A 218,283-nucleotide genomic window follows, 5' to 3' on the forward strand; every position below is an offset into this window, starting at 1 on the left:
AAAAAATATAAAACTAGAGAGAGCCAAGGGTATGTCAGACCCTCCAAGTGTCCCTATTTTTTAGGGACGTCCCTGATTTAGAAAAGCTGTCCTGGCTTTTTATTTGATCCCGGAATGTCCTGCTTTTCCTTAGGATGTCCCTATTTTCAACGGAGAAATGTTGGAGGGTATGGAGTTATCCAACCCACAAGCTGTCTGAAACAATCCTGCATAGGGAAGTTGTTTTTAATGTTTAATGTTCTATTATGTTTTTATATGTGTTGGAAGCTGCCCAGAGTGGCTGGGGCAACCTAGTAAGATGTGTGGGGTATAAATAGTGAAATGATGATTATGGAATCGGACGTCCCTATTTTCATCAGAGAAATGTTGGAGGGTATGGCATGTGCACTGCTCTCGTGCTACCTCTGAGTATTGGCAATAGAGACTACTGTGCAGATAAAAGTGCTCATAGTTAGGCTGAAACAAGAAGCTTGCATAGGCTTACAGGGAAGGGGAAGTAAAAGGTTCCTCTGAGCCCAAGTTCTCAGTTTAAAGGATGGGGGGGGGGTGTCTATGGGGGAAAAAAATGCACCTCCTCAATTGCACGTCCTTTGAGACCAGTTCTTCTACTCTGGGAGATCTACAGCCTCCAACGATTGCTCCACTCCCAGATCCTCCCAGCAGCTGCCAAGAGACCAGTCACAGGCATCTGCTCAAGCCACATATTTTTTTGAAAACTAAGCACCCCAATCCAGCTAAGGATATCCTCCGAAATAAGCAGACTTCTGTATGTGCATCACTTGCTGCTGGATCAGAAACCATAAATATGCATGAGATGCAACTGAGTACAGATGCTTTATCCACATTGTACTGACTTTTAACATACAGATGCAAGTAAACACAATTCACTGGGGATTGAGCGTGTGCATGCGGGTGTGCATCTGATTTCTACCTGTTGTTCCTGATCCAATTTTGGAATTGCATTGATTTACACCTGTGGTTCCTGATTTATACCTGTGGTTCTAGCAAGTGACACGTGCAGCAGGAAAGCTTGTTTCTGCATGCAGATCTTTGCATAGAGGTAAGGAAGCCTGGGCATGATGAGTGAGACAATAAAAGGATGAAAAGTTTCCTGTTCTCTATCCTCCCCTGCCCTGAATGTTTGAGTGTATTGGACACTTTTCTATATTAAGAAATGTGCATGTTTATAGTTGTTGTTTTTTAAGATCGCCAAAAGTGAAATTCTACTAAACAGAAAGTTTTTAACGTGTCCACTTTTGTAAAAGGAATCAAAAGGAATCATCTATCATATATGTAAGGAGCAGATGGCTGCCAAGAAAGCCCCAGTACAATCTCTTATTTCAGAAACAATTCCCATTGAACTATCAGCAAATCGTGCCCTCCCTTAAAGAGGGCACGTGTTGCGGTGAGATCTGGAAACCGATCCCCTGTGTTGTGAGTGGGTAAGATTGGTCAGCCACAACATCCGATTGGTAGGTCCCTTGATGCTGGGTTTAATCTGGCCAATGGGGTGCAGTCCAAAGGGATCGAGGGACCTATATATGCCCATGCACATGACCCAGAGCTTCCTCTTTTGGTGCGTGCATTTGGAACACCTGCCCACCTCTCCCTACTTTTAGGGCTTTTGTGTTTGACCTTGCTATGCTGTCGTCTGTTGTCTGTCGTTGGGACAGAGGCACGGCAGGAATTCCCCCCTCTTGTGATTGACCCTTGCCATTTGGGTTTCGCCTGCCGCGTAGCAAATCGACACAACTTGTAAGGTTGGGAATAGGCTCTGGTTCAGGTGATAGGGATGGGAGAACGCTCTTGCAATCCCTGTGTGAAGGGTATTCCGTTAAAGGAATCCAGGGACTCAAATGGTTTGGTAAACCCCTGAGAGAGGGTTGTGCCCGTGCCAGAATCCAAGGGGACATCTGGGTGGCAGACATAGTCCGTTCCCGACTTTTTGCTTATCCAGGTGTTCACCCTTTGCTGACCTATGCTGGAACCCTGGGTCAGCGCTACCTGCATGGCAGGGAGCAAGTCAAACCAGAGCCTATGCAACCATTCACTTTCTGTAATCAATAAAGTTGTGGCCTAAATTCTGCCAAAAAACAAAACTAAAATTTGAGCCAAGTGTGAATTTATTTAGGGAGAGGTTTCTGGGTCTGAACACGCAACAAAATGTATTTGCCCAGAAGCAAGTCCCACTGATTTCAAAAAAAGTTTCTTCTAAGCATGATGCAGGCATAGAAGTGCAATGTCAGTATAAAATAAAAGCTGCGCTTCTGCGCAACACTTTAGTTTGTCTCTCTGCCTCATTCCATTCTATCCTCATTTGTACATCCAATACTTTCTGCTAGGTTTTAGTACAGATTGGCCTCAGCGTGAGGTTGTTGAACTGAGATGTACTCTGAGGGCTTCACTACACAAATAACTAGTACAATGCATTTTTTTTCTAGAAGAAAAGTGGTATATAAACATTTAAATTACTCAAATGCTGTTGAAACCTATTTCTGAGGAATCCCTATGGGCCATGGGACTCAAAGTATATTTATCCACTGCTATTTAACTAGAAGTGGCTGAAGTAGAAGTGATAGTAAGCAGCCTAAGAGAATTCTGATGGCTACTTAGAGGGCTTAAGCATGTTGGGCTTGCTTGTGCTTAGGTACCAAAAGAGCTATGACGCCACAAATCACACCACTATCTCCCCTACCAGTTCTATGATAACCTTAGTAGAGATACCACATGGGGGGAAAGGTGGTGAAACTTGTTTCCTCAAAGGCATCCAGAAAACCTGGATAAATTCTGTTATCTTTATCCTTTCGGATAATCTTCCTCCATTGCAATCCCACCATGCAATGGTTGTAAAAAACTAAATAAATTTTGGGAGAGGGGAGACTGCCCACTGGGGAGCGGGAGAGCTGGCTAGGCCCCCAACATTTAGAGGCCCTAGGTTTCAGCCTACTTAGCCTATACATAAATCTGGCACTGTAATCAGGTGCCTGTAAATGTGGGGAAAAATGTGTGCAGGATTGTTTATATAGTGTGACATGATGATAAATTACATGAAGTACTAGCTAAATGTCTATTTGTTATGACAGGTAGTATATGGATAAAGAAGGTGAATACTATAACAACTTGGGGGCAACAGACAGGGTCTTACAGAAGGTGCAGAGACCACCTTATATTGTCCTGTAGGATTCCAGGCAGTGAAAGCTAAGCCCCCATGAGGTCTGTTGTTGTTATTTAGGGCCCTTAAACAAATGTGTACCATGTACAGTATTAACTTATATGGACCCATTCACTTATATGTGAGAGTGCAAAGGGGGGGGGGGGATAATTAGGGATAATATTAGAATGGTTAAGACTGCCTCTGGTGATACCAGCAATTGAGGACTGGACCATCTCCTATATTCATGCCCCTATCCTGTTTCTTTGTCACACTGGAGTTTCCATGGAATACTGAGCTTTTGCATCCTTGTGGGTGTATAAAACGTCTTTGTGTACATTATAAGTTTATGTTTCAGAAATATTTGCTTCTGTTACACTTGAAGAGCATACAAACTTCCAAGTACCTGTTCATGCTTAATTTAACTGAACTTGGGTCTACTTCACAAAAAATGAACTTCCCACACAGATGGCATTTCTGCATAGGAATAAAAAGCAGGTAATCTGCTTATGGAGGGTCATGTTTGATGATAGCACTCACACAGTAGAAACCAGTTTTGGCTTGGGCCTCCCAGTGAATGTATATGCTATGTACATTTGGTGCTAGACATGTGAAATAATCAATTTTTGACCTGTCTGAAGCAGTCCTTAATATGGACTGCTGGTGTGTATCTGTCAATCTCTTTAATGCATACTCTCATTGTTCTCCCTTTAAACTAAAACAAGTGTTTCATGGTCAGCAATAATAAATATAAAGTACTAAAATGAGTAATATTGCCAATAGCAAGCAAACAAAAAAGAGGAACACATAGCGTAATCATACATTGAAAATAGTTATTTTTCTTCTGAGTCATAATTCATGTTACATCTTCTACTAAGTTCAAAGATTTTGTTCTTTTCGCACAAAGCAAAAGCTCTGTGAAACAACTGTGCTTCAAATCATTTCACTCCAATTGTACTAACAGGTTTTAAGAGTTTAAATCGCGAGCCACCTCTGAGTGAACCTTTATCCAAATGACTACAAGTCGCACACAAAAAGAGCACTTCTCTTTCACGGAGTACCTTTTGTGCTTTTGAGCCCCAGTCTCTTTTCTCTCTTTTTCTCTCCCCCCCCCCCTTCATGTTTATCTTTGAAGAAAGATGTGTGCTTTTGTGCAGTAATGAAAGCAGGTATCAGTTAATGACAACCGCAACCCTGGCTTCATAATGTACCTTGGAAATGCTTATAGATAAAGCTTCCTATACCTGCATTTATGTAGAAATAAAGTACAAATTCATAAGTCAGGATGACTGTGAGCCCTGTAGGGGCATCATGTAGCAGTTAAAACCAACTATTAGGGGTGACCTAGTCTTGCTTCCCCCCTTCCCCTTCCCATTCTCCAGATCAAGGAGTTATGATTTTCACGCTGATCCTCTCCCTCGCCCCTCAAACCCGGTTTTAAGCTGTCCTAAAGTGTTCCACATTTGGATAGCACACTGTCCATAATTCAAGTCAGCTACTCACCACTTGATTATTATTATTTTTTAAATCATTTCACCCTCTAGTTTAATCAAACGGGGGGGGGCGCGGGGGGGGAAGAGTTCCTTTTAAAACTCCCAAATAATATACATTATTATTTTTTAATGCCGTTACTAAGGTCATCTCAACCTACCCATAAAAACCACTCTCAATCGCGCCAACTTGACCTTTAATATTAATTTTAAGAACACCCTGTTTTATTTTAACAATCAACGCGGCTAATGTGGAGAACTCCAAACTTCCCCTGCCCACCCCCCTCCGTCTTTCAGAGGAAAATGGGGCTGCATCCTGCTGGGCTGTCCCCTTTGCCTGCCTTTGTCCCCCCTTGAACCTCGCTACGAGGAGCGCTCGCGATTCGGTGTGTGCGTAAAGTACAGCCTAGGAGCCTGGGGGCACCTTCCTCTTTGCTCTGCCTTGTGTGCGTGTGCGTGTGTGTGTGTCTCGTCTCCTCTCTCTGCCTCTCTGCCTCTCTCTCCTTCTCCAGCCTGTGTGTGAGCTGTGAGCACTGCTGCCGCCGCCGCTGCCCTTTGATCCCTGCATTAGTGTTAGTTAGGGGCTTGGAGACACACAGGGAGCAGCCATAGACACCGCCGCACCAGCCCTCATTATTGACACCGCATATGAGCACACACTCTCCCTCGCCCATTAGATCCATTTCTATTGAAGAATATTGCGACCGGGGACAAGCCAGGTGCACGACCGGGGGAGGGGAGGCGGGGGGGGGGGAGAGAAGAAGAGAGAGAAAAGGTGGGGGAGGAAGGGCAAGAAAAAGGGGAGAGAGGCGAGGCGGGGGGGCTCTTCTCCTTGGCTCCAGGAAAAGCAGCTTCTCAACCCCCCCACCCCCATTGCCCAGGAGAAGAAAACCAGCCCTTGCTGGGCAACCACCCTTTGCCCCTGCTTTGTGCCTGCCTCTGTCCCACTTTTGGGCTTTTAAAAATATATATATTTGATCCCCCATTAAACCAAGGAGGAGAATGTGAAAAGGGGGGAAAATGCCCAGGAGGAAGCAGGAGCAACCCAAGCGCCTCTCTTCACGTAAGTGCTCCTTTTTTTTCTCTCCCTCTCTCCCTCCCCCCCATTTCCCCCTTCTCTCCTTCTCTCCCTCGCCCCCTCTCTCTTTCTCTCTCCCCCCACCCCACCCCCCGGTCTCTGCCTGCCTCCTTCCCCTCCGCAGCCTCCTCCGTTGTTTTGTGCATTAGTTTAGGGTTACAGAGGTGAAACTGACAAAGACACAGCCTGGGTTATTCCTCTTTTAGGTCTGAGCTAAGGCAGCCATGTTGGTGATGAACAGCCTTGTGCCCTTTTAATTTTTTTCTCTTTCCCCCTCCATGTGTGCGCGCGTGTGTATGTGTGTGTGCGAGGGAGAGAGCGAGCCGGAGAGAGCGAGTGTGTGTGTGTGTGTCTCCCCTCTCCCTCCCTCCCCTCTCTTTCTTCGCTCTATTCGTCCTCTCTTCCCTCCCCTTTCTTGTGATTGTGCATTTGTGTGTGAATGGATTTCTCTCTTTATGGCTGGGGTGTGTATGTGTGTGTGTATGTGTTGGGGGGGAAGGAAGAGGCTTCTTCTTATTATTATTACTGTTATTCTTATTGGGGTGGGGAGTTGCACAATTGGAAACGAAAGCGGTTCGCTGGCGCCTTGCGCGGAATCAATCGCGAGGTCCGTCTCCGGCTAAAGGTTGCGGCTGGGCTCGCCGGCCCCGGAGCCGGGGAGGAGGAGGCGAAGAGCGGCGGGGGAGGGAGGGAGCGGCGCGGGTGGCGGCGGCGGCGTTGGGGGGGGGGACACACAGCGAGAGAGACACACACGAGAGAATCCGGGGCTGCTGCTTCGCTGCCGCCGAGGAGAAGCGAGCATGATATTGGGGGGGTGGGGGACGGCACGGGAGGCAGATCGTGGCATGCGAGGTCCCTGCAGAGCGGCGGCGGCGGCGGCAAGCGAGCTCGGGGCTTCTCCTCGCGGCTGCAATAAAATGCAGGGTCAGATGGAGCCTGGGCGAGTCGGAGGCTTCAGCGCCGCCGCTGCCCCAGACCAGAGCAGCAGAGCGCAGGAAGGACTCGGAAAAGTGCCCTCCTCCTCCTCCTCCTCCCACAGCCTGCAGGCAATGCACACACCACACATTGACACAGCCGCTCACCCCGCGCTCTCCCTCCTTTCCCACCCCGCTTCTTCCTCTTCCACCTCCAACCCGCCGCTCCCCCCCCCCCGATTGTTCCTCCTCCTCAATTCTTTGCAAAGCAGCTAACTTTTTCTTCTGGTTCCCTGTGGTAGCAAGAAGCGATCGGGCGCTCTTGGAAGGAGGAGGAAATAAAAGTGTGTTTTGTGTGGGGGGACACACACATACGAATAATATGTCTTGTCTTTAAAAAAAAAAAGGAGCCTTCGCGTTGGCTTGGTGTCTCTAAAGAAAGGAGGAAGGAAGGCGGCGGAGGGGGCGGCGTGGGTGGATTTAGGGGTCATTTTCCTGCGCTCTGCCTCCGGCACTTCTGCTCGCCGCCTGCTCGCCCGGCCCCTCCCTGGCTCTGCCCCCGGGTTCAGTGTCGGCGGGGCTGAACTGCTTATGTGTCAAAGCCATGGTCGGTCACCTGAAGTTCACTAGGGAGGGAGGGAGAGGGAGAGAGGGCTAAGGTTGTCGCGGATGGCGTGTGTGCCCTGCGCGTGTTTTTGTGTGCGGGGGGGGGGCTCCCCGCCGCCTTTCCTCTCGCCTCAGACAAAAGAGCGCGATCGATTACTTCCCTCTCTCCACAGATACATAATTTTCCGATAGTTTATCAGGGGAAGGGTCTTGGAGAGAGGACTGACCTCCCCCTCCCACTTTTCTTCCCGCCCTCTCATCCTTTCTCTCTGCCTTCTTCCCTCCCCTCCCAAGCACACACTAGCAGCCTGCCACGCATGAACCGTAGCAGAGGTGGGGACACCAATGGCACCGGAGGGATCGCGCGCACCAACGTTGCTCCTTTCTCTTGCCGCGCAAAGCCGAGGGAGAAGGGCGCCCTATTGGGCCCCTCCCGGCACTGTTCTAAGCACCCCCCCCCCGCATCACCGTCTAATCGCCCTCACGTTAGTGGATTCGGTTTTGGAATATTGAGGTTTCCCTATCCTAAAAAGCTAGTTCAGAGAGGTTGCACAATTGAGTTTCCTGAATGTCTAAAGGGGCTACAATTGCGTCCACTGCTACTCCTTTTCTTTGGGTCACTTGCTTCAAAAAAAGGGGGGGAGCGGTGGGGTGGGGGCAAGGTCAGTAACCTTTCAGTTTTAAATTATGTATTTTCATATGTATAAATCTCGGAGGGCTTCTGATTGAAAGTTCGCCCAGCCCTAAAATACAATAAAGTGCAATATAAGAGCAAATGGGCATTTTCAAAGCACGCAGAGAGTTTTGTGGAGGCTTATTAAAAAAAAAAAACCAACGGAAGAGCCTGTTGTGTATGTGTGCATTGAAAGTCTGAACTGAGAGTTTTGGGAAGCGTGTTGTCTATGCGGTTGAAGACAGCTATGCAAGCAGCTGCAGATTGCCCCGCTAGTGACCTTGACCTAGACCTGGTGCTGCTGCCCTTTCTGTCTGTTTCTCTAGGGCAGAGATGAAATTCTGTCTCCATTTTAGCTCGCTAGGGAAGAATCTCCCTTGCTGCTTGTGTGACTATACTTGGGTTGGCTTGGTGTGTCTCTCTTCCCCTCTCCCCTCCAAATGATTGCAAGTTTTATTACCCATTCACTGTAGCTGTTTGTAGGGGAAGTTAGTGTTTATTATATTACAAGGTGCTGTGGCCTGTCAGGGAAGAGGGCTGTGAAAATTCCAGCTTTTAAAATGTGGTGCCCTATTTCTTAAGCGTTGGTGCTTAGTTTTAAAGTATTTTTAGGATTTTATGATGTGTATGACTTGGAGGGGAAGGGTATGTGTGTACCACTACACCACTGTAAATGGACGGTGCTTTAGGCCTTGTGTGTACTTTTGATCAAAGAAAAGCAAACCTGCTATTAAAGACTATGAGACGTTTGAATAAAAATACATGTATTTGACACCAAGCATTTGTGATGCTGTTTGTGTCCGGTGGAGACTACAAGGGTACAAGGCATTGTATCACCTCTAAGAGAACGTAATCCTTCTATAGTTCAGTATGAAAAGTGCAGGGCATTATAGTGTTAGGATGATAAGGTGTCAACATTAATTCTGTCCCTCCTCCCTTCCATGCAGCTATACAGGAAAGTCCTTACATGTTCTCTTATTAATTCTTAATAACATGTTAACGGAGTATACAGCAGCACACACCACATCTTGTAGCACTGTCATACTAGAATTGGTTCACTGTGTAAGCAAGATCTTTTTTCTGAAGAGAGCCTTGTATATTTTGGCATTCTTTCATAACAAGTAACAGCCTTGCTGTAAGAAAACGGGGTGCTAATGTAGTAGCTACACATGTCCTGAGCTTGTTATGAAGGCCACAATCCTAAACTTGCTTACCTAAAAGTAAGCCTCAGTAAACTTGGCAGGACTTGCTTCTGAGTAAATATGTCTGGGATTGGGCTGCACCTCCCAACTTTGCCCATGTGCTTCTATGTGATTACTTTTAAGTTCAACTCTGAGCACTTCACTGTGATAATTATATGACTTTACTCACAAGTAGTTTTATAACAGTCCCTCCTTTTCCACTGTTCCACTGTTTGGGCTTTGGCTAGCTTCTTAGTCACCTTATTCTTCTTGAGTGTTTTACCTCAGAAAAGTTGTGATACTTCAGAGCAATAAAAATAGTATTGTCTACCTTACTGATTGTTAATTTCAGCAGGCCCGTTTGCTTGTTGGGAACTTGGGGAAAAACAGGGATATAGAATCTGATTTTTAACTACATTCATTGAGAGAAAAGTTCTATACAGGATAAACTTGACAGTTATGATAGTTAAAATAATCTAATTATAGGAAAAGAGGAGACTGTAGTATGTAAAAAGGGACTTAATAACAAGAATATAATTACTGTAGAAATAGCTTCAAGAATGTGGTAAAGGCCGCAGGACCCAAAGACCCAGTTAGGTTTGTGTAAGCACTTTCCTATGTACATCAGGGCTATCCTGAGAACAGGTGAGGTGTAGTGCTTGGAGTGTTGAACTATGATCATGGAGACCTAGGTTCAAATCCCCACACTGCCATGAGGTCCACTATCATACTGGTGCAAACAGTTGTGGCTTCCCCCAAAGAATCCTGGGAATTGTAGTTTGTTAAAGGTGCTGAGAGAAGAGCCCTTTCCTCTCACAGCGCTACAATTCTCAGAGTGGTCTGACAGCCGATACCTCTACTGTGAGGGGAATAGGGGCCTCATAACAACTCTCAGCGCTCATAACAAACTACAGTACCCAGGATTCTTTGTGGGAAGCCACAACTGTTTAAAGTGGTGTGATAGTGCTTTAAATGCGGAGTGCGAATGGGGCCTGGTGGCCTCGTCACTTCCTCACTCTTGCCTACCTCACAGAGTTATTGTGAAAGAAAAATAGGGCTGGTGGTAGAGAACAATGCTCCTTATGGGAAAGAAAAGATATCAAGGCCAGAGAGCATCTTGGCTGTGAGTCCTGGAAGACCTGCTCCCTGCCTTGCTGTCCTTTCCTAGTGGGCCTGGGAGGGTGGGGCCCTGACTGACTCCAGCTATAAAAGCTGATGCTGTGGAACAGATTCTGGCTTGTTTTCAGCCAGAACTCACCACAGCTCAGTTCTGGAAACTCTCAGGTGGGCACCATTGTTGTGGTAAGAGAACAAGGAAGGCGTTTGTGGTGAGTTCCGGCACCTCTTTTTCTAGAAAAATAGCACTGGGTTGAGGTATAGTTTTGAGGTTTTTGTTGCTGTTGTTGATGCTGTTTATTTTTTTGTACCTTTATTTTTAGATCTTTCAATTTATGTGGAAATTGTTTCATTTGGTTGTGTATGTTTTGTTCATTGTTTGTGACTACTATTGTTATGTTTGTAATTATGTTTTACATGTTGTAAGCTGCCTGGAAAGGCATGGGCATGGCCAGGATTTATGTTAGGCAGGCAGGCTTTTGTTAGGGGAGGCCGAACCTCAGTTAGTGAAGTATTATTGTTTTTATTGATTGGGGGAAGCTGCGCCCCCTGCTACACCCATGGCAGCATACAAATAAAATGATGGATATATATATTAGTTATGGTGCTGACTGGCAGTAACTGAGGGGGTGGGGAGCCACTTTCAGAAGCCTCAAAAGTTCCTCAGCCCATAATAGTCACCTGCATCTCCAACTTTGATCAACACACAGCAGTGGTACAGTTAAGATTGTACATGTTGCCATGCCTGTCATTTATTAGGGGAGTTCACCGTTCAGTTCTACAAAATCTCTACAGTATTTTAATTCTGTCTTCTACATTTTTTAAAGAAATAAGACATTTGATAATGCTAATTTTTTGGGGGGGGGGCAGAATTTCACCAACATACTAGAACACTACGCCTATGTGTCATTTAAAAAAATAAGAACTCTGTTGGCATGTGTTTTTTTAAACCACTGTTGGTTTCTAAATATAAATTTACATCTTAAAAGTGTCCAGAAATGGAAAAATGTTTTTAGAAAATAGTTGACATTTATAGTGTGCTTTGTATATAGCACAATGACCATTACAATAACCTTGTAAGGTAGGTCAGTATCATTATCCCTGTATTGAAGATGAGGCAGGTGCTGAGGTTCAGAGACAAACATTAGCCAAAGATCAGATAGTTAATAACGGGTAAAATTTTTGAAACAGCCTTCCTGCTTTACAGCTATGCTGCACTTGTTTTAGAAAAATTCCTGAGTTGTTGCCTGGGATCATTGCTTTATCAGCTGATCCTCCTTAGAGAAGTTTTGTAGTATTTTGTCAGAAATCCTTATGAGAACGTTTGTATGCTTTTTTGTGTTTCTAGAAGATGCACCACAAGAGGTAGATAGGGAATTGAAATAATAATAGAAAGTCCTTTCTTATTCTTTTCTTGCCCTACTTTGTTGGAAAATCTGCTTGATATTATACCAGGATCTCAAGCTAGGAATGGGCCCCAATGGACTCCCAAAATATGGGGAGCCAGTAGTAGAAGAGAATATAAATAATTTTGCATACTTTATCAGTAATAGGTCTATCAACTGCCAGCGGCCCCCCCTAAGCAGGTTGTTCCCATGGAATGGTTGAAAGGGAACAAAAGGGTCACAGGTGCCTGATTTCTACAGCCCAATTTGCCCTAGTTGGAGATGAAGTGATACAGGTGTACGTAGGATCCATATAGGGACATATGACTTGGTGTGTGAGTGATAGAAATATGTGGGGAGTATATACATAGATGCTAGGCAGGAAGATAATAGTGAAGAGGATAAAGGAAGTAAATAAGCATGCTCAATTAAATTTTTAGGCTGAATACCTTGGAAGGTCTAATAAAATTAGGAGATGGCATTTTCAGAAAGTTTGAAAATCACATCCCCAAACATATAATGTATGCACGCTCCTGGATGAGCACTCTAAGCTCTAGATTGGAAGCCAGAAGTTCCATGTTTGTACTCTCATACCTGCCGCAAATGATAGTGGAAATGCAAATAGGGAAACCCACAAATCACTTGAGTAGGGTTCATTTTATGAAAGCAGGAAATCTTAAAAGGGATTTGATGATCACAGCCTGCATTGTTAGAGTGCCAACCGAGGCGCTTTTCAAGTATCTCTAGTTCAGACCACTCAAATCCTATTTTCTAAGTCAAAGGTAGCAATCTTACACCAACCTGTTAGTGAAGAACACCTAGTGTAGTCAGTGGAGTCTCAGAGAGACTTTCGTATACAATTTTGAAAAGACTTTTGTATACAGTTGGGCCATGCCACTATCGTAAGAACCCTGCAGGATCTGACCAAAGAGCCACGGAGCCCAACATTCTCTTCCCACAGGGAGTAACCAGATGCGTATGGGAAGCCTATTGGCAGGACATGAGCTCAGCAGTCCTCTCCCTCTTTGTCTCAGACTCTTCTTATGTTCTATATTGATTGTGTATCTAGAGCAGGCATGGGAAACCTGTGGCTCTCCAGATGTATACTTGCTGTTATCCCAGACCATAAGAAATGCTGGTTGGGGCTGATGGAAGTTGAAACACAACAACTTATGGAGGACCACAGGTTCCTTACCCCTGCTTTAGAATATAATGCTAATTCTTATGTATACACTTGCCTATTATTTTATTTAGCTGTATTACCATTTCCTTATGTTGAACCCCAGCATGTGATATAAAAACACTGGGCAGCATATTAAATGTGTGTTCCCAAGAGTAGATGGAAGATGTTTGGGGGAATGGAGATGGAGACTACAAAGTACATAGTTTTGATGGAATGGCAGCTAGGCAGGGAGTAAAAACCTACTCAGAAGAAGGAAGGAAAATTGTAAGGAGGTTTTTATTACGGTAATGACTTCAACAATAGGACACTCAGTTTGAGGATGCAATACTATGAATATTTAATTAGGAGTAAGTCTCATTGGTTTATGGGACTTAACGCTGAATAAACCTACATCATGCTGCAAAAACGATAGAATGGAAATTCTGAAATATTGTCATAATGAATCTAGTCAGTGTCCACACAGAGTGCATCATATACAGTGGTACCTCAGGTTACATACGCTTCAGGTTACAGACTCCGCTAACTCTGAAATATTCCCTCGGATTAAGAACTTTGCTTCAGGATGAGAACAGAAATCATGCTCTGGCGGCGCGGCGGCAGCGGGAGGCCCCATTAGCTAAAGTGGTGCTTCAGGTTAAGAACGGACCTCTGGAATGAATTAAGTTTCAGGTTAAGAACGGACCTCTGGAACGAATTAAGTACTTAACCCGAGGTACCACTGTATTTGTAATTTACCACAGCAGGACATGGGTGCTACCAGGTCAAATTCACAAAATCCATTTATCTGACATTTCAGGGGATTTGGGGATGATGAATTGGTCTTGTGATCCATGTTGAGATTACAGTTACCATGTCCTTAGGAACACTAGAAAAATTAGGCCAAAGCAGCAAATGCTACATTATTCTCTCACCATGACTCAGAACATTCATAAGGCTAGTTTGTGAAACCAAAATCTTGCCCCACCCTCCCATCAGTTTAGGGACTTCATAATATAAAAAGATGATCTTAACCATGTGGCCTCAATCTTAGCTGGAGGAGGAGCCTGGCCACATGGGGGTTATGTACTGTGCATTTAATTGTTCAGTTCAGCTGTGGACAAGGTCACCACAGGTGTAACAAGATGAAATAGAGTATAATGTGAATTTATTGCCTTAGGGACAAACCATTTGCAATTGAGTCCTAAGTCAAGAAGACAACTCTTTGGTGTTTTATGTGTGGAAACTCCAAGACTTAATCTCCAGTTGGGAAAGGAGCTCAGGTAGCAGTGCTGAAAAAGACCTTGATCTGAGACCATGGAGAGCTCAGAGTAGACAGTACTTAGTTTGACAGACCATTTTTTCTGCCTCAGAATAGGAATCTTATGTTCCTTTTTGATATTCATATCTTTGTGGTAGTATCCATAATGAAGGTGTCAGTTTGTGTTCTGATGGCTCAATAATTAAAAGAACAAGTTTTGAGATTAAAAAAAATCCTTCCAGTAGCACCTTTAAGACCAACTAAGTTAGTTCTTGGTATGAGCTTTCGTGTGCAAGCACACTTCTTCAGATACACACAAGTTTTGAGATTGAAGATCTTACTTTGTTTCTCAGCCATTAACTCACAGGCTAACCTTTGACAAGCCATGATATTTCTGTGTTAGTCCCCATCAGTAAATTTGGAACTGTTTGTTTACATAATAAATGTATAAACTGCTTTTCAGGTAAAAAACTCTTAACAATGCAGTGTACAGGTATAAAAATCACCACCACCAAATACTGCTTACATGTTAAAAACTTTTAAAACATCCAAAATCCAAAATACTTAAAATCTGTAAAAGCCAGCACAAAAACTGAAAGAGACCAGCATAGAATTCAACACACATCATAAAGCAGCCATATCGTTTTTGCAGCCTAGCTGTGTGTTAAGAATATAGAGAAAATTATAATAATTGGATCTAATACAAAGGTAAATTGAGTAGCTGCGAGTCATAAACAGGCCTAAAATTGTTTGGGTCCCAGATTTCATTACGTGCATATGCTTATGGCACCAGGATTCAGTACTGTACTTTCAATTCTTTCTGAGCTTCCTTACAGGATCCTTGTTAAGATAATACATACAAGTCTTTGGAGTGATAAATAAAAGTACTTTACAAATACTTGGTAGGAGCATTGAAAAAAGAATACTACAAGTGCTCTTTCAATACCACTGGGGATATTTGGTCATTCTGTGCAGGCTTTATATGCACTTGGTGAAGTGGCTGTGTTCAGACTTTGGTTAAAACGTTGTATACCTTACTTTTATGGTAGGGATGATAAAACTTGTGGCGTATATATTTTATGTAAACTGCTTCGAGATTTTTCATGACCCCCCCCCCCTCTCTGAGTGGTTCAGAGGTAGGGAAAGCATATGAGTGCTGTATGAATGGTATCCTTTACTACTGCAAAGGGTTTATCGCTCATGTATAATTATTTGTAACCATTATAATTACTGTAGGATATCAAGAACATGTACTGGTAAGTGAAATTAGGGAGCTCACAAAGCAAACCTGTAGCAAGGCTACCCCCCGTAATCGACAATAGTCAAAGGAGGGAAACAAATATATCAATCCAAAGGAATGTGTGTAATTATTTTTAAAAGCATATAATTAGTATAAAGAGTCAGTACCCATGCGTGTCTCACTAATATATATAAAATTGTTATATAGAAGATTGAGCACAAGAAATAAACTGGGGTTCCGAAAAATAAAAGGCTTCTAATGTACTTGAAAGATTTTCCTGTTTTGATTAATGGTGCGTACAAAGCCCCAGCAGTGAGGCAACAATGCTGTACAAACACTATATCATCAATTAGAGATGAAATTTCAGAAATAATTAGGTGATAGATTTATGGTGTTGCCCGTGATGGAATTGCTGCGGAACTGAGGCCTTCTAGATCTGTTGGGATCCCTGACACAAGTCCCAAACCTTCCTTGATGTCTTAGTCTGCATCACACACACACCCAGAAGCCTTGTGTACACGGTGTGATAATATCATTATACCATGTTGATGCAGGAGGCTGCTGGGCATAAACATTACAACCTACAATGACAAAGCCTCTGGGGAACCCCTGGATTCTTGTACATCATCCCAGAAACCAGGAGGGAATTGAGCTTGCATTTTTGACACTTTTATTTTTGGATTAATGCACTTCATACTATTGAAATATAATACAAGTGGGGCCTGCAGCCCACCCCTTTAGGGTACACCTTTATATTGGTGCAGGAAGAGGAGTTTTTGACGATTTTTTAAAAAAAATTATTGAGCTAGATCTTCAAGATAGCCTGCAAAAGAGACCCATAAAACATATCAAAACAGTTCAAGGTTTTTACTTGCACTCGAGTATGATCCCTACAGGCTGTTAATGGGCTTGAGCAAACAAATCCCCTCCTCTCCCTAACCCCTTCTTAGGTAGTTTTGATTTCTTTTAAAAACGGGTTTCTTCCTTGTAATTTACAAACTTCTATACTTCTGTTTGCCTAGAGACTCCCACCCGAAGCACGTAGAAACCACTACCTCCTTTTTGGGAAGCCCCATCTTTCTTTCAAACAAATTTGCTTATTGGGAATTTCCTAAAGACTCCTTATGTCAGCTGAGTCTTCATCCACAACCACAAAGTTACTTTCATTTGCCCCAAGTTTAGCTTGTGCCAGTTCTTAATAGTTTTGAGAACCTTGCTGAGAGGTATGAAGGTGTACAAGAGGAATGTCTGTATGTTATTTTCACTGTTTAACTGTTGTAGTAAGTCATGATACAGTTAATTTCTGATAAGAAGATGCATGCAGAGAAAATTGTTAGTCTAAGTGTGATTGAGTTAATAATTCCATTACTATCGCAGTCATTGAATGAGTTTGGTGAATTTCTCTCCTCCCCCTTTTTAGTGCAAACAGTGGATGTTGTGCGTTAAATTACCTAAAACTATTGACCCTTATTTTCTCAACCTTCAACTTCCTTTTGATTATTGTGGCTACATAAATAAAGTACTTTGAGGTAGCTCAAACCCATATCTTCCACTCTTCTCTTGTTAAAAATTATATGTCTGTCCAAAGCCATTTAGTCATTTCTGATTAACAAGGGCTTGGTAATGTAAAATGCCCATTGATTTCAAATACACACCCATTTTCCTTTGAATGGCGTTTGGGATATGGTAGAGATGCAAATTGAGGTAAAGTTCAAGTGCTGACTCTATAAACAACCCCAATAAGAGGAACAACTGTGTCCAGGGAAACAGAACAGAATGTATTCTTTCAATGAATGACAAAATCATCACCAATTTGTAAATGTAGTTCCCTCCCTGGCATGTCAAAGGCAGGAGTGGGAGAAGGGATTAAGAACAGATATAAAACAGAAGGGTTAGGAAGAGCTGGTCAGTTCGGAATAAACTATTAGTAATTTTCTGTAATTGAATCAAAACAGATCCCAGAACTAGATAATGAGAGCATGACCTACAAATGAGGACTTTTTGGAAGGCAAAAGGGCTTGTAGCATAAGGCTTTGTAAAGCCATGTGATGTCAAACTCTTCACTTACTTTGTAAATAATGATGCTGGGTCTGGTTTCCAGTGTGACCACTTTCTGTTGCGTGGTTTGTTGAGCAAGATACTGTAAATCAAGTGCTGTAGCTGTAATTTATTTTTTTTTAAGGAAAAAGATTGTACAGTATAGACAGTATATAAGAAAATAGTGCGCGCACACAGATTTCAAACATTACATGATGCGTGACAGTTGGGTATTTTCTCTCTCTGAAATATAGATTTGTATTTTCATCCTCTGATTGTGAATTAGATTTTAATGATGCCAATGGGGAAACATCCATAGCTCAATACTAGAGTACATGCAACCGGGGTGCCAACTTGAATAAAATTTTGTGGGGAGGCAGGTAAGCCCTGCCCCACATAATCAATGACAGGATGCAGTACACACACACCATTTTAATGTTTTATTGGGGGTGGGCAAAGGAACCTCGGCTCCTAGGAGTTGGTTCCTATGCATGCATACACGTGTAAAAGGTCCAAACTACATGGCAGCTCCAGGTAGGGCTGGGAAAATTTTCCAGTCTCAAATCTTGGCGAGCTTCTGCCGGTTGGACCAAAGTTCTGACTTGGGCCACATTCACAGCCATACATTTAAAGCAGTATGATACCATTTTAAAAGGTCATGACTTGACCCAAAGAATTCTGGGAGTTGTAGTTTAAGGGTGTTGAAGGAGACCCCAGTCCCCTCCCTGAGCTACAATTGCATGTTCCTTGTGAAGAGATATTGATTGTTAAACCACTCTGGGAATTATAGCTCTGGAAAAGGAATTAGCGTCTCCTAACAATTCTCATCACCCATAATGAGCTACATCTCTTAGAATTCTTTGGAGGAAGCCATGACTGTTTATAAAGTGGTATCATAGTGCTTTGAATTTATTGTGTGATTATGGCCTTGGTATAAGACCAAGGTACCAAGGCCTTTTTATACCAAGGTATAAGATCTTGGTTTAAGACCTTGGTATAAGACCTCTGTGTTCTCTATTTCAAAGTACTGCACACATTCAGAATCTAAATGGAATGGTTCTGTGCAGATGATACTGCTAGTCTGTAAAGATTTGAATTAAGTTTTGCTGCCTCATGACCATTTAAATATTGATATAAAACTTTTAGGCTTGGTTCTTTTAAAGAAAAGTTGTGTAGTATATGATGCTGTTTTCCCATTTTTCATGTTGTTTGCAACAGATGGAGATAAAGAGGACAACCATCTAATTTTGCTAGGATCCTGTTGTCCAGCACTCTGAAGCCAGATATGGGCTTAGATTTATTTATAGGTTTTATAGAAGCTGCCCAATAACATTAATCTTGGTGGCTTGCAAACATAAAATAGTAGATGCAGTATTAAATTAGAATATCATAAAACAACAATCACAGCATAAAAGCAGAAGTAGACAGTTGAAACCAGACCTAGTAATGCTTCAAGTAGACCCAAGAAATCAATGGGCCAAAAGTTATGTTTTATGGCTGTTCAATTTCAATAGGTTTACTCTAAGTCTGTCCAACTATGAATGAACCAGGTTTCACCATTTAAAATGAACATTTAAAAAATAATTATAATGAACACTCCCAGGAGCACTTTTTGGTCTGACGTCATATACATGGATTTATATTGGAGCCAGGGTGGAGCCACAAGCTGCCATATTCAATGCAAATTTGGGATCAGTGTCTTCCAACCAAGGCTCCTTGCTGTACATTGGTACATCAGTAGTGTGTAGGTATAATCAGGGCTGGAAGCAGGTGCTGAAGGCCCTTCAGTGTTAGTTTGTTTCTGTACCTGTCCTGGTGGGTGCTGGCACTCACAGTGACATGTAGTTACGAAATAACTTGATTTCATGGATAACAGGGAAATTTGCAGCTACCTCCAGGGGGTGGCATACAATAATTTGGTTAAATGTGCAGCAGCCCAGGCCGCTGTGTATCAATCTAACAGCAGACTTGCCTTTTTTCAAGGGCCTTTCATACAGAGTCACTTTATCTAGCAACAATTTCCTTCTAAGAATCTTCTCCACCTCGTGAGTCCCCACTGGTGCTTCATCAGCCCTCTCAGACACACTCCTAGGCTATTGTTCCTTTTCTGTTTCTGTCTGCCTCTTGCCGTCCCTTTTCCAGCAAGTCAGCCCTTCTTAGGTCAGAGCTACAGGTGTTCCCAATGCTCCACAGTCCCATTACATTACATTACCCACCCTTTTGGGAGGTGGGGAGTCTAATTCTTACATCCAGCTAATCCAAACGATAGTCCTCAACTCAGCAGGGTGTTCTGTGCTCTTGCTGCAATTGTCTAGTTATATTTGTCTCGGGGCCCTAAAGAGCCCTGAACCAGTTGCTTATTCTCCTGCATTGATGGTGCTACTTCAGATGTAGCTGTATGCTCCCATCTATGGAACTCACTCCCTTGATTCATTGACTTTGCAAGGTATTGTGTCGTCTTCTGAATCTGTGCCATCTATAAAGTTTGTGCATGACTACAAGACATTAATGTCTTAACTTCTTTGCATCTCTGAGAACTGGTTTTGTCAGTGAGAAAAAAATATTTGATTTTGTGGCAAGCTGTTGACCTGTTGTTCTGCAGGATCAGGGCCCTGGTATGGTTTGAGTCCATTTTAGTATAGGACAAAGCTATGCCCACCTAGAACTGGCAATGGTTGACACTCTGCTAAACTTTTGTGTATGAACCTCTGTATTTTTGCTGCAATGTAACAGTTAGATGTTTCCACTTTCTCTGGTTTTTGCCTCAGACACTCCCTCACTTGCTATGCATGATTATAGTGCTCCTTTTGCCTCTGTGTGACTTTATGCTGATGGAGCTTCACTGCTGGGCTTACAGTGCTAAAAATATCAACTAATTCAGTAAATATGCGTAGGGTTTGTATATTTTACCGGTACATCTGCTCCATTCAACAATTCTATGGGGAAAGTAGTCTCATTTCCAAACATTACTATATATGGTATGTGGCACGTGGATGACTGCACAATAGATCTGTAGGCCATCATGACATAGGGGAGCATTCTGTCCCAGTTCTGCACAAAAGATAACAAATAGCTGTCAGTGAGAGATTCAAGTGTTCCGGTAGCCCATCTGAATGGTAGGGCATGGTGCAGGTTTTTCTTATCTCAAGTACATTGCAGTTCTTGTGGAATACTCACGATTAAAAATTTCACCCTTGATTAGTGAGACAGGAGTAAGGAGAACATGAACTGCGTTCACCTAGATTCAGGTAGGTAGCTGTGTTGGTCTGATGCAGTCGAAATACATAAAAAAATAATAATAAATTGTCCAGTAGCACCTTAGAGACCAACTAAGTTTGTTCTGGGTATAAGCTTTCGTGTTCATGCACACTTCTTCAGATACACTGAAACAGAAGTCACCAGACCCTTCTATATAGTGGGAGGGTAGGGTGGGGTCTTCTCAGATTTTTGGCGTCTGCGCAGACATGGTTTTTGGCGTCTGTGCATGCGCAGACGCGATTTCTGGTGCCACGGAAGCGAGTCCCCACTCCGCGCTGCACCTGTTTAGCACAGTGAGTGGGGGCTCGCTGAGTGGATGGCTCGGTTCAGGGGCGGCTCGTGGGCCGTTTAAATGACCCTCATGGGCTACAGGTTGCCGACCCCTGCTCCAGAGGGTTACCATAGTGGCAAACCAACAGTTCTACAAATACTTTAGAGAGTGTTTGAGCTTCTTGGTCAGGCAGAAAGTGTGTCTCTGCCCACTTAGACAATGATCTGCTAGCCCAGAATATTTATTGAGACTTGCTCTAGAGGACTACTTGCTTGTTTGATCACTGTGGGAGCTATGGCTATAACAGAAGTACAGTGGTACCTTAGGTTACAGACTCTGCTAACCCAGAAATAGTACCTCGGGTTAAGAACTTTGCTTCAGGATGAGAACACAAATCATGTGGCGGCAGTGGGAGGCCCCATTAACTAAAGTGGTACCTCAGGTTAAGAACAGTTTCAGGTTAAGAACAGACCTCCAGAACGAATTAAGTTCTTAACCCGAGGTACCACTGTAGTTTCGTGATTACAAGGATTGCATGTATTTTATGATTTCACCCCATCCTTAACAGTTGTGGACCATCCAGGCTAGTAGAGTTTGTTTGTGGGAGTCCTGTCTTCCCATCTAGAGCAGCCATATCCTGGAAGAGGAAAACACCTACCTCAGCTCCCAGGCTCTGTTCCCCTTGTCTCAACTCCCACCATGTCATCCTTCTGTTCTCCTCCTTTGTCTGACTCAGCTTGCCACTGCATACCTGAGCCCAGCAGTGCTTAAGGAGTCAGTCATGACACTAGTTACAAGACTTGGACTTCTTTGAAGGTGGTAGTTCTAGCAAGATTCCTGCTTCATTTTCAGCAGTGGTTCCTTCTAGTGTCAGAGTTATGATTAAATTATCAACATGTTATCTCTCAGCCTCAGAGTTCTTGTTGGGATTATCAATGCCTGACAGAGCATCAGAATTTGTGTGTTGTTTTCCTGGGTGATGTGCAATCTGGTACTGGAGCTGGAACAGAGCCAGGTGCTCAAGCCAGCACAGCAACTGTCCCTGTGGCCCGTAGAAGTTATGAAGCCATCAAAGTGAATTGCGAACTGCCCTTAGCAGGCATTATTTTACCAAGAGGAAACGAAAATGCTTAGTAAATATCACTACAACTAGCGGGTCTTTCTTTGTAGTGAGGTAGTTCCTTTCCACTTTGATGGGCACCTTCCTAGCATATGCAACCACTCCCTTCATATCAGCATCGTACTGTGCTAGTTGGACCACAGCAATACCTGACACTGGCGTCTGTATCCAGGATAAATGTTAGCTGGAGGTCTGGGTAAGCCAGAATTGGTGCAGACATGAGCCTTTGCTTTAACTCTAGGAACAATTCTTGGCTGGCTGTGGTCCCCTGGAACTTTTGCCCCTTGTCTGACAATTTGTGTAATGGCTGGGCAACAGTGCCAAAGTTAGCAATAAATCTTCTATAGTATGCAAGTAGATCAGCAAAACTCTGTTTCTCAGCAACTGAGTGTGATGTTGGCTGAGACTGGGTTGCTTCTTGGTCTAGGTGCTTCATCACAGAACAAATTATATTTTGCTGGTTTCACCTTTAAGTTAGCTTGACAAAGATTCTCTAGTATTGCTGTCATTTTCTGCAGATGTTCTTCAAAAGATATTCCAATGACAATTATGTCATCAAGGTAAACCAGACGATATGTGCCCTGTAGGTCTGCCAAGACAACTTCCATCAATCTTTGAAACATAACTGGAGCACTGCAGAGTCCAAAGGGCAAAGCATTAAATTGTGCTTCATGGTGAATGCTGTCTTGGGTCGGTCATTAGGATGTACCTCTGTTTACCAGTTGCCATTGGCCAAATCCAGGGTAGAGAAGAAACAGGCACTTCCAAGCAGGTCTAGAGTGTGATCCAATCCAATAGAACACATCACAGCGGGTCAGAGTGCCACCCACAAATGCATGGAATATAAGAATAACTTTGCTGGAGTCAGATCAAAATTCTGTCTGGTTCAGCACTTCACTGATTAGTTTGATAATGGTTTATTTGTGTGTTTTTAATTTATTAAATTGGTCAGTTGCTTTATCTTGCCCAGGGCAACCCAAAGCGACTTACAACCAAATAAATGCCACATCTATACATTAAAACCAGGAGGAAAGAAATGCATTAAAAACATCCCATTCCAGACCTTCCACAGGGCAATCACTGGGAGAGGATAGGCCTCTTTCACAGTAATATCGCTTAGCTGTTGAAAATCCATACATATATTTGAATTCTCCCATCTTTGTTCCTTACCAAGACTTCTGCTGCAGCTCGGGGACTTAATGGATGTTTCTTGGTTCCATCATCATCTGCAGTTGCTGACTGAAATCTGCCTGATAATATACTTGTATCCTCTACTACCCCAGTCTCACAGGTCTTGTATCTCCTGCCTTGATCAGGTATTTGTCAACCCAGTACATCCCAGGTCATCATCCCTTTTGGAAAAACTATCACTGTAATCTTTCAACAGCTCCTCTCACTGCTTGCTATTGTTTTTATGACACTCTTATTTCAGCCTCAGCCCCTGCACAAAGTGTACTATGTGCTACCTGTTCTTTGTCTTCCTATGAGGGTTATCTTGGTGTTCCTGCCTTGGCGTGATAGCAGTGTCTGGCTGTACTGCCAACACCTCAAGGGCCTAATATTCATAAACCACCACGTCCATATGAAATGATCACAGATTCATGTCTTGATACACACTTGAGGCTCTTGTCACATTGGCCACTTGCACTGGGACTCAGACTAACTGATTCTTGGCTGTGGTTCACACAATCAGAATCTCATGTTGGCCTAGCAATATGGGGTCTGGCATGTATTCCCTTCCTTCTCTGAGGTTTTCTTTCATCCTAAGTATAAGCGGTTCACTTCATGGGGACAGTGTCACTGTCTTCTCCAGAGAAACTTCATCATCTCTGCTTTACCCTCATTGTTGTAGTGACAGACATTCTATCCTTTATAATGTAGAGGCCTTGTCTAAAGCATCATATGTTTAAAGGTATCTGTCTCCACTAGGGCTTCCCGGATGGGTCTTCTGTGACTGAACTTCCACAAGGTAGACAACTTGTGACCATGATGAGGGTAACTGATATTTCTATGATGCTGAGCTTGGTCTGGTTTAGAACTTGAAGGCTTCCATTTCTGCCACCATCCTTTAGTTGACTTTTCCAGAATTGTGAATGTACAAGGATAGCTTGTGCTCCAGAAGCAATCAAAATATTACATGGAAGTCCATCCATTTTTGTAACAACGTAGTATTTTGGCCTGCTCTCACTGGCCTGTAAGATACATTGTGGGGGTACTGATTTCTAGGTGGGAGTTTAGCCCATAGTTCCCACCCTGGAAAGTTTCCTGGCATCTTTCAATTATGTTGCTGTGGGCACTCATGTTTAAAATGACTTGTTCTGCCACAGTTCCAACATGGCTGCCACTGTAATTCTTTCCTGCTTGTAGTGGCACATGCTTTATCCTAGTGGCCTTGTCTCGCTTGTTCTTTTTGAGACTGTGTGGTTCCCTTGCTGCTTTCAGTTCACTGATGTCACACAGCATTGCTATCATGCCTTCAAAGAGTTCTTTGAGATTTGAGCCCTATGTCTTCCATGTACATGAACAACATCTGTTTTGGTCTCACACACTTGTCTTGTTGGAGCTGTGCTGTTTTCAGCTGCTTCTGTGGCTTGTTCTAACTTTGTATCTTCTTGTAACCCCTTTAGTTTCTTCTTAAGTAGAACTATTCTGAGTTCCTTCTCAGACCTATGAGCCATAATTTGATCTCAAGCCAGCAGGTTCCTCATGCTGCCATCTTAGCCAGGGTATATCCAAAACCTTGGACAGATTTCTTTTCCTCCACTTTCCTCTTACCAAAAACTATTCAATTCCACTCAGGTTCTGTTGTTCTGTCCAGTGATTGATATAAAGCATTCCTGACAGAAGTGTAGATTCCCAGACCCCTTATGTTAGTCCTTCAAATATCTCCTGGGCTTTGCCTTGTAGTAGAAGGCCAAGGAAATCAAATTTGGTGGCATCGTTCCAGTTATTTATGTGTGCAGCTCATTCAAAGTGATTGATCCAGTTGGCCCAGCTTGGGCTATTTCCAGTATATGCCTCTGTCATCAGAATAGGTTGGAGCTTGTCTCCATTGCCCTGTTCAGTTTCACCAGCAGAACTTTGGGGTATGTTCAGTTAGTGGTCCATTTCCACATATAATACAGTCCTTGCCCGGCTATATGTCTGAAATTGCATCACTATCACAACTGTAAGAAATCATTGGCAATAGGTACGGCCAGCATTGAAGGTGATTGCTGAAGCTATTTCATTGTTAGTAATCTCTGTACTAACCCTGGTGGGTGCCAGGGATCACAGTTGATTAAGTGGGTCATGTGAACAGAGAAACTTGCAGCCACATAGGGACCACGAGAATCATAGAACTGGAAGGGACCACAAGTGTCATCTCGTCCAACTCCTTGCAACGTAGGAATCTTTTTGCTCAAACCCATGACCCTGAGATTAAGATTCTCATGCTCAACCAATTGGCAGATAAAAGAACTAAGTTACAAGTGCAACAGTCCAGACTTTTACGTTTTATCAGTTCAGCAATAGGCCTGGAGCAGCGTCAGCACAATTTGATGCCTTCCTTCATTTCAAGGGCCTTTTTCACAGTCTATCAACTATCCAAGGGCTACTTTTCTTTCCAAATGGCCAGCATAAATCTCCGTCTTTGAGTCCATTGGTGCTTCACATGTCAGGCATGATGGGACTTGTTGTCCAACAATATCTGGAGGACCACATGTTTCCCATTCCTGCTTTAGAAGTTACATCCATAATGTTTTACTGTTATTTAGTAAATAACAGTAAATTTCTGTAGTATGTTAGGTTTGCTTCATCTAAGAGGGAGCAATTGATTATAGGCCTAAACAATCAAGAAGCACCTAAATAAATCTGTTTTGCTGCATGCCGTGGATTGAAAAAACCGGGATTATCAAAGCAGGTCCTACATATAATATTGGTTGATGGGCTGGATTCATGGGACACAAATCATGCAGATCTGATACAACACAAAATGTATACTTTTTCTAGGTAGGAAGCCTGGTTGGAATCTCATTCTTCAAAGACTAACATTTATTATGGCTAAATATGTTCTATCTCTAGAAGGCCACAGAAACTAATGGATTCTTTCTGTTTTGCAATATACTGCAGAGAAATTGTATTGTGAAATAGGAGTTCCTCTATGTCAGTTTTTAGATACGCTCTCAAAATCTCAATTTTCTCATGCCTTTCATGGTTTCAAAAAAGCGGGGGGAGGTTCAGGAAGGCCTCTTATTCAACCTCCATACGTTGATTATATGACCTTTGACTCTGTCATGGGTCATAAGCTGGGGCAGTGCCTTGAAAGGACATGTCTAAGAGTGAGCAATGCCTATTCCACATGGAGTGTTCTGTTTTAGTGCATTAGCCTAGAAGTACTAGTAGCTTCCTAATCCTCTCTTGTTTGACTCTGCTTGTTAACCCCAAGCAATCCTCTCAGGGGCTGAGAAAGCAGCTGTCTTTGGTGAAGAAAACACAGCCCAGCAAAACAAAAATCTCAAACCTTCCCTTTTGACTTTGTATCATCATACCTTTTGGGGAAGTATTGCTAATACAGTGAAATATAAGTTGTGATATGGCCATCAGAATTATTAAAAGGTAGATTTCTCTGACATTTATGGGAATAGGAGTATGCTTGCAAACTAAAGGCAGAAAGACAACTGGAAACCTTTTCCCTGAACCCCTGGGAACAGTGCCATATTTGAAGTACATCGAGTGAGCAGGAGAGAGAGATCTCACATATGCATTGTAAGTGGTCAATCAGGTGCGCAGTGCATACTAAATATAGCAGTGAACATTACAACTCACAAAACTAGGCACAAAGCAATTGAAAGCAACAATAAATCAGCTTTGTTAGATCTGCTGTGCCTGTGCTCTTATGTCACCTGTTAATGTTTGAGTACTGCCGACACATAAGTGAAATCATTTTTTTTCCCTGCCTGACCTCTGATGTAAGCACAGTAAGCATCATTAAGAATTGTGAAACAGCTTGGACAAAAGTTTTCCCCTATCGTAAGTTTTTTTCCTCCTTATGACAGCATGGTTGTCATTCACAGCTCTTGGAATGGAGTGAGGTATAAATTGAATGTACGAACAACTAAGCATAAAATTTAAACCTTTTTTGTTTCTAGATATGTTCAGTAGTTTTATATAACATACTTAATTTCTTACTTTTTTTTTTACAATCAAAAGACCTGTCTATTTTGTCATTGATCATGACTATCCATTGCTAGGAAGGCAATTGAAAATACAGTGGTGCCTCGCAAGACGAAATTAATTCGTTCCGCGAGTTTTTTTGTCTAGCGAATTTTTCGTCTTGCGAAGCACGAAATCCCATAGGAATGCATTGAAATTCAATTAATGCGTTCCTATGGTCAAAAAAAGTCCAAACAAAGCCAAATTTGGTACAACAAGAGTTTATTAAGTGCTCTTTAAAGTCACACATACTGTAAAGAGCATTTCAAAAATTGAAGGAACAATAAATTAAGTTTCTAAACATGACAGAAAAACATTTAAAAATCAACAAAGTGTACTGTACATTTTCTAAGACTCTGGGGGACCACTCGAAGAAGGTTCCTCTTCCACTCTTTGCTTCTTGCTGAAGAACCTGTCCATGGTCTGCTGCTTCATCCGCCTTTTCAGCACCTCCCTGAAAGGCGACATGACCGTCGTATCAAAAGTGTTCGCAAGGTCATGTGCCACGTGCTTGTTAGGGTGGTGCCGCTGTGCAAAAGCCTGCACATCCTTCCACTTCATGCAAATGTCCCTCAGTTCTTTGGAGGACAGCCGTTCCTCAGTTGCTTCCTCCTCTTCCAGCGAGGCCTGCTCCTGCGCAGCCTCTGCCTGCAGTTCGACCAGCTCCTGGGTGGTCAGCTCGTGGTCGTGCTCCTCCACCGGCTCGCAGACATCCTCCTCTGTGACCTCCAGGCCCATGGTCCTCCCCAAGGCAACAATGTCCTGCACCACTGTTGACTCTGGTGCATCAGAGTCACTTGGTGCCACACAGTCCGGCCACAGGCTGCGCCAAGCGCAATTCAAATTTCTCTGGCTGATTCCGTTCCAGGCCGTGGTGATCATCTTCAAGCAGGTGACGATGTCGAAGTGGTCTTTCCAGAATTCCCGCAGGGTGATGGTGGTGCAATCAGTCACCTCGAAGCATCGCCTGAAAAGCTCCTTGGTGTAGAGTTTTTTGAAATTGGCGATGACCTGCTGATCCATCGGCTGGAGCAGTGGCGTGGTGTTAGGCGGCAGGAACATGATGCTGATGAAGCTGAACTCCTCCAATAAGTCCTCCTCAAGGCCTTTAGGATGAGCAGGAGCATTGTCCATCAGAAGCAAAGCCTTCAGCGGCAGGTCATTGTCCAGCAGGTACTGTTTGACAGCAGGGCCAAAAGCAAGATTGACCCAGTCCACAAACAGCACATGTGTGACCAAAGCCTTACTATTGGATCGCCACATGACACTCAGCTGCTCCTTGTCGACCTTGTGTTTCTTGATGGCCCGTGGGTTCTCCGAGTGGTACACCAGCAGGGGCTTGATCTTCAGGTCGCCGCTTGCGTTGGCACAGAAGAGCAGGGTCAGATGGTCCTTCATGGGCTTGTGGCCAGGCAACTTGGCCTCCTCCTGTGTGATGAAAGTACTTTTGGGCATCCTCTTCCAAAACAGCCCGGTCTCGTCGCAGTTGAAGACCTGCTGTGGAACGTAGCCCTCCGTCTTCACAGCCTCCAGGAACTCCAATGCAAAGTCTTCAGCCGCAGGAACATCAGAACTGGCAGCCTCTCCATGCCTGACCACGCTGTGGATTCCAGATCTCGTCTTGAACCGGTCAAACCAGCCTCTGCTTGCCTTGAAGACTTCTGGCTCGCCTGAGGTTCCTGGCTGTTCCCAGACGAGGTCTGCGTGCAAGGCCTTGGCCTTCTCACAAATGACGGCCTCAGTCACTGTGTCCCCTGCACGCTGCTTCTCTTCTAACCAGATGAGCAGCAACTTCTCGACCTCCTCCAGAACAGCTGGGCGGTTCTTCACGATCCTGGTGACTCCCTTGGCTGCATCAGTCGCAAGGATCTTCTCCCTCATCTTCAGGATGGTGCCGATGGTCGATGGGTTCCTGCTGTACTCCCTGGCGAGGTCTGTCACACGCATTCCACCGTCGTGCTTCCGGATGATTTCCTTCTTCATTTCCAGCGTCACCTCCTTCTTCCTCTCGCCGGCCTCTGCAGCAGCAGTCTTCTTGGGTCCCGTGGCAGCACAGCTCCTACCTTTGTAAACTCAGAAAAGAAAAAAAAATCAGTGCTTCACACCCAAAAAATTCAAAAGCACCCAGCCACCCACCACACAGAAATTCAAACCCAGAACCAAGTCCTTGAATTCCAAACACCCAACCCAAAATCCAAAAACCCCAAAGAAAGTTTTAAAAGTTTAACTTACGAAATGGCTGCAAATCACCAAAGTCTTCAAAATCCTCAAATGGCTGCAAAAGAAGTTTTGGAAAAGCTTTAAAAATCACCAAAGTCTTCAAAAACCTCAACTGTTCCCCCAGCCACCCACCCACCACGCAGAAATTGCAAACCCCTCCCCAACTGTTGCAAACCCCTCCCCAACTGTTCCCCCAGACGCCCACCACACAGAAATTCAAACCCAGAAATTTTTTTTAAAAAAAACAACATGGCCCAATGGTCACAGAAAATCATAAAAATTAAAAAAAAAAACATAAGCTCCCAGATTCTTGCAAACCCCTCCTCAACTGTTCCCCCAGCCACCCACCACACAGAAATTCAAACCCAGAAATTATTTAAAAAAAAACAGCAGAGTGCCCCAATGGTCACAAAAAATCATAAAAATGCAGAAAAAAACCACACAAGCTCCCAGATTCTCGCAAACCTCTCCCCAACACCGAGTCCTTGAATTCCAAACACCCCAACCCAAAATCCAAAAACCCCCAAAAAAGTTTTAAAAGTTTAACTTACCAAATGGCTGCAAAAGAAGTTTTGGAAAAGCTTCAAAAATCAGCAAAGTCCTCAAAAACCTCAAAAAAGGCTACCACACCACGTGCTCTGTGTTGCTCCTCGAAGTCAAGTCGCAACTGCACCTCTTCAAGCAATGCACCCTGGGTATTAACGGTTTTACGAAAAAGGAAACAAACTTGCAAGACGTTTTTGTCTTGCGAAGCAAGCCCATAGGGAAATTCGTCTTGCGAAGCACCTCAAAAAACGGAAAACCCTTTCGTCTAGCGGGTTTTTCGTCTTGCGAGGCATTCGTCTTGCGAGGCACCACTGTAAAACTGCCAGTGTCATAATGCTATTATACTACTGCCTAGTCTCAACAAGAATATTGCTGATCTGGAAACAGGACAGAAAAGGGGGAGCAAGATTATCAGGGATCGCAGAAGGGAAAGATTACAATGTTTTGGAGCTTCTTAATTTGGGGGGAGGGAGGTGAGTAAGGGGGGGACCAAGGTTTATATAAATATGTATACATAGTGTGGGGAAAGTGAACAGAGAAGTTTCTCCCTCTCTTATAAAACTAGAATCAGGAAGCATCCAGTGAAGGCAGAAGGAAAGACTTCTTCACAAAGTGCATAGTTGTGGAATTTGCTTGATGTAGTAATAGCACCAACTTAGATTAAAAAAGGATGAGACAAGTTCATAGTGGATCAGGCTATCAGTGACTGCTAGTCATGATGGTATAAAGGTATAAAGTCTGTTTCCAAGTTCAGCAGCAGAATGCCTCTGAATAAAAATGGTTGAGAAATAACATAAGGAGAAAGCTGTTGTCTTCGCATCCTGCTTTTGGGCTTCCCAGAGACATCTAAGTTGGCCGCTTTGTGGAAGAAGGCAGTGCTAATGGTCAGCAATGGTCAACACAATTTCACTGTTCTACATTGTTGTTTTATGATAAATTGTTTTCTCATTTTGTACTTTTCTGTTGTGAACTGCCTTGGGATCTTCGGATGAAGGGCGGTATACAAATTTAATAAATAATAATAACTTTGAACCCAGTGAAGATGCAGTACCAACACAGGTTCCCGGAACACAAGTACATTCAGCAATGAATAGGTTGCTATATGCTGATTCCTATGACCAGTTACTCAACATGACCTCTTCACAGAACTAATGTGTTCTACAGCTGCTGCCATTACCTTGATGGTCCACAACCAAATCCTAACAGTTGTGAGCCACTGATTTGTAGTCCAGGATGGGTGAGTTAGTGATCTGCAGGCTCATGCATACCAGATGTGTGCCTGCAACAGACATTTTTTCCTAGCTGCTTCCTGTTCGGCAAATCTTTTGCCAAAACCCCAAATCCACTTTTAAATTTCCTTGAGTTTAAAAATTGCCTTGTGGTTTGCTGTTAGCTGCAGAAAAGGAAATGTCCAGAAAGCTTTTAGTGTGGGTGTACCTTACCTCACTGGAACATGGCCAGAGGGCCTAGAACTGTGACCTAAATATTACTAATATTCCGAGTTCTGAAATAGGAAGACATTTTGCAAAAAAAATATGCATAAGCCTAATCAATTATATTATTGTACTGCAGAGTGTATGTGAACAGCATTGCAGAATTTGAAAAGTATTCTTTCCCTTTGTTTCTGGGATTGAGGAAGTAACATTGAAACTCACAGAACAGTTTGGAGCAATTGGTGGGCAAAACAAGAGAGTCTAGGGCAGGGGAGCAGAAAAGAATGCAGAAGCGATATCCTGACTCCTAAAACTCCCTTTATTACTTCTGCCTTTATCTGATGTCTAAGCCTTTAATAGAAACTGCCAACACTCCATATGTTTGTGTTTTTGAAAGTGATAGCTAGGGTACTTTAAATTGCTTTTATTGATGCCTGCAAGGAAAGGAAACCATATTGGTTCCCCAGCTTCCAAAATGTGGACACTGTAGTATTCACAGGACCTGCAACAGAATGTTGCAGTTTAGAAGACTTTTGTTCAAGCCGTGTCTTTTTCCAGAATTCCCCCATTCCTTTCCTTACCACCTACTGTAGTGTTCTCTTTCTTTGCCTTAAAAGTCAGTCATGCATTATTTGGCCACTGAAGCCCTTTCTCATTTGGCAGTTTTGTTTTTTCTCCTCTTTGATTTCCACCTCCCCCCCAAAAAAGGTGTGTGTGTGCTCTTGCAGACCTTAGGATAACTCTGAGCCTACTGAGCCTGTTGTGCATGGAAAGGGCCATTTGGGTGACATAAGCATCTACACTCAGAGAATGAGCTCACTATTATTACATATGTAGGAATGTTAAAATCAATTCAGAGCCCCTTCCTGATTGCATTGACTTCTTTTGAGTGCTGGTTCTATCTTAGCGGCATGCTTTATAGTTTATCCTCATTTTAACAGAGCTTTCTATTCGATAGACCCATGAAAACAAGAGCTTCAGTATCCAAAGAAGCACGGTAAAGCATTTTTATTTGTGCTGGCAAAACAACAAAAAGTGTGGGCTCCAGGAAGAGCAGTATTTACCCAAAGACAGGCAACCCAGTTATCCTTGGATTTCAGACCACAGCCAGACATTACAGGCTGAATACAAGCTGCTGCAAGGTGTGGCCCCTTTGCATTGCAGGAATCTTTTTGCTCACCATGGGGCTTGATTCCACAACCCTGCGATTGAGAGTCTCATGCTCTGTCACCTGAGCTTTGGGGAGCCACAAATCATTACTCAGTACCTTTTGCCTCTTCTTTTCAAAACCAGTTCTAGTTCTATGCATTTCATAGTAAGTTGCATAGATTTTAGAGGCAAAACAGTCTTAAGATAAAATAAGAATGATGTTGGCACAACATAATGGTGCCTAACTAGAGACCATAAACAACTGTTTAGTTCATACAAGTGGTTTTTTATGTTGATTTTTTTTTCCCCAATGAAAAGTTTTGCCAGCTTCATGACAAAATGAAATTAATCTAAAATGCTCAATTTTTTTTTAAAAAGAGAGAGGTATACATCTTTTTTGTGGAAGATCAATATTCTTTTAGTTCAAGTGGTCAGGTAATCAAACCTTGCAACACTGTGCTCCAGTTTCACTGCCCACCCATAAAACAGATATAAACTTTAAAGGATACATTCTTGGAGATAAAGCTAGAATATATGGATTCTAGCCATTTTCCCAAGAGGGGGAAAATATATATTTTTCTTTGAAGTTGAGACTCATGAGATTCTAGATACGCCAAAGAGAACTCAAGCTGTTTCGTGGTATTTTCTGTCTCCTTGAGGACATACTGTAGTGGTATGTCCATTCCTAGAAGTTGCCTGTACATAATTAGTGCTGATGAAGGCAAGGCCACACACAACTCGGAGTATGATTCCATCCCTTAAGTTTTGTTGGCTGGGCATGGCAGCAATGCTCATACACCAACTTGTGCTAATGGATCCCCTACATGAGTACAGCTAGCTCCATCTTCCAACCTTCACCAAACATACTGAGTTAGGGAGTGAGAGTGTAGGATGTACAATGTCACATGCAGGGCTTTCCACTTCCCTTTATTCACACGTTTAATGTGACCAACACGTGACTAGGGCTTTGCTCTGCAGTCGGCCATGACATACCACTAGAAGTATGTAACCCCATGAAGGGACAGCATGTGTCTTATCAGAGGGCTTTCCTCATTCTGCCCCCCACATCTAAAGAACTAGAAGCATGAAAGTGGGTGCTTTGGTGGTGTGGGCATGTGGGCTACTGTGAACAAAGGAACCGTTTTGTGCAATCAATGACTACTCAGCAGTTGGGGAAAACAGAGACACACCACAATAAGAAAGTATTCAACAGGTGCCAAAGAGACAATAGAAGTAGTGCCTGACTGATATGCAACAGGAAGGACTTATAAAAAGTAGGTGCTGCTGCCACAGATTCTGGCACAGCGTGGAAGAGACCTCCTGATAAGATGGTATCTGGAGGATGATGCCCTTTCTTGCAGAGAGCAGTGATCAGTTGGTTATACAAGGGGTGAGATTTAGCAAATAACTGGGTGCTGGTGTAGCAATCCTGTTATCCAACAGGCTGTAGAGTTGCCACATGTCCTACTTTGCAGAGGACAGCCCTCTCTTTGAAGGAATCCTCTGTTTGAAGGGCTGCCTGGTCTGTCCAACCTAAAGATAATGAAACAGAAAAGGGGAGATCAGGAACCTTGAAGTTGCTCATCAACAGTTGGCAGCACTTTGCCACACATTCTTCCCTGCTATGGCGAAATGTACTGTTACTTCTATTTGGAGCATAGTCCTTTTAAATGTGAATTTCTGCATATAAATCGGCAGCTGCAAATTTTATGCACATCTGCTGCACCTTTTTTTGTCCTCTTCTTTGGCGATGCACATTGTCAAAAAATTAGAAATGCAGATGCCCACGCTCAAAGGTTGTAGAAGTATTCCCCACTGAGGGAAAGTCAGGAAAGGGTAGAAAGGGTACTTTCTACCCTTTCACTGTGTTGAAAGGGAGCATAGTATAGGTGTGCAGTGATGTGATGGGTGGATGGCAGTGCATTGTCCAAGGACACAGCCAAAGTGTAACGAGTGTTAGTTTTAGTTTCTGCAACTACAGTTTCTGCAACTGCAGTTCTTATGATTACATTGGCAATGGCAACCTGGTGTACCAGGGCTATAGAATAATATCAAGTACATACAGACTCCCTACAAAACAACAGCATTCTTCTGGTAATGGAAAATAAATTTCTTATGAGTAAGCGTTCTAATATAAAGGTACAGATTTATTTTTATAATGCTTTTCCTAATAAGCCAATTGTAATTGCATTCAGCCTGTCCTGGTAATTTAAGACTGTCTTGATAATGTAAAACGATATCTTCTTGTAATAGGTATTGATAATGTACAGATAAAAAACAGAAGACAAATAAAATTCTGGGAAGCAGATAATTGGCTGATCTATCAGCCTTAGAAGTGTGTGTGTTTGTATGTGTGTGTGACCAATAATATGTTGGCTATGTGAAAGTTAGCTTGGATTGCTAAAGGAGATAGTGGTATATATCAAGTAGAAAGGCATCCTTTCAGATGAAGAAATGAACCAAGTTGTTGACCTGTGTTTCTTTAGAGACTTCCTTGTTTATTTTTGCGAGGTATTCTTGGAACTGATTTGCTAATAATAGAATCATAGGGTTAGGCATTGCTTCCTCTTGTCACATGATAGAACCACCCATTCAGCAATTCCCCACACGTTGGTTTAGGGAGCCACACAGAGTTCAGTGGCACAGCCTGTGCATGCCCAAGGTCCTAGCTTCAGTGAATCTGTGCCATGTTCAGATAAAATGAGGAGGACCATCAGCTCTAGGGGCCAAAAGTAGACTTCAGGCCTCTCTGTCCAGGCTTTTTCCCCCATCTGGAGCTCACAAGAACTCAGCTCCGACACCTCTCAGGTGGGCACCATTGCCATTCTATGAGAACAAGGTGAGCTCCGGCACTTCTTTTTCTAGAAAAATAGCATATAGGTGAAATAGTATTTCACACCCTCCTTGAGTGTTTTTGTGTGGCTGGACTTGGCTACTGCTTTTTGTTCACTTGGATAAAGAATGTGTGTGGAAACTAGCGTACTGTAAAGATAAAATTAAAACTGCAGGCTCCACCGACTTTTACCTCTGGGCCCACGCACCAGCGGCATGTGGCCCTCAGATGATTGCCCAGAAAGGAATATGGCCCTTGGGCTGAACAGAGCTCCTGCTCCTTGAGATAAAAGATCTTAGGACTAGGGCTGAGGAAGGCCTCTGCCTGAAGCCTTGGTGACCTACAGTCGGTAGACAATGCTGGGCAATATGGACCAATGATCTAGTGCTTTATAAGGCAGCTTCACATGCTGTGCTGTGCAGTCTAGGCCATTGTGCATATGCAGAGAACAAGCACATACAAAAATGGCCACAGAACCAACTGCTCCAGGTGAGTCCAGTTTGCAAGCCAACCAGTCCTCTGACTTTCATCCCCCAGGTGCATTTTAAACAAGCAAAATAGGCTTCCCTCATCTTGTATTTAACTAGGTATGGGTTTGCCTCTCACACAGATTGTGCAGTAACTCTTCAACTTTGCTGAATATTGCTGGTGCATGATGGAACACGCTTGCGCACTCTTCTTACAAGTCAGTGCTCTCTGCACCTTCTTTCTCCCCTGGAAGAGAGACTGCAATCTGGTTGCCTTGGCGACCTTGGCAGGTTTAAATGAGTAGCTGCACTAAAAAAAAAATGTTGCTTGCGTCCAAGTGCATTGATGTTTTAATCTGAGTGGCCTTAAAAAAAAAATTAAAAAGGGCATTGTATTCTTCATGGCTCAACATTATTATGAGGTTGAAGTACTCTTGTGTACACTCTGAGGGCCCACAAAGGTTTTCAATACAGTTCTGAGGAGGAGGAGACTCTTCGTTGGGCTGGGGAGACGAGGTGGTGTTTTAAGAAGCTGATTAGAGGATGAGGTCAGGTCAGGTTCCAGCTTCAAAACTGATTACAGGCTGTTGAATGTACTGAACCAGGGAGCAGCTAGTTTTTCTTTATTATTTATTGGAATGAGTACAAAGTTAAAGTGAAGCTTTCATCTCGGGGTTCACCAGTCCTTGTTAAAGGTGGTGGTTTTGCCTTTTAAAAATTGTAACCTTCAAAAAACAATGTTTCCCAAACAAACATTTGCTCCTTACAGTAGCCTGTGGGCTTCTTCAAGGTGGGGTATGTGGATGGTTTTTATTTTATTTTATTACACTATACTGCACTTCCTTTCATCATGGAACCCAAAGCAACCCAAAGACATGGTTCCCATCTATGCAGTGACCCAACCCAGACCTTCAGTAAGGTGTTGGCCTCACATGGCAGTAGATCATATCTTGAGCCTCATATACCTCCAGGTTATATCTTGGACTGTCAGTTATGAGAAGAAGTAGGGTGTTGTCCATAACTCCTATGAAGCTGCCTCATACCAGGTTGGGCTACGTATCTGCCTAATACAGAACTGCAGACGTCTTTCACATCACGTGCTACCTGATCCTTTTAATTGGCAATGCCAGTGTTTGAGCCTTGGACCTTCTGCATGCAGAGCACATAGTCTACTACAGGATGATGATTCCTCTCTCCTCTTTGCCCAGTCCCCATCCATAACAGGCAGCTTCTTTCCTGTGGACCCAATGGACCCTTCTTGTCCATTGGTTCTAGAGCGCTTCCAGATCCAGTATTGTATCAAATGTTAATCCTAGGAAGAGTAGACACAGTAAAACTAACTGACATGACTAATGTAGGTCTGCTAATTTCAGTGGGTCTACTCGTGAGTATAATTTAGTTGGATACACCCCACAGATTAGAACTTGGGACACTTCATACTACTTGAAACAAAAAATTTCCCTGCCACACACTAGCAACAACTAACTGGATCTCTCATAGCATTTAAATTGCAATTCAGCAAACGTCTAAATGGGACATGTCTTGTTATTTTGCTGTTCTTCACAGTTCTGCTTATTATTAATTGATTCTGTTAATTGTCTGATACAGATTTATGTTTTGTATGTTTGGTGGAAGTATGAATGGGCTCAGTTAATAATTCTGTATCCAGGTATTCAGCCATTAATGTTACTAGAGTGATCTTTTAAACCGCTTTTATTTACTGTATCATCACAGTATTCATGTCATTAGATTCTACCTTCCCCCAAATATTCTTGGTGACTCATAGTAGTATAGTATTTCCATGACTCTTTTTATTGTATGAGGTGTTCTCTTCTTAAAGCAATCCTGCTATTAAAGATATCTGGCGAGAAGTGATAGCATCCATTTAATTTTAATGTTACTATTGTTCTTTACTGCGTTTTGATTGGTTAGCCTGGTGCACAAAAAAAGTCCTTGGTCATATCTGTGTCTCTCTGAATGCCTATTGTGAGCAAGAGCAATCCAGGGTCACTGCCCTTTAAACACTGCCAGTCAGTTCTTGGGAGGGAGAAGATATGTTAGAACTGCCAGTGATGAGAAAATGTGGTTAAAGAAGCAAACAATTTTCAATTGAAAAATGACAGTTCTATTGGAAGTGCTCTTCATTTTAACTCTCCCCCCCCCCCTTTATACTACAATCTTATGAAACAGCTAGTTTCTTTCTCTTCCAAGGAAGAACTGACTTGCTTTTTTGTTATAGACTGGGGGCAGGGAGAGATGAATCCATGTTCTTGGAGCCTGATATAATGATTTAGAAATAAACATCACATAGTCATAAATCTTAATATTTAGCAGTTAAGTGGCATTATGCTGGATTGAGCTATGTACAATTTCTGGGTGGGGTTCAAAATCTTACATGTCATGTGTGAATATAAGTAAAGAAAGAGGTCCCTGGGAAGTGGGATTAATTATGAAATCTGAGAATTGTAGCTTTGTGAGTGGAAGGGGGTTCCTAACAACTCTCAGCACCCTTAACAAACTACAGCTCCCAGAATGCTTTGGGGGGGGAGCTGCGACTGTTTAAAGTGGCATAATACTACTTCAGATGCATAGTGCTGATAGGGCTATAATGGCTAACTGTGATAGTCATATTGCAAATACATTTGCTTGTCCTTATTTCTCAAGTCAAGCATACAAATGGTTACATCAAAGCCCTAAAGGATGAGTGTTCTCTGCTTTTTCCTATATCACATACTGAAAAATTTCTCTTGTGTAATATCCAAAGCAGCATGTAAAAATAGTAAAACACATTGCAGTAAGCCCCACAACTTATGTGGGGGCTATGTTCCGAAGATTGTGCCTAAAGCCAAAGTCACATATAGCCGGAACATATCGGGTTCATTCGGAGGTGGGATTGCCAACATCTTTTTTTCCTGGATGCTTACCCCCTTTCTGCCCCCTTTTTATTTTTTTATTTTTTTGCCAAGCATGTAAAGCTGAATTTGCACAAGTTAATTGTGTAACTCATGGGGTTTCTGTATGAAACAATCTACAATTGAAGTACCGATATTCAGTGCAATACACTGTGGTTGGCGGTATATGCCAAATCAGTATCAATGGTATTGGAATCTCTGGGTGAGGAAATAGGTTTTAAAAATATGCTGAAAATGTAACATAGTTGATGCTAAAGTTGTATCAAACTAATGTTTATTGAGAATCTTTTTGTCAACTTCATAGGACCTCATTGAGTCCTATAGATACACTTAACTTGGACAGAACCTGAAATGAAAGTGATTCCCTTTGATTTTCCACAGATGGTACCCGGCAGGAAGAAGCTGAAGGTGAGCTTAGTGAGGAAGATCACTGGTTTGGAAACTCTTCGGAAACCCCATCAGAAGCATCCTATGGAGAAGTCCAGGAGAACTTCAAATTATCCTTTGAGGATAGGATCCAAGAACAGTCCACATCTCCAGACACTTCCCTGGGGAGTGCAACTCCTAGCAGCAACACCCTGGAGCTAGCAGCTGTTGAGAACGAGGCTCTGAGGGACGTGTTACAGAATAAAGAACACCTTTCCCCCGGTGTGTCTTCTGCATGTGAAGATGACACTCCTGGCCCCAATAAGCCACTGAGCAGTAACCTGAGACGTCTGCTGGAGGCTGGTTCTCTCAAGCTAGACACTAGTGTTGCAGTTAACGGCAGGGTTGAGTCCCCTGTAAATCTTGGCTCAAACATCTCCTTTTCTCCACCTACGCATCATGCTCAGCAGCTAAGTGTCCTTGCTAGAAAGCTGGCTGAAAAACAGGAACATAATGACCAATATGGCGCCAACAACAGGTTTATATGGAATCAAGGCAAGTGGCTGCCCAACTCAGCGCCATCTTGTGGTTTGTCTCCGGACTCAGCCATCCTAAAGTTGAAAGCCGCTGCCAATGCAGTCCTTCAGGACAAGTCGCTTTCTCGAACTGAAGATCCTATCAGGTTTGAAACCTTTTCTTCGCCATTTAGTTCCCAGTCTGCAAGCTCCACCTTAGCCGCGCTATCAAAGAAAGTCAGTGAGAGAAGCATGACTCCTGGTCAGGACCACCCACCGCCAGCTAGCTCTTTTCTTTCTCTCGCCTCAATGACTTCTTCAGCAGCCCTTCTCAAGGAGGTCGCTGCAAGAGCTGCAGGCAGTCTTTTGGCTGAGAAGAAAAAGTCACTGGTTGCAGAAGATCCCCTGCAGCTTTCGGATATGAAGCAAGAGAAAGTAACTCCACCGCAGTCTTTGGAATTATTGTTACTCCCAGCCCCTAAGGAAGAAGTTCTAAAACCTCTAATCCAGGTATGAGCTGTCATTCTGCTGAGAGTTAAAGCATCGTACGCATTTTCAGTTCTGCATTGTTTCAGTGTGTTAAGGAAACACAATGAAGCAGAAGGCAGTTAAAATAATGTATGTGACGGATCAGAGTCCTTAGCCTCCTGCGTGTTTGAAAGGAAACTGGTGTTTAATACAGTTCTCTCTGAAATCTGGGCTCATTATCCAAACCAAATTTAAAATACTTTTAAAAACATTTTTAGGGGAGGAGATAAAAGAGTTCTTGTTAGATAGCACATATCAGTGAATGTGTGATTTTTTTTTTACTTAAAAGAGGCTAGGATGCATTTTAATAGCAGCCAAATGCCATACGACATCTCCCTCACCTTGTCAGCTTCTCATCCTGTTCAGTTGTTTGTGTATAGTAAATAGAAAAGCAAGGTTCCTCCAGCCATGGAAGGGACCGTGCTTGCATACACTTTAGGCCAAGGATGGGGGAACCTGTGACCCTCCAGATGTTGCTGAACCAACTCCATTCAGCCCCAACCAGCATGGTCAGTGTTTAGGGATAATGGGAGTTGTACGTCTCACAACATCTGGATGGCTTCAGGTTCTCCACCTTTCCTTTAGGCTCTTTTCACAGCTTCAGATGAATGTATGTTTGTCAGGCATAAGGTGCCATCTCCCTTCTTGATGAAACAAGGATTCCAAATGGCTGAACAGGGTTACAGCCGACTTGCAAAGCAAGGGGTTTAAAGCCCGTATAGGTTGTTCTCTTCTTCCTTTGAGGACGGAGTGCCTGCAGGTGCTACAAATGCTACAAAAATCACATTTAACTGTTACAAATGAGGTTAACCATATCACTAGGCAGAAGAAAATGAACAGGTTTTTCCTAATTATGCTCCGTAGAATCTATCTATCCTTATTTTTATCACTTTACTGCTTTAGTCCGAAAGGGCAGAATTCAGTTGTTTGCCCAAAGATAATTCTGCTAGCAAACAACAGATAAACATTTTAAACCATAGATGATAAGTAATGAGATATATATGAATTCTAATTTATTCTTTAGTATACGCATCCCATATTTTTGTTTCCATGGAAATATTGTTGTAGTTCAAAGAAAGTTAACATTTAATCATTTAATATTGTTAGTATGCTTTTTTTTAAAAAGAAAGAAAGAAATAAAACTTGTAAGTAACCATGACTTTTTTGGAGTAGCAAGCAGTGGAACTAGATTGCCACAGGCTTTCAGATCCTGGGTAAACTTTGCAGAGAACATTCATGACCATGTAGAGAACATGGTCTAGTGGCTTGTAGTAAAGTTTGATTATCCACCAAGCCTAGACTAATCGGTAGAGTAATAATAATAATAATAATAATAATAATAATAATAATTCATAAAACCATCCAAATGGAGTACCATCCATGGCATGCAGTGAATATTCATTACATATGTTTTAGTATTTTTAAGCTGATCTGCATCTCCCCATACAGAAAAGTGGGGTAAAAATAATAAAACCAAATCAAACTTTGCGGGGAACAAGTAAAAAAGGAGAAACAAACAAAATATAACTTGCTGGGTGGCAATGGGAGACTTCTAGGCCCACTAACATAACTTCAAGAGTCAGGATAGCTTTCGAGCCTCTCCAAGAGAACCCATTTTCCTTTGTATGTCCATGTATTCTGGAATCTCAGGTCCAGTTGTTACATTCTTAAGGACACACACAGTCTGTTGTGTATTAACAGGCCATTTATGAAGCCCTAGGTAAAAATCAAATAAGTTTACAATACATATTTTTGGTGTTGCTTTGGAAACATCTAACACAGACTTGACTGTTTGTTTGACACTTCATAGTAGCCTAATGGCCTGCTGGATCAGGCCAGTGGCCCATCTGCTCCACCATCCTGTTCCTCCAGGGGCTAGCCAGGTGCCTCTGGGAAGCACGCAAGCAGGACCTCAGCACAGGGGCTTTCTCCCCTGCTGCCGTTTCCAGCAACTGATCTTCAGAAGCATTACTTTGCTTCCTTGTTTGACTTGAAAATAACTAGATGATAATCAGACGAATAATAATCCTTTACCTTTTTCTTCTTCGTTTTTAAAGAGGAGTTGGGCTGTTTTTTAGGCATACGGTACTCTGCAGTGTTTGTCACTGCTGCAAAAATGGTACCGCTTGCAGAAAGAGGTCACTGTTAATACATGTTTTGGGAAGAAGAAAATTTTGAGCAATTGAGCTGTGTAGAAACTGAGTATAATCGCAGTGGAAATAAATCTCATGCATTCCTTTGATTCTTTTCATAACCATAGTTTTATGGCATTCTGTATATTTATGGCATACACAGTATATTTCATTTTTTTGAAGCTTGCTTTGTTATTTTTGTAGACCTCCTGCTCATATAGCCATGAGTCCTGTCCAGTTGCCATTAAGATAAATGTGATTTCCCTCAAGAATTATATCGGCAGCATTTCTCATATACTATATGGCCGGGTAAAGAATGGCTCAAATAGATGGAGAATTTGCTTCTTTTCATCACCATTAGCATTAGTCTGATGGTTGCAGAATCCCAAAGAAGCAGCAAGAGAGGAAGCATCACTCACTCTTCCTCTTCCTCTGCTTCCATGTTTGTGGAATAGATATTGAGTCAAATACAGGAACGTGGGTCAGCACTATTGAACCATCAGCACAGCCAGATATGGTATTGTTCTCATAGGATGTCATTATAATTATTTCATTTATGCATTGCTACACATAAAGTATCCCAGAGGGATTTACAATTCTATAAAACAATATAAACAATTGCATATATAAAAACAATTTTATAAAATCACAAGTATCTATATAAAGCATTTTAAAAGAACAACATAAATAAAATCAATTCAAATCCAATACAGAGGCTAACTGGAATGAAGATCTCCACTTAGAAGGCTTGTTGAAAGGAGAATGCCTTCAATAGGTGCCAAAAGGAAAATAGTGAAGGCACCTGCCTGAAATGTAATGGGAGGAAGTTCCAAAGGGCACACAAAAAACCCAATTCCAACATCGTGCAAGGTGGACCTCATGGTAGGATGACAACAACAGCAACAATTTGATTATTTATATTCTGCCCATCCGACTGGGCCATCCGCTGAAAGCTGCCTTCAAATGTCTTCTAAGATGTCTTCATATAGTTGTTTATCTGTTTGACATTTGATGAAAGGGTGTTCCACAGGGCGGGCACCGCTACTGAGAAGACCTTCTGCCTAGTATCCATAGGATGCCCTCTGCTGAAGAATGCAGTGGTCGGTTGGGCATGTAGGGGGTGAGATGATCTTTTAGATATCCTTGTCTTAAGCTTTATCGTTAAGTAGACTGAGCTTGAATCCTGGCAAGGTGGAGGCACTGTGGGCAAATGCTTCCTGTGTCTGAGAAAGTGATTAACTGCCTGCACCAATAGGGTTCTACTGCCCCTGAAGGAGCAGGGATGCAGTCTGAGGTGCTTCTGGATCCAGCTTTGTCACTAGAGGTCTAGGTAGCCTCAGGGGCTAGTAGTACCTTTTACCAGTTGTGACTAGTGTGACAGCTGCAGCTATTCCTGGACTGGGAGAGCTTGACCACAGTAGTCCAAGCAGGTTGAATTACTACAACACATTCATAGCACCTACACTTTGCAGCTCCCTGCCTGTTGACATTAGGCAGGTGCCTCTGCTTGTACCCTTTCCAGCGCCTGCTTAAAATGTTTGTATCCAGATACATAGATGTTAATGTGTTTTCATCTGCCTTTGTCTGTTATGGATAATTTTAATGGGTTGTGAGGTTTTTGTAAACTGGTTTGAGGTTTTTGAAATCAAATGGTATGTAAATATGGATCGGGAAGCAAGGGAATGGAGAAAGTGGAGTTCACCGAAACTTTCGTGTTGAAAGGGTAGCAGTCATTTGGAAAATTCATGCAAGTACGTATATCTGGTAGATCAGTAACTATACCATGTAAAGCTGCCTCGTTGTAGTTGTTGTTTATTAGATTTCTTGCCCTTTACCAAAAAGTCCTGGGGAGATTTGCAACCATGTAAAAATGCAATATTGAAATGGAAAAAACACCCTGTAGACTGTTCCCCAGAATGCTGTTTTAAAATATGGAGAAGATTCCATCATTTAAAAGATGGAAGGAATGTAATGGATAAGGAATATGTCTTGCTATCCCAAGGCTTTGTGCTCTGTGAATCCTGTCTAGACTTTTTTTCTTTTTTCTTTAGGATAAGTCTGGTTTTGAATCTCGTAATGCCATGTTCCCAGAATCATAGATCTGATTGATCCAGCGGGATCACTTCTGAACATATGTGAACATAAATATTCCACGCTCTTTCTTGTGAGCGAAGCAATGCCTTTGGATACTCCCAACGTTTTTATAGAGCTGAACTGAAATATTAGGGGAAACTTGTCTTGTAGGCCACTTGCCCTCCAGCAAGTAATGGGATGGAACCTTCCATTGGCAAGCACGCTGTGTTTCTTCGGCATTTACATTATTTGCTTATGAGGGAAGCAGCATTTTAATCACATTTAGAAAGCTGGAAATGATTAAGAGAAAGTGGTGCCAGTTCCTATATGATCAGTTATGTTTCTGCCATCTGGAAATATCTGGTACAGGCTTCCTCAAACTCGGCCCTCCAGATGTTTTGAGACTACAGTTCCCATCATCCCTGACCACTGGTCCTGCTAGCTAGGGATCATGGGAGTTGTAGGCCAAAAACATCTGGAGGGCTGAGTTTGAGGAAGCTTTATCTGTTACATGTACTTTCTAAAGTGGATGGCTAGAATAAAATACACCTAAAAACATTAACTCTGCTGCTTACAGAGCAGGTTGTGGCTATTCAGCTGGACCCAATGCATGTTTACTCAGTAGTAAATCCCAATGAGTTCAGTGGGACCTTCTCTTAAGAAAGAGTTCATAGGATTGCAAACACACTTATTAAGGGATAAGCTCCAATGGGAACACAATGGGACGTACTTCAAAGTGAACACGTATAGGATTTGAAGAGGCACACAATCCAAGTCCAGTCTGAAGGTGAACTGGATTTACACTGGCGTAGGAAGGAATTAAGAAGTGGGCTGAAAAGGTGGGCTTTGCTTATATTTTATCTCTTACTTTTTTGGTAGCAATGGTTGCACTAGCTGGAGATGATAGGGGTTGTAGCCTAAAACATCTGCAGGGGATCAGGTTGGTAAACACTGATCAACATTGTCAGACAGACTGTTGGACTTGAACTCAGGTGGAAAAAATAAATAGAAAATTCACTGGTATCACTACTACTATTACTGCTGCTGTTGCTGCTACTGTTGCACATTGATTTTTAGCACCAGCAGTGTGGCTCTGGCATTCCCCAGTGTGAGTGTATATACACACTCCATCCCACATCAAATAGCTCACAGTCTATTGAACAAGGATTAGGTCATGGATTTGCATCTGAAAAGTTGGAATTGGTTGTGAATAGTCAGATAGCAGTTGTGGTAAAGTGAGGATCAGGTGATTCAGGAAAGGCATAAAATTTTGAGGAAAGATTTGTTTTATTAAACTAATAAGATGGATTTCTTATATACTTAAATTGCACATACACACAGTATATTCAGCACTGAACATAGAATTTAGCATCCTGAGAATCTCTGGAAGCTTTGATATTTTATACACAAAACCAAAGTTTCTAGTCTTTTGGGATTTGAAGATGTGTAGGCAACATCTGGTGAAATCTTAGAAACTGGCGATTAAGCAGGCTTTCTGATGTTTGAAGGCAGGGCTTCAATGCTTTCTGTTGTAGCTTTTCTGTTTTTCATCTCCCCCACCTAACCCGAGTTGCAGAATGAATTAAATAAGGAAGCAGATTTGCATGTATTTCCTTAATTTGCATCACTTATGCAGGTTACTGATTTCACCTGTTTCAGCACAGGACACTTGAGTGCTGTATTTATTTAATTATGTATTTGCTGAAACAGATTAAGAGTACACATGAACAATCCAGTAGGGCTCTAGCAAAGTCAGCTGAATTATATCTTTACAAGAAAGTCTGCAGCAGGAAATGACAAGTTCATGCAGGTTTTATCACTGCATTCCAAGTCATAGAAAGTATTGACATTTGAGTTCTCAAAGATGAAAAACAGCTGATGAATACATTAGGGAGTGAGCTGTAATATTCTGGACATAATTCCTAAATATCACAAGAAAAACGCCACTGACTTTTGCAGTTTTGAAAATAATCAGATATCCCTTCGGCAGTCACAGAAATATCTCCTGTTTCCAAGGTAACACTGTAAACTTTCTCATAACAGGACTAGGAATTTGTAGTGTAATGTCAGATGGTTGATTATGTCAACTCAGTGGGCAGAATCCTCTCTTTCTCTTTGCATTTTCAACAAGTTGCAAAATCTTTAACTTGCCTTGATAGCACCCACTATCAGTAATGACTGATGGCCACATTTATAAATGAAGCTCTTAATTTTTGAGGTGCTGGGACATAAGCCTGTTTATAAATTATATCTTTTGACTCAGTGGCCTGATTCAGAAGTTATGACGAACAGTGGTTTCTTTTTATAAGAAAGAACAAATGTGAACCTTGGACTGACTTGCTCCTCCTCCTTTAAAGTGTGAGGGGAGGAAATTTAAAGCTTCCAGTCATGGCTTGTAACAAACCACAGTTTCCCATTTCCTCCCCTTGCATGTAAAGGAAGAGGAAAGGGAATGAGCAGTGTGTGAGTCCAAGTCTCGTACTTGCTCATTCTTCTAACAACAAGCCATCGTTTGTTGGGCTCATCTTTTAACATTATGCATAAGTAATGGCTTTGTGGTTGATTGCTCTGTATATGTTCAAAGGTGCTTTTCTCTCTAGCTTAACCAGCAGGTGTGAAGAACAGCATTCAGATATAATATATGATACTTTTAAAAAAAAAAAAAAAGGATTCCAGGGATTAATATGGGGGAGTTGTAATGAAATGCTAAAGTGAATTCTTGATGCAAAAGTCAAGTCTTCTATGAAAAGTCTTGTGACCATTCAAACATAGCCGTAGTCCCTTAGGTGAGGACCAGCTTGAAGAATAAGTCAATTGTTTTATATCTGAGTAGAATATGTATGGTCCTTTATTTCCCCTGGAAGGAATCTTCTTCCGACCGAAAGATTCCTTCAACCAAATGCAGAAACACCTTTAGTTCCATCCCTCATATGTCCATGAGAAAGGAGCAGCAGTTTGGGAAGGGAATTAGCCGTAGAAGTTGTACTGAAATCAATGGTTTTTTAATTTTCTTATCTGGTTGCTCACAATGAAAGCAGATTCTAGGGCTCAAATTAAGCTCTAGACATAATGTGTAGGTAAAACTGAGTAATGAATTAAATAATGACCTCAGAGTTGCCTTTGAATCCTGAAGTGGCATCAGTGGTCTTCTTGAGCCAGAATGAAATTACGCAGCAGCAGGGGCTCTAAAATCTCTCAGCATCAGTATTGCAAATGCAGTATGTCATGCTCAGTATTGCTTTCATTCAGGAGGTGTGGATTACTGTGTAATTTAATCACTTCCCTTTTCTTTGAATACTTCAGTGAAAGAAAGTGAAAGAAAGAAAGAGCCGAGTACTTTCTCTGTATTACATAGGTCAAAAGCAAAAAAAAAAATTAGCTGCAGGATTATATTCACGAGGCTAGGTAAAGCACAGTAGCATCCCCTGCTGGTTGACCAAAGTATGAATGGGACACTTGTCCTCTATTGCCAGCATCACTTTCATTGGACCCATAGGATCCCCATTCCAGGGAAATGATTATTCAACGTTCTGAAAGTTCTGTACCCAGAGATGAATGAAAACATTAAGGAAAAGCATCCAAGAAGTATTTCCACAGGAGAGAGATAAAATTTGCAAAACTGTATTTAGATAGAGGCAGAGACGTTCACTACAATTTAATGATGTTTTCTTTCTTTTTTTATTGCTCCTTATCCTAAGCCTCAGAAGAAGAAGGTGGGAAACCTTTCCAGTGTCCGATCTGTGGCCTAGTGATAAAAAGGAAAAGCTACTGGAAGCGACACATGGTTATACATACAGGCTTAAAAAGCCATCAATGCCCTTTGTGTCCATTTCGCTGTGCACGCAAGGACAATCTAAAATCGCACATGAAGGTAAGGTCAGTGGATACTGGTAATTGAAGAAATCCAGTCTATGAGGTCATTGCAGTTCTTTAAAAACCCACTCGTTATAAAACCCAGCATGGTGGTTGGGGGTTTTTTGTTTTTTTTTCTAGTGCCATTTTAATGGATTCATTTTCTCCAGCACAGGGGTTGGGCAGTGAAAGCAGTAGCCTTCTTGCTATCTATAACAAATACTTGCCAATGTTTGGCCACCATCCAGGAAACCCATTTGCTTGCATGCAAGGGATTGTATACATGCAGCTAAGCTTTGCAATAATTTTTCAGAGAGGTCCCCTGTGAGATGTTTGTGCCTAAATGAACACAAAATATCAGTCTGTGCCAAGCTTTTCTTGATAAGAGCCTTGGTCCTAGTACATACAGCTACACATTACTTATAACATTATAAGGGCGAAAATGCAATTATCCATGAGATGGGAAACCCATGGCCCTCCAAATGCTGTTGGATTCCAACCTCTATGAGCCCAGCCAGAATGACCAATAGTCAGCCCATCAAAGAGTCAGATTTATTTGCTAAAAACCATTGATCATCACACTACAAACAATCAAGTTGAGAGATACATTTTTAACATAGATCAACTCCAGAACGTTGGACCCCGTTTTGTGTGACAATTTTTTGTCTGATCTATTGAGCCACTAGAATAAACATAGAAACTTTATGTAGAGTCATGGAATTGTAGAGTTGGAAGGGACCACAAGGGTCATCCAGTCCAACCCCCTGCAATGCAGGAATCTTTCACCCACCGTGGTGCTCGAACACATGACCCTGAGATTTAAAAGCCTCATGCTCTACTGACTGAGCTCGGATTATCCCTATCAATCAGTAAATAATCAATCCCGCCTACTGTTTAAAAAAGGAAAGTGTCTGAAGAATCTCTTTCAAAAACCTGTCCTTAGGGAAATTATAGTGGAACAATATAATACTTAGTGAACATCTTCAATATCTCCCTAGCCACTAATACATAAACAGCAATTTACAGATATTCTAACTTATCTCCCCTCTAAATATACTGTGGACATAGTTTGGAGTCTTAGTGCAGTTAATGCTTTCTCGATTGCACCAACAGATAATTCAGAAAAGTAATCTGGAAGATGATGATCAGATTAAAAACAACAATAAAATGATGAAAATTGCATAGCTTGAAGATGACATGTAGTTAATAAAAGGTCCTACTCTCTAAATTTGTTTTTAATACACTGTTTTGCAGCTATAGGAATAGAAACCTTAAGGATCTCAAGAATCAGTTCATATTTGGATATAAATATGATGTTCAGGGATGATGGGAGTTGTAGTCCAACAACATCTGATGGGCCACAGGTTTCCCATCGCTGAATATAGTGCCAAGTACAGAGCAGGTATGATGAAGGTGCATTATTGCAGAGATGCCTGTAATACAAGGCATAGGTTAACTAAACTGCTATCAGAAACCCAAATATGTGAGGCATGTTCTACATGTGAAGGCCTAAGATTTCAGTATCTCCATGCATTCTCCCTTTGGGTATGTGAGTGTAGCTGTGTGTGTGTGTGTATGTGTGTGTGTATATATATGTATATGTATATGTATGTATATGTGTGTGTGTATATATATGATGTCCAATCGTGGTTGTGATTTATTAAACCATGAACAAGCAATCAGTTTGCAGTTATGAACTTTGTAAACCACTTCAAATGCAGTTAACTACCTAGTGGCCAGAGCAGATGTTGCATTGGCATGGATTGGCAAAGATGCCAGCCCTGCTGTGTTCTGTGTTCCTCCTCCTCCTCCTCCTCCATCAACATGATTTAGATGCTGGCTGCCATCAACTGGAAAGGCAGCAGCAATAGAACTCATGAACTGGGGATACAGATACACTAAAGTCAATGGAATTTATTCACAAGTAAACGTGACCAAGGATGGAGTTCTTAGAGTTTTATACACTGTAGGGAATAAAGGCTAGGTCATAAGGACTGATTCCTTGGAACTCTCTCTCTCTCTTTCCAGTGAATCAGTCCTTATGACCTAGTCTTTATTCCCTACAGTGTGTAAACACACACACACACACACACACACACACACACACACACACTTATATACACACACAGATAGATAGATAGATAGATAGATAGATAGATAGAGAGATAGATAGATATAGATATAGATATAGATATAGATATAGATATAGATATAGATATAGATATAGATATAGATATAGATATATTACAGGACATAATTGCTTTTGGAACTAATCTGAGAAGCAATGTGCTTTGCAGCTTGCTCTTGAATAATTCTGTGACTTTTAACCTGTGACCTCTGAACAAAGATGTGTACTGTGAAATATTCATCATTAAATTGTCACATATAGACAGGAGAGTCAATCTCAGCTCATCATGCTGACCTCCTTTGTTAAGGTCTTTTGAGATGTGCAAATAAAATGTACTGAGCTCTATAAGCACTGAGGAGGCAGGAAGGCAGCCAGTAGGAGATATGCACAGTATTGGTCTGAAATAAGTTTCTGCTATTTGTCTGAGAGATGTTGTTGCTGTTGTTGTCACTGTTACTTAATCATCAACTGCTTAATCAGGTTCACCAACATCAAGACCGGGGAGAGACATTTCAGTGCCAGCTATGCCCATTTACCTCCTCTCGCCACTTCAGCCTCAAACTCCACATGCGCTGCCACCAGCACTTCCTGAGGACAGAAGCCAAAGTGAAGGAAGAGATCCCAGAAATGGATGTCAAGGGGTCGCCATTGCTAAGTGACAACTCCAGAATGGGGCAGCAGATGGATGGGGCAACAGACCACGCAGGGACTGCGGCCACCTCTAAAACTCCTGAGGTGGCTGGATCTACCATCCCACCTCTGCTAATAAAAGAAGAGCCCAAAGATGACAGCAGCACCTCCACCCCAACCTTCGCTCTCAGTGTTGTTGACAGAATCACCAACAACACAAAGCTAAAAGACTCCATTGACTTTATGACCAATACAGCGTCGGCACTTTTCAGCCAGGACATCTCTGTCAAGATGGCATCAGATTTTCTCATGAAGCTCTCAGGTAAGGATGACAAAACTCTCTGCTTCTGGTCTGCATCCCTTTTTCCATGTTTTTACTCACTATGCCACCCTGTTAAATCCTTACAAAGTATGTATTTAAACACAAGTTTTAAGACATATTTAACTCGTATTTTTCTCTCAGAATAAGTTCTAAATGTTACCAGGAATTAAAGTCACAGAGACTCCAAGGTCAATAGAATTGAGTCCCAAGTAAATATGCCCATGATTGGAATTCTTATGCATTATGTGCATTATGTTGTAGAATGCCCTGGGATTATATTTAACAGAGAGCAGGTTGGAAATATTCCAAATAAATTTATAATAAAAACTACTGAGAACTGTCTTGCAATATTCAGAGAAGTGAATACTTAAGTTTCAGTTGGCACATGAATCTAAGATTACTTCATATAGTGAGTGGCAAAGATTGAATTTTTCAAGCATCTCTACTCTTGGGTATTTGAGATGTGGGCTGAAGTTCCTCAACTCATATAAGACAGCTCAGTTTTATGCCCCTGTTTTATATTTTGAGGCGATGGATCTCAGGTGTCTCCCCACCTTCATTTACATTAATAGTGCAGCAACAACAACAAGGAATCCTGGAGCACTTTCAAGGCTAACTAATTTATGTATTTATTTCAGGTGCTTTTATTTCAGCTGAAAAGGTTTTCAGAGCCTTACAAGGATCAGTAATAAAACAGTCCCTGCTTTTAGGCTTACAATCCAATGATGCAACACAAAAGGAAAAAGAATTGGGAGTCAGGAGAGAAAAAGCAAATTCAAGCATTTATAGGGGCAGAGCAATCCAAATTATAGGAAGCCAGTGTAATTCACAGGATAAAATATTCCGGTGAAATTTATCCCTATTCCAGATTTAGCTCTGGAGTGGGACTACTGCCAGCTGAGTTGGCCTGAGCCCAGCAGAGGGAAAACAAGCCTTTAAAATAGACGGCACCCTTTTTCCAGTGCAATTTCCAAGATCATGTGACTGACCTGAAAGGAATTGGGCTTAGTGGTAAGTCTCCCCTGCTCCATCACCCCTTGCCATACCCCTTTTAAGGACTTCCTCAGCTAAGTGTATCTCCACCTGAACCAGGATTGTGGACTTCCAACCTGCCTCATCCCATTGGATCTTGGTTGGGATTACTCCTTTGGTTACAAAGTTCTTATAATAACCAGCTGTAATGGAAAGAGTTTAAGGAGAAGAGGAGCCAAAAGTTGCTACTATCTCAGCTGAGCTGATGAAGTGGTCTCTTTTCCCTTCTCCCTGCCCCACTGCAACCTGACAGGAATGGCTGTTACAAGTTGATAGTTGGAGTGGGAAAACTGGATAGAGCAGGTTTCTCAAGAGAGCTGATGGTGTGCCTCTCTTTCTCCTTTCTCCCTCACTACAGCTTGATGGAACGGCTATTGCCAGATAACAGGAATGGATCAGACTTCTCAGCAGAGCTGATGAAGTGGCCCTACTTCTCTGTTGTCCCTCTCTGCTGAAATTTGGCTCTTAATCAATGAAAGCTCACGCCATGATTAATTTGCTAGTTTTTAAAGTGCTATAAGGCTAACATGGTTGGTTTTGCTGCAGAACAGACTAATGCAGCACATCCCTCTGCAAATTAATAATGTGATTTCAGTTTTTGTATCTGAGCATTCAAAAGAACATAATCATTTGCCCTAAATTGTTATGCATTAGCTATGCAGCTGCACTGATGCCCAAATGTCTTGTGGGACCACGACAGCAGGCAGTTAAATCACTGGTGTGATCACATAACTAAAGTGTTGACCAGTTTGGCAGGGTGCCAGCACTGGGATATCACTAATCATGATGCTCTTGCTGAGTGATGTGCAGAATATTTTGCAACTCTGCTTCTTGCCATGTTGGGGGTCTGTCATTCTGACTGTCTTCACTTACAGGTTTGTGTTCAAAAAAGAGTGTAAAACTCTGAAACTTCCCTTCTGTTACAGTATGTGTTTGAACTGATGTGCGTGTCCAGCACTCACATATTCATACACACACCATAACGAGAAATTTAAGATCTTTTGCTGGAGTTATAACATGCATCCGTTTATGAATATGTGATTGCCCTCAACCCCATGCCCATAAGAAGTTCTTACACAAAAAGAATAAAGAAAGCTTGGTTTATTATATGAAATGAAAATGACAGAATATATAAATGCTGCTTTAGACAGAAAAATTACAATTTAAGCAGGCTGTAAACCCTACAACACCTACACACCTAAAGAGTGGGGAAATCGCTGAGTATTCTCAAAGCCTACAAAAGTGAGCGTGACAATTTGGGCCAGCAGGACTCACCCTAATAGTAAGTTAAGAAATGCGGGGGGGGGAGTATACCTGTCCTTAAGCGAAATGGATTTGTGCTGAAAATCCAGGTGTTTTATAATATTTCTTGCTAATGCATCTTAGTGGGGGAGGGGGCCTTGAGATGAGCAATTCCTACTTCCGGGGGCGGCGCGAACGGCAATGGCGGTCCTCTTCTAACCGGGAGAGGAGGCTCCGCAGACACCGGGTCGTCCGCTACGGCGAAGCGGAGACCCACTCCGGAAAACCACAGGCAGCAAGAGCCTGTGGTCTCGAGGCTCGGCGGGCGCCTAAAGCGACCCTCCAAACGTCAAAGGAACCCCGTAAGGGGCTCCGGAGCGTGGAGGGGGGTTGCGGCGCTGTGAGCCGTTTCGCAATCTGCGGAGCGAAGCCGCGCTGCTGCTGCCGGTGAGCGCTGATCCCTTTTCCTGTGAAATTCGGATCCGGAACTAAAATCAACTTACTCGTGAGTAAAGACTGAATCACTTGAAATTAGAGACTTTAAATTAAAAGATTTGAACTTGGCCGAGAGCGGAGAGACGTGGAAACAGGAAGTCCGTCTTCCGCTGCCATTGAACTTGAAAAAGCGAATAGCTGGAGGAGTGGAGGCTGAAAAAAGAACCTTTAAACTTTACGGATCTAAGCATCCACTGAACCTGCAATCTAAAGTAAAGATTTTAAGTTAAAGATTTGGAATTATCATTTGTATTTGACTTTCCTCCTTTTATTGGATTACAATTAAAAGGTGAAACCCAGGGTCCGGAGCTGCCTGAGCTTTGAGAGACTGAGCTGTCAGTACTGCAGATTTGGATACTGTATATTGGAACTTGCAACAATCTGAGGGTATTGAGACCTTCTAATTTGAAACATTTCTTTGGAGACAAGTAAGCACTGCTTGTAACAAAGTGATTATTAATATCAACTCTGCTAAACATTTGTACTTGAAGGTTCCTGGATATTAAATTAGACTCTGAAAGACATTTTAAGCTCCCTCTAGAGGATTGGATTAAAACAGTGACTTTACATTTACTTTCGATTCCCGGGCTGTTTGCTTTCTCTGGGCCTTTCTATTCCCATGGGAATAACTCAGTGTGACCTTGACTGATAGATAATGTTGGAATGAGTGGCACAAGAAGAAGAGGAAGAGTTAGACAAACAACTTTGACAACTCTAACCTCAGCCTCACAGACACGCAGATCATCTGTACCTACTTTGCCTTCAGAAGTAGAAGTAGAAGAAGTTGCCTCGTCACAGGCAAAAGAGGGAGAAGGAGAAACAGAGCAGTTACAATTGGAAGATATGGCCTCAGGAGCATCTGCTTCTGTTTTAGACAAAATTTTTGAAAAATTGGAAGCTTTGGACAAGAAAGCAGATGAGCAAACAGCAAAGATTGACCAAAATACAGAATGCCTAAATAAATTAACTGTACAAGTGGCACAGAACACACAGGCAATTGGACAGTTAACGGAGGCCACAGCAGAAAATCGGAAATTGGCTGAGGATACCAGACAAAAATTAGAAAATTTAGAACAAGAGGTAAGACCACTCACTAAACAAGTTGGGGAACATCAGATTTATCTTTCTATGATAGAACTGCGAAATCGTGAGAATAATTTGAGGATTAGGTCGCTACAAGAGGCAGAAGAAGGAAATCTAGCTGAGTTTTTAACCAAAGAATTCTCCAAGTTCTGGAATTTGGAGGAAAAGGACTTTAAAATTGTGTCAGCTTTCAGACTTGGAAGATTTATAAAGAAGGAGAGGCCCAGAGACTGTTTGATAACATTGAGATCAAAGGAGGAAAGGGACAAGATTTTGGGCCTACACTACGGAAAGTCACTGGAGGTTCTGGACAGAAGAATTGAAATTTACAAAGATATTCCAAGACAACTGCTGGACCTTAGAGCCGCCTATTCTGAACTTACCAAATTACTAAGGAGCAACGCAATTGCATTTAGGTGGGAATTCCCCCAAGGAATATCCTTTACCTTTAGAGGGAGAAAGGTCAAAATCAGAACATCGGAAGAGAGAGACAAATTTCTGTCTACATACGGAGAGGACCTTCAAAAAGGAATTGAACTACCTTCTGGGCCTGGGGCAACGCCAGTACCAACACCAGCACCTGGGGAACCTGAAGATTCTGTGAACAAGATACCACCCCTGGAAAAATAACCAGATTAATTCAGGATGTCTCTGCAACTGTTGAGCTGGAATATTAATGGTTGTAACATTCCGGAAAAAAGGAAGAAAATATTTCATATATTAAAAAAAGAACAATTGGACATTATTTGCCTACAGGAAACACATGTGACAAGGCTCCACAGAAAAGTGTTAATAAATAAAAGATTGGGCCAGGAATTTATATCGTCGGACAAAGTTAAGAAGAGAGGTGTGGTGATATATGCGAAAGAGAGCCTGTCACCTAAATTTTTATTTAAAGATGAATATGGAAGAATTTTGGCAATTGAGATACAACATCAAGGAGAGAAATTGTTGATATTAGGAATCTATGCACCTAATGAAGGGAAATCGGAATTTTACAAGAAGCTGCAGGAGACAATGCTGGATTATCTGGACTACAACAACATCATAATGATGGGAGATATGAATGGGGTCGTATCAACTAACATGGACAAGTCACAAAGTTAAAATGTTACAAAAGACGGCAGACTACCTAAAACCTTTTTTGAAATGACAGACAATATGGATTTGATTGACATCTGGAGGACAAAGAACCCACTAGGAAGAGAGGGAACATTCTTTTCTGAAGCCCAACTGACCTGGACAAGAATCGACCAAATATGGATATCTAGAGGCCTGGCACCTAAGGTCAGAAAAGTGGAAATCTGCCCAAAGACCTGCTCCGACCATAATGCAGTAAAGATGGATATGACACTACTACCAACTGGATCCTTTAGATGGAAGATGAATGACAATTTATTCAGAGATCAGGAAATTACCAAGAAGGCCCAAAAAGTTTTGAAGGATTACTTTGAGATAAATATGAATACTACGGTGGAAAAAAGAATCGTCTGGGACGCAAGTAAAGCTGTAATGAGGGGATTCTTGATACAACAGAATGCAGTAAAGAAAAGAACACAAAATGAGAAAAAAGATAAGATCTTGGATAAAATAAAAGAATTAGAGAAGAAGTTAAGAGTGAATCCGAAGTCACAGCCAACTCTGAGAGAAATTAAACTTTATCAAACACAATATTCTAAACTGATAAACCAGGAAATTGAATGGAAGGTTAAACTAATGAAACAAAAAACGTTTGAGTCGGCGAATAAATGTGGAAAACTGCTAGCTTGGCAGTTGAAGAGAAGACAAAGATTAAATACGGTTACAAACTTAGAGGTTGAAGGAAAAAACATTCAGAATCCGGTGGACATTAGAAAGTGTTTCCAGAGATACTTCAAAAAACTATACACCCAAGGGCCGCAAGACGAAGTTGAGATTAAACAATTTTTGGCAAAAAATGGACTATCCAAATTGTCACAAGAAAATAGGACAATCCTGAATTCTAAAATAACACGACAGGAGATTGAACAAGCCATTCAGAACATGCAACTGGGCAAATCTCCAGGGCCAGATGGGCTGACCTCCAAGTACTATAAGACATTAAAAGACTATTTGATACAACCTTTGATGGAGGTCAGCAATGAAATTATGGAGGGGAAGAGGGCACCGGAGTCGTGGAAGGAAGCGTTTATCACATTAATACCAAAGTCGGAAGCTGAAAAGACACAACTTAAGAACTACCGTCCCATCTCCCTTCTAAATGTGGATTACAAAATATTTGCAGACATTTTGGCAAGTAGATTTAAAAAAGTTTTAAATGAAGCAATCCATAAGGACCAGGCAGGCTTTCTCCCAGGTAGACATTTGTTTGCTAATACAAGGAACATTATTGACATTTTGGAACTTTTGCAAACAGATATAAATACAAAAGCAGTTTTAATCTTTATAGATGCGGAGAAGGCCTTTGACAACATCTCCTGGAAATTTATGATGGGAAATTTAAAAGAGATGGGAGTGGGACGGGGTTTTGAGAATGGGATTGAGGCGATATATTCAGAACAGAAAGCTAAATTGATAGTTAATAATGTGGTTACAGAAGAGTTTAAAATTGAAAAAGGAACACGACAAGGTTGCCCTATCTCCCCTTTGTTATTCATTTCGGTTCTGGAAGTGCTATTGAATATGATTAGAGGGGATCGGTTGGTGGAAGGAATTCAGGTCGGACAGAAACAATATAAATTAAAAGCTTTTGCAGATGACCTGGTTTTGACCCTGCAGAAGCCAGAGCCTAGTACAAAAAGAGTATTACAACTGATTAATGACTTTGGTCGGGTGGCTGGATTTAAATTAAATAAACAGAAAACTAAGGTTTTGGGAAAAAATTTGACAGATACAGAGTCAGAACGGTTTCAGAAAGAGACGGAACTTAATGTGGTTAAAAAAGTAAAATACCTAGGGGTAAACATAACAGCAAAAAACCTAAGTCTATTTAAGGATAATTATGAAAAATGCTGGGCAGAAATTAAGAGAGACTTAGATAGTTGGTCAAAATTGAAACTTTCTTTGTTAGGCCGAATTGCTGCTATCAAGATGAATGTATTGCCAAGGATGTTGTTTTTATTTCAAACACTTCAGGTTTTGGACAAGACGGAGTGCTTTCAGAAGTGGCAGAGAGATATTTCTAAGTTTGTCTGGCAGGGCAAAAAGCCCAGAATTAAGTTTAAGATATTAACTGATGCAAAACAAAGAGGGGGCTTTGCCCTGCCAGATTTAAAGTTGTATTATGAAGCCGCAGCGTTCTGCTGGCTAAAAGACTGGCTACTTCTTGAAGACACTGATGTGTTGGATTTGGAAGGGTTTAACAATGCTTTTGGATGGCATGCATATTTGTGGTATGACAAGGTTAAAGCAAATAAGGCCTTTAAGAACCATATTGTCAGAAAATCACTGTTTAATGTCTGGACAAAATATAAAGACTTGCTGGAAAATAAAACCCCAAGGTGGCTTTCACCTTTGGAAGCTAAGGCCCGAAAAAGACCCAATATGGAGGCCAAATGGCCAAAATATTGGGAAATTCTAGAAAAAGATGGAGACAATTGGAAACTGCAGAGTTTGGAGAAAATGAAGGATAAAGTGCGAGACTGGTTACATTACGCTCAGATTAAAGAAGTTTTTAAAAATGACAAGAAATTAGGGTTCCAGGTGGAGAAATCGAAAATAGAAACAGAATTGTTAGAACCTAAGAGTAAGGTACTTTTAAGGATGTATAACTTGCTGTTAAAATGGAACACACAAGACGAAATGGTTAAATCGGCTATGATAAGGTGGGCGCAGGACATTGGGCATAATATTATGTTTGAGGACTGGGAAAGGTTGTGGAGTACTGGATTGAAATTTACTGCATGTAACGCTTTGAAAGAAAATGTAATGAAAATGATATATAGATGGTATATGACCCCAGTCAAACTTGCAAAAATTTACCACCTGACTGACAATAAGTGTTGGAAATGTAAAGAGTGTGAAGGAACATTCTTCCACCTCTGGTGGACTTGCCCTAAAGTGAAGGCGTCCTGGGAAATGATTTATAATGAACTGAAAAAGGTATTTAAATATACCTTCACTAAGAAACCAGAGGCCTTTCTTTTGGGTATTGTCGGCCAAGGGGTGGTAAAGAAGGACCAGACATTTTTTATGTATGCAACAACAGCAGCAAGGATACTACTCGCAAAGCATTGGAAAGCTCAAGATCTACCCACACTGGAAGAATGGCAGATGCAACTGATAGACTACATGGAACTGGCTGAGATGACCGGCAGAATTCGCGACCTGGGAGAAGAGAGGACTGAGGAGGATTGGAAGAAATTTAAGAATTATTTACAAAAACATTGCAACTTGAGTGAATGCTAAACAGGATGCTAGATCAATATAACTGAGCACCACTAATTTGGATGATTTTAAGAAAATAAGTGAGATTGAGAAAATATAACTCTTTTTGAGAATTAGAAGATTATGAAACATAGAAGGGATATAAGAATGCAAATAAGATAATAAATTGCTGACAAAATGCTATAACGATGAAAGTGGGAGCGGGAGATGTGAGGAAGTCCAAAGAAAATGTGAAATTATGTTAAGATATATGTTACATTGTTTATTATGTTTATTTTTATTGTAAAACCCAATAAATTTCTATTAAAAAAAAAAAGAGATGAGCAATTCCTGCAGTTCTTATTGTCTTTCTTCCAGAGTTTCCCTCCCATTTCTTACCTCGCCCATGTTGCAAATTAGTTTGAAAGGATATTATCCTAGTGCATGATGTCTAAACTGTTCACCCTTTGTTTGCCCCTTGCCTTCAAATTATCTTGATGGCCCCCATTCAGGTGGTAAATAGGCTATACTGGCAACTGAATTTACATGTGTTGACCTTTATGCCAGGTCTGAGGGACTCTGAATTTCTTGAATGCCCTCCAGGAGATGAGGCTGGAATCAGACTTGTACCAAGGTCACCAGAGTTCATCATGGAGGGTCTCCTGTCCTTTTAGAGTTATGTCAGTTTTCTTACCTATGCCATGATTTACAGCAATAAACCACAGAATGGGTTCAGATTGACACATACACTCTATTCATGCTTCTTTCCCAAATGTTTCGCGCCCCCCCCCCCGCAAATCGTAACAATTTATATTGTTCCTAGTGGATCCATGAGGATCTGGGAAAAATAATTTTCATTTTCTTTTTTGTTGATGCAATGGAATATGCAGATATGCCATTTATTATGACTATTGCTAGTACTTCAGTCTTTTTCTGAAAAACCTCACTTGGTGAAGGGAAAGGGGAAAGCCTCTCTGGGGAGAGCATTCCATAACAGGTGTGTCAACACTGAAAAGTTCCTTCACCGAAGAGCCATCTGTTGCACTGAAGATGGGGAGGAATGTAGAGAAGGGTGGGCTTGTAGAAAGGGTAGCCAATATGGTGTCATCGAGGCTTCCATAATCCCTGCCTATTGGCCCTGCTGACTTAGGCTGATGGTGGCCACAATGCCCACCCATGCTTCATTGTCTTGATTTGCCCTAAATGTTGGATTTCTGGGGTTACAAAAACTGCTATTGGCAAACGTAGGATGGAGAGAAGATTTGTAAAGACGAATTGACAATTAAAGATGCTTAACAAATGCAGTTTGATATGCTAAGAGCAAGCAACTTCAACTAGATTTCTAAGAGGTACACTTCCTAGGGAGTAAGTGCAGTATTGGGCTTTACTTCCAAGTAAACATGCATTGAAGGGACACAGGTGGTGCTGTGGGTTAAACCCTGTGACGGGGTGAGCTCCCGTTGTTCGGTCCCTGCTCCTGCCAACCTAGTAGTTTGAAAGCACGTCAAAGTGCAAGTAGATAAATAGGTACCACTCCGGCGGGAAGGTAAATGGTGTTTCCGTGCGCTGCTCTGGTTCGCCAGAAGCATCTTAAGTCATGTTGGCCACATGACCCAGAAGCTGTACGCCGGCTCCCTCGGCCAATAAAGCGAGATCAGCGCCTTAACCCCAGAGTCGGCCACGACTGGACCTAATGGTCAGGGGTCCCTTTACCTTTACCTTTTAAACATGCATTGGATTATACTGACATAAAATTATGAGGAACTGATAGGTGTTTAGAATTAGGAACACACTGATATCCCTTCCCCCTTTTTCAAACCCAAATCCAAAGGTTTGTAACCAATTTGTGCTACTGCTCTGGCATTTTAGAATAACACTGCTTAAATATATGCCATGCGTTCAGTAACTTTCAACCTTACCTCTACTGACTTGGTGATAGCAGAGCCTGTTTTGGCTGAAAGAAAGGCAACAAGAAGCATTTTAGGGGGAGAGGAGAACAGAATACAGACAGAATACAGTCTCACTCTTCATGTTTTTTTATTTAGAAATTGATCTTTAGTGTTCAACAGACAGGAATAGTAAAGGCCCCCAATGTGCATTTTTCATGCAAAAAAAAGGCCCATGCGCTCATTTTATAGTGTCTTAACGAAAGGTCCTGAAACCTGACTTGTGTGCACTGTTACCTAGCAACATGTTATAAAGTCACTGAAGGAATGGAATATATCTGAAAGATGAAAATGTAAACTTGGTAGATATGTCAATGCCACACAAGGGGAAAGATGTTATGCTAAAGGAAGAAATTAAACCCATTGATCAGAGCAATGTGTATCCAAAATAGTGTGTGGAATTGTACATTTGACCAGCACTGCGATACTTAACAGAGTTCCAGCTCATAAAACAGCAGGCGATGATGTTTTATTTAGTGGGCTTGCGAAATTTACTAGCAATGTTTTAGGAGAGTATTTCCATTTATTATAATATGAACAACGGCAAAAACTTAGATGGAGCCTGAGGATAGTTCCCTGTCAGCCTTTTCTGCAAAATTGAACTTTATCCCCAGCCACCCAGCTTGCTTTGGCCCAGATCGATGCGTTGCAGGCTTCTCTGCAAATGAGCAAAATAGAAAGGGTGTAATTAAAGAAAGGAAAAAGTGCCAGAGCTAGACAGCTATATGTCTGATTGGAGCAAGCTGCATATCCTGCCACTGCAGGCATTATTTGAGGAATCCTATGGGCTTGGGGGGTGGGGAGCTCCCTCTGTTGTTCTGTGAGACACTTATCTCCATTGTCCCAAAACCTGACAAAGGTTTTTAAAAAATGATGTAGCGCTGCTTCATGGATGCAACAGAACTCCAAAGGCAGCTTGAAGCATTACTACCTAGTGAGGATCCTAATTTTTTGGAATTCCAATAGATTAACCAGTGGGATGAATTAGTGCTTCTTCCCACAGACTGCATCAGAAAGTATATTCTAGGATTGTCATTCAGAAGGCATCAGCTATCTGGTTGCCTTTTGTGCAGGATTTTGTGTAGGAATTTATCAGTACTTGTTGCCTCTTGAAGCCTGCCCAATTTGGTTTTCTGTGTAGAGTTCCCTGCCCTGCACCATCATCCCAAACTGTTCCCCATGACTCTTGTACACTTGCTGTCTTCTGATTATACATTTACGCACTTCACTGAACCCTTTCCTCCCTTTCTGTTAACAGCTGCAAATCAAAAAGAACCCTTGCCTCCTACATTTAAAGTGAAAGATGAACCGAAAGATGAGGAAAATGCAAGTTCCACTTTTCCTAAATCTACTTACATTTTTAGTCCTGAGCCTGAAACATCTTCCGCAAGCCTTCCCGAGGAGAATCTCAAGGCACAAGAAGTGCCAGCGAATGCATTGCAGCAGGACATGTCTGTCAAAGCAGCATCCGAACTTCTTATGAAGCTATCAGGTACCAGATTGATTTTTAAAATATTCAGCTTTCTTTTTTTTAGTTGTGAAGTTGCCTCGTTTTAGTTACAACAAAGAGGGCTTTAATAGCTAATTACTGTGATGTACTGATGTTGACTTTCTAACAACCACGATCAAATTATTGCAAAATATTTCTGGTTCCTCTTTGTGAGCTTTTTACAGTTCCATACTTGGAATGGCTACAGCTTTGGGATAACCTAGAGCATGGGTAGGCAAACTAAGGCCTGGGGGCCGGATCCGGCCCAATTGCCTTCTAAATCCGGTCCGCGGGCGGTCCGGGGATCAGCGTGTTTTTACATGAGTAGAATATGTTCTTTTATTTAAAATGCATCTCTGGGCTATTTGTGGGGCATTCCCCCCCCCAAAAAAAATATAGTGCAGCCCCCCAAAGGGTCTGAGGGACAGTCGACCAGCCTCCTGCTGAAAAAGTTTGCTGACCCCTGCCCTAGAGGATGCTGCAATTCAGAATGTAGGGACATCATACAGGCTTCATGTATCAAGTGTTGTGCTCTAAGCCTGCATCTGCCCTCAGGTGAGTGGGCTTGCTACTAGCCTCCCATATGTAGAACTGGGTAAAGAACTGTTGCTCTCCAAGTGTGGATTGTATGGTACACAGCATCATCCATGCACAAGAATGCGGTATCAGCAGGCATGAGGAAGCCTCAAACATGGGATGGGGATTCCTAAAGCAGGAGTAGGGAAACCTCTGGGCTATGAGCTAATCTTGCCCCCCACCCCAGGATTTCCATTTTCCACCTGTCACAACAGCTGGTGTCACTTGTGATGAGGGGTGGCTGGGGTTCAATTCTGCCTTGGCTGCACAAACAAGTGCTTATAGCCAAAACAGGATTTAGCCATCCACTTCTCAGCTGACGAGGGTTTGCTAAATCCTTCTTATTTTGGCTGCACCAAACTCCCCATTACTCTTTTGGATTGAAAAAGCTAACTTCTCCAATTTTATCATTTTCCTAGAGGCAAATTTCCCAATTCATTAGCATTCTTCCGATTCTGCATGTTTAAACTTTTAGCTGCTTTTAATAAGTAATAAATATGGCTGCAATCCTAACCATGTTTACTCTGAAGTAAGTCCCACAGATTTTAGTGGGGCTTACTCCCAAGTAGGTGGGGTTAAATTTGCAGACTAAGTTATTTTTCGGTCTCCAATCGAAAAACAAAATATTTATTTACAAAACATTATATACCATTTGATTGTAATAAAGCCTCTAAGTGGTTTATGAAGTAACTATCATGGAATCTTCACCTTCATTAATCTTACTTAGTGTTAATCTCCAAATCTGTATTACTGGTGCATTCTAAATACAGTGGTACCTCTGGTTACGAACTTAATTCGTACCAGAGGTCCGTTCTTAAACTGAAACCATTCTTAACCTGAGGTACCACTTTAGCTAATGGGGCCTCCTGCTGCCGCTGCCGGTGTGAGATTTCTTGTTCTCATCCTGTGGTAAAGTTCTTAACCCGAGGTACTACTTCCGGGTTAGCGTAGTCTGTAACCTGAAGTGTTTGTAACCTGAGGTACCACTGTATGTAGCATATCTGCTTTCGGGCATTTACATCTCCAACGTGTTGTCTTTTCTTCTAATCTCTTTCTTTTAATTATTTCTGGATATTTTAAGGTGGATCTATTCATTTTCTGGCTCTCTTTCTATTTCTGTCTATCCACTCTGGCTTCCCCCATTTATCCAGAACATGTTGTTTGGATGTACTGTGTATTCTAGGTAGACCTATTATACGAAAACATTTGTAAACAGCGTGCTTGTCTTGGTAAGCTACTGATGACTGGGCAAGTCTGGATGTCTCTCAGGCTATTCCGAAAAATGAGGTTGTACCCTGCATAAAATATTCAGTATGCAATTATACTTAATAGAGATTTTGAGAAAATTTCCAACAGCATACCTGGTGATATGAGGTTTATTTTTCATTCACAAAGCACAAGTATTTATGGGTAATGTTTGAATACAAATATAGGAATAAGTTGTTGAGAAGAAGGAAAAAGCATGCCCACTTTCTGCTTTCATGAATAATAAGTGTGAGTTTCTGGAGCGGGAGATTTTATTATTAATAATTCAGTTATAAAGAAATAAAATGTCTTATTTAGCATCCTGATGATATGATTAATTTTTATCACCAGTGATTAGAAATTTAATTCTTGTGACTATTGGGGAAAGCCTCCGGTATACACCATTGGAGGATTTAAAACAACAACAAAAAAACGCCTTTCAAAATGGTATGAGGCTACCCTTGTACACAGCATTAGAGGATGGGTTGCTACACTCATACATATACTGGTTGTTGTTCTTTCTTTGTAAAAATCACCAAGCAAGGAACCTGTTGAGAGGGGAGCATGAAAGCTTCACCTTGTTGGCTTATAGACAAGTGGTTTGCTCCCAAGTCCTGCCAAGATTTGTGGGCTCTGCTACGAATGCAGAGCATAATTTGTTGCTAGTTTTATATTAATATGGGTTGTAATGATTTTCTTCGAAATATATGCTTGTGCGTTATGATGGCCTATCGGTCCATTTGTAGTTTAAATGAAAATGTTCAGAAGACACTTATTAAATCTCCATTCCTTTTTGAGTTTTGAACTCACTGTATTGAAATAATGTATGTTAGAAATACATTAGCAAACCATTTGTCTTGTGTGTGTGCTTTAAGTAATTCTGTAAAAAAAATGCTGATGGTGGTGGTGTTTGATATCTAACTCATCAATAAGCTGGAAAGGGAGCAATTAATAGGGGCTTTCTTACAGAAACCACAGCTGATCTTTCTTTGCAGGCTGACTGGTGGGCTTATATTAACCTTCAGATTGAAATATTAGATTGTTTATGACTATCTATTTTCAATATAAAAACTTTTTTGACTTGTTTGAAATGTTCTAGACCAGAAAAATGGTGAATCATACCTTCTGAGTGAGGCTTTCCTTAGTTATATTCCATATAATGTCTTTGTTCCCAGAGATTTTGAACTAGAGCTCATTTTTGGACAGCTATTTTAAATATTCACAGGTGTGCTGCTCATTTTTTTACAAAATCAGGACTTTGCTTACAGGTATATATTCAGAAGTAAACTATGCTGGTGTTGGATGTTTCCTGTGCAATTGCCTTAACAGAACAAATGCTCAGGCTTAAAAAGCCTTGTTGTTAATGATTTGCACTTCAAATTGCTGACAGGTCAGCCTGGTGGGGTGTTTTTTTTTTTTTTTTTTAAAGTACCCCAGTTTCTACGTTTCTTCTGACAATGTCTGCAAGTGCTTCTGCAATCTTAGCAGCAGCTGTCTCATAACTGTAGATGTCTTCTGTGGTTCAGAAAGTCCTTCCTTTCATCTTTATCCGATTGAACTGAATCTATCAGGACAACAGGCCTCCAACGGATTTGCCATTTCTAAGGATGGCTGCTGAGTCAGCGGCATTCCATGGCCTGGTGATGTCACAAGGCCCAGCCTAGTGATGTCATATGGTTACCAACTCTTGCGGGTGGAGGAAATCTCATACCAGAGCAGAATCCCAGTGGTAAAAGAAGAAAAATGAAAAATGTCAGGGGATAAATGGAAATGTAGGGGGAAATTGAAAAGCCCTTTGTGCAATTTTTTTAATAAAATTTAAAAATAATATTGTAACAGTTATCTTGCTGCAGAATTCTGAGAACCAAGTTTTGATGCTAGCAGTATCCCTGTGTAGTATAAACCAGGGTTGCCCACTTACGCGTTGCCAAAACAGAGGACGTGCATCATTCAAAAAAGAGGACAATAATTTGCATAAAAATCACATATGATATATTATACAAACAGTCACAAATTTAGAAACAAAATAACAAAATGATACATACACTTCACCATACTGCGGAAGACTTATGTCCCTGTTGACTATGCTGACCAGGTGCTGCTAACTGTTGATAGACAGTTTCAAGGACCCTGCTCTCCCTTTTTATGGTCCACTGTCTTTAAAGCAGATTTGGACTGGACATTCAAAACAGAGGACTTTCCTCTAATGTAGGATATGTTGCCATCCTAGTATAAGCAGGCTTGTTGTGGAATGACATTGTAGCATCAGGCTCTTTCTCAACCTACACACATCTGTTTGAATGTCTGAAGATGGCCAACCCACACATACACTCTCTTCTGATGTTCAGATGAATGTGTGTAGATCGGGCACAGAGCCTGCCACAAGAGTGCCACCGAATGCATGCTGCCTGGAAAGAACATCTGTAAAGGGCTTTATTTGGAATGAATATGTAGATAGCATAAATACAGACATTCATAAAGCTGTCTACCAGTTGGGAAGACAGTGGCCTTGCTTGGTGGTGGTGGTGGTGGTGGTGGTTTGACAACTGGCAGAAAAACAGGAAAGGCTGCCCCTCCCTCCTCTGCTCCAAAAAAAGCTGGATTCCTTTGTACTGAGTACCATCTCTAGGTCACCAAAAATGACAAGGGTTTTGCCCCATGCTTGCTTACTTCAAGAGCTGGGAACTGTGGCCATTCCTCTCTTGAATACCAAGACTAGAACCTTCATCAAGCCCAGCTGCCTTTTCAAAGCGATCTTTTACCACAATATGTGTGTGTGTAAATATATTGTTTGTGTGTATGTATTCACATAGTAAGAAGTGAAAAAGGAGATGGGGAGACAGCTTTTGATTTATATTTGAGGGAGTAATATTCAAGTATACACCTTGATACATAAGTCACATTTACAGCAGCATTGTAACTGTCTGTAAGATAACTATTTGTCCAATATATATACTTGTGTGGTAAAGATTCAAACAGCAACATTATATAAGTTTGGAAGGTTATTTCACCTGTTTACCAGACCAGAAAGGAAATAAAAATATACAATGTGCATCAGTATTTATTCAACAGTGTTTGGATTTCATCATCTCTGTTTAGACGTATAACACAACCACGTGTTTCTGTTATTGTATTTATGCAAGCAGAGTAGCATGTGCTATTGAAACATTTTTTCCATCTTGAATAATTTGAACTAGCATAATTGTCCTTCCTACAATCCAGTCCAATAAAACAACAGAGGCAACACTCTCCCCCAAAACAGATGCTCCTCAGCTTGTTTACATCAAGGATGGGGAAACTCAGGCTCAGTGGCCAAAGGGGGCCTGCTAGGCTTGTCTATCTGGCCTTCAGAATTTCCCCTGGGCTGCACCCCTTAATGCCCCACCTTTGCACCCCAAGTGCTTTTGCTTGGTTGGAATTTGTCCTTGAAATTTGACAGCGCCTCTTGCTTGTCAGGATGGTGGATACAGTGTGTGTGTGTGTGTGTGTGTGTGTGTGTGTGTGTGTGTGAAGTGTGTAAACAAGCCCACTGCACAATGTTAAAATATACATTCATTGCTCTACCCACTGTTGCCTCTGGCTTCTGACATGTGGTCCTCAGAAAGTTGCCCAGAAGGAAATGCAGCTCTTGGGCTGAAAAAGGCCTCCCACCTCTGGTCTCCATGGATCATTCTTGCCTTGCATGTACTCAGCTGAATGCAGTACATCTAATCAAGCATTGGGGATGGGGACACATTCTCCTAAAAGAAAGTGCCTTGTTTATTTTTTTGAAGAGGAGGGTTGAAACAGGAGTGAAATAAGTATTGTTTATGAATCTAGTACATTTCATAATACCCAGAGCAGAACATATTAAGAAACATTTTCCTGAATATCTTTATCGACCTTGTAGGCCAAATTTGACAGGGGGTTAGGATCCCCTGTCCTGGGGATCCCACATATAAACCCCTTCCTGGAGAATGCTGAGCTAGATTTAAACCCTGCTCATCCACTGGTGTTTTCAAGAGGTTTACAAATAATCTACGTTTTGTTTTAAAGGTCACTTTAGGCTCTCACTTAGATTCAGGGTCTCTTTACGTCTGGTTTTAATTCTTAAATAGCTAGAGTTACTGTTTCAAGTTTTTAAAGGTCAAATCCAAATCCTGCAAAGTTTACACTTTAATATATGTTATTTTATATATGTGTGGGTCTTATAGCACAGCAGGTTCATTGAGTCATTTCCTCTTCAGATACTCTTTGATGACAATAACACTTTGACCTTTGCTTTAAATGCATTGCAAAATGCAAAGATAGAAAGCTTAAGTTTTTTTTTAAAGAGAATAACTGTTTTCCTACAATAAGAGCTTTTTCTTACAATATTGTTGAATTGAAACATTCACCTCAGTGTCTCTATTATCTTCTAAAGAGGGTTGGGGAAAAGAGCATGGGAGATCTTTCAATTTTTAGCCATAATAAACCTTCCTAAGTAAAGCACTGTTCAAAACTTCCCAAGGTAGTGAAGGATTGATTTGTACATGGTTTTGAAAGATGGTATAATCCTCACTTTATCATCTATGTTTCTCAGAGAGGCATTTATCTGAAGTTGGTCCTATGTGAAAATGGAGGAACAGTATACCAGGAAAACAAGCTTTCATTCTGATGTAGAAAGGACTGCCATGTCAAGAAGGTGTAGGATTGCCAGGTCTTCTGAACCCTAAGAGTGTTATTGTGTTCTTTAGAGTTCTTCAGAGACTCTTCTGTCTGTAGAGATAATAAGAATGCTGAACACTTGTATGACACTTTCAAGTGTCTGAAGTGCTTCATGTGCATTATCTAGTTGTAAACCTTACAACAACCATGTAAGACAAAGTCAGTATTATTATCTCCCAGTGTTGTTGAAGATGGAACTCAAACTAATAAAGTGTGGTTTGCCCAAGTCATCAAGTGAGTTCATGGCAAGAGTAACATTCAAATCAGTGATCTTCTGATTCATAGCTCCATCTCTCAGCCAGTACACTATACCAGGTCTCCAAGGTAAATGGAGCAACCAGAGACCGACCAACCCTGGTCTATGGTCCTGATGAGACCAGGTTCCTGGGGCAATCCCCAGCATTTCCAGGTAGGGCTGGGAATTTCTCCTCTCTGAAACCCTGGGAAACCTCTGCCAATCAGTGTTGACAATACTAAGGTTGATGGACCAATGATCTAACTCAGTACAAGGTAGCTATTTATGCCCCTTTATGGTTGTGATTGCAGATAGATGATTCTCTCTCTATGGGACACTAAGGTGGTTCAGTCCCTGTGTGAGTATCTTTATAAACAACAGGAATTGCCAGGTAATGTGTTAAAAGACAGAACATGTCAGTCAAATCAGCATCTGAGGTTCTTAGCTGGCAGATACTTGATTCATTTACCACATCACAAACTTATGCATCCATCACTGCAAAGACCAAAGCCCTCTTGGGTGTTCACTCCTGGCTAGTCCTGTCCCCTTTGGCCCCTTCACCTTTACAGCCAAGGGCTTTCTTTGGAAGCAAGGAGGCTCTTCTAGTTATGGGGACCACAGCAAGATTCAAATCAGGGTTCTTAATTGCTTGGGGAGCCTTAGTGAGGAGGTTCCCTGCTTCAGATGAATACCTTTCAGCTCAGGAATGGCTGTAAAGAGAAGTGATGTGCTAGCAAATGTGTTGCATCCTACACTCAAAAAAGGCTGTCATCCCAAGAGTATCTGGCACTGTGAACCAGTGTAAAAGAAGGCATACCCACTCACATTGCACATACTGGAGAGACGCAGTTTGGCACATCACCTCCTGGTTTGATCATTGATTACTGGCAGAGTGAGACGGCTGCCCCAGGCAGCAAGTACCAAGGGTATCGAGCAGGCAGAACTATGTGTATCACATGACCTGCCTGCAACACTCTAAGCTAGTCTAGTGCCCTCAGGTGCAGTGGAGATTGGTGTCCCATTGTCAATATTGAAGTAAGATTCAGGCTAAGGCTGTGTATACACTATACATTTAAATAATTCTGGAAACTGAATTACACTTCTCATCAGTGCTTTATCCCTAGAAAAATAGGTGCTGGTACTCACCATGAAGTTGTTACAGTAAGTGCCATACTTTTTGACAACAAAAAAAGAGATGTCAGTACTGCGTACCTTTGAGTACCCCCCTGGGGGGAAGCACTCATCGTCATTTTTTATTTATGTTCCGCCTTTCCACAGTTAAAACAATGCTCAAGGCGGCTTACAATATGAAAAGATTTACATAATTACAAATCTAGCAAAGTAGTCATAAAATTAAATAAAACACATTAAAAACTACATAACCAAACTGAACAATTTCCACATAAAAATAAAGATACAAAAAGGTAATATCCGTTAATATCAGTAACAACAGCAAAAATTCCCAACAAAACTTCCCCCCAAATACCCCAGTCCTTGCTGGGCTGCACTGGTTCTCAGCCCCCTTAAGAAACTACAATACCCATGATTCTTTAGGGGGGGTGCTTTAAATGTATGGTGAATACACAGCCTAATTGGCTTCTATATGTGAAATGGAGGAAGGGGTTGCCATCTTGTTATTTGCCTCAGGCAGCAAAATGCCTTGGGCCAGCCCTGTCTCTGTGAAAATATGGTGCAGTGGGTAGGAAACTGCAGATTCTGCTGTTCCTTTTCTCCGTACATCATTGCTGTGTTACATTAATTTACATCTAATCTGTATGCTCGCAGATCCCCCCCCCCCACCAAGGGGAGCCATGACGCTAACAATGTGTACCTTCCATTGTAAGGCACTTGAAATCTAATAATAAATTATGGTGAATTCAGTTTATTATGTAAATTCCATAGTGTGCTGACTAGAAGCATTTTGAATCATTTTATGGTGGATATTTTCATAGGGAGTTGCTTATGACTGGATGAGATCATCCTTTGGAGAGAGATCACATGGATTCTAAAAATTAAAAAATAATGTTGGCTTTTCTACTCAGAGTGCAATTGCTAAAAACTAGCTCCCAATATTTTTGGCACACTAAATGACTGTGCTGAAATGTATTGCTAGGCAGTAGAAGAAATGTGCTAATTTGATAAATGAAGAATATTGCTTTGAGTGTTCCAAAAATATTACATTAGGCAACTCAGCTGATCTCAAATAAACCTTGTAGATGATGCACTGTTGTTACCATTTAATCCGTATACAGTAGTCAGTACTCAACTAACTGTTAGGATATTTCCGTTCCACCTTAAAAGGGAGCAAGATGTTTGTGTCACAGCCTGCGTATTTCCTGTTCACAGGATGTTTCTGTTGTGTCTATGCTTTCGTTTCTCTCTCTGTGTCTGAGACACTGAAGCAGGCAGTCATGTTTTCTTTGTTCTGATCAGCGCTGAATAAACTTGTAAATAATGCTCTCCTGAGTGCATCTTTCGCTGTGCATTATCTGCTGATAGAGCGTGCATCAGCTCTGGAATGTGGCAAGCTATTTCTGGAGCTCGTGTCGCTAATTGCTGATACTGCGTGTCTACGGGAGATCGATGGACGTCCGGAGACGACGTGGAGTCATGATGGACTTTGTCTCCCTGGCAGTATCCCAACACTAACCCTATTTGGGCATGAGCTCCTCAAGTTAAGCAGATGCTGAACTTAATCTGAGTGGGTCCTAAAATACATGATTTTGGCTGGATTATGTCCATTGTTTTCATGTTTAGGTTTCCTTAAAAAGGGGAGGAAACCTGAAGAGGAGCACAGAATATTGTGTAGTGCTCCTGAGGAAGATTCTCTTCTGAACACATTGGGCCAATAAGTAGTACCTTGTGCATCTAGATGCTTCCTCCCCTTTTCTTTCTAGATTGGGGCCTCTTTCCCTTTTCCTGTTAGTCCTTCCAACAGAACATTTCCACTGAACCACTTTCCCCTTCAATGCATTTGATGTACCTTAGGCAATTTTAATAATAAATTGGGGAGGCAATATGCATAGTAAATGTTTGCTTACTGATGTAATCTTCTTAAAACAGTGTCTTGTTTTTGGAGGATTTTAAAACCAGAATGGACCATTTGTTTTAAGTAGTAAATGAGGTGGGATGCCTCTTCCTACACTTGACTACCGTATTTTTCGCTCTATTGGACGCGGTTTTTCCTCTCCAAAAATTGAGGGGAAATGTGTGTGCGTCCTATAGAGCGAATGCAGGCTTGTGCCATAGCCGCGCGCAACCCCTCCGGCAGGGAGAGGCTGCACGGGGCTATGGCTTCTTTAGCCCTGCGCAGCGTCTCCCGGCAAGGAGAGGCTGCGCGGGGCTAAAGGGGAAGCCAAAACAGCGAGCGGGATCCATCCCACTCGCTGCCTTGCCTTCTTCCATAGCTGCGCGCAACCCCTCCGGCAAGGAGAGGCTGCACGGGGCTAAAGGGGAAGCCAAAACAGCGAGCGGGATCTATCCCGCTCGCTGCCTTGCCTTCTTCCATAGCTGCGCGCAACCCCTCCGCAAGGAGAGGCTGCACGGGGCTATGGCATCTTTAGCCCCACGCAGCCTCCCCCGGCAAGGAGAGGCTGCGCGGGGCTAAAGGGGAAGCCAAAACAGCGAGCGGGATCCATCCCACTCGCTGCCTTGCTTTCTTCCATAGCTGCGCGCAACCCCTCTGGCAGGGAGAGGTTGTGTGCAGCCTGTACGCTGCTCTTTGGGGCTGGGGGAGGGAAATATTTTTTTCCTTGATTTCCCCCCCTAAAAACTGGGTGCGCCCTATGGTCCGGTGTGCCCTATGGTGCGAAAAATACGGTATTTATCTCTTTTAAAAAAACAAATTCTTTTGAGATTCTTGTTCCATTATGGCCCAAATGACTTTACAGTGTGGTCTTCATGACTAAACACTGTTTGCTACAGGATAAGCTTCTATGCATGTAGGCTGTCCTCTTTACCTGGAACTCTAAGCATGCTGGATTCAAGCTTATAGGGACCACCATTTATGCCTGTTTGGCAGCCTGTGCATCCCTTCAGAGACCACCTATGTGCCCTTTCAAACCTTCCCTCTACACATAGACAGCATCAGGAAGGGGCCAGTAAAACCACAGAACATCAGGTTTAGTGCTAAGGGTGCAACACTCTTTCAACAAGATTTGCCCCTTCACATGAGTAACACAAAAAGGGAGCGTCAGGTGTGTTTGGATGAAAGGAACTTGTTAAAATACAAAGCTCTTTATTATTGTTTTATTGTCCCACCTTGTAAGGAAATCAGGCTGGGCACATATGGAGACCTGAGGCAGTTAGTGACCACAAATGCCAGCTGTTTATTAATAATACAATCAAAAGGGGCCTGTGAGTTACACTGAAGACATTTGTCAAAAATGTGTTTGCTAACTTGCCTCAACTGACTGGTAGGCAGTAGCTGGTACTGCTTGCGCCACAGTGCTTCTTAGGGAGGATGTGAGCTGCGTCTGGAACTATTTGGCTTTTTAAATAACATGACTCCACTGGGGGAAAGTATGTTAGTTCAGGGCACCTACAAATTTAGCATGTACTTATCTGTATAGTATGCTTTGAGACTGCAACCCATGACTGTAACTGGATTAATTTCACTGTACGGCAGATGTCCTGACCCCTACCAGATAAATCTATGTCTTTAGGGCAGCTTGACTTCCTCGTGTGGGGTTGATTCATCACATCACTTTTATTTCTCCTTAGTTCAGTAGTGTATTTCATGGTGCTCCTGAAATATACTAAATATTACTTCATAAATGCAATCAAGTTAATTAATAGAGTTTGTTTATCTTAAAAATTACTTTGAAACTTATTTTTCCAGTATCCTGCCAAACTGATATATTTTGCAGCTTTCAGCTCAATTGAGTTCATGCTGCTTCAGGCTACCAGAATAAGTCCCAAAGTGTTTTGCAGGGAGAACAGTATACAAAACATAATATACAATAAAATATACATTAAAACAAAAATACATAGTAAAAGTCTTCATCCACATAACAGCTATCCAACAACATAAAATGACCACTACACTGACATAAGAATGAACACAACAAATAAATGACCCAAAGCAAGACCATTGGCACTGCCCAAATGCCCAGGAGAAACAAGAGCATTTTTTCCTGGCATCAGAAGGATGACAAAGTCAGTGCCAGGCAGGCTTCCCTGGGGAGAACACAGCTGTTGGTTCTTAGGATTCTCAAAGCGAGTCCCAGTGAGAAGATGGGACAAGCAGCCAACCAGGGTGAACAGGCCACATACATGCATGTTTCAGGGACTCCAGAAAAATGAACCATTTATCAAAATACAATACTGCAGACTGGTCTGTGACACTAACCGAATAAGAGAGTCATAGAGGGCATACATGTATGGCTCATAAAGCTGTCCACATCATATTGAAGAGAATCAGAGTTGGAGGAGCCATTGACAAAGTGCTGTCTGATGGACCACCACCTTTCCCCCACGCAGCACAGGGTTGTCTGGTATCTTCCTCCTTGATGAGTTCTCCAAAGGGAAAGGAGGAGGAAGCTGACAGGATGTGTTACCTATTATTTGAAGTAAATTTTACTCTGACTTACTAATTGCCACCCATTCACCCGTCCTTTATATCTTTGTATAGGTTTTTTTTTAAATGCAATGTGCTTAAAATTCTGAACATTAAAACAGTATATAAATACCTGAAATAAATAAAATAAATGTCCAAGCAGGAAGATATTCGCAGGCAGGAATTAACCCTTGAATGACACACACATTCATTGCTACACGGAGGCAGCTTTCTAATCTACCGCCTGACCACCTTTGCATTTGTTCCAGATGCAACCTGTCTAGCATCTACAGAAGGCTTTTCCATTTGCCATAAATTTTAACAACTCGGGGGCAATGGAAACATGATTAAGCAAAGAGTTGTCCAGAAGAACAATCAAATTTCAGGCATGTTAAAGGAAAAACAAAATAACATTTCAATTAGCTGCTACTCTAATCCTGAAGAGGTGGCAAACTGGAAATTAACATTTGGCTGGCTCCAATTTGATAAAAATTATTCAGAGTAGGGTGAGTCATTAATCAATCCAAACTCCTTCCTTATCAACTAAATAAGTCATTTGCAGGTGAACTGACCTGCCACTCCTAGGAAGGAAATGGATATTTGCATAACTCTGAGATTTGCTGGTGACAGTTTGTGGTTAGGGAGCAGAGAGCTTAATCGTGATCCCTAGTCTGGAAGACATGCTAAGCCAAACCTGTGTGGTTTTGCAAAGCTAAGGTTTGGCTTAGCGTGTTGTGCTGATGGTGATGTGGCTGAGATTGCACTTGGGCAAAAAAAATGAGAGGCACAAATACAAGATGGGTGACACCTGGCTTGAGAGCAGTACATGTGAAAAGGATCTAGGAGTCTTGGTTGACCACAAACTTGACATGAGCCAACAGTGTGACGCGGCAGCTAAAAAAGCCAATGCAATTCTGGGCTGCATCAATAGGAGTATAGCATCTAGATCAAGGGAAGTAATAGTGCCACTGTATTCTGCTCTGGTCAGACCTCACCTGGAGTACTGTGTCCAGCTCTGGGCACCACAGTTCAAGAAGGACACTGACAAACTGGAACGTGTCCAGAGGAGGGCAACCAAAATGGTCAAAGGCCTGGAAACGATGCCTTATGAGGAACGGCTAAGGGAGCTGGGCATGTTTAGCCTGGAGAAGAGGAGGTTAAGGGGTGATATGATAGCCATGTTCAAATATATAAAAGGATGTCACATAGAGGAGGGAGAAAGGTTGTTTTCTGCTGCTCCAGAGAAGAGGACACGGAGCAATGGATCCAAACTACAAGAAAGAAGATTCCACCTAAACATTAGGAAGAACTTCCTGACAGTAAGAGCTGTTCGACAGTGGAATTTGCTGCCAAGGAGTGTGGTGGAGTCTCCTTCTTTGGAGGTCTTTAAGCAGAGGCTTGACAACCATATGTCAGGAGTGCTCTGATGGTGTTTCCTGCTTGGCAGGGGGTTGGACTCGATGGCCCTTGTGGTCTCTTCCAACTCTATGATTCTATGAAGCTCAGAGAGAGTTCCAAGAAAAGTTAGGGGAAAGGTCAAAACTTTTCCAAAGTGCAATCGTCATCAAAGGACAGATGCAACCTTTATGTTAATGCAGTTTTCACACTGAAGATGGATACAAAAGTTATGCCATTATACTGGCACTGTCATATGCATGTGACTCCTATAAAGAATGACCTGCTTTTGACCTTTGCTTGCTAAGCTCCAGGAACCACTGAAGATTTTGCATGGGGGGGGGGGGATCCTATTAAAAATAGAAACATAACAATGCAGTAGAAGAATATAAAAATAAAATACAGGCTTCATTAGTTATCTTGTTATATCGCTGCTGACATCTGGTGACAATTAAGCAGTGTTGTAGAGCATATCCTGTTTTCCCAGTTACTTACAGATATTTAATTAACCTGTTGGTGAGATATGTCTAATAAGGATTGTGCCAATTTCGGAGGGTTTTTGGTTTATTACTGGTGAAGGCATGCTGCAGAAAGTTTGTTTCAGGTAGTTCATTTCATTTAACAGCTTTTTCCATGACAGTCATAGAAACCCAAAATAACATGAGTACCAATGTGAGCCAAAAGAGCGAAAAACCAGCATTGAACTTAGACCAAGGAAACCTTCGTTCCAAGATTTGTTCCGCCATAAAACTTACTGGGTGATATTGTATGAACTGCTGTGACAATAAAATGCGGAGAGGGACCTGTGTTTGTCCCTCCCCACATTGAATGAAGGGTGGAATACATTTGCAAAAATTAAAAGTAGTAGTACTGATTGTGTAGATCAGCTAATGTAACTAATTTGGTCTAGAACCCATGAATCAACTATCTAAGTGCTGAGAATACCAACCATTTATTTATTTTGGATATTTGTATATCACTTTTAAATAGTAGGTTCTTAAGTGGTTTACATAGTAAATTCTTATTACATAGTTACAGATAAAAACAAGAACTACTAAAAACACTGAAAAACAATAATAAAAAGCAATTAAACTTGATAGAATATATATATATTCTGTGGGGATTTAACTATATGTCTTATTAACTATGCATGCCTATGAAATACACAAAGCACACAACTACTTAAACAATAACAATGATGGGGAAATTGGCTTTTAGGGTCACTGCTCGCTACTTAAAAGACTTGGAGCACAGACCAGTGGTACAAATTTGCATGGAATATGCATATGCTAATTTATTTGCAAAAATGCAGATTTAGATCAGTTTTCAGAGTGGGGCTAAAAACAGATTCTGACTCCTGCTGTTAGGACTTCATTGGCTCCTGGTCTTCTTAAGATAGTGAGTGGTTGGCTTTGACCAATACTGCATTCTGCAGAATGCCCAGATAAACTGTCAGTAGAGTCAAAATAAAGATATAACCAAGTGTTTTAAAAAGAGGGGAAGGGATAAGAGATATTGGAACTAGCAGAAAGTATGTATGCCCCCCGGTCAGGCAACCTCTTACCAACATCCTTACTAGGTTTTCCTCTGGGATGGTTAGAGGGCTCCAAACCATGTAAAACAGATTAGGATTAGCCAATGTTGATAGGTATGAAAGGAGCTGGTTTACAGGTATGGAGATGAGTTGTGTTGACATTAGTATGCAGTTCTTAAAATAATTACAAGTCACCCATCCCAACAAGGATACTGTGATATCTTGGGTAATTTGCTGATAAATGTGCGTTTTAGTTTTTGCCTTCTGTTTAGAGTGAATCAGAAGGGAAAACAAGCATTTTCAACTCAGCCCTGTAAAACTGTAGCTAGTTCTCTATTTGGCAAATGGACTTTTTCCCCCAAGCCTGAGTGTTTTTCCTCATTAAATATCCTGAAAGGCTGTTGTTAGTGGGAAATGTTCATATTCATACAGAGGTAGCATATTAATCACAATGCAATGTACTTTAAAGTTTATTAGATTCTGGTGGATAATCTGCCTTCAAATAGCTTTGAGATTACATCAAATATTTCAAATGACCTTCTACCTCTTTTATGCATGTGTATCTAATGAAAAAACATGTTAATTTGAAAGATGAGATCATTTGAAATAATGTTAAAGGGCAACAGTTTAAAATGTACTCAGCAAACTTCCAATGAGAACTTTAAACTAAAAGCAGTGACCCAGTACACAGTGCTTTGTGTTACAGCTCTTTACTTATTCAGCCTGTAAAGGCCTTCAGAGCTCTGGAAATGTCTAGACCTGAGTCTTCCGGGTGTGAAACAGACTGTTTTACATCACACCACACACTTCCTGGAAAGGTATTTTTACTTTGGGCAGTTAATATTACCATGATGTGCCGCCTTATGCCAGGCTTGTTTGGGGCCATATGCAAAATGGTGGACACTGGATCCAGAACCTCTTAGGCTCCTCTTTTCACCCACCATACTGAGCTCTGTGCGTTGTTGAAGTGCAAAGGGTACTCTTTCACATGGTGCTCTATAAAAGGACACTACCCTTTCCCCCTAGCTGCCTTGGATGCTTCAAACTACTTCCCAGAAATCTGAGTGACCTCTTCCCCCCACCCCTGCTGAGGCCCTTCTGCACCATCCCTGAAGCCCATTGTCTGTGGGGAGGCAGGGGGTGGCCTTTTTCACTATGGCATTTCTCTGGCAACTCCATGGAGAAGCTCACCTGATACAGTTTCTGTTATTTTTTGGCATCAATGGAAGACTTTTTTTAAAAAAATGATAGCCTGTTTTTAAATGCTTATCTGCTGAGATATTATTCTGTTGTATTGTGTAAGTGTTTGCTGATATGGTATAATGGTATATATATAATGTTGATATAATATAATGGTAAATTTAGAAAGGCAGAGTCGCTTCATGATAGTCAGAACCATGCCCCCTCATAGCCATGCCCCATTTAATACTGTACAGCCTTCTAAGATTATACAATAGTAAGTATACAACAACAATAATTAGGGATGTATTGAACAATCAGTGCAGATTGCCATGTTTTATTTAAGTTGTTAAATGTTTGCATCTAGGTAGATTGAACAATTAGCATTTTAAATGCCCACTTCATTCTTCTGAGGGCTTTTGACGAGTCAATGCAGCATGTGCAGTTACTTAGTTCCATCTAGTTGATAGTCAAAAAGCAAAGTGGCAGTTTCAGTTTATTAAACAGCAAAGAAAAATCCCTCCACCTCCAAAAGTAGGGATCCCGATGGGTTTAATTCTTTCTTTGTTGTAACTGAGAGATAGGAAGCTATGAAACCTAAATGTCAACTGCTGGGGGAAAAATCAAAATCATTTGAACCTAATTTTGTTTCAGTTTGTTTTTACTGTTTGTTTCAGTATTAGAAACTTGTGCAATGTTTGTAAGATTAATAATAGAAGTTCAAAAGCATAGTGTAAATAAATATCCTTTACAAATAATTTGTAAATATTGTTTATGCTGTGACATAGGCGTGATCTTGAACTTGCTGCACTGATTTAAAAAACACCAACTTAAGTTGGTACAGGTTAGGCTAGTGTGAAAATTTAATGAGGTGAAAATTGGGCAGTATGGGGCTATAAATGTAAAATGTACCATTATTACACTGAAAGACTAGCTAATTTGGGTTTGCATACACACAGTGTAATGTCACGCTACAGTCTAATTTTATTTTAAAGCTCAAAGATCCTGAATACTTTCTTTTCTACCCTTTCAAAACAACAGCGTGGATGTTTCTCAGCTGATCCTTTTGTCTGCTTGCAGAGGAAATCCTTTCAGGAAGTCCAGGACAAGGCAGAAATGGAGCAAGCGGAAAACCTAGGGGGCATGGGAAGGAAATAATAAGGTTTTATTTTTGCATGCAAGGACGTCAGAAGCAGGGCAGTGATTCAGGAGTCAAAACCAAGAGGATCTGGAGTGGGGAAACTGCTATAATGTGAGCTCATTATAAAGCATTGCTTATCTCACATAAATAATAATATTTTAGCTTCTTTTGCTTATATGATTGCAGGATAGCATAGCCTCAGCAATCCATGCTCTTATATTCTCAAGGTTAGATGATTGTAATGTGCTCTAACGCCACCAGTCTTTAGCTGGTGGATCAGGGCCCACTAGGTGGTCATGGCCTGATCTGAGGTGGGTCACAGCAGGAGCCGTGCCGCCATGCAAATATCTGATCAGAGATTAAGAAATGGGTCCCCAAAGGCTTGTTTGGGTTAAGAATGGGCCCTAGGTCTGAAAAGGTTGAAGAATAGTGCTCTACACTATTTTGAAATTACATCTAGTTCAGAAAGCAGAAGGTAGACTACTAGATGATACTAGTTGTTATGATCATTATACCAGTGCTACACCAGGAGTTGTGCTGATTTCATTCTTGGGCCCAAGCCAAAGTGCTAGTTTGGATCTTTTTGGTTTAGGATCAAGTGGCCTTCTATGCCTACCCATAACATTAAGATTTCTGTTGATGGTATTTGGCAGATGCACTTGGCATCTGAAGGGGAGTGGGTGGCTTCTAGGGCCTTCTTGGTGATAGTGCCCAAATCATGGAATGCTCTCCACAGACAGTTTGATTAAGTTCACAGAGCAAATGTTCCCCATCCCTTACTTCCTACTGCAGTCAGTTATACACTCTCTGAAAAACTCTCTGTAGCGGGGAGGGGCTCCTGAGTAATGTGGAATGCAGTATAGTTGCTGGGGTCAGGGAAAGTGGAGGCAGCCCGGAAGCTGCATCTTAGAGCCCCTGCACCACCATCATATAGGGACTTCCAAGCAGCTCCTGAAGCCAGCCAGAGCCAAGTGCTTTGGGCTGCTGAGACTGCCGCTGCTGCGTTTCCCGGGGACATTCTGGGGATGGAATTTGTCCGGGGACTTATTGAAACGGGGACATCTGGTAGCCCTAGTATAGGAGGACTGCTGGGGCTGAGATGCAGGAAACTTCCCTTCCATGAACTTATTTATCTCGGAAGTCTTTCTTGATTTGGGGTAATTCTCCTCACATCTTCCTGCTTCCCATTGTTCTGGAAGACCCTCAGCTTAAGGCTTTTTGTGGGGTACAGTAGCTGCAGGGGACAGGAAGGGATAGGAATCTTTCCTTCTTTGAACTTTCCTAAGGATAACATCTTAGGATCCCAGACATCAGCTGTTCCTATGAATGGGGCTGTAAGAACAATGTACAGCTCATTATTATTGACCTTCTATCACAAAATTGGAACCTGACTGAAGACCACAGGGGTAAGCGTGGCCTGGGGCATGTATATGCGAGGCTGCCTATACATGGAATTGCTAGACTTTTGAAATCTATCCAGGCTATTGTAATTTACCAAATAAGTTAATATTTTCATAGTTGGATTTTGTAGGTAAAAATGGAACAACTGGGATGTCAGGCACTACGAAAATGGTTCCACTGGTGCTCACTAACTCTAGTTTGGTGATCTGTGCCCATAAAGTCTTAAGACCTGGGCCTCCACTCTGAGATGGCAGCAGCTCAGCCTTCTTGAAAGCTGTTGCCTCTGCCAAAGAAGGAAAATGACGACTGAGTCTGGGTCACTAAAGTCAAGGCTCCCTCATTGCATGCCACCATTTGCCAAGTCATTTACTGTTGCCTGCTTCACATCTCCCCACATGCTCCAAGGCACAGCCTGTCAAGAAAGCACCAGTATTCTTGCCAGATTAACTGTCTAATGCCTTCTTGATGGTGAAAAAGAATGGGCACTTAATTAGAATTTATTATGAAATAGCGGACACTTCACTTTGAAGAGGCCCTCTTTTTTTCTGCTTTCTTTCTTTCTTTGTCGTGAGGTAACTAAAGATTTGCACATGTTTACCTTTCTGACTAAAACTTGTACAGTACTTGACAAGTTGTTGAAATAGCAAAAAGAAATGAGGCCTGTTCCAAACAAAGCTGCCCTGGGGCATTTGCTGCCTGAGGCAAAACCACAAAAGACACCATTACCCTGGCGCCATCAAGTTATATAGTGCCCAAGACTGACCAAGTAATTTTGCCACCTGAGGCAGAAACTCTGGCAAGCATCCTTTCCTGAGGTAAAAAGACAACAACAATGAATTCAATAACAATTTGTGTATTTTCATTACACCTAAAATCAGTTGCCTGAAGCAGGCACTCCACTCTGCCTAATAGTAGGGCTGACTCTGTGTGTTCACTATGATGGTGTGCCCTGAGGTGTCCAACTGGGCAGTATAATTTTAAAACTGCATCTCACTTGCAGTGTGGGTTTTACAGTCCACTTTTGTTACCTCAGGATTTTACCAGTTCATTTCCATCTCATTCTGCTGCATGTGAAGATCAAGTTTTAAATGTATAGAAGCGTTTCCTGCATGTGAAAATCTGGAACGGTCAATGAGTAAAGGAATATACGGTGTCATTACACGTTTTCCATACCTCGGTCATGCCCATGTGTGCTAGCCAGAAGTGTTTGCAGAGCAGAGGATTAAACTGTGCACGGAGCAGAAACAGAAATAGAAAGAATGTTTCGAAAGAGAGGCTGAGCAACGAAGGTCATCTTGACTCTTGCACCTAAATTTGGAGTCCAGTGCCGGAACTCCAGAGGTCAGACATCTGAAGAACACATTTGTTCTCTCTGTTATCTGAGATTTTCATAGATAAAGATACCCAGTGCATACCTCTGAAAAGCCAAGTTCATTCTTAACGCACAGCGTTTGGGAGGTTTACCCTTCACCCTCAGTCCTGCTGAGAGACAATCATAGGGAAGGAAATAGCAATACAGTAGTCGGGGGGGGGGGGACCTGCATTACATTACTTACTTGAGAATTCAAAAGAAAAGCCTATTTAAGTTTGCAATAAATAAATGTGCTTCAAAATAGTGTCGGTTCATCAGTATCCATGCAGTGTTTTAAAGTCAACTACTGTCAAAACAAAGGACAGGCAGAACACCAGTTTGTTTGTGTGTTTTTGTTTTGTTTTTCTAGTATCTGCTGTTTACAGTAAATGTGTTGTTTTGGTTGTTAAAAAAAATAGAATCTCAAAATACAGTAAATACCCTTCCCCATTCCCACATGAATACTAAAGCAAACTAGAAATTGATTTTTTTAAGGGGCTAGAACATAAGGCCAAATGCCCATCTAGTCCAGCATCTTGTTCTCACAGTGACCAGCCATAAGCAGGACTTGAGTGCATTTGTGATTCCCAGCAACTGACAACTAAAAGGCTGCAATCCTGTACAAGTGAGTTCCAATGAACTCAGTGGGACTGTTGACAGGTGTAGGATCAGAATGCACATCATTTGGAGTTGTTACATTTATGATTAGGCTTAAGATGGTTCCCTTGTGAACTTGATTCTGTTATGTAGGAAAATGCAATATCCCCCCCTGCCCCGAAGCTAAATGCAAAGGCTGTGTAGTTAAGGGGATGCTGTGCCATTTATCTCAAGTCATGTTCTTAAACATCACATCTTTCATAACAAACTATGTGCCTTAGCTTGACATTTAGCAGGTGGGTGAGAATAAAAATGGAAATGAATGAAAGTAGCAAATAACCATGTTACTGGCTTCATTGGGGCAGAGGTGAAGTGACAGTGAACCTCATCTCAGAGAAAACAGTAGGGTCCCAAAACTGTACAGTGCCTTATTATTTCAAATACAGGATTAAGAGCTATGTCACACATCACCATTTCCCTCACTGATACCTCTGCTATATACAAAATCCATGTATACTGGGAGGGGTAGCTAGATTTCATGGACTGTCTGGATGCAGAGGAGCGGTGGGAGGCACCAGCTGGGGAACCCCCAAGGGAAGAAGGCTCAGAGCCAGGGGATTGGTGGTGGGACAATGATGCGTGGTCGGAGGGAGAAGAAGGAGCAGACTGGGAGGAGGTGGTGTTGGAAGCTGAAGAGGCAACAGGGTTTACTGAGCAGGAAGAGGCTGTGACAGAGTGCAGTCCAGGCTCAGAGACAGAAGAGGAGGGGGGCCAAGAGGCAGGCTGCCCTCCTTCTGCGGTCAGCTTCCCTCCTCCCTGGTCTCCCAGAACACACAAAGAAATGAAGAGGGTGGAGCAACAAGTTACAAGGCCACAATTTAAGAAGGATATTGACAAGCTGGAAACCAAGCCTTATGAAGGAGGGAGTCGGGTGTGTTTAGCCTGGAAAAGAGAAGACTGGGAGCCTTCTTCAAGTATCTAAAGGGCTGTCACATGGGAAATGGAGCAAGCTTGTTTTTTCCTGCTCCTGAGGTAGGACCAAACCAATGGCTTCAAGTTATAAGAAAGGAAGACCTTTCTGACAGTAAGAGCTGTTCAGCAGTGGGATGGACTGCCTAGGGAGGTTATGGACTCTCCTTCCTTGGAGGTTTTTAAGCAGAGGTTGGATGACCATCTGTCATGGATGCTTTAGTTGAGATTCCTGCATTGCAGGGGATTGGACTAGATAGCCCTTGAGATCCCTTCCAACTGTACAGTTTTATGATTCTAAGGGAATGTTGTGCTTGGGCTGAAGAAGGTTCCCCACACCTACCTACATGGAAGAAGCTTCTGTTTAGGAAATGGCCATGTGTGAAGCAGCCCTAACTAGGCCTCATTTATAAGAGTGATCTCCCTTGCCCAGGAAGAAGAGCTTAGTGAACTTATAATACCTCAATTATCAATGAACGTTTACACTAATTAATATGCTGCTCCCCAAATTAAAACCTACACAGAATCCCTCTGCTTCATGCATCTGGTTGTGTGATGAATTCATGCAGTTGGAAACATAAAATTAAGGCTTCAGCTGTGGAAGGTAAACTGAGAATTTCACTGACTGAAGTTTCATTCAGAGAATTTCCACATAGCAATGCTGTTGGGTAACAGATACAAAGGAATAGAAAAACCTTCTGTCAGAGTTGCTTCCAGATCCTAGCTCACAGAGGATCACGCTAGCCAGCGATCATTAAATAAAAGTCTTTATTGAGTTACAGTTTCCATTCTCAAGCTGCTGCGTGCAACCCTACGTCTAATGGTTAGATCGGCGAAGCTCCATCTGAGTCTCCGCCCCTTGTACACCAACTTAATATCCTAGCCTTGCTCCACCTTTTCCGCCTGACTGTTCTTCTCTGGGTCCCTCTGCCCCCCGGGGTCTCTTCCTTCCGGGATTCCTCTGACGCTGACGCTGACCCCCCTGACTCTTCTCCCTCCTTTCGGCGGGCTTTAGGACCTGGCTCCCTTTCCGGGCTGCCTACTGCGCCACCTTCCTGTGCATTTGAACTTGTCGCGCGCGCCCAACCTTCCACCTTCCGTCTGACCGTTTCTTCGCTCCCCGATGGAGGTGTGGCCACTCCTGACTCGTGCCCTCCCCCCTGTTGTGAGCTGCCAGCGCTTGATCCCTGGCGCCCTTCCTCTTCCCTGCTCTCTGGCGGTGACGCTGGTCCCGATTTCCAACTGCTCCCCTCTGAGTCCCCTCTGGCTCTATCTTCCTGGGGTGTCCCCCTAGGCTCCCCCCTTGCCCTGGCCACTGGTGCTCCTTTCTGTGAATCTTCTGATTCACTGGAAAGACTCGGAGATCTCGGGTCGTCGTCATCACTCATCTTTTCTTCTGCCTCCTCCCCCTCGCTCTCTGTTTCCTCCCTTGCCCTTGCCTCTGCTCCTGAACCCCTGACATCCATCCCCCCCTCGAAGCCCCCTCTTCCCCCCTCCCCTCCTTCCGGTGCGGGATCTGGGTGCTGCTGTGTCAGGGGGACGAATGTCGGATACAGTTCGCTTCCCGTGGCGGGCCGCCATCCGAAGTCTTCCGGTTCTTCCTCCCTGCTCTCGTTGACGACGGTCACCTCCGCTTCCATCTCTGTGCCGCCGTGCTCGAAACCCGGGTCGTCCCCGAAAACGTCCATGTCCGTCTCTCCCTCGTTGCCTTCTGGAGACGTTGCTCGTCCTGGACCCTCCAGCCACCTTCTGCGGAACTGCTCCTCTGGTCGATCATCCCACCAATACGAGGGTTCTGAAGCAGATCCCGAGGGTGACCCCTCCGGGGAACGGGCGTCTCGTGTCGGTTCCTCGTCCGAGTCGAACCCCCGGAACGTGCTGGCTGAAAGCGTGGGCGTGAAAAGCCAGTCGTCGAAAAAGTCTGCTGGCATTGGCCTATGTGGGAAGAGGGCATGAAACTCTTCTTTGAGCAGAGGTTCGTCTAAAGCGTAGCCCGGCACCCAGCTGTTGGCACTGGCCGGGGTGCCCTCCTTGGCGAGAAGGTATTCTACCCCCTCTTCCCCCCATCTGGAGTCCAAAATCTCCGTGACTTCGTTGATGCGCTCCTCCTGTGCCACTCCCCCTTGCCCGGTTCTCTCTCGGAGCGGACCCGGTGCCGTTCCTGGTTCCTGAAACCTGTGAGGTGCCTTGTAGGGAGTGAGCACCGATCTGTGGAACACCGGATGCATTCTGGAACCCTCCGGAAGAGCCAGCCTGAAAGCCACCGGGTTGACCTGTTCTTCGACTTGGTAGGGCCCCAGTTGTTTATGCCCTAGTTTCTTCTTCGCCAACGACCTGGCCGGCACTGCGTGGGCTGCTAACCAGACCCAGTCTCCCACATGGATCTCTTCGCCAACCCTTCTGTGTTTGTCCGCTTGTACCTTGTATGCGTGTTTAGCCAGCTCCAGGTGCCGCCGCAGCTGATCGTGGACCTCCTGCAACTCCGACGCGAACGCATCTGCTGTCTGCGGCTCCCCCTCCCCCATTCTTTCCAGTCCCGGGAAGGTTCTGGGGTGCCTCCCGTTGTTGGCGAAGAACGGCGTGACCCCCGTGGACACGTGCTTCGTGTTGTTGTAGGCGAACTCGGCGAGAGGCAGGTAATCCACCCACGTCGCAGGCTGTTGATTCGCATAACATCTCAGGTACTGCTGCATGATGGCATTGACCCGCTCCGCTTGCCCGTTGGTCTGCGGGTGTCTAGCCGACGCCAGGTTGATCTTGACGTTCAGGAAGCCCATCAGCCTCTGCCAGAAGTTCGAGATGAACTGTCGCCCTCGGTCGGACAGAATAGACCGCGGCAGACCGTGAACCTTGAACACGTGGTCTATGAACAGTTTGGCGGTTTGTTCCGCCGTGGCCACCTTCGCACACGGAATGAAATGTGCCATCTTGGAGAACAAGTCCACCACCACCAGCACAGCCGTCTTGCCCCTCGAGCTGGGCAGATCCGTGACAAAGTCCAGGGCCACTCTCTCCCATGGTTCGAACGGAGTTTGCAGCGGTTCCAGCAGTCCGGCCGGCGGTCTGTGCACTGGTTTGGCCCTCTGGCAGGTGTCACACCTCGCCACGTAGTCCGCGACTTCCCCTCTCATTCCGGGCCACCAGAAGTCTCTGGCTACTAATTCCACCGTCTTCTCCTTGCCAAAGTGCCCGGCAGTGGGCGCGTCGTGCAGCTGCTGCAGTACCTTGGCGCGAAGTTCGTCTCCCGGCACGTAGATGGCCCCTTTACGGATGAGCAAACCATCTCGCAGCTGGAACTCGTCGGTCGCTGCCGTGCCCCTGTGCACCTCTGCCATCTTTGCTTGCGCGAAGGAGTCATCCTGCAACGCTCGTCGCACCGCATCCAGGTCAACTGTTGCCGCCGCGCACGCCCACACTGTCGGTGCGAAGATGTGCATGGCGGCCGCTGGCGTTGCCTCCTCCAGATACTGTGGCTTACGGGAGAGAGCATCCGCCATGATGTTGGTGTCCCCCGGGACATATTCTATTCGGAAGTCGAAATTCGCAAAGAACTCAGCCCAACGTATCTGCCTCTGGTTCAGGAACTGTGCCGTGCGCCAGTGCTCTAGATTCTTGTGGTCCGTGCAGACCTGCACCGTGTGCTTGGCGCCGATCAGGAAGTGCCTCCACGCTTTGAACGCTGCATGAATGGCCAGCAACTCCCTGTCCCAGATGGTGTAGTTCTGTTCGGACTTGCTGAGCTTCCTTGAATAAAACGCTCCCGGCCTCCAAACCCCCTGCGGGTCTTTCTGCAGCAGGACTACTCCCACGGCTCTGTCCGAAGCGTCTGTCTCCACCCTCATCGGCCTGCTGGGGTTGACATGAAGCAGCTGCTCTTCCGATGCGAAGAGACGCTTGAGTGCCTGAAAGGACTGCTCCGCCTGCTCTGTCCAGATGAACTTCTTTTTCTTGGAGCTGAGCGTGTCCGTGATGGCCGCTGTCTGCATCGCAAAGCCTTTGATAAACTTGCGATAGAAGTTCGCGAAGCCGACAAACCGTTGGACCTCCTTCCGGTTGCGTGGGCTTTTCCAATCCAACACTGCTCGGACCTTGGCGCTGTCCATGGCGAGCCCTTTATCAGACAACTTGTAGCCCAGGAAATCCACCTCCGTCACGTCGAATTGGCACTTCTCCAGCTTGGCGTAAAGCCTATGTTGCTGTAGCCTGCTCAGCACTTCCTTGACGTGTCTGTCATGCTCCTGCTGCGATTCCGAAAAGATCAGGATGTCATCCAAGAAACAGACGCACGTCTTGTAGAGGAGCCCCGCCAACACGTGATGCATGAAAGCTTGAAAAACGTGGGAGCCATTTTGCAATCCAAAAGGCATAACTCTATATTCGTAGGTGCCCAGGGGCGTGAACATGGCTGTCTTCCACTCATCTCCTTCCCGCATGCGAATGAGGTTGTATGCCCCTCGCAGGTCCAACTTGGTGAACACTCTGCCCTTCCGTACCTTTGCGAGGAGGTCGTCGATTCGGGGCATGGGGAAGTCCGATGGCTTGGTCACACTGTTCAAGATGCGAAAGTCCACTACAAGTCTTTTTTGGGGCGTGTCCCGCTTCTTAACAAAGAATACCGGACTGCCCCCCGCTGCCTTGGACTCTCGGATGAAACCGCGCTCCAAATTATGATCTATGAACTCTTTGAGTTCCTGCAGTTCGTCCTCAGACATGGAATACAGCTTCCCTTTGGGCAGCGCCGCCCCCGGCAGCAGGTCAATTTTGCAGTCATATGGTCTGTGGGGGGGTAGCCTGTCTGCCTCCTTCTCGCAGAAAACCTCCAAAAATTCCGCGTACTTGTGGGGAACCGCTTGCAGCGTGCCTAGCTGCAGCTGTGACTCCTCTTCCCCTCCTTCCTGCCTGGGCACGATGCAGTGTTCAGCGCAAAAGGAAGAGCCGAAGGTCAGCTGCCTCTGGTACCAAGCCAGCGTCGGGCTGTGCTTGTCCAGCCAACTCATGCCCAATACAATGGGCGTGTCCGATAGTTGAGTGACATTGAAGCTGATGATTTCCCTGTGATTCCCAAGTCGCATCACCATTGGTGGCGTCTGCTTCACCACTTGCCCCCCTAGCAGCTCCCTGCCATCCACCGTGACAACCTGCAGGGGCAGCGTGGCAGGCAGCAACTGTATAGCGTGCCGGTCGACAAAGTCCTGCCCTATAAAGTCCGCATTGCTTCCGGAGTCAATGGTGATTGGCACGTCCATGGTGATTCCATTGGGCAGCTGGAGCGACGCGGTGAGCCTCACTACCGGTTTGGGCGGGAGGGGGTCCATGGGCTGTAAAATCTCTGGGGACTGCTTCACTGACACGTCTGGCTGGGCCCCAGTGCCTCTTCCTCCAACCAGACTCCGTCGTTTCCCTGCTGTGGTTGTCCTTGCTGCGTTGCTGCAGTTACCATTGCTGAGGCTGCAGTGTGCTTGTGGAGCCTCTGGGGACACTCTTTCGCCATATGCTGTGGATCATCGCAGATGTAACACTTCCTGTTCCCTCTAGGAGGCTTCGCTTTCACTGCTGCCGGTGCTAGGGCTCTGGCTGCTGACTGAGCCCTTGCACCTCCAACCTCCATAGGTTCCGCTCCTCCTCCTGGCGGAGGCGTGGATTGCGCACGCGCTGCTTCTCTGGGAAGGAAGGAGGAGTCCCTGGCTGGTTCGCGCCCTCCACGCCCTTCGCCACTGCTCCACGGACGTCCTTCCAGCCGCACCCCCACCGCCAGCGCCCTCTGAACGATCTCCTGCGTGGTCCGGGGTCTCTCCCCCCTCGCAATTTCATCTTTAACCGAGCCGTGCAATCCCTCCCAAAACAGGTCTCTTACAGGAGCCGAATCTCTGTCCCATTCCAGAGCACTGACCAAAGCGAAAAAGCAGGCATGGTACTGCCTTACGCTGGCCCTCCCTTGCTTCAGTCCATGTATCTGCTGCCGAGCAAGATCCACGTCAATGCTTGACAAAAAGCACCCATCCATCGCTTTAATAAAGGCATCCGCATTTTGGAGCGCCGGATCCTTATCTCTCCACAAATTGCGCAGCCATGCTTTAGCATCTCCATGCAAATGGGACATGATGAATCCCACCTTCTCTTGCTCATCTCTAAAGTCTTTGTTCAGCAGTTGCAGTGCACACATTACATCTGCTCTAAAGTTGGGGTACTGTTGCAAATTCCCATCGAAGTGAGAGACCAAACCGCCTGTTCGTCTCCCCAACCCAATCCCCTCCGGTTTGGGTGTCAGTTGCCCTTGCTTCGTAAGCACTTCCAACCTGACCTGGAGATCCCTGTAGGCGGCAGCTGCGTCCTCCTCTCTCTTCCTGGATGCAAGAGCCTCGGCATTCAGGCGCGACACTGCTTCTCTGAGTTCCACTATCTGCTGTTCGGCCGTCATGTTGTCTGTCGTTCGTGAGCTCGCTAGTAGGCACCCGCTTTCTCTCCTCTCCGCGAGGCTGTAGATGCCCACAATTTAAGGGATGGAGCTTACTGTCAGAGTTGCTTCCAGATCCTAGCTCACAGAGGATCACGCTAGCCAGCGATCATTAAATAAAAGTCTTTATTGAGTTACAGTTTCCATTCTCAAGCTGCTGCGTGCAACCCTACGTCTAATGGTTAGATCGGCGAAGCTCCATCTGAGTCTCCGCCCCTTGTACACCAACTTAATATCCTAGCCTTGCTCCACCTTTTCCGCCTGACTGTTCTTCTCTGGGTCCCTCTGCCCCCCGGGGTCTCTTCCTTCCGGGATTCCTCTGACGCTGACCCCCCTGACTCTTCTCCCTCCTTTCGGCGGGCTTTAGGACCTGGCTCCCTTTCCGGGCTGCCTACTGCGCCACCTTCCTGTGCATTTGAACTTGTCGCGCGCGCCCAACCTTCCACCTTCCGTCTGACCGTTTCTTCGCTCCCCGATGGAGGTGTGGCCACTCCTGACTCGTGCCCTCCCCCCTGTTGTGAGCTGCCAGCGCTTGATCCCTGGCGCCCTTCCTCTTCCCTGCTCTCTGGCGGTGACGCTGGTCCCGATTTCCAACTGCTCCCCTCTGAGTCCCCTCTGGCTCTATCTTCCTGGGGTGTCCCCCTAGGCTCCCCCCTTGCCCTGGCCACTGGTGCTCCTTTCTGTGAATCTTCTGATTCACTGGAAAGACTCGGAGATCTCGGGTCGTCGTCATCACTCATCTTTTCTTCTGCCTCCTCCCCCTCGCTCTCTGTTTCCTCCCTTGCCCTTGCCTCTGCTCCTGAACCCCTGACACCTTCCCTCTCTAGTTGTCAGAATTATGACTTAAAACATGGCAAGTGTGTGTGTGTGCACCATCCAATTAAATTCCTCAGTCTTGCCAGTAGCAGGGCAACCAATTCTCCTTCATTGTGCTTATAGCATTCAGATTTCCAACAGTTAGTTGAGTCCTATTCTGCACCTTTCTATCACAACAAATAATATGTGCAGCCTTCCCCCTTTCGTTTTCTGCATACTTCATCTTTCTCTAGGAGGAAGATAGGAGGAGGTGACGCAAACAGCAACTGTCTCTTCTGCTTGAAGCCTGTGAGATTAATTGGCTATCCTACAGCCTATCACCTGTTCTCAAGCAGGAGAAGGACAGCAAACTGATCTGTTAGCGTTTGACCCCTTCCAGTCAGCCTTGAAACCAGGTCACAACATTGTAAAGCATTGGCAACATGGATGGACAATTTCATGGCACACAGCAACAGTAAAACAAATGATGGTGCTATTTCATCTGTCAACTGCTTTTGACATAATGGAGTACGAGTGACTCCCCAAGCTGAAATAATGATTCTTTCCCCAGCATTTCTTAAAAAGAGTCATGACAGCCAGTTCCTCCTCCTCCTCCTCTAAACTGCTGGCATTTACATTTCTGCGGGCAATTCCTTCACCATTGTTTCATCACAACTTTGTAGAACGATCAGGGCGCATCGTGACATAGCACAAGTTACCCTGCCTGCAGTCAATAGTTTGAGAGACGGAGCATAAGCAGGCTGGTTCCACAGCTATTTCACCGGGCGCAAGAAATTGGCGACCAAAACTGTAATTCTAACACCTGCTCCATGCAGGTGGAACAGATGTTTTGTGCACAGGTGTGGGGCTCCACATCCATGGAACCCCCAGCTGGGAGAGCCAAATAAACTGTGGCAAAGTGAACACTATTGCTGTAGCCAGGATAAAACCTCAAAACAGGGTGTTATGAGGCACAGCAGGGTTGCATCTACTGGATTCTAAGCTGACCTGTCCCCTATTAAGGGTCCCAGTTTTTGCCCCTCAACTGGCACAACAAAAAACCTAAACACACATACACACACCCCTTATGCTGGTGCAAGTGGCAAGACTTTGGATGCAGTGGTGGGTCTGCTACTTCCCAGCCAGAGTTTGTATTGTTCTGCCCAAAGAATAAAGAACTGACAGATTTACTGATGGAAGCTCGTTGGCAAGGGTGAAGAACCTTAAGGCCAGGGGCCAAATGTAGCCTTCCAAGCATCTCTGACTAGCTCTCAGGACTCTCCCCTTGCCACACTCCTCTGCCTCACCCCTCACCAGCTTTGCTTCACATCCTCTTGAGTGTTTTTACCTAGCTAGAATGTGTCCTTGAACTCTGATAATACCCTTGGCTTGTCTGGATGAAGGATCAGAGGTGTGTTGCTGTACCCACTTTTTTCCCTCTGGTTCTGTATTCCACTGGCTTGTGGTCACCCGGGAGGTTGCCCAGAAGAAAATATGACCACTAGGCTTGAAGAACCTGATTCCCATTCCTGCGAGCACCTTCCTCTTGTCCTTCCATACTTTCATCTTCCTTTTTACCTCTTCCACCCTCCTCGGTTCCTTTATAATTATTTTTAATTGACAGTGTCCACAGGAATCCTGAGCCAGATCCTTGCTGAGGGTTTCAAAAGCAGAGTTGCATCTCAGAGCAGACCACCTGCCTTTCAAGGTGGCGCCTTTTGCTTTTCTTTTTTGTCTCCTGGTCAAGTTCTCTTGAAGTTCAACCTTTGACATCTCTTTGAAGTGAAGGACAGCGAATACTTCAAAAGGAAACGGTCACTTCACCTGCACTCAAAACCAAAGCATTTTTCAGCCACAGAGAGCAGTCCAAGAACTGCGGCAGGAGTGAAAAGTGGTTCTTTCCTTGAATGAAGAAGAGGACTTCAAAACACTGAGGGGGAAACATAGTTGAGGGGAGGGAATCAAATTCTGATGGGATCCAAGATGAATTATGCACGATAGCTATAATTTAAACAAATCTTATTCCTGTCTATTGAATGAGTTGGTGGGGGTGACGAAAGTGGCTTGCTCATGTTTCTTTTTATTATTTGTACAACACATCAATCTACCTAGCACTTTGCCAGTGGCAGACTTTGGGCTTTCATATTTCAGCATCACCTTGTGCAATGCTAAACTCCACCCCCGCCCCTTGCTTCTCTCACTCTGTCCTACATTGTTGTGGCGCCCCATGTAGCATGGTTCCCAGTGTGGCCAAACCGGTCACGCTACTCTAAAACCGCCTTTGACTTTACAGGACATCTTTTACTGAACTTATTAATACAGTGGTACCTCAGGTTACATACGCTTCAGGTTACAGACTCCGCTAACCCAGAAATAGTACCTTGGGTTAAGAACTTTGCTTCAGGATGAGAACAGAAATCATGCGGCACAGCAGCAGCAGGAGGCCCCATTAGCTAAAGTGATGCTTCCCGTTAAGAACAGACCTCCGGAACGAATTAAGTACATAACCAGAGGTACCACTGTACGTGCAAGAGAGAGATTCTTGGCTATTATTTGTAACAAGAACGAAATCCAAATTGAGTACTGTGCTTGGAAATCAGCAAATAAGTTTGGTAAATAAATACATTGTTGTGAGAGGCCTATGACACTGAATGAATGAACTGAGTTTTAAACAGAAGTTATGTATGGTTAGTGTAACTCTGTAAAACAATGAATCTTAATGGTTGCCAGTTTTTGTTATGAAAGCATTTATTCTTTTAGAGTTTCCAAGTTCTCAAAGTTTTCATTTTTACCAAAAGATGCAGGATGTTTTTTTAAAACAAACAAACAGTAAATATTTTTGTCAATGCATACTTACAGTACAAGCAAACAAATACCTGCTGTAGTTCTTTGACTACATTCTTTTAACGCTTGGTAATATGTGAAGTTAGTAGTGATGTATGGTACTGTTGTTCTTGCAAAATAATATGTAAGACTTGTATAACCTAACCTTACATTTTAAATGCTAAATAGATGAATAATAAGCAACCTTGTGGTGCTTTGTTTTGTTTTCTTCTATTTGCAGCGGAAAGTTGCAAGGAATCTCAAATAATAAAGATCAAAGAAGAGCCCATGGAAATTGATATTCATGATTCCCAAGCCTCAGTTTCACCTAGCCAAAACATCAGTTATAGCACTTTACTCAGGCAAGAGATAACTGAACACATACAAAAGATACCAGAAGGCCGAGTGCTCCCTGAGAGAAACCTCTTCAGCCAAGATATATCAGTGAAGATGGCTTCAGAGCTACTTTTTCAGTTGTCAGGTAAATAAAGTAGTTGGATACCTACCATCTACTTTCCTCGTTTTTGTTAAATTCTGAATTTGAATGTGTTGAACTGAGGCTGAAGTCCTTACTAGGACCTTAAGGCTGCAATTCTGTACACCACAGGCAGCCAATATGGTGACCACCAGATATTGTTGGTCTTCTACTGCCAACTCCTGCAGCCGGCATGACCAATGGGAACCTGGAGGGCGCCATATTGCCTACCCCAGTTAAACGCAATTACCTGAGAACTTAGTCCCATTGAATTCATTGGACATAATTCTGAGTAGATGTGTGTAAGATGGTACTATAAGTCCTTCTAAATGCAGTGTGGCTTTTTTTATGAGTAAATGTGCTTCTGATAAAGCTTTCATATCTAGAAAAATAGCTTTGTAAGTACTGCAGTAGCAAAAAGTAAAAAATACTGTTGCAGATTAACTGGAGACTTACGGTGCAATCCTAAAAGCATCCTTGAAAGAAAGTCCTACAAGCAACTCCCCATTTACTTAGGGGTTATGTTCCAAGGCACTGTTCACATCAGTGAAATTTGAAACACCATTTAAAAGGTCTGCAAACACCCCGCCCATCCCCCATTTTGTGACATTTTTATGATGATTTTGGGTCACTTCTCGATTCGGCACGATGTGCATATGTGTGGTCGCACACATATTAAACGTGCGTAAATGGGGGTTGCCTTTATTGTATTCAGGCTGTAAGTTTGCTTTTGCTTTTTAATTTTAGTTTGTTTATTTATTATTACATTTATATCCCACCTTTCCTCCAGGAAGCTCAAGGTGGCATACATGATTCTCATGCTCCCCATTTTATCTTCACAATAACCCTATGAGATAGTTTAGGCCAAGAGATGGTGACTGCTCAAGGTCACCCAGTGAGCTTCATGGCAAAGTGGGAATTTCAGCTCTCAGGTTCTAGGTCCAACGCTCTAACCACTAAACCATATAGGCTCTCTGCATTACAGATCAACACAATTTTACTGCCAGTATCTGTGTGGTGCCACTTCTTTTCATGCGCCATTGTTCCTGTTCTTAAAGGTTCAGCAGCATATCCTGTGGTCCTTTCTGCCCTGTTGAACCTGTGGCACTCAGTGGAAAACCATGGGCACAGAACTTCTTTCCTTTTGAACAATAAAGTTATGAGTCACAGCAAGATTGCAACATTTGAACTGGATGTGGAGTTTAAATTTGTGTTCTAGGAAGATTGCGAAATAGTTTCTGCCATCAGTTGAATATGCTTAATGACAAACTAGAAGGGAGTTCCATTCCAAAAAAGCAGTTAATTACCTAGGCAAAAACCTATTCCTCTATTGCCTAGAGGAAAAATTAAGCATGCATGACTTTTGATTTTTCTTTCCCCACCTCTGTATGTGTGACATGAGACATATATCTTACTTACAATGGGTGCCATAAGCCACAGATAGCTGCTTCTTTCCAGGTCTCTAAATAATACAGGAATAGTTTCCTTGCAGTCATTTGTTCTAACACCAAGGCAACTTGTTTTCCTTTTGCCAATTTCTTTGCTTCCCATAGTATTCAAGCAAATTTATAATATCAAAGGAAAGCACATAGATGTCAAAAATGCATTGAAAATGGAATAGGGGAATTTTTCAGCAAGGAAACCCTGATGCATGTTTTACAATGTAAATGAGAGGTTGGAGAGGACATTTGGATAATAAGTTGATAAATCCATACAAATAAGATTTTCCTCAGCTGAAAATGGCTAGAACTAGAACTTTGAAAGGAAATACTTTTGTTCGTTTTGACTAATTAAAAATAATAATTTATATATTTGCAGAAAAAGTGAGCAAAGAGCACAATCACTCTAAGGATAACACCATCACAGCTACAACTAGGTAAGCAGCATACATGTTAGAGCATGATAAGTTGATGTATAAGGGCTTTATGCATGCAGAGAAAAAGGTTAAAGGGTTTAGTTAATTTAGCTGGTTAATTTTGGGTGTTTGTCCTGCACCTGTACCTGCACCTGGTTAAACATGAGAGTAAGACAGCAAGCATGTGAGAGTGACTCAGCACAAGTATAAATACACTTATGGTTGAAGCAAGTTTGCTCTTGGCCAAAGTCTGTTCTGTTTGGGGCACTGCAAGGTGACTATATGCTGCTGGAAGGACGGTACAGTGGTACCTCTGGATACGAACGAGATCCATTCCGGAGCCCCATTCGCATCCTGAAGTAAACGCAACCAGCATATGCGCATGCGCGGGTCGCGATTTGCCGCTTCCGCGCATGCGCGTGACATCATTTTGACCACCTGCGCATGCGTGAGCGGCGAAACCCGGAAGTAATGCATTCTGTTACTTCCTGGTCGCCGTGGAGCACAACCTGAAGCAACTTCAACCCAAGGTATGACTGTACAGTATATTACAGTGGAATGTAACTTAAAAGCTGTGGAACTGCGTTATTCTGTCAGTAAAGGAACTGACCCTACCTAGAACTATCTGGTGTTTTTCTGTTCCATTGGCCCACTTCACTGGCATGTTGAATGGGCACTCTGCAAAGGCCATACAGATAAAGCATCCTATAACATGGCAGGTACTTGGCATTGGTGTAGTGGGAATGTTATTTCAGATTTTGAAATGCTGCAGTGTATCAGATGGAGAATCGTACATGGTGTATTCAAACCAAAGTTATGCCCTTTTAAATCTCATTGATCTCATGAGCTCATACCTAAATATTTCCCACAGAAATCAGGGGAATTTTTTAAAAAATGCTTAAGTTTGGCATGATCATACCCATGCTATCTATGTGATAAGCTGATATATTTCTGTTTGACATGTGATTAAAAATTAATTCAATCAATAAGCTCATAGTATTAGGGCAGCTAAGGCAATAAATCAGCAGCAGCAGCGTTGATACATTTCTGATGTGCTTATAAATCATAGGATTGTTAACTACAGCAGGAAGGGAAAAAAGACGTTCTCTGTACCTACTTCCTGTAATAGAGACTCACATTGGATATGAAACCTCACTCTCTCGGTCCCTCTTCACCTCTGGCCTCTGTCATGCCTGATTATTGCAGAGTTGTTCCAAAGTGCAGTGATTTCTCTCGTCCCTGGTCTTTCCTTGAGATCTCACTTCAGTTCATCGGTGCCTCTTCTACATTCAGCAAAACACGGAAAAGGAAAAAGCAGTGGCCCATGCCATTGCCTCTTCTTATTCTTATTTAGCAGAACAAGGCAGGACTGTAGTTTCCCAGGTGTCCTGGCAAGTCTTGTCAACCAAGGCTGTGTCCCTTCTAGGTCATTAATGCCCATGTGGGTGGTTGTGTCTGTTGGGCCTTTATGGGTTTACACATGAGCACCTTAGGTTTTTTGCCTCCAAAATATATCCCTATGTTTCCTATCTGCACTAGCAGGCAGAGCTTGATGAGATATATTCTTGCTGTGTGTTATTTTCTCCACTGCTCAATTAGTGCTTCTGTGCCCACCATAAATTCTGGAAACCTGGAGTCTGTTGTGAGCAGGTATTTGTTTACCTGTGTGTATCTGTGTGCAGATACACCAGATTTGCACAAAAAAGCAGTAAAGAAAAAGGGTGTGAGGGGGTCTGTCTGTCCAAGTCATGGATCCCTTGCATGAAAGGCTACAACTTGCTTTCCTCCTGCTTTCCACCTCATCTATCTGCAAGGGCAATTTTTATTTTTAATAGAGCTGTTTTGTGCAAGAGCGGTTCTGCACAAAAAGCAGGCTGCGTCCTTTCCTGTGGGCTGATAGAAACAAAGTGGAAGTGGGAGGCTGGCAAATGACAACACCCAGCGAAACCTCAGCACATGTGTAAACAAACAGGCGAACAGTGCGCCTCAGAGCACCCATGCTCAAGTAACATGCAATATTATATGGGACTTGATTGTCCTCAAAAGTAGCATGCAGGTAGACCCCAAATCATGAGCAGAAATCCATCTGTTGAACACCCCAAACACTTGGGTACAGTATACCAAAGAGAATTATCCATTCTTTCTGAACCATTTATCTATTCCTTTATTTTTATTTAATTTTTTAATTACATTTATATCTCACCTTTCCTCAAAAGAGCATAAAGTTGTGTACGTGATCCTTCTCCTCCCTATCAAATCCTCACAATAACCCTGTGAGGTAGGTTAGGCTGAGAGACTGTGGTTGTCCCAAGGTAACCCAGTGAGCTTTATGACTGAGTGGGGGTTTGATTCCTGGTTTCATAGGTCCTAGTCCAACACTCTAACCACTACATCACTGTCTCTTCCATTGAGAAATCCTGTCCATCATTTTAGTCCATCATTCCAGGTATAGCTTGGGTCAATTTATCCACACAAAAACTTTTGCATGCAGGAGCCAAGTTTTACTTGTTGGGTTGAACATGAACTGATTTTCCCTCCGTCAGTAAATAAGTTGTGTAAAAAGGCACACAGCTTCTCAGTTTGTAGTCCTAGAGCTCCGAGGTCTTCCTGTCACAACCTAAACAACTTCCTTGCATAGGAAACAGAATGTATTGGCTCAGCCAGAGATGAGGGGAATAACTGTAAGGAGAATGCTTAGCTTCATTTAGGCTCCTCCAGTGATAGACATTTTCCTGAGAAAATCAGTCTCCCACTAAGGGCCACTCAGGACGGGGAGAAGCATTGTCCTCCCTATATAAGAATATTCAGACAGGATGTGTCAGTCTTCATACTGACATTTACTGTATCCACACCAGCTGGATTAACTTGGCTTGGACATGCTGCTGGAACATATGTCTGAACTGTGAGCTCTTTGCAATGTGGCACTCCATAAAACCTGATATACTGTGCCATGTCCTGAAATTCCTTTGCACAAACATCACTGGGCTTCAGGAACATGCATGTCTCCTTAAAATGTCTCTGCTAATGCTGCTTTTCTAATGCGAACCATAGCCAGCGAAAGATGGTGGTTCTTCATTAAGAAATAGCTGGGGAAACATAGAGGCCATGCATCAAAATTACATTATTTGGCATTGAGGGCTTTTGACTTTTAACTTCAGGGGAGGCCCATGTGGTGGTTGTGGGCCACCCACCTGCCACTGGGGTCACTGCATCTTACCTGGATGGTGATGGGATGGCAGCAAGTTTGGGGTTGGGCAGGTGAAGTGGTCAATCTAGCACTTCCGCTGGTGCCCACCCCCCAGCCTACATTGCCCTGCACCACCCAGTAAGCAGAAGTGATTCCAATATCAGGAGAGCAGCTCTGTCTCACCTCAAAAGCCACTACCATTTGTCTCTTTCTCCAAAGTATTTCTACGAAAAGCTCCAGTTTTTCGGTTTTGATACATGGTATGCTGTGTAGATAACAATACAGAATTCAGTAGGGAGTGATGATCAAGTCATTTTGTAAAACAACTGAAATTCTGTTCCAAAGGTTAGTCTTTATTTGAGTTTCAAAAGCAATTTTCATTGTAACATTGCAATCAGAACGTATTTAATTGTGCATTACTGTGATTTTTATTCTCTGATTAGTATTATGTCAGCTTAAAAGAAAACAAATCGTTCTTTTCCTTAGCCCTTTTTTCCCTGAAGATACATTTAGACAATCACCATTCACTTCCAACTCAAAAGATCTCCTGTCTAATGAGACTGCTGTTCATGGAAGGACAACAGTACCAGGTATGGGACATTATGTTTTTAGTAACAGTAAAGTTCAGATATTGTGATTGAAAAGTCCTAGTTGTGTTCAGATACATCAAGTGGAAGCATCACAAATCCTGAAACAAAATATTTCAGAAGTCATTGGCTTTGAAAATATAAGACACCAGCCATAGGCCTTGAAAATATAATTGGCTAAATAAAATGTATTTAACTTAGCATGAATTGATGCTAATTAGAATTAACTGGGGTTGGATTCTTCAGCTAGAAGAAACCATTAATTATTATTTCCAAGAATTTAAGAACATTGCAGTGCACATTGACATAGGTTGGCACCCAAGGTTGACTGCATGCAAGCAAAAGAGACTTCCACTCATGCAACATTGGATTTCACCCATAGTCTTTTATGGTCAGCAAGTCACAAAGCCTAGAAAACTACTATGAAAAGGGATGCTGATTAGAAATTCCTCAGCACATAGAGTTCTGGAAACATTTACTTTATCACAGATTCATTGGGTTGCTTTTCTACCTACACAAATTCAGCTGCAGTTTTGTCATGATAGGATAAATATTGCTTGCTACTATGACAAGTAAACTTTTAGGTATTAGGTCACTCTGGGGCTGTTGGGGCTTAGGCAGAGTGGAGTGAAGGAGAGGTTAGCATATATAATTGCCCTTACAATTACCAGAAACACAAGATCATGTACAAAACATTATGTATTTTCAGCTTTTCAATTGAAGTTCTGCCTCATCCCAACAAAATCTCAAAATATTTCCATAGTGGCTAACAAACTGAAAGGAACTGGAACTGGACTTTCTGCTTTTAATTTTCTGTCTGTATAAATAAGCACTTTGATATTTCTGTCAACCTGTACATTTTAAATCATTTCATCCCTTTAGAAACCCTCTCAAATGGGCTTTGCTACTGAAATATTTGTTTTATTTATTTCATTGTTGCATACCAGCCAGCTCTTTCTAACTTTTAAGGAGGCAGGATGTGACCGCCATCTGTAATTTACCTTGCAAGAAAAGAGCATTGGCTGCCTGCCAGGATATCTTAATGTTGCTGTAACCTGACATTAACTTCAGCTGAAAATGTGGTAGGGCAAATTCCAGACTCCTGTGTATGTTGCACAATTGTCCAAAAATCTTGCATGGAATCCAGAGAAGAAACTTTGCTTCTTTGGAAGAGGACACACATGCAGCCGTGGTTTTCTTGCTGTTTTTGACAAAAGGCATACATATAACGAAATACTGACTTCAGCATGCTCTGAGCTGGTGGGGGAGTGGGGCAGGTAGCAAAAGCAAAACTCTGGCAGAGAGCACAGTTATTTTCTGCCTGCTAATACAAATAAATAAAGGGGTGGTGGCATCAGCTGCAGTGGATGCTCTGGACATTCAATGTTTGTTCAGCTCTGCCACGTGCTGATGTAAGGCCTTGGCATACATGCAAAACTTGAGTTTCTGTCCCCTCTCTTCCGCTTTCCATGTGCGTAAGTGGTATTATTAGCCAGCAGGTTAAATCCATGTTCGTTGCAAATGTGGAAGGTTAATATATGATATGTGAGCCCGTCAAAATGCATTAACCAAGTGTTACAGTATTACCAAAGGAAGATCAAATTAAACTCACCAGGTGAGGTCATAGCTTGATATCAACCGAACTGTAAGAGCTCAAGCTTTTGTCTGGTTGTCAAATGTGTTTTTTGTTTTTTAGGATGCTATAGACATGAAAACTTTCACTATCTTTATTTGTAAAATTAGGAAAGAATCATTTGCATTGGGTAAAATAAATCCTGTCACAGTTCCATAAATTTGCTGCAAGGATACTAAACCAGTTTTCATTAGGGCTGAGTGGTGTGCTTGGCATACACCACACATGTTTCGTTATGTCCCAGGGGTTCTCAGAGAACAAGCTAGTAAATTCCTATGTGTTCAAAAAGGCTGCCATAAAGAGACATCTCTGGTGGTGACGGGACCAGGGAAAGGAGACTGAGATACCTTTATTCTGTCTTCTCTCCCTGCCTTCCCTCAGGTGTATTCATTATGCATAAGGGCGGGGGGTGTAGCTCAGTGCTACAGCATATTCTTTGCATGCCAAAAGGTTCTAGGTTCAATCCTAAGCATCTCCAAGTGAGGCTGGAAAAGACTTCTGTCCTGTCTGAAATCCTGGAGAGCCACTGCTAGTCACCATTGACATCTACTGAGGTAGCTAGGTAAATGGTCTGATTTGGAATAAGACAGCTTCTTGATTCTATGAGTTTTCCTTGAATGAGAAGCACCAAAGGACCTACGAGGGCATAGCTGAAAGGAGGGAAGAAGGTTCCAAAGTGAAGAGGACCCTTAGGAGAAGAATCTGTTCCTGGAATAAGTCTCGCAGGGGCAGCATCCCAGATCATTAACACTCCCAACAGTAGCCAACTAGACACTGTAGCCAAGTTCACAGGAAGGGCATGATACACAATCTGCATCACCTAGGAAACTTTGCTTATGAAAATTGTAGTTAGTAGCCATTGCTAGTGTTATGGTCTATATAATACCCCAGTCCTGTGACAGTGAGTTTCATAGGTTGGTTAAATGTTGGAATAAGAAATACTTCCTTTCGTTTGTCCTAAAGCTGCTGCTTATCAACAGCATTAGATGAGGGTTTATTGCTCTTGCGTATTAGTATTGTTATTATGTTCTTAGACCACTTTTCAGACAAATACTGTCTCCCAAAGTGGCTCACATCAGTTTAAAAAAAACCCCTGAGGCTTCTGCCATCAGTCTTACAAAAGAAAAGTCAGGACACACGAACTGAGGGAAAAGGTAGAAGAAGTATGTCAGTTTGACAATGCCAGAACAAGGTGTTGAGTCATAACCAGGCATTTATATCCACTTAGAGTCAGGCGGATCTTCATATGTGGGTGGCCTTGCCTGGATTAAGGTGCTGCGACTGGCCCCAGCAGCTCTTGCTCCTCTGACTGATGGCAAAGGCCAGAGTGTTCTTCCCTTCACATCTGCAGGGCAACTGGCAGTTAGAGATTTCTTTCTGGCAGGAAACTCCCTGTAGCAGTGGTAGATGAAACTGGTCTGGTCTTTCCCTTGCTATGATGTTCTTCCTAGGAGACAGAAGGTGGAACCCCAGTGGATGGCAGAGACCAGAGTAAACTTCCCTTTGGCTCTCTGGCCCAAGGGTGACTGACAGTTGGAGTCAAGTGCTATTTCAGACAGAAGGGAGAAGCAAGCTCCCTTCAGCTCCTCCTCCTTGGGCTGATAAATGGGGCCAGACTTGCCTTCTCTTATTCTTTCTGGGAGACATAGGGTGTAGCTTTCCAGGGGCCTGTGTTCCCAAGCAGACAACAGAGGCTAGAGTGTGCATCTCTTCTCCTCTGTGGACCCTCAGCCTGGGATACAGAATATATTCTTGATTTTGAGACTGCCTGGGGGTGCTGGAATCTCGTGTGGCTACCCCATGTGGTAAACAAGTGAATCGTAGGAGGCAGTCTTCTTGGTGAAGAAGCTTCTGGATTGACTGCACCTACTCAGGTTGGATCCTGCTGTGCAGGAAGAAGTTTAAAGAGATTCTTTTTCTAGCGGAGCCTCATTTTAGCAGCAAGGGGTTCTCAAGCTCTCATGTATGTTAGGTCTCTGGTCATGCATTGTCGTTTGACCTCTATTCCTGATTTCACAGCTCCTTTTTCCCGGCTCCTAGCTCACCTCATAATACTTCCCACAGTTCAGTTCCCAACAAATAATTCTTTTCCAATTCCCTCTTTCCATCCATTCGCGATTTTTACAAACTCCTATTTTGTTGCTCACACAGTGATCCTTTTTATTTGCTAAAAAGCATCTCTGTCTTTTAAACTCTGCCTCAGAAGTTCTTTATTAATTTATATCCAGCCTTACACTCAAAAGGAAAAATCACACATCACCTTAATTGTTTTGTCCCTTTCCAGCTTTCCTATCACTTTTTTTGAGTTGAGGCAATAAGAATATCACACAGTATTCTTTGTGTGGATATTCTGTAGGCCTTTATTGGAAACATCATAACTTGCCGTTTCATCGTTTTAATTCCTAACAGTGAGGGCATTTTTTACTGCCACAATACACCGAGTTGACATTTTCATTGAGCCATTTAGAGGAACTACCCTTTTAAAATAAAATAAATTCATAGTAGAAACTGAGACTAGTATCAAAAGTCCCAAGCATCTCAGAAGCCTTCCACACGTGTGTGTATAGAGCATGTCTAGAAAACGTCTCTAGCAGTCAATGTGAAATATAGCTGATCTCATCCCAGTAATAGATCTACTACTGACAGCACCACAACAGCTGAGAAGAAGAGCAAGTAACTGCATGCAAACAGAGACTGAAGTACCCTTTCACTCTATGAGACATCATCTTGAGGACAGCACTGAGGAAGCTGTCAGTGCCAATAGACATATAATGCCTAACATCCTGTGAGTGATAGCATACGTGCTTCTTTACTTTTAAAGACAGCTGCTGATCCGTGTAGCTGAGAGTCCTGCCAGCATTTCCTGCTTGGTTAGCTGGATGTGTGGATTGGCTAGAGTTCTCCAGCAGAACTAAGAATAGTAAGATGGGAAGTAGAAAGTTCACCTGAGCTAGGGTCTGACCAGCAAAAAATTGGCTAGGGTTGGACATGCTGGAATTCAGTGCTAGTCCAATGATGCGTTGCAAATTCCAGAAATATTGATGGAGGGATTGCCTATGTTAGGAAATGTTATCTTTCCAGCTTTTGTTTGAGAATCTTTCAAGTTTTCACTGTGGCAGAGAAAATCTTTAAATATCACTACATTGTTTGCCTCTGTCTCTCTCTCCATTACCTGTCTCTGAAGATTAGTACACCTGCTATATCCCTACTCCTCTGTGTTCTTTTGTTGCTCTCCCTCCTCTCTGTGGCTTCTCAGACATTTACCTGTTCCCCTGCATACGTATCTCCCTCATGTGCTTCTAAATTCTCTTCTAATAGTATCTCTGTTATTGAGCATCTGTTTCTCAGACTCCGGGAAGGTCTTATTTGTCATTCACAAAATAAAGTCCAACATCTGGGCTGCAGGAAAAATCTACAACCATGTTAATAAAGGTGTTGAAAGAGTGGGTACACATGTCATAATCTTCAAACATTATTACATACATGCTGAGAAACCACAGCTTATCAGACCAGAGCAGAGAGACGTCATTTGCATGCAGCTTCAGTGCTTGGCATCTCCAGTTAAATGGGTCAGGTAGCAGGTGATTGGGAAAATCTCTGCCTCAGACACAGGAGAGCTGCTGCCAGTCAAACTGACAATACTGGGTTGGGTGGGCAAGCAGGCTGACCTGGTATAAAGCAGCTTTCTATGTTCCTAGCAATCATGTTGGCTTAGTTTTGTTTAAGCTTCTCTCACATATCAGCGGTGATTCATAGAATTGCCATATCCTACTAGCCATGCTGAGTAAAGGAAGTGCTTGCCAACTGGAGGCATATTGCAATTTGCAATACAGTCTTAATATTATTTGTTAAATAGATATGCTGCCCTTCATCTGAAAATCTCAGGGTGGTTCACAAGATAAAAGTACAGGATAAAAGCTCAAATTGGTTATTTAGAACAAAAACAAAACAATATTCCCTCCCAACACATTTAAAAGGCCGTAGAATATTAATCAGCCCAAAGCCTGGTTGAAGAGGAATGTTTCACCTGGCGCCTAAAGATGTATAATGAAGGAAAAGGAGCAGTGTTGGCTGCTTCTCTAAATTCACCTTATGGCCCAGTCTCCCTGTTAATTTTAAGATACAATGTTCATGATGTATATAATGTCTTAATTCTTGTCTTATACGCTATTCTATAGTTGGTGGAAACAGTAAATCTCTTGCAATCGCAAGAAACTGGGAAAATCTCGGCATGGGCTTATTTACACAAGAAACAGGTGCCACTGTGAAGCACAAGCAACCTTTAATGAAAGAACAATAAGAGAATTAAACACAGCAAAGAGTAAGAGTCAGGAGGTTTGAACAGAAATGGAATAAGGAAGAAAAAGTTAAAAGAATTGCTTTGAAAAACAAAGGTCAGCAGTAACACCACAACAGCCCAATATTGGCCAGGAAACCCATGAAATATGATTGAATTGTTAACGGCTTCCTGAAATGAATCCATGGATTTGAAAGTCAAAAGGATGACTCTCAGCTTCTAGCATGGATACTGCAACCCAAGCATATTGTTAGTTTGTGCTGAGGTCTTATATATTAAGCTGAAGGAGAAAAGAATCATATATTTCTGTTAAAAATACACAGTGTCACTGCACAGATGCTCTACGTTATCATCAACAAAAAAAGTTTGATGTTAAGAAGCTGTTTCCATTCATGCTCTGTTACATTAGCCCTTTCCCCTCACATTGCTTTCTGGATTCTGTGGTTATAATATAACTATTGCTAAAAACAAATGATTACTTCAGTTGGCCTACAACTGTTTTTTTAAAAAAGAGAAATAGGTTTATGCAAACTGAGCAAGCTTGGAGAAATTTTTACTACAGGCTCTTTATATCTACCTATGTCAAGAAGTAAAGCAGTGTTATGGGTTTGCATTGTTCTTGGTCTAAATGTGTCAGTGAATTAAACATTTGCCTGTCAGTTGGCTTTCTTGGCTCTGTGCCAACCTTTAATCCCTTTTAAAAGTTCTCTACTACCTTTTCTGTCACATCTAGTAACTCAAAACTAAACTCTTGATACCTAGATAAGTGGATTCCTTTGTTTAACCTTTCCTTCCACTTCAGCAATGTGTCCAGATAAGTTCAACTACTGTCAGACTCAGACTCCCTTTATCTCTATAAATTCTGTTTCTTAGGGCAATAAAATATATATTATTTTCCTAATTTGTTCATTGAAGCTCAAGCATAACGAGTTGGCTTTTCCTTCCTTTGGAACCAGTGTGTCCTATGTCCTCCTATTTCCTTTCCTACTTCAAGAAGCAGAGTTTTAAGGCAGTGCAACATTATTCTTGGCAGTTCTGGCTACAAGAAATTAAGACTCTTAAGGCCAATAAATGGCCCTGCTTGAGGGTTTCCCACAGGCATTTGGGCCGCCAATGGGAGAACATGCTGGACTAGATGGGACAATGGCCTGATCCAGCAAGCTCTTTTTACGTTCTTATGACTGAACAATGGATGGACCATTTCTGCCCTGATTTATTATGACTTCTATTGGAGCAGCCAGCAATGGTGTCTTGTGTCCATTCAGAAACAGTTCTCAAACCATCTAGAACTTTTTCTAGGACAAACAGCCAGCGTGGTTATTGTGACACACTAAGTGAGGCTTTTCAAGTGTATGGCATTTGTTTCTTCTTTTGGGGCTAATGTTTTGGACCTTAGGATGGCCTTGGGAGCAACACCTTCCCTCCCCACAAAAGTTTCAAATTCCAGTGTAACATTTAACATTCATTAAATAACTTTTTGAAGCAACAACCTTGTTTGTTATGAATGACTCTGAAGGTCATCTGAGTGACTTCAAGATGCACAGCATGGGTAAGGTAAAGGTAAAGGGACCCCTGACCATTAGGTCCAGTCATGACCGACTCTGGGGTTGCGACGCTCATCTTGCTTTATTGGCCAAGAGAGCCGGCGTACAGCTTCTGGGTCATGTAGCCAGCATGACTAAGCCGCCTCTGGTGAACCAGAGCAGTGTACGGAAACGCCGTTTACCTTCCCGCTGGAGCAGTACCTATTTATCTACTTGCACTTTGACGTGTTTTCAAACCGCTAGGTTGGCAGGAGCAGGGACCGATCAACGAGAGCTCACCCTGTCGCGGGGGATTCGAACCGCCTACCTTCTGATCGGCAAGTCCTAGGCTCTGTGGTTAACCCACAGTGCCACCCGCGTCCCTTGTAATTCCTGATTTTAGGACATCTAAAGGTATCTCAGAAGTTGTGATGGGCAGTAAGAGGATTCTGTTTGCCGTGCTGCAGTTAAAACAGTCCTCTTGACTTGAGTTGACCCATGACAATAATTCTTCATATTTGCTTATACATCAGATTCCATTTTCTGCTGCTCTTCCAAATGCTGTTGACAATTGCCCAGTGGCAGTAGGGAGCACACTTAGAGGTTTTGAATGTAAAGCCATATTTCCATTTAAGGAAGATTTGGCAGGCTTTGGAGATTTCTGAAACAAATTAGTATATTACTTCTGTGAAATGAAGAAGAGTAAATAGTCAGTAGTGTTGAGATTCAGATTGCTATTCTTCTGGCTCCAGATCTATCATCCTACTGAGATAATGAGGATAATTAACACCATGCTTCCCCATTGTCTGCCCTACTCTGCCAAAAGGCTTCAAATCTAACTGCATTCCTTGCTTTATGAGGATTTCCTTAGTGATTGTAGAAAGCTACTACTTTTCAAAACAGAATATTCCATTTCTAGTCCACAGCATCCCAAGCAATGCATCGCTGCTGTGGTTGTTTCATTGTATTAGGTATCCCATAAATGCAAAGGACTTTTTAAAACAAGAGTTTCAAAAACAATGAGTGTTTTATGCATTGCAATTGGACCTCTGACTAGATTGGACATTTGTAGTACTTTCAGATCAAAATTGCCTTGAAATTGTCCTAACTAAAGGAGACACTTATGGTTAATTTTGAGATACCTACAGGGAGTCGAGTTGGGAAAGGATGGTGGGCCGGGTACATCAAAAATTATCTCAATCACTCACCCATCCACTAACTGCTCTGTTGTCTGGTATTTATTCTCTCCAAACTGAATGAATGGGCAGTAAAATGACAAATGCAACTTCAGTAAGCTGGTGTAAAGTGATGCAGGTTAGGGCACAAAATATTAATTTTACATAGATGCTGATCCAGAAGCTGCATTTAGAGCAGAATGCTGCAGCACAATGGCTACCAGGATGAGGCCTTGTCAGCATAGAACACCTGTGCTCAGGAATCTGCACTGCTTGCCAATTTGCTACTGAACCAAGTTGAAGGTGATACTATTAGTATTTAAAGCCCTTAACAACTTGGGACCCATTTACCTACAATATTGCCTTTACCCACTTGACTGCTTCAATCAGTTGAATTGTCACTATTACAGGTGCCACGTAATACCCATTCCACATTTATAAGAACTTAATCATTTAGTGTGGCAATGCCTGCACTTTGGAACTCCCTGCCTATTGAGATCAAGCAGGTGCCTTCACTGTACTCTTTTCGGTGCCTGCTAAAAAAAATATTTTGTATGTTTTTAGGTCTTCTTGCTGATTATCCTCATCAAGACATTGAAACACACCTTTCCCGTTCCCCATGGCAGCGCTGACTAATACTACCATTGAATGGCAGGCATATATAGATGGCTAGCTCTGCATTCACTTGCAGCCATTACTATTCTGTAGACCCATAAATCGAGGAATTTGCCTGCAACAGTCTAACATCAGTTTTAGTTATTTGGACTCTCTGTTTCTTACTGTTCTCTTGGAGGCTATTATCATGATTTCCCATAAGCAGAGAACATTCTGGAGCATTGTGTCTCCTTTCTACGCTTTTACCCTTTAGAAAATAGAAAATTTGCCAGCTGGTCTTATTGCTCTTCAGGTTCTCATAACGGAAGAAATAAGACTCATTATGGATTGGAGAAAGCTGGTGCTGGAAAATCAGTTTGTTTGGCAAGTGATGGAGGCAAACATACTCACAATAGTACTTCTTTTGGAGACACTGATTAACAGTATTTTTTGCCGTGTTCATATTGCACTAAACAGTGCTGTATGTGCTGATTTAGCTCATGTGGATTACTGCTTTGTTTATTCCACTGCTTTGTATCTTGAAAATTCCACAATTATATGCCTAGCTTACATGCAGCATAGGGCTTATGTTGTTCCGTGTGTCTGAAGACCAATATAAAGTATCTTCAGTTGACAATATTCCTATTATCTTTGATAGGGCTGTAAGAAAAGCTAGATTGCAGCTTGTGGTTACAAATTATTACAGCATAAACATTTCCTCCCACTTTCCATGCATTTTTCTTCTGTCGTGATACCAAACTAGCTGGCACTTAATGCAGATGGGCTGCTAAAACATAGGATCTTGGACACATTAAGCAAACCACACTTGCTCTATAAATTTGGCTGAAGAGTTAGATAAGAATTGAAAGCTGCTTTGCACAACAAAAGTACGCTGTAATATCTATCAGGCTAATATCTATCTGTGTTGATGGCTGGCCCTGCTCACCAACCCGGCCCCGCCCCACCAACACCCCTCCAATAACACTTTAGACCAGGGCTGGGGAAACTGCTTGGTTCTCACTGCTTCTGTTCTCCTTGCCTCCACTGCTGAGGCTGAAAGTGTCATCAGTGAGGTAGACAGCAGCAGCAGAGCAGGTTGGCTGCTGAGGAGCTGCCCTGGCCTGTTGGGACTACTCCTGAATGGACTGCCCACCACAGCCGCCTCCCTCCTCCACTGTTGCAATGGTCCAGCAGCTCTCAGAAGGCTGTTGTTGCAGGATAGTTTACAGCACCATTGGTCAGTGGATGGCACCACAAACTAGAGCATGATGACAGCCTTAGGAAAATATTATAAAAGGATATTTTCTTTCTGGAGAAAATTGTAATTCATACAGTGAATGACATTTCTTTGCTTTCATTTCATAGGACTCCAGATACAGGATTGTTCTCATGCAAATGGAGAACAATTTGCAAAGATAGACCATTACTTTCACATACAGTGAAATTTAATTAATTAATTAATTAATTAATTAATTAATACTACTTCTGGTTTTGTGAACGTATAAATTTGAACCAGTTGAGTCAGCTGCTTATTTTGGCTGAAGGGTAAAATGAGAGCACAGCTGGTAAAAACAGCAAATCCTATCAACCTACATTTACCTTTTTCTGATGGTTTCTTTGTTGCATAACCTTTTTCGGATGACCTCAGTTTTGTAATTATTTTTTCTCCATGGTTGATGACCATTTTATTTATAGAGCTCACCCCACTTTTCTCTTTCTAGGATGTTTAAGCTGTTCTGTAACCATTTCGTACTTTTAAACAGCAAATAATGATAAAAAACCATATGAAATGCAAACAAATAAGAATGGAAATCAAACCTTCCTGGCAAATAATTCCTTAGGGATGCCTTCATTCTTGACTCAACAGTGCTGATATTGGCACAGTCCACCAGGAATAGGGTACATTTAAGCCACAAACTTCTGTTTAAAAAATTGTGCCTTTAATGTGTATGCAGAAAATCATTTGTATATTGAAGACATACTTTTCTTTCGCTTCAGCCAATACAAAACTTCTTTCACACTATTTCTCATTATGTTAGTTTTGTAAAGGGATAATCACTAATTTTGGGATGCAAAAAATAAAACCCACCCTCTATATCAGCGATAGCCAACTCTGTGCCCTCTAGTCTTTGTTGGACTATAACTCCCATCAATAGCCAGTGGTCAGGGATGATGGGAGTTAGGAGACCAACAAAGACTAGAGGGCACAGAGTTGACTATCCCTGTTCTATATAGTATGCCCATGGACTGGACATAACATGATTAAATAAAAGTTAGAGCCATTTGCTTTCTATGGAAATGTTTGGTTCAGGTGAGACTTGCATTTGGGGGGGTATCACCCACCACACAAGTTTTCTAGGAGGAAACTTTGTGTCCGGCTCTTTGTAACCCCATGAACCAGAGCACGCCAGGCACTCCTGTCTTCCACTGCCTCCCGCAATTTGGTCAAACTCATGTTTGTAGCTTCGAGAACACTGTCCAACCATCTCATCCTCTGTCGTCCCCTTCTCTTTGTGCCTTCAATCTTTCCCAACATCAGGGTCTTTTCCAGGGAGTCTTCTCTTCTCATGAGGTGGCCAAAGTATTGGAGCCTCAGCTTCAGGATCTGTCCTTCCAGTGAGCACTCAGGGCTGATTTCCTTAAGAATGGATAGGTTTGATCTTCTTGCAGTCCATGGGACTCTCAAGAGCCTCCTCCCGCACCATAATTGTATTACACTATTTTTGGTGTTTTTATGGTATTTTTATTTACGGTATTTTTGGCCATAAGCGTATTACACTATTTTGGGGGGAAGTAGCTGGGAATATTCTAGAGCAGAAGTTGGGAACCTTTTTCGGCTCAAGTGCCACAGTCCCTTGTGGGCCATTTTCTGTGGGCAACATGCCACAGGTATGTGGGGCCAGAGGAAAATGTGGGAGAAGCAGCAGCTATGACTCCTACCTTTGTCCAGCAGGCTACGTTCCAAGCATGGAAAACATCACATCTACAGACACTTCCCTCTGTCTTCCATTTAGGCACACAAGTGGCATTGGCACAGTTTAAAGACACTTTCTGGGCAGGCAGATGGGTGCAGAGCAGGCAGAGGAAGGTGGAAGTGTTGAGGGAGAGCTCCAGAGGATACTTTCAGCCACTTCAGAATGGTCAGTTTCTGCTAGGAGTCACTCGACTACAAAGAAAGTGCATAGCTGAGGTGGGGGGGGGGGGGGACCCACTGCCGAACATCACTTAAAGCAAAGTTGGCCAGGAAAACCTATTAGAAAATATTGGCAACCCAATTCCCAAAAGATTGCCTCTGAGTAGCAGACATTTAGAGGGAATTTTTAAAGCAAGAGAAACTTGTGTTCTAGATGGATGCAATGTAAGCTTTTACAAAAGTCTGGTTTCAGCACCTTTGGGGAAATTTGAAAATGGACACTTTTGCAGTTTCCTATGGGATTTCGGTGGCGATATTCTTTTCCACAGGAAATAGTTTCTGGTTTCAGCTACTTTATTATGGCAAGGAGAGAGCTAGTGACTAACGCTGAGAGGAATTGTTAAAGAGACGTATTGGCTTTTAATTGAGTCTGCTTGTTTGCTTTGTGTCCAAATTAATTCAGTTTTGTAGTGACCATGCTTTAGGAACTGGCATACACTTGACATTTTCTCATAATCATTACCATATTCCTCCCGTTGAAGCACTGTTTTGATTAAGCACTCAGAAAGCTCTGCTAAAATATCATTGCAGCCGAGTCAAATGACCGCTGTCTTGAACTCAAGACTAATCATAGGAAGAATGGCTCACAATTGATTTCAGGGAAGCATGATACATACTTCAGCTTGTTTCCCCTCCTCCTGCCTTTTAAACTTTACAGAAGGGCTAATTTGGAAGAAGCATGAGTAATCACACATTAAGGATAATTTATATTATTATAAGACAAATAGCAGATAATGGTAACACCCAGAGGGCACCCTTCAAGTGTCAAGCTTTTGTTGTTCCAGGTGCTGTATGAACTGTGGCTTTCTTGAGAGATGTGTCCTATAATAAATAGCCTGTTGTGATGGCTGCGTAGATCCTTGCAGCTCTGTTAAGCTGGCTTTGAGGTCTTGCGTGCATTAATTACAATAATTCACATGTATACTGTTTGACTGACGGTCAATCCAGATAGTTCTAGCTTTACATAAATGGAAAAAAGAGCAATTCTGGATAGCAGCTGAACAGGAAAGTTGGGGGCACCTTGCAATTCACAAGTGCAGTACTAGTTGCTACCACAAGGTCCATTACTGCTGTGGCAGTTACTTTATTATTTTTCATTGTTTATCGTACAATACATTAAAAATAACAGTACGGAAGCAAACTGGAGAACAGAATGTCCTTGCTTGCAGTCACTTTATATCACATGCAGAAATCATCTGTGAGACCGACCATATAGGCACAGAAGGATTTCTGTCTGTTGGGTGGGAGGAGCTGTTTAACTGGGTAAGAGGAAGAGTGCTTATACATGAGGTGCTTTTTTTTTTTTTTTTTTTTTCTTTGTAGTGCCACATGAGCCCTGACCAATGGTTGCTTGCGTAAAGGGGCTGTAGGGGTCTCACATCTTATAGCCCCATCCTCATTGCCATGCAAGTCCTTCCAGCTTTTTGTTCAGGTTTTATTTACCTACAGATGTGAGACAATAAAACGTAACATTATTATTAAAGTTTTCCATTTATGAATCGCTTAACATGAAGCATCATGAAGTGAATTACAATAGAATAAAAACATTAAACAGTGTCATATATAAAAACATAAGCCCGCCCCCCCCACAAAATTTAAAACAACATACATAAGATCAATTCAAATCCAATATAGATTCTAACGGGAATAAATATCTCTATTTAAAAGACTTGTTAAAAGAAGAATTCTTTAGCAGGAGCTGAAAAGGCAGCAGAGAAGATGACTTCCATGTATAAGGGGAAGAAATTCCAGAGGAGAGGGGCCACCACACTGAAGGCCCAGTTCTGGCACTGTGTGGACTGGACCTCCTGATAGGATGGTATCTGCAGGCAGGATACCCTCTCCAGACTCTTATTTATTAAATGTATATACTGCCCTTGTTAGAAAACCACAGAGTGGTTTACAACATACCAGACAATAGGTAACATCATATTTTTACAACATAAATATCGAAACGATTATATAAATACAGTCACAATAATGAGAGGTTCACAATCTATTAGAAGCATTCTCTTTATTTCTAAGTTAAGCAGAGGTTCCAGTAAAGGAAAATAAATTTAAAATTCTGGGTTATGGCAAAGGGTAGATGCAGACAACTAGTTTTAACCACTGCATGGTGACTTTCAGAGTTATTCTGCAGTGCCTTAGGTTGTCTAGAGGTTCTCACACAGAATGGATCTGGAGCCAGCCTGCTCAAACAAGTCCCCAAATATGAGTGAGTTGCATATTCAATCACACATTGGACCCCATCCCTTCAAACAACTCAAATCTTCCTAGCATGCTGTCACCACAGAGTTAGCAAGAGGTGGGGGAAATGGGTGACTTGACAAGCTAACGAAAATCTGTTTTAACATCACTTTTTAAAATAACGTATTTGTGGGGAGCCTGAAGGAGAGAAGAGTGCTAGTTGTGGTGGTTTGCATCACTACAGGTCTTTAAATCAAGTTGGGATGTGCTGCATTTCAACCAGAACAGATGGGCTAGATGCAGGAATTGCTAGGTGGATTTTTACAACACCTTTGAAGCAGAATGTCAGGTTTAAGTACCATAATGGCTACCTTCTTGCCTTAAAAATCACCAAGTCTATAAACGATTACTTCAGAAGAGCAGTCACACAGCTCAGCAATTTAGCCTGTTCTGTTTTGCCTTCCTCTGTTATTTATGGCTTAAACTTCTCAGTGTTGGAACATTTGGAGCAATGAAGTGAATGAAAGATGCTACACAACTGTATAGGCATAACTCTTAACAGCTGGTATCATGAAACAGAATTCCTTTTGTAAGTGTTAAAAGCCACTATGAGAACACGTGCGGTGAGGTGAATTCTGACCGCTGTAACTACAGTATTGGTATTTCATGAAAACCACCTTGAAAAACAAATCTGCCACTGTAGGATTTGCATTTCATCAGTGGTGAGGCCAGTTCAATTTATGTTTGAATGTCCAGCAGTACCAAGTACACCCATGTTAATGAAACACCACAGAAAATTGTGGCTTTGATTATTTGACCCTCTGAAGAATGCCCTGTTCCTGTAAGGAAGGATGGGATAACCGCAACAGTTTTGCAACCTTAAGATCATATTGGGGAGTAGAGGCATAGGATGTGCTATGCAAGGGGACAACTGGAAAGGCTTAATTTCAGTGGAAGTATCTGTGCATTAAAAGGGAACTGCTCAATAGTACTGATTCCACAGGAGTAAAATTTTGATTAAAATTAAGAAATAAAAGCGGTTGCAGACTAAGATGCTCCAGCTACTCTGAAATTGTCAGTAAAAGAGGCTATACTTGCCTACACGGACTGGCAACTGCTCTCCCTGGTTTCAGACAGGACCTTTTCAACCCTACCTGGAGATGCTGGGGATTGGACCTGGGAGCTTTTGTTTCCAAAGCAGATGCAAAGAAGAACCATAAAAGAGAGCACTTGTGCGGTGGCATCCAGCTTCCAGAGTCTTACCTGAGAGTTTGAGGCTGATGCATGCTATGTGACTTCCCTACCACTATACAGAGTTGCTTTCAGCAGGGGTGCCAAGTTTAATAAAATATTGCGGTGGGGGGCAGGTAAGCCCCGCCCCGCATAATTGATCACATGACACGGTGCATGCACACCATTTGAATGGCAATGCCCATCAACTTTGGGGGGACCTGACTCCCTCAAATATTTTATTGGGGGCCCCCCGAACCCCTTAGGAGTTAGCTCCTATGTTTTCAAGCCATGCTTTTAACATGATTATAACATGGTCTCCAAGGAGGCTCCTGGCCTGCCTAACGTTAGTATGGTTAGTGCAATAAAGGAATCCATTGTCTAAGGCAGCAGTCCTAACCATGTCTACTGAGAAGTAAGTTCTAGTGAATTCAGTGAAGCTTATGTGCAGGTAAGCAGGGTTAGGATTACGCCTTGACTGGTGCCACACAAGAATCGTATCCATGTACCACGGCTGACAGTTTGGAACAGTGGCGTTGTGTTGCTCATGACATATCCAGTGACACATAGTGTGGAATCAAATTATGCCTTTGAGTCATTAATATTAGAACTGTATTTTCTCCTTTCTTGGGGAATAGAAGCAGAGAAGATAGGGCTGGAGGCTGGAAATGGGTTACCATCTTGGAAATTTAATGACCAGCTCTTTCCCTGTGATGTGTGTGGAAAAGTGTTTGGCCGACAGCAGACGTTGTCCCGACATCTCTCCCTGCACACAGGTAACACTTTTTAAAAATAGTGTTGGGCAGTTTCACTCCATTTTTTTCCATGGCAACAATGAACATTTCTTTGCATGCAAATAACGGTGGATTGATCTATCCTCTGTACACTTTGCAACACTCATAGTCAATGGGTCTCTCTCCTTAAAATTCATAGTCTTTTATATTATTATTATTTTAAAAATTATCCCAAAGTTGGGGCATCTGGTTTTGGTGCTTGATCATGCTGATCATTATCAGTTTGGTAGGGCTTGTACTAGCATTGTGTGTTGGATGCAGGGTCCTTCCCTGCAGCAGCAATTTTTATTTCACTGATACAATCACAATGGAATTAAGGCATTTGCCTTTATTATTAAACTTCTGCTCAAGTCTTCTCACATAAACCTGTGAGATAGTCCCCTACCCCAGTTATGTTATGACATCTGCACTCCCACAATCAGTGCATGTGTTAAAAACACTTCAAAATATATAGGGATCAATCAAAGCCTACTTACATTGCTGAAATAAAACGGCACCAAGTATAAAAATACCAAGATAGATAACCAGTAATGTGATTTTTTAGAAAAGGAAAGAACATAATAGATTTTCTCATAAGCTCAGCTAATTGAACTATTACCCTCTTCCTTGTACTAAAATGCTGTTTGTCTCAAAGCAACTATAACAAAACATTACACGTGGATAGATAACCACAGGTGATCCTGTTAACATTTTGTTCTGTACATCTATGCTCAAAATATTCTGAAGGATTTGTTCTAGAGCAATACTTCAGCTTCAGTGCTTAGGTAAAATTGATGTGATGTTTTAAGCTGCATAGTTACTAATTAGGGGGTAAGTCTTTAGCACATCTATGTTGTATTAAGACATTTAGTAAAGGCTTTTTAAGCTAACCAGGCTATTTGAATTTGTGTTTGGGTTTTTTTGCAAAAATTTTATTAGTTTTTACAATATCAATGACAAACAAAAACATAAAACAAACAAAACATAACAAACATAAATCATAACCTTATTGAAAATAACAGTTATTTACTTTGTAAAACGACTTCCTCGTTTCCCCTTAGTTGAATTTCATTGCATATCCTTATAACGGTTTTCCAAATCCCAATTTTAATACCCTTTAAATTAAACATTAACATCTTTAAATCTTCTCCTTCTTGTATTAAACATATTATTTTATCAGTTAACATAGATACAATCCTAAGCCCTTTAAGTATCTGGACGCTATTTCCAGTTATTTTAGCTTAACAAATTTAACTAAATAATCATTAAATTTCTTCCATTCTTCGTGGTGTTCCTCCACCTTCTGGTCGCGGACTCTTCCGGTTAGATCGGCTAGCTTGGCTATCTGAATTTGAACAGGTTATAGGCCACAATCCTGTACCCACTTACCTGTGAATAAGCCCCACTGAACTGAACATGCCTACTCAGAAGTGGCATGTATAAGTTTACACTGTTGGACCTAATTTTTAAGGACCTTACATCTGTCACAATAAATCCCCAGCTGAGGTTCAAACATGCTGTCTGAAATCCAAATTCTGGGAATTTACTGAGCAACAGATTGCAGCATCTGAAAACAATGCCAGGCCATTCCTACAGATAGCATCTGTTTGTGTGCCACAAGCTAATAGTTCAAATCATTTTTAAGCTAGTCAGTGATAAGATAGAAATGGAAGTTTTAATATTATTAAGATAACAGATATAACGTATAGAGAGAGCTGTGCAGCCTGTCTGAAAGCCCGCCTCACTATATTCATACGTTCCAAATGGCTATCAAGATTATACCTCAACGCAGGCTTCAAGGAAGGAAACCAAGGCGCAAAATGAACACTCAAGCCCTTCAAGATCCTATTAAGTGGGATTGCTTCCAAACGACTCTTAAGGACCATCTGCTTTTGGAGTTCCCTGATAACATCAAGGAACACTGTACCAAGCTAAAAACATCCCTTATTGAGGCCTGTGAACAAACTACTGGGTACCAAACCAAGATACACCAGGACTGGTTTGATGAGAACGATAGTGAGATTGAAGGCATTATTGACAAGAAATGGAAGGCCTTTCAGATCTAGCAAAGAGCTAGGAAAAAAACTAAGAAAAAACTCTATGCCAACGCTAAGGCTGAGGTTCAGTGAAGAACCAGAGAACTAAACAACACCTGGTGAATTAAAAGAAGCTCAAGAGATCCAGCACTTAGCCAACACTCATGATGCACAGAGTTTCTTTAAAGCCACAAAGACCATCTGTGGGCCAATAAATCATGGCATATGCCTCCTACACTCAACAGACAGTACTACACTTCTAAAAGATAAAGAAGCTATTGCATTGCACTGGAAAGAACATTACCAGCATCTCCTTAACCACAACTCCGTAGCTGCAGAGGTCCTCTCACAAATTCCATAAAAACAAATTAAGAGATGAACTAGCAGTATCTCCTAATCTGGGAGAGTTGTGTACAGCTATTAACCAAATGAAAAACAACAAAGCCAGCGGACCTGATGGGATACCTGCTGAAGTCTTCAAAGTGGGTGGAATTGAACTTACACAACAACTTCACAAGCTCATCAAAAAAATGGGGGGGGGGGGAGGAGATCCCAGCAGACTTTAGGGATGCTAAAATTATCAACCTTTTTTTTTAAAAAAGGTGACAGAATGGATTGTGGATCAAGAGATGCCTATCAAGGCATCTCTTTATTAGCTGCAGCCGGCAAAAGTTTTGCAAGGATTTTAGCAAACCATCTCCTAAACCATATCCGAAGCTACCCTTCCTGAATCCCAAAATGGTTTTCGACCTCCGAGGGTGACGGTGGACATGATTTTCACTGCTTCACAGCTTCAAGAAAAATGCGGAGAGCAAAACCAACCCTGTTTATTGACCTAAGGCCTTTGACAGTGTAAATCGTAATGCCCTGTGGACTGTCCTTCTAAAAATCGGCTGCCCAGATAAATTTGTTAACATCCTTCGACTCCTCCATGATAACATGGCAGCAACAATTGCAGTTAACAATGGCTCTCAAAGTGAACCATTAACAGTGGGATCAGGTGTTAAAGAGGGTTGTGTTATCGCCCCAACTCTATTTATTATTTTCATTGCCATGATCCTACACATTGTCGAAGGGAAAGTCCCCACTGGGGTAGAACTCATATATTGATCAGATGGAAATCTCTTTAATCTGAGTTGGCTGAAAGCAAAGAGTAAGGTCACCATAACTTCCATCATAGAGCTTCAGTATGCTGATGACAATGTAGTGTGGGCACATTCAAAGGATGACCTCCAAACCATTCTAAATATCTTCGCAGAAGCTTACGAAAAGCTTGCACCAACAAGGAAAAAACAACAACTCTGCTGCACCACCAGTGTACTGGAAGAAGCAAAGATCACCAGTGCTGAAGCAATGATTCTTCAACATCAACTTCTTGGACTGGTCATGTTGTGCGGATGCCTGATTATCAACTACTCTATTCCGAACTTAAAAATGGAAAGCGTAATGCTGGTGGTCAACAAAAGAGGTTTAGAGACTCTCTCAAGGCAAATCGAAAAAAATGTAGGATAAAAACCGACAATTGGAAAACACTGGCCTGCGAGCGCTCCAGTTGGAGAACAGCCTTTACCAAAGGTGTCGTGGACTTTGAAGACTCTCAAACTCAGGACAAAAGGGAGAAATGTGCTAAGAGGAAGGCATGTTTGGCAAACCCTCACCATGATCCGCTCCCACCCAGAAACCTATGTCCCCACTGTGGAAGGACATGTAGATCCAGAATTGGCCTCCACAGTCACTTATGGACTCACTGTTAATGTTCATAGAAGACAATCTTACTTGGCTACGAGTGATCACCAAAGAAGATTCATATTCATTTCTAACCTACTGAACGTGGCTGAGCACAGGGAGCTGGCTTTGTGCAGCACTGATTAGCTGGCACTTCATGATGTCACCAAGAAACTTCTGCCCCTCAATTCCCAGAAAAGTTTTGCATTTCATATATATATATATCTAAAATTTATATTTATATATTTATAAATATATATGTGTGTGTGTGGTTATTAATAAGGGAGACAGCCCAGCTGAAGCAACAGGTAGGGGCAATCTGGTCAGTTGAACTAGCCTTCATTCTGCAGGTGTGAATGCCTATCATTTCTATTGCACAGCCAGGCTCACTAGGATGCTATGTGCACTGTCTATCCCCTCCCTACCCCCCATGTTTGTCTTCACCTTGAGAGTTGCTGCAGCCATATCTTCAGATTTCATTGCAAAAGAATTACACTGAGCTTTCACCCAAATATTTCCTACTTGAGAATTTGCTGGCCATCACAAGTGAACTGGTGATCAAACGCAAAATGTATTTCAGGCACTCAAAACCGTATTGTACTTCCTGCGGGCTGTTCTCAGAGATACCTGAACTACCATTGCAAATTATAGCCTCTTTTAGATTGTCTTGCTGGGGTGTTTTTTTAAAAACAGCAAGGTGCTTGGAGAAACTTGTGATGGGTGAAATGGTACCTCTTGCTGGGCTAAATATTTAGTTTAATGTGTCACAGTTGCATGCTTTCATGCCCAGAGGGACATAATTGAACTACTTGATATGATAAAAGGTAGCTTTTCATCTCTTCTCATTTTTATACAATACTTAGTCTGAACATATCCCATGAATATAGTAGCTGTTGATATAATGCCAAGAGCTTTCTGAACTTTTTATACTTTTAAACAAGGGACATGACCCACACTAAGTTAAGGGCCTTTTTAAAAAAGTTAAGAGCTTTTAAACCCTACCTATTTCTGTGGGAGATATCTAAGCAAGTGCTTAACTCTCCCACTGAAACAGTGAGGCTCAAAAGTGTTTTAACTTTTGCTAGATCATGCCTAATGTTGGATAGGATTATTCTGATGGATGAAGATGGTGTTTTTCTTAATTTAATGTGGGACATAAATTCTGTATTAGTCACTTTGCATGTTCACGAGGCTGATTTTCTCTGTGGCAATCCAGACCACGCAGAGTCACACACCCATACAGAGATAGACCATGTCCTTTGTTGTTGTTTTTATTGTTTTTGTTAGCAACATGCCTCTGATGCTGTTGAAGACAGATAGAGGATGTTCCCCCCTTTTGCCAGGGTGCCTCTGTGTGGGTGGAAGCCACTCTGAGGAAATGCTGGCGATTCCCATGCCGTTGCCTCAGCTCCATGGTGGGGATACAAATGTGAGATGTGTTTGTGTGCAAGTGAAGCTCCCCCTCAAAGTCTTTTAATGTTTCTTTCCAGAAGAGAGAAAATACAAATGCCATTTGTGCCCATATGCTGCTAAGTGCCGTGCTAACCTGAACCAGCACCTGACTGTCCATTCCGTGAAGCTGGTGAGTACAGACACTGAGGACATTGTCAGCGCTGTCACTTCCGAAGGCAGTGATGGAAAGAAGCACCCTTATTACTACAGGTGAGGACCCGGGAGAAAGCCAAGCCCAGAGACTCCGGCGCCAGCTGCCTTTTCTGCCTCTCTCTGTCTAGGAAAACCAAAAGAACAAGCTCAGTCGGGTTTGCTTCTGAGGGAGAACCTGGCAGGTGCATTTGGCTTGCCTGCATTTAACCTCAGCAGTGGCCCAGAGTGAGGGCGGTGGGGATTTTGCAGGCAGATGTGGTAGTTATAAGCACCTCAAGGGCAGAAGTAATGTGTAACTCTTGAATTACTCTCAGCTCACAATCTGAATCCAGAGATTCTATGGCCAACTTCCAGCATTTCCCAGCCTGCTTCTGAATCCATTTTGTATACCCCACACATCCACTCCACCTTCCCACTAATATCCTGGAATGCTTAGCCAAATAACCTATCACTTGTGGACTTTGGTCTAGCAGAGAATGTGCCCTCCTCCTGCCACCTGAATAGGTGGACTTAGTCAGGCATCCATATAATATCTACTTGTTGAGTCACAGCTTTCCATTTTCTGAAAGCCCTTTGAAATATGGGATGAACCAGGATGCAGCAAGTGGCAATATTGCCATTTGTTGTAACCTGCCACAGTAGTCACATAAGCAGTTGCCCCTGGGCTATCTGTCTGTCACTAATGAGGTGCTCCCTACTCTCAGGTTCACAACTTAAAGACATGACACAAAAGGAAAAGGGATGAAGAGAGAGGAGGGGGGAAGCAAACACATGCACTAGTTCTTAGTTCAGAGTTTTTTGCAAGTGTTCCTTCTGGCAGAGGGAGGAAGTAAGCTTCCTGCAGCTACTCCTCCTTTGGCCAGTGGATGGGTTCAGGTTGGTCTTCCCCTTGTTGTGATGTTCTTCCTGGGGGAGCAACTTCCCAGTGGCCCTTGGTACACTGACCGATGCCAAAAGCCAGAGTATGCTGCCTACAGAGTGTGCTGTGCTTACCCAGTTCAAGCAAGCAACAGCACAGTGACCACTTGGAATCCAAACAACACCCATTGCATGGGTCATTCCTATGTAACTGCTTGCCATGCATATCTCCCATATAAATCACACCACTGTAAACTGCCCTGACAGCATGCCATGGTATGCTGGGAGTGGTGAGTCTGTATAGCCCAAATGTTGGTCATGGAGTGTCATTGCTTTTGCAAATAGCTACCCCCAAGCTGATTGTGCAGACTGGGCGTTAGGTGACTTGCCAGCCAAGGCTTGGAAATCAATGTTTGCAAATCCGACTGGAGAGATGTAGTTTTCAGTGTTTTGACTTGTGTAAAACTTGCGAGATCATGTAAAGACCATCAGCTATAGTATGTATATATACAGAAGTGTATTATCCTGCGTTTCTAAGCAAAAGCCAATGCAAGACAGTTTAGAACAATTTGAAATAAATAATACAGTTTAAAAACCATCTAAAATGCAATAAAACTGAAAACAGCACTAGCAGTAAAATAGATAAATTAAAAAGGTATTTCCTTTTAAACAAAAAACACCCACCGGGGAATAAAACCAGTTTTGGTGTATTACTCAAATAGGGCAGTGGTGCGCCTCTTTGGAGTGGTCATTCCATAATCTGAGCATCAGGACTGAAAAATCATTTTCGCTTGTCTTGTCCCAACAAGACTGGGTCAGAAAGGAAGGAGGGCCTCATACTAAGCAACAGAATCTGGTCCTGGGCCGCTTAGGAGTTTGAAGGCCAAACCAAGCCCCTAAACCTTGTTTATTGGTTGCCAATACCAGCAGGGCTAGAAGCTGATTGCAAAATACCTCTTGGTAGCGCTGGTGTCTGCAGAGTGCTCCCTGAGCCCATTTTGGCTTGCTTCTGTTGAATTTGCCCGGCATTTCTGTGCAAGATCCCAACCTCACATGGGACTGTTTCCAAAGCTTGGGAGCTGCTTGCGAAGTCTGCAGCAAGCTCTCCATTTGTCCACGTAGCAGCCTGACTAAACATCTTGGCAAGGCTGCAGCACATCTTATTGCCCAAAGGAAATAGCTAGGTGATGTGCAGCATCTGGAACCTGTAGTTTTTAATTAACTTTATGATTATTTAGCATCATTATAGCATGTTTGGGATTGTTGCCTTGTGCCTGCCCTTAATCATCTTGGCATGGCTGTCAGTTCAGAAACAGTTCAGCAGACAAAAGAATATCCCAGTGCTATTTAAACAGCGAGAAGAAGACAAAGTTAGTAAAAACAGGAATTGGTCAGGTTGAATGAAGAAAAGTGATGTGTATCTGTCACAAAGCATTTCTGTAAATGCACACTCCTTAATCTTTCTAACTCTCTCCTGCCTCCAGCTGTCATGTGTGTGGATTTGAAACCGAGATGAATGTCCAGTTTGTCAGTCATATGTCGCTTCATGTGGATAAAGAACAGTGGATGTTTTCTATTTGCTGCACAGCCTGTGACTTTGTTACCATGGAGGAGTCAGATATGAAGGCTCATGTCGCCACCAAGCATGCAGGTGATCACCCCAGATCTGGGCTTGTCTCCTACGGCCATCTCTCTCCTTCCCAACTTCTCCACCGAAATGTTGGCTGAGGCCCTCTTGGTTGCATACAGTGGTCTGCAAAATTCCACTGACAGAAACTTCAAGTGCATGATTAAGACCAAACTGTTTTTAAGATTAATCTGTATCATGTGTTAAAACTGCATAGTTTATCATTCTGTTTAGAGTGAACCTTAAAAATCTGAGGCTGCTGTGTGAAGAGTTTGTGAGTGTTAATTGCTTCCATTAGATAAGAGAAGGCAAGGACTCACTAACACCTCTTCATACTATCGACGTGTGACCTTCCTTTGCAAATGCTTTGTATAGTATAATGTAGGCATCCTCCCTCTTACCTTTTGCAAGTGTGAGGAAGTGACCTTATATCCGTGGGTAGAAATGACTTCAGTGACTTCACAGTTTCTCATCAATGGAAATAGGGATGAGTTGCAGGTGTTTTGTTAACACTAGACCAGTGCTGGTTTCCATTCTCCGCAACTATTTGAGCCATTGTGGTGGAGTAGTTTGGGTGTTGGACTAAGACCTGGGAGACCAGAGTTTGAATCGCCACTCAGTTGTAAAGCTCATGGGGTGACATTGGGCCAGTCATTGTCCATCAACCGAAACCTGTCTCACAGAGTTATTAGAAAATGGGACGGGGAAGAACTTTGTACTCCACCTCAAGCTCCTTGCAGGAAAGGTGGGAAATGAATGAAAATGAATGAATGATATGCTGCTGCAGGAGGAAGTACAAGGGGGATCCCAGAAAGGCTGGAATCCAAGGAGAAGCTTCACTCTAGTCATAGAATTGTAGAGTTGGAAGGGACAAGGGTCATCTAGTCTGAAACTCTTTAATGCAGGAATCTTTGTCCAGTATGGGGCTTGAACCCACAACCCTGAGATTAAGAGTCCCCTGCTACATACTGAGCTATCTTTCAGTGTGTCTCTCTGTCTCTTCTAATCAATTGAAGAATGGGGAGATCATGCCTGTCCTAAGAGAGCTCCATTAAATCTAATTCAGTGCAAGTAGGACAAAGAAGGCTCTGATAGATAACTGCATTGCTTCCAAGACACGTCTACAGGAAGGTGACACTGGGTGGACTAGAATTACAAAGCTGGCAGGTCATCTACAGGTCATCTTGCCCCAGCTTCTGCCCATATTCAGAAGCATCTATCCACCAGCCACACGAGGGTCAACCTAAGAACAGAGCATTCTGTCAGCAAATTGCTGTAGCGTCCATAGTTCCATAGTTCCAGCCTCAAGGAGGGAAGGCAAACCTCTTATTGCAAGAAGCCCTTGGGAGCTCAACCTCCTATTAAGAATCCTGCATCTACAGCAACAGAGAACCTGGCTAAAAGTCTGATGCTCTGCTCCAGCCATGGGCAGATAGTTGCACAAAACTTGGTTGCTCTACATGTTCATTCCCATGTGAAACAACTGATGCAACTGGCCAGATCAGGTGGGCAGAATGAGCACCACAGCATGTGGGTGGAGAGGTGCATGCAGATATGCAAGAACAGTTGCTGTAGCACATGGATCTCTGCCTGCATCTGGGGCATACATTTTATATAACCCTAATACTAATAAGCAAGCTAATGCTTTGGGTTCTGTTGGTTGGTTTTCTCCGTAGGTGAAGAGAGGAAGACTCCAAGCGACTCAAACAGCCCTTCGTCTTCTTCCCTGTCAGCACTTAGCGATTCTGCCAACAGCAAAGAAGATGCAGAGACCAGCCCCAAGCCCAAGGCTTCAAACAACCTGCTAGTTATTTCCGTAGTGCCTGGTAGTCAGACCTTACTGAACACGGAAGAAAAATCAGAAAAAGGTAAGGAGTTGGTGAAATGGATGCAAAGTCAGTCCCTCCACTTGCGCAAGGCTTTGGTGTGCGACTTAGGTAATAGTGTCTGTGATTTCCTCTTGCAGGTTTTGAATGTGTTTTCTGTAACTTTGTCTGCAAAACAAAAAACATGTTTGAGCGCCATTTGCAAATCCACCTGATTACACGGATGTTTGAATGTGATGTGTGCCACAAGTTCATGAAGACTCCTGAGCAGTTACTGGAGCACAAGAAATGCCACACTGTCCCCACCGGTGGGCTCAAGTAAGGAAAGCAAGTACACAAACCTTTACTGTGTTAAGTACCTCAAATATTGTGGGGATAGTAACGGGAGGGGGGAGAGCAACAAATCTGAACAGGATCCATTTCTGCCTGGAGAAACAGAGCCAGGGAAGTTTAAAAATCACATTCACTACTCAACAAAACCCATCTATAAAGGACAGGATACAGTTTTTCTCCTCTTACAACACTAGAACTCATTGACATTCAACAAAGCCAAAGATTCAGCATAGGCAAAAGAAAGTACCGTATTTTTCGCCCCATAGGACGCATCGGCCCATAGGACACACCTAGTTTTTTGGGGGGGAAATAAAGAAAAAAAATTCCCCAGCCCCCAGAACAGGCTGCTATCCGCAAGCCGTGGGAGAGCTGCACAAAGTCGCACGACTCTCCCACGGCTAGCGGAGCGCTGTGCGAAGCCCTAAGCTTGGGGCGTGCTGAGCTCAGCGTACCCCAAGCTTCTGGGTGCAGGCAAGCTCTCCGCTAGCTGTGGGAGAGCTGCGTCTCCCACGGCTAGCGGAGAGCTTCCTGAAGCCTGGAGAGCGAGAGGGGTCAGTGCGTACTGACCCCCCTCGCTCTCCAGGCTTTAGCGAAAGCCTGCATTCGCCCCATAGGACGCACACACATTTCCCCTTCGTTTTTGGAGGGGGAAAAGTGCGTCCTATAGGGCGAAAAATACGGTACTTTTTTTTTTTTTTACACAGCATATAGTTAAACTATGGAATTTGCTCCCACAAGAATCAGTGATGGCCAGCAACTTGGATGGCTTGAAAACAGGGTCAGACAAATTCCTGGAGGATAAGGCTCTCTCTCAAAAGCTACTAGCTACTCCATCAGTGTTCTACCTCCATTGTTGGGCTGCAAAAGTAAAGCAATAGACATTGACATCTAAGGGGGGGCGGCCTCCATCAGACCATTTAGTCCAGAGTTTGAAACTGAATCACTGAAAATAGATACAGCAAATATCAGACACTTTGAAGCTTCAATATTTTCAGTGGCAGAGAATTAACCAAAACGAATGTACTAACGTGTTTTTTGATGTAAATTTGTTTACTGCTGGTTGAATTTTGCCCATTGTTACATGGAGCTGAAATTCAGGGGCGGGAGTAGAGATGGCCTGTCTCTCCTGCTGTAGCAACCCTCTAAGGTACTGTTTCCAGAGGTCTACAGAGGTTCCATGATTTGGCTGAAATTGGAGAGTGTCAGGGGGCCTTGTGGATTCTGTAGTCTAGTTCTCACATCACAGTAAGCCAGAGACAAACCTTGACTACAGATCATGGTTAGAGAGAGAATTTAACCCTGGTTTGTGGTTTGGATGACATGCTAAGCCAAACTTTGGCTTAACTACCATCCTGCACCAACATATGAATGTCTGGAGAGGAGCAAAGTGCCTGTAATCTTCTCCTTGGGGGTCCTCAAAACAGTGCATATGAAGCACACCCAAGATTAGTGAGAATATTTTAACATTAGCTAGACAGTTGAAGCATTATTGTAGTTTAGTTTACCAGCTGAATAATTCTGGCTTGGTTTGATACACTGAACATAAGCCAGCTATTGTTTCTCTGTAAGGGTGGAAATAAGTTCAAATAATGAAACACTCCTTTGAGTGTGAAATCCTGAAGGCTGCTTCTCACATTGTATTGGTTTTGGTTTTTTAAACCATCAAGTCACATTTTATATTTGAATTTCCAATTTTAAACTGCTCATTGTGACATTATAGCAGAGGGTCACTCACAATCTGGGTACCTATTTCTTTAACCTAAAATACCCCCCCCCCAAAAAAAAACCCTGAGCCCAAAATGTTTCACCTTAAAGACATCTGCGTTTGCATGTCAGCTTACGTTATAGCAGTAGCTTGACATTTCATGTCTTAAACAGCCAAGGACTAGCCAGGCCGCACAACGGGGTGAAGTGGCCAGCGACAGCTTCCTGTTTTCTCTGCAGTCATAGTTTTGGGGGAAATTGAATGTCATGAATGTGTGGAATGGCAAATGTTTGGAAGAATGATTGCCCAGACCCTGTGCTTCAATATTTCTTTGGCGGTTGTTCTTGGTTTCCCCCTCCCCCCCGGCAGGTGCCCATTCTGCATTTACTCCACCAACCGCCCCGCAGCGATGGAATGCCATTTGAAGACCCACTACAAAATGGAATACAAGTGCCGGATCTGCCAGGCAGTGAAAGCCAATCAGCTGGAGCTGGAAATGCACATCCGGGAGCATCGCCTTGGCAACCATTACAAGTGTGACCAGTGTGGCTACCTTTCCAAGACAGCCAACAAGCTGATAGAGCATGTGCGCGTACACACCGGGGAGCGCCCTTTCCACTGTGACCAGTGCAGCTACAGCTGCAAACGCAAAGACAATCTCAACCTGCACAAGAAGCTCAAGCACGCTCCCCGCCAGACTTTCAGCTGCGAAGAGTGCCTCTTCAAGACCACCCACCCTTTTGTCTTCAGCCGCCATGTGAAGAAGCACCAAAACGGGGACTGCTCCGAAGAGGAGAAGAAGGGCCAAGGGGCAACCTCCAAGGAAGCCGGCCCTCTCCTAGCTGCCAACAGCCCCCGGAGCCTCTTGTCGCCTCTCTCGGTGATGTCTGCCTCCCAGGCGCTGCAGACGGTGGCCATGTCGGCTGCTCACGGCGGCGGGGCAGAGCCAAACCTGGCACTTAAGGCCTTGGCCATCAACGGCACTTCCCTGTGCTTTGACAAGTACCGGAACTCGGAATTTGCCCACCTCATTCCCTTAACCATGTTTTTCCCCAAGAACCACTTTGAGATCACATTCCATGCGCCCAGGCCACAGACTGTACGGCCGGACGACACTTCGCCGAAGCACTCCTTCCTTGCCTACCTTGGACTAACAGAAAGGGCAGAAACTGTCTGAGGGCAGCCAAGTACTGTACCAAAAAAAAATACTCTCCGCCCACCCACCCCCACCCCCCAACAGACACCCAACAGGTATATGCATTGCTGCAAACCATACACCCAAGAGGTATGGCTGGCTGAACATTTGTACTATAGATCATTAGTAGTAAGGTATAGGGAAAAAATGGCTCTGTGTGTCTCCTTAAATGCATTGACATGAAGGCTGCTTTATTAAAACTCTTCAGAGAAGTGACCTCCCGCATACCTTCAGAGGCATGTTCCCAGTACTCTTATCTAAGAAACTATTTTGTCTTGTTTAAGCTGAACAAGAGCGTCCTTAAAGGCAATCAGCACTTGCTTAAGGTTACATATTGATGCATTTTCCTTTTGAGATGGTGAGTGTGAGTGTGTCTGAAGGGAGAGTCAGTGTGCCATGACATTGCTTTTGCACATCCTTTTGTACTGGCTTATTTAATATGAACACATGAAGCTGCCTTATATACTGAGTCGGATCAGTGCTCCACCTAGCCCAGTAACATCCACTCTGACAGGCAGCCGTTCTCCGGGGTCTCAGGCAGGGGTCCTCCCCAGCCCACCTGCTCTCTGGGATTATTTAACTGGAGATGCTGAAGATTGAACCTGGGACATTTATACATGCAACGCATGTGCTCTACCACTGAGCTGCAGCCCCCTCCTCTCGTGATGATTATTGCAGTTCTCCAGTCTCACCACCTTGCCTGCCTAGCTTTATTTTACAGTTACTGGAATGTGGATACAGCAATGCTAGGTTTGAGAAGAACTGGCATGCCAGTCAGCACTACTTGGGATTTGCTTAGTATACTATAGTGCTTGCTTTGGCCTCAGATCTGAGAATTCAAGGATGAACTAGAGGAGCAGGAATTGCTTCTAGCTCTGCAAGGTTAAGGCTGTTTTACATGGTACATTTCCCCCAGCTGGCAGTAATAATATCTGTGTAGGCAAATGCATGGGCACTGTAGTGTTGGACATGTAATATGGTTTTACTCGGTGTACATGGACTGGGTAGAAACTGTGCATACAGGCTGCCTCTTCCCTGCCCCCTGCAAAGCACTCCTACCACCCTTGAAATGTTACAGTCAACATGCATATTCCACCACAGAGATGAGGTTTTTTTTCCTTCGTAGAGATAATGTATGAAGTGGCCTTGAACACACATGAGTGAACAGACACTTGGTGCAGATCAGGGTGGTGGAATCTGCAACCCTCCATCTGTTGCTAGACTCGTCTCCCATTGCCCTCCAGCAAACATGGCCAGGGATGATGGGAGTTGTAGTCCAGCAACCTCTGGAGAGCCTAAGATTCCCATTCCTGGTGCAGACAGACCTGTAAACAGTAAGTGCAATTCATACACGCACAAGGTCAGATTCTTCTGTAACTCAGGGCCACTTCTTACAATAAGTTTTGTATTTGAGTACAGCTATCCAAGTATCAGTTTTAAATGGGGCACATGTATTGCATTTAAATCACTGCTTTTCTTTGTGAAATAACTGGAGTCAGGAATCTGATCATTTCCCCATCATGTTTCTGTCTCGTTCGCTGGGAAGAGATGTGATTTAAACACACATGCACCATTCAAAACTGATGTAAGGTCAATAAAAAAAGTATCTCATACCAAGAAGCCCTTTTGATCATAGATCAAACATACACATTCTCAGTTTGTATTAATGCAGTGATTACCTTGGTTTGCAAAGACAAGAGTGTACATTCTACAGAGATTAAATCCAGGAATAGGGATTTTTAAAAGGAAGGGTTTGCTATATTCTGGGTATAAATGCTCAGACTAAATAAAGGCAGGTTTTGCACAGTGCTTGAGTCTTGCACTAGTATGTTTCTCACTTGCAAAAAAAAAGGTAAGAAAAGAAAAAGCGTAGAAGTTTAAAAAAAACTTTTGTCGACTGAAGAATTATCAGATTGTATATTTGAAAAGTTAATGGCGGAGTCTTTTCAACATAAGAATGGTGCTTTTTAATCATATTATTCTGTTCTATATCCCCAACTGTTCAGCTATATTTTCAGATTTTGTGTCCCTATGAACATTACCCTTCATGTTATTTGTATTCCTTTGTATTATTTTGTTAATGCCTACTTAAGTATACTCTTCTAGGAAGCTAACTTTATATTTTCTTAAAGCTCTTACTTTGTGGTCATTAAAATGACATAAATATTGCACTTTATTGCAGTAAGAAGCAGATGTTGCATTCCTAATACACAATCGAAGTCAATTGTTAACTTTTCCCAAGATTTAACTTTTCTCTTGCCCATGCACTGACATTTATTACGTATCATTATCACATACAGTTTCCTCCACTGAACATGTACGTGAGAATAAGTCCAGATCTGTGTACGTGTTCAAAGACCAGAAACTGTTTACCTTGGATGACAAAGAGGAAAGGAACCTAAATATTAGCAAGCTATAATACTGTAACTACAATCAAAATAATGAGAGTCTGCACATGAGTTTAAAGAGCATGTGGCCTCCCCTAATTCAGCTACTATGGTAAAGTAAGTCACTATATTAGTTGTTCCTAACACATGTTGAGCCCTGTTTATTGCACTTAACTCTGCTAAAACTACTCTTTGGGATTCATCCTTTGTTTTTTTGACAAACAAATGTTTTCAGATAAGGTCAGTACAGTGTCATGAATTGTGGCATTCCATCCTAAGATGTGTTGGTGACTTTTGCTAGTCGCTGTCATGCTGTCACTTGGTAGGTGGTACAAGGTACACCACCAGCACCATGCAAATCTTAGAAATCAGGTTGGCAAACACACACAAAATGGTTTGATTTCCCATCATTCTGAGCAATTTTTTGTAGGCTTGGAGACTATCCATGTCTGATGTAACCATTTATTTAACTGCAGTCCTGCCACTGGATTGAATGGGCTCCATTATTTCCTCTGCTAGGAATTTTAAGAGAAGCTGTGATGCTGAAGCAGGACTTACTTGCTAGTCAATAATGTGTAATTAAGAATGGGATAAATGAATATCTTTTTGGTGGAAATCAAGGAACTTCTCCCCCTATAAGCAGTTGCTGCAGTTAACTAACTAAATATACCCAATACGGTTCTGGTCAGATTTGTCCAAACTGTCAAGTAATGAGTCTTTTTTTAAAAGGCAGGGTAGTGGGAGAGAGACCAAGCAGTTTGTCAGCTGGAACACAAGCATAGGAATGTTAAAGGAATATTTTCTGTAAACCAAATGGTGCAATATAACATAGGAATTTCAAGGAATGAAAGTATTACAATGCTCTAAGCAACTGAATGCCTTGGGTTTAACCATTTCCTTTTTGTATTTGTCTGTCATAGTGATGCTTAATGTAATTGGGCAGCTTTATTTAGCACTTTGAAACACTGAATTATTTCTGGAAAGTTAATTATACATGATTTCCAAATAAGAGAGAGAGAGATGCATCAGGAAGTGTTTTTATTTTTTTAAGGAAAAAAATACAGTATTTATCAAAGCCCTTGCATATACAATAATTGGTTTGCTGTTTGAAGCTAAAGAAAGGAATGCTCCCTACAGATATCCTTTGCTTGTTAAAAGACTTCACATTTCTACCAACATGCTCACTTTGTATCTGCTTTTCTCACTATGCATTCTTTAAGATAGGCTGGTTTCTTGTTTTCCATCTAGTAATTTGCTTACATTCTCAGCACTTTTCTCGCTTCCCCTCTCCGACCTTTCTAACTTGCTGTATCATATTCAAATATCACAGTCAAGGTTTGTGTACATTAATGGAAATTTGTATTGTATAAAGCTTTTTGCATTATAAGGCTGTACAGGGTCATTTTGACAGTAACTGGTATATTTCTTTGCATCTTACGTTGCATTGCCAATTTCTAGTGTATCCAGTTTGGAAGTATATATACTCTAATTAAAAAACAAAGTTGGCTATACTCTGGCATCATGTCTGCCTCTCTTTCCCATTGTTTCATTATTGGGTGTGCAGAGAATAAGGAATTTAGAAGAGAGACCTAAAACAAAACGTTGCAGTATGGAGTGATTACTTCGCAGGACTCGGCTATTTTGTTCTCATCCCCGGGTTTCCATTTTCCCTCCTCCCAACTGTCAAGACAGCATTCTGTGGCCCAGAGCATGCTGAGTCCTCACTGGGCAGTTTTTCTGTCCCACCCACACTTGCAAGCCAAAGTTTTCCCCCTAAAGATTAGTTGTACTTCTGAAAACCTTGGAGTTTGTCCAAACCAGGTGATGCTTCTCTTTTGGGTATGGGTGGTGCTGTTTTGGATCCACAAGCAATAGCACTTCAAGCCCAAATGTTGAAAACAGAGCAGATGCTGTTAAATGCTGGTGGGGAAAGTTGGTAATGCCTGTCTAGCTAGAAGAACTAGGGAAACTGAAATAAAAAGTTACCATAATACTACTTTGGCAGTGCTGTTCTGATAAATTCCTATTTATGTTTCCAGGGTTACTTGGTGCTTCAGTTTAAATTGAGACACGGTGAATGTGTTGCTAGGAATAGATCATGCAACAGGCTCCAGGGACAGTGTTGTCTTTTTAAACCAGCAGTCTGAATTATGCATAGAAAAGGTTTATCATCTATAAAGCCCTGTAGAATTTATGCCAATGCTTGAATTACAAGTTAAAATACATTCATATAGGCATATCACTAAGGCCACAAAAGTTCATAGCCTGCAAAAAATCAGTTAGCTTGTGGACTGACTCCCTCCTCCAGCAACAGCCCATTTGGTTTCTATACTGGGTGTGGAGGAGTGATGGGGTCCTCCATTCAGCCTCTGCATGTTCACTAAATGTGCCATTCCTTGTCACAAATGGCTACTGGGTAGAGGATTAACTATAAGGCTGCACTACCATGATTTACATTACAGTAAAGCAGTGAAATATGCTTCCTTTTATGTTTCAGAAATAATTCCTGGAAACATCTTCTATTAATATTTAAAGGAAGTAGCTACTACTGCATCATTCTCCTTAAAAAGAAAAGCTACCAAAGATTATGTTTCTGCTCTAAATAATAGTAGCTTGGAGGAAGCTGAAGCTGAAACCCTTTTCCCCTCCTCAAGCTGCTTTTTTCAGCCCAGCTTCTGTTTCTTAATCCATAAATTTACACCGATGATTCATAAGAACATAACAAAAAGTGCCGCGCTAAAGGTTTTGAACAGGGTTGAGGAACCTGTGATTCTGGAGAGCCCCAGCCAACATGGCCAATGGGCAGGAATAATTTGATTCATATCCAGCAGCAGCTGCAGGGTCACATATTCCCCACCCCTGGTTTAGAACATCTGGTTCTGGAACCAAAAAATACATATGATCTCTTGTAGGAACTGCTATGGGCAAGGGAAAACATTTCTCTGTAACCAAGCCTTTGGCTGATTGAACAATCTATGGCCTCTTAAATGTGTTTGTTGTTTATCCCCCAGAGAGTGGGTGAGGGTGCTTTCACTTGATGTGCATGACCTGATTTGTTTTCCCACACCAGCAACACTCCCTACCAACTCCTTTTCAGAAAGCTGTCATCAGTGCATGTACAAAAGGCTGTCTGAACTGTATACACATCCGCTTGACCTCAGCTTGTGTTTTCACATAGGATGGAGGCCAGGGGTTTTTTCTTGGGGGGGGGGGAGATGCATCAAAGGGGAGCATTTCTCAAGAAACTACAGGACACAGATGGATTGTGGCTAACTAGCAGTGGAAGCACATTGGAAGCAGAGTAGATAGTAATGTGCAAATACCCTCAAAAACACCGAAAGAGCTTCTTGTGTGGACAAGTATTTTATCAACAAGTTTAAACCAGAATGAATTCACAATTCCATCCCTGTCCCCCAGTATCAATGTATTTTCTAGACATGCAGTAAGGCTTCTCCACCTGCAAGGGCTATTCCCATTCATTTCATGTAATTGGTGTGAGCATTTCTAAATGGATGTGAATGTGCTCCCCTCCTGCTAATGAAATTAATAAAACCCATGCACAGAAGAAATCAGTGTGTGCATCACAGCACACACAAATCTCTGGAGCAAATTTTAAAAAGGCAAATTCTTTACTGTCTCTTGAAATCTGCTGGTACCACCAGTATCTACTGGTACTGTTATTGTAAGATTTCTTTTTCCTGGACTAAACACCCCCCTCTCTCCCAGGTACCATATATGCTCTTTTTGAATGAATACTGCAAAACATTTTATGGGGTTTCTTCCATGTTTGGACCTTGCTTCTCCAGGAGTTGGTAACTGAGTCAAAGAAACATGCATCTGGCTCCAGTTTAGGCATGGCCATACCTGCACAGTCAGTTGAGGTCAGGAAGATCTTGAGTCACCTTTTCCATGATTTGCAACCCCTGAAACAAATGAGATGGAAAATGCCATTCAGCGTACAGGTTCGCTTATAAATAAATATCCACAGATGTTCAGCAGAACTCCAAACAGGACAGAAAAGGCAAATTTACAGATTTTTTAAATAGATCTGAAAGAGTCTTCAAACTTGCTCAATTTTTAATTGGGTGTCTTTTTTCTCCTGCCACTAAGGCCCTGTTGTTCAGTCATAGAATCATAGAACTGTAGGGTTGGAAGGGACCACAAGGGTCATGTAGTCCAAGTCCCTGCAATGCCGGAATCTTTTACCCAACATGGGGCTCGAACCCACAACCCTGAGATTAAGAGTCTCATGCTCCGCCCACTGAGCTATCCACAGGGTTTTTAGGATATGTTCTATTCCATTAAGATTGCACGGAAGAAGAGAGAGCAGGCCATGACCCCTGATCCCAGTTCCTGCCAACCCCTTTCCCTAAACTTCTCACACATTGGAGAGATGTATTCAATGGGGAATGGTGCTGATTATGCAAAGGCTGGAACTTATGCAGGCACATGATCCCCTTATCAGCCCTTGTCAATGGTGGCTGGCTGTAGCAGTGTGCATTGCTTCCGTGCCTGCTGCCACCTTTTATCTCCTTAGGAGATGGATTCAGTAACAAAACACATAATACATGGCATTCATAGAGCACTTCAATTCCATTACTGCCATCATGTTAGGGTTTCGCTGGAAGATTATTTTATTATTATTATTATTATTATTATTATTAGGTGCGGATGGCGCTGTGGGTTAAATCACAGAGCCTAGGGCTTGCCGATCAGAAGGTCGGCGGTTTGAATCCCCGTGACGGGGTGAGCTCCCATTGTTTGGCCCCTGCTCCTGCCAACCTAGCAGTTCGAAAGCACGAAGTGCAAGTAGATAAATCGGTACCACTCCAGCGGGAAGGTAAACGGCGTTTCCGTGCACTGCTCTGGTTCACCAGAAGCAGCTCTGTCATGCTGGCCACATGACCCAGAAGCTGTACGCCGGCTCCTTCGGCCAGTTGTCCGCGAATGGACCTAACGGTCAGGGGTCCCTTTACTTTTTATTATTATTATTTATTAACTACACTCTGAAGCTGCACTTGGTATACTTAAGTAAAGCTTCGACTGGCTTTGATGGTGATTAGGGTCCCGCAAAGCAGGATATAGTCACATACATTACTATCAGATGAGCATGATAAAATGTACATCTGATTTTTCATAAGTCCTCTTTGTGGCAGAAATTAGGGGCAGGCAAGTCAGGCAAGCACCTGTAATGTCAACCTTAGCCAGCCTCCATCTATCTGCCAGTAAGTGGCTGTCAGCTTCCTCCTCCTCAGTCTCAGTGTTGCCCCTTGTAGGAAGCAGGAAGGAGGATTCGAACAAAACTAGATTTGAATTGACTTTGCCTGTATAACTCCCTCTCGGCCTCGCTGATGTGGTCCAAAGGAATGCAGAGCAATACATTTGGCACCAGCTTGGCTGCAGGAGTTGCCTGAAGGAGGCATGCGAGGCGACATCCAACGGTCTTAGGGACTCCACTGGATACAATTCATAGCTTGCAAAGACCTGTACTTACCATTGAATCGGAACTCCCAGTAACAGGCCACCCGGTCAGAATATCCTGACTTGCAGTTGATGGCGTCCCCGTTTTTATTCCAGTTTGGTTCCCTATAATTAACGGGGGGGGGGGGGGAGAATAAAAAGTAAAAGCAAAAGCTGGAAATTTTGCCATGGGAAAATGAAAAAAACAAACAAACCTTCCACCAATTAAAGGAATCTGGAGTGCTCACCGTTTACCCTGGGGTATTTCATCGCCTGCTGAATTTCATTCAGTGGTACTGCTGGTGATGGAATGATGACTGCATTATGATTCATCTGTATATATTTTTTTCAAAGGAATTGAACATAAGGTGATGAGATTGTAAAGTTGCATCAGTTATAAATAACACGCCTACCTATACATCTGGGTGCCCTCTTTGCCATTACTGTTTTGTTTGCCATGAATTGTATCCTGGACATCGGTGAGCTAGCAACATTTGGAGCCATTGGATAAATTCCAGGTGTTAAATTTCTAGAACGAGAGGCACCAGCACTTGAGCTTGGCTGGAAGTCACCATTTCTGACCTATCAGCTCTCCCAGTGGATGCTTGAGGTGGAGTGACAGGAAGCACTTACGGGAAGCACACTCTGTGCATGCTGAAGGCCACTCTCCTGGGTTACGTTCCGCATCCTGGAACTGAGCTCTGCCTCAACAGAAGCCCCGCAAACCTCACTTTCTAAAATGAACCACAATCCCATTAGTTGAAGTTGAAATATTACGAATACTGAACACAAACACGTCCCATTGTTTCCATGCTCTGCTTCCTCCTCTCACATGGAGAAAACAGTAATTATTCTCCTGGCAGAAACACCCTCTCTGTTGTCAGAGCTTAATTTGAGAGATGGCTCACTAGAACTTGGTCCCAATATCAGCATGTTATGCCAGGATGCACATATACCTTCAGGGTATTTGTGATATAATTGCCATCCATGTGGAAGGTGGTTTGCAGGGGCACCAAAGGGCAGGTCCCTGCCCCAGGGAGCTTGCAATCATACCAAACAGAGGTGAGGAACCTTTGGCCTGTTGGTTATTGTTGAACTGCAACTCCCATCACCCATCGAGGATTGCCAATAGCCAGGGATGACGGGAGTTGTAGGCAGCAACATTTGAGAGGCGGGTAGGCTCCCCACACCTGCTCTAGAACATGTAAGGAGAGATGCTCTTGCATTTGCAGTGATGTGCCCAGCTTAAGGCACATTTTCCAGCCTCTTATTTCTGGGCACTGCTTCTTAATAGTGCATGCAAATACAAGCCTTTCTTTTTAAAAAAAAATTTAAAAATCTCAGGATAATGGGTCTCCTCCTTTGCTCTATAGTAGTGCTAGACCCAATCCTGCAGCAGCAGAGTCTTCCCTGTAGGATGCCACAGAAGCATTGCAGCAAGAGAGAAAGCCTGCTTGCTTCTGTGAAGTGTTTGTGAGAGAGAGTGTGCATGCAAAGGAGAGATGTGTGCAGCCTAAGTGCTGGAAATGGGGTGTGCCCATTTGACCAAGGGATTTTTATTTTTAAAAAATATATATTAATAAACAAGAAGGCAATCTTCGAAATGGCAGGGCATCGCTGTAGGGGTTAATAAAATGAAATATAACTACCCAAAAATGAAAGGGTTGCAACAAACGTTTATGGATTAAAATGAGTAAGTAGCACGGTGACCTTTATCAAACAAGTGAAGTGGGAGGGGAAGGAACTGTGTGTTGTTATTAATGATGTCACAAGCACAATCCAGTAAATCACGGATGGGGAAACTGTAGCCTCAACCCACCAGCTATTATTGGACTCCAACTCCCACAAGCCACAGCCAGCATGCCCAAGGGCAGGAATGTTGGGAGTTGTAGTCCGGCAACATTTGGAGTGCCACAGGTTCCCTACCTCTTAAGTAGCCACTCAAACACTTCTACACCTATGGTTAACTACTGCTGGTGGGAGGAGGGTTAAAAGCTGGTTTGCCACTAAGAGAAAAGCAAGGGGAGAATAACATTTTCCACATTTCAAAAAATGCATCATGTGTTCAAGCAATTTAGACCATCCTGCAGGTGCCTGCAGATTTACACCAGCCTTTGCCAACTCCAGCTGTTTTTGGACTACAACTCCCATCAGCCTCAAGCAGCATGTGCCGGCTGAGGCTGATGGGAGTTGTAGTCCAAAAAGCTCATTTTGGCAACAGCTGCTTTACCTTGTCAAGTCAGTGCTCAACCGCCTAAGCCATACATTGCTAGGTCACTTTCACAACTACAGCAGAAGGAGCAGCATCTGTGAGCACATCCTCTTATAAAGCCGGCACCCAAAGATCCAAGACTTGGCCATGAAATAAGTGAAAATCTCACATAAACTGGAACACACACTGTCTTCATCACTCAATATTCCAATTCTCACACCACTTTACTTTGTGGCCACTAGAGAATAAAAAGCCAGCCACATTTCAAGGGAATCCTGCTGGAGCCAATAGGATTATTCTGCGATACATGGCTGGAAGACTGCAGGCTCATTATTCTGCATTTTTGCTCGTCTCATCTATGCAATTTTCACTAGCTTCCCTGCTTCAGAATGTTCAGGTGTAGACAATGAGAGGCAAAGGGGGAAGAAAGAATTGCTATACTGGCCTTGCATGTCATGCCTTCCAGCATGACAAGTCTTCATTTGGCAGTGGATCCGCTTTTAAGATTCAGGATGAAATTACACAACATAGGTGTGAATGTGCTTCCTCTTCTACCCCGGGGGTGGGGTGGGGGAGCTCCACGGAAATGTCTATTTGGGGAGAGAAGCTGTGGCAGGAGGAGGTACTCAATCTGTCTAACACCCAGTGCTTTCTTTCTAGAAAAACAGATGCCGGTACTCACCATGAAGTTGTTGCAGTAAGTGCCACACTTTTTAACAACAACAACAACGAGAGAGAGAGAGATGCCGGTACTGCATATCCATGAGTACCCCCAGAAGGGAAAAAAAGCACTGCTAGCACCTATCACATTTCTTGCAATCCCCAGGGAATTCCAGCCTATTGTTGAAAGGAAAAAACCCAACCGCCCATATCTGGAACTCCTAATATCTGCTTTTCTCAAGAAGTGGCTTCATGCTGTGTGCATGTGTGCTCTTGTTCACATCCATTTGCACATAATGAGTAGTTGGTCCTCAAGCGACACATACACAAACACACAAATATCTAGTGCTCTACTCACTTGTTGGGAATGGTGTTTAAATTTCTTCCTATTACTTGAAGACTTTAAGAAACTTGGATGACAGCCTAGAGGGGACAAACAGGAAAAAGATTTTTCCCTCCACAGGGAATTTCCCTGAATCCATTTTTTTTACAAATGACAAGGCATGACACAACTGCTTTTCATTCATAAGTGAAACATGCATAGAGTTAGATCAGATGCAAGCATAACCTGGATGGAAAAGTAATCTGTTATTGAATATTCTCAATTCTCTTCTCTAGATACCTGCTTTTGTCTACCTTGTGTAGAGTGGCCACTTATGCATTGCAAAAAAATAAAAGACAATAAAAAGAAAATGTAGCACCAAGGGAAAAGAAAGAAGTGGATAGGTATTTGCATATGTTAATATATATGCACATGTATGAATAATTATTATAATTTAAACATAAATAGACCAAGATACAGAAGATATAGTCGCATACATTACTATCAGATGAGCATGATAAAATGTACATCTGATTTTTCATAAGTCCTCTTTGTGGCAGAAATTAGGGGCAGGCAAGTCAGGTGAGCACCTGGAATGTCAAGATTGGTGATGCACTGAGCATAGAGGACAGTGGGCTCAGGGGGTGCCTGTCTTGGGCTGTTTATTCTGATATCCCCTCAACAAGCTGTAGCAAAAGTTAGTACAGTTTGTTTTCCCTTATGAAGCTGGCAATTAACTTGTGCGGCCACTGCTGCATTAAAGTTCTTCTCTTTCTCTCACATGCAGGAAAGTTTACAACATCAGTCAGTGCGCATTCAAGAAACACCATCGGTGGGAATGATTATAATCAAATCTGTGCATATTATGTGCATTGTCTTATGCGACAGAGATAAATGTGTGGAAACTCTGCATCAAAATCATGTAACAGATAGAAGTTGAACAAATGGGGGAAAGTTTATCATCTGACCTCCAAAATCACCAAATAATCTATCCCTCCTAATTCGGCACTTGCCTTATTATCACTAGATTTGACCCCAAAATCCACCCTTAACTCTAAAGAATTAATTTCCTTCCTGTTCACAACAGCTAGACTAGTTATTGCCCAACAATGGAAAGGAACATCTAATATACCAACAGAGGCTTGGGTTAATAACATCTGGAGTATTACTCTATCAGAACGCCTCACAGACCACTGGCAACAAATCAAAGGCATCTCTGAAAAAGATACCTTTGATATACCGTAATCTGGTCTCCCTTTTTCTCTTTTATTGAAGAAAAACAGGATGTTTTAATGCCATCATCAGGTGTCTGTGGAGGGGATATATTCATTGAAAATGTTGTGCTTGAACTTTTGAATAAATGTGTGTTTTTTAATTTAAAAAAAGACATCGAAGAATTGGAGGTCACCAAAGACCTCCCTTTGTCTAGGGCTGGCCTAGCCACTCTCTTCTACTTACAATCCCATATGAATAACAAGTAAGAGTGTCACCTCTAAATGCATCCTTGCAGTCAATAAATAGCTGGGTGTGCATCTGAGAGCTTCCAATCTCTGTTTAGCATGAATTTCAATGGGCAGCCTTGGATAAGAAACATTTCCTCAGTCTAATGTCCCTCACAAGGCTGTTGTGACGTGAGAGTGAAAACCTTCCATGTGCCGCACATTAATGCGACGGGGACAGATAGCTCTGTGAACAGAGCTTTCCAAGTTACTCAGCTAAATTAGATTCTGGCTGGTTTTGGAATGAGCATTGCTCTATGGCACCATCTAGAGGTTGCCTGCCAGCACAGCATACCACAGCTGCTGCCAGCTGTATACACTGCTATCCAACATATTTATACAGTGGTACCTCGGGTTAAGTACTTAATTTGTTCCGGAGGTCCGTTCTTAACCTGAAACTGTTCTTAACCTGAAGCACCACTTTAGCCTATGGGGGCCTCCTGCTGCCGCCGCACCGCCAGAACCCGATTTCTGTTCTTATCCTGAAGCAAAGTTCTTAGCTCAAGGTACTATTTCTGGGTTAGCGGAGTGTGTAACCTGAAGCGTGTGTAACCTGAAGCGTGTGTAACCTGAAGCGTATGTAACCCAAGGTACCACTGTATCTCCCTTCATATTTCTCTTATGTGTCCAGCTGTTTACAAAGACTTCTCTCGCCCAGAAAGTTTCTTCTTGGTTTTCCCGGCTGCAGTGTGAATTGATGTTTTAAAGCCCGATTACAAAACCCCCCCACATTTGCTACAAAATCATAGGAGTCACGCCTCTTTCTTTTTACCCTTGTCAGTTGTCGCACCATGTTTAGGATTGCCGTAGTTTCCAGAAAGATAATGAAGCCGGTTTATCAAAAACACTCTGGAAAAAACACAAAAGGAGATATGAACTCATGTAGAAATTACTGGAAGGAAAAGTAAGAAGTGAACTCTACATAAGGGTTAGACATTTGAGTACGATGTTTTTTATTAATTTTATCCAATTTATATTGTGTCCTTCCCCCTGAAGAAGCTGAGGGAGCCAATAATGAAACCATTCTAAAAAATGTTCTCTCAAGCAGAGATCTCAGGGTTGCCATGACCAGTGTCCTTCAAACCTTAAATGAATGGATAAACCAAAATATTTTTAAAATCCTCCTGAAAGTCAGTGATGAGGGAGACAGACATACTTCACCAGGGATGGCAGTCCACAAATAGCCACCAAAAAGGCCTTGTCACAGGTCAACCAGACAGCACGCCATGGACATACAGCCAAGAAGGCCTCACCTGCTGATCGTAGGGTCCGAGATAGCTGGTTTTGGGGGAAGGCATACTTTTAGGTACTTGGGTCCCAACAAGCTATTAAAGGCTTTATATACTAGTACTAGCACCATAAATTAGGCCCAGAAGCTCACTGACAGGGCCAAGGCAAGACATTTTGCTGCCTGAGGTAAAGTTGGAAATGACCCCAACAAATCAAGGTGTCTATAGTACCCAACACCAGCCAGGTTATTTTGGTACCCGAGGCAGAAAATCTCACCATGCAACTCTCCATACCCTGGAAGTAATTATATAATAATAGTAAATTATGTAGATACCTTTACATTTAGCTGCCCTTTCATGACACCCACGATCAGCTGCCTCACTTTGCCTAGTTATATGGCAGTTATAGCTACCTTACAGTTCATATCTGAAGGAGAACCTAAGCAAGTCACACTTTCTGAAACCCTACACACTCTGAAACACAGCCAGCCCTCAAAATTCAGACGTCTGTTAATTTTGCAATGCCGTTCTGCATGCAAGCAATGTGTACACATATGATCATACACAATGTGCACACAAATGCCTTTATTACCGGAAATAACATACTGAAATACATTATATGAAGCAAAACTGTGTATATGAAATAAAACTGCATACAAAATTGTGATATTGGGAAGTATTGGCACTGATAGGCCTACAATTTGTCATGGGGATTTTTAAAAATTTGCAAACTGATGAGAAAATGTAGAGAACTGAGTTTAAGACTGGAAGAACAAGAAACCAAAATTGTCAGATTCACCCGCTTACAGGCTGAAGGACAGATATAGGACACCACAGGGTAACAGAGGCATTCACATCCTACTTTCTCTGCAAGAGTATTTCTTAACTTGTGAACAGGCAAGAGAACAGAACACTCCAGAACAGAGCAACAGCCCTGTTTGAATGACAGAAGAACCACATTGGAGGCTAAGCTGGAAGGAGGAAAATCCAGACTGACATCTGAAGGGCTTGAAAATACATAAAATCGCTAACCCTGAAGACATGATGGATTGGATAATGTGCAGTCTGGATGCTTGCCAGATCAATATTTAAAATGCAAGAAACGCTGTGAAGAGCTACAGCAACAGAAAAGGCATTACCATCAATTCAGAAGTAGTTTCACTCCCTCGCCTTTCCCACAAATTATGCCCAGCCAAGGAACATAATTTGCTGCTTGGAGTTCCCCCTGACCTGTGGAATAGTAGTATAATATCTGTTTGTCTGGCTATGAGTAATATTAATGGAGGGCTTCTAGAGGGTGGGCAAGGAGGGCAAGGTATATATGGAGTTCACCGCAGCTTGAGATACTTTTAACTAGTGCAGTAGGCTACAAGGGGCAGGGCATCACTGCTGCTCCATTGCAGCAGTAACATCCATTCCTATTTATCTTAAAAGCTTATAGAGGCAGTTTATAGAGGAGCGGTGAATTCTGCACACACACACACACACACACACACACACACACACACACTCCCTCTGGTCACACCCTTCCAATACAGGGGTTTTTCTTAGGTTTGGAAGGATCGGTGTGGCTACAGTGCTGTGCCATCTCCCTGGAGAGGTCTGTGAAACTACTGTATAGTGTTCCAAAATTAAGGAAACTTAACTATGTACAACAGGAGTGTTTATAGTGGCAGACCCTCTCAGAGGTCCAGAGGCCAGGACCATTTCTGAAACCCCTGCAGCCGTAATAAAGGTAAAAAAATGATAAGCACCCCAAAACAAGAGTGGTTTGTTTCTATATTCAGGTTGGATTATATTGTGCTTGGGGTCCCTTTCTACTCTACAATTCTGTTATTAGACTGTCTCGCCGGAGTGGTGCATGCTTCATTTAACACCGGTCCTGAAAGATCTTCATTGGCTCCCAGTAGTTTCCGAGCACAGTTCAAAGTGTTGGTGCTGAGCTTTAAAGCCCTAAACGGCCTCAGCCCAGTATACCTGAAGGAGCATCTCCACCTCCATCGTTCAGCCCAGACAGTGAGGTCCAGCACCAAAGGACTTTTGGCGGTTCCCTCACTGTGACATGTGAGGTTTCAGGGAACCAGGCACAGGGCCTTCTCGGTAGCGGCGTCCACCCTCTGGAACGCCCTCCCATCAGATGTCAAGGAAATAAACAACTATCTGGCTTTTAGAAGGCATCTGAAGGCAGCCCTGTATCGGGAAATTTTTAATGCCTAATGTTCTACATCTTTTTATGTGCTGTAAGCCTCCCAGAGTGGCTGGGGAAACCCAGCCAGATGGGTGGGGTATAATTATTATTATTATTATTATTATTATTATTATTATTATTATTTCTATGATCTGACTGGAGGTTCTACATCCCTGACTTCAAAACGTACATCACCTGGTTTCCTGACGTGTCAGATTGAAAGCTATTTAAAAAATTATCCCAAGCTATGGTGGTCTGTTGTTTGATCTGACCATGGTGCTCTTTCAGTTTGTAATTATTTCCCTTGCTTTGATCATTGTCATCTTTCTTTTACAATCAGGAGAGCCATTCTGAGAATTTCTAATGAAGAGAAGGATATCAAAATAAAATAAATGACTCTACACTGAAACAGTGGAATTGTACAGAAAGGGCAAATACCAAGTGACCAGCCCTCAGGCAGGTGCAGGGCTGTTATGGAGAACGTTCCTCACAGGAGCTGCCTCTCCTACATGACTCTCTTATACAAGCATTTCCAGAGCAGGATTGGATCCAGGCAGCTGCAGTGCCACACTCATAACATACGAATCATGCCTGTTTTCTCCCTTGTGCCATTTCAGGATTTGCTAATGGTCTGTATGGGACAGAAGTTTAGCTTACAGGAACTATGATGCTATAGGCTGCCACAACTGAGACCCCAAGCTCATCTATGTGTCTGTTTAAATCGTATTTTTGCTGATGGGCACAACTCCTATTTTCTGATCTGTCATATAGCAAATATGAGCAGCTGTTTTTCATTATAAGATGAAATTTGGCATAAACAATGAGATCATTTTCTCCTTACTGACAGCATGTACATAAAATTTAAAAAACAACAACAACACCACACACACACACACAGAATTAACTCTATTCTTACTCACAAGAAAGGATATCAAAGCACGACTCTTAAGCTGACCACCCAGGATCTTCCAAGATTTGAGGATTGCTTCACTGCTTGCTTGTTTAAATATATTCCACAACTGCTAGATTTGTTATTATAAGCATAAGATGCACTGCAAGTTTTTCTACCATCTATCATTAACTATAAATGATGCACACAATTTTCTCAAGGCCTTCTCATTATACAGTTGGTGCCATTCCATTAACCATCTCTTCCCGCATTACTGCTTGCACACAATTACTTTAGACACAGGACCATAAGCAGCAAGTGAGAACCCTTTCAAATACTTACACATAATTCAAATCTGCAGAAAAAGCTCTTGCTGTTGGATGACATTTTTTTACCACCCTTGATTGGTGCTTTCTGCAGAGCGTCAAACTGGTTAGGCTTGATGGTCAGGCTTGGATAGTAGAATGAAGGACCACTAGCTAGTATGGGCACACTCAGGATGTGCATGCATGCTCTCTTGGTACTTAGTCAACAGAAGAGAATCAACAAATTAGAAGCTGGGGACAACCACAAAAGGAAATGCCTACTGGGATGAATGGGAGAGATTAAAGTTGCTTCTCAGATACAGATTCAAATGTTTGTGGGTCTATTCAAATGGGGAAAAGGTTGATTAACAGCCAAATAATGCTCAAATGGGGACAGGCCTGTTGTTTTTTACCAAACCTGCTAATGTTCAGGATCTGGGATGAAAGCTTTCACATAATTCTTCAGTGCAAGATGAAAGTTGGACAAAACAAAAATAGGATTTAAAAATAAAACTGCCACAGATCTCAGTGCTATCCTAGTGAATCTGAGAGCCTCGAATACAATCACTAGGTTGAAGAAAAACTATATTCTAGTGATATGTGACAAACACAAACATTTTCAACAAATTAACAAGATCATGTGGCCAAGACAAGTAAAATGCTGCCTTAAGCATCCATTTGAACACCAGCAAAAATTGACTCACCGACACCTAACAATATAACACTGACTCATAAACTTTCACCCGGTATTCTTAAGCCTCGAATGACAAATAAGACCTTGTTAGCTGTATGATGTTAATCCATATTTATCTCACTGACGTTAAATCGTTTTTGTGAGGTAATGTGCTTTGTATCTCAGCAACCAACCAGCTGTTTTTTAGGACGTGTATCTAAGAGTTCCATGTTTGCTTTCAGACAGCACTAATTGGATCCAGAGCTGTATAGCAAGGAGCACAAATTCAGGACAAACAAACAACCAAACATGTCAAAGGGAGGGATATCAAAGCCCAAGGTTAGTTGCTCATCCTTTCCACACCCTTCTAGATTTAGCTACCTGCCTGATGAGAGCATTTTTGCTTTCTTTACACACACAAAAAGCAGTTAGGCCCAACTTTTAGGGTGTCAAAGGCCAGTTTCATGACAGCCAGTTATCTGAAGTTTTGTGCAAAAAATCTTTGGCTTGAAGTTTTACGGACGATCACTTTTACCAGTGCCAGTCCAAGACTTTTTTCGGCCTGAGTACCACCCCTTTAAAAGGGAACAAGTCCCATTCAACTTAGCAGGATTTACTTGTGAGTAGACAGGCAGAAGATGGCACTGTCAAGACGACGATTCTTGCTTTCATCATCTTCCCCCTGCCCTTTCTTCATGGGCCAGCTTTGACCTCCCTGTAAGAAAATGCTTACTCTGGAGGGTGAGGCTTGTGGATCCTGGTAGGAGAGGAGGGGGTAACGTGGCAATATGCGGAGCCATCCAGCTTTTTATTTCCATAAGCCCCAGAATAGGTGGTGGAGCAGCTGGCGTCTTCTTGCGTATGCTGTTCCCAGGCTCGGCCTGCATGGCGTTTGATCTCTTCGAAAGCTTCAGAAGAAAGAGGGCTGAAGGGCAGCGTCAGCCCGGGAGCCAAGAACACATACTTGGCCATGTGGAGGCCTCCTTCAAAGCCAAACTGCAATATTACGTAACTTTTAAGCAATTCTTTCTCCCTGCTGTTGTCAGTAACTTCACTTGCTTGTGTGGCCCGGCCTACTTAGAGGAAGTGAGGGGGGGGCGGGGAGAAAGGCCTTGCTCTTGTTCATAAAGGTTGCTAAGCAACAGGTCCTGGAATCAGAAGCATTGTGTACATCAGATAAAGAAAAAAAGGCAGAGGGGCAAAAGAGTTTCAAAGAATAACCGATATCCAGCACAGGCTTCAGAGAGCGTGTTGACCTGCTCACAAGGAAATGTGAATAGGATCGTGCTCTAAAGCCCACCATGTTCAATGGCGCTGTGGGTTTCTTTGTCGCTGACTCCCCGTTTTACCACCTCCTCAGGTATAGTGTCTTCCACTCCCAGCAGGTAGTTAATTTGGAGTTGCCACTGCTCCTAGCTCCCTACTCACTATCACCAGTTTGGATTGGGCTTCCCACTTTAGCCCCCAAGGCAGGAGCGGAGGAATGTCTGGCTTATGGGTTGCTTTGGGCCCACATCCTGCCATCCTGTCCCTTCTCACACAGCAACTAAGCATAGGGGGAACATTTCCCATTGGATAGCTGGCATAGCTCAGTTGATGGGAGCATGAGACTCTTAAGCTCAGGGTTGTGGGTTTGAGTTCCACGCTGGACTAGATGACCCTTGGGGAACCTTCCAGCTCTATGATAACAGTAAAAGGTAAAGGCAAAGGGACCCCTGACCATTAGGTCCAGTCACGACCAACTCTGGGGTTGCGGCGCTCATCTCGCTTTACTGGCCGAGGGAGCTGGCGTACAGCTTCCGGGTCATGTGGCCAGCATAACTAAGCCACTTCTGGAGAACCAGAGCAGTGCACAGAAACACCGTTTACCTTCCCACCGGAGTGGTACCTATTTATCTACTTGCACTTTGACATGCTTTCGAACTGCTAGGTGGGCAGGAGCAGAGACCGAGCAATGGGAGCTCACCCCATCGCGGGGATTCGAATCACCGACCTTCTGATTGGCAAGTCCTAGGCTCTGTGGTTTAACAGTAGGAGCTTCCAATTTGCTGGAGGTTTATTTTCCCAGCAGCTGTGGAAAAATATGATGAATGAATACTCCCTTTTGCTGTGTGGGATGTTGGGGGGTTAGAGGGAGTACGTGTGAGACAAAGTGGGGGGCAGGGAGGGAGTATGTGTGAAAGATAAAAAGTGTTGGTGGTGATTTTGACACCTTCACTATCCCTAGTCTTCCTTCCCTCCACCAAATAGCGGCTTCTCAGACACTGGATGAAAGGCAGCACACAACTTTGGTTTTACTAAACCATCCTTTTCCATCCAGTCCCAAAAGGAAAGAAAAAAATGGCTTGCTTTTCAACAGATATTATCTGGTTACATTTTCACAAAGGTGTTCTACTGTACCACTACTGTAAAAAAATAAAAATAAACGAACCAAACATTTAATAATATGGTTGTGCTTTTGGGGTTTTTTTGAGAATGGCCTTGTTTATTTTAGTACAGCATGGAAAACAAGAGTACGAAATGAAAATAAACACGCAAAGCAAGATGGGAAGTGAAAGAACACGAGCAAAGGATTAGAAAGGAAGAGAGTGTATGTGGCAGCACTACAGAAATAAGGAAGCAATACGCAGGAGGGCTAGACGTATTAAAGGCTACCCCAGCTTGTGTTACAGGAAGTAATGGATTTAGAAAGGTCCAGTGTAGATTAGATATAACCGGGTGTGGAGGGAGAGGAACTTCCTTATAAGAGCAACACTGACAATATAACAGCCAAACAATGGATCGTTCAAGCTCCTGAACTTGAAGGAGAATAATGAGTTTTTATGTATGCAGTGCAGTAGCTAGCAGTTAACTATCAGGAAAATCATGTGCTTTAGAGCTTGTTATTTTATCCCAGTTGAAGATCATCACTAGCTTGCATTGTTTGAGGTTCTTCTCCATGGTCTTTGTACTAAGTCTCCTTTTTTATAACTAATCTGAGGCACTGAAGCCTTGGTCCTTGGCACTAAAATACATCAGCAGGAACGACAGTAATATTAGTCTGAAGAATCAGGGTCAGCATGCATGCAGCATAAGTAGACTGATCTTATGCATGCTTACCCCACAGGAGCAACCTTTGCTATCAGTGAGGCACGTTCTCAAATATACAGGTATAGGATTGCAACCTAAGCATGAATGAAGACCCACATGTTCACCCTCATGACACAAATGGACCCCGTGCATGCCATCTGGGGCAGAAGGAATTGAGGTTCATGGGTTTGCAGCACACTGGTGCAACAGTAGTTATGCATCATCATGCTGCTGTAACAGATCTTAGGGTGAAACTCAAGGACTAACATGGTTGTACAATAAGTTGGCTTGCAAAAAGCATTATGTCCCTGTTATGCACACAAAGATTCGCCATGCTCTTTTAATCCATATTATCTCTAATTGCTGTATAAACAGAATTAAGGACTTCTAAATTAAACTTATTAAAAATAAACCAATGTCTAATTCACTCTTACCCTTTTATTGGTACATTATAATCAATAAAATTCAAGCAGTTGGAAGTTTCGACCAATGAAGATGATTGGGCAAGTGCTGATGACTGAGGCAAATATTAAGACATGACTGTGCTCACTGCTGATATTCTCTCTTGCATCCCCTGCAGATTAGAAAGAAATTTGAACTGACAGTAAAGCACTTGTGTACCATTACAACTGCATACCTTTAAACATGCTGTAAATAAAAAGGATAGACTTCCATTTACAGAACATTTTTGTTACCAGGTAAAAATGTGCAGATTCACTGAAATAGAACAATTTATGCCTTAGAAAACTGTAATGTACAGGTAATTGGTGAAAATCAGGTCATGTACAAAGGTGAATGTTAAGATCTTTCTTTAAAAGCTTTGAGCAATAGGTCTGCAGCCAGCCCTGGAGAGAGAATTCCACTGACAACCTTTTCTTCCAGAAGTGGAATCTGATCTCTCACTGCCAAGTGACTCCGGAAATGATCCAGCATGCTTTCTTGGATTACATTCCACATCCACACTTTTTGCTGTCTCCTTCGCTTGGTCATCAACTCGCTGCTTGTAAGCATGAGGTCTCGGAATTCTGTCATCTTATCCCATATGTCAGAGATGCCTTCTCCAGTTTTGGCAGAGATTCGTATTACCTATCAGATTGAGAAGGTTTTTTTCAAGATGCAGGACAAATTAAGGCTATTAGTATTGACCTAAACATTAGTCCTCAGTAACTTATATTCTATAAAACCAGATTCAAACTGCAACAGGCAAGAGCTGCCTTTAAACAAAGAACCTGAAAATCCAAAACTGAATGTTGTACATCTAAGCAAGTTTTTATGCTAAAGCACTAATCTTGAGCAGGCCAATGTAGACAAGCTAGTTAACCGATAGAGTAGCTTTGTATGGTCCAACACCAAGAAAGTTATGAGCTACATTTGGATCCAAAACAGGGCTTTAAAGGTCAGCACCAACACTCTGAATTGTGCTTGGAAACGTACTAAGAGCCAATGGAGATCTTTTAGGACCGGTGTTATATGGTCCCGGCGGCTGCTCCCAGTCACCAGTCTAGCTGCCACATTCTGGATTAGTTGTAGTTTCCAAGTAACCTTCAAAGACATTATCCCTTTGCCTTTTGAAGTAACCTTTCAAAAAGCACATCTCCCAAAACTGAACCTTGGAGGGCTCAACTTTCTACATCCCTTCATTGTGAGAATTGTCCTCTGTTCCTGCTCTCTGCTTCTCCTTACTTAGCCAGTTCCTGATGAACAGAAGAACCTCTTACTGCATGACTGCTAAGCTTACATAGGTGCCTTTGTTGCAGTACCAAATGTGGAAGAAAACTTTGGTACTTGAAGAACCAGGCAGTTTAAGCTAGTACTGTGCCTAGTGTAGTAATTTCTATAGCATTATCTTTCCTCACCTGTGTCTCATATTTTTTCCTGGCTGAAAAGAAGAGGAAAGGATTATTTTGGATGTACCAACCTTTGGGCTCCAAACCTTTGAGCGCTTACGGAGTAATTTCAGAGCACTGACGTATTCTGCTTGAATTCTCCGTGCCGGTACAACTAGATCTCCGTCAGCTTTGGTTACAGCAACAAGATCAGCCATCTCAATTATACCTCGCTTGATACCCTGAACAGAACAAGAAAGTAACAGAAATCTCAGACACACTGTCTATAACCAATTAACATCTCCCTCAAATACCCAAAGATCATTTTTAAAACAGAACAACTAGACTTTTAATTGCCATTTCCAGTAACACCCTGAGGACTAGATAAATGAAGAGGGGCAGAAAGAGCCTTCTCAAGCTTTTAAAAGGATTCCCTGATTGTTTAGGCCACTAAGTTCACATGTCTAATATGAAACATTCACACATCCAGGTGTATATAAACATCTGATGGTAAAAGAATTAATTCTAATGCATGCTAGCAAAGGTTTCCAAAAGCAGAAGTAGAGTTATCATTTTAAAGCCATTATAGGCTTTCAACCTTGCCAGACAGAAATAGCTCTTAGCCCGAGTTGCACTCCTATAAAATGAGATCAAGAGTTTCATGTCTTTGCAGGTTTGTTCATAGGACAAGCAAAATAAAATTGGAAAGCACTCTGTCTCCTAAGCATACACAAAAGCATTACAGTGGAACCTCAGGTTAAGAACTTAATTCGTTCTGGAGGTCAGTTCTTAACCTGAAACTGTTCTTAACCTGAGGTACCACTTTAGCTAATGAGGCCTCCTGCTGCTGCCGCGCCGCCACCGTGCGATTTCTGTTCTCATCCTGAAGCAAAGTTCTTAACCCGAGGTACTATTTCTGGGTTAGCAGAGTTTGTAACCTGAAGCGTCTGTAACCTGAAGCGTCTGTAACCCGAGGTACCACTGTAATAAAAATAATGAACTATTGCCCATTCGTATTATAACAGCTTTTTAGGAGACATAAGGATTGTTAGCAAAAACCGGCAATGTCAAAATTAAAAAATGTTTCATTGGTCAGTTCTGGTAGCTCAGGATGACTCAGGAAGACCTCCTACAGTTATGGTCTATATGAAGTTCAGACTTCTGCCAAATGTAGCATTATTACCTGCAGCTCGTCACCTCCTGCTGGTGGCAGTAGCAATACAAACATATCAACCATATCAGCAACAGCAAACTCCGACTGACCCACACCTGAGGATCAAGAGCAGAAATTGACCAGTCACTTTGGAGATACAATGACAAATAATAATAACAATACCAGGGTACGACCCTACCAGAGGATGGAAGGAGGGAACCTGAGAGACTTCAACAACTGAGGGTTATGAGAGTAGCAGTAAAACAAATGTGTGCATACACATCCTAAAAGTTCAAGCAAATTAAGGAATGGGAATAAGTCAATCCACATTATGGAGCTGGGCTGTATTAAATCCCTTCTTGCCTAGGCCGAGTAATTATCGTCCCCTGGGGGATATTCTTCCTGGAGAGTTGTACATACAGGCTCAGTTGCACTGCACTGTATTGATGGAGAACCATGGTTGCAGTTTTTCTAGCAATATTTTATCAAAGGGGTGAGGAACCTCTGACCCACATACCTAATTAGGCCTGCCAGGCCTCCCCATTTGCCCTCTAAGGCAATTTCAGCCAAGCCACACCGACCTGCCCTACACCTGACACAATATACGACGTCAGGTGTGAGGCAGGTAAAAGTGGGGTTGGATAAAAGGGGGTTTGCAGGGACTGCTAATCAGTGATACCTGAAAAGCCCTTTGCGCAGCTTTTCTCAAGTGCCAACTATCAGCTGATTATCAGCTGGTGCTTGAAATGATCACCTGATGACATTGCGATACCACCCAGTTGTCAAAATTGGCCTGCAATGTGTGAAGATGAGGATATGACCCACTGACCAGATTCAGCTCACCACCCATTTTATCACAAAGTAGCACTGATTCCGCTGCACCTACAACTTGGGTTGTCTCTCTCTTCTTGGCTCAGCAGGCCACAATGCAAAGCAGAACTACCGAGCTGTGTCACCATGGAAGAAGCCATGCTGCAGGCTGCATAGAATGGAATGACATTTCACTGACCTACTGTTTCTACAAGAACTATGTCATAGCCTCCTCCTTCACACAGCAGAATGGCTTCATTTGTGGTCCGCGTTACGCCTCCTAGCGTTCCTCTGGTTGGAGAGGGCCTGATGTAAGCATTCATATCTCTCGACAACTCGGTCATTCTCGTCTTATCACCCAAGAGTGAGCCTGAAGCATTGAACAAAAGAAAGAAAAGGGGGGAAGAGTTTCATAACAGTCTAGCCATTCAAAACCTTTACCTATGTCTCCATTAATGCAGACTTATTCTTTGATGAGAACTAGGCTGCAGAGAACAGTCCTTCAAAGAGAACTATTGTGTGCTAAGTTCTTCCACCCAGTTTTGGGTGATTCCCCCCCTCCCAGGGGCGCTTGTACCACATTGCAGACTGTCCACAAAGCGCCCCCCTCCAGCCCTTCTTTTGTAGGAGAGCAGGAAGCTGCAGGGGGGAGGGATTGGAAAGTTTTCTTCTGTTAACTTCCTTCCGTTCATGGTCTTTAGAATAAAAGCCAGCATCCATAATACTGTCAATTAATCTTATGTCTGCTTTCCAACTTCGTTACGACTGCTGCTGAGCTTTCAAGATGAGGCAAGTCACATAATTAAAGAACAGCCAGTAACTGACAGAGCAAAACAACCCACTCAGGTGTAAAGCCCCACCATTTTCCATAGCGCTTTCACCCAGGTAAGCCTACACAGGCTTGCTGCCCAATCTATGTCCCTACAACTGGCAAGGAAAGAAGCATGAGTGATAAGTAATGCATTCACACATACTCACCACCACTGGTGCTAGAGGATGGGTCCACTGCCAAGACAGACACTTTGTGTCCTCTTTCAGTGAGCATTTTCCCAAAGCATTCAATAAATGTTGATTTCCCAGCACCAGGAGGTCCAGACAATCCTAAGTAGGAATATAAAGATCCTTTGTTCTAACGTGCAATCACAACTCTGAGTGCAAGTCTGTCTCCTTACTATGAAAATTGCCTAATAATAATAATAATTTATTATTTATACCCTGCCCATCTGGCTAGGTTTCCCCAGCCACTCTGGGCAGCTCCCAACAGATAAAAACAGAATAAAACATCAAATATTAAAAACTTCCCTAAACAGGCCTACCTTCTGAAGTCTTCCAAAAGTGAGATAGTTGTTTATTTCCTTGACATCTGATGGGAGGGCACTTCACAGGGCGGGCACTACCACCAAGAAGGCCCTCTGCCTGGTTCCCTGTAACCTCACTTCTCACAGTGAGGGAACCGCCAGAAGGCCCTCTGAGCTGGACCTCAGTGTCCGGGCAGAATGTTAGGGGTGGAGACGCACCTTCAGGTATACTGGACCGAGGCCGTTTAGGGCTTTAAAGGTCAGCACCAACACTTTGAATTGTGCTTGGAAACGTACTGGGAGCCAATGTAGGTCTTTCAGGAGACTGCTCCCAGTCAGCAGTCTAGCTGCCGCATTTTGGATTAGTTGTTCCTTCAATAGGCAATGAGCAAGGGAGGAGTCTTCACTGTGGTGGCACCTCCTTCCCTCAAACTTAGGCAGGCACCATTATTGTTGAGAGACTGGCAACTCCTGAGGCCTCTATGGACATCTTATTCCAGTATGGGATTTAATTTATTCATTTCCAACTTCAGTTGCATGTAGCTTGTATTGTATTACATTATGCTTTTATTATTGTACTTGGCTTTTAAAAATGTTGTACACCACGTTGAGACTGATGTGAAAGGTAGTATAAGAATGTCCCAACACATAAAATAAAAATCCTGAAAAGAAACCTTCCTATACCCAGATAATGTACCAAATGGATACCAATAATATCTGCTTCACTCTTAATTCTTGAGCAAAACTCTTCCCTCCAAAGCTATAATTTTTTTCATAATTTTGTTATTGGACAACATACATGTCATGGTTCACTTTTTAAAGAAAATTCACATTCCACATGGTAACTTCCATCTCTAGAAGGAATCACTTAACTCTTCCCATAGCAGCCCATCTTCTGGTTTGTTGACTATTTTTCCTAACCTACAAGAAAGGAATGTCATATACAAGCATGTTTCTTACCGGTTAAGTAAATTATTTTGCTCCAATTAAAAACAACAGCTGATGCACTGTGCTGGCAGAATATTCATAAGAAAATAAGACAGTTCATAGGGAGCAATTTTAGTGGCACGTTAAAAGTAATGGGACTTTGGGGATGACATTCACTGAACTAAACATATTCCATAGGGGACAAGCTTTATAACAGAGGCATTCAGCAATGCATAGTTAGTGTGACATATCACAACCAATCATAAGCTAATAGGTTAGAATTCCTTTTAATTTTAGAATTAATTAAACTGTATTTCTTTAACAACTGACAAGTGAAGACACATTAAATCATCAAAACAGCGATAACTGCACAAACAAAAGAGAACTGACCCACTCTAAAGGCTAGTGGCTTTCCTTTATTTAACTGTTCTTGTTCTCTGTGGTAGGATAGTACCTTCTGAAGGAGCACCTGTGCAATCTCCTTCTTCCTGCTGTGTGTGGATTCTACGAGAGTAATGGCTTCTGCCAGGCAGGCCCTGTGTCCTTGAATTAATCCATTGTACAATTTGTCTAGAAGTCTCTTTTCCTGGTCAGAGAGCTCTCGTGTCTGATGTTCCAACACTGCTGGATAACAGAGACCAGAGTTCAAGCCCTTTGAAGATATCATCCTCCTTGAACAACACCGTTGTAATGAATTCAGCTGCTGGACACATGAAAAAGCAGATCCAGGGCTGGACCTCCAGCAGAAACTGTCAAGACTATTAGGAAACCTTCTCTGAAGAAAACAGAGTGGAAATCGCAGCAGCAGTGATGATCCATTCATTTTGTCTTGATTCAGAGAAATCCGTTTTTTGGAAGCCTAATGGGAGAAGAAAAATGCTTGGTACTTCCACATTTTTAAAGGCTTCATGAAGTGTATTTGAAGCAGCGAAGAGGTACATAGGGAAAGGGTTCGACACCCCCTTGGCTTCTAATTCCACATAATATACTTAGACCCTTAAAGAAGACAAATATCAGGAAAACCTTAGTGGCAGAGATTTCAATTTTATAACAGTCTTGCCTGGCAGCCGTAGGTGAGAAGGAATTTCATGCAGAGGAGTGTGCAGAATCGCATGCAGGCAAGTGGGTAGGTTGGCAGAAGAGCACTTTGTCCCTTCTCTGTGCCCAGCAAACACAGTAGGCTGCTAGAGGAGAGAATGAGTTCACCTTCCTCTTATGCCAGCCCCCAGTAGGCTAGCAATTTTTGAGTTTATTTACTAGGCTGTTTTATAATGGTTAAGTTTTTACTTACAATTTCTATGAACCTAATACACACTCTGTGAACTTCACCTCCCCACATCCAGCACTTACTCTCAACCTGCAGATTTTCCAAATCATACAGACAAATTCTCCCTCAATTACTGAACTGCTAGCAACTGAGGACAAAACTAAATGAAACCCGGTTCTCTAAACTGAACATAAGCAAACAAAACAAAAACAAATTGCAGAACGGTAGGAAATGACAAATTAAGTTCTCCACAACATTCCCTGGTAAAGGAACCACAGGTTATTGCCCCTGTTGAGGTGAACTTTAAACTGAAAGTTAATGTACTCTCCATTTGAACAACCCTAACACTCTGGTTGGCCACTCTGAGAAACAGGATACTCAATTAGAGAGGCCTTTAGTCTAATTCAGCAGGGCACTTTATGTTCTCAGAATGACCAACCTGCACACCCATGTTATCTGAACTTAATGGATGCTTCCTATTACATTGTGATATTTGAATTTCTACAATAAAACAGTACTCTTGTGTACACAGAGGGCTCTCTTCCATATTCAGGTATTGTGGGTTTATGTATTAGTCCCACCTCCCTACTCCTATTGATTCTCATATTCCAATGTAGTACTGTAATAGTACAGTAATTCTTTTTATTTACCACTCAGAAAATGTTTTAGGTCAAAATGCTTACTTGGAAGTAGGCTCTACTGAAATCAAGGGAACATTGCTGAATCAACACTTATCAGAATTCTAAAACAGACTAAACATTCTAACATACGCAGACACTTATCTTATATTACAAGGCAATCTGACGCACAACACTGACGGTGGTAATTGTTTTTTTGAAAGAAAAGTACAGATTAGTAAGGGCTTTATCAGTTAACCACACTTCTATCCGGCAACATAGACAACTTAAACTTTCTTCTATAACCTACTGTGAGAGATAAAACCAACAGTAGACTAAAATCCACATTTAAGCATTCCAGTTAAATGATATGCTACCTTCTGAAGTGAAGGAGCCGAGTGACCTTTTAAAAAAACAAACAAAACCTAGGCCCCAAGTAACATTGTTACAGTCCAGCAATATTATAGTTTAATTCTCCGGGGGGGGGGGTGAGAGAAGGGGAGGAGACCATCTCTCATATATGTTCTCTCAAATTATGTCACGCTGAACACTTAAATACAGATAACTGGTAATTTTTAGCTGCATATACTTCCAAGAGCACAACCCTTGTCATGTTTATTTGGGCTTCCGTGGGGCTTAACCCCCATGTAAGTGTGCACAGGGTCGCCTCTCAAACCACTGCAAAACCTGTACCCCCCACCATCCTGCACTGGTTTTATTGGTACTTAAGATGGTTTGCGTTTAAGCACCGTGAAAGGACAGAGACCTGTTTCTAAATAGGCAACGCAAATACAACCCCGCCGGGGTCCACCAAACTGGCGGTCCACGAAACCCAGGCGGACGCGGGTCGACTAGCAAACACGCTCCTTCCCGCCCCCCCCCCCCCCGCCCGCACCACAACAAGGAAATGACCCCGCTGCTCCGAACCTTTTCACATCCGGGATACGCCAGAGGACGCAAAGCAGCACGCAACTTGAACCGCAACCTCCTCCAGCCTTGACCCCGCCCTGGCCAGCTGCTCCGTGACTATGTCTGCCAAATGCGCCTGCGTAGAAACCGGGCAGCTGCGGAGGCGGGGCTGGGGCGTTGCAAGGGAAACTGGAGCTGCTTCCACGCAGGCGCAGTCGGAGGCAGCCATGTCCGTTGGAGTTTGAAAAAAAGTTTTAGACGGCGGTTGTTGTGTCTGCGGAGAGACCTGAATCTGTCTCTTTCTTACAGCGGGGGCAAAGGCAGTCCTTTCACCTCCTCGCGCAAAGGGTGAAAGCAAAGATCCTTTATTTTGGTGTGTGTGTGTTTTAATTGCCTTGCAAGTATTTGCTTATTTCATAACGCTTATATATTCCTTGGTTTTTGAATAAATACATAAAATGCTGTCAAAGCGGTTCTTCGGGAGGGACAGAAGCGTCCTTCAGCCTCGTAAGAATACCGATCCCTTGTTGTAGGGAGGGTGAAATTCGAGATATTTATGCCCATTTTTCATGAGAAGGACATAGAGTGGCTTACAACAATCCTGCAGAGTAGACCAGTGTTGCTATCCACCCCAGCGCCCAGCCAAGCGGGGTCGTCTGGAGCGTCTCCACCCCCATCATCCAGCCCAGACACTGAGATCCAGCACTGAGGGCCTTCTGGCGGTTCCCTCCCTGCGAGAAGTGAGGTTCCGGGGAACCAGGCAGAGGGCCTTCTTGGTGGTGGCGCCCTGTTTAGGGAAGTTTTTAATGTTTGATGCTGTATTTTTGATATTTGGTTGGAAGCTGCCCAGAGTGGCTGGGGAGAACCAGTCAGATGGGCGGGGTATAAATAATAAATTATTATTATATTGCATCTATTAAAAAACTGCTCAGAAGAAAGCTGCCCTGAGTTCAGTGGGACTTACTCCCAGGTAAGGGTGTGGGGGGCTATAGCAGTGGTTTTCAGCCAGTGTGCCATGGCCTCTGTACCTCTTTGCTTCCCTCCCTTCCTCTGATGTTCTCTCGCATCTCTGCCTCCCAAAGGCTTGCAAAGCTGTTTGTTGCAGCAGCCCTGGCTACCAGCTCCGCAGGCGAATGGTGCCTCGGGCTTGCCAGGGGGTGCTGGTTGCCAGCAGAGGCTGCCTCAGAGTAAGCAAGTGGGTGAGGGAGCCCAGCCAGCCAGTCCACCAGCCCTTGCTGTTGGCAATGGACCGAGAAGTGGGAGGCCAGGAAGGCAAGCAGGCACCATGCTGGCCTTTCTTGTGCTTGCCGTGTGCAATGCCTGCCCAGAAGCTGAGTGGCCCCATGCAGGCCCAAAAGCGCCCAAGGTAAGGTGCTGTCCTCACGTTTGGCCATTGGGCCACTAAAGTTGGGGGCATCCTCTTCCCAGGCCCCTGTGGGGCAGTGTGAGGATGCACCCCTCTCTTTAGAGGCAGCTCAGAGACCAGGGGCAGCAGCAGCGGCTGCCCAGAGGACTCACAAGTAGAGGGGAGAGGCCAGGAGGCTGAGGGAACACTCAAGAGAGTTTGTTCAAAAAATGGTGAGAGGCTGCCAACTCTGCAGGCAAGGGGTGACATAACTGGGTTCATGAGCCCCACAGGAGTGCCGCAGGAAGAATGTAGTTTGTCAAGGGAGCCGTGGACTCAAAAAGGTTGAAAACCTCTGGGCTATAGTGTTTTATCTAGGCAGCCAGGGCTCTTCTGGATGGCAATATCTTTTTGCACCAGGTCAGTGAGGACCACTAGTTTTTTAAAATTCTCCTATATACAGAACTCCCTAGGTGCCTTTTGGGTTGTATCTGTAGGTTTCCCCCTCTGTGTCAATTAACTTAGGTCAAGTAAGTGTTGCTTATTTTGTATAATACATGGAAGATGGCTCTTCCTTGGAAGGTTCTGGACTCTCCTACCTTGGAGGTTTCTAACCAGAGGTTGGATGGTAATCTGTCATGGATAGTTTAGCTGAGTTTCCTACACTGCAGGGGGTTGCACTAGAACGAGGACTCCTGAGGTCCTTTCCAGCTCCATGGTTCTATGTTCTTCTGCTTCACCAATATTTCATTATGCTCCTATCATTTTATGTAATTGTATTTTGTATAAATTATAAGATTATAATTCAGACCATGGGAAGCCAAAACAAAAATTATTACAATTTGGAAGAAAATTGGACTTTTTATTTTATTTTAGTTTTTTATTTTTATTGGATTTGATTTGATATGTTAATTAGATGTTTTATTGGAAAAATAATAAACACTTTAAAAAAATTATAAGATTATAAATAAAACATGTTCTATTTACAGACAATACATTTAAATAGCTGCCTTTCTACTGGTAGAACAGGGGGGGCATGGGTGTAGCCAGGATTTTTGTTAGGGGACAGGCTTTTCTTGGGGGGGCAAAACCTCAGATCTGTATTGATTTTTAACACCTATGGGGGGCATAGGAAGGAAACAAGGTCGGAAGGGGGCCACAGTCAGAAAAAGTTTGAGAAAGACTGATCTGTCCAACTCCCCGCAATGCAATGAATCTTTTGCCCAACATGGGGCTTGAACCCACAACCCTGAGACTGAGTCTCATCCATTACCAACTGAGCTATTCCAGGTACTGCAATAGCCCTATATTGTAGCAGCAATGGGGGCAGAAAATATCAATCCCTGTTAATATCTACATATTGTGAATTAGGAAGGGGAGGTTATAAACTAGCTCCTGTTATTATCTCTGTGTCTGGTGCCAACCCCTAAATGAGGTTGAGGTTCAAAAACCATGGATGGGCAGCTGTTGTCTCCCTATTATTACAGAGCTCTGCAATCCAAGTCTTAGAACACGGAAGGTAAAAAGTGGCATGAAGAAGAGGATTAACAATTATGGGAAGGCAACTTAAGGTTTCTTCCACATCACTTGTGTATTAAGTGTTCAGTCTGATTTGCTTACAAGGAGGTTATATGATGCCAGCTGTTTATTGAGCATTCTGATCTGCCAGGAAGTTCTATGATTTCACATCAACCAATTTAGCCCACATTTTCCTTAACCCTGAAAAGTCTATTTTATTTTAACTGGAAGCAGTTTTGTGGTGCAAGAGCTCCAGATCCACTCTAATGGCACAGTTGAATCCCACAAAATAATATGGAACTGTCCTAAATTCTAGATCTCATCACCACAGTTTAGAATAATGAGTAAATTTGCACTGATTTCAATCCTGGTGAAAGTAACCACAAATTCCCTAAAGGCGTAAGAAAATACAGAGAGCCCTGCTGGATCAGAATAAGGGCCTGTGTGTCTGCTTGAGGGGTGGGCAACCTGCAGTCTTTTACAGCTCCTTTAAATCTTATATTAATCACATTAGCATCCTCTTCTGGTTACATGTCACTTTCCTAATCATTAATATTCATTTTCTTTCAGGTTCTATTATTGTGGTTTTAAATGAATTCCAGGCATCCTAAAGAGATTTTAATTGACTTTCAAGTTTCACTTCCTTTTAACTGATTCCCTAATCTTTCCAAGGAGTGGGGGAGAGCAATAGGAAGGGTGATGAGAGCAAGGAAAATGAGCAACAGGCTTCACTTGCCTTGCCCTCTCCTTCTAAGCAGTAATGGGCCCAGAAAGAGAGGGCAACTGGCAGCGGGGACAGGGGCAAGGAAGCAGGTCCCTAGAAGGAACACACTGTGGGCATCATGCATGAGACCCCCGCACAAAACCTGGAGCCAGCACTGGCTGAGTCAACCAGCACATTTAGAAAAACAGTGCAATGGCCAACTGATCCCCACTGTCACACACATACACGCTTCCCTGATTTTCGCTGCACTAGCCATGGATTGGCTAGGGACAGGGAGAGGTGATCAAAGTACTGAGAAGTATGAAGGAGGCAGTTTACTGCTGCTCCACCTCATTCTAAATCTCATCAAACTGTTTGGGGTTGTGGTTAGTCTCCAGACAGATCACTTTGAGGCTAACCACAGCTCTAAACAGATCAGTGTTTGGCCAATACTTTACAGCCCAGTCCTATGCAGCCTAAGTCCTAATTACTTAGAAGTAAGTTGCCCTGAATTCACAGGGGCTCAACTCTCCACTAGGAGTACACAGCCTATATTTATATAACATCACTTGCCCGTCCTATATGATGTTATATTCAATGCAGTTTTTCTTTAGAAGTTATCCTTTTTTGTATCGCATGAGGGTGGTATAATAACTGCCCATCCATTTTAAAGCCATAGGATAATACAAATCTAACAAACCAAATTGACTCAGGCACCCATACATAGTTCTAGCCGCCCAATTCTATGCATTCAGAAGTTAGTTTTGTTTAGGATTATTCTCATATAGGCAGCAATCTTATACACACTCAAGTCCTACTGAACTCAGGGAGCTCTATAGTTAACATGCATGGGATTGGGCTGCAGATACAGAATCACACACACCAGGTCAGGCTGTTGGGCTACCTAGCTCAGAATTGTCAAGCTTGACTGGCCATGGCTCTGGATGATTGGGTTTTAGATGCAGACATTTCCAGCCCTGCCTGGAGATGCTGGGGAATCGACGTGTGAATTCATAGGGATTCCTATGTCCATTTTATCACAATAATATTTTTGTCTCCAGAGCTCTTGAGCTCTTTTAAGGCTTTGCATGCGTTACAGCTGCCAGACTTCAGGAGAATCCTGAAGTATGCTATATTCACAACTGTAGGTCCCAATCTCTACACTTCAAATGTAAAAGATTAACTTTCCAAGTAAACAAAAAGCCTGGTTTGCAGCCATCTTCTTTTCCAGATGCTGTCAGAATGGTGTTTGTATTCTCTGTACTAGCAGGGAGTCAACAATTTTTGAGACATGTTCTTGTCAACTGGTGGGTTTCACTTAGCGACACTAGGCCACTAAACATGGCACACCTCAAATTCATGTGCATGTCTGAAACACTTCCACTCTTGCTTCTTTTGCTGAGCCTCTATGAAGCAGAATTGGAGAAGTGCCTGCATAGCATACATCTTATTAGCACATGCTGTCCTAAGTTGTCAATGATATAAAAACTTCCTGAGCCAAGGAGACACCCTTTAATAGGAGTTACATACCAAGCAGTCTTGGGAGGAGCAGGCACATGTGCAATGTGGATCCCAGCCAAATTAGCTTTAAAGTAATTTAAAAACACATCGGAGCTATTTATATTTGTCTTCTGGCTAGTGAGCAGAAAGATTTTATTTTCAACCGAAGAAGACTTGCAATTACTATTATTTAAAGCTAAAAGGTAAACTGAGATTTTAAGTGTTTTAAAAACCAAGCCAAATTGCTTTGCAGACTGCACGTTCCAGTAACTGTGGGAAACCTCATCTTATGACTCATGTATACTGAAGTGAAATGCAGTGTGACACTTTAACAAGCAATTATATTTGTGATAAGAGTGCTTTCTCTGAAGGCTGTCCTGAAGAGGGCAGGTAACTGATCATGTTCAAAAAGTGTGATCAGTTACCATGCAGCATAAATTCAATACTTACCAGTTTCTTTATTGTTAGTTCCAGAGACGTTTAAAGAAACTACAGCCTTTACAGCCAATAATACATATTCAGCTGTATCCCTTTTATCTAGGGTTATCACCCTTTTAAAACCACATTGAGGTCCACTTACTTTGATGCAGTTCAAATTCTGTAGCAGCTGACAAGCTGAGCTGTTGAGTTGCTGCTCTTGATCCTGAAATATCCTATTTCAGCTTGTCAGCACAAAGCAGAAATGCCTGTTTATTTGATTAAAAATAATCTATTCACAATGTTAACTTGTTTTTTTCTGCTCTTACTGTGGGTTGTGTAACACTCATGCTGTCAGATATGAAAAACAGTTCTTAAATTCTAGTTCATGTCTTCCTCCAATTTGGCAATTTCTCAGGTGGCGTTTTGGCCACTTTACCTACACGAAATAACATCCCAGAAATTCTCATCAAAGGAGAGGTTGCTTCCCGTCATCTTCTTAGACTGCAGGTTCTAATGACTCACATTGGACAATGGACCTTCCCATATGCATTGATAAGGTAGTTGCTCGATGAAAACAACAATGTGGTGAGCAGTGATGGTAAACAAAGAGGCAACAGGGACTAGCAGTTTATTATGTGCTTTTTGGAACTATTTCCGCTCTTCCAATAAACCTGATGGCTGATGATGCTATTAGGCCAATTTGAGTTAAGGATGATTCTTCTATCCTTAAGAAACTAATCATGCGAAGATGGATATTGTGTGCACTTCCCTTCATTATTAGCATGCACTCATCTTGCTGCTAGGTATATTTCTTCTTTTTAAAGCAGTGAGCATAGAACCATGGTACATCCCTCACACCAAGACCGCTAAGCTTGTGTTTTTCAAGCAGCTAAAAGGAAAGCAAACACATGCAATGTGGTAAAATAAGGCAGTTAAAAGCACCAGCAAAGTTTTAAAGAATTTTACCAATAAATTTGGCAATAAGATTAGACAATGAAGCTACCTTTTTTTAAAGAAGGCATAAAAGGGAGCTTTAGGTATTGCTTGTGCTTCCATGCTGACAGCTTGCATATCAGTTCCATTGCATATCTCCTTTTCCAAGAAACTGTTCTCAGCAACTGATACTCAATTATATCACAGCTACTTCATGTTTTGTAGTTTGATAAGGGGGGAAAATGCACAAGAGTGTGTTTTAATCAAAGTAAGCAATATGTTTATTTGAACTTCAGTAGAGATGAACCACTAAGTTTTGGAATAAAAAAATACTGGAAAAGTACTACAGCTTGAATGAATATAAAAACATTAGCAGAAAGAAAACAATTTAAATGGTAAAAAATTAACCTTTAAGTCTGAGACACTTGAATAGGTTGTTTAAGTCCTCCCAACATGTGCTAACATCTGCTAAGTTGGCAAAACACAAACCTCTTACAAAACGAAAACAGCTACTTCTGTTATGTGAACTGCATAAAACTGTCCAATCTTTAAAAAGGCTGTATAGTTTGTCTTGAAATATACAGACCTTGCAGTACATGACAAAAGCATTTATTGACCCAGCCTTGCTCCATGAAGCTGTGCTTGGGCAGAAATATATCAGTTAGTAAGATGAAGCCTCTATAAAAATGAAATGCACACAGCAAGACTTGGACTTATATAACAAGCTATGTTTACAGTATAATTCTACCTGTCCATGTCAGCTTCCCTTCCCACCCGCCTCCCACAACTATATTTCTTTAGGCTAGTCCATCTCTAACTTCCAGATACACTGTACATACATTTAGCAAAGAGCATACCTAAAAATTCTTGCAGCGGTATGGTCAGTACACAGTTTCAGAAGATTACACAGAAGCCTTAATTTTTCTGAGGATAGCAACTATTACCAAGAACCATTAGCTTTCGAATATTGTGAGAAGCTTGTTAAAAAGGAGAGTAGCCTTCTTTTTTGGTACTCGTCCCAGAACGCAAAACACAATGGATATTCAGCACAAGGGGATCTTAGTGTTCTAGATAAGATTGCTTGAGAACAGCGTCCCGATTACGTGGACTTGGGTCATCCCTAGCTATTACACGCTGCCCTGTATAAAGATTACTACTATGTAAACTAAAAAGTCTTTGATACCAACAACTTAGTAGCGGCTTTTCCTGATCTAACAGTTGGTCACAGAGGTCAAGTATAATAAAGGCTGCTGCCAGTTTTGTACATGTGTCTGACTCATACATCCTTCAAGTACATGCAAGGCTCAATAGTTTCTTAAGTGTAGCTGCTCCGAATCCTTTTAAGACACAGAAGAGATTGGGTTATGAGGCGAGCCCATCTGCGTAAGAACTTTATCCAGCCACTGAAGGGGACCATGTAAGTGAATCTCAATCCAGCACGGTGTGCTTGTGACATCTTGCCGATGATACTCTGCTCCCCAGCCCTAGAAACACAGAGTGATTGTTACAACAATTCTTGCTACAGATTTAATTGCATTCTGAGAATCCAAAGACAGTAACATGGCGTCGTATTGAATAAAGGAGACATTATTTTTATTTCTTGCATTAAAGGAGCGCAACCATTTTCTGATCTCTGAATTTTAATTTGAAGTAGATTTAAAACCTTGCCAGATGGGCCCGATTGAAAGCCCTGAAGACATGAATCTTCCAAGTAAGTGATCACGCTCAATGGGGTGGGGCAGCTTGTGCTGTAATGTCTTCTACTTTCAAGGGAAAACACCTGTTGATGTTTAGTCAGGCAGTGCTGCTCTCTCAATTCTTTATACTATTTTCCCCCCATACACACTGCCATCTATTTTGTATCCAGTGTCTGTGCACCTTATTTCTAGAAATTCAGAGATATTTTTTTTTGATGGATGTTAAGGTACCACTGAACAAGTAAGCCAAACACAACATTTCTCTATTTCTCAGTGGCTGCACCCAGATTATAGAACTCCCTGCACAGGGAGCACCTACCAAGCTTCTTAGCGGCCTTCCACTTAATAGGAAAGACATTTCTGATAGGCATTAGACCCACTGGGGTGATTTTTCTCCTGTCACAAGGTATAGTTTTATTGCTTTATTACTGTTATTATTGGGGGTTTTTTAACTGACAGACATTTGCTGCTGAACATGATTTTTTGTGCAAATAAAGTGGATATAATTTTCTTACTTTTTTTTTTTTTTTAAGTGCTGCCACTGATTCTGGAGCTAGAGCTACACTTCACTAAATCCAGGTTAATATCTTTCAGTTTTAAGGTTGATTAACATGAAAGACACAGTGCAATTTTAAAAAATCAAGTATTACTTGGCTTCAGCTCTAGAGTACTTTTTTGGAGGATTTGTTGAGCAGGCTCAGCATCAGCCCCTAAAAGATTTAAGTTTTGGGCAGCATTTGCATGCACATGCCTTCGTCTGTCTAGGTTGCTATTATAGCAAGAGTTGTATTGATGCGAGGTCTAAAATTTAATAGTATCAACTCAAGTTCATTATTTTTCCCAGGCCAAGGCCTCGTGAAGGCACACTCACCCCAAAGCCTTGCTTACCTTTACAAAGCTCATGCGGATAGTGCACATCTTGGTGAGTTCGTACACAGTTTCAAAGCCATGGTTCACCGACTGAGCCAGAAGTTGAGCAAACTCTTGGTTGTTGAAAATTTTCAAACTGCAGCCACTTGGAATTTTGCAGACTGTAGTTGGGTGGAAGCCATGATGGTAATTGCAATTTCGACTTTGCACAAATATACTACTGTCACTAAGGCACTCTGCATAGACTTCACCACCGACATAATACAGGTGGACTCCTATAAGAGAGACATGATTCCGTTAGTTTTATTCTGAAGTCAAAGCACTTCAGACTGCTGCAGGTATTCAAAGCAGCAATTAATGGGTAGGAGTATTTTCTGGTGCTGTTGTCCAAATGAGAATCACACACCTTCTCCGCAGTGATGCATGAATTTTACATACTTGGCCCAACCGCATAAATGCAGTTGTCCAAATTTATTATTCGCATGCTGTATAGGCAACATTTTTTGGACATCTGCTTTTCTGGACATCTGCACATATCCTTAGATTTGAAAGATTTTTCTAGTTAAAAACTAGGGGATGCAGGTGAATTTGTGTCTAATGAAACCAATGGGATAGAACCACATCTGCTCAACTCTTATTAGCAAACCAAGTTCTTCATTTTATCTGGTCTGAGTTTTAGCTTCTATTTAGATTGGGGTTTACTGTAGTTTTAGCAGATCTTCTTAAATATGCATATTTCTTTGCAAAATAAAAATGGTAATCTAGTAGTGTGCGTGTGATAATTTTCAAAAGCAAAATTTAAGGCTAAGACATTTTACTGAACCCTTTAGTAAAAGGAAATAGGAGTTCCTATGTGCTGCATAGCTATAGGTCCCAGGCACTAATACTGATTCAACTACAGCTATTTTCTCAAATTGGGCCACCAGTGTGGCATAATGGTCAGAATGTCAGACTAGTACTGGGGGTATCTACTACAGGGTTCAACGGCCCCCTCAAACATTGAAGCTCAACTGGGTTAATACTATCTCTCAGCCTAACTTATTTTACAGATCGTTGACAGGATAAATAAAATGCCATGTGTATCACCTTGAACTTCTTGGAGGAAACGGAAGATATAAATGTAATTGAATAATTTGTTCATAACTAGATCCCTAGTAAGGAATGGGGCTGTTACAGGGGGAAAAGATTAAAACCCTGCTGCTATTCAAACTTTTAGAAGTCCTTCAGTGCACCACCAAAAGGCATGTTCTGAATAGTTTTAAAGGCACCAGTAGTGGATAGTCCCCAACTGTGTCTTACACATACCTGGAAGAGAAAACCATCTTTTATATAGCCAAAATACCAGTCATACCCTGGGGGGGGGGGAGTATCCCTTGTTCATATCTGGCTTTGTAAAACCAAAGTCATATTCCAGCAAAACCAAGTAGGGAATTATTAATACAAATAATTGACTAAACTATTTTTATTCCAAGACAATTTAAAGCATAGAAGCTATAGTCTTCACTCAAGACCATCTCTCTTTTATTTGTTAAAGAGAGAGAGAGAGAGACACAAAAAGCAAATGCTTCTAGAAAGACAAATTATACAGAAAACCAGAACATTACTAAATTACTTCAGTTCTTAAAATAAAGGAGACAGCACATAATTTTTTTTATATAGTTTTATATATTGGGGGTATTATGGGTTAAAACAGATGGCATATACTGTAATACAAACACTTCTATAAAAGATAAAGATAAATTTTAAGTGATTCCTCTTTTTCTCCTATGGATCTCAGTACTATTTTAGAACCTTGTGTAGTAATAGATCCACCAGCTTAGTTGCAGCTCAAGAGGTTTATATTCCAACCAAACAATTTGGGAGACAACTGTCCAGTTGGAAGTCGGATCGTGCGCAACCCTGTCTCTATGTGTTGTCAAAATTTCCTTGTTTGCAAGGAGATTACATTGTGTAACGCTGAATATGTTGCTTCTCAATGAAGCCTTGAGGCAAACAAATGTTGCTTGCATCCCAGCTCCTCTCTTTCCACTTTCAAATATGAACAAAACCCCACAGTACCTTTGCCAATATGCCGCCTGGTGTTCTCAATGGTGGAATTCCGGTTAACATTGGAGAGCAGCCCTAGGCAAAACCTGTTCTTGTTGTTTGAAGGATCAGTGAAGCCATCGACCAACACACTTGTTGAAGAGGCATGAAATGCCTCTCCAACACGATTGTTAAGCTCATAGTAGACAATAGAGCACCAGTGTTTTGGCTCTTCATAAGCAACTGCCTGAACATCTGGAAAGGAGGAAAATCAGAAATCAGTGACACTAGAATTAATGAGTTCCTGAGCTTTAAAGTTTTATTTATTTTCAGTGTGTAGGTTTTGGCTTAAGATCACTGAAGAACCAAAAGGGGGAAAAAATAATCTGGCTATGCAGCTGCTAATTAGAAGTCATTCTCCCACAATGCCCTATTATGCAATACATATGAGCCACACTAGCAATTCAATCAAAGCCTCCACATAGCGAAAAGAGAAGGAGCTCTAACTGGTACTTTAATAAGCAGTGAGCAGATTCTTTTTACCACCCTGCTTTAAAAGTAGACTCACAAAAACTGGGACTGCAGTACTGATAATCTACTAATTGGTTAGGTTGAGAGTCCCTGCAGTAGAATGATTAGACTGGCTTCCCCCCAAAATGATTGTAACCAGTAAGCTTTACTTATCTCTATGTTTGGGCAGGTGGGCTGTGTTTGTGTGGCAAATGAGCTAGAAAGAAAACTACCAGGTCTCACTCAATTTACCAAACCATGTTGACTGGTCTTCTAGTGGCAATCCTTTTCATCACAGCCCACTTCAACGCTTTAGTAAACCCAGATGTGCTACCGTAAACCATGCCTATTTACAATGAAGTCATTGGACAGTATGCAATTCAAAATGTATGCTTTGAACCAGGAACTATTGCTCAAAAGACTTTGCCACCTTGAGCAAATGTCCATATCATGGTGGAGTTGCACTTGCAAGTCAGGGTCTCATCCTTTAGGGTCCATTCTGTCTCCTATGGTAACTCAACTGCCATGTTAAACCACTGGTTGCTGGGGATTTGGAGCATGGTGTTACAAGTACTTAGCACTTATCTGTCCATGTCAACTGGATCAGAAGCTGAGAAAATGCTGTTGGTCCTGAAGCAGTGATGGGCTTGTTGGAAACCAACCAACTGAGAGTGAATCCTTCTAACACAGAGGTGTTGTGGGTAGGTGGTTCCTGTGTTCAGGAATCAGGTGGATGACCCAATCCAGAATGGGTTGCACTGTCCCTGAAGGAAGAGGTTCCTAGTACTCCAGGATTTCAGCCAGCCACAGAAGTCCCAATTGCCTTCTACAGTTAGGAGTGTTTGTACTACAGCTGTTGCTGGGCTGGCATACCCTGGCCTCAGTTGTCCATCATAATGACCTCCTGGGGCACTCTGACCATCTTAGCCGTGACTCCTGGAAGATCTGCTCTCTGCCTTGCAGGCCTTTTTCCACCTGGCCCAAAGTGGGCTTCATGGCCAGACTGGGATCTGAATTTGAGAACTCTCAGCCTTCGTCTGACACAAACCACTACACCACAGTGACTTGTGATAGTTAAGAAGGGAGAGTCAACCAATGACAGTAACAAATATAGTTTTGGCTGTAGGAAACCAATTCTATGGAACTGAAGATGGCAGACTATATTCCCGAAGCTGGTGAGCCTCATATGACAACAATGAGAATTTGAGCCTTTAGTGCCATTGGCCAGTCCTGTGGAGCACCTTGCCAATAGCCACCTTCTGTGCCAACTTTGAAACACCTGCTGAAAACTTTTCTATTCCATCAGGCTTATGCAGGCAATTAAGAGTACATCCCTCATCATGGTCTATTGTTGTTTGTTTTTTTCATTTCTTTTTGCTTTTAACTAGTTTTTAAACTTATAATATATTGTATCCTACCACAATATAAACTGTTTTTATTTTGTTGTAAACTGCTGGTATATTTTTATGATACAGCGGTATATACTTTTTTGTAAATAAGGCTTTTCTCCATCCTGTTCACTGATTACCAAAGCTATGCAAAGAAGTGCTGATTCAAACAAGCCATGATATTTTTAATCCTTTCAAGTCATTGTACGGCAGCCTTTAATTATTAGTAAGTAGGTGCTCTCTTCACAGTAAGATGCCAGCAACCATTAAGGCTGCACACAGCTTTGCCCTAGTTCTCAAACTGGGGAAGAAATCCTGCCAGCTGGCCATTCCTGCAGAATGAAATCATATCTCTCTCACACAGATTTCATACTAACTTCCTCACATTTGCCTTAAGTCATGCAGAGCAGGTGTGCTTTGTCTCTCCATTCCCAGCATGAGCCAACAATAGGAGTTACCCAACTTCATTGACAGGATGCAGCTTGTTAAGTCAAATCTCTTAAGACTAACAAATCTTCACAAAGAACAGGCCTCTCTAAATGTCTGCAGCGAGAGTGCTTGAGCCTACGTTTACTGCCGGTGCCCTTCCTATATGCGAACTTCAGCAGACCTTTTCTGAAGGGCTATAAAACAAAGGATGTGACCGTACGTACCAGGTAGAGGTACAGGAGTAGAGAAATGAGCTCACAGAATTAAGGGAAACAGGTGTGCGTAAACAATGTAAGTGTAAAGGAAATAAGCAAGTGTAGTTTCACCCTCTAAAAAGAAAAAAAAAAAACGGGAAGGGAGGGATATTAAGATCAGGGGAGGAAAAAGTTACCGGATTTAGAGGGAGCATCTGCCACTAGTTGCTACTAGTCGTTGGGCCTGCAGTATTACTACTTCTGTGCTTGTGATTGCAACATCCTTCAGCTGTCCAGTACATACTGTTCCCTGCCTCCTGCTAAAATATCTGGCCCCAAAGCCACAGTGGGAAGGGCGTGCAGGAAACTGCCATTGTGAACACAGAAGTGGGTAACGCTGCAAGTGCTGTGATTTCTGGTAACAACACAGCTTGTAAAAATAATCTGGTTCCAGGTCCAGCCATCTTGACAGTGCTCTTGGATGAAACTGCTATGGTCATGGTCTAGCCAACACACAACACTACAGGTGGCAGTGCCGGTGGCAGAAATTTTATGATCCTGCCACATGAACTGGAGCCAACCTAATGAGAAGCACACTATTTATATGCATCTCTTACGACCCAGTACACAGCAGTTTGTTGTGACCAGAATATCCAAACAAACACTTAAAGACTGGTTAGACACACAGCCCTCTGCTTACTGGGGCTATTCCTAAGGAATGCAAGAATGACAGGACAAAGATACAGGACAATCAGAAAACTAATGTGTGCAGAAGGTCTACAGAGTCAGGCATAAACAAGGATAAATTTGCTTCTTGCTTTTGTCAGCAACAAGCAACATGAAATGAACAGATCAGCAAAACTACCCAAAGATTTGCTTTATCAGTTGTGAGCCAGCTTTAAAACAAAATGTTAAATAACCAAGAGGTTGTCTACTCTTATTTTTCCAAGATGGCTACAAAACTAATCTTGCTGGCACAGAATGCACACTTTGGTTATCTGAGCATCTTGCCTGCAGCTATGAGGAGGAAGAAGCAGTGCATGATTTGGTGCAAGTTTGGCTGAAACACCATTCTTCATACCTTGTTACTTGGGGAGAAGACATCCACTGACATTTACTTACTATTATGCCAGACTCTTAGTCCAGAGCATGAGTGCACCATTATAAATCATAAGAACCTAAGGCCACCTCTGTTGGATCAGAAAATCTAGTCCTGCACCCTGTTCTCACAGTGGCCAACCAGAAACCTATTGGAAGTCCATAATTCAGATATGATCATTCACAGCTTCCTATTCATAAAATGTATGCTACAACCATGTTTATACTCCACATGCCACATATATATGTTAGACCACATTTCTTATTAAAAGGGGGAGAAAAAAACCTAAAAGTTTCACCTCCTCTGCTTATTTCTGGAGGAATTGAAGGTGCCATCATATTGGTGTCCATTGGCTGTGAACCATCCTGTGTCATCTGATCTTCTGGAGGCAGATAAGCAGGAGGGGGAGTATCAGCTAAATTGGAAACATACAGGACAGATAATTTAATTTCTCTTTGTACATTAGTAGAAAGCGCTAAGACAGGTCAAGCAACCATTTCCACCTATTTATGATAACCCAATAAAACCCTTCATTCCTGTGTCTCAAGTGAGACTTGCTAGACAAAACTAAACTCTTATAAACAAGGCTAACAACGGAAGCCATTATTTTCTGATCAAGGAATAATAGTTTAGAGTTTCTTTTTTAGGGAACTAGGCTTTGAAGCAGATAAAGGTAAAGTTATTCTACATGAGATAAGCGATCTTGAGGAGGTTTGTTTTTTTAATGTATGTTTATCATAGATAGTTGTAAAGAGTATGGGTTGCTCGTGCGTAAGTTGCCGCCTCCTGGCTTTGTTGCCTTGTTAAACCTTTCAGTCTGGACAGCCCTTCACTTCGTGGCTGTCTCAGTCACTAGCAGAATCCGTCAGTGGGCGTTTCTTAAACCTTTTCCAACATAAAAGTTGTTTGACACCCAGTCTCCTCCTACTCTCTCTGCGCGGAAGTCTTCTGCGCAGGGAGGGCATGGGTAGCGGAGGACCCGTGCTCTCCCCACTGGTGTCCGGTGAAGAGTCTGGGAGCCCTCTCGCCGATTCCCCCATCTGCCCCTCCTTATTCCTGGTGTTGCACTGAATTGCTTCCCCATCTGCTGAGCTGCCTCTCTCCCTGCTGGGCCCTTCTCCAGCATCATTTGAGAGCCTTCCCTCCGCCTCTAGCTCCGATGTCAGTTCCCTGACAATAGTGATTTTAGATGCTTAATAAATTTCAGTCCTGCTGGAAAAAGATTTCAGCCAACACTATTGTACTTCTGTTTTTCCTACCTTCCCAGTTCCAACAGCAATAATTCCCTATTATGGTGCTGCAACAGAACTAACAGCAGCTAAAGCAGCCTTACAAAGAAGCCAGTTAAAGTTGTCAACCTACTAAGAGGAACCCATATTCTCATGCTGGAAGGGAAGCCCCCCTCTTTTAAAGATGTGCAGAAATGCAGGCTAGTTTTTTAAAAAATGCATTTGATCGAGTGGAATGACAGAGGAGGGACAGAACTGAGGATCAGGCTTTTCTTCCTCCACATCTAGCACAGAAACCAAATGGCAGAGGAGAATGGAGTGATCTGTCCTTCCTCCACCAGCCCACTCATCTGCATGGAATTACTGGTGGCCTGTGGCTTTCAGGTAAGCTGTTAATGCATGATCACATCAAAATAAAGCATTTCAATTAGGAGATGAACCAAGTAACTAGCAAACAGGGGCTGCAATCCAGTACATAGCAAGATTTACACTCATGTGCTGTTGACATCAGTGCTGCTAAGCCCAGTTTATTGCCGGGTAGCCAGCCAGAATCCTTAGGTTTAAGCTGTCACCAGCTATACAGTTGTTGATTGCTACACCAGGAATAGTTTGAATACTTCTTCTCTTCATCCATGTTTGTGTGTTCCTACATTGGTTTAATTTTTTAGAAGTTTAAACACAACTGAGCAGTTCTTTAGTATCTTTTTACAACCCAAAACACACAAGAGAGATTTGGAAGAACTAATGAACAGTGAGAAAAGGCTATTTCTGTGCAACATTAAAAAGAGCAAACTTCATGCTACTCTTTGTCTACTTGCCCTTTTGAGACACTGTAAACTCATGTCATAAGATACTTCTACTAATAAAGTTGAACCTCCTTCTTGAACCAATGTGAAGTGTGGGTTTTGTTTTATTTTATTTTTAATGGACAATTGCCTTCCCCTGGTCATTTGGATTTGATCTTCTAGCACCAATCTGGAATCCTAGTTGAACAAAGCACCTCACTGCTTTGACTTCTAATCTAGAGGGCAAGTGCAGCTCCCCTCATTTTTTTACCAGATTCGTAACTAACTTCAAGGTTATGCTACATCATTTTCTACAAATGAAGTTCTAGCTAGTGAATAACTCTATGGATCCAATTTCCAGTGACCAATTCTCTAGCAGCGCATAATGCTCTCACGATCAGCTAAGATAAATCTTTTAATGCTATCTTTATGTGGTAATTCATTAAAGTCCTTGGATGCTCCGTAGTTTCAAAAACTTTTCTTTGCAGACTAGGTAAAGCCAGAGAGACATTACGCAACACCTATTCACAGTTTCCAAGAACTGACAGGTGAAAGTTTAACACATCCAAAGGTTCAGTGGGCAAAAATTGCAGCTATTGTCCCAATTGCACTGATCATAAAATTATGGTTTTTGACAAAAAGTACGTACAGTCACACCTCGGTTCTTGAATGGCTTAGTTGTTGAACAAATCGGCTCCCGAACACGGCAAACCCGGAAGTTAAGTATTCCGGTTTTTGTACGTTTTTTGGAAGCCAAACATGCACTGCGGGTTCCACTTGAGTGCAGGAAGCTCCTGCAGGCAATCGGAAGCTGCACCTTGGTTTTCCAATGGTTTCGGGAGTCAAATGGACTTCCAGAACAGATTAAGTTCAAGAACCAAGGTTCCACTGTAGTTTTAATTGCCATAAAGAAACCTTTAAAAGCATGCAAATGTTTTGCATTTTCATTGGTTGCCATGAGATATTGACCCAAGCAGAACAAGTGTCCCAACCATGCTCCTAACACTGAGAACTTACTACCAAGGCCTCTTGGAGCAAGCTTACCTGGCATCTGGAAAGGACTTCCTGGGTCCGAGCTGGCAGGTGAGTGAGGATAGGTGCCACTGCTGCTTCCCGGGGAGTTTGGGTAGCTGCTGTTAGGCGAGTGAGGAAACGGATGGCTATTGGGTTGTTGGAAAGAGTCTGGGAAAGTAGCATTGTGTGGCATGTGTGGCTCGTTTTGTGGCACGCGGAATTGAGCCAGGAGACTGTGCTGTGGGTTGTATTCACTGTGTCTCGGAACAAGCACTGGAGGAAGAACTGGAAAGGGGGGGGGAGAGAGAAAAACCAAAAACTTAGTTCAAGACCACACTTACAGAACAAAGGCAAACTCTTCCATGGATGCAACCATTGCATGTGAGGTATTCACATTCTAGGAACAAACAGGGCTCAGCAAGGACACTTCACTGGATCCTGTCATTACATAACTTAAATTCATACAGTGGCACACTGACTGCCAGGGTCCCAGAGTTGTAAACTCAGTTTTCACAGTAGCTGGAAACAAGATGATCAAAGGAATTTGCTGCGTTTTTATTTACAAAACATGGAGCAGTGTTTTGTATATTTAATGCCAACGTTTGAAACTTTTAGTGCATTTTGCTGGCTTGCTAACCACTTAATGGTTTGTAAGCCAAAACCTTGTTAACTAGAAAATTCTTCTGAAGACAATGATAGCACTACATAGGCTATGGACAGAGAACTTAAAGAGACAACAGCTGAAAGTTTATTTTTAGTATAAGCAATGCGCTAAAAGGTTAATACTGAAATGCTACGGTTTCCTACAGTTGCCAACTAGATATCTATGGGAAACTCACGGGCAGAACATGACGACAAAAAACCCTCCCTCATTGTTGCTCCCTAGCAACTAGTATTAAGCAGCAGATTCCCGAGAATCCTGAAAGTCATGTTATACAGTGGTACCTCGGGTTAAGAACTTAATTCGTTCTGGAGGTCTGTTCTTAACCTGAAACTGTTCTTAACCTGAGGTTCCACTGCAGCTAATGGGGCCTCCTGCTGCCGCCATGCGATTTCTGTTCTCATCCTGAAGCAAAGCTCTTAACCCGAGGTACTACTTATGGGTTAGCGGAGTCTGTAACCTGAAGCATATGTAATCTGAAGCGTATGTAACCCGAGGTACTACTGTATATAGTAGGAGTATGCATCTGCTTCAGAGAGAATCCAGATCCAGAACCAAATAGGCAACTTTGGAAGGATTTGGGCCTTGTCTGATACAAAATGGGCCTTCTCCAAAGTAGTCTGAATTGGGCTGCTCCCAAAGCTTTAGACCCAACTTAGGAAGAAGTCAGACACCAGACAGTTGAACATGGACTGTACACAGTATACTAAGCATGGTCACACTAAAAATGGTATTGGAAGAATTGGTTTTTTGTTTTTTTCCTAATGATCCTGAGGTAATTCACCCTTGTCACATCTGCCGCAAACTGAGTCAATATTTTCAGTGAGCTATCCACCATGACCCTAAGATCCCTTCTCTGGTCAAACTCCATGAGCTCAGATGCCCTCAGTATATACACAACGTTAGGATTCTCCCAGCGCCCCCACCACATGACTATATTTACATTAAGCTGCCTTTTCTCTTTTATTTGTTAAACTTTTACCCAGTCTGTCCAGTGCATTTGCATTAAACAGACTCTTCCAATGCATTTGTACTTGGCATTTTACAACAATTAAAAAAGTAAAAGCACATTCCCATAAAAGAGAACAGCACAAAACTCAGAAACGGGCTGGGAGAGTCAGAACATTCTCAAATGAGGCTTCAGCATATGAAATTCACCTGCCCAGCTAGATATACAGTTGCCAGAACAGGGAAGTTTTAACAAGTGAGCAATGAAATGTGTAAGAGGGGGCAAAATAGATCTTGCTGGGCGAGGTATTCCACAATCTGGATGCAGCCACTGAGAAGGCTCTCCATATATCTTCCTCAACTATGAATGGGACTCAGATGGGTCTCTCTAATCCATCTTAGGTATAGATCCAGGTATCATGGCACAAAGCCATTTATTGTTTTAACTGTCATCACCGGCACTTAAAATTATGTGAAGGAAATAATTTTGCAACAAACGCAGGTATTACAGAATCTGTGTGGTGTGGTATCTTTGGTGACATCCTTGCAATTAGATTCTGGACCAGCTGAAAGTTTCTGAAGGCTCAAGGCAATTTCATGCAGAGGACATTACAGTAATCCAACCTGGATGCAACCAAGGCATGCGTTACTGTGGCTGGGTCCGATCTTTTCTGGAACAGATGCAGATAGTGCACCAACCTAAGCTGGGCAAAGGCATCCTTGCCCAAGGTCACTACCCCCATGAGACACAATTTCTAGACAAACAACCTGCCTTCTCTGAATCTTCTGTCACCTGGCTTCCTGTGAACTCCCTGCATCTTCAGCAACAGCACTATTTGGACATCTAGATGCAGAGCCTGATGTAGGAGTGCCCCCAAATGACGAAGCCCATTTTTCAAGTCTTGTCCAGAACAAGCCAAATCCATATTCCAAGAGTCCATCTCTCTAACCGCGATCACCTCTGGTCTTTTCTGAATTTTGCTTCAAGTTATTTCCCTTCATTCAGCCCATTACTGCCTATGGGCACCAGGTCAGGACATTAACAGTTCCCCTGGTATCTGTTGAAAATGTTGCATCTTCTCCTGGGTTCCTGTAAGGAGACTGAGCCTAGAATAACTCATGCCTTGATTACTACAACAAGCCACATCTTTCCTCTCCTCTCTCACACATTTAAACAAAGGCATATGAAACACTAAGTTTTTTGGGGGGCGGGGGGGCTTGTTTTGCATTTCGAGAATAGCTGGAAAGAGAATCTTCAAAGTGCTTTTAGCAATCTAAAAGTGGATACACTAGTCATTTTCTCCAAGGTTCCAGAGACACTGGATTTTCCATGCAAACGACAGACAAAGGGCAGAAGGGAAAAGAAAGTGTCACTTTTGGTACGGCGTTTCCTTAACAGCTCATGGAAACCATGTCGCTAATTTAAGACTCTCCCACATTGCGAAAGTATGTGAAAGCTGCCTATCGTGAGATTTCCCTTAATAAAAACACAATTTGCAAAACACAAGCACCGTGAAGTGTGCTCTCAGAAGCAGAGATGTGGGACCAAGAACTAATTTAGGTCCCAGAAATGGCAAGAGGCTTCAGTCTGAACCTGCTGCAACAGAAGACAAACATTCATACTTCAGCCTATACACAACACTTTTAGTGCAGCTAGTAGTGAGTTAGTGGACCCCCCTGGTGGGATACAAATGCTATCAATTGAGCTGGGAAGAGTTGCCTGTCCCAGACTCTGAGAAGGATTCTATACCTTTTCAGACACCTTTAAAAAAGCAGCAGGTCGACTTGAGTGTGGCTTCTCCCATTTCTGCGCTAGGAAATCTTCCCACCAGTGCCATCAGTAAAAGCACAGGAGCTTCCCAGTGACCCGGGTCCCCCAAATTAACATCCTTGAGCAAGAGGGCAAAACCCCAAGAGGTTCAGATGAAAAACCTGCCTGTAGTTGGATTGGGATAAGCACGCTTAGCTTGATCAAGTTGGACACCTCCACTGTACAAAATAAATTGCTAAAATTCGACACAGCAGGAAAGGAAGCTGATCTCAGAAGTAGCTGCCAGCCCAGAGGAAGAGGCATAATTGAAGAGACAGCTTGAGACTTTGGCTATGTTGAGCCAAGCACACCTGTTGCTGCAAAGTAACCAAGAGGCACTGATCTGTTATTTGGAGAGGTTGCAAGATAATGGAGGATACAGCTGTAGAGCGTTATCACTTTCCTTTCTTGAAATGAAAAAGGAACTGATTTACAAGGAGAGCAGTTGCGTTCTGGTACTCTCTCTAGAGCAACTCTGTCGTCAGGAATGTCTGCTTTGTTCACCTAGTGATGGTTACTAACTAAAAGTTTGTGTTGCTGCACAGCAGTGTTGCCAAGCACAATAGATGTAGCCCACCTTGTCCCTACTCTTTCCCTCTTCTGCACTTCTGAAAGGCCTTCTTGAAAGGTGAATGTCATAGTACAGGTGATAACCACAGCGTGCATCCAATCACATTAGGCCATGGGTCAGCAAACCAAGGTCCGCCGGCCGAATCTAGATCCAGCCCACAGTCAGTCCGGGAATTGCGTGTGGATCACCAGTGCATGTGTTGTTTACCTCTCCCTCACATGGCAGCAGCGCCTCCTCCCTCCCTCCTCCTGGCTTCTCCCCGCCCTGCCTAGAGGAGGAAGGGGACTGGGCTTTGTTGGTGCCAGCAGCAGCAGCGCTCGAGTGGCCGCCATTTTAAGCAGCCTCTCTCCAGAGCCTTTTTGCGCGCCGCTCATCATCCTGCCGCCGCCAGCCCCTGTCGCTTGCAAGACACAGGCAAGCAGCCACCGGGGCTCATGGTGCTCTTGCATCATTAATTTTTTTCAAAATATAGTCGGGCCCCCCACAAGATCTGAGGGACAGTGGACCGGCCCCTTGCTGAAAAAATTTGCTGACCCCTGCATTAAGCCATAACTGTTCACATCTACACTAAAAGCATGGATTATTATGTCTGCATGTTACATAGCAGGCATAGAAGACAAGCCTACCAATGAGAAACTAGCCTGTTGCATAGTTGAGATCAAATTTGTTGCAGCCTACATTACAGTTTCAAGACAACACTATACAGTATTAACATTAGGTCTTCCAAAACTATATAGCTTGGAGTAGTTGTAGTTCAGGATGCTATCTGAACAATCAGAATGAATTTCAGGAACCAAAATGCTTTTTCTGTGCAGCCTGAGCAGGAGCAGTGAACAACATTATAGTTAATGGTTGTAGTTTGTCTTCACTTACTCCCCCCCCGCTGCCCTGCTCACAGCTGCGAAGAATACTCATACAGTGGTGCCTCGCAAGACGAAATTAATTCGTTCCGCGAGTTTTTTCGTCTTGCAGTTTTTTTCGTCTTGCGAAGCACGGTGTCGGAAAATTTTTGGAAAAGCTTCAAAAATCACCAAAGTCTTCAAAAACCTCAAAAAAGGCTACCACACCGCGTGGTATGAGTTGCTCCTCGAAGTCAAGTCGCAACTGTATTAATGGTTTTAAGAAAAAGGAAACAAACTTGCAAGACGTTTCCGTCTTGCGAAGCAAGCCCATAGGGAAAATCGTCTTGCGAAGCAACTCAAAAAACCAAAAACCCTTTCGTTTTGCGAGTTTTCCGTCTTGCGAGGCATTCGTCTTGCGAGGTACCACTGTACTCTTACGTTATGAATGGTCAGTGTAACCATTAAGAGAAAGAGGTAGGAATAGGCCAATATATATGTGGACTGTCCCTGGATAAAGTGACTTTTCTTCATTAAGTTCTCATAGTTCTTCACCTAGCGAAAGGTTGTCATCTGAACTAGCCAGGTGTTTAACTGATAATCATTCAGTCCATCATTTGAAAAAATAAGACATAGGAGCCACCTTGCCCAAGAAATGGCAACCAGACATTCCGTTTTGGCGACTGTAACTTTGGTTTAAGGAGTTTCTAGCACTGTGTATCATTCCATCAACTGATGTAAAAAACCCCTAAAAAACCTACCCCTAAATGAATCCCACTAAAATGGCTGGGACTGGTCATCAGGGGAATGTGACTGGGAGAAGAGGGAAGCCCGGCTAGCAAGCATGTTCCTCCTTTTCGCCCCCACATGATAATAAATCACATGAGGACTGAATGCCTGGATATGTTCTTAGTCATGGAAACCATGGAGCCACTGCTGACTCATGAATTACACTGGCATCCACTTAAAGACACCAAGTTCAGTATCGAAGCTCATCGCTATTGCAGAAGATGATTTCAAGCATTTTAGAGGGATTCATCCAGGGCATCACATCACAAAATGTAAATATACTTTTGGTTTACATTGTACACCTCAAGACCTAACTTTTAATGACAATACTCCACATTATATTTGCTTGTGTGCTGGCTAAAACTTGCATACATTACAGGAAATTGGTTCAGGAAATATTTTAACAGGTTATCCCAGCACCTAAGAGTTTTACGAAAGGCTTGTTGAGACAGTTGCTGCTAACCAAGTGTGTGTATTTCAATTAAATGTGTGTGCATGTGTGCCTTAAAAAAACCACACCGAACCACTCATTTCACTATCTACGAAGGAGATACTAGCACAGATACTTAAGGTTGGCCTACTTGTGGCTCTTTAGATGTCACTGAACTGCAACTCCCTTCATCCATGACCACTGGCTATGTTGGCTGGAGTGATGGGAGTTGGAGCCCAACAACAACTGGAGGAAAGTTTAGGGAAGGCCGTTTAAGTAATATAATAAAACTGCAAATCAGACAGTGTCTCTTAAGGGGAGCCTTAATATCGTCCCCTCTTACTATAGAGTGGGCCAAGTCCCAAGAACAACAAAAACTGAGGTCAAGACAAATTATTCATCCCAGAGGCTCTTTACAAGGAAAGTTTACAAGGAAACCAGAAGCCAGTTCTGTCTTCAATGTTTTAAAGCATATACCAGCCAAGTGTTCCAAAATGTCCAAGTTTACAGAATACATCGGATTTCAAACACACACACACACACACACACACAAGCATCATCACTACTAGCTATTTACCCAGGAAAATGGACTCTCTTGGGAACAAAGGTAGGATATAAATGTAATATTAATAATATTTTTAAAAAGTAAAACCACTCTTTGCTCAGGTGTGACAAGGCATCCTCCAATTTAGGAAGGAAGAATTAGCATGGCAGATACATATACCAAGAAGATTGCCAGTTTTTCTTTGTTCTGCTTGAAACTTACTGCCTTCCACCACCTGCCTAAACTACATGCAGAGGGGTTCCAAGCTTACACCTCAGTGTTTAAGAACTTAACCTACAGATTTATCCATGTGGTAGAATTATTGAAAAAAACTCTGCTGCCAGTGGGAGAGGGAGGAAAAGATTTGCAACCCTACTTCCAGGACAGATAACAAGGTAAGAGAGCTACAGCTCTTAATCTGGTGGTTATATCCAATTAAAATGAATTTCAGCACATTAACAAATTAGCTAATTTGCTTGTTCTTTCTTCCTTTTGCAATTTAATCCTAAGGTCAAAAGAGTGCACTTGAGTCTTCCAAATATGACTAGAGCACACCTGCGTTAGTCATTTAAATTGTTAACTTGAAAATGCAGATACGAGAGAAGCCCAGCCTGGGAGGAGTAGACTGTGTTAAGTGTAATTACTTGGAAGTTTGCTGTACTGAGGCATACAATATTTAGGATCTGTAAAAGGAAAGAATTAGTTTGAAGTCAAAAGGTAGTCACTGAAGGACTGCTACCTTTGCATTACAAAACAAAAGACTTCACAAAACACAAAGTTTCCAAGTCCAGAATACACATCCTTACAGTTCCAGGAGGAGACAAACATGATCCCTTATTACATTAGGGTCAAAGGCATGTTTAAATATTTACCAAAAATCAGCTAGTTAGACTTAGCATAGTCTTTTAAACTACAACACTTTTGTGTACATAGCCCATGGCTTTGTACAGTCCGTTATAGCTAGCTGTTACAGACATGCCTGCGCAAGGCACTTCTTTCCGACAATTGTGCTGGAGTGTTTGCCAGATGACGACAAGCTTCCCCTATCACTTCTTCCTCCTCCCGTCTCTACATATATGCAGCAATCTTACCAGGAAGCATGCTGATAAAGCTTGGATTCTCCAAGCTTTGAATTGCCAGTTTTAAGTTACTCCTGCCCTTCAGCTGCAGTTAGCAGTCTCAGCTTTCCAAATGGCATATCACTTTTCACAGTGTTCACCCCCCCTCATACACACACACACACACACACACACACACACACACAATATCTATAGTACAGTTTTCTGGAGCTCAAGTATGCAAATTGGGATACTTGGAATAATTGGGATACTCCCTGCAACTTTTATCCACAGCAATCTCTCTCCGTCCTCCAGTTTACAGTGGAGAGAGAACCAGTTCTGGTCTATCAAAGTAATTCGCTGAACAAAAATTACACTAGCTTTCCAAATGTGGTTATGGAAAATAGATTTACTGCGCAACCACCTACCTATTTGCTAGTAAAGGTAAAGGTAAAGGTACCCCTGCCCCTACGGGCCAGTCTTGACAGACTCTAGGGTTGTGCGCTCATCTCACTCTAGAGGCCGGGAGCCAGCGCTGTCCGCAGACACTTCCGGGTCGCGTGGCCAGCGTGACGAAGCTGCTCTGGTGAACCGGCACCAGAGCAGCACATGGAAATGCCATTTACCTTCCCGCTATAAAGCGGTACCTATTTATCTATTTGCACTTAAGGGTGCTTTCGAACTGCTAGGTGGGCAGGAGCTGGGACCGAACGACGGGAGCTCACCCCGCCGCGGGGATTCGAACCGCCGACCATGCGATCGGCAAGTCCTAGGCGCTGAGGTTTTACCCACAGCGCCACCCGTGTCCCTATTTGCTACACAGCCCCAAAACAGTGCACAACTATGGAATCAGTTCTGCCCCTCTCATTCAATGTTTATAATCTCTTATAAAAACACCAGGTGTACTAAAATCTAGTGTGGAACTAGGGAAAGATTTATTCAGTTCTTGCAAGGGCAACAGATCTACTATTCTCATGAGCTTTTGAGCAGTTTTCCCCAATGTGGGACAGACAACTTGAGGCTGGCTTCCAACAAGATCCCTGCTGCACCCAGGTCTAATATAGGAAGTCAACAGTCCCAAACACATAGTCATCAAAGCAGCTAGTTTATTTCACTGCTTAGCAGAATGCACTGCTGAAGGTCATATGCCACTGCAAGTTTTACTTTCACTTCCTCTACCACAGGGAGCCATTACTAACCTACTGATTTTTTTAAGAGTCACATAGTATTTGTAACACAGAGATTACAGCTATAATGTACAAGGAGAGAGTGAAGTATATCAGTTTATTATGCCCTACAAGTACCAGAATCTATCTTGAATACATGAGTAAGCATAGATGTGGAGCGCTACTGTCTTAAGATGGTTCAGTAGTATAACTAAGATAACTGAGATAGTTCCATTGGATAGAGTGTGGTGCTGATAATGGCAAGGCTGCAGGTTCGATCCCCGTAAGGGACAGCTGTATAATCCTGCATAGCAGGGGGCTGGACTAGATGATGCTCAGGGTCCCTTCCAACTCTTATGATTCTAGGATCTACTCCCAACAAGCTGCGCATTCTATTTCTCTAGTTTAGCAGTCCTATAATCTTAAATCTGATTGCAGTTGAGCTGTTGGGAAAAGGTATTGCGTAAGCTAATAAAATCAAAGTATACACGAAGATACCTACCAGGACTTTCCACTCGCTTATAGTGATAGGGATTGATGCAAACTTCCTTCTGCTTTGAACCAAAGGGAAACTCACAGCATTCCAGTGGTTTAAGTTCATGATGGCTCTGCAGATCAGGCCAGCGCCACACACGGCAATAAATTACATGGGGCAGCCCTTTCCGATGGGACACCTGGAGCCTCCCATCCAGCGAACGAGGAATTGTGACACAGTTGCTGGGCTGACCTGGGCAGCTCAATGCCTTCTCCAACTCTTCCATTGCTCCTTTTTTCTTCTTCAGTTTTTTTACTAGGGCATCAACAGCTTTCTCAGCCCATTTTTCCTCTTCGTCCCCTTGCTTCCATCCTAGCAGTCTTTTAACAGCTGGGCTTGTGAAGGAGAACAAGCTCGTCACGTTCATGGTGAGTGATCAAACACTTGAGTACAGCAAATCCTTCAAGGACTGCCCTACAACAGTCTTGGGCGAATTTATATGATTCCTTTAATCTTCCTAACCCAGAGATCTTGAAAAGTTGAAACTAACATTCCAGCTTGTCAGATGTTCTTTCTTTAGTCTTTGGGATTCCAAATGCAAGTCAGGCACCTACGAAAGGGTAAAAGTGAGAAAAGGCAACGATCAGATCTCTTTCATACAAACAATCTGAAGAAGCACAAATACTCTACCAGAATCTAACAGACCACTGTTAGAACTTTATGCCTGGACAGAATTCAAACTATGGGGAAGTTGTCAGGAATTAGCATAGGAAGAGCCACTGCTTCAGCTGACTCATGAAGAAGACCAATTCCTCTTGAGAGATGAAAACTGCTTTCTGCCATCCCCTTCACGAAACCACAATTAGTCAAGGTGGCACATTTAGCCAAGTATAGAGAGAGTAGGATGCATTTCGCATCAGATTTCAAAGTCATTAAGCAGTTGGAATTAATTAAGAGATCTTCACGCAGCTGGTCAGCTGACTACAACAATACAGTACTTGGATGTGTTCTGTACTCGAGTTAGAACACCAAAAGTAACAAGTCAGCATTTTCTGAGTCACCAAAAAATTTACTACATGGAAACTTTAAAATAAAAAGTTGATCAAGTTAACCACCTGCTTACAAAACCAGCAGAGACAGGATAAATTCATTTCAAATGGCTTAGAACCGTTGTGTTCTTAAGACACCTTCCAACAAAATCAAGAATTATTTCTCAAAAGGGATTTTAGCAGATATGGTTGCCGTGGCGTTTGTAAATATGGTGAGACTAGAACGTTCCAAATCGGGTTTGCACACTTGGAGGAACAAGCTGAAAGGGTGCTCGATTCAGCGGTGACCCTCAAAGGGTTGAGGATTTCAACCTGCCTTGCCCCACCATCACATAAAGCCTGCTGCCCTGAAGACAGTGCTGGGAGGAATGTGTTGGAGGGTGGGGAATACCAGAACTGAGTGTATGTGGGACTTCCCCTATCTTTCACCGGGAATCTGTGTGAACCTCTGTGTACCAGTCAGCGGGATGGCACAGGCAGGGCAGTGTTGCTCACTTGCCTTCTAGACACACAGTGTTGCAGCTGGTTCCCAACAGGGTGGAGAGAGGTATACAGAGCTCAGCATGGTGGCACAGCCAATCCAATGCTTCTGCCCAGCTCACATCACATGAAGCACCCCTCCCTGCAGCATCCTTTAATGGTTGGAAGAAGGTGGGCTACCTCACTGAGTTCTACTGCCTCTGCTGAAAGCATCTTTTTAAATGGTGATTCCGTCCCCAGTGCTATGGCTTGATAATTTGTTGACTTTCATTATACACACACACTTACATGCTTTCTGGCTTCTGTTGCTTTTGAGATCCAAATATAAAAAAGATAAACAAAAGATGCTACATAGGTGTTTTGAAATAAACACTCAAGCACATGTCTGCCAAGTTTTTAGTTTCCAAGAAGCCTTCTTGCTTCTGAGATTTTGCCAATACATTCCATTTTCCTTTCTGCCACTTTTAGTTTCTGCAGTGCATCATTTCCTGTATTACTCTGAGCACAAAGTGGCCTTATCAGCCAGAAGTACAAACAACAGTTAACATGAGTTTGCATATGACACCTACTCTGTACTTTCCCAAATAAATGTACCCTTCTGAGAAATAGGCTTCTGTGCTTCCAGCAACCCAGCAACTTTCCAGCCCATGAATATAAGTGTCTGTGCAAAAGGCAGGGCACTCAACATAAACCGGTAGAGTTCCTTCCCCCAAAAAATACCTTGAGCCAATTTTTGTCATCACCTGGTTCTGATCCCAGTTAGCATCCACTGTTTTATACCTAGTGTGATAAAGCAGCAACTTTGAATATTAGGGATGTAGAGAGTCCATTCCTCTTTGGAATTTGAATTTCAATCCTTTGGTTATCATGCAACAACAATGAAGTAACTCAGTGTAAGCAGTTTTAGCACATAAGTTATAACGACCAATTTCTCTACTTCTGTCTGGACACCAGATGCTTAAAACTCAAGCCTACACCCACATCAAGCACCAAGATAATATTTGGAAGCCCTTCTCTAAGCTCCCCCCCCCCCCAATGTTCTGAGGTGAGGTGGTGGTGTGTGGGACTGGCTGGGGAAGACCTGTTTGGTTGTGGCACCCTGCTAACTGAACTCTCTCCCTCCAGACAGAATCATCAGCCACCTACCAACATAGAAAGAAATGGGAATCCTCCAAGATTACTGCATCATCATTTATCGCTCAGACCCTGGGTGAAATCCAGTGTTGGACAAACAGACCTTCCCCTTCTGATCCTCCTCAAAATCTGTCTGGATCCTCTAGAGCAGATATGGGGAGGGGAACATGAGGTATTGCAGGGGTCGGCAACCTAAGGACCATGAGCTGGATGTGGCCCAATCGTCTTCTCAATCCAGCCCATGGATGGTCCAGGAATCAGTGTGTTTTTACATGAGTAGAATGTGTCCTTTTATTTAAATCTCTGGGTTATTTGTGGGGCCTGCCTGGTGTTTTTACATGAGTAGAATGTGTGCTTTTATTTAAAATGCATCTCTGGGTTATTTGTGGGGCATAGGAATTTGTTCATATTTTTTTTTCCAAAATATAGTCCGGCCCACCACATGGTTTGAGGGACCGGCCCACGGCTGAAAAAGGTTGCTGACCCCTGAGGTATTGCAAGGGAAAGTCAGTTCAACTCATGCACCCACACAACTGGCTATCATCCCCCCCATAACCCCGTATTAGAAACTCAGATATACAAGCTAATCGCCAAATGGTGCCTTAAACCTGGGTTGCAGTCACCAGTACAGACTGTCTGGTCGCTATTCCTCCCCCTCGTGAAAATAATAATAATAAATTAGAAATAAATAAATAAATAAATAAATAAATAAATAAATACATACATTTGTCTACAGTTTTGTAGTTTAAAGGGGGAAAATCTCAAAGCAGTTGACAACATTTAAAAAAAAAATCAAATAAAACAATCCAGAATAAAACAGGGACAAGACTCAGATCAGCCTGCTGACTTCTTTTCTACCAGCCTATAAAGAGACTAGTAGCCAGCATGTGGGTGGCGCTGTGGTCTAAACCACAGAGCTTCTTGGGCTTTTCGATCAGAAGGTCGGCGGTTCGAATCCCCACAATGGGGTAAGCTCCCATTGCTCGGTCCCTGCTACTGCCAACCTAGCAGTTCAAAAGCATGTCAAAGTGCAAGCAGATAAATAGGTACCGCTCTGGCGGGAAGGTAAACGGAGTTTCTGTGCGCAGCTCTGGTTCACCAGAAGCGGCTTAGTCATGCTGGCCACATGACCCAGAAGCTGTACGCTGGCTCCCTCGGCCAGTGAAGCGAGATGAACGCTGCAACCCCAGAGTCATCTGCGACTGGACCTAATGGTCAGGGGTCCCTTTACCTTTACCTAGCCAGCATTTCTATGCCAGATGAGGAATAGGGGAAACCGATCTGTAATAGTTTTGCCAGCTGTGGCATGAAGACTACATCCTCTCACCCAAGCACCTGCAGAGGGTTGCACAAAGAGCCATAGGTACATGCACACCTTGCATTCGTGAGAAATATCTATGAATTTCAGCACACTGGTGGAAAGACAGCACAAACAATTACGGTACTTTTTCAAGAACAGAGTGCTGTAAGCTTCCACAGTGCTTTTGCCTTTCCACAAAGATCAATCACCACTCCCAACTGCGACTGTTACAAACACCTGTTTTTTTAACGGCAGTTTTACACACACTGCGTGGGTGTGTTAAGATACACAAAAGCAGGATACCAGACGTTTCTGCCTATATTTAGATCTGCCTGGTCAGCTGTAATTGCATAATTTCATCAGGACCTTCTGCAACGGAAATACATCCATATTCATCACACAGGCATCAAAGGAAACATCTTTACAAGCCATATCCTTTTACAAACCAACACATGGTCTCATGCCACTCTCCCCAATTGTTGAATTCCTCCTTTAGGAAGGGCAGGGGATTTTATTCCTTTATCAATAGCAAAGTCATTTCCCCTTATGGCTAGAAGGACAAAAAAGGTGGGGCTTTTCTCACAGGTAAACGAAGCGGGGGGTGGGGGGGAGACAACCGAGAGAAGGGGGAACTGCTTTGCCACTAATGAAGTTCTGACAAGAAAGAGAGCTCTTTGGGATCAACTTCACAAATGTGGTAGAAAGCGCTTTGGCAACTCAAACGCATTTGGGGATGTTTTGCATTTACATTATAGAAGCAGGTTTTGCTTCGTTCCTACATGTGGTCAAAAGTCATCGACTTTCCTCACAGAAAGGCAAGATCTCTTCGGTATGCACCGCATGGAGGCTCCTTATATGGCACACAGCTGCCGCTTTGGTGTGGCTCAGGCATGCCCCGTGAGGAGGCCAGCTGGAGTTAGTCAGCCATTCCTGGCAGAAGCATATCTGTCAAGGTGTTTGTCTTTCCTTACAGCACAAATCTGCTGGCAAAAACAGGGAAAAAATTTACCTGAGCATTCCTGCCCAAGCAGTGTCTCTCAAAAGGGGTGTCCTTCATTCCTTTCCCCTCCCACAGCAGCTATGCACTACGGATTTTTTCCTCCTCAAGCAGTACGTGACCAGTCTGACAGGAGAGATCTCACTACCTTAGGAAATAGTCACTTACAGAGGATTTCATAGTTGAATGGGCTGAAGAGCCTAGATCTGCTGCAGATTTATTAATACCTGAATCCCTTAAGCAATTGAGAGTTCACTGTTCCAAATTAGAAATCCACTTGCCTTTTAAAAGCTCTGCATTGTACTTAAAATGAAGGCACAGAATCCACTTTTTAATCAAAACAATGTGTTCAACTGGTGTCTGTTGTCTTGACACGTGAAAATACTCCAATATCTATTCAGTATCAAAAAAAAAGGGAAGAGTGGTATTCAGTTAAGTTTTAGTCATAGGCTCATGGAAATTAATAAACAAGGTGTAGGTCCATTTATTTCAGTGGGTCTACTCTGAGTAAGACTTGATCAAATACCACCTTTCCTCTGTCATGTTATGTTCCTTACTTTAAATAAAGCTAAGCCAAATTCCAAAAGGTAACCACACAGAGAGATGCAAAAACCCTGGATACAATAGGTGACACTTCGTCAACTAAATGCACCAAGAACTGAAGCTACAACTGCTGTCTTTAGAAACCCAGAATAGGGACTTGGCAATACTGATGAATACTGTACATTGGGCTGCTTCGTACATCACAGGAAGTGAACCTGCGTTCATGGTTTGTTTTTCCCAAACAAGCCACCAGCAGCTTGTGATTTCTTCACAAGAAAGAAAGCACAAGCACTGGTTCTCACATAACACTGAGCCAAGGCTCCTGGTTTCATCTACTGGACAGGGTGGAGCCAAAATTGTAAACCATAAACCAAGGGTAGGAAACTTCCACACTGCAGACCAATTGTGGACCACTAGGGGGTCCAATTTGACCCAAGACCAAATTTCCCCAAACCATGCTTACCATGGACTAGTGATGTCAGCTAATGGGTTAGGAGGACAGGCTTAAGTTTAATTCTATACTGGCTGTGTTTTGAACCCCTCAAAATGCATTGTTCAGCTACATATGTTTTCGAGCTATTCAAGTTCAGCTCTCATTACATGTTCCTTTGGCAACCTCCAAAAATAAGCTTTTTACAAAGTGTGAAGTTGTGTTTGATAGCAGGACCTCCAAAGCCCGTAAAAGCATATTAGCCAAACAATGTACAAATAGGTACCATGCTCAATTTTGCCCCGAAATATGCACTACATATGCCTATATATCAGAAGAAGCTGCATCTTTTGAATATACACGCAAGTCCCGCTATCACTCGCTCTCTGAAAATTCACTTATCTACACAAAAAGAATTATGCTGAAACCTTGCTATATGCCCCACAGATTCATTTATCTGAAGAGCCAATTTCCTGGTTTCCTTGTGGTTTGCTGCTTGGCAGCAGCCATTTTGGGGCAAAAACCATGGAGAGAGGCAGGGAGGGAGGGAGATTGGACAAATCAGTTTCCTCCTTTGGCTACAGCCATTTCAGGAAGAAACCATGGAGAGAGTGAGGAAAGAGCAGACAAATCCCACATTAGAAATATTTCCGTAGGAAATAATGGGGATAATGGACTCGTTATGCACATGCTCGTCTAACAAAAGATTTCCAGAGAATGCGTTGTGTTCGTAAGGCGGGACATGTCTGTATACTTAGTCAGAAATGTGTAGAAATTTTATATAGTTAATTCCATAATAGAACGCCATTTTACTTTGCAGTTTCTTCAAGAGGGGATGGAAAGCATGCAGTTATTTGACTTGGGGAGTCTCTAGATCAGAATTCTTTCCATGCAGAGTTTGTGAGATGCCCACTGGCATGTACAACCCAGATTTCTCTATCCTAAACCATGTTCACTTAAACCAAGGAATAGAGTTGCATTTTGGAAGCCTAAGAGTTTTCTTTCACTGAACACAGAAAATGAAACAAGCTGTAACTTGCAGATTCTCCTCATTAATCAAATTTGCAATACAAGTCATCCAACTTAGATTTGGAACTCTTGCAGATCTAGGAATATACCAAGTTTCCTCATAGACTGCTAGTGTGAGAAACTTATAAACAGAAGTGAAAACACTTGTCTAAGATATTTGATAGAAACTGCCTCTTCCCCAATTTTCTTTCATGAACATGCAGCTGCCTTTTGCTTTAAGTAGTGTACTACAGTATATCTGATTTATAAAGGCTATGTTTGGGCATGTACACTTATGCTGAATTTATTACTAGTTCATGCAAATTGACTACCTAACTGGAGTTTCTCCCTGACCCCCAGGGAACTGCATTAAATACAAGTTTTGCAACAGGGTGAAAGTTAAGCATGTGAACATATGCAGCACAACTCAATCTGTTTAAATACCAGAGAGAAGATGTGAAATAACACAGGGGAAGAGTCATATTTTTTTAAAAAAAAACTAACTTTGTAGTAACCTAATTGTACACAAATCTATTTATTCTGAAATACTGCGTAACATTTGATCATAGAAAAAAATTCAACTCAGATAACGTTCATCCCAATTACACATTTAAGACAACCTCTAGTTTTACTAAGCTACCCTAGTATGCCTCAATCGTAAAAGTTGTCATGACAGCTGACAGTTCAAGTTACACATTCTGAGAAAGCCATTTTAAATATTTGGCCTTTTGTGAAATTTTTACACACCAAAGAAAGCTTATACTGTACTCCTGAAGCTTTCAGCTGGTTTAACCACAAAAGGTGCTCAAAGTTATAAATAAGTTATAAATGAGATCTTCAAAGTCTACCACCTTAGAAGTATTATCAACTTTTAAAACAGGGGCTTTTAATTTCTATCTCGAAGGATTAGGACGGGCTACAGTTGTATTACGCAAGATACAATAAAGCCCACATCCTTAAATGCGTAACAATGAGCACCAAGGCCAGGCCTGCCTTAAACATCTCCAGGTAGAAAAAGTTCACAGCTGTCCAACAGCCATCAAGACCGCCATACTATTCACTCTTCCATCTAAACCTGTCATATGGTTGCAAGATTCAGTTTCCTCTGCTCTGAGAAATCACAAGGGAATATCGGGGAGGATGAAATATAACATATGTCGTGCTCAAGTAATTTAATGTTTTAAAATAGAACTGCATTGTTTCATTTTTTTTGTTTTTCTTCCCATCCTTTCTTCATGTTGTGAATGATTTTGCTACCCCACCCTATTTTATCCTCACAAGAATCCTGAAAGGTAGGTTCAGCCAAGTGGTGGTGGCTGGCCCAAGGTCATGGCCAAGTTGGGATTCAAACTTGGGCTTCCTCATCCTTGTCTAAGCAACTCTACAACATTGACAACATTTGATTAAAGACTGATCACCACACCAATCACTCAAATCTACTAAGGAGGTGTGTCAGATTACTCAGGCACATTTTTTCAATACAACAACAACAACTGCCATCTGAAGAGTTCCATCATTTCTTACACACTGCATCTAAAAACAACAGAATAAGATCCAGAACTATTGTTCTCATTCATATTCATGTTTAAAGCTCAACCACCCAACAAAGATTTCTTTGTCTGGGTGACAGCCCTGGTTTATAAATATTCAAACAAATTGAAAGGTGCAGGCTTTGAAACACAACAGGAGATACGGCTGCAGACACTGGTGGTATCTGCAATTCACCAACAGAAGCTGGTGGTATCTGCTTGGTACCAATTCAAGCCACATTCTAGGCAGAACACACATTTCTAGTCCAGTCTCAGTTCATGCCAGTTACTGGGACGGAGTTTGGGGGAACAAAATGGTTGCAGCCTTCGCAACATCTGTACTGAAAAGGACTCCTCCCTGGGCTTTCAAAACAGAAGCCTCAATGGATCTAAGACCACTCCAAAATTTTACAGTATTCAAGGAAAATGAACATTATACCACCATTACCAGTGATGTGTGGCATGTATGTATGTTTTCTACAAAGTCTTTTATTTCATAAAATTGGTAACACAGTGAATGAACACAACACAACAGGGCAGCTGGAATGGAAACGATACCAGTCAAGACTAAAATCAGAGTTGTAATATCACTTTTCAGGTGACTATAACCGGAGACACAGGTTACTAACAAAATCAGTATGTCAACCATTGTCTTTACCTTAAAATGTAAATAATGTAAAGAACTGTATGCAATTGAGTAGGCATAGCTTAATATTCCAATAAAACTAATATCCAAATATCCCAATTTAAATGTTTAAGCCAGGCAGGCAGAGCAATCCTAGCACAGGTGAATCATACTGGCCAGGACAAAAGGGGGGGGGGGGAAATGTTTTTGCTGAACCAGTTCCAGGCTTGTAGAACTGAAAGTCCCAGATTGGGCCCCACTCAAAGGGATGAAACAGCTTTGGATCCAGCAGATCAATGGCTGCCTCTGCTCTATCCCCACCCTGCCCTCATAATGCCCCTTTTGGGGTGGGGACTACGTTTGTTACTGGCAGCTGAAAGACTGCTAATGATAGATACTCAACTGCCTACAATTCTTACTGCTTACAGGCACAGACTCTGTATGGATAAATAGAATAACATTTGGAATGAGTTTATACAAAATGTAGTAGGCTATTAAAATTTACATAAGCACTAGGACAACGATACTATACCAATTTATACAAGGATGTATGGGAATATCACATATTGCTCTCTCTCTTTTTTGCATATTTTTGCTTTTATCTTTGTTGTTTTTCTCCCTCTCACTTTTCCTTCTTTTTTTCAGTAGCACTTTATTTCTTTTAACTGAAATCACCTTAATAATTAATATATATATATATATCAGGGGCTTAGGACAGTTTTGCTTATTGATCCCCCACCCACCCATATCAAATGTTTTTGTTCAGCTTTCAGCTGCTTTTTTGGAGGGGGTGGAATGAGATAATTTATACAACATGTGAAATTTAACATGGTACATATTTAGTAAACAGACCTAAAACAAAACAAATATGTTAAAACAAAATTTTAATTGATTTAGGGCAGCCGGAAATTTTCCATGAAGTTTCCAAATTCAAGGTTTCCCAGAAAACCCACAACACTTCCCCTCTCTCTCGCTACTCAGTTCACAGGACTTGCCAACCATCACTTCCTCCCTTCTTAACTGGATTTCATTTTATATCCCTGGTTTTGGATGAAGTCGCATCTAACTCATATTGCACCAGGTGGTACAAAAAAACCCACAACCAATATCTTATTTGAAGCACTAACAAACAGTATCCCCAAGTAAAACTACCCTGGCTATTTTCTGAATGCATAAGAATGTCATCTGTACAGTCTTTTTGTTCAGCAGAATGCAACTCTTGAGGAAATAACGTTTTCCAGTTTGTAGCAGAATTCAGCAGCACCAATTGGCTGAGGCTGGTGATGAGGCCAAGAAGCCTCCCCCTGGATTAGATTTTCAACCAATTTTAACTTTCTCCTTAAATATAAAGGTGCCAACTGTATTTATGCATTAAGAATTCAATTTTCCCCCACCCCTGAAAGCCAGATAAAACATGTGAACTGGGAATGTGGATGGGAAGAACAGTGAAACAAGGACCAGGTCAGGATTGGGACTAGAACAAAATCTGTTCTTTTCAGTTGAAAGCCAGACTCACACCACAGGAGAGAAAACTGTGCCAGTGTCTGACTTGAGATATGTCTGTATGAAACCCAATTTGCCACTTTCATACATGAAAATCAAAGCTGTTTAAGCCTTGAGCAAGTCACCAAGGAGATGCTAGGAAGCTTGAATTGAACAGGTTCACACCATGTTCAAGTCACAAAGTTACTGTGCAGCCAGTGCAATTAGTAGTTTTGAGATTCAATGGTCTCTTATATGATTTGTTACCCATCTCCATAAACACTATCCGTATATAGGAATATAACCAGGATTTGCAGAAAGCTGCATTAAGATTTGTATCTCAGTTCTTTCCTAAACAGATTGAATGCTTACTTTTAGACAAACAATACTAAAATACTGTCTTCTATTTTTCAGCTGAATTTTTTTCCATGGAAATTTGGAGGTACTATTATTCCTTTATTTGCCAAAATTCCATATGCTAACATTTATCCAAATCTTCATCTTCACCCCTACAGCCCCAAGACATTTTGCTCTGAAAAACAGTCATTGTTTTGTTGCACAGTATGGCTTGGATACCATAGCTAGATGGGTGGCAGTGTATTTTGGAAAGACTGTTGTTCCAAGAGCATTTTCTTTCCTTCCAATCTCATAACTGTTTGATCTGGAAGCATGATTGGGCATGCACCTACCAGAAACAGGGCTACTGGAAGAAGGTATTTTCACACACTATTCAGCAAAATCATTTCCTGCACCAGTCCAAGCTGAAAGGCGCATTGTCCCTCGCCCCAATTCAAGTGTATTTATGGGCCCTGAACATTCCAAAAACTTTCTACCAATCAAACCTTCTATTTTCCAGCTCCAATAATAAATTGATTTGTAGTGGCCAACACTGTTGTAGTGACCCTAGTCTTGTTTGTTCAGCACAAAAGCAAGCCCAGTTGGTCTGTTGGATCCAAGATCCTAACAGTGCCAAGGACTGCAGCTTGCATACAAAAGTACAGCACATGCAATTTACTTTTTTCTTATTGTTATTTGATACTGAAAAGCAGGATCTGTAGTTTCTGCAGCACCATGACTGCCAGGGAGCTTGCTGCATTCACAATCTGGATTAACTGCAAAGTGTTTGCTTGCAGACAAAGCAGCTTTCATTAGCCTCCTCACATCTGTATCCCACCCATGCCCCCAAGCAGAATTTCTGCTATACAACTCTTGAGAGTTAAACTGGGGTGAATGGCGATTTTTAGCTGGACTCTCAGTACAAAGACATAATGCCAAATGGCAATGATAATCTGGTGGCCTGCTGCAAAGCGGTGTATCAGGATAAGCCAGCTTTCAATTTAATTTAGAATATTTCTTGTTTATTTTTTACTTTACATTGTTTAGTTAGCATGTGGGGGGCGGGGTTTCCCTGTGGTAGTCTGTTCTTCAATAAGCTCCCTTACCAATTTAAGTTTTATGAGAACATACTTGCAAAGACAACAGGGCTCTCAATTATTTACTTCTAAATATTCACCTCTGTATTACTCACAAAAGAAGAATATGGGTGTTGGAGTTCCAACACTTGCTTTCATAATATATTTAATTATGATGACTGAACTAACAAGCTCACAGGCTGACCCCCCTCATTTCACCCTGATGTATCATTTTGCATTTCACTGCTGTAAGTCAATTTGAGATCTACAGCAGGTTGGAAAGGCTAGTAATGATGCTCTCTGCAGTCTCTAGGGAGTCCACATTATACACAGCTTACATTATTTATAAAGCCTAGATGATGCGTCCATTAGCCTTGCAGGATTACACACCAAGAGATACCACTTACACTTGACAGTACTGACTGCTGCATTGCCAGCACAGCTTAATTCAAGTTTACCTACTCCCTAAGCTGATCTTTCCTTCTGTTTACATACATTAAGGTGGATTGCTGTGAGAAATTTGTTTGGAAATAATCACTGCCACTTTAGGTTCATGCTTTCATTCTCAGAACAAACCAGACTTTACACATAAAAGCTCTTTTGAGCTTCTCACTGTCTGCTATGCAGCAGCATGCAAGTGTGAAAGGAAGAAATGTGTTTTTAAAAGCATATTTAAAATCTATTAATTTTTGCAGCAACGTAGATTTACAATCACAATTTCAATTTGTTGTCACCTGTGAACATATACGTTCTTCCTCCACCTACCACTATCCTTTAAAGTTGAATACATTTTAGGGAATGGCTTTTCCATTTTTAATCTCTCCTTCCCATACAGAAACAAGGGGAAAGCCACATTGTCAGTTCCACAACACTGGGGGGAGGGAGAATTAACACCCACCCTCTTTCTCTGCTATCCTTGCTACTAATGTCCTAAAACAAGGGAGGGAGAATGGGTTTGTGTATGTGTTTATCTTCAGGAGGGGTATGTATAAGCATAAGAGGGTGGTGAAAAGACACGGCTTTCCTCCTGTCCATGTCAGTTTTACAAGAATACAGAGGGAGGAAATGATGGTGCAATGATATGGGACAAATGATGCTTGTGGGATTGCATCCGTCTATTCACAGGGCAGTATAGGATAGCATCTGGTATAAGCAGGTGGCGATATGTTTTCTCCCACTCCAGGGCCAAGGGCTGCAGTGACATTTGAAACAGGAAAGCCATAATTTGTGAATAGTGGCAGATGTGCATTAACTGAAGGGATGGGGAGAGGCCGAACAATAAACAAAGGTGTCTTAATATTTTCCCTATCTTTCTCCTGCGGAACTTTAAAACGTGCGATTGCAGCCGTAAGAGTTTTTCGCCATCAGCGCTATTATCTAGAATCTATATTGCCTTCGCCTCTCTCAACACTGCTCAGAAGTGTTTTTGAGTCATCAGATCGTCAAGGATATACACTAAAAACCACAACTAGAGAGAGGGACAATGCAGAACAGAACTGTATTTGATTACATTTCGGGGAGCGAAGGGGTCATAATTAAAGCAAGGACAAATCACTATCCTTGTAACCTGATCTGGCCTTGAACTGAAGTGATCTTATCTGGGGAGGTGACTAGGAAGCACTGCAAGGCTGTGAGTTTTTGGAGACCCTGTTTGTGCCTTGAAAACAGAAGGTCCAAGTATTACAGTTAGCAAGTAGGATAAGCATTTCCAGAACCTTTTTAAAACAGACAGCAGAACGGAGTTGTCTCTCAGTCCTTCCTCAGCAGTGATCTTCAATCTGTTTCTGGGTGTAATGCACACAATGAGAGTTAATCTTGTCTTGTGGCAAACCAATTTATTATGGCCCATGTTTTTATGGACTCAAAGCCCATCTGACAAAGTGGGCCTGAGTTCACAAAAGCTTATGAGTCCACAGAAGCTTAATAAATGTGTTTGCCTCCAAGGTGTCATAAGACTGATCATTTCTGCTGCAAGAGACAAACGCAACTACCACTCCAGAATTTTTTTCAATGAAAAATAAGCATCTAATAAGTATAATGTAGCATCAGTCTGGAAGAATATAATCTGTTTGTCACTCCCCAGCAGCCAAACAGCAAATGTTTTGGAAAGAGAATCTTTGTAGTTATAGTAAAGTTCCAGTTTCAAAATAGTTATACAAACAAGAAGTCACATGCACAAACTGCAGAGCAAGACCATTAAGTGAGACACAACTTTTGCAAGTGTTTTTGCTATAATTCAAGTGCAAACTATAGTTACACAGTACAGTCAACTTAATTAAGAATGTATCTTGTCCATCCTAGACCTGTGAAGGCACCCTGGGACCCATTTGGGAACATGAATTTTCACCAGTAAACACTTTTCCTAAGCACTGCTTAGGAGCCTTTCAGTCATAAGTGGTTGGTACTGGAATATATACAGGGGGAAAATGGGTATTAATTTTGGTCTCCACGGAGTAACTCACACATTATGTGTATATATGCGCTACAGTGAAGATCAGTTGTTTCCTGAAACATGAAGCCACTCCTCAAATTAAAGCAGCCATTCATATTCATACCCTGTATGAAGAACTGCTAAGCCAGCCCACACACAGCTTCATCAACTATTAACAAAGGGCCAGAAATTGCTGCCCCCGGTTTTGGCATAACTTCTCTTCCCACCAATTCCCAGAAAGGTTGCTAGAATATAATGAGCCAACTATTTTCGGACTGGGGGCGGGCGGGGGAGGAAGTCACCCCCAGATTTCACCGAGCCATCCCTGCCACCCCGGTTCGATAGAGGCTGGAAAAATAACATTTCAGAAGGGGAAGTTCTAGGGCACAGATGCCTCCTATGAAGTCTGAGAAAGATGGCTCAGTAACATCACCCTCACACGGGGGGGGGGCATTAGAAAGCCACAGAGAGGAGAGTAAATCTATTGTGTTGGTTTCCCTGAACCGCACAACTCCGGCCTCATCCTGCCGCCCGGGAGAGAAGTCGCGTCTCAGGCGCGCAGGCGAAGAAGCCGTGGCAAGTTTCCCCCGACTTGGCTCCGAGCACAAAAGGGGCCCGGACGCCGGGGAAAATCTCCGCGCAGCCGGGGAACAAGGGCTCTTGTCTTCTGCTGCATTTCTTCTCCCTCCCGGGCTCGGGACGGAGGGGAATAGGGAGCCGCTCCTGGCGTGTCTCCTTCGCGCCCCCAGAGCCACCCCGACCGTCTCCATGCAGACTCTCAGGAAACAAGGGAAGATCGGGATGGGGGGGGAGGGAGGGAGGTTGGCCCGACGGGACACTTTTTAAGACAACGAAGTTTTAAGAAGGGGGGGACCCCACCGCGGCTTCGGCCCCCGTCGGCCCCACGGCTAACTACAGCCGCCATCATGATGGGAACGAAGCCTCTCTCTCTCTTTCCCTTTCCATTCCCCTCCCAGGGAGCCAGACGCGCGCGCCTCCAGTCCTTCCCTCTTGCCTCCTCGCCGCCCTTTCGGCTGCACGGAGGAGGAGAGCGGCGAGGAAGGAGAAGGCGAAGCAGCCGAGGGAGGCAGGGACGCTCCGTTGTCCGTTGAGAACCATAAAGATCCCCGAACCAGGAGGAGGCCGCCGCTTGGGGTGGAGGGGAGTTGCTGGATGCAGGCAGGACTCCGGGCAGGAAGGAGAAGGGGGAGAGCGCGAGGGAGTTTTTCTTACCGGCTCTCGGTGGGTCGAGCAGAAAAGAGCGTGCAAACGAGCCACCCGCCGCCGCTGGGCCGATGAGCGAAGTCCCGCTCTGCTTTTGGGGGTTTTTTGCCTTTGCGCCCCCCCCCCCTGCTTCTCTCCTCCTTTGCCGCTCCCGCTTCCAGCGTCGCCGCCGCTGCCGCCGAGCAGCCGTGCGCTCGCTCTGCTGCTGCGCCTGGATTGATCTGGTCTCACTGGCGTCAGAGAGTCGGAGCCACCCAGCCTCCACTTACCCCGCTGCCAATATGCAACATACATATATACACACACACACACACTCACTCGCTCACACACACGCGTGCGCGCGCTCTCTCTAGGCCAAGTTAGGGATCCTCTCCAAATGCCCGCCCCCGCTCCGACGAGGAAGGCACCGCTGGCTTGACTGCAGAAAGCAAGCCTCTCTCGCTTCTTTCCTCTTGCCTTTTTTTCTGCCCACCCCCCTCGCTCCTTCCCTCTTTCTCTCCCTCTCCTCCCCCAAGGAGGATTCTCAGCCGCGGCTGGGACGGGCGGCCTGCGGCGGGGTTGGAGCTCCGTCAGCGACCATCGGCGGAGGGTGGCGAGCCGAGCAGGGCAAGGCTTTCATGTTGTCGCTTCCAGCTCCCTGCCGCTTCCGCGCGGGTTAGGCGGCCATCCGCGGAGCTGCAGCCTCGTCCTTCCGAGAGCAACAGGTCCCGAGGCTCTGGAAACAAGCGGCTCTTGTGCCAGTGGATCCCAGAAGCCCCGGTTCTGAACCCAGTTATCTGCAAGATATTTGAGAGGCTTCATGAAAGCATATTTTGAGAGAAAAGAGCCCCAAAGATACATCTTTAAATGCATATACAATTTGTGTGTGGACTTTGATTTCTTTGTCCATCACTAGGCATTCAAGCCCTAGCATGTTTTCTGTTCCAGAAAATTTTCAAGACAGCATGTTACAGTGGTACCTCGGGTTACATACACTTCAGGTTACATACACTTCAGGTTACAGTTTCCGCTAAGCCAGAAATATTACCTAGGGTTAAGAACTTTGCTTCAGGATGAGAACAGAAATCGTGCAGCGGTGGTGCAGTGGCAGCAGGAGGCCCCATTAGCTAAAGTGGTGCTTCAGGTTAAGAACAGTTTCAGGTTAAGAACAGACCTCCAGAACGAATTAAGTTCTTAACCCGAGGTACTGCTGTATTTTGGATAGCCCTACACGTTACAATTGTTGAAAATCCTAGTGGTTCCCCAAGACATGGCCATCTTACAAACAAGGTGTAGATGTAAACACATCTTTAACAACCAGTGTACACATGCCTGGGCAGCTTCCCAAATGTGTACATTTCTCTTCGCCACCAACCTGAAAACCTCCACTCCCCTAAGTCTGTTTTTAGTAGTGGACCATATTGAATTTTCTACTCTTTTAAGTGAGAATGCAATACTATCCTAACAAGCTAGCCATTTTTCTTCAAGATCTATATGCCAGGGTACCCCCACCAAGAATGAGTCAAGTTCTGAGTTGGAATTACTTGGAATTTGGGTGCTGAAAAAGCTCAGCTTACTAGATAACTCTAAGATAGGTTTTTACAAATTTGTTCCAGCGAGAGATCTGTTTGTGCTATAGCTAGGGTTGAAAACTGCTTTGAAAGTCTTCTCATTTATTATTGTCAGAACCATGAGGCCAAGTTATACTGAGGCGCTCAGAGTTTAATTGGCCAAGGAAGGATTTGAACTCGCATAGCATGCTATCTACTACCACTTGCAAACATGCCATTCAACAACCCCTACTAAGAAAAAAAAATTAAATCAAGGAGAGTTGAAGATGATGATAGAAACAAAACCATGCACATCCCTAAAGAAAGCCTCATGGTTAGAAATAGCCCAAAACATGTGGATTCAAGATGTGCTTCTGATATGCAAAGGATGGAAGGGACAAAGAAGAAGGGACATACATTAAGTGGGCCACTGAATAAAAGAGTACCAAAGACTTTATTATCCACCTCACTGCCTTTTTCAGTGTATGGACCCATGAAGGAAGCTTTTGAATCTAGCCTTCCTGGACCTAACACATTTTGATCTGAAAACCTTTTCCTCTAGTGATACGGGGTTTGGGGATTGCTTGAAATTATATACGGTAGTCATGAGGGAGAGGCACTATGCACATGCTCAAAGACACCCCTATGTTCCAGGGCTAAAGCTGCAGTCCTAATTCCACTTTCCTGGGTGAAAGCCTCACTGAGTTCAATAGGACTTAACATCTGAGTAGACACAGTAAGTCCTGATATTAAAAACAGGTCCTAAACTAGGCTGAAATTAGTATGAGGGCCGAAGTACAGTGGTAACTCAGATAATTCGTTCTGGAGGTCTGTTCTTAACCTGAAACTGTTCTTAACCTGAGGTACTTTAGCTAATGGGGCTTCCTGCTGCCACCGCACCGCCGGAGCACAATTTCTGTTCTCATCCTGAAGCAAAGTTCTTAACCCGAGGTACTATTTCTGGGTTAGTGGAGTCTGTAACCTGAAGCGTCTGTAATCTGAAGCGTCTGTAACCCGAGGTACCACTGTACGTTAAATGTGCTGTCACATACATGCACAGCTATTATAACACCTATTATCTGATAATAACACCTATTCTCTGATACAGATTAGAACTGCCATGCCATTTTCCCAACCAGGGGAGTTGTGTCCCCAATAGTGTGGGAGGGGGCGCTGCCTCCACCTCTCTGATGCTTCTGCCCCAGAGCTGCAGACGATTGCTGCATCAGAGAGCGGCACTGCCCCTGCCTCTCCAATGCTTCTGTCCCCTTGTCAGATTTGACCCGGGGGTCAAGCTGTCGCTGGCTGGTGGCTGAGCCCTCCCTCTCCCTCTTGGCTGGCCCAGAAGCAGCCCTAAATACAAGGAGCAGCAGCTGCTGCGATATGGGAAATGTAGTGAGGCGCCTGGTTGCGTCCCTCAAAAAAATGTCCCCAGGGCAATGATCCTCCCAGACCTGCCATGCTACGCCACTATCCCAACAGTCCCTCCTCTCCATTGAACACAGTGGGAAATACGTATATCTAGGTAAGTGTGCTTGGGTCTAGGGTTCCAGGTGGAACTGTAACATAGGAGACGTTTGTTATATGTGGTGTGGAAGGATTTCACCTCCCTGGTAAAGGCCTTTGCCTCTTTAACAGATGCAGAAAGGCAGATAGCACTTTGAAAGGCAGATAAGATGGCTGGTGATAGTACTTGCCAGTATTAGGCATCCATGAGTGGTTGAACTCTAGCACTCAAGAGACCAGAAAGGAGAGTAGATTAAGGAGCATGGATGTGATTGGTCCATGTGCTCTTAGTAGGAGAAGGAAGCTATTTGATACAGAGTCAGACCTACCTGGAGACAAGGAGGATTGAAAATGGAACTTTTATGCATTCAAAGCAGATGTCCTACCACTAAGCTCCAGCCCTTCCCCAAGGGAATGTATCTTGTGAGATGCTGCAGATTCTGCTGGGCTCGTGAAAATATAGAAAATAAACTGATCACTGAATAACAAACACATCTGTATTCTTGCCAACTGAGCTTTAGCTGCTGAAACCTACCTGCTTTCTAGCAGTAAAAGGCATAGCCACTTTTGAGTAAAATAAAGTTGGCAGCTCGGCCTTAGTCGTTTAGTTGTGTCCGACTCTTCGTGACCCCATGGACCAGAGCACGCCAGGCACTTCTGTCCTCCATTGCCTCCCGCAGCTGGTAGCTTCAAGAACACCATCCAACCATCTCATCCTCTGTCGTCCCCTTCTCCTTGTGCCCTCCATCTTTCCCAACATCAGGGTCTTTTCCAGGGAGTCTTCTCTTCTCATGAGGTGGCCAAAGTATTGGAGCCTCAGCTTCACGATCTGTCCTTCCAGTGAGCACTCAGGGCTGATTTCCTTAAGAATGGATACGTTTGGTCTTCTTGCAGTCCATGGGACTCTCAAGAGTCTCCTCCAGCACCAGAATTCAAAAGCATCAATTCTTCGGCGATCAGCCTTCTTTATGGTCCAGCTCTGGTTAAATATGACATCTCATGTAAAATGACAGAGAACCTAAGCAAATGTTCTTTGGTAAATCCTGCAATCTACTGTAAAGAATATAAGGGCCTTTTTAATAACTTTCAGTGGCTATCCTAAAGCAAACAGAAGCAGTCCCTTATTTCATCCTTCAACACAGTATTTTTTTACGGAATTAAGCACAGGTTATGAAGCATGCAGAATCACCAAGCAAATGAAAACATTCTAATATTATTAAATGCACTTCACTCTTCTAATTTAGATAATACTTCTGCAGAAATAGATCTAGATGCCAAAAAAAGTATTTGCTTGGCTTCAATTCATTTATCTTTCCTGTTTATGCTCTGATGGGACTCGAACCAAAATTCATTACTTAGGTAAGATTAATGTATCCCTCCATAGCAGCCAAGATCCTGATTAAAGGTTTTAAATTAAAAGTTTGGGGAGTGAGACAAGGAGACTTGCCCATTGTCTCCTTCACTGCCTGTCATCACCACTTACATTTGGATAAAGAGAGTTCATTCCAGCAACTGTGTTTACTAGTTTAGAAGTTAGAAATCTGGAATATCAAGTTATATATTTGATGTCAGTAGGAGTGGTCTACTTGCAAGTCGTATCCATTCTGTATACTGGAGCTATCCCTTCTCAATGCTGAAGTGGAAGATAGGGTTGCTAGCAGGCCTACTCATGCCTCTTAAGTATTCCCCACACCCCTCCTTGGGCCCCGGTAAGATAGCCTGAGGATTCCGCACAGAGTCGTTGAAAATAAATTATTTCCTTCTAACTATTCCACTTGGAGACATTTACATAACTGGATTAACGTGGTCTTCTGTTTGTATCTTGGAAGACACTTTACCATGAGTCTGCTCTGGCATATTAATTACGCTTTCCCATTTCTTATGAGCTCTGCCCCAGTTACATCTCGTTAAAAACTGCAGTGGTTTATTAAAATGTGTTTCGACACACAGCAGGCTAGGAATTAAATCTCTCCATTTACTAGTTGTTGGGCACTGTCAAACATCATGGTTCAGCAGCAAAGTCAAAGGACCAGTCCGCACATGCATCTATATGTCTGCTTCCCCTCATTCCACTCAATCCCTTCCAACTATCACTGGGTATATAACAGCATGGAGAAACATCAGCGTGAACCAAACTAGACACAGATACAGCCAGCAACCGTCAGCAACTTTTCCAGTGATTGCAGCAGCTGGAAATGGTGCTGCTACAATTGCTGCTGGCAATATCCACATGCAGCACAGTTCAAACTGATTTTTCTGTACACCTTGGGACAGCTGAAATGATGTTCATCATGCAGTGGGAGCCAGCACTTGTAAGCAGAATGCTGTGAGCTGTTCCTTAGACTCATAAACTGTCTGGTGCAGAAAGGCCTGCAAACAGCTCTGGTGATCTAGGGAAGCCTTAAAATTCCAAGTTAGCTGTCCTGGATATATTTATTTTGTGCTCCTATAGTATATACAGCATTGAAATATCTGATCCAGTCCTCAAAGTGTCCTGTGTGGGAAAGTTGCAGCAAAAATCACTGCATTGGGAACCAAGGCTGCAGTAATATGCAGACATACAATGGCAGATATCTGATTGAACTTATTTCTGAATAAAATGGCTAGTGTTTATTCACCAGAGAGAGAGTGTTTACAAATTGTGCATCTTAAAAAACACACACCATGAACAGACTTTTAGATGGCATATTATAAACGATAAGATTGGTAAGCAGATTGTTGTTGTAATTGACTTTTAGGAAATGTTGCAATTACCTTCTAAAATGTTGCAATTGCCTTCTAGGAAAGATTGTGAAGGCTGGATTATATCATGGCCACAATCCAAAACTCCACAAAAAAACCCACAAAAAAATCTGGCACACATATGAAGCTCAGTGTGTACAGGGGATATTCTGTTCTCTTCAGTGTCAGGAAATGCTTGTGCCCACTGCATATACACAGAACATTCCCAAACCAGTATCAGTCCCTGTGGGAGTAGAGCATAAAATAACTGGATAATAGCATATAGGGAGATAGAGTTCTGATACCATGCATTGTCCCATGGCACAACCATAAAACAATGCACAGAGTGGTGCTATGCAAAAAAGTTGGTGTTAATTATCTAAAATCCCTTTTGAGTACTATGCATATATACACATTGAACATTTATATCCTTTCTTGTAATCCAGTCGATTTACAAAATGTTTTAGAACCAAATAACAATTAAAAAAACTTTTCAAAATCATAACCAACCACACGAAAATTCACATGACCAAAGTAGCAACAAACCAATAAAATAAATCTAAGCAGCAGTATAAAACAGCAAATGAAAATAAATGAAAAGAGCAGCAACATAGCATTGCATTATTCTTTCAGTCTGGATGAATAAAATCACTTTGGCCTGGTGCCAAAAACTCCAGTGAGCAGCAGGCAAAGCTTTCTGGATAAGGAATTATATAAACTGGGTGCCACCACAAAAAAAGGCCTTATCCCTGGTTGCCACACAAACCAACTTCTGATTCTTTTAGGGGGGAGGCACCTGAAATAGGGTCTCAAATGTCAGTCTGCTAGGAGACAAAGAAAGAAGGTTGCAATCCGATGTAAAGGGCAAAAACTGCTACTAGACCCAGGGACTTGGACTTGGAGGACAAACCTTTTCCTATCTATGCCCATGAAATTTTAAGAATGTTGCAAGTAGTTATATTGTCCATAGGACAAGTCGAGAATTCTAATGATAGGCGACTTCCATTATCAGTGATCTTAAGAGTTCCATTGGAATCAGCCACATAAACACACAAATGAAGCTATTTAGAATAAGAGTGCCTCATAAGTAAAGGTAAAGGTAAAGGGACCCCTGACCATTAGGTCCAGTCGTGACCGACTCTGGGGTTGCGGCACTCATCTCGCTTTATTGGCCAAGGAAGCCGGCGTACAGCTTCCGGGTCATGTGGCCAGCATGACTATGCCACTTCTGGCGAGCCAGAGCAGCACACGGAAACGCCGTTTACCTTTCCCGCCAGAGCAGTACCTATTTATCTACTTGCACTTTGACGTGCTTTTGAACTGCTAGGTTGGCAGGAGCAGGGACCGAGCAATGGGAGCTCACCCCGTCACTGCCGACCCTCTGATCAGCAAGTCCTAGGCTCTGTGGTTTAACCCACAGCGCCACCCACGTCCCACCTCATAAGTAGTGGGAGGCAAATTTACCATTTGTAGTACAGGCTAAAGTGAGATTCATTCAAGTACAGAAAAAGGCTAAGGATGCAATACTACGCATACCTAAATTTCTGATGAATTACATAGGATTTACTTTTGAGTAGATGTGTGCAGGATTGCAGTGCAAGGTTTACTCATCTGATTTTTCTCTCTAGTGTCCCAAGAAACTAAAAAGATATTGCTGCCTTTTTCATATTTATTGTGTAACTGTGCAGGTTCTGTATAGGATTTTGACTTGGCATCTGAAACAGAGATTTTTCAAAGATATTGTTATAGATCTGAGGGGGAGGATCCCCCTAAACTTTAGGAATGAAGAAATATTAGGATTTTGATTAATTGGGATATGGATTAAAGTGCAGAACTGTGCCAGGCAGGGAATTGAGGAAACTCCTGGCCTGGTTTATGCAAACCAGCCTGGCCAGGCTAAGGCCATTAAGGGAACAATAATGGGCCATTGAGGAGAGGAATCCTTTAGCCTGTGGGGTGAGATGCTACCAAGGTAATGGGGTGTATGTTTGAGGGGAAAAGGGAGTTTGGAAGCAAGGGGTTTTCTGGGAAGAAGGAGGAGGAAGCTGAGCAGGAAGGCTGCCTGCAATGCTGTGGGCCATGCTGCAAGATCTGGACTGAAGATGTAAATAGGCAAATAAACCATATTTCTTAAAGCACGACAGTCTCCGCCGTGTCTTCTATTCTCCAAAGGGACACAGACCCTGTGTGTGCCTTTGACCCCATGGGCTCTTGTCACCGCTTGGCAGAGAGACGGGCAGGCACCGTGCTTTTGTAACAATATAATTGTACCCGGCAGGTCTACAGTGTTGGAATTCTGCCTGGGTCAGAGGAATGTGCCACAAGCGTAGGCACCGGCAGATATTCCTGTCGACCTCCCCGCGTCTCCCAACCTCTGCTGATAAGCAGGCGAGGTCCGGCGATTCTTCTCAATATTTATGAGAGGAACACACCGTTCTTCCTCTCTCCCCTTTGGTGTCCCCAGGGAGGGGAAAGAAGCAGACAGAAAACTATTTACATCATTTATTTCTGCCTCTTACATCAGTACAGAGAATCATGTCTGCACTCAACAACAGCAAGGAGAAACTCCTCCCAAGTACATCCAGTACGGGTCATATGACACACACACACACTGAGCTAACATCCGGTGCTCAGTACAGAATGGACTGCCCCTTTGTTCCCATGGCAACAGTCACAAACATCCTGTCTGGCTTTCCAGCCACAAGCAGCTGGCTGAGCTGCTGGAGCCTTTGCTTGCTGCAGCATTGGTGCTTTATGGTAACATACTCCCCCTAAAGTATCAATGTGTGCTGCGAGCAAAGCGTCATCCAGAGAAGAAAACAAACAGTTGTTATATTTATAACATTCCCCTGTTGTTTCAGTTCCACCCTTGGAACTACCCGCCACTGGTTTAACCAATGTACCTCTCTGGTTGTGTGACTTCGCATTACCTCGGTTAACAACTCTCTGTTGTGCCTTTGTCTCTGACTCAGACACAGCTTCAATCTGTCCTTGGTCGTTTACAATAGCAACATATGCAAGGTTAGCAAACTCCTTTGAATACCTCTTGGGTGGTACACCCTTCGTTGCTCTCTCAGACCTGCGTATGAGGTTCTGATCCTCTGTGCTCACTGGTTCAACCTTTGAACTCTCTGGAGAACCAGTAGCAATCAGTGGTTCTTCCTTCACCTGTGAAGGTCTATCCATTGTGTGAGATTTCCTCTCAATGACTGTGACAACTGAGCTGTCTGAGCTATCGCTGTCATCATCAGTACTACTGAACTCAATAAGATCAAACTCATCATCATCATCAGAATCGTTTCCTGTGGGAAATGTCTGTACTACCCGCTCTTGCTTTGGAGCACTCTCTAGGAACTTCGTGAGAATCACCTGACCAGATTCAGACAAAATTACTCTGTAGAGACCTTTTTCATAACCCACAAAAATGCCTCTGGCATTCTTTACTCCACCTGGAGCTTCTGTTCTCACATGAGACCCGAAAACCTTAAAATAGGCAACAGAAGGTTTTCTATTGAACAGCTTCTCAAAAGGAGAACATCCCAACTCTGTTGAGACCTTTCTCAACCACACATGAAGATAGGACGCTAGCGATTCGGCCCAATATTCATGTGGCAAATGTGAACTCAGCAATTGCGCATTCATCCCCTTTTGCAATTCTTTGTTCACTTTTACACAGACCCCCCTGTTCCACGCTTCTTGCGAGACTGCCACTTTGTGGTCTATCCCTTTTCCATCCAGGAACTTCTGAAACTTCTGTAACAGAAAAACTTGTTTGTCATCTGTGAAAAGACAATCAATGTTAGCATCATGCATATTTTTAACCTTGTCACAAAACTCTTGAAACTTTTCTAAAGTTTCTTGCGGTTTCTCCATCATATAAACCCAAGAATAATTAGTGAAACAATCCACACACACAAGGTAATATTTTGCACCGCCTCTAGATGGTTCTAGAGGACCAATCACATCAGCATACACCCGCTGAAATGCTCTGTCGACCTTCTTGGTCTTAGTCACCTTCCTGGCGCTCACACTGGTCACACCTGCGAGAGAGATTTCGTTAGAAACATCAGAATTACATTTCATGTAATCACTTTGATCAAAAGTCAACAAATACAGTCCATCTTTCTCTTTGGCAGTAAGAAACAGTTCTCCATCTTTGTAGATCTTGCAGCTTTTAGCATCATAGGACAGTTTCAGTCCTTTCTTTGCAATCTGCGACACGCTCAGCAGATTAAATCTCAGTTCTGGAACCAGGTAAACATCATTTATAGTCAAGTTCAGACTCTCAAGATACACAGTCCCAATTCCAGTCGCTTCCAACTCCTGACCGTTGGGTTGTTTCACAGTGAAGCTTTGCTTCTTCAACGTCGAAAACAGTCCTCTGTGCGGGCACATATGAACCGTGGCGCCCGTGTCAATTATGAACGAGTTCCCAACATCTGGCGTGGTTCCTTTCGCCATCATAGCCTTTGCAGGTTTCACCTGGCACTTGGTACGGCTTTTGCCTGACGCCTGAGGCTTCGTAGAGCTGCTCTTTGCTCCTCTTGACTGGCGCGGCTTCTTACAGTTTCGCTGTAGATGCCCAGTCTGTCCACAATTGTAGCATCGGACAGCACTCAATGCTACACCATGCTCTCCAGTAGCATCAGCAGTGGGGGAATTAGAACTCTGTTCTTCCCTCCCCCTGTCTTTTTCTTCCAGTGCAGCAAGTCTGTCGTGTTCATTCAGGACCACAGCACAAACTCTCTCCGCGGTCAGCTGCGCGGCCGGTAGGGAACCAAGCTGACTGGCAACAACCTTGTAGGTGCGGCTAAGGCTGTTTATCATCATGAAGCAAAACACTTCCTCCTGAAGACGAAAATTGCGTTCCACCATCTGTTGACGCAGAAACTTCATTTCTGTCAGGTGCGCTTGAACATCTCCATCAGGCGCAAGTCTCAGATTGGTCAATTTCTCAAAATACAGCAACGCTGAAGAACCAGCATCTCTCTGATGCGTTGTACGCAGCGTGTCCCATACCTCTTTCGCATTTTCTAAATGCTGAACATGCACCAACTGATCATCTGAGACACACAGAATTATAGCAGTCCTGGCCCTTACATTCTGTGACTCCCAACCTCTGGTTGGTGCTGCAGGGATGGGGTTTTCAATTACATCAAAAAGCCTCTGATTCTGCAGCAGGGCCTTCATCTTTACAGACCAAGATGAATAATTGTCATTGGTCAAGGAAGGAGGGCAAGGCAAACCTCCCCCTTTCTTGGCATCCATCTTGAAGCCAAGCCTCTCTCACCTCCAAACAAGCTGCAAAATCCAACAGCTGTTTTTTCCTTTCTCACGCAGCAAACTGCAAATTGTTTACGCTCTTTGCACCTGGCAGCTAAACTCAGGCTGCTTTTGAAAAGTCCCTTCCAAGAGCTCGTAAACTTTGTAGCCAAAACATTCTCTGATTTTGTTTCGCTTTCCCAGGCTCACTGTCCAGCCCCTCTGCCAGTAACTTTCCGTTACCTAGCAACAATGCATTTCAATAGGACTTCTTATCTACCACAAAAATTTGTGGAATGCAGGCTTCAGCCTTCAAGCTGCAGGCCTCTTCCTCCGGAGCTTTTGTTTTCTTTGAAACGCAGCTCCGTGAACCAGGGAATTAATCTTCCTGCGTTCACACTTTTAGCCCGAAATGCAGCATACCTTGAACTTTGTTGCTCTGGAAAACACCTCTTCTTTCCACCAGCAACAAATAACCCAGAGGTCGATGGATCGAAACCATCCTCTGCTACCACTGTTGGAATTCTGCCTGGGTCAGAGGAATGTGCCACAAGCGTAGGCACCGGCAGATATTCCTGTCGACCTCCCCGCGTCTCCCAACCTCTGCTGATAAGCAGGCGAGGTCCGGCGATTCTTCTCAATATTTATGAGAGGAACACACCGTTCTTCCTCTCTCCCCTTTGGTGTCCCCAGGGAGGGGAAAGAAGCAGACAGAAAACTATTTACATCATTTATTTCTGCCTCTTACATCAGTACAGAGAATCATGTCTGCACTCAACAACAGCAAGGAGAAACTCCTCCCAAGTACATCCAGTACGGGTCATATGACACACACACACACTGAGCTAACATCCGGTGCTCAGTACAGAATGGACTGCCCCTTTGTTCCCATGGCAACAGTCACAAACATCCTGTCTGGCTTTCCAGCCACAAGCAGCTGGCTGAGCTGCTGGAGCCTTTGCTTGCTGCAGCATTGGTGCTTTATGGTAACATACAGCAGCCAACCTTTGCTGGCATCAGCTGTATGCCCACCCATACTCATGCACCTTCCTCTTTGACAAGCTGGATATACTTTAGAGGGCTCCCTGGCTCTGCATCAAGCCTGGATGCAACTAAACCTTAAATAGGAGATAGAATGTGGGCTGTCTAGCTCTCTGTCCCGGGGCAGCAGGTTCTTGGCAGGTACTTTATGACAGATGGTCTTGAGACAAATTTCTCTCTCTTTCCATTTGCACCTCCTGGAGCAAGATGTGCTGCAGATTCTAAGCATCCTGACAGTGACACGTTTACACAAGCTCTTGGAAATCTAACCTTGATGTGAACAAAATCGGTAGCAAATGTCAGTTCAGTGCAAAACAGCAGTGCCTCTTCTGAAATTAAGCAGCATTGTTTTGTGTTTTTCAACAGTTAAATGTCCCACCTATTATAAAGCATTTAAGCTCACCCCTTAGACCTGATTCTAAACCACCAGCAATCCTTTGGGTTGGGTGGTAGTGGTGAAGATATGGAGAAAGGGTCCATGAGTGGAAGAAAATAGAGATGTTGTATGTTGGTGCAGGGTAGGCTGTATGCCCGAGCCCCTTCCAGTTCTTGGATCCAACAGGGACTCAATTGCTGGAATGGCCAGACACGTTTATTGGTGATATCCCTCTAAGTATGGGTGTTTAAGGTAACAAAGGAAGTGGCTCTGTGCCAGAGGCCAAATGGGTGGGGCCATCTCCTTCAACTGTCTGGTAGTTAGGAAGACAAAAGCCAGAGTTGTGTGTGTGCAGGCAAGAAGATGGAAGCAAGGAAGAGCCATGCCTGATTTCAGCTGGAATCCAAGACTGTGGCTATGGGAGAAGGAGACCTTTTTGGATGTTAATGCTGTGAGCCCCTCCATCGTAGGATTAGTTGTATATATGTGTAAATAAACCATATATCATAAAGACACCACAGTCTCCACTGTGCCTCATTTCCAAAAGAAAACACAGAACCTGGGTCTGGAACCCTGCCCTACTCAGAGATTGAGATGGCATGCAACCAGAGGGATGACTGGGGAGTAGCTGGGGGGGGATGTGCACAATTAATGGTTGTGCAAAAGAGGACATTTCAGCAGGCATGACTTGCATGGCAAGGAAACACAAGCTTTGCGTCTCTGTTTAGAGAGACAGCCATGATCAAAAGACTATAATGAGAGGGTGTGAGTAATCCCCTAAAAAAGGACACTCCTGTTTTGCCTTCCTCTTCCTTAAAATGTGTAAGGAAGGATCACCTTCAGGTGATCACGTGTCCTCATTTATAGAGGATGCCCCACCATTTGGAGGAGGACCTTCTGTTTGAACTTGAAGGAGTCTTCTGTTTGAAGTACTGTCCTGTGAGTCCAAGTCTAGTTTAAAGATAGAAAACCAGAAGAAGGGAGAGTGAGCGGAGACCCTGAAGTTGCAAATAAACACTGGGCAGCAGGCTGAGTAGGAACACAGGTCTCAGTCTTCCCCCTAGGATGAGATGTGTTTCTATTTAAATTACAGCAATCATTTCTGTTCTAATTATTATGTTGTCTTAATGGGATTGTTAATTGTATGTTTTAATTGTGGGTGTTAATTTTAATGTTTTGGTGAAATTGCTTTATTGTGTACTTTAATTATATGTGGTCATATTTTTTGATCATTAGTTTTATACGGGTAAACCACTTAGAAACCATTTTGGCAAGTGCTACGTCAACTACTAAATATTAATGATGATGACAATTGGCATCTATCATATAAATTGATATATGCAAATGTTATGCACATCTGTGCCCTCCTTTTTTGGCAACATTGAAGTGACTACCTTACATCCTTTGCATTTGGGCTCTGCTCTGTTTCTCCAAGCCCTTTCTAAGTGGCCTACAAGCTGAATGTTCTTCAGAAGTCCACCTTCAGACAAACAAGCAAACAAACAAATGATAAGTATATCTGTTGCTTGTAATCATGATGGCTGTAGGTACCCTCCAGGCAGTCTGCCACTGAATACCAGCTGCCAAGAAGCAACAGGAGACGACAACAGTCTCTATGTCCTGTTTTGGTCCTCTCAGAGGCAACTGGTTGAGCGTTGTGGGGGAAACCCTGTGTTACTCCTTAAAGGACTATGGATAGTTCAATATAATAACAAAAGGTATAGAGATCAAAGCATTTTCTATTAATTACTAAGCCAAATATAGGGCCAATTATGTTAAATGAAATCGCACTTTGGGACTATGTTATCAGTAAAGGAAGAGAAGCAATACTCAACAATGATTACATAGAGTAGTATTCAACTAATTTTTACTGGCTATTGAAATAAATTGGTCTAGCTTAGTCATGTTCACTAATTTTAGTAGTTCTACTCTGATTGGAACTTAGTAAACCAACTAAAATTAGTGAACATAACTAAGTTAGGTCCGTTCATTTCAGTAGTGACTAAACTTAGCTGAATACCACCCATACAAAATAATATTTCTTGCAGACACTGCTCAAGAAGGTTGAAAGGGAGATAGAGAATCAATGAGAATTGTGGGTTAGAGCAATTTGTAGGTGCCGTATACATTTACTTGGAATGTGAATGCCACTTGTAGCGTCTCTGACATCAAATGAATAATAATAATAATACAGGGATCATGTAGCAATCTGCCTGGAGTCACTCACATCATGCAGCGATAAAGGATGCAAACGAAGTGTGTCTCAGCCCTCATTAACTACAAGCATAATATACATTAGTCAGAGTAACCAACAGGAGGGACATAACTCAGATTTATGGCTTGCATTTCTACAGCCAAATTACAGTCATATTTCAAGCCACACAGGGCAGGTCCGACTGGCAGTTGGATGGGAGACATGGAAGGAAAGTCACGAGTATTTCAGGAAACGATGGCAGGGGATGATTCAACTGCTGATACACTCCATGCTGCGTCACTTTTGGACACATTTCCAGATCTGGGGCCAACACAGTGATTCCACAAACAGATGGTTAGGGGCATTTATTGAAACCAGGGGAATGAATAACAAACCTTCACCTTTGTAGTATCAGATCATGATGGTGCTGTTTTTGCCAGATGTGCAGTTCTCCGGGTGTCACAGACAGTTCTAGGAAGAGAAGGTCATTTACCTGTCTAACCCCTGCAATCTAAAAACACACACATGTGAAATAGATGTCAAAGAGTTATTTCCTCAGCACATGAGCATAGACTGACCTGGAGTTGTAAAGAGAAGTCAAATGTGATGAAACAGGCAATGAGTAACACAACCCAGTGTGTGGTTTTAGTCTTAGCAGCGTACCTGTTATTTGTGGAAATACTCAGTGGCGGCCAGTCCTTTAGGGCTAAGGGGAGCTGCCCCACCAGTCCCTCACCTACAGCCAGCCTGGGGTGGGCAAACATTCCACATATCTGGGCAGGCTTGTCTAAACAAAAGCAACTGCTGAAAAGAGTACAGTGAAGGCGCCTGCCTCATGTCAATAGGAGTTCCAAAATGTGGGTGCCGACATACTAAAAGATTGATTCCTTATCATTTATTTTATGGCCAGAATGGGCCAAAAGCAGCCCTTCA

General features: G+C 42.9%; 4 protein-coding genes and 2 long non-coding RNA genes across 12 annotated transcripts; 1 reads left to right on the forward strand and 5 right to left on the reverse strand.

Moving 5' to 3' along the window:
- Positions 1-5,335: 5,335 nt before the first annotated feature.
- On the forward strand, positions 5,336-134,325 carry ZNF827 (zinc finger protein 827). Its single transcript, XM_081021862.1, is given in 15 exon segments — positions 5,336-5,704; positions 39,075-40,052; positions 40,055-40,084; positions 48,006-48,178; positions 50,768-51,239; positions 62,640-62,873; positions 95,050-95,289; positions 97,102-97,159; positions 100,812-100,915; positions 117,383-117,520; positions 122,769-122,940; positions 125,226-125,392; positions 127,045-127,236; positions 127,335-127,512; positions 129,602-134,325. Coding segments are annotated over 15 exon segments (3,987 nt in total). The 5' UTR covers positions 5,336-5,661; the 3' UTR covers positions 130,410-134,325.
- On the reverse strand, positions 33,613-62,836 carry LOC308485925. Its single transcript, XR_013990872.1, has 3 exons — positions 62,738-62,836; positions 61,355-61,389; positions 33,613-34,014 (listed from the first exon to the last, which is right to left on the reverse strand). It is a non-coding gene; the product is annotated as an uncharacterized lncRNA (long non-coding RNA).
- LOC308485958 lies at positions 79,945-83,210 on the reverse strand. Its single transcript, XR_013990891.1, has 2 exons — positions 82,993-83,210; positions 79,945-80,411 (listed from the first exon to the last, which is right to left on the reverse strand). It is a non-coding gene; the product is annotated as an uncharacterized lncRNA (long non-coding RNA).
- LOC308485867 (uncharacterized protein C4orf51 homolog) lies at positions 114,467-149,343 on the reverse strand. Of its 4 annotated transcripts, none has more exons than XM_081022106.1 (7): positions 148,985-149,343; positions 143,740-143,816; positions 141,505-141,569; positions 138,523-138,607; positions 138,309-138,400; positions 136,679-136,737; positions 114,467-114,770 (listed from the first exon to the last, which is right to left on the reverse strand). In XM_081022106.1, exons 1-6 carry the CDS (start codon positions 149,221-149,223, stop codon positions 136,687-136,689), a joined length of 609 nt encoding a protein of 202 aa, XP_080878232.1. In that variant the 5' UTR covers positions 149,224-149,343; the 3' UTR covers positions 114,467-114,770; positions 136,679-136,686. The 4 variants fall into 4 exon arrangements, with proteins under 4 accessions (XP_080878232.1, XP_080878231.1, XP_080878230.1 ...); XM_081022105.1 differs by lacking the exon at positions 114,467-114,770 and adding an exon at positions 122,534-123,007; XM_081022104.1 differs by lacking the exon at positions 114,467-114,770 and adding an exon at positions 133,836-135,693.
- A 2,395-nt stretch (positions 149,344-151,738) lies between these two features.
- On the reverse strand, positions 151,739-160,267 carry MMAA (metabolism of cobalamin associated A). 3 transcript variants are annotated; one of them, XM_081022022.1, is made up of 7 exons: positions 160,146-160,267; positions 157,725-158,193; positions 156,088-156,210; positions 155,309-155,479; positions 154,330-154,415; positions 153,239-153,388; positions 151,739-152,406 (listed from the first exon to the last, which is right to left on the reverse strand). In XM_081022022.1, exons 2-7 carry the CDS (start codon positions 158,155-158,157, stop codon positions 152,119-152,121), a joined length of 1,251 nt encoding a protein of 416 aa, XP_080878148.1. In that variant the 5' UTR covers positions 158,158-158,193; positions 160,146-160,267; the 3' UTR covers positions 151,739-152,118. The 3 variants fall into 3 exon arrangements, with proteins under 3 accessions (XP_080878148.1, XP_080878149.1, XP_080878147.1); XM_081022023.1 differs by lacking the exon at positions 160,146-160,267 and adding an exon at positions 159,985-160,111; XM_081022021.1 differs by lacking the exon at positions 160,146-160,267 and adding an exon at positions 158,626-159,959.
- Positions 160,268-166,803: 6,536 nt separating this feature from the next.
- On the reverse strand, positions 166,804-203,099 carry SMAD1 (SMAD family member 1). Of its 2 annotated transcripts, none has more exons than XM_081022008.1 (7): positions 202,731-203,099; positions 187,105-187,687; positions 177,817-178,071; positions 175,057-175,173; positions 171,172-171,393; positions 169,132-169,388; positions 166,804-168,030 (listed from the first exon to the last, which is right to left on the reverse strand). In XM_081022008.1, the coding sequence occupies exons 2-7, from the start codon at positions 187,502-187,504 to the stop codon at positions 167,887-167,889; spliced, it is 1,395 nt and encodes a 464-aa protein (XP_080878134.1). In that variant the 5' UTR covers positions 187,505-187,687; positions 202,731-203,099; the 3' UTR covers positions 166,804-167,886. The 2 variants fall into 2 exon arrangements, with proteins under 2 accessions (XP_080878134.1, XP_080878135.1); XM_081022009.1 differs by having other exon boundaries at positions 175,060-175,173; positions 202,731-203,098.
- Between the last annotated feature and the right edge of the window lie 15,184 nt (positions 203,100-218,283).

The sequence above is a fragment of the Podarcis pityusensis genome (genome assembly GCF_964106645.2).
Source record: "Podarcis pityusensis genome assembly, chromosome: 9".
Taxonomy (NCBI): Eukaryota; Metazoa; Chordata; class Lepidosauria; order Squamata; family Lacertidae; genus Podarcis; species Podarcis pityusensis.

What these genes read in the sequence shown, in the direction of transcription:
- LOC308485867 (XM_081022106.1), bottom strand. Translation starts at nt 149,223, where the DNA reads ATGGCCAAGTATGTGTTCTTGGCTCCCGGGCTGACGCTGCCCTTCAGC. An exon ending in CACAAGCCTCACCCTCCAGA is followed by an intron (nt 143,817 to 148,984) that starts GTAAGCATTTTC and finishes TGTTTTTTCCAG; the next exon opens with AGTGTTTTTGATAAACCGGC. An exon ending in TTAAACACCATTCCCAACAA is followed by an intron (nt 138,608 to 141,504) that starts GTGAGTAGAGCA and finishes AAATATATACAG; the next exon opens with ATGAATCATAATGCAGTCAT.
- SMAD1 (XM_081022008.1), bottom strand. Translation starts at nt 187,504, where the DNA reads ATGAACGTGACGAGCTTGTTCTCCTTCACAAGCCCAGCTGTTAAAAGA. An exon ending in TAAGCGAGTGGAAAGTCCTG is followed by an intron (nt 178,072 to 187,104) that starts GTAGGTATCTTC and finishes CCCCCTTTCCAG; the next exon opens with TTCTTCCTCCAGTGCTTGTT. An exon ending in TCCAGAAATAAGCAGAGGAG is followed by an intron (nt 171,394 to 175,056) that starts GTGAAACTTTTA and finishes CCTCCTTTCCAG; the next exon opens with ATGTTCAGGCAGTTGCTTAT.
- MMAA (XM_081022021.1), bottom strand. Translation starts at nt 158,673, where the DNA reads ATGTGGGGAGGTGAAGTTCACAGAGTGTGTATTAGGTTCATAGAAATT. An exon ending in GCCACTAGCCTTTAGAGTGG is followed by an intron (nt 156,211 to 157,724) that starts GTCAGTTCTCTT and finishes ATTCCTACTTAG; the next exon opens with GATTGTCTGGACCTCCTGGT. An exon ending in ATCCTCTAGCACCAGTGGTG is followed by an intron (nt 155,480 to 156,087) that starts GTGAGTATGTGT and finishes TCAATGCTTCAG; the next exon opens with GCTCACTCTTGGGTGATAAG.